The sequence below is a fragment of the Staurois parvus genome, unplaced genomic scaffold, assembly GCF_062004578.1.
Source record: "Staurois parvus isolate SC_StPar_1 unplaced genomic scaffold, SC_StPar_1.0 ptg000017l, whole genome shotgun sequence".
NCBI classification, from domain to species: Eukaryota; Metazoa; Chordata; class Amphibia; order Anura; family Ranidae; genus Staurois; species Staurois parvus.
This window is the reverse complement of record NW_028317813.1, coordinates 11,303,889-11,566,420: the sequence shown is the minus strand read 5'-3', so window position 1 is coordinate 11,566,420 and position 262,532 is coordinate 11,303,889. Positions and strand designations below refer to the sequence as shown.

The following is a 262,532-nucleotide window of genomic DNA, read 5'->3' as shown; positions in this document are numbered from 1 at the left end:
GTTTCCCATGAGCCCCTGTACCTGGTATCCTGTGTTCCTGCCTCGTTGCTGACCCTGCTTGATCCTGACCTCTGCTGACCGTCTCCTGTTGAACCCCTGACTTGCCTGACCATCCTTCTGCCTGATCCTCGGTACCGCGCTGCCCGCTACCTGCTGAACCTGGCTTGTGACCCCGACCATTCTCTGCTTGCCCCTCCTGTACCACGCTGCCCGCACGATACCGACCCGGCCTGTCTGACTACGCTTACTTCACCCGACGATCCATCCAACCCGCACGGATCACCTCTAGTAAGTCTGCCTGCCTCTTCCCATCAGACTCCGTTCCTGCACTCCCCTGTCAGTACTCGCTACCACAGCCGGATGCACTCAGGGGTCGTGACCTGGTTCCAGTCTGCACCAAGTCCATCCCCACCATCAGGGGCCCTGGTGAATAGCAGGCTGGGACTTAGACCCTGCGCCCTGAGGAAATCCGTGCTGTGGGCTCGGCCTGCCTGACCGCTCCACCTCTCCAGCCCTGACTGCACTGGTACCTATTCGTTTAAGGTTTATTGCACCTGGTTGTACATATTTTTGTAAGTGTTGAGTTTAATTGTTTGCACTGTGTTTATGTTTGTGTTGTCTTTAATAAATTATATTGTGTTACACGCTATACCTGAAGTCTGTGTTTCCCTGTGTCGGTCCACACACCTCTGGTCATACCTGGAGCCCTGACAAATGGTCAAACATTCCCATAGACACACTCCTAAACCTTGTGGATGGCCTTCCCAGAAGACCTGAAGTTGTTATAGCTGCAAAGGTTGGGCCAAATCAATATTGAACTGTATTGACTAAGACTGGGATGCCATTAAAGTTCATGTGCATGTAAAGGCAGGAGTCCAAATACTTTTGGCAATATAATGTATTTACAGTAGCATGCTATAATGCAGCAATCCTCACACTTCTGCCCCATCTCTGAGGTGTTACTTTTTTTTAGGACTCTGTTTCTGATGCTAGTAGAAAGAAATCTCAAGACCAGCAGTATAATCCACTGGACAGTATACAATGACAGCTGGCTTACTAGTCAGCGACTTTTACTGTCAATCTTTTGTTATTGAATATATAGGTTTCCTAAAGGTAATTTTTTTTTAGTGCAGAGTGTCTCTGAACAATAAGAGGCTTTTATAACTCATGTAATATAATGTTACAACACATGTCAACTCTCAAAAAAAGAATTAAACATTGTATACATTTAAAACATGAAAGAAATTAATTCCTTCCACTCACTAGCAAAACCCCACTAGCAAGATTTTCAACTGGAAAATTAATTCATCAATAAGTTATTTGTCTGAATTGGCAAGACGAACCTCTGCAATAATTTACAGCAATTTTCTGGAACGGCACGAAATGGCCTAAATATATTTTTTTATAAAATACAAGATTTGACCAACAATAGGAATGTAAAGTAAAATACGTGGTCACACTGTCACATGGAAAGGTCAGCAATTTTATTTGCAAACCACTTAATGCTGTTATATAGTACTTAGAATATATACTTGATGTTGCTATATAGTTCTTGGAATATACACTTGATGTTGCTATATAGTTCTTGGAATATACACTTGCTGTTGCTATATAGTTCTTGGAATATACACTTGATGCTGTTATATAGTCCTAAGATTATACAGTACAGGTGATACAGGCTGTTATTTCTAAATCCTGTGAATTTCGTTGGTGCATTTAAAAAAAATCTTTTAGCTTTAGTGATAAACACTCTTTACAAGCAAATTAGAGGAAAATGGTGTCGATGTCATATACGTATTTACTGGAACAGTCTTGTTGGACAGGAATTCACCCTGTATCCATTCCTTCTGACAGCTTGTCCCTGACAGATCATCACTGGACAGGATTCCTTACACTTTCCCTTGTTACCGTAATGCCCACCATGCCTCCCAGAGCCTCTCCTTGCCAGGGTAACAGCAGATTCCAGCACAAGCAGTTAAACTCTTTCCGACCCTGCCACTTAAACTGGAAGTCCAGGCTTTTCCTAACTATGATTAAACCTGCTCCCATTGCTATTCTAACTGCTACTCTAACTACCCTGTGAAAGGAAAATGTGTATACTTACCTATTCTGAGGGCACTCTGGTCCAGTAACATGATCAACTCCCAGTGGTGGCTTCAGGGGAGAGGAAGGACAGCTGACAATGGATGCCCCATATCAAGCCTATGGGTGATGTCAGTGCCTAGGCATTCCATCTGTTGTCACCGATCTCTCCTCTCCCTAGAAGCCAGCCACTGGGGAGATCATGTGACCAGACCGGAGTGCCCTGAGAAAGGGCAAGTGTATGCATTTTCCTTTCACAGGGTTTTTAGAATAGGAGTAAGAATGGGGGTGGGAACAGGTTTAAGCTTAGTTAGTAAAAGCCTTGACTTCCACTTTAACATCTATGCACAAAAAAGGACTTTATGTATTTAAAATTTAACAAACAATTAAAGCATGAAGAATCTGTGTGAAATTTTCCATAACCATGACAGAAAAAAACATCATGAAACATACTAAAGACAGAATGAAAAAAGTTACATCCAACATTAAGTAAGATAAAATCTAAGTTTACATTGGTCACACACGGGAGTCTTGGTAATATTATGGAAAGCCAGGGGCACCTTGAGGCACTGCTAGGAGAAGAATGATGCTGTAAATGGTGTGTGTGGCCATATTGCACTGCATGGGAGGGGCTTAAAGGGGCATAGCTAAACAGCTTCTGAGCCTACCTTCTATATACCTCTTTACCCCTGATGTATCTGATGATGAATGGGTCCAGTTATTTTGGGTATCATCAACCTTTTTGGTAATGTCACATTGTTTTACACCAAGATTAAAAAAGAGTTTTTTTGGGGGGAAATATTCTCCCACAATGAAACATCTGGAACGGCAATGGCAATAAGCAGTGAGAGATGACAATTTTGTACAATATCACAAACAGCGAAATGACCTCCTACAGTGCCTTTGTACCTGAACCCTGAATCTAGGGAGATCCTAACTAAAGGGGTGGTATTGGAAGCTAAAATGTCCTTCAGCCTCTCAAATTCCTCCCACTGACCAGTGTACTATTAATTATTAGGGCCCATAGGTGGAGCACTCAGGTTTAAGGAGATTCTACAGTACATTGTGTAAATACCCAACTTGTATCCTAGGGCAAGATGTCATTGTCCCTTTAAGAATTGGGTAAGGAAGTTTCATCACTGTGCAGTCTGTGAACTGGATAATGAAGTTGTGGCCTGTGGCCTCTCACCACTTTGCAGTCCGTTACTAGGCCTCCTCTAGTTCTCCGGAGTCAGGAACCCGGGGTGTTGGCATTGACTCAGGACTCTGTAGTGACTGCCTCTCATGGAACCAGTGACACCCCTTTCCTCCAGCTCGTTGGATCCCTCTGACAGTTGTGCTTTCTACACAGATGTGGCAGACCAGTTTTTCTCCGACACTGTGGTAAACACCCATGACAGGCAGCATCTCCAACTCAGCTGCACTCTCCAGTAGACACCTCCAGCTCCCCATGTGAGACTGCCCCGAGCCCAGATTTCTCTTTCCTTTTTCTGTTGTAACTTGTAGTCCCACCTAGTCAATGGCTGCTAGAGAATTGTCTCCTGGGGACTACATCCCCCATAGTTCTAAGCAGCACCCAGCAGTATGAGGTATCTCCCAGGCTGCACAGCAGCAAGTCACAGTGCCTTCTGCAGTACCGGGAATAGAGCAGGGTTTCCTACCTGTTCACTGTAGCTGCATTACAGTTCTAACAAAGCATCCTGCAGCCAGCTCTCTCTCTCTCTCTCCTTCTTTAGCTCATTGTGACTGGGAAAAAGGAGAGAGACCTGTGTGTGGGTGGCTGCAACATAGGAATGACAGCAAGTCCATGTGGCAGCAGGCAAGAGCCTTGTGGATCCGTGGCTACACATATGACACACATATGCCACGGCTGTCATATCAACAATATATTTTGTGTATTGTGACAGTGTGGTGATCTGTCACGATGTGGAAAGGTTATTACACCCAGGATTCTCAACAAGGCAGGTTGAGGGGCTCCGGGGTATGTGTTTGATACAGAGGAAAGTGGACTTTCACTTTCCTCATTTGTTTGTAAGGTCCATTTTGGGACCTGGAGCCTGGAGATTTCAAAGCGATTTGGGAGGGATGAAATCTCCAATCCTGGGACCAGGTTTTGGGAATGGCCAGGATACTGATTGCTCAGGTGTGCAGGGCAATCTTCTAGAGTCAGGACCAGGGTTCTGGGCTCCACCCCGGCAGACAGGAGTCAGGAGGGCTCCACCCTGGCAGACAGGATGTCTCTGCCTTGGAGTCAGGAGTGCTTCACCTAGGACAGGGGTAGGCAACCTGCGGCTCTCCAGCTGTTGTGGAACTATATTTCCCATGAGACATTGCAAAATTGACAGTTACAGCTATGACTTGCAGAGGCATGATGGAACTTGTAGTCCTGCAACAGCTGGACAGCCGCAGGTTGCCTACCCCTGCCCTAGGAGAGGTGGAAGCCAAAAGCAGCAAGGGGCTGCTCGGGAGTAGCTGTGTGCTAGTGGCTAGCTGTGTGCAAGAGCCATTTTTGAAGGAGTCTGCAGGAGACAGACATAAGCCTGAAGAGAAAGGCCAGAAGAAGATTGTTTATATCTGAGAGAGCCAGGAGGCTGAATCTTTTCATTTATATTGATGATAGATACCCCAGCGTGGGAAACCTCTTATGTTATTGAACTGTCATTTAAGTAAAAGTGGGCTGAAACGGCCCTTAAAAAAAGCAAGCGAATTGCCGTGTGCGTTACAAAAGCTCTACCATTTGAAGCGAGGTCCCACAGTATGGATATGGAAGTGTATAGATAGCCAAAATGTTTTTTTCAAAAATATTACCACAGCAGAGAATTCCAGCCCAAAACAAACCCCCCACCTTCAAGCAACCCGCCCCAGAAGCAAATTTCCCTTCCACCCCATAAGAAAAATATTTCCCTCTTACCTTGAAGCAAAAATCTTGCCCCCCAACAAAATCCACCCTAAGCAACCCCCAGCAAAAAACCCATAAAAAGCAAATGTCTCCTATCCTTCAAGAACCTCCCACAGCAAACACCCCCCCCCAAGCAAACAACCCCCCTCATTCAAGTTAACCAAGCTAGCATGGATGCCTGGCTGGGGAACATTTGCCTACCAGGACAACACAAATAAGATAAGTTGGACTGGAGGTTCATTGAAACGTCTGTCAGAATAAAACCTGTAGTCAGTGATAGCTGTTGGCTATTATATTGTGAACCTACACCCTGGTCAGACCTGCAGAGGGATATCTTCCAGTTTCAATTTCCTTTGCGACTATGTTATGTCATGTGACTGAATGCACAGAGCTGCAAAGTCATTTTTGGAAGACTTCCTTGTGTCAGGCCTTGTGATCACTGACTGTGGGTTCCACTCTGATGGAGATGAGTAGAATTTATCTATCAAACCACTCTATATATCTCTTATGGGACTATAATTTACAAAAGACAAAAGGGTTTATACAGTATAGTATAAACATAACTGATGCTATATAACATTTTTGTTGCCTCCTGCAACATTTACTGCAGGCGGGCAGCACGGTTAGGCTGGAGCTAGTTGCTCCTGCGGCTGCTGTGTCAACCGGACACAGTGGATTGCGGCTCCTGGTATCTGGCTGCTTTGTTAACAAAGGTGTTCTGAATGAATGTCATTCATAACAGCTGTGCTTCCTATACAGTGATGCTGTACTTTGCCCACAGCTATCACATGGTACCTGGGCCAATCACAGCACCCTGTACTATGTGATTAGCTGTAGCCAATCACAGATCACTAGTAAACACAGCTGTTGTGAATGTAGCCGTTCAAAACATTGCTATTACAGTGATCATCATTACAGCAAAGTGTAAAACTACTTTTTATGGTGACACTAAACTACTCTGGTGGAAGATGTAAAAAATAGTAAAAAAGAAAAATAAATGTTAAACAATTGAATAAAAAATTATTTACTTTTTTTTTTTCAACATACTTTCACCAGTCAGTGTCCCTGATCACCACCACACCAGTCATATGATGCTTCTGTACTGCACTGGTGACAGTATGTGAAAAGAAACTGTGAAAATGTTTTATTTAATTTCTTCATTTCCAAAAAATTGTGACAAAAATTTTCAGCTTCACAAAACTTGCCATGCCTCTTACTAAATGCCCTTACTTTCCAAAAAGGGGTCATTTGGAGGGTATTTGTACTGTCTTGGCATTTTATGGGCTTCAAGAAATGAGACAGGCTATCAGTACATCAGAACTGATAATTTTTCAAATATATACTGTATACTGTAGTTTTTGTACGCTATACCTTTCATACAAAGCAATTAATATGCACTTATTAGGATTTTTTTTCTACCAAAGACATGTAGCAGAATACATTTTTGCCTGAATTTATGAAGAAATTTGATTTTTAAAATTTTGATTGGATGTTTTATAACAGAAAGTAGAAAATATAGAATTTTTTCTTTTTCTTTTATATAATAAAAAATCCAATGGTGAATAAATACCACCAAAAGAAAGCTCTATTTGTGTAAAAAGAAAAACTAAAAATAATAAATTTCCTTTCCGTACACTGTTGCATGACTGCACAATTACCAGTTAAAGTAGCGTATTGCTGATTAGCAAAAAATGACCTGGCCATGAAGGGGGTAAAACCTTCCGTAGCTCAAGTGGTTATTATTTGCTATACAGTGCTTTGAAAAAGTATTCATACCGCTTGACATTTTACACGGTTTCTCATGTTGCAACCAGGAATGTAATTGTATTTTATTGGGAATTTATATGATAGACCAATACAAAGTGGCCCATAATTGTGAAGTAGAAGGAAAATTATAAATTGTCTTCAAATTTTTTTACAAATAAATATCTGAAAAGTGTGGCGTTGCATATAAATTCCTCCCCCTTTACTCTGATACACCTAGCTAAAATCTAGTAGAACCAATTGCCTTCAGAAGTCAACTAATTAGTAAATAGAGTCCACCTGTGTGTAATTAATCTCAGTATTAATACAGCTGTTCTGTGAAGCCCTCAGAGGTTTGTTAGAGAACATTCGTGAACAAGCAGCAACACGAAGGTCAAGGAACACACCAGACAGGTCAGGGATAAAATTGTGAAGCAGTTTAAACCAGGGTTAGGTTATGAAAAAATATACCAATCTTTGAACATCTCACGGAGCACTGTTCAATCCATCATCCAAAAATGGAAAGAGTATGGCACAACTGTAAACCTACCAAGACATGGCCGTCCACCTAAACAGCCAAGAGGCCCATGGTAACTCTGGAGGAGCTGCAGAGATCCACAGCTCAGGTGGGAGAATCTGTCCACAGGACAACTATTAGTTGCGTACTCCACAAATCTGGTCTTTATGGAAGAGTGGCAAGAAGAAAGCAATTGCTGAAAGAAAGCCATAAGAAATCCCGTTTGCAGTTTGCGAGAAGCCATGTGGGGGACACAGCAAACATGTGGAAGAAGGTGCTCTGGTCAGATGAGACCACAATTGAATTTTTTGGCCTAAAAGCAAAATGCTATATGTGGCGGAAAACTAACACTGCACATCAACCTGAACACACCATCCCCACCGTGAAACATGATGGTGGCAGCATCATGTTGTGGGGATGCTTTTCTTCAGCAGGAACAAGGAAGCTGGTCAGAGTTGATGGGAAGATGGATGGAGCCAAATACAGGGCAATCTTAGAAGAAAAACTGTTATAGTCTGCAAAAGACTTGAGAATGGGGCGGAGGTTCACCTTCCAGCAGGACAACGACCCTAAACATACACCCAGAGCTACAAAGGAATGGTTTAGATCAAAGCATATTCATGTATTAGAATGGCCTAGTCAAAGTCCAGACCCAAATCTAATTGAGAATCTATGGCAAGACATGAAAATTGCTGTTCAGACACTCTCCATGCAATCTGACAGAGCTTGAGCTATTTTGCAAACAAAAATGGGCAAAAATGTCACTCTGTAGATCTGCAAAGCTAGTAGAGACATACCCAAAAAGACTAGCAGCTGTAATTGCAGTGAAAGGTGGTTCTACAAAGTATTGTCTCAGGGGGGCTGAATACAAATGCATGCCACACTTTTCAGATATTTATTTGTAAAACATTTTGGAAACCATTCATCATTTTCCTTCCACTTCACAATTATATACCACTTTGTGTTGGTCTATCACATAAAATCCCAATAAAATACATTTCCATTTTTGGTTGTAACATGACAAAATGTGAAAAATTTCAAGGAGAATTAATACTTTTTCAAGGCACTGTATGTGAAGTCTAGGACACAGCAGTTCTCTGCATTTTTCTTACTGTAAGATAGTAAATCACAATCAGCTAAGTGTTCAAAATCCACAGACTGTATCACTGATAGCTACTTGAAAGATGCTTTACTGTATTGCTCTACTTGTTATTCTTGCCTGTATTTGAAGCGATAATGCATACAATAGGCTACAATGGTATTGTTGTTTAATTCTGAAATGTACATGAAGTGATATATGCTTTTCACTGTTGGATATATCTTTATGATTACACCAATATTTTCAATGTGGAAAATGTCAAGGGGTATGAATACTTTTTCAAGGCACTGTATTTCTACTTTAAATGCATTTCGCCTTATAGTACACATGCATTTATATATATTTTCTTTACCAGTAAAACTCTTTAGTTGGGTTTGTTTAAATGTGCTGTGCAAGGGAAACCTTTGCTCCTGTAGTTTTTGGGACTTTGTCCTCTTACTGTTGTGAAAACCCTCATGACGTTTGCCAATAATGTCACAGTGTTGTCTGGAGGAGCTCCAGCAGCAGCACTGTGGTGCCTTGCCAAAAATATCATGTCCACAATTATTCAGGGAGCCAGAACAGATAAAAATAGACAGGAAAAAGTTGCTGTGCTTTGAATCCTGTGAAAATGTGAAAAAGCTTATCTAGAACAAGAGTGCCTGGATCACTTATTCATTGCCTGTTCAGTGCATTTTGCTGGAGATTAAATGATGACAGCTTTTATAGTCCAACTTTTTAAAATGCTACAAATGACTACATACTGGATACAGGGATCAGGACTGAGTATTATACCACTGGAAAACGTTCTAGGGGACTACAAATATGTTATATCCCATGGGAAAAGCTGCATGGATATATTTGGGTGTACTTTAAAGGTGGGTGTTGCTAAAAACATACTATAAAATTATGACCAATGTCTCTAAACCCCTATCCTTTAATATTACTGTAGGAGCACAGGGGGAGAAGTCATCTATTCTAGTCCATGTGTTGTTGCTGCAATAGTAAGCAGAACATAAAGTTGAAACCTGGAACAAGAGGAAAATGGGCCAGGTTGGGCATTGTCTTATCTTCTTCAGCTGGCTGTAGTCTGTAAAATGGGTGAAAGCTTGAGAAAAGAGTGCATCATAAGAATTTTTTGTGAAGGTCTCACTACACATCAAATTCTGCAGTATGTCTACTTAGTACCCCAGGTCCACCCTGAACTGAGCATTTATTCATTGCCTCTTTACGTACTTTCTCTGAAGATAAAACCTCATGAATTCCGTGACAACTGACTTTCCCAGACTAAGGGATTTTCCCTTGGCACATCAGCTTGGTTGCAGAACCACACATGACTTCTACTCCAGCTCTCAAGCACAGGACTATTATAGGTTAAAAGAAGCAATTGGAAACGAACACAGAATTTGAACACACTCAAAATTAAGAGTGGTGCCCAAGCTTGGTTTTCTAAAAAGACAAAAGCTACAAACCATAGAAAAAGAAGTTATAAATAACAAATAATATAACTATTTAGTATATAAAAAAAGCAAATACATTTTCTTCATATCATAAATCCAAAGAGTAGATTCTTTTTTCTTTAATAGATAATGAATGAAATAGGATTGAAACATTCAATAACCACATGAACAATAACACTTAACCTTACCACCTCAGTCAGGGAAGAAAGTTACACACCCTTGAAGTAACAGTTAGAAATTCGTAAACTCATAATAAACGCAAGTGAAGATGTTAGTTACACTTTAAATACACTGGGACCGATCTTATTCCACATAATGAAGATTTTTGCCATTTAAATTACCGGTACATACCCCTGCCTAACAAAGTTAGAGTGGAATTAACAAATTGACCATAGCCTCCATGGGGTGTACTTTTTTGAAACTGTGTTTATAATATATGCTCAGCATTTTCATGTTTTTTGCATACCATCATTGCCCATATTTGGACTAAGACCAAATATGGGCAATAATATCATGAGAACTGCTTCCTCAGAATTCCCTGGGCACATGAAAACATTGGGCAGTATATCTCTACAGTACAACATCAAGCTCTCTCTCACACTGATCGTGGCCCCGGGTGTCAATCACTGGGTCCCAGCCGGTGATTACCTGTCAGCACCCAGTGATTAACAGCGATCACTGACAGGGAAGAGGGTTGCATTGTTTACCAGCAGCCCTCCTCCCTGTCAGTTTGGGCACACTGCTCTGGGTGGCTGAGCAGAGCGTTGTCCCTGTGCCAGTATGTAAACAGTGGTTGCACCATGCATGTGACATATCGCCGCAAACATCAGATCAAGGGCAGTAATTCTAGCACTAGACCTCCTCTGTAAATCTAAAATGGTAGCTTGTAAAGGCTTTTAAAGTGTTGCCTATGGATATTAAAAATGTATGCAGTTTGTTGCCTTTGCAAGGGGCATGTGCAGTTTTAAAGCATGTCATGTTTGGTATCTATATACTCGACATACCATCATCTTTTATATTTTACCAAATAATTGACCAATATATTGTGTTTTTGTGCATTAAAAGTAAAAAGTGTATTTTTTTTTAAACCATTTGTGTTTGAAAAATCACTACGCAAGTACTATGTGACATAAAAAATTGTAGCACCCACCATTTTATTCACAAGGGTGTCTGCGTTAAAAAATATGTAATGTTTAGGGGTTCAAAGTAATTTCCTAGCAAAAAATACTGATGTTTTTTCATGTGAACAAAAAGTGTCACAAAAGGCTTGGTCTTCAGGTGGTTAGAAGAGTGAATGATGTGTGGCATAAACTTCTAATGCTGGGCATAAAATGCCCCCACCCCCCAAAATGACCCCTTTGTGGAAAGTAGACACCCCAAACTATTTGCTGAGAGGCATGTTGAGTCAATAGAAGAATTTATTTTTTTACCACAAGTTTTTGGAAAATGATAAAAAAAAGTTTGTTTTTTTTTACACAAAATTGTCACTTGATTTATTGCTCACACATGCCATGGGTATATGTGGAATTACTCCCCAAAATATATTCTGCTACTTCTCCCGAGTATGGGGGTACCACATGTGAGAAACTTTTTGGCAGTCTAGCCAAGTACAGGACCCAAAATCCAATAAGCACCTACAGGCTTTTAAAGGGCTTTATTTCCTCATTACACTTCCTGACTCCCTATCACAGTTTCGGAGGCCCTGAAATGCAAGGATAGTACCAAACCCCCCCAAATGTCCCCTTTTTTGGAAAGTACACACCCCGTGTATTTTTATAAGAAGCATGGTGAGTTTTTTGCAGATCTCGTTTGTTGCCACAAGTTTTGGAAAATGAAGAAAGAAAACAAAAACATATTTTTTCTTTTCTTTTTTTATAGTTCAAAACCTTGTGAGAAAAAAATGAGATCTACAAAATACTCACCATGCCTCTTTTTAAATTCCTTGTGGTGTCTACTTTCCAAAAAGGGGTCATTTGGGGGGTTTGGTGCTATCCTAACATTTCAGGGCCTCCGAAACTGTGATAGGTAATGAGGAAGTGAAATGAGGAAGTTACGCACCTTCAGACTTTCAAAGTGGTCATTGATTTTTAGGCTCCTGTATGTGGCTAGGCTCCCAAAAAGTCTCACACATGTGGTGTCCCCATACTCGGTAGAAGTAGCAGAATGTATTTTGGTGTGTATTTCCACATATACCCATGGCTTGTGTGAGAAATATATAATTTAAATGACAACTTTGTGTAAAAAAAAATGTTTTTTGTCATTTTCCAAAAACTTTTGAAAAAAAAAAATATTCCATGGACTCAATATGCCTCTCAGCAGATAACTTAGGGTGTCTACTTTCCGAAAAGGGGTCATTTGAGGGTGTTTGTACTGTCCTGGTATTTTAGCAGCTCAAAAAATGTGATGGGCAGTCAGAAAGTAAAAGCGGTGTAAATTGACCGCGCAATTATAAGTTGAAATAGTGCAGCGCCAAATAGCAAAAAGAGGCCTGGTCATCAAGGGGGGTAAATCCTCAGGATGGCAAGTGGTTAAACAAACTACACTTCCACCCAGGGGAGGTCTGACAACTAATGGGGCCTCCGGGCAATAGGGGATTATGGGGCCCCTGTGTCCTTGCCTAAGCTCAAAAAAGCCTATGAAATCGGTACCAGGGGCATCTCATGGGGCCCCCTACTGACCCCGGGCCCTAGGGCAGGGCCCGAGTTTCCAAATGGTCAGTCCACCCCTGCTTCCATCTCTTTATAAATGCAGTTAAAACATTTTAAAAAGGCTCTTGACAAATGGTGAACTGAAAGAACAGTGAAAAAAGAAACATCAAACATGCTTTTAGAAATAGAATGAAAAAAAGGCAATAAAAAAAATGACCAAATACCTGGCATTCACAACTATGTAACCATTCATGAAGAGCCTCTTCTGTGTCAGAGCCATGCACACTTCCTAGAGTTCAAACTGCTCTTAAACTTAATAAAATCTAATATGGTGGTGATTGCCAGCGTGTAAACATGAGTAAAAATGCTTGTCTGTCTCTGAAACGGTGGAATACAGAGATGTGATTTTTAACGCTTTTCTACCAAGTATAAAACAGAGTATGAACTTTACATCACTGTACAGACCCTAATGTAAGAGGCAGTCTTTGAGGGCATTTAATAAGCTGTATGATTTCATGATCTTCACAAGCATAAATTGTGCATAGGTGTAGAATCTGTATAAAAGTGTATAATTTAATTATTTAACTACTAGCCTCTATATCTCAAGAATTATTTATTTATTATAGGTACTTATGTATCACTGTCAATTTACGCAGCGCTTTACATATACAGTATATTGCACAGTCACATCAGTTCTTAAGCCTCAAGGGGCGTACAATCTAAGATCCCTAACTCACATTCATACATACACATACTGGGGACAATTTAGACAGGATCCAGTTAACCTACTGGCATGTCTTTGGAGTGTGGGAGGAAACCCACACAGGCACAGGGAGAACATGCAAACTCCAGGCAGGTGGTGCCATGGTTGGGATTCAAACCAACGACCCTAGTACTGCCAGGCGAAGGTGCTACCCATTGATATATTATCTTAACATCTCAAAAGGCTTCTTTTTTTCCTCTCCTTAAAATACACATCAGAGAACCGTAAAATAATTGAAGGTTTAGATATTAGTGATATTTATTTTATTTAGAGATAATATGTGCAAAAGTCTGTGTAAATTGACTTTTTTCTGCTGAAACATTGTAGCCGTTTGTCATTTATTCCTATGCTACCTAGGAATAGTAAACGCCCAGCAGTAGAGGGCAGCGGTGGAAAGCGTATGAATATTTTTCATGCCTTCTCCACTTTTTAAATGCCATGTATGAATGGTATTTGAAGAGCAGTTGTTTGTTCTTTTGGAGCTACGCCTGCAGTGTGACCTCTTAGTCACTTATTTCAACCCAAGCATATTACATAGCAGGCAACAGCCCTAACCTATACCTCCCACCTTGCTACCATACCAGATAACTAGAGGGATGTCTATTTGAAAGTCACAAAGTGATGTTGCATTCAGCTCCCCACACAGCAGCAGTGATCTGCTGCAGTGCTATGGCCTGTGATGTGGCCAGTTGCAGTGTAGAAATGTTCCCCAGAACATAGTTAAGGAGGTGAACCTTTGCTGTCTTCCATCATCAATTTCATGTGCTAGCAAAAACTCTGTTTTTCTTTGCACATGATTGGGTATTTTCTGCAAAGTAAAATTTCACCACATTCACTAGGCACTGGGCAAACTTCCTTTACAATGTGCACCGTCCCCCTACATAGTGAAAGGCCTAACTGCCCTTAGTAAATCAAGCTTCATGCCTTATGTAACCATGCAGAAGAAAAGCTAAGTATAATCTATCTAGACTAGGCAAATATTGATATGCGGTATCCTTGACCAAGTGTGCTTGATGAATCCCGCTCAAACAACTTATGAACTTATGCAACTTCTGATCTCCGCTCAGGCTTTCCTGGGTTTATTTGGTGGATTCTGCTGGAGGGTTTAGGCTGGAAACAAGTCCGTCCTGTGAGGGAATAGAAAATATTCCAGTAACTGCACACAATACCAACCTCTGTATCAAAAGGATAGTAGCAGCCTCAGCTCGCTCAGTCTATGCAACACTCCAACGCGTTTCGCCCAGGGCTTAGTCATGGAGGTGAAACTCTTCAGCGGTGTGAGCTGATGATGCTACTATTCTTATGATATACTTCACGGTATAGTGTGCAGTTACTGAAATGTTTTCTATGCACTCAAGAAGAACATTTCACCACCGTTGGAAGCCTTACCGTTAAAAATGTAAAAGGAATGGTGATAATACCTGACATAGCTTGGCACAGACTTCTGGGAAAAGCATTGTACCAATTACAAAAGCTACAAATACTTTTTCCTGGGGTGTTCTATAGATCAACCCTGTACAGATTGCTTCTATGTTAATATGGTTGACATTTTTGAAATGTATTGCTTAGTTTAGAAATTCATGGCTAGCAGGAGCCTAAGATGGAGAGTTTTTTTTTTCGGGGGGGTTATTCGTAACATATTTTCATGATTTTCCTTTAAACTGATTTAAATTGCAAACTGCAGGACAACACATCAAACACATCAAAATGCAATCCCTGTTTGAAGAAACGATTTCCCTGAAGTCCATGCATTCTGATTGCGAAATAGAAATATAATCAGTGTAAATTAGCCCTAAAAACATTAAATTAGAAAATGGTTTGCATAGCAATTATGTGAGTTATACCAATTTTGTTTTTGCAGAAGTAGACTGTTCTTTAAACTGTCTGACATGGTTTTAAAAGCAGTCATCTGACATCCACTAAGGAGGGGGAATGTGATGTAAGTGCGTTTGCTACAGGATGCTATAAAATACACTCTCCCAAGACTACAGTAACTGGAGCTTATTTAGTGACGACACCTGAGCCCTCTCAAATTAGCCTGTCTGGGACAAAAGGAAGGGCATATCAGTGACCATATTTCTGCCTATTTTAGTTCTTGGTAAATGCTTCTTCTTCAGAAACATTACACCACCCAGAACCGTTAAATATAACACTTAACAAATAATCCAATAACATATATAGTGGTTGAGAATTTTATGCACTTTTAATCCCTATTAACCTCAGCCTCTAATGGTCAAAACACAACTGTTTACAAATTGTTTATTTTCCATTCCTATTTTAGGAAATCTTAGTACATATTATTCCAGCTACTCTGGTATATGATACAGCATTATCATACATTAGTAATGGATCTGAGTCAGAATGTTTTATGGGCTTTTAAATGCAGCCTTAAAAAGGTGTAGTTATTGTACAGTAGATGTCCTCTATGTTTTCTCTTGTAACCCTAGCCTTACAATGAATATTTGATAATGTATGTTTTTTTTCCCTGCAATTTAGGTTATGACCACTAGGGGTGACAGTAGAAACCAGTGAGATCAGCTGATTGCCTTTGTCAACAAATAGGGAACCCAAAATCCTGCATCATATGAACAAGAGGGTGCAATACCTACTGATGTAATAGAAATATTTTGAACCCTGTCACACAATGGGAGGGGAGGGTATGTATAAAAGAAGAATGATTACTTTGAGCACCAAAATGAATGTGCCCACAGGCTCCAGTGATGGGAATCCGACTCTGGTACTAGCATGTATGAAGTGCTAAGAACTGTATTGGCACATTGTTTTGTGGCACTGGGTACTACGCCATGGAAATGGCCTCAGGCACTTTTTAAAGTGGAAGGTTCACCTAACATTTCATTTAAATGTTAAAGCGATTCTAAAGGTTAATCTTTCTTTTTGTAGAATAACAAACATGTTATACTTACCTGCTGTGTGTAGTGGCTTTGCAGTGTAGCCTGGATCCTCCTCTTCTCGGGTCCTCCTGGCCCCTCCCTCCTGTTGGGTGCCTCCACAGCAAGCAGCTTGCTATGGGGGCACCCGCTGCTGTGTGTGTCCATTCACACACGGAGCCGTGGCTCAACTCTGGCCTTTCTCTCTTCTCATTGGCTGATTGGCTGTGATTGACAGAAACGGGGTCCAATGGCTCCCATTTGCTATCTCAGCCAATGAGGACCAGAGACCCGAGACAGCTGAGGCTGTCATTCACATCGCTGGATCGTAATGAGGCTGAGGTATGTATTGAGGGGTCTGGATGGGGATGCTGCACACAGAAGGTTTTTTACCTTCATGCATAAAATGCATGAAGGTAAAAAACCTTCAGCCTTTACAACCACTTTAATCTTGCAGATTTTAATTGAGTACAAATAATCAGGGAATGGGTATAAGCACTTTACATTTTTGGCTCTATCACAGACTTAGAGCTCTTTGTGTGGGTATTTGATAAGCCTCCTTTTTTTCTTTGCATAGAGTATCAGGAGGTGAAGAGGGGAAGTTAAGTGGAGCTAAAGTCTGCACTTCTTACCTATGTTCTAGTAATGTGACATTTGCAAGCTCCCTTGCTGCTACGGACATCTTCACTGGTTGTCTTCCATTATCTTCTTTGGCTGATCCAAGATGACACAACTCCTGCGCATGCTCAAGTAAAGGTCCACAAGGCAGGTATCCATCAGTAGGGGTGTAGCACAGTGCCCATTTACTCATCATGCAGGTGGAGTCTGCCTTAACTCAACCCCTGGGTTCCTGGACAAGCCAGGGAAGATTTGTTTCTCATGCCCTTCCTGATCTGGAGGCAAGTGAGAGGTCCTCTACTGTCAGGACCGGCTTGCTTCAGCAGGGCTGAAACCTAATAACACACAGCTTCTTTGGAAGTCCCAGCTACTTTGGAGAGCACTTCCCAAATTGCTACCAGAGTACTGCAGTTCCAGTGGGCCCCCCCTTGTATCAATCTAGCTGTTTGCCTGTGTTACCAGAGCTATCCCGGACTTCACTGAGATGGATGCTGTGTATGCCCCTTGAGGGATAGGGATTGATGTGATTGTACAATATATGTATGTAAAGCGCTGCATAAACTGACAGCGCTATAGCAGTACCTGAAATAGATAAATAAATTAGGATAGGCAAAAGTGCATGGGTTTTGTGCTGTTTTACTGAAGCATTCATTAACAGCTCCACTAGTTGGTATAGAGTCTTATAGAGAATATGCTATACAGCCACATGTTACCCTGACTGAGCCACAAAGACATTGCTGTGAAGATTCCATGTCTGTGCAGCTTTCATAATCTTTTTTGTATTATACTGCAGTGTATGCAAGGCTGTGACAAGGTAGTACAGCCTGCCCTCCTGTACCGGGCCCAGGGCCCGTCAGTTCAAAAGGGGAGCCCGGGCACCTGCCAACCAGGAGGGCCATTTGTAGTGCACTTGGGACTCTTGTGGACCTCCTCCTCTTTCTCCCTCCAGCTGTTCTATAGGTAAATTGGTTCTTGGATCTGCTCCCCCTTCCACCGGCTGTTGCCGCCCTCCATGTTCCCCCAAACAGGTGGATAGTTTCAAGATGTGGAGCAGGAGGGAAGGCAGTAATTGTAGTTCATGAGTGTTATCCATTTGAATGGGTCTTGTTCAATGGGGGCATAACTTCTGCCATGACTGCAGAGAATAGCATTGTGGCTGTGGCATTTTAGGGAAAATATTATTTTATATTTTCAGAGGGTCCTGGCAGTTAGGCTATATGGGGTCCCATAATTTCTAACAGAAGCCCTGAGTGTATGCATGCTCTGTGCCATTCTGACCCTGTTTTGCATTATTGATTCTGCTGATCTATTTAGTAAACTGCAAGTTACAGTCCGATCACTCAGCTGATCTACTGTTACAGTTTTAGAGGGTTGATCCCTGTAGTCTGGAGGTAATGGCAATAGACAAGAGTGGGCATATACACTCAACGGCCACTTTATTAGGTACACCTGTTCAATTGCTTGGTAACACAAATTGCTAATCAGCCAATCAGATGGCAGCAACGCAATGCATTTAGGCATCTCAATGTGGCGAACTTGCTGAAGTTCAAATTGAGCATCAGAATGGGCAAGAAAGGGGATTTAAGTGACTTTGAACATGGCATGGTTGTTGGTGCCAGACGGGTTGGTTTGAGTATTTCAAAAAGTGCTGATTCACTGGGATTTTCATGCACAACCATCGGCAGTTGTGTGGACGAAAATGCCTTGTTGATATCAGAGGTCAGAAGAGAATGGACAGACTGGTTTGAGATGATAGAAAGGCAGCAGAAACTCAAATGACCACTCCTTACAACCAAGGTATGCAGAATACCATCTCTGAGTGCACAACACGTTGAACCTTGAAGCAGCAGAAGACCACACTGGGTGCCTAGTCCTGTCAGCTACGAACAAGAAACAGAGGCTACAATTTGAACAGGCTCACCAAAACTGGACAATAGAAGATTGGAAAAATGTTGCCTGGTCTGATGAGTCGCTATTTCAGCTGCGACACTCAGATGGTAGGGTCAGAATTTGGCATAAACATCATGAAAGCATGGATCCATCCTGCCTTGTATCAACACTGCATGGATGTGCAACTGACAAATCTGCAGCAACTGCGTGATACTATCATGTCGATATGGACCAAAATCTCTGAGGAATGTTTCCAATACCTTGTTGAATCGATGCCACAAAGAATTAAGGCAGTTCTGAAGGGAAAATGGGGTCCAACCTGGTACTAGCAAGGTGTACCTAATAAAATGGCCGATGAGCGTACATGAAAGAATCCACTCCATGCTGGTGGTGTGAGGGATAGGTAGTTTATCCTCAATGAACAGACCTCTTACAGCTTAGAAATTTTTATAAATGATCTGTACCCTGGAGGCTGTTTATGCTCATTGACAAGACTGCCTGCTTCATGGTACATTCCATACTAATGTTCTCCCGCTATTTGTGTTGCTCATATCACTGTGCATTCTCCTCTCTTCAGGGCACATAACTCTGTTCTGTAGGGGCCTTATCTCAGATATTTCTGGCAGAGCTTGGCTAAGCTGCTAAAATCAGGGCCAGTCTCATGCACCCTTGCCAGCAGCTGCTCCTGCCACTCAAGCGTGAGTTTTTTCTCAGGCTCACAACATCCTCATTTGGTGGAAAATGACACTATTGTGCCAATAGGATCAAAGAAAACACATTATAATGTGATCATTCTTATATCATTCATTATTTAGACTGACATTTTGTCAAATGTGTCATTAAAATACAGTGATTTGAAAAAGTGAAATTTTTAAATTTTAAATTTTCCACATTTTTTCATGTTACAACCAAAAACGTAAATGTATTTTATTGGGATTTTATGTGATAGACCAAGTGGCACATAATTGTGAAGTGGATGGAAAATGATAAATGGTTTTCCAATTTTTGTTACAAATAAATATCTGAAAAGTGTGGCGTGCATTTGTATTCTTCCCCCTTTACTCTGATACCCCTAACTAAAATCTAGTGGAACCTATTGCCTTCAGAAGTCACCTAATTAGTAAATAGAATCCACCTGTGTGTAATTTAATCTCAGTATAAATACAGCTGTTCTGTGAAGTCCTCAGAGGTTTGTTATAGAATATTAGTGAATAAACAGCATCATGAAGGCCAAGGAACACACCAGACAGGTCAGGGATAAAGTGATGGAGAAGTTTAAAGCAGGGTTAGGTTATAAAAAAAATATCCCAAGCTTTGAACATCTCACAGAGCTCTGTTCAATTCATCATCTGAAAATGGAAAGAGTATGGCACAACTGCAAACCTACCAAGACATGGCCGTCCACCTAAACTGACAGACCGAGCAAGGAGACCATTAATCAGAGAAGCAGCCAAGAGGCCCATGGTAACTATGGAGGAGCTGCAGAGATCCACAGCTCAGGTGGGAGAATCTGTCCACAGGACAACTATTAGTCGTGCACTCCACAAATCTGGCCTTTATGGAAGAGTGGCAAGAAGAAAGCCATTGTTGAAAGAAAGCCATAAGATGTCCCATTTGCAGTTTGCGAGAAGCCATGTGGAGGACACAGCAAACGTGGAAGAAGATGCTCTGGTTAGATGAGAAAAAAATTGAATGTTTTGGCCTAAAAGCATAATACTATGTGTGGCAAAAAACTAACACTGCACATCACCCTAAACACATCATCCCCACCGTGAAACATGGTGGTGGCAGCATCATGTTTTGGGAGTGCTTTTCTTCAGCAGAGACAGGGAAGCTGGTCATAGTTGATGGGAAGAAAGATGAAGCCAAACACACAACAATCTTAGAAGAAAACCTGTTAAGAGTCTGCAAAAGACTTGAGACTGGGGTGGAGGTTCACCTTCCAGTAGAACAACGACCCTTTACATACAGCCAGAGCTACAATAGAATGGTTTACAGTTGCAAGAAAAAGTATGTGAACCCCTTGGGATTATGTGGAGTTTTGCATGAATTGGGCATAAAATGTGCTCTGAACGTCAACTAAGTCACAACAATAGAAGAACACAGTCTGCTGAACATAATACTACACAAACATTAGATGTTGCCATGGTTTAATTGCACATGTAAACATTCACAGTGCAGGGAGGAAAAAGTATGTGAACCTTTGGACTCAATAACTGGTTGACCCTCCTTTGGCAGCAATAACCTCAACCAAACGTTTCCTGTAGTTGCAGATCAGACCTGCACAACGATCTGGAGTAATTTTGGACCACTCCTTTTCACAAAACTGTTTCAGTGTAGCAATATTCTTGGGATGTCTGGTGTGAATCGCTCTCTTAAGGTCATGCCACAGCATTTCAATCGGGTTGAGGTCAGGACTCTGACTGGGCCACTCCAGAAGGCGTATTCTGTGTTGTTGCAGCCATTGTTTTGTTGAATTACTTGTATGCTTTGGGTCATTGTCCTGTTGCATCACCCATCCTCTGCGGAGCTTCAGTTCGCGGACAGATGGTCGTACGTTTTCCTGCAAAATGTCTTGATAAACTCTGGAATTCATTTTCCCATCAATGACAACAATCCGTCCAGGCCCTGAGGCAGCAAAGCAGCCCCAAACCATGATTCTCCCTCCGCCATGTTTTACAGTGGGGATGAGGTTTTGATGTTGGTGTGCTGTGCCTTTTTTTCTCCACACACAGTGTTGTGTGTTCTTCCCAAACAACTCAATCTTGGTTTCATCTGTCCACAGTATAATTTGCCAGTAGTGCTGTGGAACATCCAGGTGCTCTTTTGCAAACTTCAAACGTGCTGCAATATTCTTTTTGGACAGCAATGGCTTCCTCCGTGGTGTCCTCCCATGTACTCCAATCTTGTTTAATGTTTTCCTTAATGTAGATGTGTCAACAAAAATGTTAGCATGTGCCAGAGATTTCTGTAGGTCTTTAGCTGACACTCTGGGATTCTTCTTTACCTCATGCAGCATTCTGCGCTGTGCTCTTGCAGTCATTTTTACAGGACGACCACGCCTAGGGAGAGTAGCAACAGTGCTAAACTTTCTCCATTTGTAGACAGTCTGCCTTACCATGGACAGATGAACATCAAGGCTTTTGGAGATACTTTTGTAACCCTTTCCAGCTTCATGCAAGTCAACAATTCTTGATCGTAGGTCTTCTGGGAGCTCTTTTCTGTGAGGCATGGTTCACATCAGACAGTGCTTCTTGAAACAAGTAAACCCAAAACAGGTGTGTGTTTTTTAAGGGCAGGATAGCTGTCAGCAACACATCCAATATCATCACACTGATTGGAGTCAAGGTTGGCTCACTCCTGGCTCCAATTAGCTCTGGGAGAAGTCATTAAGCTAGGGCCTCACATACTTTTTCCTCCCTACACTGTGAATGTTTACATGTTATGTGCAATTAAACCATGGCAACATCTAATGTTTGTGTAGTATTATGTTCAGCAGACTGTGTTCTTCTATTGTTGTGACCTAGATGACATTCAGAGCACATTTTATGCCCAATTCATGCAAAACTCCACGTAATCCCAAGGGGTTCACATAGTTTTTCTTGCAACTGTAGATCAAAGCATATTCATGTGTTAGAATGGCCCAGTAAAAGTCCAGACCTAAATCCAATTGAGAATCTGTGGGAAGACTTGAATATTGCTGTTCACTCTCCATTCAATCTGACAGAGCTTGAGCTATTTTGCAAAGAAGAATGGGTAAACATTTCACTCTCTAGATGTGCAAAGCTTGTAGAGACATCCCCAAAAAGACTTGAAGCTGTAAGTGCAGTGAAAGGTGGTTCTACAAAGTATTGACTCAGGGGGGCTGAATGCCACACTTTTCACATATTTATTTGTAAAAAATTTTGAAAACCATTTATCATTTTCCTTCCACTTCACAATTATGTGCAACTTTGTGTTGGTCTATCACATAAAATCCCAATAAAATACATTTACGGTTTTGGTTGTAACATGACAAAATATGAAAAATTTCAAGGGGTATTAACACTTTTTCAAGGCACTGTATGTGTAGCCTAGGACACAGCAGTTCTCTGCATTTTGTATATGACACACCTTATTATAAGATTGTATATCATAATCAGCTATTCATGCAAAATCCACAGAATGTATCACTGATAGCTACTTGAAAGATGCTTTATTATATTGCCTGTATTTTAAGTGACAATGCATATAATAGGCTACAATGTATTATTGTATAATTCTGAAATGTACATGAAGTGATATATGTTTTTCACTCTTGGATATATCTTTATGATTACACCAATATTTTCTGTAACCAAATCAACATGTAAACTTTTGAAAAAAAATACAAAAGTCAGTTGAAAAAAATATTGCTGCAAATAATGTCAAAAGTAAAAAATTAAGGAAAAATGATTTCCTAGCAATTTTAGTGACCACTACCTATGTGAACAGTCTTTTCATCTGTGTATTTGGATTTGCTCCTTCAGCTCCCCATAAGCTCTAAAAGCTCTTCACAAAGATAATGAGCCCATTTTCTGAACCTGCAATTATTTCTCTCCGTGGGCACTGTTCCACATTCTGACGTATAGCCGCACTTGTGTGTGCTGCCTAAGCACTGCCTCCACCTTCTTCTATGTTTGCAAAGTGTCATAACTAATAAAGCTGAACTCTAGGTATGATCTTTATTGCATACTTACATTAGTCCAGCTTGGATCAGTGCACATCTAATACCCAGGGCTCAGCTGAGGAAGTCAGGGCTACTACGGTGATAGCTATGTTCTTCTGGGTCCTGTGCCAAAAGGCTTCTCCTCTGCAGACTGACCACAGGTGTTCGCTTGCTTGGCGCTGCTGACATTTACAGAACACCTTTTATTTTTTCTATTAACCACCTCCCGTCCGGCCCATGTAAATAAACGGCTGGACGGTGGCAGTGCAGGGTCGATTGGCTGTTTATAAACGGCCTCCCTGCACCCTGCTTGTGCACTCTCCCACCACGATCCGGTGCCCGCTGTGTCCTCCGGACACAATGGAATACCGATTGTAGGACGGGACCTCTGTGCGAGGTCCCGATCATGTGATCACTGATTGGCCAATCAGTGATCACATGCAGAGTAGTAAGCAAGATGTCACTTCTGACATCATTGGTTACTACGTGTGAAATGATCGCAGAGGTCACATGGTACAAGGCTATTCACAACAGCCTTGTACCATGTGACAAGCTGTGACCAATGACAGCTCACACAGTAGTTCTCAATGGCTGCAAGAATGCAGCTAGAGAGAAGGAGAAATGATTGCTTTTACAGCCTTTATGGGTGTAAAAACAATCAGTGTAAAAAAAATCTTCATCACCCCCCACAAGTAATACAGTGCCACCATGGTGACACTGTACTGCTAGTGTGACAGTATGTAAAAAAACACATAAATAATAATATAAAAACATTTTCAAAAAATGTAAAAAAAAAAGTTTAAAAATTATAATTTTTAGTTATAAATTAATTTGGGTTATTTTTTTTTTGACTAAAAAGATAACGGAATACATTTTGGCCAAGATTTATGATGAAATACTATTTATTTGCAAAATTTTATAAGAAAAACACTTTTTAATTTACATAGCAAAAAAAAATAAAAATCTCAGTGGCGAATAAATACCACCAAAATAAAGCTTTATCTGTCTCAAAAAAATACTAAAAAATTCATATGGGTACAGTGTTGCATGACCGCGCAATTGTCATTCAAAGTGTGATAGCACTGAAAGCTGAAAACTGGCCTGGGCAGGAAGGGGGTAAAAGTATCCGGACTGGAAGTGGTTAATACAAGGCAATCTCTGATTGTTTGTGGTGGAGATCAACATCTTGTATTCATTGAAAAAAATTGAAGGCATTCTGTTAATGGTGGTGATGCCAAGTGAGCGATCCTCTGTGGTCAGTGTGTAGTGGGGAAGCCTCTCAGCAGAGGACACTGAAGATAGCAGCTATCAATTTAGTAGCACCAACTACTACAGTGATTGTCAGCTTCGCCAGAGGACCCTCAGGTATATTATATACTGTATATAATTACGTTGTGCCAAGCTGGACCAATGTAAGAATGCAATAAATAACTGGAGTTCAGGTGTAACCTTTGTTAAAGTGTTACTAAATCCACAACAGTAAAATCAGTCTGTATATGCAATAATGCATGCTTGTTATACTCACCTAAGGGGTTAATCCTCTGCATTATGTTAAAACCCTGGTTGATCCTGTCTTCTCTGATCCTCCTCTTCTTCTACTGCCCCCAATCCATCTGCTGATAGTACAGAGCTCTAGGAGTCCCTCTGCACATGCTCAGTTTGGTGTGTATTGCTAGAGAGTTTTTCTTTTCTTTGGAAGGGTGCATGTGATCAGCACAGGGCCAATCAGCACTGTCCAGACAGAGGGTGAGGGGTTACATAGTTACATAGTCAGTCTGACGGAAAAAAGACAAAAGTCCATCCAATTCAACCATAGAAAAAAAAAAGAGAAAAAAAAAGTCATAATCCTATACCCACAGTTGATGCTGAGGAAGGCAGAAAAAAACCCCCAGCAAAGCACGATCCAATTTGCTCCTGCTGGGGAAAAAAATCCTTCCTGATCCCCTGAGAGGCAATCAGATTATTCCCTAGGTTATGCAGCCTCATAGGACAGTCAGAGGAGAATGAAAACTCCTCCTACAAGCTTTAGTCTAGGTTCACACCTAAGCATTTTCCGCAACTTTTTGCATTTTGCAGAAACGCACTACAGTCCATTTAACATGATTTCCTATGGGACATGTTCACATCTCCGTGTTTTTACCCGTTGCGTTTTTTGAAAAGGGTCAGGGACTTTTTTTATTGCAAAATGTTGCATTTTTGGTTCTATTGACTTCAATGGAGATGCTGCAAAAAAGCATGTACTACATTTTTGCTGCCTTTATTTACTTGTTTTTGATGCGTTTTGCGGATTAATTTGCCTAGCAACAATTAAAAAAACCCACAAAAATGCAAAATATGTCAAAAACACATGTGCAAAAAGGCACCGCAAAAAGCACTGCAGAAACTGATCAAAGGCAAACTGCATAGGTGTGAACCTAGCCGAAACCAGTTTTCAGCTGGGCACTGATAGACGTCACAAGCTACATACTGCTGATAAGAAAAGGTATTTAGTCGTTTATATTTACTAAAATAATTGCATTTCCATGTTGTGTTTACTGTGGGAGAGCAGATATAGTGAATGCAGGGGCCTGGGTTCAGGAACACTGTTGCTAGTAATAGATACAAGATGACTGACACATGCTTCCTCTCCAATTTCAGCAGCCTGTACAACCCAATTATAAATTGTATTTGGTGTGCAGGGAATGATACAAATATAAATAAAGTTTCATTACATTGCATGCTACAAATGTTTTGCAATATTTTAGGCAGTGGAAAACACATTCACATGCAGGAAGGGAAAGAGATTAACTCAGTAGCAGTTTTTATAATTGCCTTGGTTCTTCCCTAAGGCAAACAAAAAACACTTAAATGTGTAATATGAAACATTATGAGGCTCCATTCACACCTATGCAGTTTGCTTTTTTGTCCCTTTTACAGTTCTTTTTGCAGTTCGTTTTGCATTTTTCTACATGTGTTTTTGACACGTTTTACCGTGTTTTGTTCAGCTCTTTTTTTTTTTAAAGTGGAATTTTTTTTTGTTGGGCAGAATAAAAATGGAAAATGTGGCAAAAATGCAGCAAACGCACTACCATGCATTTCAGCAGATTCTCCATTGAATTCTATTGTAGAAAAAATGCTGCTTTTTGCTTTTAAAAAAGTCCCTGACCCTTTCCAAAAACGCAGCAGCTCAAAAAAGCATAGATGTGAACATGTCCCATAGGAAACCATGTTAAATGGACTGCAGTGTGTTTCTACAAAAAAAGCAAAAAACACTAAAAAAATGCATTGGTGTGAATGGAGCCTAAATTCTGATTAACATTCATGCAAGAAAGAAGCGCTCACAAATTCACTCAAGAGTTAATATATTTGATGACCCACCAAATCAAATTGATTTTGATCTCAGCTGCAGTCACCATCTTTTGATAATCCATTCTTATGGTTTTACTGGAATGGTGGCTCTTACAGAGTAAAATGTTGGTTTGTAAACTCTCCTATCTTGTTATTACTGCATATGCTTCATCTATACAGCTGTATGCACTTTTCAGAGAAACATTTTAAGCATTTGTGGTTACTGCATTATTGAACTTTGCATTTTTTATTTTGTATTACATCACAGGAGTTGGCATTAAAGGATAAGTTCACCTTTACAAAAATAATAAACGCACATTTTTTAAAGGTATAAAAATGTGCATTTACTATTTTTTCTTAGGAGTCTGGAAAGCATTGCTGGTGCCATGCAGGGCTCCTGCAGACTGTCAGCATAAACTGTCTGCTTGTACAGGCAGTTTCACACTGACAGGAAGAATCAGTGAACTACCGCAGTGCTCAACAGCGCTGTGGTAGTTCATTGAGAACTACAAGCCGACAGCCACAAAGGATGTTGTAGTTTCACATTCACAAAACAGAGCTCTTTTCAAAAAGTGACATCTGGTACATGTAACTTCTCCATGTACTGCTGGCACAGGGAGAGAGGGGATCAGCGAGCAGCTGCAGTAGGGGAAACGTTACATGTTCCACCCTAAAAACGGTGAATCTTCCCACAAAGTATAAAGAGATAAAGGTGATATTGTTTCTTGTAAAGGGTACTGGAAGGGTTTATTTCAATATATATATATACTGTATTTTGAAATGCATTTTTATTAAAAAATATATGAAAAATGTTTTTAAAAATACATTTGAAATATACTGTATGTCTATATATATATATATAATTTGTTGAAATATATTTTGAAATATATTGAATATGGCCAAAATTGTAGCATTTCAAATATATTGCAATATATTTGGGAACAATATTTTTAAAATATATTTCAAATATATTTTTCTTCCATATGGGTTGGTCTGTTGCGTTCATGTGTTCCTGATACCAGTAACTGCCTGCTCTTCTGTGATTGACCCAGTCTGCCCCTGATTCTGCTCTGATTGCCGCCTGTATCGACCCTTGGCCTGTCCTTGGATTACGGCTCTACCTGCTCCTCCTGTCATAAACCTTCTGCTGTTGCCGACCCTGGCTGGACTCCTGACTACATTCCTGTCATTCCACTCACCTGCTCGCTAGTTGCCGACCCGGACCGTCTGACCCTGCTTAGTGTCTGTTCTTCAGCTGCCTCTGCCATCCTGTGTCAGTATCAGTTCCAGCTCATCTGCCAGCCTCTTCGGTCCTGGGGTTCTGCTCTTCTGATTACTCCTCAGCACCAACCAGCGAGAGACTATTAGGCACTTGTGCCACCCCATGCTCTGGCGTTCCCTGTCACCTAACCGAGGGCTCCTGAACCGGGCTGTAAGAGAGGCCTTCCCCCACACTTCAGGCTCTTCCATCACATACGTTACAGGGGATCTGCACCATCTCCCTCTCTGCCCTCCTTTCCGTTTAGCCCCTTCTCTGCCCTTTCTTTTCGTCAGTATTGCACTCCCCCTCCACGGTGGTCCATTCACCCCAATTCCTCTTTTCCGGCCCGTCTTCTTTTGTTTTTCACTAGATTCACAGGACTGAGATTGAGCTCTGCAATCACTTTTGCAGCAGTTGTTTTCCAATTTCGGGTTCCAACATTTTCCCGGAAACTGTATATGTTTTCATAACCTTTGATACTGTACCTTGAGAAATGACAAATAAATCGGTAACTTCAGTCACAGAGGCACCAGCTAAGCATGCACCAACAATCTGCCCTCTTTGAAGCTCAGTGAGCTCTGAAATGACTCTGTATTATTAGCAGCGTATGAATGACAAAAGTGAGGCTTCCCATCTGTTAGCTAGGTGTCTCATCACACAGCGGCAGCAAAAGGATGTTATACCACTTCCGCTTTCAACGCGAAAGATGTTGACACTTTCACACCTGCAAATCGTGTTGTGTTTCAATTCGACAGGCATTAGACAGGCGTTTGGGAACCGTTTTTAACGCTCCTCAAACGCTCCCCAAATGCCCTATGCACAGTTTTGAGCCAGTTGATAGGCGTTTGCCAAGTGTTAAAACCGCACCACAAATGCCTATAATGAAGTTAAATGGTATTAACACTCCGCAAACGCCTCGCAACTGCACCGCAAACACCTGCCAGGCGTTTGCGGAGCAGCACCATAGACTTGAATGGGAGGCTTCAACTCTTCCTGACTCGACATGAGGCGTCAGTTTTGACGCGGGAACGCTAACGCTTCAGTGTGAATAACACTGTACTGCCATGTGTAGAATTTCCATAGGAGTTTTAGAAGCATTAAAAATGCTTCCCCAATGCCTGTCTGACGCCTGCTGACAAAGCTAGTGTGAATTGAGCCTTAGACTCACTGAAGGGCACATAGTCCTTCCCTCTGCTCCCTCACTCCCTCGTTACTGGCTCTGATCAACAGCAGCAGGAAGCAATGGCTCTTGCTGTTTTATCTGAGCCAATGAGGAGCGAGAGAGCCAAGACAACCTTGGCTCTCGGGCACAGCACTGGATCGAGATCTGGCTCAGGAATTTAAATAGAATGCAGTAAGGAAAAAAAAAACCCTTCTGCCTTTACAAACACTTTAATGCACAATGTTATCTTCTGTCAATATCTACTCCTCCATCCCCTATGTAATGTTTGTGATCAGCCTGGGTGACATCCATGGTTCCCTCCATACATACAGTAGATGTGTCAATGTTGCCATCCAGATTACTAGGTGAAAGTAAAGGTAAAAAAAGAAAAGTAATGCAGCTACCACATCTATGGACCAGTAAGCTACAACTTATGTTTTTTTTATTTGGGTGGAGGTTAAATATGCGTTGAATGTTTTTGCATATTTACTGGTGCTTGTCATGAGGTATGGCTACCATAGATGCATAGTCGTGGTTTTAAAAACAGACGGTTCTTAGATCTTTTGTTGCTTTTAATGAGGAAGCCAGATGGTAACTGAAAAAAATCCTCTGGTCTGCCATTGTCCACTACTGAACACGTTTTACTATGTGTGAAGCTTAATGGCTCCACTCCAAAGCCAGATAAGCAAAAGGATCACCCCACTGGCATTGGAATGAAGGGACCAAACCTCCTGATGGGCGGGGCAAAATGCATAAGTGGGCGTGGCTAGTGCTGAGACCACTCCACACATACAACACGCTGGACTCCTGGGGATGGTCTTGAGCGGTGCCCACTCCCCTTTATCCCATCCCAGACACTGGAAGGTTTTTACATACTGTTCTGAAGTAATTGTTTGCAGCTATGAACAGGAATAGCTTGTGCAATGAATTGAACCATAAAAATGAGATTGATTACCTAAAAGTGGAACTCCAGACAAAACGTTTTATAGATAGAATGAGGAATGGTTACTGCTGCCTGTGTCCCTGTTGGGGAGATTTCCTCTCACTGCTTGTCCTGATGACCAGAACAGGAAATGAGATGAAGTCTTTCAAGTGGGGGCACAGGCAGTGATAAGTTTTAGTAGGATGGAAAGAATTAGAACCCTTCTCAGTTTTTCTTACTGTCTGTATCGTGTCTGAGCGTTTTCCCCAGACTTCTTGTTTTAGTGACATTCAGTATAGACACTGAACCAAAACCCCTAACAAGGTCACACCCAATATTCCCTTGACAGTGGAAAAGCAGGGACGTCTCTTTCCCGGAGTCGGTCATATAACAGAGCCGAAGGGAGGGATTCCCCTCACTCTGAACTGCCAATGATTTGGGCTGATAAGTTTAGGGAGGGGGCAGTCCTTTCCTGGAGGCCTGTACTGGGAAGGGGGCAGTGGTAATTCTCCACAGAGTGGTCTGTACTGGGGAGGAGGGTCATTACTAGGAGGTGACTGTCCTGAGGGGGTCTGTACTGGGGCTGACTGTCATGCAGGGTCTGTACTGGGGATTTGTGACTGTCCAGAGGGGTCTTTACTGGGGAATGGTGACTGTCTTGAGGGGTCTGTACTGGGTAGCGGTGACTGTCCTGAGGGGTCTGTACTGGGGAGCAGTGACTGTCCTATGGGGTCTGTACTGGGGGATGACTGTCCTGAGGGGTCTGTACTGGGGTGCGGTGACTGTCCTGAGGGGTCTGTACTGGGGAGCAGTGACTGTCCAATGGGGTCTGTACTGGGGGATGATTGTCCCGAGGGTCTTTACTGGGAGCTGTGACTCTCCTGAGGGGTCTGTACCGGGGAGTGGTCACAGTTGTGAAGGGTCTATACTGGGGAGCAGTGACTGTCCTATGGGGTCTGTACTGAGGGATGACTGTCCTGAGGGGGTCTTTACTGGGGAGCGGTGACTGTCCTGAGGGGTCTGTACCGGGGAGTGGTCACTGTTGTGAAGGGTCTATACTGGGGAGCAGTGACTGTTCTATGGGGTCTGTACTGAGGGATGACTGTCCTGAGGGGGTCTTTATTGGGGAGTGGTGACTGTCCTGAGGGGTCTGTGTTGGAGAGTGGTGACTGTCCTGAGGGGTCTGAACGGGGGGGATGACTGTCCTGAGGGGTCTGTACTGAGGATCAGTGACTGTCCTGAGGGGTCTTTACTAGGGAATGGTGACTGTCCTGACGGGTCTGTACTGGGGAGTGGTGACTGTCCTGAGGGGTCTGTACTGGGGAGCAGTGACTGTCCAATGGGGGATGATTGTCCTGAGGGGTCTTTACTGGGAGCGGTGAATCTCCTGAGGGGTCTGCACTGGGGAGTGGTCACTGTTGTGAAGGGTCTGTGCTGGGGAGCAGTGACTGTCCTATGGGGTCTGTACTGAGGGATGACTGTCCTGAGGGGGTCTTTACTGGGGAGTGGTGACTGTCCTGAGGGGTCTGTGTTGGAGAGTGGTGACTGTCCTGAGGGGTCTGAACGGGGAGATGACTGTCCTGAGGGGTCTGTACTGAGGAGCAGTCACTGTCCTGAAGGGTCTGTACTGGGGAGTTGTGACTGTCCTGAAGGGTCTGTACTGGGGAGCGGTGGCTGTCCTGAGGGGTCTGTACTAGGGAGTGGTGACTGTCCTGAGGGGTCTGTACTGGGCAGTGGTGACTGCCCTGAGGGGTCTGTACTGTGGAGCGGTAACTGTCCTGAGGGAGATTGTCCTGAGGGGTCTATACTAGGGAGTGGTGATTATGCTGAGGGGTCTGTACTAGGGAATAGTGACTGTCCTGAGGGGTCTGTACTAGGGAGTAGTGACTGTCCTGAGGGGTCTGTACTGGGGAGCAGTGACTGTCCAATGGGGTCTGTAATGGGGGATGATTGTCCTGAGGGGTCTTTACTGGGAGCTGTGAATCTCCTGAGGGGTCTGTACTGGGGAGTGGTCACTGTTGTGAAGGGTCTGTAATGGGGAGCAGTGACTGTCCTATGGGGTCTGTACTGAGGGATGACTGTCCTGAGGGGGTCTTTACTGGGGAGTGGTGACTGTCCTGAGGGGTCTGTGTTGGAGAGCGGTGACTGTCCTGAAGGGTCTGAACGGGGGGATGACTGTCCTGAGGGGTCTGTACTGAGGAGCGGTCACTGTCCTGAAGGGTCTGTACTGGGGAGTGGTGACTGTCCTGAAGGGTCTGTACTGGGGAGCGGTGACTATCCTGAGGGGTCTGTACTAGGGAGTGGTGACTGTCCTGAGGGGTCTGTACTGGGGAGTTGTGACTGTCTTGAGGGGTCTGTACTGGGGAGCAGTGACTGTCCTGACGGGTCTGCACTGGGGAGCACTGACTGTCCTGGGGGGGTCTGCACTGGGCAGTGGTTACTGCCCTGAGGGGTCTGTACTGTCGAGCGGTAACTGTCCTGAGGGAGATTGTCCTGAGTGGTCTATACTAGGGAGTGGTGATTGTGCTGAGGGGTCTGCACTAGGGAATAGTGACTGTCCTGAGGGAGATTGTCCTGAGGGGTCTATACTAGGTAGTGGTGATTGTCCTGAGGGGTCTGTACCAGGGAGTAGTGACTGTCCTGAGGGGTCTGTACTGGGGAGCAGTGACTGTCCTGACGGGTCTGCACTGGGGAGTGGTGACTGTCCTGATGAATCTTTACTGAGGAATGATTGCCCTGAGGGGTCTGTACTGGGGAGCGGTGACTGTCCTGGGGGGGGGGGTCTGCACTGGGGAGTGGTGACTGTCCTGAGGAATCTGTACTGAGGAATTATTGCCCTGAGGGGTCTGCACTGGGGACAGGTGACTGTCCTGGGGGGGGTCTGCACTGGGGAGTGGTGACTGTCCTGAGGGGTGTGTACTGGGGAGCAGTGACTGTCCTGAGGGGTCTGTACTGGGGAGCAGTGACTGTCCTGAGGGGTCTGTACTGGGGAGCAGTGACTGTCCTGAGCGGTGTGTACTGGGGAGCAGTGACAGTCCTGAGGGGTCTGTACTGGGGAGCAGTGACTGTCCTGAGGGGTCTGTACTGGGGAGCAGTGACTGTCCTGAGGGGTGTGTACTGGGGAGCAGTGACTGTCCTGAGGGGTCTGTACTGGGGAGCAGTGACAGTCCTGAGGCATGTGAACTATAGAGAGAGGTCTGTACTGTCAAGTGACTGTACTTGGGGCAGGGAGTCTTTACTGAGGGGTCTGTACTGAGGGGATGTCTGTACTGAGTGGTCTGTGCTGATATACTGTATGTGGGATTCAGTGAGGGGTCTGTGCTGAGGGAGGGGGTCTGTAATGGGTTTTGAGCTGGGAGGCAGCATTTAGGGATGTTGGAGGAAATCTGTACAGTGCGGGTTTTGGGACTAGTTGGGGCAGGGGTAAAAAGACTGTGGCATACGTGTGCTGTGTATAGGGGAGTAGGCTACTGCTTCCCCACTGCCATGTAGCAGAAATACTGCTACAGAGCGGCAGGGGTGCGCAAAATCACTTATATATAAGTGATTTTGCATTTCCTGATAGGGGTCATGCATGAGTCATACACGCGCCTGCCCTACCCATGCCATCATTTGTGACTGTCAATCACTGGGTCCTGGCTGGTGATTACCTGCCGGCAAACAGTGATTACAGAGGATCTCTGATGGGGAGGAGGGCTGCTTTCTTTATTAACAGTCCTTATTCACGTCGGCTTGGGGACACTGCTCTGGATGGCTGTGCACAGCACAGCCATCTAGAGCAGTGTACTTACAGTGAAGCACCCCAGTAAAACACTCCCAGCACACAGTTAACCCTTTGATCGCCCCTCATGTTAACCCCTTCCTGCCCAGTGTCATTAGAACAGTGTCAGTGCTTTTTTTTTTTTTTTTTAGCACCGATCACTGCATTAGTGTCACTAGGGATGTCAGTGACACCAAGTCAGTGCCCGCAGTGTCAGAATGCCCGCCGCAGTCCCGCTATAAGTCACTGATTGCGGCACTTACTAGTAAAAAAAGAAAAGTTCCAGTATATATACCACTATTTATAAATGCTACAACTTTCACAGAAACCAATTAATTTACACATAGTGGGATTTTTTTAAGCAAAGACGTAGCTGAATACATTTTGGTGTAAATTTATGACGAAATTTGATTTTTAAAATGTTTTTACTGGACATGTTTAATAGCAAAAAGTCAAAAATATTGTTTTTCTCAAAATTGTTGGGCTTTTTTTTTATAGCGCAAAAACGAAAAAACCGCACAGGCGATCAAATATCACCGAAAGAAAGTAAACTTAATTTGGGTGCAGCATTGCATGACCGCACAATTGTTAGTTAAAGTAACGCAGCGCCGTAAAGCAAACAATGGTCTGGTCAGGAAGGGGGTAAATCCTTAGGAGGGCTAGTGACCTTTTAAGCTCCCACACTGTTAATGCATTTTGGCCACACCCACAATCTGGTTTTATTACTTTGGAATATTTTAGTGGGTGTGGGGTGTGTGTGTCTGTGGGGGGGGGGGGGTTAAAAAATTACCCACACAGTGGCTGCTGATTGAATGCAACAGATTTTCAGATCAAAGGATGTCAGGTGGGAGTGCCTCAATGGCTCAAATTTCTTTTCTTCAGTAACCAACTGAAACTTGCTTTGTATATGGCTGGTACAGGACCTCTTTCACATGGGTGACTGCAGGAGTGATAAAAGCAGACAGCTGAGCCACATTTTTATTGCCCCCTGACAGTCCACCTAAAATCCACACTAAAGCTGAAGGGGACTGTTTACATGCCATGGCTGTGATGCATTGTGCCATGGCTGCAGCAAATTTGAGCTGACAGGTGTTGGCGATTGTCAAACACAGCCATTCAAGTCAACAGGGCCGTGCAGAAATCCTGAATGCAAATCAAAGTTCATATTTGCCAGCACACCAGGGATCATCAATGTCACCCGAATGATCGCACCACAAAAAAGAAAGGGGCAACAATTCAGAGCCGTGCCATGTGATGACATCACATGCCTGATGAAGGGATCCTGCACGGCTCTGAAACATTGCACCTTTCTTTCTGTGATGTGATCATTCTTCATTAAAAAAAGCTTTTCGGGTGACATCGATGATCCCTGGTGTGCTGGCAAATTTTAACATTGACCTGTGATTGTTGTTGCAGCACCCGCTACTCCCGTCCTCGCTCCAGAAACGTGTCCAATGGGAATATTGACAAAATCCTAAAAGTGCGACAGCAGCTGCTTAGCTGCACTATGAAAAGCAATCTACTGTGGATGGCTTTTCAGAGAATAAGGAAATAATAACTTACTAATGCAACCATCATATCTAAGCATTGGTAAGCTGCAAACATACTACATTTTATGAGTTTAGATATCTTTTAAAGTGATACTAAACCCAGGACCCTGCATTCACTATATCTGCTCTCCCACAGTACACACAATATGGAAGTGCAATTATTAAAGTAAGGGTCCTTTCATACGGATGTTCCGTTTTTTTATCAGTTCAGTCACGTTTTTCCAAGAAATAACGGATCAGTTCACATCAGTTTTTCATCAGTTTACATCTGTTTTTTTTTACATCCTTTACCAACGCGTTTTCATCCGTTTTTTGATCATTCTGTTTTTTGGGGGGGGGGTTTTAAGGAAGCAAAATAGGGTTTTCTTCTGTTCAAAATAACAGATGTCAACAGATGCGGACATTAATGGATGTAAACAGATGATCATCCATTTACATCATCCATCTAGTCCATAGAAATACATGGGTGTCCATTTTTCATCTGTAAACGGACATATGAAAAACGAACGAAGATCCCTAAATATAAACTGCTAAATACCTTTTCTCATCAGCAGTTAGAGCAGTATTGTGACTTATATCAGTGTCCAGCAGAGCACTGGTTAAAGCTTTTAGGAGGAGTTTTCTTTCTGCTCTAGGAGGATGTGGAACCCTTGACCTTTGTCTGGACAGTGCTGAATGGCCCTGTTCCAATCACATGCACTCTCCCAAGAAAAAAAACCTCTCTAGCAATACACACCAAACTGAACATGTGCAGTTATCTTAGGGGATAAGATGGGGGCACTGGAAGAAGAAGAGGATCAGAGAAGTCAGGATCAAACAGCCTTTTTACACAATGCAGAGGATTAACCCCTTAGGTTCCACAGTGAGTATAACAAACATACTTTTTTATTATTATTAATATTATTATATATTATATAGCGCCAATAGTTTGCTCAGTACTGTACATTATAGTGGGTGACAGTACAGTAACAATACAATGTGATACATGAGGGGATCGAGGGCCCTGCTCCTTGGAGCTTACAATCTAGGAGGGAGGGGAGAGTGATACAAGAGGAAATAGCTGTGGGGGATGGAGTTGTGGGAAGAGCGGAGGAGATCAGCAATTAGGTGAGGGCAGGGTAGGTGTGTTTTCAGGGTGCGCCTAAAGGTGAGGAGGTTAGGTGACAGTCTGATGGATTGGGGTAGTGAGTTTCAGAGGATGGGCGAAGCCCTGGAGAAGTCCTGGAGTCGGGCATGGGAGGGGGAGACCAGGGAACTGGAGAGTAGGAGGTCTTGTGAGTAGCGGAGAGTGCGTGTTGGGTGGTAGATGGATATCAGATGTAGTTTGGGGCAGTGTTATGAACAGCTTTTATCCAGATTTATATTTGTATCATTCCCTGCACACCAGATAAAATTTAGAATTGGGTTGTACAGGCTGCTGAAACTGAAGAGGAAGCATGTGTCAGTCATCTTGTATCTATTACTAGCATTAAAGTGTTACTAAACCCAGGACCCTGCATTCACTATATCTGGTGTCCCACAGTACACACAACATGGAAGTGCAATTATTTTAGTAAATATAAACTACTAAATCCCTTTTCTCATCAACAGTTGGAGCAGTCTTGTGACTTCTATCAGTGTCCACAGAGCACTGGTTAAAGCTTGTCCTATGAGGGTGCATAACCCTGACCCTCTGTCTGGACACTGCTGGTTGACCCTGTGCTGATCACATGCACTCTCCCAAAGAAAAGAAAAACTTTCTAGCAATACACACCAAACTGAGCATGTGCAGACGGACTCCTAGAGCTCTGTACTATCAGCAGATGGATTGGGGACAGTAGAAGGAGAGGACCAGAGAAGACAGGATCAAACAGCCTTGTTACACAATGCAGAGTATTAACCCCTTAGGTTCCGCAGTGAGTATAACCAGCATGCTTTACTACACATACAGACTGATTTTACTGTTGTGGGTTCAGTAAGACGTTAGGTATCCAGATTCTGTAGTGACATATGTAAAGCTGTCTTTCTGTCTCCGATGCCCCCACTCGTGTATAGGCCTGTCTGATGGTGTGCACACAGGCTGTCAGGCAGCAGATATCTGCAGAGATGAGGAGGATCGGAGGAGTTGGCATGCTCTCCCTGGTATGAGCAGTCTCTGCATCCTGCCTGCACATTCCTCCCTGGCTGCAGAGACGTGTGAGGAGCTCACAGCCTGGCAGCCTGATGATGATGATGATGAGAGTGATGTGGAGGAGTGGGAAGTGACAGCAGCGAGGTGTCCTTCATCCACCTGCTCCTCTCCACCCCTCCCCCTCCTCCGATGACAGCTCCGTCCTCCTGATCGGAACTCCGTGCTCTCAGTGTGCGGGTGACAGGCGGCTCGGGAGGTGCAGCTGTCCTGGAAGGAGGAGGGGATCCCCGGCCGCACTGCTCCGTCCACCTCCAGCATGCCTGAACTCCGGGCTGCCGGGCTGTGTGCCGCCTGCCTCCTGTGGACAGTCACAGCGTTCAATGTGGATGTCACACACACCCTCATCAAGGATGGGGACAAAGGCAGCCTCTTCGGATTCTCTGTAGCGCTTCACAAGCAGATCAGCCCCGAGCCCAAGAGCTGGTGAGTACATGGATCATACTCTGCAGGCTCCCTGTCTCTGCAGACTATCCCTCCTGCAGGCTGTGGGCATACAGTGGCAGCCCTGGACTCTGCTCTGTGTACTGAACTCCTGCCTTCCCATCATCTACCTACAGTATGCATGACAAAAACTTGCTCAGGACCCCCCCCCCCTTTGTTTTTCATTTGTTCAGTTTAGATTTGTAATGTGTATAGGATGACTTTATATACTAAAAGTGAAAAGCAAACATTTATCATATTGCAGTTTAACAATTCTTGGATGTGATGGCTGCATTAGTTTTCTTTTTAGGCTTTTATTTTCATCTGGTGATCTTGCCACCCTGTCTCTTGTTTTTCAAAAGAACAAAACCATCCTGCAGATGTAGCAGTTAGAGCAGTGGTTGTCAACTTTTGAACTAAAGGCGCCCTCAAATGCGGCCCCTGACATCGCCAAAGGACCGCACAAAATGTTCAGTATATGTAATGCTTGGGAGGACTGTCAGGAACTGCAGACCTAAGGCCCCCTTCCATACAGGCAGACCCATCAGTGGATCCACCTGCTCAGCCTGAGATCTCTCTGATCCCCACTGAGTAAGTGGATGACAGGTCTGTGTCCACTCCACGGCTGCAGAGTGGACAGACACAGCCTGCTATTTTCTATGGGGCAGTCAGATGGAAATGGGCCGACTGTCATCCGATCTAATCCTCCAAACCATCCCCATCCATCTGTTTTTAGCATACAGGATTGGATCGGATGCCAGCGGGTGTCAGTAGACACATGTCCTCTGACACCCGCTGCTCCATAGAGGTCTATGGATGGTCCGATCAGGTCTGCCTGAAAAACTGACAGGTGGACCCGATCTTACCGTTAGTGTGAAAGGGGCCTAATAGAGGAAAAGAGGGTCAGAGAGTGTGGACATGCCATATTTTTGGCTGGGGATACGAAACTGGGAACATGTTACATGAGGCTAGTAGAGACCAATGCTCTTACCCTAATCTGTGTTCTCACTAAAGACTGTTGAGGTTCAAGGGCCACACATCATATCCCAAAGGGCCACATGCAGCCCTCAGACCACAAGTTGGGCACCAGGAAGTTAGTGGGTTGAGACAAACCATTTACCACTGACGGGTGCTTACAATGATCAGCTTTTATTTATGTAAAATCTTTATCCCAAAAGGAAAAAAAATTGCTGTAGCTGCTTAGAGAGTGCTAGCTTCAATTTGTTTCGTGCAGGGGTCTCCAAACTTTCTAAACAAAGGGCCAGATTACTATCCCTCAGACTTTAGGGGGGCCAGACTGTGGCCATCGGGAGTAGAAAATGTTCCGGAATCAGTTGGAGTAAACAATGCCCCATCGTTAGTGTCATTGGTAGGCATTGTGCCTAACATTGGTAGGAATTGTGCCCCAACATTGGTGTAATTGGGCACCATTGTTGGTGTCAGTGGGAGGAATTGTGCCCTATCACTGGTGTCAATGTGAGGAACTGTGCCCCATCACTGGTGTCATTGGAAAGAAGTGTCCCATCTCTGGTGTTATTGGGCTCCATTGTTGGTGTGATTGGGAGGAATTGTGCCCTATCACTGGTGTCAATGTGAGGAACTGTGCCCCATCACTGGTGTCATTGGAAATAATGTGTCCCGCCTCTGGTGTTATTGGGCTCCATTGTTGGTGTCATTGGGAGGAATTGTGCCCTATCACTGGTGTCAATGTGAGGAACTGTGCCCCATCACTAGAGTCATTGGAAGGAAGTGTCCCGTCTCTGGTGTTATTGGGCTCCATTGTTGGTGTCATTTGGAGGAATTGTGCCCTATCACTTGTGTCAATGTGAAGAATTGTGCCCCATCACTGGTGTCATTGGAAATAATGTGTCCCGTCTCTGGTGTTATTGGGCTCCATTGTTGGTGTCATTGGGAGGAATTGTGCCCTATCATTGGTGTCAATGTGAGGAATTGTGCCCCATCACTGGTGTCATTGGAAAGAAGTGTCCCATCTCTGGTGTTATTGGGCTCCATTGTTTGTGTCATTGGGAAGTACTGTGTTCCATCATTAGTGTCATTGGAAGAAATTGTGTCCCATCGTTGGTGTCAGTGAATGAAGTAGTGCTCCAAGAGCCAGATAAAAGCAAGCAAAGGGCTGCAGTTTGGAGACCACTGGTTTAGTGTATCTAAATCTGCTAATACATCAAACACCTCCCCCCCTCCTTCACAGACTGCTGTCCAAAGATGTCTCTGTAGCTCCTTCATTCAGAGTGGGGGCACTCTAATACAGGAGGTGTTACTGGCCAGATCACCTGGTGAAGACAGACAGAAAAAAGTCTAAAAAAAAAGAAAACTAATGCAGGCACCACATGTAAGGAATGATAAGCTGCAATATATAAAATTTTTGGTTTTGGGTTTAATACACTTTAATTTGATCCATCACATTGTTAATATTTGCTCTGGAAATTGTAGAACAAGAGATTATTGGCTCCTGTCAGCACTCCAGTAACTTTTCCATTCTGTATATAAGGTGTTGTGATGATGTTGGTAGGTAGAGGGATAGGTGACAGTTGTTGCTGTATGTTGCACAGAAAGTGACGAGGGGTGATCAGCCAGGTATAGGATTCATGGCTTCTTCAAGGGGATAAAAATGCAACTGTCATTGTTTATGATACAAAGTATACAGAAATACAAACACTTGGAATAATAATGATTGTTCAGAAGAGAAGTTGTATAACAATAATCAGACATTTTATTTACCTAACTGTGGTCATACACGTTTCATGAAATGACTGATTTCTTTTCCAATCAATCTCTACCATTTGGAATAATCAGTCTACAGTCAACAACCCATTCAATCGACATGGAAGTAGATTTTGATGGATAGCTAAGATACAATTGTACCTTACCTTTGTAAGTTATCTTTCTCATCTGTTTCCTCCATGTAATCAGTGCTGCTGATTGATGGAAAGTGTTTGATCATTTTCTGCCCTGGCTGATTGACTCAGTTGAGTAAATCAGATTATAATCGAGTTTAAATCCATCAGAAGGAAAGGCATGGCTACTTGATCGAAACGCACAGCAATTGGATAAAAAAAATCGAACCGTGTATGGCAACTAAAAGCCTAAATGGGGAAACGTGCATGGGAAGAGGGTCCAATGTGATCGCCAGACCTTCAGTTTAACTTCAGAGGAGTACTTTTTATTCCTAGCAATTTCAGGATCAACTTGATGAAAGAAAGAAATTATCAGTTTTTACTGTGAATTTGAAGCGCTGTATATACAGCATATATCTATCTATCTATCTATCTATCTATCTATCTATCTATCTATCTATCTATCTATCTATCCAGCCAGAAGGAGGTCTTTCACATGCTGCTAACACAATGCTTTGCTTCATGGCAAATTTAACTTAGCTTGTTGTGTTTGACAGATGGCACCGCCTGTCAAACTTGCCCATTGAAATGGAACCTGGCTGCCTCTGTGAGCCAAATGCTCGACTCACGGTTGTGGCTCAGTGTTTCAGTACAGAAAATCAACAGAATTGTCTCCTTGAATGCCTGGAAGCCCCTGTTCTACCACCCTCTGAAAATATTTCCACCACAGATTGCTTTTCAGAGGGGTAGTTGACACTAATGTGTATCTAAACAAGGCCTAAAGTAAGCAGCGTAGGAGTTTAATAGAAACTCTCGACTACAGAAGAAAATCCGCAGACAAATAACAGCAGTACTGGTCAATAACTGATACTATAGTTATTCATCAGTATTCATCAGATTTTTATAGCAGTGTCTACCATCTGTATGGAATCTAGAGTAGGATCTTCTTTTACCATAAGCTCTCAATGGTATGGGCTCACATTTGTTTCCTTGAACCGAGAAAGCAGGTTGTATTTGTGAATTAATTTCATTACAACCCCCCCCCCCCCCAAATTTATTTCAACTAAAAAGGCCACCTATGTTTTTACCATTGTACAGTATTTTTAAAACACGTCAAGGAAATGATTGGATCTGTATATGTAATAATCTGTAAATGATTTTCTGTTTGTCTAAAGTCATTCTGTAAAACCAAATCTAATATATAGGTGAGCGCTGACGATGTCTGGTATATGTAAAACAAATGCAGCGCTGCACTCTTCCCTTTGGTGAAGTATGTATGCAGCATTGGATTACTACCATGGGCGGACTGACAACTCATGGGGCCCCCAGGCAATAGGGGATCATGGGGCCCCTGTGTCCTTGCCCAAACTCAAAAAAGTCTATGAAAAAGGTACCAGGGGCATCTCATGGGGCCCCCTACTGACCCCGGGCCCTTGGGAAATGCCCGAGTTTCCAAATAGTCAGTCCGCCCCTGGTTACTACTGGTGTTACAGGAAACCCACAGTCAGAAGATAGGGAAGCTGCTGACCTCCTGCTGAAAATACTACTCTCCTGCCTCTTATGCAAGGCTTTAAAGTTTGTGAACCCCTACCTTGTAAAACAACCCATTCAGTTTAAAGTAGCCATCAAAGACAAAACATTTGTTGTATATATACAGTATATGCAGGGGTTGGAAACACCAGGTAAAAGAACAAAATCATTACCTAATATGGTGTTGGACTGCCTTTGGCTTCCAAGATGGCCCAAATGCTCCTGGCAATTGACAAATATAAGACTTGGATGGTGGATAATGGAATCTGATACCACTCTTCATACAAAAATCATTCCAGTTCGCGCAGAGATTCTGGAGACAGAAAATGAGCCCAAATCTTGTTCTCCAAAATTGACCATGGTTCTATGACATTGAGGTCCAGTGACTACGGTGCCCAGGGAAAGTGCAAGACTTCATCTGCATGCTTGTCAAACCACTTTTGACAACACCAGCTGTGTGAATCAGATCATTATCTCTTGGTAAATGGTGCTGTCTTTGGGAAACAATGTCTGCACCATGGGGTACCGAGTCGCTGGCAATGACTCTACCTTTTCAAGGTGATGATAGGGCCTGCAGAATACTGAGATGTGGACACAGGCTTTGGAAGACTGAGATTGAGCACAGCAGTCATTTTTTGCAGCATATGTTTTCTAATTCTGGGTCACAATCGTTTTGTTTCTTTTGGTCAGTTGACCATGTTGACCGTGGCTATGTTTATCAGACGATGTTTTCCCGGAAACTGTATATGCCATCATAACATTTTGATACTGTACCTCGTGGAACTGCAAATAAAGTCACAGAGGCACCAACTAAACGAGCAAGAACAATTGGCCCTCTATGAAGCTCAACAAGCTCTGACATGACTCCGTAAAACTAGCAGTGCACACAGTAATTGACAAAAGTGAGGCTTCCCAACTGTTAGCTAGGTGTCTCGTCACAAAAGAATGTCGCTTTCAATGCAAAAAATGACATAATTTCCACACCTGCAAATCATGTATTGTTTCAATGTTTTTGTTCAACCCCTGTATATAAACATTATAAATACCTTTTTTTTTTCTATATGTGATCACATAATCTCTGTTCTCAGCAGCATAAGTGGCTTGGAGAGCTAGTGGTGGAGAAACAGCAGGACACTGATCTTCTCAGTGAATGGCTATGAGGGTGGAGGGAGATGGGGAAGGTGTCAGCACAAGTCTGACAATTGGAGGACAGGCAGGCTGTGCTCCCAACATAGCCAGAAAGATAACATCACTGAGGCACAAATACATGGTACAGCAGACATACAGTATATCAGAAATATGAAATATTTGTAATACTTTCTGAGTTACATACCTGGAACAAGTGTTCTGGTAAGTTCTGAATTCACTCTGAGTTACTATCCTCTTACTTGTTTTGGGTTTCTTGTTCCTGGCAGGTGTACTTTACGGAACAGGTGGGTGCTTTATTATCCTCCTTTTAAAACTGCAGCCCATTACTGACAAGGAACAAGTGATCCACTCCAACAATGCCTCCAGAGAAGGTTGTGCAGAAATTGAGAGAGAGGGAGGTTGCAATTTATGGGTTAAAAATAGTTGACCATGATAGAACGTTGAGGTAAACACACTTCCTTCCCACTGTCACTGTCAATTTTGAATATCTTGAATATTAGTAATTAAAGTATACACTCATCGGCCACTTTATTAGGTATACCTTGCTAGTGCCAAGAAAGCATCCCCCATGCAATTACACCACCACCAGCCTGGACCGTTGATATGAGGCAGGATGGATCCATGCTTTCATGTTGTTTACGCCAAATTTGACCCTACCATCTGAATGTTGCAGCGATTCTCCTCTGATCTCTGACATCAACAAGGCATTTTCATCCACGCAACTGTTACTCGCTGGATATTTTCTCTTTTTTTGGACCATTCTCTGTAAACCCTAGAGATGGTTGTGTGTGAAAATCCCAGTAGATCAGCAGTTTTTATGCAGCCAAGATCAGCAGATCCTTATGCAGCTGAGAGCAGAGAGCTGGGGATGGAGAAGCCGCAGTACAAACACTGATCTTCCCAGTGAATGCTTGTGGGGGGGTGAACAGAAGTCTGATGATCATTGGAGGAGAACAGGCTGAGTTCCCAGCACAGCTTAGTGTGGTCAGTTTTTAATAGGGCAGGATGGCAGCAACACCAGGGATTTCACATAAAGGAAGCAATACAAAGAGAACAGGACACTTTCATACAAGTACATGGTACAGCAGGAATGGTCAGGAATATGAAGTCATGGTCTACACAATCTTTAAGCAGAGCATATGACCTGGTCCCTGGTCATTTCCCATATCTCAACAGAGTGATAGTAGAGTACTATGATAGCAATTCTGATAAGATATTCATTCAGTGGCAGCTTAGGCTCTTCTCTGTAAATGGTTAATTGTTGATTCTCTCAGTATTGTGTCAATTTGACTATATGTCCTGCCAAAGTGAGGATAAGATGGTTGATTGGTAACCATTAATGGAGAAGCCAGCAGTTCAGCAGCTCAGTTCACTCATCTGTCACCCCTGCACAATCCAGAGGAAGAAAGGGAAATCACATAAAGAACATTGGGGAACTGGAGAAAGTACAGAGAAGGGCAACCAACCTGATAAGAGGCATGGAGGAGCTCAGCTATGAGGAAAAATTAGAGGAACTGAATTTATTCTCTCTTGAGAAGAGGAGATTAAGGGGGGATATGATCAATATGTATAAATACATCAGTGGCTCATATAGTGAACTCGGTGTAGAGCTATTCACCTTGAGGTCTTTACAGAGGACAATGGGACACCCTTTACATCTGGAGGAAAAGAGATTTAATCTCCAAATACGGAAAGGTTTCTTCACAGTAAGAGCTGTGAAAATGTGGAATTGACTCCCTCAAGAGTTGGTTCTGGCCATATCAGTGGAATGCTTTAAAAAAGGCCTGGATTCTTTCGTAGATACACAGAATATAACTGGATACTAACATTTATGGGTAAAGTTGATCCAGGGAATATTGCCTCTTGGGGGATCAGGAGGGAATTTTTTCCCTTGCAGGAGCAAATTGGACCATGCCTTGCTGGGTTTTTTGCCTTCCTCTGGATCAACTGTGGGTATAGGATTATAACTTTTTTTTTCTTTTTGGTTGAACTGGATGGATGTTTGTCTTATTTCAGCCAGACTAACTATGTAACTATCACACAACTGCCCAATGGTCTTGGTGAAGGATTTGCCTATCTTTGGACCTCTTATCTATAGTAACCCACTTTTTTTTTGTTTGTGCATCATATAAGCAAAAGATTATATTGCGGTGTGGTTTACACATTTTTTTTCCATTATTGATTGAGCCTGTATATTTTAAAATTGGACTGCCAATGCTGTGGACCTTTGCTATGACGTCAACATATACATTTCTTGCTTGCCATTACTAGATAATTCAGTTTTAGGTTTGCGTCGCCAGGATCATAGAGTGGGATTGTTTGCACATTCAGCATTCAATAGCACAGACCACCCCTCTCTCTATTTCCTTAGATATGCACTTTGCAATGCACACAGTAACCATGTTAAGCTATGGAATGTTCCATGTGCAGATAGAGCAAGCATGGCTATCACATATCTATCCTGGTTTCCATAATATGGCATCAGATACCAGACTGTTTACAGGAACATGGCAGTAACAAGACTTATCTTATCTACATGCACACTGCTGAATTCTCAGTTATGTTATCTTCAAATAATTTCTGGAATGCCACTCAATGTGCTTATGTCCAAAAAAAGTCTAAGTTTACTTAAAAAAATATTTAAAAAATCAGCCCTATATGTCAGAACTAGCAAGCTAATATTGTGCGGTTTCTTGCAAAGGAAAATCGATCTGTGGTCACACAGTATACTCCAATAACGTACTGTAAGTGTTTCTGTGTAACGTCCCCACACTTACCAATCCCGTTACACTCACATATATTTAACACAACATTTTACTATAGAATATACTACAGTATGTTCAGCAAACCAACTTTTATCATTTGTCTAAACATTCCATTCCCAGTCCTTCAGTGTATTACAACATTGAAAAATATCTTATAATGGGTCGAAGTGTCTGTGAAAGGCGGTATACTCCTGTGATAGGGCATGGTGGGTACATTCGGTGAAGTAGACCGGCAGAGCTGCTGTTGATTTTGCTGCAGTCTTGCTGTCTACATGTTTTGTTCTTGTATACATAATGAATTACATTTATAAATCTGTTATCTAAATTGAAGTCTGAGCATAGGAAGGTTAAATCTGAACACTGGGAATTATATTTTGTTAGAACCTACATTGGTCCAGGTTTGTTACATGTAATTATTCATATCTCACATCTGGAGGGCCACTGGGGATGTAGAAATCCACTGTAGTAGCCTATGCTCCATACAGCCAGTGCTGGTCTCTGCCGGGTGCTGCTCAAGCTACTTGCCATCTGTATTTTCAACACAGGGGGCTGCTCAGCACCTCCACCATTCAGAGAACATCTTGTATTTGTTTAACAAATACAAGATGTTCTCTGATTGGATGAAACAGAGATTGTAAACATCACCCACCCCTCCTAGCATCACTGGTGATCTATGGCACTTTGAGACCCCCACATTAACCTTCGCTCTGCTGATCCTCCAACCTGCTGTGCCTACAAATATTCAGCCTATCCGCAAGAGAGGATGGTGAGCTCCGTTCATTGTGAATGGCCTGATTTTCTGTAAACACTACTAGTGTTGTGTTGGCCATGATTGGTTCTAATTGAGAACCCATGTGTGCACACAGAGCGGGTGGACACTTCGGTGTACTCATTGACAGGGGAGCATGCACTCAGGTTTAGAGCAAGTAACAGGAGCCACTGCAGATATGGTGGTATTCATAGCAATGTCATAGCAACAAGGCAGGTTGGGATGATGCCATCTCTGGGAGTTTTTCAGTCAGGGTTCAGGAGGTACATAAATGGCCTACACCTATAACTTTGGTCAAAGCTGCGCAGTTTGTTTTTATCTACATGCGTTCCTTATCTGCATAGGCAGATTTTGGTAAAAGTGATCTATGCCTTTAAGGCTAAGTTTACACTGCTGTAATTGGACTTTGATACGACTTCCATTGTGATTATGTAGTGCAACTTGGATGACACTTTTATGGCACTTTGATAAAATTTCTATATTCTTTAGGGCCAAAATCGCACTAGAATCGCACCAAAGTGACATAGGAACCTTTTCCAAAATCTCACCATGCTGAGTTGCCTTGATTGTGGTTTCCATTGAATTGCAATTTTGTGTGGCTTAAGTCACATCTGAAATTGCACTAGTGTGGATGAAGCCTAAAAGCTCTTTCACACAAACATTCTGATCGGGTCTGCTTGCCCGTTTTTCAGGCGGACCGGATCGGTACCTCCATTCTCCTCTATGGAACGGCAGGTATGAACGGACATATGTCTGTTTACACCTGCTGACATCCGATCTGATCTGATCTGCCAAAAAGGGATGGATGGGGATCCAATTCCCGTTCTGTCCATCGGATTGGGTTGGATAAAAATGGGCAGGCTGTCCGTTTTCATCTGACCGCCCATTGAGGAGAGTGAGCTGCTCTATATCCGCTCTGCAGCAGCAGAATGAACACAGAGCTGTCATTCACTTATTCAGCGGGAATCAGCAGAGCGATCCCCCGCTGAGCAAGCGGATCTGCTAAATGAGACCGCTCCGTGTGAAAGGACCGCAAACCTGAATTCAGGAATGGATTTTATTGCATAGTTACTTTTGTTGAGCTTAAATCAAAGTATGTATATGCTGTACCTGTTGGAAGCTGGAAATTGCTGTAGTCGTCGCTACAACACTGATTATCGCTGTCTTCCAGATCCCATGCTGAATGACTGTCCTGCTGCATAAAACCGCAGGAGGTTGCCTACTCAGTACAGGTGCCATTCACAGAACACTTTGCCTTTTCTCTCAGTGAATTCAAGCAATTCTCTGGTTTGACAAGATGGAGATTGTGATGACACCACCCCACCTTTCCACCTTGTCCAATGAAAGAACATCTTGTATTCATTGAGAATGGCAGCATGGGACCTGGAAGACAGCAGCGATTAATGTAGTAGTGGCAACTACTACAGTGATTTCCACCTTTCACAGAGATCCCACAGCCATGGAATACACATACTTGATCCAAACTCAACCAATGTAACTATACAAGAAAATCCATAGCTGAAGTTCCACTTCAAGCCATATATTACAGGAAGGAATATGTCAGAACAGATAAAGGAATACTTTAGCAAAGCATCCTCAGCATTGAGTTGTACCTTAGTAAATTGGCAATTGGTCATTTTATAAAGAAGATTGATTTTTTTTTTCTCATCTGTGAATCTTTTAAGTCATAATGGTTCCTGGCCCATTTCAAGCTTCTGATCTCCAGAAAAGCTCTTTGTTGTGATGAATTGATTTATCACCATCCCGGAACCAATTAGTTACTAAGCCATGACTCATGTGTATGCTACTATATAGGCAATTCGGTATATGCTTTCCAAAAGCCTAACGTCATGAGGCACAGAAAGGTTTTCATATCTAATTTTATACAAATATTCTTGATGATGAACATGTCCTTCAGTATGAGAACTAAGAGCCAAAATTAGTCAATGGCGCAGACAGTGTTTCCCATTAATATTACTCAGGGTGACGTGAGGGAAACTGCATGTGCCACTTGCTGACTTTACCTTTTAGCCTAACAATATAAATAACATTAATGGAAACATAGCCCAGAATAGGTCGGCACTCTGACCATGTTACTATGTCTGTGGTGGCAGCTCTGTGTATTGCTCTTCAGTTCTCTTGGAGGGAGGCCTACAGATTTATGCCATACAATGGGGCTATTCTGTTGAAAAACAAGAAAAGGTTAAAGGTCATTTGGGATAAAGAGACAATTTATGGAGATTTTGTTTTAAATAATTCACAATGTGTTCTTGAACAGCAATGTTTGCTGCTGAATAAATTATGACACCCTCATCAGTTTACATTATGATTTCTCTAGTAAAAGTTCTCTCGCAGTGAATAGGTGATTTCAGGCAATGTCTATAGAATGTTTGTTTTATTTATTATGGTCAGGAGTAAAAAAAAATCTTTCCATCTCACATAGCTGGTAAAATGCCTTTTGTTTACAGACCTCAGTAACTGAAGAGCGCATAAACACACACACACACACACACACCTGAACGGGTCAGAGGAGGGCTCCACCCCCCCTTCTATACTTTCTCTCTTTAGCCTTCAGTTCAAATTTCAAACACAAAGAGAGTATAAAACCAAGCAGATTCTGCTGTACTTTTCCTTTAGAACTAAATATACATAAATGCAAAATGAAAGACTTGTACACACGATGAGAATATCAGACGCATGATTGTTCATTTGTTTTTGCATGCTAGTCTCATATCAAAAATGAAGAGATTATTAAAGTTATGAAAATTCTCATACGATAGGTTTACGAACGCCTTGGTTAATGTAATTTTCGGTTACGAATGAAAATCCATTGAAAACAATGGCTCAGTTTACTAATTTTTTGTCATAATACGAACAGATTAATTGGTTTTCAGTGCATTTATGAATTTTTTGTTAATGATGACTCTTTATGCCTTTAAAGTGCACTTTATAAAAAGTTTTGAACAGATAAAACTTTTTTTGACTTTTTTCTGACCTCCGGAACGGATTCATTGGTTTTCAATGCATTTACAAAGTAATTTTTAACCTCCCTCTGATTATGTCCATATTTCTGTGCTGAAAGCGGTAAATTTTTTTACATGGAAATATGTATTTTTTTTATTGTAGGCCTGTTTTAGGAATAACTCACTGAAATCTGTCCGAACAAGAGTCTAGTAAACATCCCGGGTATGAAAAAAATTTGAAACACGAAATCATAAATTATAATTTAATAAATAATCATAAAAAATAATAATATAATAATAATAAATTTAATTCAATAATATAATCAAACCAAAAACACTGAAATTTTAAATAGAGCGCCAAGTTCGAACATCACTGAGCAAAGTCGCAGAATCGTTTTCAGTGTCTGATGATGAATTTCCCCACTAATCATTATCACTCAATTCTGCAAGTGGTTCTAATTTACTATCGCTGTTCTCTAGCTGGTCTAAAACCGATTTTGACCTAATGGGACACTTTTTGGATGCCATGGACATTTCTCAGTTTCCAGGCAGCAACAACAGTAAAAATGCAGGCAGGGCACAGGACAAAGCACTAGGGACAAAATGTATGTGAATTCTTTGATACAGTAATGTTTTACTATGTTATTTTAGTGAATTTAAATTTTCAAATTTCCCGCCGTTCCATCCCCGTATGCCCCGACGCTCGCAGGGGACGGAACCCAGATGACAGATGCCGGCATCGGCCGGAGGACATTACAGGGGATACTGCAGGAGGGACATCGCGGGAGCACAGGACAAGGTAAGTGATCGAGGGATCCTGAAGCAGCGCCGCATGGTAAGCCCGAGTGTAGCTTGGGGTTACCGCTTGTGGTACTGAAACTTTACCCCGAGCTACACTCAGGAATACTGCCAGGGAGGCTACTCATGTCCCTGTACAGTACTTATGCCTTTAAAGTGCACTTTATAAAGAGTTTTGAACGGATAAAATACTTTTTTTTAACTTTTTTCTGGCCTCCGGAACAGATTAATTGGTTTTCAATGCATTCCTATGCAAAACTATGTTTCAGTTTACGAATTTTTTGCAATACGAAAAGTCCCGCAGAGCGAATTAAATTCATAAACCGAGGTACGCCTGTATAGTTTATTGTATTGTATTGTAATGTATTGTTTCATTTCTGAGCATGCATTGTCTTGGTCTTCCGATTTTTTTCAAATTACTATTGTACTGATTAAACAAAAATTGTTTATTCTGGTATCACAGGAGAAAGATGTTTACTTTTGTCCCTTCGGATATTGTCGTATGAACTGTCATGAACAGCTCTTGAAAGCTGTGTACTAACAATCAGATTATCACACGATTGCTCTGAAAGCAGTATTTTTCGTCTGATTTTCTTATCGTGTGTACTGACCTTAGAGTGTTACTAAACCCACAACAGTAAAATCAGCCTGTATATGCAGTAAAGCATGCTTGTTATACTCACTGTGGAACCTAAGGGGTAAATCCTCTGCATTGTGTAAAAAGGCTGTTTAATCCTTTCTTCTCTGCCCCTCCTCTTGTTGAAATGACCACCTGATACAAACTGAATCTGTTGTCACATACACATGCTCAGTTTGGTGTGAATTGCTGGAGAGGGTTTTTTTTATTCTTGGGAGAGTACATGTGATCGGCACAGGGCCAATCAGCACTGTCCAGACAGAGGGCCAGGACTTTCACATCCTTCTAGAGCAGAAAGAAAACTCCTCCTACAAGCTTTAACCAGTGCACTGCTGAAGTCACAAGACTGCTCTAACTGCTGATGAGAAAAGGTATTTAGCAGTTTAGATTTACTAAAATAATTGCATTTCCATGTTGTGTTTACTGTGGGAGACCAGATATAGTGAATGCAGGGTCCTGGGTTTAGTAACGCTTTAAATATACATAAATGTTTATTTGTAAAATAAGGATTTTATATAAATAGTAAAAAAACATAACCCTTCAGTTTAAAAATATAATACTGTTGTAATACAATTTGTCCAAAACCCTGATAGGTTCTTTTTAAAGTTTATTGTTTAAAAAGGCTCCCATTTATGTACATATGTAGATTTTGCAGAATATAAAGGTTTCTTCTGAAGAGTAGGTATGGCTTATCATGTGATAACAAAAAAAATGTACTTTAACCAGTTCTGCAACGTCCTATAGTGGAAATACTGCTACAGGGCGGCACAGGTGCACAAAATCATATGATTTTGCAGTTCCGGGTAGGGGGCGCGCCTGAGCCTGCATCGCCATTCGCAGCCTCTGCTGTCAATCACTGGGTCCCAGCCGGTGATTACTCGCCAGCACCGAGTATCTCCGACGGGGGAGAGACCTGTATGTAAACAATACAGATCTCTCCCCTGTCAGCTGCTGCACATTGCTTTGTATGGCTCTGCATAGCAGAGCTATACAAAGCAGTGTGCTTACAGTGAAGCACACACACAGCCCTCATAGTGAAACAGCACACAGTTAACCCTTTGATTGCCCCAGATGTTAACCTCTTTCTGCCCAGTGCCATTAGTACAGTGTCAGTGGGGATGTCAGTGACACCAAGTCAGTTCCCCCCAGTGTCAGAAGGCCCGCCGCAGTGCCGCTATAAGTCACTGATCACCGCCATTACTAGTTAAAAAAAAAATTATTACAGTGTATATATACTGCCATTTTTAAACGCTATAACTTTCATGTAAACCAATTAATTTACCTGTATTGAGATTTTTTTTAGCAAAGACATGTAGCAGAATACATTTTAGCCTAAATTTACAACGAAATTTGATTTTTAATTTTTTTTTTACTGGGCATGTTTAATAGCAAAAAGTCAAAAATATTGATTGTTCTCAAAATTGTCAGTCTTTTTTTGTTTATAGCGCAAAAAATAAAAACCACACAGTCGATCAAATACCACCAAAAGAAAGCTCTATTTGTGGGAAAGAAAGAACGTAAATTTAATTTCACCCAGGAGGCACTATCCTGTATTCTACAATTTCCAGTATAGAGCCTGTTTTGAGTCTTATCAGCTGCCTCCTGGTTATAATGTAGAAGTGATCAGGGTACCGTAGAGCCACACAATTGCTTCCACAAGCAGTGGTAGAAGTGTGCATCACCCCCTGTCATGGTTCCAAGACTCTCCGTTCCTCTAGGGAGCCCAGGACATTGTTAGGATGGCAAACGGGGCTACTAGAGGAGATATCCAACACCCAAGATGTCTGCTCTGAGTTCTTCAGAGTTCACGGTTGTCAGATACTGGCAGGCCATGGCCAGGTGAACAGCAGATCAAGTACAGTCTGTACATGATCTACTCTGAGCAGGGGAGATATAAGAAGTCCAGTGGACCCCTGTTGTCATCTATAAAGAGGACCTATCATCTGCACAATACTATCACATATCAGTTTACAACCCCCCTTGTGATAGCCATTTAGAGACAGAAACAATCTCTTGGTTGTGTGTGTGTCCATGTTAAAAGACAAGTTTGGGTTTGCAAAAAAATACACATTTATACTCACCTAGTTGGATGCAGCATCGGTCAAATGCTGCATCTGTCCTCTGCTGACTTTAAGACTGAGAACTGAGCGATCAAAGACCACTAATCGCTCAGATCTCGGTCTTCGGTGAGCAGAGCGGTGAAATTAGTCACTGGCTTTCCGCTCTGCCCCTCCAGTGCTCACTAGAGCACCAGGCTGAGGAGGCAGCTGGAGCAGCTGGGTCAGGTTCTCAGTGGCTCGCTGACAGACTGAGCCAGGTTTTCAGTGGCTCGCTGACAGACTGAGCCAGCTGCTGGTCCAGGCATCTGGGTGGATCCCGACTATATGGTCAGGATCTTTTCAGACCCTGAACTGGCTGAGTGACATCAGCCGACAGTGGGCTTTAGCACACTGCTGGTTGAAAATGGGTCACAGGAGTGCAGAACAAACTGCACTCCTGTGATGCCCAGGAGAAGTAGAGCCAAAATAGCTTTGGCTATATTTCTCCTTGAATAGATTTATTCAGAATAGATTTATTTGTTGAAATATTTCTATGTACAAGCAGACTCATTTTAAAAATGTTCGAAACATTTTACCCAAACAGTTCTTCGTTAATGGTGTCTCTTTTGTGTTACTGATAAATGTAAGGATCACTTTGCCATTAAATGTTTTTCAAGGGAACTAATTGACTGTACTGTTTTCCGTCTCATACACATACACATACTATTCAAGTGTCTAAAAACACGTTGAGCTGCTTTGGGTGTTCCTGCTGGAACCAAGAACATTATGGAAGCAGCCTGACTGGCAAGATTCTCGTATGGGAAAATGTGACATACTGTATTGCTGTCTCTGTAATATGTGGTTGTTACAGTACTCATAGAATTCCTGCCAGGACTTCCAGAACTCCCTAAAGTGACAGCATCCCTGCCAGGTTTTCTAGAATTCCCTAAAATGACCTCAAATCAAAAATGTATTTAGACACCAGCCTTTGCAGTGTCAGGTGCTGTGTCCTATCTCCAGGTTTTCTATTATACTTCCCTACTGCTTTACTTGTTGCTGACCCTCATTATCCTGATTACTCTCTTGCCTGTTACTTGCCCATGACATGACTGGACTTAAACTCTGGCTGCTCACAACCTCTGCCTGGACCTGACTATTCTTTTGCCTGCTACCTGCCCATGACCTCTGCCTAGGAACCAATGACTACTCTGTTGCTTACTACCTTCCTACGACCTCTGCTTGGACCTGATTACTGTTCTGCCTAGCATTTATTGTACAATCTCCAATCCTTTGCCGTTCTCTTCCAGGTGCTCCCTAGGTTGGGCAATACTTAGGGCCAAAACCTGGTGACAGCTTGCAATGAAGACAACTGGGAACACTATGGTTTCCAGCCCATCTCTATCATCAGGGACTCTGGTGAAGACCAGCTGTCACTTAGATTCCACTCCTAGGGTGAGCCCATATCACCTGCTGGGGGGTTTCCATAACAGTAGTCTTTCCAGCTATAGCATCTTCTTTTTTAAAAAAAGGAAAACTTTCATCCAAAAATGAACATACATAATTGAAAACCATAAAGTGACATACAAAAGACCATCACTTCTGCTACACATGTAACCGTTACTGTTCCAGGGTATTTGTGCAGATGTTATGGGGTGGACTCTTTTTTTGTTTGGTCTGTTGGCATATTTTTTATATATACACACTGTAATAATAGGGGTTCCGGAAATGTTTTCATGTTGCCTACTTGCTTGATCCTGTCTTACTGCGGGGAATGTTGCAATAAAACATAAACAGGGCAATGTCTGTATCATTCCTTAATGCTACAGTAGCTAAGTAAACAGAGCTACTTAAAGTGGTGTTCTGGTGATCCCCATCCTCTTCCCAGGTTGATAAGATGAATATAGTTTCTACATTTTCCTGCAATAAATGATTGCACAATGCAATTTTTAAACTAAAGCATTACAGTTAAAATATTATCGTTGATTACCAGTATACTGTAGCTTTGTTGATTCAAAGCATTTGCCATGAAGTATACAATGGTGGTAGGTTGGTTTCCATTGCAGAGAAACCAGGGCATGGTAGCTATTTTTGCCCAAAAAAGCCCTTCCTGCTTCCAATGCCTAACTTGAACTTAACCCTTAGGCGTCTCACTACCCCACATCCTAAAATTTCAACCATACCTTAAACATGCAACACTTACACCTCCACTTACACGCTTAACCTACACCTTAACACTCAGGCAAAAATTCATACACCAGTAAAAGTGACTTTTAACCAAACATTTACTGGTGGCTAATCAATCACTGTCATTTCGAATACATGCACCAGTGAAATCAACCTATAACCAAACACTCACTGGTGGTGAAACATTCATCACTTTCACCATTTGATTCATTGATTTATAAATATGCCTTTTAATCTTCTCACTAGCAATCAACACTTAAAGAAGAACTCCAGGAAAAATGTTTTTTTCCCCCATGCGGTGGGGTTGTGCCTAATCTGCCGATCCTCCGAGCACAAGACCAGTCCCTCCCACCCCGCATGCTAGCAGTCTTGTGCATAGACTGTTCCTGACGTCATCACACCCATAGACCGACTCTGAACGTGAGGACGGCAGGAACAGTCCACCGCTGGACATGGGGAAAAGCTGTTTTCCGAAGGATCAACAGATCAGGTAAGTATAGCCTTTCTGTACGCCCCTAGACAAAACAAGCAGTTAACCCAATGCGATGCAGGCACAGCCCCACTGCACAGGAATTTTATTTTACGTGGAATTTTGCTTTAATCCTTGTCCTAACTCTGAAACTCAACCCTTAACCTGATCCTAAAATACAACACTTAGGGATCTACGTAGAAAACATTCACAGTGTGGATGTCAACCATTCTCATGGGCACCACAAATGTTTGCCCTGTTGTTCTTAACTCCTATGATTGTCAGTTGTATCTAGTGACAATAATGCATTCATTTTTCTTTGATTGAGGTATTGCAGGGAAATACTGCATTATGGCCACTAGTTGGAGCTGATGATCATAGGAGATAATTATATTAATGTAACCTATCCCTGACAGTTAACCCTTAATCTTCTTGTTCATTTTTAGCCTAGCTCTAAAAATGACCTCCCAACACTTAATGCCAAACTCCATACTAAATATGAATTAGATATATAAATGAGAACTGAGTCATGTGTGAAGGCATTACACCATGACCCTGAACCTCCAAGGTCTCATTCACTGAGCACTGAGACCTGTAGTCCATGAATGGGCCATGAGTTTTACTGTGGTTTGAGATGCCAAATACTGCATGCAGGCAGCCCAATCAAGTCTATAGAGACCACAGTGGCTGCTTGGACACAACCGCTCTTCCGAATGTGACAGACGTGCTGGTACAGGTGAGCGGTCCCTGAATGTACACTGTCTCGTATGGGGCCACCCACCCCCCTCCTGCATGCCTGTCACTTTAGGGTGAGCAGATCTTAGCTCTTGTGTGAATGAGGCCTAACAATTGATACTAACCTGAACTTGTAGGCTTACCTTCTAACTTGAAGTTAACCCTTTCAGATCCATACTTGTCATCAGAAAATCGGGTCATCCTGTGCTTCCTGTCGTAAGCTAAATGTAGTGGCTCATGTCCGTATGTGGTCTAAATCCATACAGTTTGTAGATCTGGATACGTGCCCAAAGTATATTAAAGTACATTAAGGTAAAGGGGGAAAGAACATTCACAAAGTCCAAAAGCAGTAGCAAGTATTCTAGTAATGAGCTGCGAGCTCATTCCATGGTATGCTTTAGAATGAATGAGAGGTGTGGTACGGTTTAGGCATTTTTATATCGACTCTCCAAATATCTGTTAAACTCCATCTTTCCTTCCAAGTTACACTTAAGAGAACAGAGGTACCGCTTTGGATACACAGTAGTCAACAGTCAACTTATTTAGGTAGTCTAATTGTATTATCTCCTTTAGATCTACCAAAATGGAATGTATGGCTTTGCCCTCATATTACAGTTTTGGTAAATTTAGAAAAGGGGATTGTACAATCATATTGTAGTGCACATGGCCACCCTATTTGTACATGTCTTTTGCATGCATCTGGCATTTACAATAACAAAAATGCAGCATACATACTGTAAGTCATTGAATCCTGCAGATTTGCATGTCCCATCTATAACGTTTCTAGAATAAAAATATATCCTCCCTCCCAGTTTGTGTGTGATGCCAGAAAATCATTCATACAGACTCTCCCAGACTGTGAAGAACTTTATATGGGATATTACCCCTGAGGCATGATACTGGTTCCCACTAAACATTTACTATTCCCAGCAGGATGAAAATATGACATGCAGTATGCTCTGCTCCAAATATCCTGAGCAGAGGACAACCAGAGTGTGTGAGAAATGCCTGCATGCCAGAGAAACTAGCACTGTGTAATAGGATGCACCGTATGGAAAATGAAATCCATAACATAATACTCATCAACACATTTATTTTCGGTGTGCACCTTCCTGAAGCTGGTTACACACTAGTAGATCTTCCAACGTGTGCTGTCATTCGTACAGAAATTCTCAGTGCATGACTTGACAAATGCTGTTCGAAAGTACTTCGAACGGCGAAAAACATATGCTTTTAACATTTGATTTTGGAGTAAATGAACTTTCTAAAATGAAAGTACATTCACTGTTAGAAATTCAATCATTTGAGAAGAATTTTTCATCCTGTTCGTTTGAATTTTCTCTTCATTGCAGTTGAAAACAAACACCGATTTGACCCCACTAATGTTTAGAAAATCAAATGAACGTATTTAAAATGAAAATTTTTGTTTGAAATTCTACTAATGTATGGCCAACTTAAGAGTAAGCACACAAAGGGGACATTCACTCTAAATTACAACATGGGCAACCCAGCAGGGTGAACAAAATAAATGATCCGATTCCCCCATCCACATATTTGATGTAGATGAAGGGAATCCTCCCACTGTGCTACTGTGTTCTGATGGCAGGGAGCCTTCCCTTCCATCAGAATACAATGAACAGTGCTGCTGACGACACTGAATGATTGGGGAAAACCTGACAGGGTGGTTGTACAAAAGTCGACTGGTAGATTGACTTCTGTAAAACAAGGGTGCCCATACTTGGATCGAAATTTGGCCATTTCCTGCTGAGCCATCAGGATTTCAATCCATGTATGGCCATCTTTATTTTCTGCTGCCTTCTTCCCCTTCCCTCTCTCACAATACAAAATTAATACAATACACTATAATTGCAGTGTTTCTAATTTTTTTTGTGCATGCAGCACGTTCATATTTCTTGACTATAGTATAGTAAAACTTGCACGCTGCCAGGAGTAAAATAACTACCTTGTAAAAAAAAATATAAAAACAAATGTTCATGTATTAGGCTTCACGTACACGAGCAGCCCCTAAACTCGAGTTTAGGAGCTTTTGGCATTTCTTTGCCAAAGCTCCTAAACGGAACTCCATAAAAGCCTATGTGTCTGTGTACACATAGGCTTTTAGCAGACTTTAGGAGCTGCCACTTTTAGGTGAGGTTAAACCTCCCTCTCCTGAATGTGGAAGAATCTTGTTCAGGATAGGAACGTTTCGACTGCCGACTGCGGGAAAATGCAAAACGTGGCAAAACTGCGGTTGCCGCATTTATCTGCAATTTTGCCACGATTTGCTTTTTCCCACGGCCGGCAGTCAGGGTAGGCTCATGTAGATGAATCCTTAAAGTAACCCAAAAAGGCTGCTGCCTACACAAACTGTTTCCAAATCAGTGAGTAAACAATATGCAAAAAAAAAAAAGTGTGACGCTGCCTAACTAGAAGACATGATCCAAATACAGATAAACATAACCAAAAAAAGGTAAATATAGAAAACATCAAATGAATGAAGTCCGTAATAAAGAAGAAAGTCTGTGATAAAGAGAAAATAGGTGATAAAGTTTCTTAAAAGTGTTGAGATCCATGAACTTTTCCCGGAGCAGATGTAGAAGTACCTTACACTACAGTATCTATACATGCGCAGAAACTACCACGGATGCAGATGTGCTGCAGGGCTCTGATGGGACCGAAAGGGTGGCCAGAGTGCTGCAACATATCTGCGCATGTACCAGAATAGTAAAGATGGTGGTGCTGGAGGGGGATAGGCAACAAAACAAAAAGGGAACTGAAGCTCCATTTTGAGCTGGCCATACACAACTCGAATTCACAGGAATTGGATGAGACCTGAGCTGTCAGTGGCCCTGCCAACACCTCCACAAACTTTGAATGAGAAATATAATGAGCCAGAAGGTTGAAAAGTTGGCCGAACATTGACTGCAGCCAATCAGCTACAGTTGGGTATTCTAATAGTCATTGGTGATCGGTCCATGAGCACCCTCTTTTTCATGCATGTGAGAATCTAGGAAATTTTTTACATGTGGAGCCAGCTTTAGAGGTCCCTCCTGACCTTGTGAGAGAAACAGAAGCACCTCCTATTTATGTGGACCATGAAGAATCAACCTCTTGCCGACACACACCATACATATGCGGTCATGGACGGCTTAGATCTCTGTGCTGAGAGCATGCTCACTGTGCGCTCCCGGAACAGTGACTGAGCTGTCATCTCTAGTTTTGGCCAGGAGCTGGCGGGATGGGCTCTCTATCATGTGACCCCTGTGAGTGACAATCAGAGTGGTCATGTGATTGAGCAGTCTGCCCTGCCCCACTGGGCACAAAGACCCATTTAAACCCATTTAAAAAGATTCTGAGGTTGGATGGGAAGGGCATAATATGCAAAAATTGATTGCTTACAGCCAGATAACATCAGGTCATAAAGAAGGATATCTGAAAAGGAATAAAGGACAGAAGGGTTTAGCTCTAAGTCTCCATGCACACTGGAAGTTTTTACAGCGTCTGTTTTTGGCTTTTGGCATTTTTTTCTACAGCCAGTAAACTCTCCAACATGTTATCGTATGTGTCCATGCACACAGGATTTAATGAGCGTTTTTTTTGGCAGGACTAGTGGGTTTCTAGAGGAGTTTTTTAGTTGTAAAAACGCTCTAACGCTGGTAAACGTGGTAAAATGTGGTAAAACGTGGCAAACCAGTGTTTTAGGGGTTTTTTGCGCAACAATTTTATTTTTTTGTGTAAAAAAAACACTAAAAACCACAAACATGTACAAATGCAGTAAACGCTAATGCAAAAATGGTAAAAACTGCTGGAAAACTTTTTTTATAACGCAACTTTAAACAGCTAACACTATCAGCATTATTAAAACACCCAGTGTGCATGGAGCCTAAAAGAGGAGGGCAAGTTCCTCCAAATGAGGGCTAGTTGGGACACTGTACCTGAAATCTACACCTTTTCCAAAGACCTCCCTGATCAGCTTTATTCATTGCATGATAATAGTAAATACATATTGTTTTGGGCACAATTTTCATCAGTGTATGGTGTATGGCTAGATGTTTAGCACTTCTGCCTGGTAATATTAGGGTTGTTGGTTTGAATGCCAACCATGGCACCACCTGCCTGGAGTTTGCATGTTCTCCCTGTACCTGTGTGGGTTTCCTCCCACCCTCCAAAGACATGGTGGTAGGTTAATTGGATCCTGTCCAAATTGGCCCTAGTATAGGAATGTAAGTTAGGGACCTTAGATTGTATGCCCTTTGAGGGTTAGAGACTGATGTGAATGTACAATATGTAAAGCGCTGCGTAAATTTACAGTGCTATATAAGTACCTGAAATTAAAAAAAATAAATCTTGCAAATGCTGCTTGCATCTCGGGTACAGTTTCTAAGAATTGCCTTTTTTATAGGGATGAATTATACAATGCATGCAAAACACCTGAAGTCCATTATTTACATAAAAAATACAGAGATGTAACTAGGTCTAAGAATAGCAAATCTTCAGTTAATTAGGCAGAGTATGCCAACGCACATGTCTGTGTCATGGCTAATGGAGCCATATTTATTGTGCACCATAAGCTGCAGCTCATTAAACGCCGTGCTCGATAAGGCCGCTGACTGCCAAACACCAGCTGTTTTTCAGATTAGATGCATCGCCCTTTCTATTCGACGCCCAACATGTGAATGAAATATGTGGTTTCATTCTGTATTTTCCTTTCCTTGTTTTCAGCTTTGCTAGTTTCACTTTCAAGTTTCAATTGTTAGCAATATGCAGATCTGACATCTAAGTCTAGTGTATAGCACCTCACATAGTGTTCTGTTCAGGTCAAAAATAAAGGAGATTTTAAACAGAACTTGACCCGGGGATATTGTTGTCCCTCTGTTCCTCCTTGGCAAAGCTATCTTTAATTATCTTGCTCATGTACAGTTGAGTGTCAAGTCTCTGCCAGGCCTTTAGAACTTGGCAGAGGCCTGCAGCACATCTGCGCATGCGTGGTGCTTTCCCATGCATGCAAGCACACATGCACTGGTTTCTGCCAGCAAGCCTTGTGGGGCTTTTGTAGCTTGTGTGCGCATGAGCAGAAATGTGTGCGCACAGATGTGCCACAGGCCCCTCCCAGATCCTTAAGACCCGTGGTACATCCATCCACGTGCAAGATTTTGCCGCATTGTTGCCCTCTGCAAGGAATAATGGTGGATCCCAGCAGGAAGAGGGGCCTAGGCCAGAATGTAGTAAGTTTTTTTTTTATGAGTGCCTTTATTTAAAAGGAAGTGCTTTTCTTCTTTCCTCCAGAATCAGATTGTCCTCCCAGCACTGGTCCTGGGTTAGTGTGGCTCCCTTCCCTTATAGGGTCCTATGGAGCCTTGTTGGAGCCAGCCTTGCATGCACAAACCTGGCATACAGGGTGTCAGCCCAGGAACTATCCTCACATCTCAAAATGTTATCAATGATGGGGCACACATGGGCAATCATGCTTGCATGATGAATTTAATAAGGTGACCAATACTGACTTTAGGTGCAGGTGCTCCCCAACAGGCAGTTCAGGGAAGCAGCGCACAGGAGAGCAGAGGATGCAAGGGTACAATCAGATCAGTTAAGTAACTGTTAAAAAAAAGAAAAGAAAGTAGTGTTTAAAAAAATATGTAGTAAGGAATTGTTTACTTTGCTGGACAAAGTGAATCATTAACAAGATAATACTACTTTAACTCCCGTAAACTGCAGGCATCCATGCATAGCGGGCACCTTGCAAGCAAAGAGATGCACTGTAGATATTCCTTATGCCTAGGGAGATCTAATAGGCAAATAATAACCTTACTTCAGTGAAATAGGTCGAAAAATATATCATATTTGACATCCATTTTTTGGGATCCATTTTTTTCAGATTAATTCCTTCTAACCGTCACTGTACAACTCTGCATCCGGCACAATAATAATGCAGAACAGTTCAACCTAAGTGAACTGACTGTACCAAACCCAGCGACTGAGACAGTTTTTCAATACTACCTCTTTTGTCTGACTCTAAGCCGTGGCTTGTGTTTAATATGCCTTCAGGAGCTGAAAAAAGGCATCGTCTGTATTTCACATGTGAGTGATCTTCTGTAAGAGGTGTGATGTCAATGTACAAGGCCAATAACAGACGCTGTTTACTCGGATAGAAGAAAAATAGCACTTACACGCTGTATGTGTACCAACTTGTCTGTGCCTACATCCAGCACAGAGGGCACACAATAGAGGCAGTGTGCAATGCACTGATACTTCTGAATATTCTGGAAATAAATCAAAGATGCTGGAAACAACAGACTGCTTGATGGCGTTAAAAAATGTGTCAATTATTTTTCTACTTGTCAATGGGGATTTCCTCCATAGAATCCTTGTTTTGTGATTGTATACACATATCATCAGGTGCTGGCTGTCTGTAGGTAGTTTATAGATGTGCAGGAATATACATTTTGTAATATACTTTTTTGTTGAAGAACGATGTAAGCCAAATGTTTATTTTGTCCTTTACTAGCAGCAGCGTCATAAGATGTGTCTGTACTGGGCTTCAGTTAAAGCAGAAGTCCAGCCAAAAGTTTTTCTTTATTTAGGTAGTGTGGAAAAAGTTAAAATCACACTAAACTCTGGTAAAAACAAATTCTGTTTACGTATGTATGCTAAGTCAGAAAAGTAACTTCAGTTGCTCGCCACCTCCTCCAGATCTCCAAATTGCACTTTTTTGGCTGCCGTGATCTGATTTCCTGTTAGAGGGTGGTTACATTTGTTCTCCATGGTTCTACTGTGTGTAGGAAAGTAGCCACCCTCTTGTGCTCATATACTCCGCAGTATACAGAGGAGTCTTGACGTGGTAACGGCAATGTATGCATATAAGTGTGCAAACAAAACCCTCTTTTTTACATGAATTGTTAGACAGGGTCAGTTTGGTTGTTTTGTAGGCTGGCTGGTAAGTGTGCTGGGAAATGTTTTGTTGCCCTTTCATGTGCACTTACTGCAAAGGCTAGTTATAGGTTGGGGTGGTTGCCATTTTTTTGTACAGTTGGTTAAATTTGATGCAGGGACGCACTGGATGCCTTCAGCTGCTGTTGTGCGCTTGCGGGGTGTCATGTGTGCTCCTGTGCATTTAAGGAGGGGTGGGCTCCTTCCAGGCACATCTGCCTGTAATTTATCCACTGCTATATGTGCTCCAACTTGGAAGACTCTGAAAATTATAGGATTGGGACTGCAGTATATACAGAGGTCCCTTGATGTGGACACTGCTGGTTATGTGTATATCTGCAAATGTGTGTAAACAAAACCCTCTTTTTTATGTGAATTGTTAGACAGGGTCAATTTGGTTGTTTTGTAGGCTGGCTGGTAAGTGTGCTGGGAAATATTTTGTTGCCTTTTCATGTGCACCTTCCTGCAAAGACTAGTTATAGGTTGGGGTGGTTGCTACTTTTTTGTACAGTTGGTTATATTTGATGCAGGGGCACACTGGATGCCTTCAGCTGCCGTTGTGCTCTTGCGGGGTGTCATGTGCACTCCTGTGCCTTTAAGGAGGGGTGGGCTCCCTCCAGGCACACCTGCCCTTAATTTATCCACTGCTATATGTGCTCCAACTTGGAAGACTCTGAAAATGATAGGATTAGGACTGCAGTATATACAGAGGTCCCTTGATGTGGGCACTGCAGCTTAAGTGTGTATTTGCAAACACAACCCTCTTTTTTTAACGTGAATTGTGAGACAGGGTCAGTTTGATTGTTTTGCAGGCTGGCTGGTAAGTGTGCTGGGAAATGTTTTGTTGCCTTTTCATGTGCACCTTACTCTAAAGGCTAGTTATAGGTTGGGGTGGTTGCCACTTTTTTGCATAGTTGGTTAAATTTGATGCAGGGACACACTGGATGCCTTCAGCTGCCGTTGTTCTCTTGCGAAGTGTCAACGTGAATTGTGAGACAGGGTCAGTTTGGTTGTTTTGCAGGCTGGCTGGTAAACGTGCTGGGAAATCTGTTGTTTGTTTGAGATATGTATATAACATACCTGTGGGTTTCCTCTAGAAGCTGGAAATCACTGAAGTAGTCACTGCTACCCCAGTGAAGTCCACTAGCTTCCGGGTCCTGTGTTGAGCAGCCAGCCCAGTGCACTGAATACAGGAGGTCAGCTGCTTAGCACGGGCACCATTCAGAGAATGCTTTGCATTTGCTCAGTGAATGCAAAGCGTTCTCTCATTGGATGAGGTGGAGAGCTTCTAGAGGGATCCCACGGGTATAGTTTATGCATAGTTTAATTGGTCCAAGCTGGATTAATGCAACTATGTAAAAAATGCCATACCTGGAATTCTTCTTTAAGGCAAACAGCTAAGTGCACAAAAAAAATAAATGAATGAGGGCTGTTTTACCTGCCAAATGATTTATAGTTGTCTATGCAGTTCTGAGCCACACGGCAAAGCCTTGTCAAGAAACCTGATTTTCCTCTACTGCAAGTAAGTAACACTTACAGGTCTCCTTTCCACCATACCCTTTGACAGCACAGTAAAGGAGAAACCGCACACTCACGAGCTTATCTTTTTGTCACTTTAGTCTCTCCTCCTATTAGCATGTGTTTTGCACCGCAGCACAACTCATTGGCTCTTTGTGCTCCTACTCCCTTCCCTAGTCTGAGCTCTGCTGTACATAGACTGTAAGAGGCTGGTACCAAATCATATTCAGATACTTAAACTGTCTACTTAAAAAAATAATGTAAGGGTGTGGGTGTACTGTATAAATGAATACAGGAATGAATAAACTTCTTTTATATCTGCCTGGAGTTCTTTTTGAACAAGTTCTAAAATAATTCTAATGCAAATAATTTGGCTTCTATGTTTGTAATATTAATAGAAAGTCATTAAGAAGTTGGGTTCGTGCAGAAAGTTCAGCCCTGAGGTCAATTTTTTCCCTGTTGTGTGTATTGCCTGCTATGGTGAGGGCTTTATTTGCTGTCTGTCTTGTACATTCTTGTACTTCTTATACTTCTTGTTTCATTTAAATATTTTTAATTCTCTTCCCTTAGAGCACCAGCAAGAAATAGTCCAGTGAATTACAAAAGACTAACTTTTACAAGTTCAGTGAACCTTTATAAGGCTTCAGTCACACTGATGCACTGCGTGTGCGCACCATGCGTGCAGCGCAGTGTGGGTTAGCTGCACTTTGCCATAGACTTCTATTATTTCTTGCAGGTGTTGTGCACTTTCTGAAAGCTTCTGCATTCATGAGCTATGGTGCGCTTTTAGAAGGCACACCAAACCCACAGGATATAATTGAAGTCTATGGCTCAGTACAGCTAACCCTCAGGAAAGCCGCAGATGCACTGTGCTGTACCTGCAGATCTGTGTGAAAGCAGCCTAATAACCCCTTTTTAGCCACTTGCCCTCCTGAGGATTTACCCCCCTTCCTGACCAGTCCATTTTTGCGTTACGTCTCTGAATTATTTTAACTGACAATTGCACGGTCATGCAACGCTGTACCCAAATGAAATTTATGTCCTTTTCTTCCCACGAATGTGCAGTTTTTATTTTTTGCGCTATAAACAAAAAAATACCAACAATTGTGAGATCAAAAACTGTATTTTTGACTTTTTGGTATTAAACATGTCCAGTAAAAAAATTAAAAAAATCAAATTTCATCATAAATTTAGGCCAAAATGTATTCTGCTACATGTCTTTCCCAATACCTGTAAAGTAATTGGTTTACAAATGGCAGTATAGCGTTTACAAAGGGCAATATATATACTGGGATTTTTTTTTTTAATTTTTACTAGTAATGGCGGCGATCAGTGACTTATAGCAGGAATACGGGACTGTGGTGGGCATTCTGACACTGAAGGGAACTGACTAGGTGTCACTGACATCCCCAGTGACACCAAAACAGTGATCAGTGCTAAAAAAATGGCACTGGAGAGGAATGGGTTAACATGAGGAGTGATCAAAGGGTTATCTGTGTGCTGTTTTACTTGTGTCTCTTTCCGTGTGCTTTACTGGAAGCACACTGCTTTGGATGGCTGTGCTGTGCATGATCTGACAGGCAGGAGAACTGCTTTGTTTACAAACAATTCTCCCCATTGGAGATGCTTGGCAATCACTGGGATTCTGCAAGTAATCACTGGCTGGGACCCGGTGATTGACAGCCACAGTCGCAGAAATGCAAAATCATGCATATATACGTGATTATGCACACCCGTGCTGCCCTGTAGCAGTATTTCTGCTATAGGGCGGTCGGGAAGTGGTTAAAAGTGCTAATATGCCCATTGCAAAACTATGTGATTTTTAGTAAACTGACCTTTTTTCTCTTCCAGCTTCTTCTGGCTTTGCTAAGCTGCTGGAAAGGTCCCAGGCGAAGTGCACTTGGTATCACTCCACATGGAACAGGAGCCGGCGCTACAAGGGAAGCATTGGCTTATGTGGCTCCTGCTCCCTCCACAGCCTTCTGCTTCCTTCACTGCCGGTGCCAGCTCCATGTACTCTGATGCTATGGGATGGCGGGTCAGCATAGTGCAATCTGGGCTTTCTAACCCACCATCCCAGAGCATGAGGTCGCGGACCACATCACAGGGCTCCATGGGTGCTGATATAAACAAACCAACTTGGTTGTGTAGAGAACCATCTAAGTTTTTACACAGAATGGTCAGGTTCTTATAAGTATTGATGGCCAAGTCTACGAAAACTGGCTTATCCATGCTTAAAGCAGAGTTTTACCCAAAAGTGGAAGCTCCGCTTGTTTGCCTCCTCCCCCCCGCCATATTTGGCACCTTTTGGGGTGGAGGGGGGAGCAGGTACCTGGTTTGGACAGGTACCCACTCCCACTTCTGACTCAGTTCATCATGGTGAAGTGAGCCGGAAGTTCAACTCCCTCCTTCCTTCTTCCTGCAGTCTCCTGGGAACTTTCACAGATCCCAGAGGACTGCTGGACCAATCAGGATGCGCAGCATGACTCGCACATGCACAGTGGGCACTAGGCTGTGAAGCTGCAAGCTGTCACAGCCTGGTGCCCACATTTGAGATGCCAGCGCCGTGGAGAGAAGAAGGAGAGAAGGGACGGCGCAGGTGAGCACATCACTGGACCCCGGGACAGGTGAGTATATGTTTATTAAAAGTCAGCAGCTACAGTTTTTGTAGCTGCTGACTTAATAAACACAAAAATGGAACTCCGCTTTAAGGTCACAATGAGATTAAGTGGTTTGATCTTTGACTTTAGATATCTTTAGGATACATTTTTAAATTACATACCATCTGATCTACATCTTTTGTATAATTGCAGATTCACTAAGGTGATGTCAAACCCTCCACCTTTTAGAGGGCTATTTGTAGCAGAGGGTGAATTCTGCTATCTGCAGTACACTGCAGTGTTTGGTCTACATTAAAGCAGGCCATACACGGGTAAGGTGAATTAGGATTTTTGGAGTAGATTGTTATTGGTATTAGCATATGTTCAGCATATCAAAAGAACAGAGTGTAACATTTTGAAATCTCAGAGGGTCCCCTCATCAGTCATGCCATTTTTGTCTGATGAAGACTTCTGAACACTGCACTCAATTCTTTTGACACACTGAACGTTCAATATTAAAGGCAGTATCAATGATAGAAGACTGAGGTGTGTGGGCAACTTGCACTCGTTTTATTAGGTATACTTTGCTAGTGCCAAGAAAATCTCCCCCACACCATTACATCACCACCACCAGCCTGAACCGTTGATACAAGGCAGGATGGATCCATGCTTTCATGTTTACTCCAAATTCTGACCCTACCATCTGAATGTTGCAGCAACCAATCTGCCCATTTTCCTCTGACATCAACAAGGCATTTTCATCCACACAACTGCCCTCACTGGATATTTTCTCTTTTTCGGACCATTCTCTGTAAACCCTAGATATGGTTTTGTGTGAAAATCCCAGTAGGTCAGCAGTTTCTGAAATACTCAGACTAGCCCATCTGGCACCAACAACCATGCCACATTCAAAGTCACTTAAATCCCCTTTCCTCCCCATTCTGATGCTCGGTTTGAACTTCAGCAAGTCGTCTTCACCACATCTAGATTCCTAAATGCATTGAGTTGCTGCCATATGATTGGCTGATTAGTAATTTGTGTTACCAAGCAATTGAACAGGTATACCTAATTAAGTGGCTGGTGAGTGTATTTTCTAGTGTACTGTTGTGGCACCATACACGAGTTGCCCCACACCTGCATTTGGGCAGATTCTGTTCCGGTGTATGATAGGGATACCTTAAGGGCTGGTTCACACTACAGAAAAGCAGTCCAAATGCGTTCTGGATGTGTTTGTGCATGCACATTTTCAATGCATTTTTTGCTTGTTCCTATGCGTTTTTGACGGGTTCCGGTGCGTTTTTGATGCTTTCCGATTCATTTTTTCCCCTCTCTCTTTCTTCAATTTAAATAGGGACATGTGCATTTCAGTGCTTTTTTGGTGCATTCCGGTGCGTTTTTGATGGGCTTTACCGTGTTTCAGTACAGCTCTATGCAGAAAAAAGGCAGCCTTTTTTTATTTTTTCCTGCAACTGGAACACACTGGAACTGCAAGCAATGATGTGAACTATGACATTGACAACCATATAACCTACTTTCTGTGCGTTTTGGATGAAAAAAAAAGCACGCTGAAATGCACATAGTGTGAACTGGCCCTTAGGGCTTATAAAATGCAAGCTGCAACGTGGAACTTATGGTGTCCTTGAGAGTGTTCTCTGTATAACACAAAGGATCACATAGGTTGCCAGTTTACCAACAACAGTGTCATTGATCTATGCAGCTCTTTAGCATTTGTGACATTTGTAAAGGTTGTAGTTTTCAGTTGAGTAGGATGCCATGTACAATTGATACTATAAACACTTGCAAAAGGAGACCTGCATACAGGACCCCCTGACCCCATGTATGAACATCAATAGAGACTGGAGTGGAATAAAGACCGGAGTTAATCGTCCAAAAATATATTCAGCCAAGAAGCTCTAATAAACTAGGACACTAGGATCCACCCTCAGGTTGATGCCCTGAATCCTTTGGATGTGAACAATATTTGCCAATCAATGGTTTCAAAAGAAGAGCATCTATCTTGGTTGGCTCATGCTTGCCAAGCCGGCCATAAACAAATAGATTTGTTTAGCTCAGTCTGTGGACATACAGAGCGCACTGGCTGTGAGCTACACTGCTGTCTCTGAGCCAATGAGGAGGGAGAGAGTCTAGAGAGCCTCTGCTCTCATGCACAGTGCTTGATAAAGATTGGTCTCAGGTAAGTATAATAGGAGTGTGGGCAGAAAAAAAGAGCAAAACATTTGAAAAAAAAAAGGTTTTCTTTGTTTCTATTATAAAATTTTGCAAACAGGTAATTTTTCTCCATCACTGATTTGCGTTGATGAGGCTGCACTGATAGGCAGCACTGGTGGGCACTGATAGGCAGTACTGATGGGCACGGATAGGCAGCACTGATGGACACTGATAAGGTGGCACAGAAAGACAGCACTTATGGGCACTGATAGGAGGCACTGATAGGCGGCACTGATGAGCTGGCACAGATGATGCTGCACTGATAGGCGGCACTGATGGGCAGCACTGATGGGTGGCACTGCTGGACACTGATGGACACAGGTGGGTGGCACTGCGGGGCACAGGTGGGTGACACTGATGGTCACAGGTGGGTGGCACAGGTGGTGGGCACTGATCAATAGTGCCGATCCCTTTGCTGACAATTGCCGGTTCTCGGCAGTACTTTCCTCACACTGTGACAGCGTGAGGAAAGTGCAGCCGATAACTGGCAACTGTATTTACCTGGTGATCTGCTGTGTCATTGGACACAGCTGAACACGTGGTAAAAGGCTGCTGTGATTGGCTGTTTACTGTAGGACACAGCGATCACTGGTGGCGCCGGGTGTACGCCGCTGGGGGCGTGCAGGGGGCGTGTTCTGGAATGACGTCCATGGACGTCATCCTAGAACTAGAAAACTTCACTGTAGCCGTCCTTCGGCTATAGCACGGTTGGGAACTGGTTAAAGGTGAACTTAAAAAAAATGAACACTTTCTAAAAAAAATAATAAATGCACATTTTTTTTGCAGTTAAAAAATGTGCATTTACTATTTTTTTTTGGGGGGGGGGAGCCCGGAAAGCATTGCACCCGCAATCAACAGATCCCTGGTGCCATGCAGGACTTCTGCAGACTGTCAGTGTGAGCTGTCAGCCTGTACTGATCGCTGGTGCAATGTTTTACTGCCTCCCAAAACAAAAAATAATAAACACACATTTTCTTACCTGCAAAAAAATGTGTATTTATTATTTTTTGTATAAAGGTGAACTTATCATTTAATACATAATGTCATAATCACTGACAATAAAATACTGTACATTTGTATTATGTTTTATCAAGCTTGACTATAGTAGCATTTACAGTTTGTAGCTTTTTCACCACTTGGCTCATTAGAAAGATAAACAGCAGCTGATATAATTGCCAGTAGCTTTTCAACATTTGCCATCAAATAAATGAATGTCCATCTGGTTTTCAGTGGCAGCCACAGCATTCTTCTGAAAAGGATACATATGGCACTCCAAAATGTAATTTAATTTGTGAAGGATGCAGTTTTAATTTGCACGCCACACTTCCTGCATCTAAATTCTGAACTATGTATGTCATGGGAAGACGCAGATCCGTGTACCAACATTTCATCATGCAGATGCAACCATATGAACTTGGGTTTATTTAATTACGCTGCATGTTTCTAGTAAGTTCTGGGTTAGGAGATCACAGCACACTTTGTTTTTATATGGTATTATACTATTATTTGCACCCACATTCAGTCCTGTAGTTCCTGTAACATAAATGTATACAGCGTATGCTTTTAATTTTTTTTTCTTGTTCCAGTGTTTTATTTTGTTTGATTGTATAGTGGTAGAAAAAATCTAAACAGGTGTTTTAAGGGAGTGCTGGGTAAGGAAATGAATTTGTTTGATATTTTTAATTAAAATGACGGAAATAAAAATTCCATAAACATTCTTTTAGAGGAGCGGTCTTGACACTCCCGTATTTGGGTCAGCTGAGACCCTGTTGTGGTTTCACTTCTCTTGGAATGGGAGTATCATAACAGACAATGAATGGGAAAACTGTGTTACCTCAACCAAAAGAGATTGGTTACTGTTAAAATGGGATCTAGAAAATAAATAAATAAATAGAAAAGATCATTTTCACGATATAGTTTTTAACAGATGTGTATGATCTTTTCCTTGTGTTTCAGTAAAGGCAGGGCTGCAGGAAAAACAGAAAGATGTCTTAAAGAATATGTAAACCTAACATTTCAATTTCCTGATATGTGCCTGCTGTCCCATGTACTTGTTTGAAAAAGTATCCTGTTCTCTTTGTATTGCTTCCTTTGTGTGAAATCCCTGGTGTTCCTGCCAGTCCCTGTGCTTTCCTCTTAAACACTGACCACACTAAGCACAACACACTGTAGTCAGTTCTCTAGCTATGCTGGAACTCAGTCTGCTTTCATCCAATGATCAGACTTGTCCTTATACCCCCCCCCCCGCACAGCCATTCACTGGGAAGATCAGTGTACTGCTGCTTCTCTTTTCTACTGCCTGGCGCTCTGTTCTCAGTTGCATAAGAAGCTTAAAGGGTATGTGATCACCTAAAAAACGGGAAAATGTATTTATAATTTTTTTTATATATATATACACATATTTTTTGCCTTTCATTTCTATTTTAAACGGAATGGGTTGTTTTATAAGGTGAGGGTTTACATATGCACTATTGCCAAAAGTATTGGGATGCCTGCCTTTGCACCCAGTTTTAGTCTGCAGGGTTGCAATATTGAGTTGGCCCAACCTTTGCAGCTATAACAGCTTCAACTCTTCTGGGAAGGCTGTCCACAAGGTTTAGGAGTGTGTCTATGGGAATGTTTGACCATTCTTCCAGAAGAGCATTTGTGAGGTCAGGCACTGATGTGGGATGAGAAGGCCTGGCTTGCAGTCTCTGCTCTAATTCATCCCAAAGGTGTTCTATCGGGTTGAGGTCAGGACTCTGTGCAGGCCAGTCAAGTTCCTCCACCCCAAACTCGCTCATCCATGTCTCTATGGACCTTGCTTTGTGCACTGGTGCGCAGTCATGTTGGAACAGGAAGGGGCCATCCCCAAACCGTTCCCACAAAGTTGGGAGCATGAAATTGTCCAAAATGTCTTGGTATGCTGACACGTTAATAGTTTCCTTCACTGGAACTAAGGGGCCAAGCCCAACCCTTGAAAAGCAACCCCACACCATAATCCTCCCTCCACCAAACTTTACACTTGGCACAATGCAGTCAAGCAAGTATCATTCTCCTGGCAACCGCCAAACACAAACACATCCATTGGATTGCCAGACAGAGAAGCGTGATTCATCACTCCAGAGAACACGTCTCCACTGCTCTAGAGTCCAGTGGTGGCGTGCTTTACACCGCTGCATCTGGTGCTTTGCATTGCACTTGGTGATGTAAGGCTTGGATGCAGCTGCTCGGCCATGGAAACCCATTCCATGAAGCTCTCTACCCACTGTTGTTGTGCTAATCTGAAGGACACACGAAGTTTGGAGGACTTTAGCTACTGACTCTGCAGACAGTTGGCGACTTCTGCGCACTGTGCGCTTCAGCATGCGCTGACCCCGCTCTGTCATTTTACATGGCCTGTCACTTCATGGCTGAGTTGCTGTTGTTCCCAGGTGCTTCCACTTTGTTATAATACCACTAACAGTTGACTGTGGATTATTTAGCAACAAGGAAATTTCACAGATGGACTTATTGCACAGGTGGCAACCTATCACGGTACCGCGCTTGAATTCACTGAGCTCCTGAGAGCGACCCATTCTTTCACAAATGTTTGTAGAAGCAGTCTGCATGCCTAGGTGCTTGATTTTATACACCTGTGGCCATGAAGGTGATTGGAACACCTGAATCCAATGATTTGGAGGGCTAACCCAATACGTTTGGCAATATAGTGTATTTTAAGCTGGCCATACATGGATCGAAATTTGTTCGGTTCAGCAGGGACCGGACAAATTTCAATCCATGTATGGGCAGGCTTGTTATACAGAAGTCAATCTACCAATTGACTTCTGTACAACCAGCCTGCCAGATTTTCCCTGCTTGATCAGTACCACAGTCTATAGCCTGCAATGCTGATAGATGTATTCTGATGGAAGGGAAGTCCCCTTGCTTTCACAATACAATACCTCAGCAGGGAGGATTTCCTCATCCACATCGAGTGTGTGGGTGGGGGAATCAATTTAATTTCTATTGTTCAACCCGTTTAACTAATCTCTGGGCTGCTTTATAAAGTTTTTACTTCCTGCTATGTCTCTGGGATTAAAAATGAAAGTTAATCTTAACAACGACTATTCTATCCAATAAAAAGTGTACCCCTAAAGCATTTGTAAAGGCATTTTAAAGAAAAAATGTTTTGTTAAAATAATATACATATTATACTCATCTGCTCTGTGCAGTGGTATTTCACAGAACAGCCCCAAACAGCCCCGCCAGAGCTGTCTGCTCCTTCTCTTCTGTGTCTGTTCCAGGATCGATCCCAAGCCTACCCATGGACACCCACAGCATGGCTCAGCCCTGCCTCCCTGCTCTCTGCTCACAGTATTTGACTGACTGCAGCTGGAGCCATTGGCTCCCTCTGCTCTCAGCCAAGCTTGTGAAAACCACCAGGAGAGTGGGGAGAAGACCGGCAGACGGGCACAATACTGGATCGATACAGGACTCTGGTAAGTATTTGACGGGGGGGGGGGGGGGGGAAACATTTTACCTTAATGCAGGGAATGCATTAAGGCAAAAAATGTTTTACCTTTAGGACAACTTTAAAACTGAACTTCAGGGCCAAGAAAAATACTTCTGTGCAGTTGGGCTGCAACTGTACTTCACTGGTTAAATGCTTGTTTAGGTCTTTTGGAGTTTGCATGTTCTCCCTGTGCCTGCTTGAGTTTCCTCCAGGTACTCCGGTTTCCTCCCACACTCCAAAGACATACTGCTAGGTTAATTGGCTCCTGTCTAAATTGGCCCTAGTATGTGTATGTAAGAATGTGAGCTAGGGACCTTGTATTGAACATTTTTGTTTATTAAAAATCTTACAAACAAACCTTGTATTGCAAGCTCCTTGAGGGTAGGGACTGTAGTGAATATACAATATATATGTAAAGTGCTGTGTAAATTGACAGCACTATATAAGTACCTGTAAAAAATTAAAAAAAAAAAAAAAGGCAGTGGTACCCAGCCTCAGTTCTCAAGTATTCCCAAAAGGACATGTATTTGGAATAGCTGTCATGAATACCAAACCTTTAATATTCATTTAACCCCCCTGGCGGGATTCCCGAGTGTAGTTCGGGGTTAACTTTCAGTACCAGAAGCAGTAACCCTGAGCTACACTCGGGATTACCCTGCAGCATTGCTCAGGGATCCCTCCAGCACTTACCTTGTCCTGCGCTCCCACGATGTCCCCCCGGCAGCGTCATGTCCTCTGGCTGATGCCTGTATCCGTCTTCTGGGTTCCGTTCCTTGCGAGCACCGGGATGTATGGGACAAATGGGGGACGGAACTGGCGGGAAATTCAAAATTGTACAAATGTGACATTCACTCAATACACTAAAATCTGATAGTATAACATTACTGTACGAAACCATTGCACATATATGTTGTCCCGAGTGCTTTGTCCTGTGCCCTGCCTGCATTTTTACGTCCATAGAGTCCAAAAAGTGTCCCTTTAGGTCAAAAGTGGTTTTAGACCGGCTAGAGAACAGCGATAGTAAATCAGAACCACTTGAGTGATAATGATTCATGGGGAAATTCCTCATCAGACACTGCAAATGATTTTGCGACTAAGCTCAGTGATGTGCAAACTTGGCGCTCTATTTCAAATTTCAGTGTTTTTGTTTGATTACATTATTGAATTAAATTTATTATTAATATATTATAATTTTTTATGATTATTCATTATATTATATTTTATGATTTCGTGTTTCAAATTTTATCATACCCGGGATGTTTACTAGACTCTTGTTTGGACAGATTTCAGTGAGTTATTCCTAAAAATTACAGGCCTACAATAAAAAACCAACATATTTCCATTGAAAACAATGTACTGCTTTGAGCACAGAAATACTGACATAATCAGACCGCTAGGGAGGTTAAAGCACCTGTGTAAGGTGAAAGAAATACTGAAATCATGACCTGTTAGGGGTACTTGAGGATTGAAGTTGGAAGCTACAGGTTTAGGGGACCACAAAAATCATTATTACTTACTCGATTCTCTGTTCCCGCAGGCTCCCTCTATGCTGCTAGTCTTGTCCTCGCAGTCTCTTGTTCTCTGTTCTCCAGCGGTCAAAGGCTCTCTGATGTGATCAAGTCCAGTGCAGAGCCCCTAGCCATGCATTGGACGTGAGGACACCCAGGACAAGTCCACTGCCAGGGTGTAGTGGAGTAGAGGAGAGTGCTGACTGCTGGGGGAGGATTGGGTAAGTAAAAGTGCTGTTTCCAGTCTCCTAAACCTAAATGAGCAACTAACACTTGCAGTGCAGGGGCAGCCGCACTGCAAGAGAGGATTTTTCCTTTACCTGGAGATAGGCTGTAACCCATTGTATGGATGTACACTCAGGGGTGTACATGAAGATCCATGCAGCCATGTCCCGATCATTGATTCCAACAGGCTGGCTACATGGACCACCTGTGCCTCCCATGCAGGTAAACATGTCCCTCCGTACAGAAGTACTGCTCACTGCACCCATGTGAATGAGCCCTTACGTGAATAGCATATGCATTATTTATTGATTAAATATTTGTATTATTTTGTTACACAATTATGATAAGTGCAGCAGTCTACAACTGTAGTATATGGAATAACACTCGGTAATCAGATGACCCTCTTCTTGTGTCACTCCCTTGAGAGCAGCAGAAGATCTGTGTGTTCTGATCCTTCCTCCTGTGACTATTGTAAGAGGTAATAAAATCTATGGCTTAAAGAGCTTATGAATATTTATATATAAAACGCTCCCATTTCCTTTTACTCTACTGAGGGAAACGCAGCGGCCCTTTAAAGAGTGTGAGATATAGCCGGAGGCACAAGATTATCCTTGAGACGGCCAAGTGAATATGTGTGATTGACTGAGGCAGCCAGCATTACTGACTTATTTTTCTTTTCCAATATAATTTTTTATTGAGGTCAAAATCTGATTATAGTGGAATCAATCATACTTTTTAGTTTGGTTTTTATTGAATTTTTCAAAGATACAAATTTACAACCATACAACCGCTCCTCGGCAGAGAGGGGCTTAGAGAAGCAGGGAAATAGTGAAGCTCATTTGCATATGAACTAAATTGGGGCATACAGTGGGGAAAATAATTATTTGATCCCCTGCAGGTTTTGTAAGTTTGCCCACTTACAAAGAAATTAAGGGTCTAGAATTTTTATTATAGGTGTATTTTAAATGATTGAGACAGAATATAAACCAAAATCTAAAAAAAACAGATAATTTAAAAACATGGACTTAGTACTTGGTAGAGAAACCCTTGTTGGCAAGCACAGAGGTAAGACATTTCTTGTAGTTGGTTACCAGGTTTGTACATCTCAGGAGGGATTTTGGTCCCTCCATGAAGTGGCATGGAGAGAGAAAAGAACCAAAAAAAAGGGGGAGGAGTGAAGGAGGGGCTAGGGGAAACGCAACATGCACAGACATAGTTGAATATGGTTAGGCACCAGCAAGTAGTGCTGCACACTTGAGTGATGGGCCATCCAAAGTCAACCATTGTATCCCTGGTCTGCAAACTGAGGTCCTTCTAGAGTTTGGTCAATTGAGACTCTATGCTGGGACTAGTAGGGAAGACATTCACTTTGTATTCTGTAGGGAAGACATTCACTTTGTATTCTGCAGTGGTCCTCTGGTCTAATCATCAAGACCATATTTCGTAAAACCGCATTACTCTATCATTTGAGATACTGTATTTACCAAATTTTACAATATTTTCTCTCTGTTTATACTATGTTGTACATTTTTGGGTGATATTAATCATATAAACAAATCCTAGTTCATTTACTGATGGCATTTGGAAATCTGATTGCATGGCCATAATTTCCTGTGTAGTCCACCATAGTTCATTAAAGGATCTCCAGTGGTTGGGGCTTCAGGTTTGGGTCCCTTCTGCACAGATATTGCAAATGTATATACGTATACATAAACCTATATCTAACAGTCTTGTACCCTTTATAACTACCAGGAATCAAATTGAGATAAAAAAGGTTTATATTTGAATGAGGCCCCTTATGAGGAATGCTCAGTTCTGTAACCATGCACAGAATGATGTTATGACTATAGGAGGTTTGCTGTATACACACATTCATTCAAAGGATTATTACTTTGATGAGTGGAGAGCCATGCTCAGCACTACTTTCCAGCTGGTCTTACATAAAATAAATGATTCATGATTTGATGAAACTGGAAACCAATCAATAGAATTGAACAGTCTAATACGAAATAAAAGACTTAATCTATACTCTTTTCTCATTCCTTGGGGTGCCACATAGTGAGCACCATGTAAGATTTCCAGGTTCAAATGCAAGAATACATTTTGCTGCATAGCATTTCATTTATTGCAGAGAATCATCATTTTAAAACAAATTGTTAACAGCAGACATATTGATTGATAAAGCAATATGAGGATGGCTGCCACTAAGCCCTGTATTACTGAATCTGGTCATCTCGCCATTGGCTAACATAATCAAAATCTGACCTAAAAGCATGGCAGAACCACATGCAATGTTACTTTTTGAAAACGTATCTTTATTCTGTATACCAATTAATGGTCAGGAGGTGTCAAGTATCTGTTTCTCCTTGCACTTCAATTCATAATTAAAGCGTGAATCCAAGCAAACAGCTAAATACACAGATGAAATACCTTTTAAGGTGGATGTTTTATGTATCAAAGGATTTGGTTTTTATCTATTCAGTCTGATGATTCACACAGCTCTGCCACACAGTACAGCTCTGTTTTGCAGAGCAGACCTGATTTTTCTCTGCATTTAAAATTCTTGTTTCTTCCTCAGCCTGTAGCTGGAGAGTGATGGGAGAAGCAGCATACTTGTCACCTCACCTCTCTGTCACTCTGCTGCTCTCTTCTCCTATAAGCAGGTCTCTCGATGGCCCATAAGCGTTGCAGCTTAAAGTAATTCTCAAGGTTGTAATTAAAAAACAAAAAACAAATATGTTCTACCTACCTGCTCTGTCCAATGATTTTGCACAAAGCAGGCTTCGATCCTCTTCTTTTTGGGTCCCCTTGCTGAGTGCCCCCATCTTGCTATGGGGGCACTCAATTAGACTCGCTTCTGAGCCACGCTCCTGTGAATGGACATTGTCCATTCACACACAGAGCATTGCTTGGCCTGTCTCCACATTGGCTCACTGGCTCCTACTGCTGTGTGAGCCAATGAAGAGAGAGAGACTGGGGGGGGGGGGGGGGGCTCTGTGACTTTCATGCGCATCGCTGGATCGAGATGGGGCTCAGGTAAGACTAAGGGGGGCTGAGGATGGAGCTGCACTCAGAGAATGCATTAAAGTGGTAGTAAAATCTTTTTTTTTCCCTCTTGTATCTACAGGTAAGCCTATTATAAGGCTTACCTGTAGGTACAGTGAATATCTCCTAAATGTGATATCATCGGCATATGCACACTGCGCTCTCAATGGACAGTGTGCCATCCATGGAGAGAGCCATGCCGCGGCCGAGGCTCTCACTTGTATGTGTGGGAGTGACGTCATTGTGGCTCAACCAGTGAAACGGCTGCAGCCCACAAACCCAGAAGGAAGACCGGGTGAAGATGGAAGCCCCAGGGAGCCGAGAGAACGTTCCACTGGAGAGCTTCATTTTCAGGTAAGTCTTTCATAGTGTGCTAGTATGCGATACACACTAACACAGTATGTTCCTAACTTGCAGGGAGAAGATGGTTTTGCGGTTTATTTCCGCTTTAAGATAAAAAAAATCTTCTGTCTATAGAATCACTTTGACTGGCTGCTTGGCTTACCTTTCCCTCTCCCAGTTCAAGTTCTGCTGTACAGGGACTGCAAAAGCTTGATACCAAATGAACTGCAGGTGCTTCCATCTAAAATACTTTTTAATGAAGTGTTAATGACTACAGAGCTGCATTAATTTGTGTATTTTATGTGTGAAGGGAGTTCAGCTTTCTAGTAAATTTGTCTTTAAGACTCCATGCACACGGGGCGTTTTAATAACACTGGTAACATTAGCTGTGTAAAGTCACGTTAAAAACATGAGTTTTTCAGCGTTTGTGTTTTTTAGGGGGTTTTTTAACAAAAAAAAAAGTCCAAAATGCTGGTTTGCTGTGATTTACCACATTTTACCAAGTTTTTCAGCGTTAGAGCATTTTTACAGCTACAAACTCCTCTAGAAACCCACTAGTCCTGGGTTTTCTTTTCCAGCTAAAAAATCCCCCTACCAAAAAAATGGTGATTACAGTCTATGTGTGCATGGACACACAGGATAACATGCTGGGGGGTTTACTGGCTGTAGAAAAAAACATCAAAAGCCAAAAACAGCAGCTGTAAAAACGTCCAGTGTGTATGAGGACTTTGGCATACTTAGTCAGGATTAGTCCTTAAAAGTAGGGACTCTTGCGCTTGTAGCACAGTAGTTGTGTAGGTACAAGAACCTAGGCATAAGTGTGCCATGAATACAGTGAGTAGACTCTACTCCTGATTATTGCTAAAATAATGTTGGGGTATGGTGGGTAAATGGTGTTAAAAGAATAATCTGCTCTGGGTACCAGATATGCTGGGTTTGCCACTGGGTGCAGGTACCTTCAGTGATTGCTTTTTAGGTCTGGACTACATTATACATAACTATTGAAGTGATTGACACACTGTAAGTCCCACAGAGGCAGCTAAGATCACATCTGTTCTTTAAAGAAGAACTTTAAGATTGGCAAAAAAAATCACCTGTCAATACAACCCCCCCCCCCCCACCCGCACAACAAAACACTAAACAGTTATTAAAATGTTAAAAATCCTTACCATTTAGGAGAAAAGTCTAATTAAATTTTCATGACCTCATCTCTGTAATTCAAAAGATAACAGCATCTGCTCTGACAAGGAGTAGGTGCAACAGTAGGGATTATATCATATCCTCTTCTCTATCTTTGCAGTAAAAGGAAACTACAGTTCCCATCAACCATAGGAAATTGTAGTGAATGTGGGTGGGTACACTAGGCATGTACATGTTGAATGGTCCGCCCACCACTGCAAGTGGGGCTGAATTACATCTCTTCTTCCTGTAGAACGAACTATAGAAGGGATGTGCCAAGACCAGTGGCTGAGGGAATAGGAGGCATAGCAGCCACTGGTCTTACAAACAGAAAACCAAAGAGAATTAACGGTTTGATCTAAAAATGAATAGGCTATTTCAGAGCAACTACTGAGTGATTCAAAAGATGGACGACTTAAGTGAAGGTAGGAAATCAGCAACAAGGACAAATAAAGAAGTTTTTCCCTGGAGTTCTGCTTTAAAATTATATATTATATTCAGTATAACCATCTTTGTTTGGCATGTGTATGCAATACTCTTAGGGCAGGTTCAGACTACAACGTGGTGCAGGAAAGAGGCATTTCTATGTGTTTCACTGGAATGTGCTACCATTGCTAGGTGCGCAGTGGTGTCATTAAATGTTAAATGCTCCCTAAACCCATCTAGCAAACACTTTTTGGTGAGGTGTATTTTGTAAAATTAGCGCTTGCCATACTTTTTGCATTTTTCTGTGCATTTGGTAGCCCATTAAAATGAATAGGCTTTCATAACTGGAATGAGCGGGAATGCACAAAAATGCGCATTCTAGTGTGAACCAGCCCTAAAACTCCCAGGATATTTATTTATTTATTTAATGTACTTTATATAGCGCCGTCGATATAACATTCTTCCTCGCACAGTTCCCTTTATCCTCACTAATAAGTCATACACTGGTGCCCCTTACTTGTGTATACAGTACACAGCTCTTTTTGGATGTATGTCATACAGCATTAAATGCAATATATTGAATAAAGGTACTCCGGTTTCCTCCCACACTCCAAAGACATGCTGGTAGGTTAATTGGCTCCGGTCTAAATTGTCCCTAGTATGTGTATGTATGAATGTGAGTTCGGGACCTTAGATTGTACGCCTCTTGAGGGTTAGGGACCAGGGGCGGACTGACAACTCATGGGGCCCCCGGGCAATACGGGATCATGGGACCCCTGTGTCCTTGCCCAAACTCAAAAAAGCCTATGAAAAAGGTACCAGGGGCATCTCATGGGGCCCCCTACTGACCCCGGGCCCACGGCAGTGCCCGAGTTTCCAAATGGTCAGTCCGCCCCTGTTAGGGACTAATGTGAATGTACAATATATATATGTGTAAAAGTGCTGCGTAAATGGTATACTGGTAAGTTCCTGAAATAAATAAATATATAAAGATAGTGTTTTCTTGAAAGTATAAAAAAAGAAGCTGTCTTTGATATGTAATATAGGATTTGAAAGATTCTTTTTAAAAAGCTTTTATCGGTTACAGTATTTCTTTCCTTGACGTGTTCTTCTCAATATATATTTTTCATCATTTTGTGCTGCAGTTAGGTAATACTGTTTGGCACATAGTGGCAGGTGGATTGTCTTTGAATTTCCATCTAAATGCTGAGATAAATTGTTATATATTATCATCATTACTTCTATAATGCATTCCAGATGTTAACCATTCACTCCTCTAAGACCTGTCAATGGCATACAGATAGCAGAAGCAGAGGAGATGAGAAGTGATCAGTCTTTGTCAGAAGTCAAGTCCTGCCAGCTGTGTCTGTGCGGTGTAGCGTATAGAAAGAAGTACCCTGGCAGACAAACTTTGCCAAGGCTCGGGGAAAGAAAAAAAGCCTTAGTTAATTATGATGCCCTCCCCTCCCCATGCACCCCCCCCCCTTGCACATTGTGTTCCACTCTCCCCTTCCGAAAGGCCCTCGAGGGTGTGCAAATATGAAGCTGGCAGAACAAAGAATTTAGGGAATCTGTGGCACTGCCGGGGCATCCAGCCATTCTGTGTGTTAGGTGGAAAGCGCTGAAGTTTTCAGAATGCATCTTTTGTTATGTCAGATTCCCACTCTAGGAGTGTTTCCAGTGAGATGTGCCAGCAGCATGTGTAAACGTGTGTGAAGGCTGTGAGATCTGTACTGTGGATGTACTGTCTGGGTTATAGTGACTGACATGCAATATTTAGGCTAAGGGTACTGGTGGTGTGCAAAATGCAGTAATGGTAGCCAGGAACATCTCCCAGTTTTAGCAAGCTGTTTCAGAACTGAGCATTGCTTGTATCATTCAGACCCTTCACTAGAGCAATAATAGGTCCCTCCTGTCATCAGAATCTCTTCTCATTACCTCCTTGGCGGTATGATTCTTTCCGATTTTTTGTGCTGAAAGCGGTACCATTTTTTTGCATGGAAATATGTAGTTTTTTATTGTAGGCCTGTAATTTTTAGGAATAACTCACTGAAATCTGTCCAAACAAGAGTCTAGTAAACATCCCGGGTATGATAAAACTTGAAACACGAAATCATAAATTATAATTTAATAAATAATCATAAAAAATAATAATATAATAATAATAAATTTAATTCAATAATATAATCAAACCAAAAACACTGAAATTTGAAATACAGAGGCAAATTCGCACATCGCTGAGCAAAGTCGCAAAATCGTTTTCAGTGTCTGATGACGAATTTCCCCCACGAATCATTATCACTCAATTCTGCAAGTGGTTCTGATTTACTATCGCTGTTCTCTAGCTGTTCTAAAACCGCTTTTGACATAAAGGGACGCTTTTTGGACGCCATGGACTTTTCTAAGTTTCCAGGCAGAAAGAACAGTCAAAATGCAGGCAGGGCACAGGACAAAGCAGTAGGGACAAAATATATGTGAAATGCATTGAAACAGCAATGACAGCAAAAATGACATTTTTTAAAAATTTAAAATTTCCTGCTGGTTCTGGTGCCCGTACATCCCAACGTCACAGGGACCGGAACACGGAAGCCGGATGCCGGCATCGGCCGGAGGAGATGGCCGGGGACGCTGCATGCAGGGGACACATCGCATATCTACCACAAGACAAGCAAGGCATTTGCCTAGGGCGGCAATTTGTAGGGGGGTAAACTAAATACTGCAGTACAAGTTTTTTTCTGTTGCTGGTGGTCTTTTTGCTGGTGGAAAGAGATCAGACTGAATTGAACATCAAGTTCCTGAAGTGAAGCCTCAACTGGTGATCAAGCGTGTTTTGCTGTTCTATTTGCATAGAAAGCAACGAAGTTTGGTGAGTGTGCATTTTTACCTAAGGTGGAGGTTCAACACAGTTCAAGTCACCAGAGGATTGAATGTTTGAGATATGTCACTGAAGAAGAGTTTATATTGGAACTTTCTTATTTTATATCACTTTGAAGCACATTATTTTCACAGGTGTATTTTTGTTTATGTGGATTTTTTGTTGTTTTTTTAGCACTGCAAAATGTATTTATATATTATGGTTGTGTTTTTGGTAGCTGCTATTCAAATGTAATGATTTATTATTCTTGGATATTGAGTGCGGACACATGTCTACATAATTTTGCAATACACATCAATGCATGTGCAGTTTTGATGCAAGTTCTTAGGTGCCGTGTGATGTGAAAGAACCCTGACAAGAGTATGAACTGCTAGCTCCCAATAAAAAGAACAGCCACAACCAAAACACCTTTACCATAATCAGGCCACTGGTCTTCCCTGGGTTTTCAGCACACATATGAAGCTAATCTGGGAAGAATGTAAACCCCTTTAACTTGGTTTCCCTTTCACTTACCAGTACTTCTCTCATACTCAGTATAAGAATATTATTTTTTTCTAATGACAGATGTCATTTTTGCAGTAGAAGGCTGATATGTGTTTTCATATAACAGTTTTTTCAGCCTATTCATACCTGATAATTTACCTGACCTTTACTAATGTCGCTTTTGCACTGTTTTCACACTGAACATTGAGTGCATTGAGCCAGTTGATGAGCCAGTCTGATGTACTGGAAAGAGCTTACAGTGTTAGCTCTGATTTTCCCTTAAATAGTCATTAGAATGTGCTAGGAATTCTTTTTGCAAGTGGCATCAGTATTCACAGTGTCTGCTTTACACCTGGTATGGTATAGAAACCCACATATTTGTAATTGTTTTTATGTATAGTAACATATCCTGCACATTTGAAATAAAGTAAATCTAAATATACTCCCCCCAATTATATGAATGGAAACACCTGATCAGCTCGATTTGCCTACTGTAATAGGGGCTCCCAGCAGAAGTTTGATAAACTTTGGGGGTCTATGGGTCTATGGTCTCACTTTCCTCTTACGACTACATTCTCAAATGGCATAGATAAATGAGTGCTGTCATACCAAATTTGTATGAGAACTTAAACATGCTTTATCATGGGACTTTAAAGCCCTCTGTAACAAATTAATACATCCAAAATTACAAAAAATACTACATTTATTGATACAAAAAAACAACATACTGTACATGTATCTCCAAATAAAACATAGATAAAAACTGCTTGGTCCTATTTAGTTGGACACATCTACATCACATTAGGTCATCAAGTGAAATAATATGTTAAGAACTGTGAATATATCAATAGTCATTGGCTTTTGATAACACATATTGAGAAGAACTCTTAAAGGGTGTCCTAGTTACCTATTAGAATTCCATTGGTCCACTGCATTGAAATCGATAGTGTTTGTGCCCGATTTATGTACCTCTACCTCTTATAGACAGGTACATGACTCTGTTGGAGTCCGACACTGAGTTCAAATTGTCCATACTAAACATGCCATCCTGAGTGCGCTCCCTTTCCAGCCACTGTGCACGTTTCAAACATAGGCGCCTGGAAGAGGAGTTTTGTATTGGAGAGAGCAAGCCTGATAGGGAACTGACAGACATTTGGTTTGCCTTGCTTTTGATTGACAGTGCATGGCAGTAGACGGATCCTTAGCCCAGGGATTAAAATTTCAAGTCCTGAGCTACTAGCCAGGCCTTAAGAGTTACTCGCCACCATTTGCCCCACCCAACCCCTACCCTGCTACACCCCTAATTCCCCCCTAAACACAGCCTTGTAAATTATGTCATGAAATGACACTGTTAAATGTTACCCACATTACATCAGGGTCCCCAGAGTCCCCCCACATTACATCAAGGCCTCAAATGTCCCCCTACACACTCCATCATACTTAGACCAAACACCGCATACAACCATAACCCCCCATAATCTTTCACTCACAAAACCATAACTCTACCAAGCATATCCTACCTACTATCCAACCCAGCAATACCTGAAATGCCCCATACTTTACCACCCATAATAACCACATAATCCTGAACCTGACCAAACCACCCATACATGTAGGTTTACATATAGACACATGTACATACACACACACAAACAGAGACACCTGTACACACACACAGGCATGTACATACACACACACACACACACACACAGAAACATGTACACACACGCACAGAGACACATATACACACACATACAGACACATATATATACACACAGACACGTACAGACACGCATACATGTACATACACACAGACACATGTACATACACAGAAATACACACGCACAGACACATGTACACATAGACACATGTATGTACATACACACAAACACACATACACATGTACACGCACACAGACACATGTACACACACACAGACATATGTACACACATGTACAGACACGCAGACACATGTACAGATACACACATATACATACACACAGACACATGTACATGCATACACACACACACATAAAAATACACACATGTACACACGCGCACACACATATACAAATACACACACACACCTATAAAAAAGTTGCAGTACTTCGTTGTTCACTCACAGATCCCGAACTGCACTCTAGGGGGAGGCAGAGAGCACAGCACACACTCCTTCTTTTGCTTTCACTACGCTCAGCTATTGAGCAGTCTGACGGCTCCCACTGCGAGTGACAGAGCCGGCCCTGAGTTCCGAGCCTGATCAGCAAGACGGCCCTGGGGACACACTCGCCCCCACCATAATTTCCACTCGCCATTGGCAAGCAGGCAAGTGGAAATTTCAAGGCCTGCCTTAGGCAATATTCAGTCCAATAGCAGCTTTTAAATCTGACGACTGCTATCCCGTCTATCAAATGATAGCTAGTTTCTTAGTTTCCCAGAAGGATCTGCTCACCCAACAGGCTCTGGTGTAATGGGGACTAATTCCCCATTAGGTCTGCCTCCCCAATGACTCAAGACAAACCAGCTGGGATCTCTGAGCTGGCAAATGAATGAGGCTGGAGATAGAGACCTGTAAAGGAAGTGGCCCCATTCATGATAGCACAGACATACCCCACTCTAAGCACTGTCATTCTTTCTGTATGCCAACTCAGAGCTGGTCATAATTACAGCCAGTTTTCTAATCTGTAAACTGGTGGCAAGTCTTAAAGTGGCATGAGTTAGAACTTGCCTGAATTAAGCTCAGTTAGTTCTAAAGGAAACTACCACCAGAAGAGTGTTGTTAATGCTTATTGAGTTCCCCCCTATCTCTATAACCTAATTGCACTGAGTTTGTACCTATGTTTATGTGAAGATACTTGTATGTTAAATTTTTGTATCCGTAAAATTGGGTTTTTTTTTGTCATTTTGAAAGTATTCTTTTGGTCTGTAGTGCTGGATGTTAAAGTCCCTTGATAAAGCACATTTTAACTTCTTGCATATCAATGGCCAGTAAGTTAGGAGACTATACTACTACTCACCTTTGTTCTAGGATCTTTGTAGCTTGCAATGAAAGATACAGGGATGTATTTATTTTATTATGGTTTTTATTGTTTGATTTGTTTATGTCACTAATTTGGATGTCATCTGTGAAAAGAAAATTCAATAAAAAGCATATTTTAAAAAAGCAGATTTATATAATATAGAAAAAAACTAAACCTAAATATGAATTTGAGCAATGGAAACTGCGTTGCTTCATTCTTCACAGTAGCTGATCCCCAAATAACTCCATCCCTCCAACACCCCATTTTGTCTGACAAAAGGCCAGTGTTATTTTAGCCATTCATGTTTTTCTAAATTAGTCCCAACAGAAAGTTTAAAATGACACTACAAATTTTGCATGTTCTCCTTGTGCCTGTGTGGGTTTCCTTCAGTGCTCAAAAGACTTGTTTGTAGGGTAATTGGCTCATGTCTAAATTGGCCCTAGTATATGTATGTATGAATGTGATATAGGAACCTTAGATTGTAAGCTCCTTGAGGGCAGGGACTGATATGAATGTATGATACATATGTAAAGAGCATATGTTAATGAAGCTATATAAGTACCTGAAATTAATAAATAAAATAAACTCTGGTTAAAAAAAAATAATAATAACATCCGTATTTAACACAACAAAGTACCTTCTATCTCAGCTCCCGACAAATGTCCACATTTCTGAAAAACAGATTATAGGGCAATTAAATAGTGCATGTCAATGGGTAACTTTTTGGAAAATATGGATATCGCTTATGTCACTTTAATAGGCCTCCTTCAGTGCTCCAGCTGGATTTGCTGTTTATATATTATTGTCATCATAATTGTAATTAAATACTGATTTAGTTATAAAACTAATGTATGATAAATGACAGGAACTCATGATCACTGCACTTGACTTGTCTCACTCGTAAATGCCATACATTTACAGCAGTGATATCTCACAGACCATCGTACAACGTCTGCGTCCCTGTTATATTAGGTGATATTACATCTATGGCGTCCTTACTTTCCCCTCCTTTCTGCTCTTGTTTTGTCTCCTCTTGGGTATAGTAGTAGGTATGATAAACTCTCAATGTCCTCCTTTTTTGGTAACGCTTCCTACCAAGTTATTTTGAGAGAATTCCAGTTTATTTTTACCTTCCCTCTATCTCTGTACATCTCCCTGCCCCCATCCATCTCTGGAATGGTCTGTTAACCAGGAGACAGTCTGACTACACAGACAGGTACTCTCAGGGCACTGGAATAGAACAAGCAATACACTGCATGGAGGAGACATCAATATGGCCAATATATCATGTAAGGGAATCTCTTCAACATGGACAACAGGCTGTCTATTGAAAACCACTAGGTTTTGAATCAAGAAATTAAATTCCTTAACTTCAGGTTTTTAGTTACCTTCACATTCACTTTATGCAAAACATAATAGTTTCAGCAGTAATGTATTACACATTCACCTTTCTTTTGACATTATAATATTGTTGCCATTGGCTCCACTTAAATAATAAGATTATTGTGATAATTAAATTCCCAATTTTGGACTGTAACATGATAATATATTAAACAGCATTGTACTGCAACTGAGATTTACTAGCAGTCAGTCATTTATGCAGATGAAGGGCTATACAAATATATAGTATATAGTATAATGCTGCTAAACCTATCAATTTACTGTTTTTAAAAACCATTACATTCAAGGCATGCCGTAAATGTCTCAGTTGCCTGTTCACGCAACTGAATAGGTGGGGAAAGCTGGCCATAAATGGATTGAAATTTGGCCGGTTCTGTAGGGACTGGCCGAATTTTGATCCATCTATGGGTAGGCTGGTTGTACAGAGGTTGATCTCTCAATTAACTTCTGTACAGCCAGCCTGTTGGACAATTCTTGCTTGATCAGTGCCTCTGGCTAAAACTGGCAATCCTGATGAGTGTATTCCTACAGCGGGGGAAGCCCCCTTGCTGTCAGAATACAATAGTTCAGAGGAAGGGATTCCTCCATCCACATCAAGTGTATGGATGGGGGAATCAATTCATTTTCTTTCATTCAACCCCCTAGTTGAATGAAAGAAAATAACTCATGTATAGCCTGCCTAAGCCATAAAATGGTTGGTGTCATAACTAATCACGTGCAGCACAAGGGCAACTGCAGATCAAACAGAGGCTAAGATGGCAACTTCCTTAGCTGTAATGGATAGGAGGGTTTAGTTAGGCTTTAGAGAAATTCTAATCTTTCCCCATGCTACAGCATAAAAAGTGTTTTTGTTGTTGCCTGTATTCCTCCTGACAGAAAGTGATAGGGATCTCCCTCATGAGGAAACAGGCAGAAATAAATGTCCAACTGATATCCCCAGCTCTCCCCCACTCTATCCAAACGTTATAGAATACTATTATTTAGCAAGCCATAGATGATGCAATTTTCTTTCCTACAACCATTAGTTGCAGGAACGAAAATCACTCTATTCCCACATCAACACAGTCTGTGTTGATGAGGGAATCCCTCCCACAGCGCTATCATGTACTGCCAGCAAGAAGCCCTCCCGGCCGGCAGAATGCAATGATCGGTGCTGGCGACTATAGGATGCCAAAAATCCAACAGGCTGGTTGTACTAAAGTCTTTCGATGTATTGACTTCAGTACAACCAGTTTGCCCATAGATAGGTTGAACCTCGGCCGGTCCCTGCTGAACTGCCCAAGATTCGATCCATCTATACCTGCCTTTTCTTTTCTAATCTAATACTCAAACACTTGTTATATCTGAAAGTGATAAGCTGACAGTGGTCAAGGACCACTGCTATGTGCTATTGACTTTGAGTAGGTACATTGGATTATCAAAGTGTGCAGGTTATAGCAGGTATTATTAATTATATTAATTCTTTTAACATTATTTTAATTGCGATTTCACAGACATTTACAAGAAATATAGTAAACATCACAGTAGGGTCCAATGAAACAAGTACTGGGTACAGAATTTGTCAAAATAAAGAAATATATGGGTAAAAGGAAAAAAATGGGGAAATGTTATAGAAGGCACCCATAAGCAGTCTAATGGATATAAAGTGCAGTTAATAAACTTAACAAACAACATGGTTGTGAGTACGGCATCCCACTAAACTTGTAGAGCTCTGCATATCATTGCTCACAAGTTAGTAGGCAGGTCTGTGGTTGTGAAGGCCATGGGACAACTTTAGGGGCCTATATTTCCTGCTGGAGAAGGGTGAAAGGTTGAAAAAAGGGAGTCAACACGAGTGTAATTGCCAGCAAGAAGGGTAAAGGGAAAGGTAGGAAAATACATATGAAGTAGAGAGAAAGGAGTCATAAGATGGGGCAGTGGAAAAAAGGAGAGAGAGGAAACATAGGGGAGGTTTTGTGTGATCTGGCCCAAAGCACATATCATTATAGTTAGACTAGGTAGTGTGTACACAGTGGAAGCAAGGCGCAATCAAGATTCATTTGCCAATTATACTCTATCCATAGGGAACATATTCTAAGAAATTTGGGGTTGGTATCTTTGAGAAACAGCAGTAAGTATTTCATGCACTATAGTGACCATCACCCTCTCTCTTACCTCTATAGAATTTAGTGTTGTCTGTTTCCAAGCTTTAGCAAGTGTTTTGGTGGCAAGAAAAATTAAGTTTACTTATTTCTTGTCTAGAAAAATTTCCTTCCAAAGGGTCCCAGATTATGTTTTGATTAAAGATTGATCTGATAAGAATATATACTTGTATCCTGAGCCAATTGGCCTTGGGGCATTGCCACCAGAGCATATACAGTTGTGACCAAAATTATTCAACCCCCAATGCTGTAAAGGGGTTTAGGGACTATAGTGTACATTTGGAATTGTATTCAGAATCAAATCCTACAAGGACGTTGTAACTACCCAAATGCAACTAAAATGACATCAATTGTTTATGTAATACAGTAGTAAATGGTTCTTATGTGGTTTCTTCATTGCCACAATTATTCAACCCCTTAAAGACTACCACTCTGAAGAACAGAGGTTCATACAGGTGCTTTCCATCAGGTATTGAAAACACCTGTGGATGTCACCGAGCAGCAATCAAGCATAATAAGCACCAATTAGGCAGCTTTAAAATGACTGTGATACTCAGCTCCTTCTAGACATTTACTGGTGTGGTTACAAACATGGTGAAGGCAAGAGAATGGTCCAGGAAGACAAGAGAAGAGGTGATTTCTCTTCACAGGAAGGGCAATGGCTATAAGAAGATTGCAAAGATGTTAAACATACCAAGAGACACCTTAGGAAGCATCATTCGCAAATTCAAGGCAAAGGGCACTGTTGAAACGCTACCTGGTCGTGGCAGAAAGAAGATGCTGACTTCGACTGCTGTGCGCTACCTGAAGCGTAGAGTGGAGAGAAGTCCCCGTGTGACTGCTGAGGAACTGAGAAAAGATTTGTCAGATGTGGGTACAGAAGTTTCAGCCCAGACAATAAGACGCACACTGCGTAATGAAGGCCTCCGTGCCAGAACTCCCAGGCGTACCCCCTTGCTGTCTCCAAAGAATAAGAAGAGTCGACTGCAGTATGCCAAAAGCCATGTGGACAAACCACAAAAGTTGTGGGATAGTGTTCTGTGGACTGATGAAACAAAATTAGAACTGTTTGGGCCCATGGATCAACGCTATGTTTGGAGGAGGAAGAACAAGGCCTATGATGAAAAGAACACCTTGCCTACTGTGAAGCATGGTGGAGGGTCAATCATGCTTTGGGGCTGTTTTGCTTCTGCAGGTACAGGGAAGCTTCAGCGTGTGCAAGGTACCATGAATTCTCTTCAGTACCAGGAGATATTGGATGGAAACGTGATGCAGTCCGTCACACACCTGAGGCTTGGGAGACGTTGGACCTTTCAACAGGACAATGATCCCAAGCATACCTCCAAGTCCACTAGAGCATGGTTGCAGAGGAAAGGCTGGAACATTTTGGAGTGGCCATCGCAGTCACCAGACTTAAATCCGATTGAGAACCTCTGGTGGGACTTAAAGAAAGCAGTTGCAGTGCGCAAGCCTAAGAATGTGACTGAACTGGAGGCCTTTGCCCATGAAGAATGGGCGAAGATACCCGTAGATCGCTGCAAGACACTTGTGTCAAGCTATGCTTCACGTTTAAAAGCTGTTATAACTGTAAAAGGATGCTGTACTAAGTACTAAGATTGAATGTCACTTGGGGGTTGAATAAAACTGATAATGCTGTGAGCACAGAAAAGACATTTGTGGTTATTTCATTATAACTGTTATGTTATATTTGTCTGACCTACAAGTGCCTCTTTAATGTAAATGTAAGCAAGATGACTGAATGATCAAAAGCAATGTCAAACTGGCCAAAACACTCAATTTCAGTGGGGGTTGAATAATTTTGGTCACAACTGTATTTTTACTTGTGGGAACGTAACATGCACATAAAAACACATTGCCAAACCTTGCTTTGGGGGGTATTGTTGTATTGTTGTGCTGAAGAGCCTGCTGCTAATGTTAAGGACAGGCTGGTTGTACAAAAGTCGATCTACCAATCATCCTCAGTACAAGCACCTTGTTGAGTTTATTCTGAACAATAAGGGCCACTGACTGAATGAAATAAAATTACTAATAGTGATGGGCCGAACACCCCCATGTTCGGTTCACGGTCGAACATAACGAAAGTTTGACCGCAAACTTTGAACAGAGGGGACAATTCACTAATTGATATATTACCATATCTGAGTATGCGGTAAGATACTGCACAGCTACAAAAAACATTCTTTAATGTTTCAGCTGTCAGTGAATTGCCTGCCAATTAAAAAAAAAAACATGCATGGCCCTTCGGGTCTGTTATGGATTTTGAGGAGAACACCAACATTTTTTAAAAAATGGCGGAGGGTCCCCCAATATCCATACCAGACCCTTATCCGAGCATGCAGCCCAGCAGGTCAGGAAAGGGGGGGGACAAGTAAGCACCCCCCTCCTGAACAATACCAGGCCACATGCCCTCAACATGGGGTGGTGCTGTTGGGCAGGGCCTAACAGCACCACCCAAAGGGCCTTGTCCCCATGTTGATGGGGACAAGGGCCTATTCACCACAACCATGGCTGGTGGTTGTGGGGATCTGTGGGTGGGGGGCTTATCGGAATCTGAAAGCTCTCTTTAACAAGGGGGCCCCCAGATCCTGCCCCCCCATGTGAATGAGAATGGGGTACATGGTACCGTTACCCATTCACAAAAAAAAAGTGTAGTGCAAAAAATGACAGTAGACAGTCTTTGAAAAGTCCTTTATTAAAAACAAAAAAATAAAAAATGTCCCCTGGGGTAGATCCAACGCCAATCATGATGCCTGCCTCCACCGCTTCGCTCTCGTTGCTGGCTCCTGACAGCTGTGTCGGGATGACAGTTCTCAAATAATGTGATGATGTCACAAGAGGACAGGTTCACCCCACCCCCTTGTGACATCATCATGTGCTGTGATTGGCGAACTAGTGTTCGATTCAAACATATAGCCCAACACTAATGTATTCTCTGCCTTAGAGGAGGCATATACTGGTTTTTAGACTCCTTCTCTATTAACACCAGCACATTGATGAAGGACAATCTGGTATTAATATAACAGTGGACCTCTTAGTTCCCAGGGTTCTAGCTATAGGGATATCTGTCTGCATACATACTTTCTATTTTATATTAATTAATGTGTACACATGGTAGCAGTACCTTCTGAGTACATGTGTATTTCATATGCAGGATGTGTCTTTCAAACCTGTAGACAGTATTTAGAACATGAAATATGTTTATACTCATATTGCATTCTATCTCTTCCACAAACTGGGTCTATTAGCATTCTGAAACTTTGTGTGCATGACCTTTCATCTTTCTCAGGACCTGATAGAAAATGGGATGCAGATGTCCAGAGTGTATTTTTAATAGTGAAATCTTTTAAAATATCTTAGCGTATTACTAAATTCAGAGTTAACCACCTTAGGTTTGTTGTTTATACGTACCAATATGGTTTCATGGTAAAAAAAAAACATTGTAAAATTTAGGCTTTACAACATATAATTATTTATGTATTTCAGATTTCATAAATGTTTTAGGGTGTTTATTGACTTGCAGAACAGATCTTTATTTTTATTTTTTACTCATTCTATCTGTTGCCTTGAATATTGTCCAGAATAAGCAGCCATGTGTCTGTGATGGTTACGCTTGTGACTTTCACTGTGTAAATAATGTTCCTTGTGGCTTTGTGGCGACACTGATAACATGAAATTATTGGCTGTAATTGTCACTTGTCCAATGTACTTTGAGGAAACTGTTCTTATTAGTAGGAAACCATGGGTTAGCAACATTTATTTCTCAGAGACTTTTACACCAAAAGTCCGGCCAAAGGTTTTCTTTTAGCTTCGTGTAGTAGAGTGTGGAAAGGTTAGAGCATCTTTGGGTTTTTATTGCTGGTTTGCTTTACTGGTGATGCCTAGTAATACCCTGACACAAACGGGCCTCTCGAGGATGAGAAGTGAGAAGAAATCTCAAACAGCAATAAAACCCTGTAACTGTATCCTCTGGAAAGGCTCCTATGCCTCTCTACAGCCCATTGTCTCCAGCCATGGGTGGTGGTCTCTCAAGGGCCTTGTCTATTCTCACACATTAAAACTTTAAACAATAATTTACCAAAGCGGTGTGATCTGGGGACACTACGCTAATGAATCCATTCAATTTGCTTCAAATGTGACTGGCCCTTGCGCCACATAGCTGATAGTAAGCCCTCATGCACACTTGACATTTTGATAATGCTGGTAACGTTAGCTGTGTAAAGTCACGTTAAAAACGTCGGTTTTTCAGCTTTTGTTAGTGTTTTTGCATTAGTGTTTAGCGGCATTTTCTCATGTTTGCATTTTTTTAGCGTTTCATTGACCAAAACAAACTCCAAAAACACCGGTTTGTGGCGGTTTACCATGTTTTGTGGCGTTTTTCAGTGTTAGAGTGTTTTTACAGCTGAAAAACTCCTCTAGAAACCCACTAGTGTTGGGGTTTTTTTCAAACCAAAAACCGTCCCAGCCTAATTGTGCATGGACACATATGATAACATGCTGGGGAGTTTGACTGTAGAAAAAACATCAAATGCCAAAAACAGCAGCTGTAAAAACGTCAAGTGTGCATGAGGGCTTAATCTAAAGGAGATTGTTCAATTAGATTGTAATATGTTTGGTTGGGTTAATGTGGGGTACGATATTTTTCGTATAGCTCGCTGGGCATTGACAGATTGCTGTATTAACACAAGCAATATTAGTACAGCGATCTCCCCTGCTGTGCTATTGTGTTCCTAGAAGAGGACTGAACCCCCCCCCCCCGCCTGGACACACACTAATCAGTGATTGCAGTCATTGGATGTGAGCTCTGATCGGATGCTGGTCGGTTTTCCACACTGGCCAAATGTTGTCCGGTTTCTATTGAACTGGCCAAAACCGGATGATATTCGGCTTGTATGCACCAACCTTTAGACTGCACGCCAAATTATTTGTTGTCAGTAATTCTTCAAAGAACTCTATTGTCCAAGCAGAGAGGGCACTCCACCTCTTGGATTTTCTATTGAATTTTGCCTCTTCTATCAGGACTTATGCAGGCCATAGACGGGGCGAAAACCGGCCTTTTTTTTTTAAAATGAAAAATCGGTCGTTCAATCAGCCGACATCACCACCATTGGTAAAAAAAAAATCGGCTGATTTTCGTCTCATCTACGGCCGGCAAATATAGCGGTGTCCCTGCAGAGAGCTCCGCCATTATATTTCACATTCAAAAGTATAGCAAAGTTGCAACATTGTATGTATTTGTATCCATTTCGGATTCGCAATACTTTTAAATGTCAAATATAATAGCGGAGCTCTCTGCAGGGACACTCCACTATTATTTTTGACATTTAAAAGTATTGCGGTTGCAACATTGTATCTATTTGTATTCGAATAGAAACATCTGTATCCAAAATGGATACAAATAGATACAGATGTTCTTCTTCTTTTTCTTTGTCTTCATCTTTTTCTTCTTTTTCTTCTTCTTGCGGGTCACGGCTCATGCGCATTTTTTTAATCGGTAAAAAGATCGGCCGATTTGCCCATCATTGCCATGAAAATCAGCCGATCGACAAAATTGGACATTTTTTTTCCAACATAACCGATTAAAAAAAATGTGTCAAAATCACGAAAAACAGCTGACAAATTCACCCACTAACGATCCGAAAATCGGCCGATTATTCTTTTGGACTAATTTTCGGCCGATTTTCAACCCATCTATGGCCTGCATTAGTCATTGAACCCCATTGGAAGTGTAGGTGAGCGAAGTTTAAATAATTTACTAAGCCACTCACATAAAGTGCCATTACACATCATATTCATAAAACCATAAATTAAGGTAAACAAACTAATCAATACAAATATAGGGAGAGAAAAAGGAAGAGGGAAATAGAAAGAAGGGTGGAAAGGAATTTAAACCAGGTTTTGGATATTCCAACAAAAGGGGACCATTTTTTTATTCCTCCACCTATGTCACCCCCCCCCCATAGATCTGTATGATGGACCATGCTGTTAGCATGGATGAATACTTGGCTGAGTGATACATACTGTACATATGAGTATGAACTTGTTTTAGTTGTGCATGACACATGTGACACATGATATGTGACAGACATGGAATTTTTCTTTAATTTTCTAGTTTGGTTTGGATGGTTTTGTCAACATTGCATTTTGCCACAATCTTTTCTTTTCATTGTGGAGAGAAATCATGGCTTACACCTCTAGAAGTCATTTATCTTTGTAATCGTTTATCTCTTCCAGCGTTGCAAGCCAGAGTTTGCAGTTCATGATATTAGCAAATCCCAGGTTCTCCATGCTGATGTTTCCTGTTCCTATACAGCATTGCTCCCTACTCTGACACCCTCTCATACCATAGGACTTTATTCGTAGCAGTTATTTTATTGCTGTTTGTTAGCAAAAAGCTATCAGTATAGAAATCTGTAGTTGGTAGAAGCAATTTTTAAAGGATTGTTAGGGCTTCTTCTCACTATTATGCCATTTTCTTCTTTTTTAATAGTCTGCTGTATATGTTTCTCTTATATGCACACATTTACAATGGAAGATAGATATCTTTAATTTTGCAAGTAGTGAACCATATTGCACATTTTGCACTGACAAAGGGAATTAATGTTCTTCTTGATTTTTTTTTATACATGTACTGTGTGCTAAACACTGTATAAATACATTTCTATTCATAAGTTATGGATATATGTACATGGGGTCAGCCATGGTTGCTTATTACATAGAAATGTATATGTACAATGTTTGGTAGCACTGTATCTTCATTGTACTTTACTTCTCTCTTGAGAAGCATTATCTAGGTGGATTATCAAATAAATGGTTTTATCTCTGCAGTAATTCAGGAAGGCTGAAGACTGTACAATCTGACATACAGATTGCCACTAGAGAGTAGATTTACAAATCTTTTTATAATTATAACAACCTTAACGTGGACCTGAACTCAAATAATGGAGATTTGCTGTGTAATAGGAACATGTAAAATGTTTATTGTGCGTAAGCAGTACCATGAAAAACGTACCTTATCTCTAGAATTTTCTCCTAAAAAATAGCACTTCATGGTATGAGCATGCCTACGCACTTCTGTGCTTCTAGCCTCATGGCTGTATATCTGTAATGTAAGATATAAGGCATTGCTGCCTGTGGCAGCTAGTCTCAAGAGATATGGAGTGGAATTTGGTGGTGTCACTAGTGAGGTGCTCATTATTCTCCTTGCTGAAAGCTTCGACATGAGAAAGCAATGCCTTGTCTCTACTACGATGGCTGGCTCCACACAAAGAGGTCCAGAACAAGGGAGAGCATGGGCAATATTGATGACTGGTCAGTTGCACTGTGCCTGACGTTTTGGCCAAAACTTCCAGAGTTCAGGTCCTCTTTAAAGCCACAAAATCACATTACCAGCTCTCCTCCAGTCATGAAGCTCTTTTTTCTCCATTGAGCACAGTGGACTCTCCATTGGCATAGTGGGGGCTATTTACTAAAACTGCATGGTGCAAAACCTAGTGCAGCTGTGCATAGAAACCAATCAGCTTCCAGGTTTTATTGCCAAAACTTAATTGAGCAAGCTGAAGTTAGAAGCTGATTGGCTACCATATACAACTGCATCAGATTCTGAGTGCACCAGTTTAAGTAAATCTCCCCCACTGGGTCTTCACAGGCTACATACCACAGTCCGAATGTTTTTCAAATGGGATAGGCCATGGTGTACTAGTGCATGTTGAAGAGCATATAGTGATCAATAATATTATACAGGATTTATATAGCGTCAACAGTTTGCGCAGAGCTTTACAAAATGAAGGTAGACATTACAGTTACAATACAATTTGGTACAAGAGGAAACAGAGGGCCCGGCTTGTTAGCTATATCCATTCTTTGTTATAAATGACCTTGGGTCTTATCAGTGATAACATAGCCCTGCCACCTGCAAACTGGAACCTTCCTACTCTGGTTTGTAGTAGGGATGCACCGAAATTTCGGTGCCCAAAAACAAGCATCGGTACAGGTGCCGAAAAAACCCCACCCTTTGCCGACGCTGCCCGTCTGCTGCTGCCACCACCACTCGGTAGTTCTCAGCATTACCTGAGAAACCATTGATCCAGGCGCTGGGCATAGAGATAAGTGAAGGAAAGATGGCCGCCACTCATATATATGCCCTTGGAGGACCGGAGCGATGTCACTTCCCGTTCTGGCCATTTTTTTTTTTTTAAAGCATTGGATCAATGCTTTTTTATTTATCTAATGCTTTACATTGCAGAGCAGATATGTGGGGAGCCAATATCTCTCCATAAAGAGGACCTGTCACTAATTATTTCTATCACAAGAGATGCATGCATTTCTTGTGATAAGAATAAAAGTGATTACAATTTTTTTTAAAGGGACAATGCAAAAAAAAACAAAAACAAAAATTAAAAAAAAAAGTTTAAAGTGCCCCCGTCCCCTCGTGCTCGCACGTAGTGGTGAACGCATATGTATGCCATGCCCACATATGTAAATGGTGTTCAAACCACACACGTGAGGTATCGCCACGAACGACAGAGCAAGAGCAGTACTTCTCTCACTAGAATTCCTCTGTAACTTTACACTGCTAACCTGTAGACATTTTAAAGCATCACCTATGGAGATTTTTAAGTACTGCAGTTTCACGCCATTCCATGAGAGTGTGCAATTTTAAAATTTGATATGTTGGTTATCTACTCGCCGTAACATCCTCTTTCATATTTTACAAAAAAATTGGGGCATATATTGTTTTTTTTTTTTAATCAAAGTATATTTTTTTCCAACAAATATATATTAATTTTTAAAAACTGTGCATTTCGGTTTCGGTTTTTGGCCAAGTGCATTTTGAATTTTCGGTTTCGGCACCAGAATTTTCATTTTGATGCACCACTAGTTTGTAGGTTTTAGGGCCTATTTACAATGTTGTGTTTTAATGTACATCTCTAAATACCCCATAATAGATTAATGTCTGTTGCCATCTCAACACAGTCTTTTTAAAACCATCCGTTTTCTTCCGCATTTTAGTGGGATGGGAGGCCCATAGAATTCAATGGCAATGCATCAAAAAACATGTGACACGTGTTTTGATGCATTTTGATGCATTGGCAACAGATATTAATAAGTGTTAGTTAATGGCTGTTCCCTTCAAATCTTAAAGTGAAAAATGTGTCAATGCGCATCAATAACGGTTGTCGACACACAAAGAAAACATTGAAGCACCTCTAAGCACACATATACAGGTGTACCTCTGTTTACAAATTTAATTCGTTCTGTGGGACTTTTCGTATTGCAAAAAATTTGTAAACCGATGCATTGAAAACCAATTAATCCGTTCCAGAGGTCATAAAAAAGTTAAAAAAAGGTCTTTTATCTGTCCAAAACTCTTTATAAAGTGCACTTTAAAGGCATAAATACTGTACAGGGACATGATTAAAATTAATTTGTTAATGTATTGAAAACCAATGAATCCATTCCGGAGGTCAGAAAAAGTCAAAGTTTTATCTGTTCAAAACTCTTTATAAAGTGCACTTTAAAAGCATAAAGGAAATGATTAAAAAAAAAAATTTGTAAATGCATTGAAAACCAATGAATCCCTTCCGGAGGTCAGAAAAAAGTAAAAAAAAGTCTTATCTGTTCAAAACTCTTTATGAAGTGCACTTTAAATGCATAGTACTGTACACGGATATGATTGAAAAAAAATTCATAAATGCTTTGAAAACCAATTAATCTGTTCGTATTGTGAAAACAAATTTGTAAACCGAGACATTATTTTCAATGGATTTTCATTCGTAAACTGAAAATTACATTATCCGAGGCGTTCGTAAACCGAGGTACGCCTGTAGATCTAATGAATGTGGCAGAAAATGTGCTCACAAAGCATGCATTATAGTTTTTGTCCTTTTAAGGGTTTCAAGTACATAGGTGCATTCCTGGGCACCAGTATCACTGTACATTCAGCTTTATTTAACACAGGATTAACAGAGCAGAGTGGCTTCCACATAAAAGGTTTGGTGAAAGCTGCGTAATACTCTGCTGTGACATACCGTATGTGGGAACTTGGTGCCAGCACCAGAGAACAGTCAGTAGCATTTCTTCCCTTTCATATGTGAACACAACCAAAGGCAGCACTTAAACCAGTATTAAATGCAAAACAAAAGATGTAATATATTGCAGCTTACCAATCCTTAGATGTGTGGCTGCATTAGTTTTCTTTTTTTAGTTTTGTTAGTTTACATGGCATTTTTAGGCACCCATGTGTGAGGTCTTAAATGGTTTGTCTCAACACTGCTACATCCACAGGACAGTTTGTTCTGTTAAAAAAAAGACAGATTTAAAGTGTTACTAAACCCACAACAGCTAAATCAGTCTGTATATGCAGTAAAGCATGCTTGTTATGCTCACTGTGGAACCTAAGGGGTTAATCCTCTGCACTGTGTAAAAAGGCTGTTTGATCCTGACTTTTATAATAATAAGAACCTCAGTTCTCAGATCCTCCCCTTCTTCCAGTGTCTCCCTCTTATCTCCTGATAAAATATATTGGAGTCACTCTGCACATGCTCAGTTTGGCGTATATTGCTAAAGAGGTTTTCTTTTTTTTCTTGGGAGGGTACATGTGATCTGCACAGGGCCAATCAACACTGTCCAGACAGGGGCCAGGGGTTCTGCATCCTCCTAGAGCAAAATGAAAACTCCTCCTGCAAGCTTTAACCAGTGCTCTGCTGAACACTGATAGAAGTCACAAGACTGATCTAACTGCTGAAGAGAAAAGGTACTTAGCAGTTTATATTTACTAAAATAATTGCACTTCCATGTTGTGTGTACTGTGGGAGACCAGATATAGTGAATGCAGGGTCCTGGGTTTAGTAACACTTTAATGGCAGGATTGCTGGGTGAAAATAAAAGAAAGATGGCCTAAAAAAGAAAACTAATGGAGCCATCACATCTAAGAATTGGTAAGCTGTAATACAATAAATATTTTCTTTTGGGGTTAATACCACTTTATATACAATACATACCATATATATATATATATATGCAATGGGGTTCATTTACTGATACTGGAGAGTACAAAATCTGGTGCAACTGTGCATAGCAGCCAATCAGCTTCTAACTTTATCGTGTCCAAGTAAGCGTTGACAAACAGACCTGGAAGCTGATTGGTTTCTATGCACAGCTGCACCAGATTCTGAATTCTTCAGTTCTAGTAAATCAACCCCCATATTGCCAATAAAGTCCATTAGTGTCTACAAACTACAACCTTAATAAGTAAGAACAGTCCCACAATTATTTTGAAATCCACTTTAAGTGAATAAAACTCCTTAAATATCCACACACCACCAGTGCGACCCTCCACTTGTAGGGGCCAAACTCACCTGAAATATCTACTTCCAAGGTGTAGGTAGGTCCTATGCCACTTTTTCAAATATGTTTTTCAGTGTACAATCTAGAGCCAGCAGATGGATGGCACTTCTCTCACAAACTTGCATCCCGTCTCGCCTCAGACATTAAAAGAAGCAAAGTATTTATTTATTCATATGAAAGCCAAAACAATAAAATGAACTCACATTTAAAAAGTGCATCTGCTGCACTAAACATTACCAGCTTGAAATATAAAATGATTCTCTTGTGCTTGTCTCAACCTAATACTAAGAGATATGTATAACAATCGCTTCACGTTGAATTCCAGCCTAAACTATGCTTCAAAAATCTGTGCTAACCTGCGTATAAAAGATCTGTATACTTACCTTTCTTTAGCTCACTCTGGTCCAGTCAGGGGATCTCCTGTGTCAGTGAGGAGCAGCTGCAGGGGAGAGGAGAGACCATTTGACGATGGCTGTGAATTCCGGGAGCTGTGACTTCATTCACAGACTCCCATATCCCAGCCATTGTCAGCTCTCCTTCCTCTCCCCTGCAGCTGCTCACTGACACAGGGGAGCTGGAGCTGTGGGATCACATAACCACACAGTAGCAGAGTAACAATAGGTAAGTATGCACATCTTTTTTTCTACACAGGGTGTGCAGGATAGGTAGCAAGAGGAGGGAGGAAACATTGTAAGCATAGGCATTGTTAGGCTGCAGTTCCACTTTAACCACTTGCCCTCCAGAGGATTTACCCCCTTCCGACCAGACCATTTTTTTTTTCGTTACGGCGCTGCGTTACTTTAACTGACAATTGCGCAGTCATGCAACGCTGCACCCAAATGAAATGTATGTGCTCTGTTTCCAATGAATGGAGCTTTCTTTCGGTGGTCTATTATTACCTCTGCGTTTTTTATTTTTGTGCTATAAACAAAAAAAGACCGACAATATTGAAAAAAAAAAATATTTTTAACATTTTGCTATAAAACATATCCAGTAAAAAAATTTATTTTCATCATAAATTTAGCCCAAAATGTATTCTGCTACAGGTCTTTGCTAAAAAAAATTCCAATACGTGTAAATTAATTGGTTTACTTGAAAGTTATAGCATTTACAAATGGCAGTATAGATACTGGAATTTTTTTAATTTTTTATTTATACTAGTAATGACGGCAATCAGCGACTTATAGTGGGACTGCAGCGGACATTCTGAAACTGGATGGGACTGAGGAACTGTCACTGACATCCCCGGTCACACTAATACAGTGATCAGTGCTAATAAAAAGCACTGACACTGGACTAATGACATTGGGCAGGAAGGGGTTAACATCTGGGACGATCAAAGGGTTACTTGTGTGCTGTTTTACCCCTGGTTCACATATATGCAGCCATGCGGGCCACATTTTGTGCAGACACGAGAGCCCATTCATTTGAATGGACTCCCATGCCCCATGATACGCAGAGAAGAAGTCCTTGCACTTCTTCTGAAAACACAGCCGGCACGGGAACCTCAGTTCCCAGTAGGGTTGCGTTTTCCAGTGCGGGTGGCATGCTATTAGAATTAATGGCACTCGTCCGCGGGTCCACATTCCTCTGTGCGGGTGCACCACCCGCACATATGTGAACCTAGCCTTACTTTGTGTGCTGTGTGTGTGCTTTAGCCCTGGTTCACATATGTGTGGGTGGTGTCGCTGCAGATCCACATGAAAATCCGTGCAGCCGCACCACCTGCACAGAGGAATGTGGACCTGCGGGCTGGACCCATTAGTTCTAATGGCATGCCACCCACACTGGAAAACGCAATCATACTGGGAACCGAGGTTCCAGTGCGGGCTGCATTTTCAGAAGAAGTGCAGGGACATCTTCCCTGCGTATCACGGGGCACGGGAGTCCATTCAAATGAATGGGCTCTCATGCCCATGCAAAACGCGGCCTGCACAGCCGCATATATGTGAACCAGAGATTTCCGTGTAAGCACGCTACTTTGTATTGCTTTGCTACGCAGAGCAATACAAAGCAGCATGCTGGAGCTGACAAGGGAGGGATCTCTATTGTTTACATACAGACCTATCCCCCCGTCAGTGATACTCTGCGATCCCTGGGTGCCTGCGGGGAATCACTGGCCAAGACCCAATGATAGACATCTAAAACTGCCAATACCCGGAAACACAAATTTTAAAAATTTTTAAATACAATTTTAAAATTTTTTTACTATTTGTGCAACCCTGCTGCCCTGTAGCATTAGTTTTGCTATAGGTCAGTCGGGAAGCAGTTCAATTTGCCATACACTGCTTGAATATCCAGCTTGTCAAACATGGATTGAAAAATCAAAGGAGCCTGGCAGAAAAAAGTCTACTGAGCAGTAACTGCAGCCACTTAGCTGCAGTCACTGTTCAGGAATTCTGACAGCCGCGGGTGACAGCTGTCAGAATGCAATTACCAGCAGTTGGAGATTTGTCCATCCATGCTACTTAATGTGATGGGAGGAACCTATAGATTCCTTTCTTGGAAATCTTGCCATGCATGACCATCTTTATAAAAGAATTTCATCTGTCATTCTGCAATCTATAGTTCCATCATTAAAAATAAATAGATTAAATAAAATTACAATTTGTATGTTTTCTAAAATGAAGCAGAACCATAAAGTATAATGGATATCAAAAGAAAGGGAAGTGCTGCAAATGGGGCGCAGTGTGTACTTCTGAAAACATCTGTGCAGGGATAGAGTCTAGGAACAGTGTGTAGTGGAGGAAGTGAGGCCTGGCTGTCCCTGGTGATGCTTTATTGAGCGATTCTCATACAAAGCTCATTTGCACAGCAATATGTGATGTGAAGCTGTTTATATTGTCATTTCCAGGCAGTAGGCAGGGGTCCATTACATGTGTAACTGTGCCGGTATTACAGACAAGCTATAACGAAGCCCATTAAGAAGCACGGGGTCCTTCATTTCAACATCTCTCCACTCTAATGCAAAAGAACATTTCCAATGCCCTAGTTTAGTTATAGGATTGCTGCCACCAGAGCTGATTTATAGACATGTGCAGGATGAAAAAACTTGTTTGGATTCTTTATTTAAATATTTATCGTTTAGTTAAATTTGTTATATTCATGTAAATTGTTTGTGGAATTCGTTTAGTTTCATTTACTTGATTTTGAATTAGCCCCAATCGAAAAGTTTCAAATCAGCAGTCGAATTTGAGTTTAGACTATTCGGAATTCAAATTTCAGAAGATGGTTATATTATTTGTGTTGTATTCTATTCCATTGGTTTTTTTTCTATTGCATTCTATTCTATTCTTTTCTTTTCCACTTTATTCCTTTATTTTCTGTTTTATTTTATTCTATTCTTTTATTTTCTATTCTGTTTTACTCTATTGTGTTTTATTCTATGTTATTCTTTTTAACATTTGAATTTTGGAACGCAGCTATATTTTATTCTATTCTGTTTCATTCTAAAACAGAATTCTATTCAGAAGACAGCTATACTCTATTCTCTTCTTTTCTATTCCTTTCTATTCTATTTTTTTCTATTCTGTTCTTTTTTTTCTATTCTATCCTATTCTACCCTTCTATTATTTCTATTCTATTTGATTATATTCTGTTCTTTTCTATTCCCTTATTTTGTATCCTTTTATTATTTTGTATCTATTTTTATTTTCTATTCTGTTATGTTTACTCTATTCTTTTTATTTCTATTCTATTATTTTCTATTCTATTCCTTTCTATTCTATAATTTTCTATTCCTTTCTATTCCTTTATTTTCTATTCTATTCTGTTTTACTCTATTCTTTTCTATTATGTTCTATTTTACTCTATGCTTTCCTATTCTGTTCTAATATTCTATTTTGTTCTATTCTATCCTATTCTATCCTTCTATTTTTTCTATGCTATTCGATTCTATTCGGTTCTTTTCTATTCTCTTATTTTCTATTCTAATATATTCTATTTTCTATTCTGTTATGTTTACTCTATTCTTTTTATTTCTAGTCTATTATTTTCTATTCCTTTATTTCTATTCTATTTTATTATTTTACTTTCTAGTCTATTCTGTTCTGTTTTACTCTGTTCTTTTCTATTCTGTTCTATTTTACTTTATGCTTTTCTATTGTATTCTAATATTTTATTTTATGTTTTATTCATTTTTTTCCTTTATTTTCTACTCTATTTTATTCTATTCTTTTATTTTCTATTCTGTTCTGTTTTATGCTATTCTTTTTTATTTTACTCTTTTCTATTCTATTTTATTCTATTCTATTCTTTTTTCTATTCTTTTCTGCTTTACTGTATTCTTTTTGATTCAATTCTATTCTGTTTTATCCTATTTTATGCTTTTCAAAATTAAAATTTCAGAAGATGGCTATATTCTGTTTTATTGTTTTCATTTCTATTCTATTCTGTTCTTTTATTTTCTATTCTCCTTATCCTCTTATCCTTTTTAGTCTACTCTTTTCAAAATTCGAACTATTCTAATATTCTAATACTAATACACACAGTCTTTAACCACTTGCCTACTGGGCACTTATACCCCCTTCCTTACCATGCCAATTTTCAGCTGTCGCATTTTGAATGACAATTGTGCGGTCATGCAACTTTGTACCCATATGAAATTTTTTTTCACACAAATAGAGCTTTCTTTTGGTGGTATTTACTTGCCACGGGGTGTTTTATTTTTTGCACTATAAACAAAAAAAGAGCAAAAAAAAATTTTTTTCAATGTTTCTATTATAAAATTTTGCAAACTGGTAATTTTTCTCCTTCACTGATGTGCGTTGATGAGGCTGCACTGATAGGCAGCACTGATGGGCACTGATAGGCAGCACTGATGGGCACTGGTAGGCGGCACTGATAGGCGACACAGCCGACACTGATGGGTGGCACTAATGATGGGCACTGATAGGCAGCACTGCTGGGCACTGACTGACGGCACTGCTGGGCGGCACTGCTGGGCAGCACTAATGGTTGGCACTGCTGTGCTGTACTTGTGGGTGGCACTGCTGGGCTGCACTGATGAGCACTGGTGGGCACTGATGGGCACATGTGGGTGGCACTGCAGGGCACTGATGGGCACAGGTGGGTGCCACTGCTGAGCAATTGTGGGCAGCACTGGTTTGTAGCACTGCTGGGCACCGATCATCAATGCCCTGATGATTGGTGCCGATCCCTCCTCTGACAACTGCCGGTTCTCAGCAGTACTTTCCTCTCGCTGTGACAGTGTGAGGAAAGTGCAGCCGATAACCGGCAATTGCATTTCCCGGTGATCAGTGTGTCATTGGACACGGCTGATCACGTGGTAAAAGGCTACTGTGATTGATTTTTTACCAGATCGGACACAGCGATTACGGAGATTACGCGCAGGAGAGCGTGTTCTGGGAGGACATCATATGACGCCCTCCCAGAACTGGCCGGCCGCAGTGAAGCCGTCATTTGGCTATCTGCGATTGGCAAGTGGTTAAAGGAAATCAGCAATATCCAGTAATATGTTTATATTTCAAACTTGTTTTCAAATTCAATTTTGTTTTCCAATTCAATTCTAATTTCTTTATTTCCGATTCTTTTAAATTTGTTACTATTGTAATTCGGAAATTCGGATACATCCAAATAACAAAAAATTCATCTGAATTGCGATTCAGAACTAAACGAACCGCAAATATCTATGATTTATGAAAAACTGCCATTAGCTACCATCCATGTTCTGTCTTCTGTTTTTTTCCAGTGCTTGAGAAAGTGTAAGCATGTGTCTGCTTGTTCTGGGCAATATTCCATCCTTGCTTTCCTCCATTGCCACTGTTATGAAAATTTTCTTGGTCTGCCAATAGATGTATACATGGTTCACATCATTAAGGCCATCCTGTACTTAGAGAAATCTTGGAACTGTCATGTTTCTATCAGATATAACACTTTCTAATGCATTCAGCACGATTGTTTATATGTATAGTTCTATATGAGTAAAGTGATGAGGCAAGCACTGAAAGTACATCATCATGCCAGGAAGTCTCAGCATTTGCCAGTTTCCTTCCTGAACAAGCCTAACTTAGGACATGAAAGAACAAAGATTTCTGGTGAGAAAATGATATAACCTCACAGGTTTTTGTAATGACGCCCTTTATTTCCAAAACGTCTTGGTAATAGATTGGCCTTGGCACTACCGGCCACAATTCTATTATGTAAGATAATTTAAAACATAAAAAAATTGGCTTTTAGTCCTCTATGCACAAAGGACATATTCATATGCAGGTACCTAGAGCTACTGTATCAACAACACTAAGGCACTTTACCTGAGCGGTAAAAGTAGGTGGTTGACTCGCGTTACACCGTCCCACCAACTGCCCAATTAAAAGTGGACATGGTGCCACTAGGATGAGTACACAGTGCTGCAGTTGTGATGCTTTGTATTGCTGGGTGAAAATTTTAAAGTTCATAGTTGGTAAGGTTGAATAAAGACACCAGTCTATCTAGTTCAACCTGTGTATGGGTGTTTGTCTATGTCTCTATTACTTCCTATATCTCTGTGTAATGTTTTCAATAAGATGCCCATCTAAAAGTGTTACTAAACCCAGGTCCCTGCATCCACTATATCTGGTCTCCCACAGTACGCAGAACATGGAAATGCAGTTGTTTTAGTAAATATAAACAGCTAAATACCTTTTCACATCAGAAGTTAGAGTAGTATTGTGGCTTCTATCAATGTCCAGCCCAGCACTAGTTAAAGCTTGTAGGAGGAGTTTTATGTTCTAGGAGGATGCAGGACCCCTGACCTCTGTCTGGACAATGCTGATTAGCCCTGTGCTGATCACATGCACTCTCCCAAGAAAAAAAACCTCTCTAGCAATACACACCAAACTGAGCATGTGCAAAATGCCTACGGTTCAGTCCATTTTATCGGGAGATAAGAGGTGGTCACTTGAAAAAAGGGGGTCAACCCCTTAGGTTCCACAATGAGTATACCATGCAGGCTTTACTGCATATACAGGCTGATTTTACTGTTGTGGGTTTAGTAACACTTTAACTCTACCGAATTTGACAGGCTGTACCAGTTCACAGTTGTGGTGCAGTCCTGCAGTGCAAAATTGCTGTTCAGCAATAAAAAAAAAGGAAAAAAAGCATCAGGAGGTGGCAGCATTGCTCCTGAAAGCCTGCAAACCTCCATTCCTTGTCCTATGAAAAGTAATCCACCACGGCACAAATACAGCAGAGTCAAGGATGGGAGAAATAAAAGATATGGTTATTAGCTGAAGGCAGGAAAAGCTTCCCTGAAGAGATGAGTTTCAGGGATCACCTAAAAGTGGACAGAGTAGGAGATAGCAGGACAGATAGGGGTAGGGAGTTTCAGAGGATGGGAGAGACTCTGGAGAAGTCCTGGAGATGAGCCTGGGAGGAGGAGACAAGGGAGAGCAGGAGGTCTTGAGAGGAAGGGAAAGGACGGTTAGTTAGTATGTTAGTGTCACTTTTCTGGCAATTAAAGAACCATAAATACAGTGCATCCAGAAAATATTCACAGCGCTTAACTTTTGCCACATTTTGTTATGTTACAGCCTTATTCCAAAATGGATTAAATTAATTTTTTTCCTCAACATTCTACAAACAATAACCCATAATGACAATGTGAAAGAAGTTGTCCTGAACGTGAAAGAAGCTGTGTGCTTAGGGTCGTTGTCCTGTTGAAAGATTAACTGTCGCCCCAGTCTAAGGTCTGGAGCGCTCTGGAACAGGTTTTCATCAAGGATGTCTCTGTACATTGTTGCATTCATCTTTTCTTAGATCCTGACTAGTCTCCCAGTTCCTGCCGCTGAAAAACATCCCCACAGCATGATGCTGCCACCACCATGCTTTACTGTAGGGATGGTATTGGCCAGGTGGTGATAGGTGCCTGGTTTCCTCCAGACATGACGCTTGGCATTCAGGCCAGAGAGTTTGTTTAATCAGACTAGAGAGTTTTGTTTCTCATGGTCTTAGAGTCCCTCAGGTGCCTTTTGTCAAACTCCAGGCAGACTGGCATTTGCCTTTTACTGAGGAGTGGCTTCCATCTGGCCACTCTACCATACAGACCTGATTGGTGAAGTGCTGCAGAGATGGTTGTTCTTCTGGAAGGTTCTCCTCTCTCCACAGAGAAATGCTGGGGCTCTTTCAGAGTGACCAACGGGTGCTTGGTTACCTCCCTGGCTAAGGCCCTTCCCACTCGATCGCTCATTTTGGCCGGGCGGCCCGCTCTAGGAAGCTTCCTGGTGGTTCCAAACTTCTTCCATTTACGGATGATGAAGGCCACTGTGCTAATTGGGTCCTTCAATGCCGCAGACTTTTTTCTGTACCGTTCCCCAGATCTGTGCCTTGATACAATCCTGTCTCATAGGTCTACGGACAATTCTTTGGACTTCATGGCTTGGTTTGTGCTCTGACATGCACTGTTAACTGTGGGACCTTATATAGACAGGTTTATGCCTTTCCTAATCATGTCCAATCAACTGAATTTCCCACAGACGGACTCCAATCAAGTTGTGGAAACATCTCAAGGATGATCAGTGGGGACAGGATGCACCAGAGCTCAATTTTGAGTGTCATGGCAAAAGGCTGTGAATACTTATGTACATGTGGTTTTTTGTTTCATTTATTTTTAATAAATTGCAAAGATTTCAATACAAACTTCTTTCACGTTGTCATTATAGGGTATTGTTTGTAGAATGTTGAGGGGAAAAATGAATTTTATCCATTTTGGAATAAGGCTGTAACAAAACAAAATGTGGCAAAAGTTAAGCGCTGTGAATACTTTCTGGATGCACTGTATGACGTTTACGGATGGTACTGATTGAAGCAGTAGTAATTCCACACACCTTATGAGCAATGTGAATTTATATTCATATTTTATTATTTGGAAAGTCCATACCATATGGACACATTCCAATCACTAGGGATCACACATTTGTACCTGAATTGCAAGATATTGAAATAAAGCGGGATCACAGAATACACAAAAGATTAGCAATGTAATAAATCAAATGATTATGACAAACAGGCTGGAATGGATTTATGACCCCAGAAACGGGGGGGGGGGGACTTTTAGTCAGACCACTCCCTCTAGGACCTGACGCCACAAGCAAGATGAAGTAAACAATAATAGCGAGACTAATGTAAGAGTTCCTCCTTAGTAAACAATAGAACAACAATAAGAAAATTATATTCTGCCGCTGGCTCTCTGAGCAGAATTTCCTTTGTGGAAGAAGTGGTCCTTGAAATGTGGATATCCTTTATTCTTCAGCTAGATTTGATGGGGCCCAGAGATATGCGGTACAGCGATAAACCAATGAGGCTGAGTGTAAAAGGTGTTATGTTATCTCCAATAAAGTCCCTCCAAAAGGTTAGGTGTAACGGTGTCTGCATTCAGTGTCCTTAGGTGCAATGTTAAAAATAGGATGGACCTTTTGCCTGCTCACCACTCTGGTAGATTTACTTGGGGAATAGGATGCCCCTGCACAGGCTCTTGAATGTCCACAGTTTTGAGCCACCCGACTGGCATCCTATAGGCTCGGGAACTCCGTGATGTCCCCATAGTCGTGCAGTGAATGTGGGCCCAAACAGTGATACGGTGACAGCAAGAGCCACCAGGCTCTCAACAATGCAGTGCTCTGGAAGGGAGACCCCAACTTCTGTCTAGGCCGCAGCACCCAACTGCGGCGCATGGCGTGATGACCTCCAGTTCTGGTTGCTCTGAATCCTGGGTCCCAAGAGAGCGAGCCTGCCCCACACAGTCCAATTTATTTATTTCCTCCCCCAAATGCCTTTCAGCCTTTCAGTCCTCTGAAATTTGTAGTTTCAAACAATATTAGGTCTATGGTAACTCCAGGCAACTGTACTATATGTCCCACAATCCTCTGCTTTCAGTCAGAGGCTTTTTTCCTCTGCATTCAGGAAGTCTTGTAATTTTCTGCGTATTGAGCACTAGAGGGAAAGTGCTCCATGCATGGCACTCAGAGGAGCGTCCCTGGTTGAAGGTAATAACACAGCCAGCACTTGGCTACACATCTGGAAACTAAAAAACTGTTTGTATGTGATTGGGTATTCATTGCAAAAAGAATTTTTCACCACTTTCAGTAAGCATTGGGGGGAAAACTCCCTTGCAAAGGGCTGCTTCACTTGCAAAGCGAACAGCCAATTCATCTTTAGTAAATCAACCCCAAAATCTTTTGAAATGGGGGACAGGGGAATATAAGACTGGCAAGGGGTCTGAAGGCAGGTGGGTTAAAAATTAAGTGTAACTGCAGAGTGTAACAATTTCAACTATTAATTCAAAAGTGCTATAAGTATTCCAGGCCTTGATGTTGCCAGGGGTTGGCAGTGCCTCTCCCCTCCCCCCCGCCCCACTGCAATCTGGTCTTTTCCTCTTGCATATTTTTCTTCCTTACCCCTCTATTGATATCTACCCCTTCTCACTTTTCACCTCCTAGAGTTCAATTTCTGAAAATAATGAACACTTCATAAACATAGATCATGGCTTGGGGTCCTTAACAGAAGGAAGCATGACAAGTGAACTGACAGTCACAAACATGAATGATACCCAGCTATGGGTAAAGGTTATGTACTAGATGTGATCATAAGTGCCTGTAATGGATGTACCACCTTTTTATTTGTATTACTCACTTCTCAATTAGAGATGATGATTGGGTGTCTTCTGTCTCATCTCTTAACTCAAATTCTGGAGTATTTGTACGCAAATGTTCAGTTCCAGACCGGGCAATTTCCTGCCCAGAAACTCTTGTAAGAGTGGAGAATGATCCAGCCCAAGCTAATGTCTAGTCTCAATATAATGTGCATTGTGGCTTAACTGTTTTTTGATGTGCCTGAACTGAAGAATTAAAGCGGTAGTAAACTGCAAAAAAAAAAAAAGAAAAAAAATTGGGCCCCAGCAGATTAATGTGATAATGTGCTAGCACATTATGATACTTATCTTAAAAAGGAGTACTCCAGCATCGCGCTGTCAATGCTGACAGGGCTTTCCATCTTCCCCAAGTCTTCCTTCCGGTTTGCAGGCTTTGGCCATTTGAATGGTCGAGCCATGATGACATCACTCCTGCTGGAGTCCCGGCCACGGCACAACTCTCTCAGCGGACAGCATGCAATGGACAACAACCATTGAGAGTGCAGTGTGCATGCACTGATGACATCATTGGCTGTTACTAAAGTAAATATCTCCTAAACAGTGCATGTTTAGGAGATTTTTACTGTACCTACAGGTAAGCCTTATTATAGGCTTACCTGAAGGTATAATGAAAGAAGCGAACTTACTACTAAAAAAACATAAACATCACTGTCACTTTGGTTCTGATTGCTGAAACCCTTAGGGCCTCTTGTAAACACATCTCTGGATTTGCTGGTCATTTTGACATGTAGGTTTTACTGCAGGTAACCTATGGTTATATGTATGTTTCATCATATGCTGAGTTTAAACTATTGTAGCACCCACCGAGGCTGCTAGGGGGAGCTAGATTATAAATTGTTGGATGGGGCTGAGTAGCAGCCCAGGTGCAACAATCAGTTGAGGTCAGAGCTGAGAGGCTCTGAAGATCAGCTCTCTGAGACTTCCCTCTGCACTAGAATTTACAGAAGATGCAATCAGTGGGCATAGATCCTTAGAATAACATTTCAGACTTAAAATGTCATTAAACCAACATCATAAAAAAAACTATCAGTAAATGCTTATTACATGTTGTTCATACTCATTCAGTCACTATGGGATTTGTTTTGTGTGTTTTTCAAAAAACCTGGTTGATCCTGCTGTTCTCTATCTCCCCCTTCTGTTCATGTCCCCAATGCAGCTTGGGATTTTGCAGAGCAGTGTTGGCAGCTAGTACACATGCTCAGTTTTCAGTGACCTTCTACACTGAGCATTTCCTCCCTATCACATTTGAGCAGCCCATGAGACTATAGAGTCAGACATGTGGGCGTATACACAGTGGTAAATGACAGCCCACTCCCTCCTCCTTCTCTATGTCCACTAACTAACTAAACACAATTGGGATTGAATATTGCATTTTCTTTGATGGAAGATCCACCTCCCTGTTATTCTAAGACACAGGCAGGAGGGGTGTGGCACAGCCTGTGACTGGCAGAAATCCGCCCACACCATGTTATTGCAAAAAAATAATAAAGATTTGATTTTAAATATATATTTGAATGATGGTTTAAAACTGTTTATTGTTATTAATAATTTGTTTTGCTCTGTATCCCAAAGGCTGTTTTTTTATTTTGAATAGGTGACCAGCAGCAGAGTACTAGAAGCTCCCCCTGCTTATTTTTTTTTTTAAATTAAATTAATTACAGTGCCATCACCCACATACAGAAAGAGAAGGGATGATATAATTTAAAAAGTGTGTTTATTATCACTTTAAATGGATCTAATGTTTATTCATGGCCTTCAAACTTTCCAGACACACAAATGTGCTGCAGTCGTCTGTCCATATCAGGGCACTGGGAGAATCTATGGGCCCTAAGAACAAGAATGATGCACAACAAAAATAATATACAAGGGTAGCACTTGATCCACTCTAGCAGCTAGCAAAGAGGCTCACAGCTGTGATAACACTATCACTAGAGCAGAATTAATTACTGGGGAATCCCTTCCTAATGACTCTAATCAGCCTTCCTGTTCACCTGCTTCTCGTTAATTACAGTTTTCCTATTTATTTGTAATGATTATTTCCTAGACTGCATCCACAAATCACTCTCAGCTTTGGACAATCTATTTTGTACCCTGTTGCATTAAAATTATTAACTATTTTACTCCCTTTTTATTGTTCTTATTAATTATTTTATTGCCTTTTTGTTGTGCTATAAAATGAAAACATTAATGCTAATTTTAGTTCAACAGAATACATTTCCTCATCTAACATAAAGGGCATTGCAGGATTTGAGCTGAATGAATGCAAACCAGAGAATTGAAGAGAACGTGTCCATACCGGACAGTCCCTCCTTAGTACTTTCCCTCTCTCCACGGACACTTCACCTATCACACATGGCCAAGGAGTTTTGTAGTAAGGATGGGTGGAACCTGATGGGGAACTGAGAGATTAGTTCCTCATCAGGTTTGCCTGGCTGTTGATTGATAGCACATGGCAGTAGGTGGGTCCTAAACCACTATTCTGTCCAATTATAGACTAGAACCTCCAGGGCCCCAGTACGAGAAACCATAAAGGGTCCCCCTGACTCCCAGCCGAGCCCCCTCCCATGGTGACGAAACGCCAGGGCCCATTCGCAAGTGCCACCTTTGCAACCCTGGTAGTTCTGCCACTGGTGTCAGTTTTTCTTTACTTTCTTTACTTGTTATTTTATTTTTTTCTATTATTTTTACCAATTTATTTTATTTGTTTATTTTTTTTTAAATTTTTATCATTTTTTATTATTTTTTTAAATTTTTTAGGAGTCCCGTTGGGGGGCTTTGGTGAAATATCAGGGGTCTAAACAGACCTCTGATGTTTCAACTTTGAGACAGAGAATAAGGATACAGCCCTCAAACGCCTTCTTTGCAGCCTCAGAATTACAGAGCTTCCTGTTCATTTATAAACTGAAGCATAGTAAACACATGCAATCCCTGTACATACGCCCCAATATTACGCAGTCGAATATTAGCTTTTGGATCACTTCCCAGCATATACATGCCCCGTGAACCACTTGAATTTGTTTCCCATGTCAGTAATGTTACTAAAACTGGTGCAAATGCTTGCCTGAATTAGGTGCAGATAGTTTATAAAGGAAACTACCACCAGAGAAGTGATGTACAGGCTTTATTGGATTCTCCTAAATGTGTTACCGAAAGCAGCCAGTGACATTCTAAATGACATTTATGGTTCATTTCATTCAAATTTTATATAATATCTCAAAATTCTCTCCAAACTGAGAGATTGTATCTTATCCATTTTCTGTTTGCATTAAAGCAAATCGGTCGCTTTATGCCCATGTAATGCACCTTTTCTTGTTATTTGTAAGAATGAAGAGAGCATATTTAGCTCCTGTGTGGTCCCAAATTCTTTGACAGGCTTGTTGTTGCAAGGAGCTGTTTATGGTGACTTACAATTTAGCTGCCTGACTCAATGGGAGTATTCACAAAGGCATCAACCAGTACCTAATGGCAGCCAGTTGAATGCAAATTAAACATCAGAGGATTTCCATTTGTAGTATTTTCCTTTTTTTTTTTAAGTGTCTATAGCTAGTATTGTAACTTCAATACCTAATTATTTCTGCAAACACCGGTACCCAATGGCAGCCAGTTGAATGCCAATTAAACATCAGAGGACTTTCATTTGTAGTATTTTTCTTTTTTTTTTTAAGTGTATAGCTAGTATTGTATATTCAGTACCTAAATATTTCTGGAAGTCCATTGAAAATAAACACAGTAAGCTTACAGTGGACTTTTTGAGACTCGTTATGCTTCATCATTGTGGTATCTGCCTCCATCACTTTTAATTCTGAAAAAGGAAGACAGTTGTCTGATCTCCATTCAGGGCAGCGAAAGCATCATTTATTGAAAACATGCTTTAATTCACTTACCAACAACTGTTCAAATGACTCAGAGTCTCCCATCATTCTCCATGAGGATCAGATCACACAAAAGATTTTCTCAGCTTTCCCGTACACCCTTCTCATGTCATCAGTGTGAACACCTTATTAAAGCTGTGCAGATCAAGCTCTGTTCTACCCCTTAAGGATTACCCCCACCTCTAAGACACCATATCAATCTTATATCAACACAGAAGGTCCTACCAAGACTCTGACACAGAAATACTAAGCAAAGTGTAAACCAGCTATCTTCATTTATTTTCTTTCTCATTACTCTCTAATGAAAGATGAATTCAGACTGGTCTCTGTGGGTTGCTGCACAACATTGGTGATAGTCCTGCCTTCATAAATAAACCCAACTCTTCCTACATTGTTGTATTATCTGCTATTCTGCTGTATATACAGTTAATATATTGTTTCAGATCATCGAAAAGCCTATTTAGCAAAGTTTACTATTTCGTCATGAAATTGGCGCTGCCTTTGCTGATCCTTTTTCTGAAAACACTAGTTGCTTGACCAAACCTTTTCATTTAAAATTTTGAGCCACTGACCAAAAATAGGTAAGAGATTCTGACTTTTCTGATATTCATACCTTATTTCTATTTTGTTTTGATGGTTTTATTAGAGATTTACAAGAATAGCGGGAGCATCAATGTTACATAGTCTGGCTGAAAGACAAAAGTCCATACAGTCAACCATAAAAAAAAAAAAGTTATAATCCTACACCCACAGTTGATCCAGAGGAAGGCAAAAAACCAGCAAAGAATGGTCCAATTTGCTCCTGCTAGGAAAAAAAATTCCTTCCTGATCCCCCCAGAGGCAATCGGATATTCCCTGGATCAACTTTACCTATAAATGTTAGTATCCAGTTATATTCTGTGTATCTAAGAAATAATCCAGGCCCTTTTTAAAGCAATCCACTGAGCTGGCCAGAACCAACTCTTGAGGGAGTTTATTCCACATTTTCACAGCTCTCACTGTGAAGAAACCTTTCTGTGTTTGGAGATTAAATTTATTTTCCTCCAGACGTAAAGAGTGCCCCCTTGTCCTCTGTGATGACCTCAGGGTGAATAGCTCTACACCGAGTTCACTATATGAACCATGTATTTATACATGTTGATCATATCTCCCCTTAATCTCCTCTTCTCACGTTTTTGGTGAGAAGAGGACGTTTTTGGTGCGGGTATGATGTGAATAGAGCCATACAAAATGTATGGCTCCAATGGCACCGCACACAAATCGCATGTGATTTGCACAGGAATGCTGTGTGGTTCCTGTGCGAATCACATGTGATATACCCAGGGGCGAACTGACAACTCATGGGGCCCCCGGGCAATAGGGGATCATGGGGCCCCTGTGTCCTTGCCCAAACTCAAAAAAGCCTATGAAAAAGGTACCAGGGGCATCTCATGGGGCCAATATACTAAGATAGTTATTAAAGAGGTTATTAAATACATTAACGTGTCACCCAATGTATGGTCTCCATTCAGTAGCCAAAAGAGGCATACAAAAAGGAGGGTTGTGAAAAAGAGATTCACAGAAAAGCGGCTACATAATGAACAGAACGTGACACTAAGGGAATAATTTCCAAAAATTATGCTTTATTACACACAAATGAATATGACATATGGGCATTCGCCCTGGTTTACCATCACCTCAATATGAGACAATACACACAGACCTAAAACCATTTAAAATGACACAAAAACCGGTCTAAATGTATGTGTAGCAGGGAAAATGGCTACATGAGTCTAATGTCCCTGCAACACAAACACACAGGTGAACACTTCCCTAGGGAGGTGTATCCAAAAATTATGCCATGGGCATACCATAATAGAGGATATGAGGGATTAAACAGTAACCATAATGGCAAATCCCTATCAAGAAATCCAAAAAATTATGCTGTAGATATATATATCACATGTATGCAATGGAGCAGGCACAATATGCGTCAAAAAGGAGAGTAGCAGGCCTCAGGCCTGTATGAAGGAAGACATAAATGTCAAATATATTGTACAATACATTCCTGTGACGGCACAAGTGGTTGGGGCCCATTCATCTGTAATATAGATAGCTGTTTCCTAGAGCTTTTGGATGGGAATATGCCCCATTTATTTCCAGGATGGAAGAAAAGATGCACACAGCAGCACTCTGCTTGAAATGGTTTCTTCACCACTACATGTGGACTATACACCACTTTTTGTAGGAAAAAACAAGACACATCCCAAAGACTCTTCTGCCTGTTGAAATATATATGGTATATCTTGTTTCCTATACAAAGCACCATGATGTCCCCATCCTGTAGTGAAACAAACAATATGTGGGAAGTCACTGACAGAGCTTACACTCTATAGAAGATATATAGGTCATATAGATCACAGAGGACCATATATCTAATGTCCTGCAACAATCCACTCACCACCTGTGCTATGGATAACGGGAATGAAAGAGAAATCCTTCATAGGTACTGCCATACAGGGCCAAGGCGGCCAAGGAACCACCGCTGACATCCGCCGATATACCGCGGGTTCCAGCCCCTTCTCGGCGCTTGTGCTGCTTAGGCTTGCCTCATGGCTTGTAAAGATGGCTTCCTCCTTTATGGGTCAGCGTGCGTTCCACCTAGTGCGCATGACCGGAAGTGACGTATCTGACGTATGACGTCAACGCGTTTCGCCGATGGGCGTATCTCACTCAGCTTCGTCAGGACCAATGAAACAACCGCATTTCAATTTCCTATTTATAGTGGGTAAAGACCCACCCATTTATGCAAAAAGCCAACCTGCAGTTATTCCTAATGGAAGAAAGAAAGGGCTAAATACTTAGCACAGCTGCTGGTCATTATTGAATATAATTAATACGTCATACGTCAGATACGTCACTTCCGGTCATGCGCACTAGGTGGAACGCACGCTGACCCATAAGGAGGAAGCCATCTTTACAAGCCATGAGGCAAGCCTAAGCAGCACAAGCGCCGAGAAGGGGCTGGAACCCGCGGTATATCGGCGGATGTCAGCGGTGGTTCCTTGGCCGCCTTGGCCCTGTATGGCAGTACCTATGAAGGATTTCTCTTTCATTCCCGTTATCCATAGCACAGGTGGTGAGTGGATTGTTGCAGGACATTAGATATATGGTCCTCTGTGATCTATATGACCTATATATCTTCTATAGAGTGTAAGCTCTGTCAGTGACTTCCCACATATTGTTTGTTTCACTACAGGATGGGGACATCATGGTGCTTTGTATAGGAAACAAGATATACCATATATATTTCAACAGGCAGAAGAGTCTTTGGGATGTGTCTTGTTTTTTCCTACAAAAAGTGGTGTATAGTCCACATGTAGTGGTGAAGAAACCATTTCAAGCAGAGTGCTGCTGTGTGCATCTTTTCTTCCATCCTGGAAATAAATGGGGCATATTCCCATCCAAAAGCTCTAGGAAACAGCTATCTATATTACAGATGAATGGGCCCCAACCACTTGTGCCGTCACAGGAATGTATTGTACAATATATTTGACATTTATGTCTTCCTTCATACAGGCCTGAGGCCTGCTACTCTCCTTTTTGACGCATATTGTGCCTGCTCCATTGCATACATGTGATATATATATCTACAGCATAATTTTTTGGATTTCTTGATAGGGATTTGCCATTATGGTTACTGTTTAATCCCTCATATCCTCTATTATGGTATGCCCATGGCATAATTTTTGGATACACCTCCCTAGGGAAGTGTTCACCTGTGTGTTTGTGTTGCAGGGACATTAGACTCATGTAGCCATTTTCCCTGCTACACATACATTTAGACCGGTTTTTGTGTCATTTTAAATGGTTTTAGGTCTGTGTGTATTGTCTCATACTGAGGTGATGGTAAACCAGGGCGAATGCCCATATGTCATATTCATTTGTGTGTAATAAAGCATAATTTTTGGAAATTATTCCCTTAGTGTCACGTTCTGTTCATTATGTAGCCGCTTTTCTGTGAATCTCTTTTTCACAACCCTCCTTTTTTGTATGCATCTCATGGGGCCCCCTACTGACCCCGGGCCCTCGGGCAGTGCCCGAGTTTCCAAATGGTCAGTCCACCCCTGGATATACCGCACCACACTTATGTGAACCCAGGCTCAATGCTAGTATTCTGTAACAGTGGGATACTTTAAAATAGTTTAGAGATACAGTTTTGGTAAGCAAAGTGCCATAGAATTCTTTCATGGTTGCTGTAAAATTACTGCATAATACTTTTTTTTTTAATAGGGAAGTAATGCTTTTGGTTGATATGTGATGGTAAGGTCTGAAACAGAAGACATTTGTGTCTTGGCATAACTTTAGCATTATGTCGAGGAAGAGTCACTGTGATGCCAGCCTAGAGGGAGTTAAAGGTTAAAACTGCGGCACATCTTGTTGCACAGCTGTTGATATCTGTCTTCATGTCAGCATTCCAGCACTGTGTGTCAGGAATGGCTCAGTGCCGTGGCATCCATGCCTAATATGCCCCATTATAGTGCACAAAGGTACTGCTGTATATTGGAGGTTTAGTAAGTGGGTGTCAGGCCCGAATGAGTTCAGCAATGAGTAATAACCACTGTTTAACATTCACATGCCCATGCCCACAGTTTTTACAACACCGAGTCCTACCAAAAGCTTTAACTATTAATAATGTGTTATGCTGACACTTCTTGGACATGTGTTGCTCTCAAGGGATTCCTCTCCACTGAACCAGCAAAGAACCAGCTTAATAAAATGTTATGTGAGTGTGTTAGCATTTGTTCACTTCTATTTCCTTTTCTTTGAGAACATTTGTATTTAACCACTTGCCCTCCTGAAGATTTACTCCCCTTCCTGACCAGGCCATTTGTTTGTGCTGTGGCGCTGCGTTACTTTAACTGATAATTGCGCAGTCATGCAACACTGCACCCAAATTAAAGTTACGTCCTTTTTTCCCACAAATGAAGCTTTCTTTTGGTGGTATTTGATTGCCTATACATTTTTAAATGTTTGCACTATAAACAAAAAAAGACTGACAATTTTAAGAAAAAAACAATATTTTTGACTTTTTGCTATAAAACATGTCCAGTAAAAAATGTAAAAAATCAAATTTCATCATACATTTAGGCAAAATATATTCTGCTACAGGTCTTTGCTAAAAAAAAATCCCAATAAGTGTAAATGAATTGGTTTACATGAAAGTTATAGCTTTTACAAATGGCTGTATATATACTGGAACTTTTTTTTATTTTACTAGTAATGGCGGTGATCAGTGACTTATAGTGGAACTGCGGCGGGCATTCTGACACTGTGGGGAACTGACTTGGTGTCACTAACATCCCCAGTGACACCAATACGTTGATCAGTGCTAATAAAAAGCTAATACTAGTACTAATGGCACTGGACAGGAAGAGGTTAACATGTGGGGTGATCAAAGGGTTGGCTGTGTGCTGTTTTACTATGAGGCTGTGTGTTGTGTTTCACTGTAAGCACACTGCTTTGTATGGCTCTGCTGACAGGGGAGAGATCAGTGTTGTTTGTACACAGGTTTTTCCCCTGTCAGAGATACTCGGTGATCACAAGGTGCCAGCGAGAAATCACCGTCCAGAACCCGGTGATTGACAGCTGAGGCCGTGAATGGCGGTGCGGGTAGGGTGCGCATGCGCCCCCTACCTGACACTGCAAAATCACACATATATATATATATATTTCAGGTTCACATTTTTAGACTGCACTACTTACCTTGTGCAGTATCTGTCTTGGAAATGTAGCTCATGGGGTTCTTTTCCCCCTTCTCTCAGGGCTATGGCCATGAGAACTGCTGCCTGTTACCAGGTCAGCTTCCCTTCTTCAGGGCCACATGACCCCCTAAATCATCTGCACAGGCTGTCTGTCATAGACATCCCCCTGTAGTCCTCAGCATTACAAGGGGGGTTTTATCATCATGTCACCAGTGTGTGCTAATGCATCCTAATGTTTAAAGCTGTCCATAGATAGTATGTCTCTTCTGCATTAAAATCCTGCCTGTTTGCCAAATTGTGTTTTCTTACATAAAATTTCACTTTAAGATGAAACGGGTCATCAAAACATAGTCTGGTTTGTAGGGTAGCTTAAGCATTGGCAATGGAGCAATCTAGGGAGGTAAGAGAAAGCTTTTAAAGCTTGCTATAGTTAGGGGGAGGTGGGGATAGCCTGCCTCATGTTGGTATTTACGGTGGAAGGGAGGTGAAAGTAGATATACAGAAGGTGAAAAAGTGTGTGCCATAATTATGGCCTTCACGTGAAAAAGAATAATGGTGCTAAAAAAACAAGTCTTTTTTAATACCTCAGATCTTTTTCTGTGAGTTACATCCTTCATTCTCTCAATGTCCTTTACTTTCTTAAAGTGGTTGCAAACCTCAGACATGAAACATGGACAAAGCATATCCCTCTATAGCAGCGGTTCTCAACCTGTGGGTTGCGACCCCTTTGGGGGTCATACGACCCTTTCACAGGGGTCGCCTAAGATCATCGGTAAACACATATTTCCGATGGTCTTAGGAACCGAGACACCGCTCATCTATCCGTCTCAAGGTGGGTCCACCCACGTGCAGATATGCCCACATACGAGTACCCGGCGTGATGACATCATTGCGCCAACCCCATCACATACACCCCGTACAAATACAGGTGTATTGACAGGGTTGGCGCCATAATGTACTTATGTGGACCAGTCACACATGTGTAAAGAGCAGATACTGTGTAGAAAGCAGCTACTGTGTTGAAAGCAGCTACTCTGTTAAAAGCAGCTACTGTGTTGAAAGCAGCAGTATTGGAGGTAAGATATTTACATTACGATTCATAATAGTAGCAAAATTACAGTTATGAAGTAGTAACGAAAATAATTTTATGGTTGGGGGTCACCACAACATGAGGAACTGTATTAAAGGGTCACGGCATTATTATTATTATTATTATTATTATTATTAATATACAGCATTTATAAAGCGCCAATAGTTCGCTCAGCGCTGTACATTACAAAGGGGGACAGAACATGTGACAGAACAATAACAATACAATGCAAAACATGAGGGGATTGAGGACCCTGCTCTTTCGAGATTACAATCTAGGAGGGAGGGGATAGTGGTACAGGAGGAGATAGCTGTGGGGAACGGAGTGGTAGGAAGAGTGGAGGAGGTCGGCAAGTTAGCAGGGGGTGGGGTAGGCTTCCCTGAAGAGATGGGTTTTCAGGGTGCGCCTAAAGGAGAGGAGAGTAGGTGATAATCTGATGGGTTGGGGCAGGGAGTTCCAGAGGATGGGTGACACCCTGGAGAAGTCCTGGAGGCGGGCATGGGAGGAGGAGACCAGGGAACTAGAGAGAAGGAGGTCTTGTGAGGAGCGGAGTGTGCGTGCTGGGCGGTACTTGGATATTAGGTCAGTGATGTAGTACGGGGCAGTATGGTGGACAGCTTTGTACGTCAGTGTTAGGATTTTGAATTTGATCCGTTGCGCAATCGGAAGCCAGTGGAGGGATTGGCATTAGGAAGGTTGAGAACCACTGCTCTATACCTTGTACTTGTTGCAATTAAGAACACAAAGTGTCATTTCTGTCTGCTGGTTTGTTCCTCTGCTACCAGCATGAATCACTTCTGCCAATTTTTCCTGACACCAAGAGAAAAATGGTGACAGGCCAGGGAGCTCCAGCAGATTGACATCCTCAGCACTGTACCTGTGAGATGTGTGGAGGGGGTTGGGTCCCTTCCCTCCAAGCAGCATTCAGAGCCCTGCTCACTGAGCTCTGCAGAGTGTAACTTCATCTCTCCACCCCACCTCATTTTGAACAGCTCAGACAAGCTTTATAAATCCAGCACTTTCAACTGATGTAGAGAAGAGTGGACTGCAGAAAGACAGGCACAACTGATACAGGAGGGTATGTTTCATCTCTGTGTATCACCTGAGGCCAGTCACTTCACTGTCCATATGTAAGGGTTTACAATCACTTTAAGCCAAAGTTGAATAGAGAGAGGGAATTTTTCTCCAACATGTCCGGATGTACACTTTAGCTACATTCACTAAAAAGATCTTTTGTCTCCCATCAGTAAGAGGAAATGTCTCCAACAGGAACACAGACAACAATAAAACCTTATAGATGTTCTAACATGTTTCACTCTGTCCAAAAATAAGAGAACCGCTTTGGTGGGAGAGTACTTGATTATATGTGCTACATTATATATCAGGATTAAAAGGAATGTTGATCAAGTCAAAGTGTAGCTTTAGCCAAAATGCATTTTGGATAGAGTGGGGACGAATTTGAACAAGGTTGTTATTAGGTTGCAAATCACTGAAACATAATTTCTCAGTCCAAAGATTAAAGAGTGCAAATGTGCACATAAAAGGTCCAGATTTGATGTACATTTTCACTCTGTTATCTGCAATTATCATCTCTTTTCAGGAGGTAAACTTGAATCATATATTGCACTCAAAAGAAGGTTGCTCAAATTGTTTACTCTGAATGGAATTATAACCCAAGGGAGTTTATAGGGCTTGTTTTGACTGGCTTTTGTTCATGTCAGACAGGTTTTTCATTCCCATACAGGTTCACAGAAATGCAAAACCTTCTTGAAGCAGGTCAACAGCAGGTTAAATGCACCTGTCAAAGAATTTGGAAGCCTCTCAAACTGCCAACAATTTGATGCCATTGTTAGAGGCCCACAGAATTCTGGTTTGGTTCACTGAAAGTTGTTAGAACTCGCTGCATGTGTGACTGCTGTTACAGGCATAAAGAAATAACATGATTTTCTTCTATATACTGCATACTCTAAACCAAGGGTCTCCAAACTTTCTAAATAAATTGGCAGTTTAGTGTCACTTTAGGGGAGCTGGACTGTGGCCAGTGGTAGTAGTAAATGCCCCCGCATCAGTAAACACATCAAACAATGCCTCGGGCTTGGTGGTCAGTTGGAGTAAAAATGTTACACAACGCCTGTGGTAGGATGAGCAATAGTGTCCTGTCAGTGGTGTCAGCGGGAGGAATAATGTCCTGTTGTTGGTGTCAGTGGGAGGAATAGTGTCCTGTTGTTGGTGTCAGTGGGAGGAATAGTGCTCCATCACTTATGTCAGTGGGAGGAATAGTGTCCTGTTGTTGGGTCAGTGGGAGGAATAGTGCTCCATCTCTTTTGTCAGTGAGAGGAATAGTGCCCCATCAGCGGTTATAGTGGGAAGAATATTGTCCTGACATTGGTGTCAGTGGAAAAAAGTGCACCTCATCACTGGTGTCAGGGAAATAGTACCTCATATCATTGGGGGAATAGAGTCCCAAGAGCTGGATTAAGGCAAATAAAGGGCCAAAGTTTGGAGGCCATTGCCATGGAATACACACACGTGCTCTAGTCTCCCTTACTCCCCTGTGAATCAGAGTCTGGATTCTTTACATTTGTTCAGTAAACTAATTCCAGCTTTGAAATTCAGTAGCATACAACACACAGTCATAGGATAGAGATTTAAAATGCTGATTTCTTTGAATGTAAGCCTTATTAACATGGTGGCATTTTGTAGTAAATACGATTTAAATAATCACTTATTTATTGTATGCATTCATTGCTGAAATTATTCCAAATTAATTAAATCATAATTATGCTTTGTTTTTGTTTTTTTTCCATGATATATAAGCAATTATAATATGTCATCATGTAGGTATATATTAAAAGCATTTATAAAAAATACAGTACAGATTTTATATACTGAAGTTGCAGGATATTATATACAATAAAGAGCACCGGCCATTTTCTGATGACCTGTTAAAAAAAGTCAAACTACAAAGTATTAAAAGAATTGTCCAAGCAGGTATTTGCTCCTAAAGCTGATCTGAATTAGGAATAAAAGATACATAAGGATGCACAGGTAAATTTAGGCATGAGTACAACGTGCTCCCAAAGATTATCACCAATCCTAAAGTAGAGTATATGATTCTGGCTATGTGGTTGAGGGTTTAGATCAGATATTTTGCGTAGCAGCAGTTTTCCTAGTTTCAGAAAGATATACAACATAAATGGTCATATTTAGACTTCTGAGTGGTTCTTCTGTTAGACACTGCAGAGAGGTTTTGTTTAAAAATATCTTGTTAAATATATGATATAAAAAAAATTAATAATTAAATATATGATATGTTTATGTTTTTCAGGCTTTTGGTGGGGGCACCCCAGGCACCAGCATTACCAAATCAGTTCTCAGATCGTACAGGGGGTCTGTATGGCTGTGAGTTGACTGCAGAGGCCCAAGAATGTCAAAGGCTTGAAATTGATGATGGAGGTAAAGTACATCATAGTTGTTTTATTTACTGATTTACTTGCATTTCATTCTTTAAAGAATTTCTTAACTATACATATTTTAAGCATGTTGTAATCAGACCAAGCTTTTAAGGAAAAAAGCAAATGACTTATGACTATGATTGTGCTGTCTTTTACTCCTTTCAGATTGCTTCGATCCAAATCAGTCTTTGGTATTTAGCAGTTTCTTTATATAGATCTGCCCTATAGTTTTATTTTTATATATATATATATATATATATATATATGCTTTTTTAAGCTCATCTCCAGACTCATTCACTTCCACCATGACCTTCTTCTGTCTCTTCATACCATCCATCTACAGTCTTGATCCCTCCCCCCTCTGGCCTCCATTTGTCCCTCCACATAAGTATTTGGTATCTACTTTGCTTGCCCCTTGTGTAAATTGTAAATTAATTTTCAGTCATGTCATCAGTAATGCTCGTCCTATGCGGCCACCAGGAGGAGGGTTTGTTATAGAGCCATTTGGGGAATGAATTTTCCCCCTGAACCCAGCAGGTCTGACTTGGGGACATAACCACTGCTTGAACTGAGACTAGTGGCCATTGAGGAGACTGTGGCCATTGAGGAGATTGGACATCAGGCACACAGATTGCAGACATGGGTGGTTTCCCTCACTGAAAGTCTTGGCATTTTGCTAGCCAACAGAAAATTCAAAGAATTGGAGCACATTGAGAGATTCAATCTACAAAATCAGGTTATCATGCACATAACTGAACAATTTGCTGTATTACTATTAATGCTTCAGTGTGCCCATAGATGAGCTTAAATTGCTATGGTGTTGATACTTAGTAATGATCTTTATGTAATATGTATTTATGTACGATCAAGAAGTGAAGCTTTGGGCACCTTAATGTATAATATTAACATCCTCATTAACGTGTGATGTGTTAGAGCAGTTCTCTATTTCTCTCTGAATTGGATTATTTTATGGAACCCAGTCTGAGGTCCAGACACATACATTGTCCACACCTGCATTCAGCAGTATCTGCAGTATTTTTCAAATGAAAATGTCAACTTTCAAATTATGAACATAAAATGTAATACACATGCAAGAAAAAACTCAGGACAAACAAGGCTGAAAAACCAAGAAGAAAAACGAGATGCTTGCACTTACATGTACTTTTTTATTTTTCGTTGTAAAGACATGGGGGTTAATTTACCAAAGGCAAATAGGTTGTTCACTCTGCAAGGAAATTTGCACATTGCAAGGGAAGTTTCCCTTAGTTTAGTGAATTTGGTGAAAATGCTCTATGCAAAGAATAACCAATCATGTCCTTGGAAATAAAAACAACATTATTCTTGCTTGCACATAATTGGATAATGGAAGTCAGAAGAACATCACTTCTTTCAAAAAAAATCATTTACAAAGTGAGAAGCCTATTTGCCTTTCATAAATCAGCCCAATAATCTCTTTAAAGTGTAACTACACTCCCATTGCTGAAAACATTTCGAGACATATTCCATCCATATTTGCTGTGCCTTTTTTTCTGTACAGGGCTTTCTTTTTGTACCAGATTTTCCAATGCAATGTGCATTGACTATGCATTTCCACCTTTAAGAGTGGCTATGTGGCTCTGCAGAATTAAAGCCACCCTAATGTGCATCCTCTTGGCTTCGAGTACAGCTGAGAGTGTTGATACTTCATGCTCCAAGTCCTATGATTCACAGTGTCTCCAAGCATTCTCCCAAACCAGTGCTGTGCTATTGTGTCAGTAAGGCCAATGATGTGAACAGTGTGCAATCTGTGACCGGAAGTTCAGAAAAGTGCCACAAGTAGGACACTGGTAATACAGGATATTTAAGGGCAAAAGTATTTGGGGGGGGGGGGGATAATGCTTCTAAAAAAGCATGAAATCATGTATAATGATGTGGCTCTAAAGGAGAGAATGTTTTTTGTTTTTTTTTTAAGTGTTACTAAACCCACAACAGTAAAATCAGCCTGTATATGCAGTAAAGCATGCTTGTCACACTTACTGTAGAACCTAAGGGGTTAATCCTCTGCATTGTGTAAAAAGGCTGTTTGATCCTTTATTCTATTCCTCCCCTTTTTTAAGCGACCGCCTCTTATCTCCTGATAAGACAGACTGAACCGTAGGCATTTTGCACATGCTCAGTTTGGTGTGTATTGCTAGAGAAGTTTTTTTTTCTTCTTGGGAGAGTGCATGTGATCAGCACAGGGCCAATCAGCACTGGTCAGACAGAGGTCAGGGGTTTTGCATCCTAGAGCAGAAAGAAAACTCCTACAAGCTTTAACCAGTGCTCAGCTGGACAGTGATAGAAGTCACATGACTGCTCTAACTTCTGATGAAAAAAGGTATTTAGCAGTTTATATTTACTAAAATAATTTCATTTCCATGTTCTATATACTGCAGGAGACCAGATATAGTGGATGCAGGGTCCTGAGTTTAGTAACACTTTAGGTGAGCATTTACTACTACTGTAACTCTGCATTAGGAAAAAACAGTTTTTAGTACTTCAAATATACTAGTCTGCATTGTTGACGTCTGAATTCTCAGGGGTTCCCTGTTGTAGAGTTCCAGCAGAATTATCTTTCATAATTTAAGAGTAGCTCCTGCTTTACTGAGCAATTATTTTGTTTACTTAGAAACACAGAGGTAACAGGCTGTGATGGTGGGGCTATGCGAGTTCCTTCGGGACAGCTCCTGTTGGGCTAGGTGGTGTTGGCATTTCTGATAGCTGGTGGCTCCGGGATCTTTTGTGGTTGGTGTGCCTTGGACAGATGGATTTATGACTGACCCCACTTGACTATTCCAGCGCAAATACTGCGCCACCACATCGAAGAACTTTTCCTGTGGTTTGGTTTTATTATACGTAGAATTGGTGACGTGATTGCACCCCCACACCATACTAGTCTTTTGCTAGTTTCTTTCACCTGTGTTCCATTTAGAGCAGAATTGGTGATGTTAACGCATCCCTATCAGTGGGGAGGAAACCTTGGGGACCTTGCCGCTTGCCTCCCTGGTCTGTTGGGATCTCCTCACTGACTGGCCCCTCATGGGAAGGCTGGAGGCCCTCCTTCACAGCCTTTGCACAGATGCCTGTAGATTAAGAAATCTGTTCATAACTCCTGAAGAAGCAATCTTATCGCAGTTTCTACAACTATTAGTACCAGAGTATTTGTTTTCAAACTCTTACCGGGGTATGGTACAATTTTATTGTGGAATATACCAATACTATCTGTATCTGTACTGAATATACATTTCTATATGCTGCGGGAGTATATCCTCTGCAGCAGATTTTATTAATTATATGTATTGTTGTACATCTATGTATGTTCAATAAAGCAATACTTTTATTTACCACTGTTGTAGTGCCTATAAGTCCACCAAAAGGCCCTTCTTTTCTCTAAGTAACTGTGACTTCGTCTACCAATATTATATTGACACACAAACTTTTCTTCTTGAATTTTCAGCTTTGTTCATTTTATTTAACTTATAGTATGTGTATCCATTTTATGGTCATATTTTTAATGTTGACATTTTACTGTAATTCTAATCCTAAAGGTATTTTACACAGGATGAGCAGTGGTGTAGATGTTTGGGGGTTAGTTGGTTTTGAGTAGATCCTGTTTCTTTTTCTTTTTTTTTGGGGGGGGGGGGGTCATTCTGGGTTCTCATAGTTCCTTCATTGTGAACTTTCCAATAATGGGAAGGAGAAGTTGATTAATAGCCCTGGCTAACAACAGAGGAGCAGTACTATTTGTCATGGATCTGTTATTGTTGCCTAGCAGGGGATCCTGATTACATTTTCCCACTACATACAAGTTGTCAAGGTAATGACACTCTTTTGCCTTTGATAATGATTGGCCGCTCTGCACTATTGTAATGATGGGGGAGAAATTGAGCTGGCCAGCACTTCTGGTATGATATTTCTGAACACAGACTCTGTTTAACCCTAGGTTCACACCTAAACATTTTCCGTAGTGTTTTGCATTTTGCAGAAATGCAGTAAAGTCCATTTAACATGATTTCCTATGGAACATGTTCATATCTGCACACTTTCACCTGGTGCGATTTTTGGTAAGCGTCAGGGACTTTTATATAAAAAGTTGTGTTTCTGGTTCTATAGACTTAAATGGAAATGCTGCAGAAAAGCATGTAGTGCATTTTTGCTGAATTTTTTATGCGCTTTAAATCTGCCTAGCAACAAGAAAAAAAAAAGCAAAACGCAGGTGCAAAAATGCAAAATGCAACGCAAAACACAATGTAGAAATGTTTCAAATGCAACCTGCATAGGTGTGAACCTAGCCTAAAGCTCCATTGAAGTTACAGAAATAGATATACAGCCAGAAAGACTACACTACACGGTAAAACACAGCAAACCAGCGTTTTTGAGCATTTTTTGATTCAAAACGTGGCTAAACACTAATGCAAAAACTCTAAAAACAGCGGAAAAATTTGCACTTTTAACACGACTTTATAGAGCTGACACTACTGGCTTTTTAAAATCCCCAGTAAGCATATGAGGCCTAAACATGACTGTGCTGCTCAATAGGCACCTCAATGAGACCCAGTAAACGTTGTACCAGAGCTGATTGGACGGGTCCCCCCCGTCTGACAGGGGACACTTGTGCTGAGGAATATGACTGTCACTCATCTCTGTTGACACAGTGCTCTGCAAGGTGAGGGCTTAAAGCAGCATTTTTCTTGAGAGAGAAAGTATTTTAAGGCATTTCCCAGCAAAACTCAGTAAAAAACCATAACATTCGGCAGAATTACACTGGGGTAAGTGTCTCAATGACATTGGTGGTAAATGGAGGTTGAGATCTTACAGGCCAATTGTCTACATGTCCTGTCTTTAGCACAGGACACCTGACTAGATGCTGTCGAGAAGTTTTTGCGAAGGCAACAACTAGTGGCTGCAGTGGACCTGGTAACACTTATGAGTTCCTTTCACCTTTTTGGAAAAGAGGAACATTAATAGTGCTTTGGGACATAGAGAAGCTGCTGTGGAAAAAAATAACATTGAGCTAAGCCTTTACAGTATTTCTAAAGTGAAAACCTTTTTTCATTGTGATAGAGTAAGGGAGGTTTATAATCCTTGTCAGTGTTTTAGCCATCTGTGTCCAATTGGACCTCGGCGACATTTGCCTTCACTTTCTTTTCATAGCTAACACAGGAAGGGAGAGGAAATCTCTCCAATGTGAGGGAATACCTGGTTGTTATCAGCTTCACTAGTGTCCCTATTGGAAGATTTCCCCACTATTCCTGTTCTGGTCACAACCCCAAAATTTGGGATTTTCTTTCACATTCTCAGTAAAAAGGACAAATAGAGAGGATGAATCTCGCTAACGCAGTTAGCAATAAAAACTTGACAGGTGTTCCAATTTTACTTCACGCTATCCAAAGCTAAATTGCGAAAAATGCCTTTATTTATACTTTAAAGCTGGCCATAGGTGACCAGTTTTTTCTTTTTTTGATGAGCCAGCAGGTTAATTGAAAAAAAACCCAAATAGATCCCTCCATCCACACAATAAAGGTGGTTGGAGGAATCCTCCCCGCTGAGATGTTGTATTCTGACAGTAGGACTCTCTGCTGTCAGAAGACACTGATCAGTGGCTGCAGCTGCTGATCAAGACAAATTTTGCAACATTCTAACGATTGACTTCTATCAAACTGAACAGCCACACATGGATAAAACTTCAGCCAGTCCCTGCCAAACAAGATGAAGTTCAATTCATCTATGGCCAGCTTAAGTCTTCTGACATGCTATTAGTGATAACACAAAATGAGAGTATTTGAAATTGACTTATCGTTAGGTAGCTGGTTATTGGTAGATGATTACAGCCAAATTGATTTGTTTCTTTTTTTTTAAGTAGTAATTCAGTATTGGCACAGTTCAATTAGGTTCATCAGTTAGTTTAACAGAACAGTAGGGACTCAAAGAGCCATAAATCGGTCATAATTGTTTAAAGAATTTGTAAACCCAACATTTCATATTCCTTATATGTCCCTAATGTACCATGCACTGAATGAAAAAGCCCCACTGCAAGGGAGAATTTTCAGGCTTCCCAGAGTTGGACTTTAAAGCTGGGCTTCCAGCCATATCGTCAGTCTTCCACAGTTGTAGAGACTTCTCTCTTTTATGGAAATTACGTACCCTGATTTTACTGCACATTCTAAGGAGTCGCTAATGTTTTGGGTCCCCCTATAGTCCTGCAACACACATTTCTTTCCAGCCTTGTATTCCAGAGACAATAAACAGTCCTTGAACTTGTTTTGCTTTTTTTTTTGGAGGGATACATGGGATGCTCAAAAAACTGTAAAACTGAGGACAACTTCCTGCAATTATGTAGAAATGCTCAGAAGGCTTTCTCTTCTTAGGAGAGCTATCCAGCCTCTGCTGACGTGCCACGACAGACCTCAGATTAAATCTCTTCACCCATCTGCCTGAGAAAGTCCTTGGGCAAGGGGACCCAGAATCTGACACTTTAAGATCAGCAGTTCCAGATGTCCAGTTCCAAATTTTACCCCTTTGACTATCTTTCCTGGCTGCTACTTAGCCTACAAACAAAAAAAAATTAATAATAATAATAATAATAATATTAATTAGCTAGCTCCTCGTGGCTAACTAGGAGGGTACTATATAAGCTTCTCACAGTAAGCATTAGAAGCTGCTGCAAATTAGATTGAACCCGTATTGCTTTGTGGCTAACTATCTTACCATTTTCTCCCTAGCCTTATTGTCCCTGGTCCATCCCTTTCATTCACTGAATTTCAGTTTTTTTAATCATGTAAACTCAGCATCACATGTGGACCTTACCTAGGGCAGTCTGCATGCACACATGGTGCTTCGATTTTCAGATTCAAGTATTGCTTTCACATTCCGAGGTTTCTGTGGCAGTTTCTCGGTTTACAGAAGCAGCCCCCAAATCATCCAGATGCCCCATTGGGATACCATCAGTATAGTGTTAATAAATGAATCAAAAGTACAATTGCATTATCTACCTAAGGTTCTAGCACCATCAATATACTATTTCATGTATACAAATGCAGTCTGCGCAGGAATGCACAAACCTATAGACCAGCTGTCCTCAATCTTTTACTCATGATGGAACCCTTGAAATAACCTTCTAGGCTCAGGGAACCCCTGCTTAGGCTCCATGCACACAGGGCATTTTAATAAAGCTGGTAACATTAGCTGTGTAAAGTCACGTTAAAAATGTGAGTTTTTCAGTGGTTTTCAGGCAGTGTTTTGCCGTGTTTTTTCACGTTTGCATTTTTTAACATTTTTTTTTTTTTAAATAAACATCCAAAAAACGCTGGTTTGCTGTGATTTACCGCATTTTACCGTGTTTTTCAGCATTAGAGTGTTTCTACAGGTAAAAAACTCATCTAGAAACCCACTAGTTCTGGGTTTTTTTTCCAGTCAAAAAATGCCCCTACCAAAAAATGTTGATTACAGTCTATGTGTGCATGGACACACAGGATAACATGCTGGGGGGGGTTACTGGCTGTAGAAAAAAACGGCAAAAGCCAAAAACAGCAGCTGTAAAAACATCCAGTGTGCATGAGGACTAATAATCACTATATCTACAGGTCACAGTAAATTAGTGTGACCCTCACTGGGAAGAATGCTCCTCACATTTGTGGTCATTGGGAAGAATGCCTCTTACAGATAGCAAAAATGATCCTTGTAGTCAGTGGTAACTAATCTGAGAGGTGGAAGTTGCTAATTTCTCAAAGAACCCCTGGCAACCTCTGGAGGAACCAGGGGCGGACTGACAACTCATGGGGCCCCTGGGCAGTAGGGGATCATGGGGCCCCTGTGTTCTTGCCCAAACTCAAAAAAGCCTATGAAAAAGGTACCAGGGGCATCTCATGGGGCCCCCTACTGACCCCAGGCCCTCGGGCAGTGCCCGAGTTTCCAAATGGTCAGTCCGCCCCTGGGAGGAACCCTAGACCTCCACGGAACCCTGGTTGAGAAAGACTGCTCTAGACTGACATCCACTCATAAAGGGAATTTTTAATACTTGCATAACTCCACCTAAGAACTGTACTTGAGTCACCTCCATCAGATCATCCAGTTATTGCCTATTGTACTACCTCCCCCCCCCCCTTTAGATTGTAAGCTCCATGAGCAGGGCCCTCCAATTCCTTCTGTATTGAACTGTATTGTAATTGTACTGTCCCTCTTATATTGTAAAGAGCTGTGTAAACTGCTATGTAAATCCAGCTCATTGTTTGAATCAGAACTCAGGGCTGTTGAGGGGGATAATGAGGCAGAGCACTGTAATGTTTACAAGAAGCTATGTACATCACTCTGCCAGCTCCGCCGGCCAGCCATGATCTGCCAGCATTGCATAGAGAAGCAAGGGGATTGCATCGCTGGGTCTATAATAAGGTATATAATAAAACCAGAAAGGTTCTATTTAAAAATGTCTTTAGTATGTTGATGGGGAGGAGGAGAAGGAAGGAATCAGGCAAGCAAAAATATAAGCAGACTAAACTGTTACTTTAACATTTTTATAGTCTTGTTTTTTCACTGATGCAGAGCTATACCCGACAGCCAGCGATATGTCTTGCAGTTCACTAGCCTGGCCACGCTCCTTACTCAGCCAGTCTTGTGGTTTGCAGCCTATGGCTCTGGTGAGAGGAAAGCAGGGAACAGAGAGGATCATAAGGGAGGGTGGGGGTTTGCTTGCAGAGAAAGTGGGGTACAGAGGTAAGCAGTGAGGGTGTATGGGGCACAGATGTTAGCAAAGAGGGGTTTCAGAGTACAGAGGTGAACATAGAGGGGAGTTTAGAGCACAGAGGTGAGCAGACAGGAGGTTTCAGTTACAGAGATGAACAGACTGGGGGTTTGGGGTATAGAGAAGAGCAGAGAGGTTTTTTGGGGTACAGAGATGAGTGGGGGGAGTTTAGGGGTACAGAGGTAAGCAGGGAGTTTGGGGTGCAGAGGTGAACAGAGAGGGTTTTGGAGTACAGTACAGAGGTGATCAGGGGGTTAAGGGTACAGAAGTAAACATAAAGGGGGATTTAGGGTACAGAGGTGAGCAGACAGGGGATTTGGGGCATAGAGGTGAACAGTGAAGGGGTTTTGGGGTATAAAGGTGAGCAGAGAAAGGGTTTTGGGGTACAGAGGTGAGCAGGAGGTTGAGGGTACAGAAGGGAGCAGAAAGGGGGTTTGGGTTTTTTTTGGTACAGATGTGAGTGGGGGGTTAAGAGTACAGAGGTGAGCAGAGAGGAGGTTTGGGTTACAGAGGTGAGCAGAGAGCAGGGAGTTTGGGGTACAGAGGTGAGTAAACAGGGTGTTCTAGTAAAGAGTTGTGTAGAGAGGGATTTTTGGGGTACAGAGGTGAGCAGAGAGGGGGTTTGGGATGTGGAGGTGAGCACCTCAGAGTGGATGTTCACATCTGTGCTGCTGCGTGAAGGCCAGTCCATTCATTTCAATTGGCTTCCCTACTCACAGAAACACATGGAAAGAAGTCCCCCATAACCTTTTTTAAAATTGCGCTGCACCAAAAACACAGAGCATTTAACAATGTGTGGAGGTACCATTAAGAATTAATGACACCCCTATTCATCTGCTAATGGGTAGTGTGTTTGTCTGTATGTTGGGAATGTGCAATTTTGATACGCAGTAATGTGAACCAAGTTCTAAACTGAGGTGCCTCAAGACTGAAAATACTTTTCAAGGGCCTCCTGATGGGAAAAGGGTTGAGAATCATTGGGCTAAACAACAACAACAACAACAACAACAAATAGCAGTGTATGGCCAGCTTTAGACTTCAGAACAGAGATGCAGAGTTTTGGCTTCCAAGTCCAGGAAAAAGCAGAAATAAGAGGACACAACATTATCCGTGCAAAGCAGATTTACTGTATTGAAAAAATGAAAGGCGCCTATCCCTTTGAACTCTCCCATGTGTTGTGGTCTGCTGTACACACAAGCAAGCCTTAGAAATACAGCAGCTTAATAACATGTTCTTACCAATATGTGAACAATAGCTCTTTTTTCTCTTATCCAAAAACTGCCATATCATGTTGCTACCTGAGTAAATCAATTTGCAGCCAGACTGGAGAAGCCCATGGGGTTAGCTGCTCTTTGTCTAGAGCCTTACAGGCATTTAATAGATGTCTTCTTGCACATGGTTATGGGTTCTGATCTACAGTGAAAAGACAGGCCTCAAAGGTCCCATCTGTCTGGCTGCATAATTATCTGTTCAGGAATCAATAGTCTATGGCAAATAATTTGAATATAATTAATGTACTGTATGTAAAGTTCAGGTACACAGACTTTATAAAAGCTAAATTAAAAAAAACCTGACAGATTTTTATGATAGAAGAGACCCTATTGGTTTATTCTGTCATAAACCCCTAGAGCCCCACCACCTCACCCCCCCCCCAGAGCCCCCCCTGCTCACGCCAGCCGACGCGACCCCCTCAACCTTATACATATACCCCTCCTCCCCATACCTATCCCCCCTCTCTCGGTTGCACTCCTGAATGCCCGTTCGGTTTGCAACAAGCTTACCGCCATCCATGACCTCTTCATCTCCCGCTCCCTAAACCTCCTAGCAGTCACCGAAACCTGGGTACAGGCCACCGACTCCACTTCCCCTGCGGCACTCACCCATGAAGGCCTCATCTGGACCCATTCGCCAAGACTGAACGATCGCAGAGGTGGTGGTGTCGGCTTGCTCCTTTCACCACTGAGCACCTTCCAGGTCCTCCCTAACCCACCCTCTCTATCCTTCCCCTCCTTTGAGGCGCACTGCATCTGACTCTTCTCACCCACCCCCCTAAGGATCGCAGTGATCTACAGACCTCCTGGGTCCATACCCCACTTCCTGGACAACTTCGCCGCCTGGCTCCCCTTCTTCCTCTCCTCTGAGCTACCGACCATCATCCTCGGGGACTTCAACATCCCCATCAACGACAACAACCCGGCCACTTCCCAATTCCTCCACCTAACCTCCTCCTTCGCGCTCACACAGCACATGCAATCCTCCACCCACATCGGAGGGAACACCCTGGATCTCGTCTTCTCCCACCTCTGTACTCTCAACCACTTCTCTAACAACGCCTTCCCTCTCTCTGACCACCACCTCATCACGTTCTCCATCTCCCCTTCCCCCAACTCCCCCCCCCAAAAACGCCAAACCATTACCAGCCGCAATCTCCGCAACCTGAACCCGGCCCCCCTCCACTCAGCCGCCGACCGCCTACACGACAGCATCCTCCCACTGTCATGTCCTGACATAGCCACCACCTTGTACAACGACTCACTGTCAGCTGCCCTAGACTCTCTGGCACCCCTAACCACACGCATCATCAAACCCAGGCCGCTTCAACCATGGCAGAATGACAGCACTAAACGCCTCAAAAGTCGCAGTCGCGCACTGGAGAGACTGTGGCGCAAAACCAGGTCCCCTCACGCATTCTCCCTCTACAAATCTGCCTTCCCCACTTACACCTCCTCCCTCCACGCCGCCAAGCAGGCCTACTTTGTTAACCTAATCAACACCCTCTCCTCCTGCCCTCGCCGACTCTTCTCCACCTTCAACTCCCTGCTCTCTCCCCCCCCTCCTCCACTCAGTACCTCACTCACCGCCCACGAGATTGCCACCCATTTCCGTAACAAGATTGACGCTATCCGCAAGGACATTGTCGACTCGCAATCTACCTCCCCACCTAGCCTCCCCACCCCCGTCACCCCTTCTTCTCCCCCCTCCTCTGCCCTCACAACCGCACTGCCCTCCACCTCTCCCGAGGCCCCGCCCACCGTAACCCCCCCTGCACTGCACTCCCTCAGCCCTGTCACTACTGAGGAAGTCGTCAAGGTCCTCTCAGAAGCCCGCCTCACTACCTGCCCCCTGGACCCTATCCCCTCTCAACTCCTCCGGTCACCCCCCTCTTCCCTCATCCGCTCCCTCACCCACATCTTCAATCTCTCCCTCTCTACTGGCACATTCCCCTCCCCCCTAAAGCACGCACATATCACCCCCATCCTCAAAAAGCCCTCCTTGGATCCCGCGGACCCCAACAAACTCAGACCCATCTCCCTGCTGCCACTCACCTCCAAGCTCCTTGAGCGCATAGTCTATGATCACCTAAGCGCCCACCTTATTGACAATAACCTCCTTGACCCATTACAGTCCGGCTTCCGTCCCCTACACTCCACCGAAACTGCCCTCCTCAAAATCACTAACGACCTACTAAACGCCAAAGCCAAGGGCGACTACTCTGTCCTCCTTCTCCTGGACCTCTCTGCGGCCTTCGACACAGTCGACCACCCCCTCCTCCTTAATAAACTACTCTCCCTTGGCATCAGAGATACCGCTCTCTCCTGGTTCTCATCCTACCTATCCCGACGCTCCTTCATCGTCACCTAGAATGGCGCCACCTCCCCCTCCCTCCCCCTCTCTGTTGGGGTCCCTCAAGGCTCTGTCCTTGGACCTCTTCTCTTCTCCATCTACACCTCCTCCCTGGGCACACTCATACACTCCCATGGCTTCAATTATCACCTCTATGCTGACGACACCCAAATTTACCTCTCCACCCCTCTCCTCACCCCCACTATCTCCGCCCGCATCACTCACCTTCTAAACGACATCTCAGACTGGATGTCGCTCCATTTCCTCAAGCTTAACCTCTCCAAAACCGAACTCCTCGTCTTTCCCCCTGCCCCCCCCCCCCCCAGCCTATCCATCACCACCACCAACACCACTATCACTCCCGCCCCGCAAGCGAAAGTCCTTGGCGTCATTCTTGACTCGAACCTCTCCTTCCTCCCTCATGTCAAATCACTTGCAAACACCTGCAGGCTCCATCTCCGCAATATTGCCAAGATACGTGCCTTCCTCACCCCAGACACCACCAAACTTCTTGTACACTCCCTCATCATCTCACGCCTTGACTACTGCAACTCTCTTCTCACTGGCCTACCCAAGTGCAGGCTCTCCCCGCTCCAGACCATCCTGAACTCAGCGGCCAGACTCATCCACCTCACCACCCGCTCCACCTCTGCCATCCCCCTCTGCCTCTCCCTCCACTGGCTCCCGATTGTCCAACGCATCAAATTTAAACTTCTAATCCTGACCTACAAAGCCGTTCATAACACTGCCCCTGACTACCTCACCAACCTGATCCCCAAGTACCACCCTACCCGTACCCTTCGCTCCTCACAGGACCTCCTTCTATCCTGCTCCCTGGTCTCCTCCTCCCATGCACGACTGCAGGACTTCTCCAGGTCCTCCCCTATCCTCTGGAACTCACTGCCCCAATCCATCCGCCTGTCGCCTTCCCTCCCCACATTCAGGCGCTCCCTCAAAACCCATCTTTTCAGGGAAGCCTACCCCACCCTCACCTAACGGTCTTTCTCCCTCATTCCTCCCACCACTTCATCCCCCTCAGCCACTTCATTCCCCTCATCCACTTTCTATTGTTCCACTACCCCCTCCCTCCTAGATTGTAAGCTTGAAAGAGTAGGGCCCTCTTACCCCTCGTACGCTGTCTGTCTTTGTTGTACTGTGCCATGTATTGTCCCCCCTATTGTACAGCGCTGAGCAAACCCTTTGGCGCTATATAAACTCGATGTAATAATAATAATAATAAACCCTTTTCCCTGCCTGTCAGAGTTAGTGTCCACTGAGCCATGCATGCGCAGCTCATTTATGGCACGTCTCTGTGCCGTGATGATGTGACTCTGATTGCACATGTGCGAGTGATGTCATTGTGGCCCAGCTGACCAAAGAGCTGAAGAGTTAGAACCTGGAAGGAAGACCACAAGAAAATGGCAGTGCCTGTGACCAATGAGTACAGAGCTGGAGAGGATCACTAGCCAGGCAATACTGTTATAATGTACTAATATACAGTTTGATTGCCTCTAGATGTTAACCCATTCCCAACCAGTGTCATTAGTACTGAGACAGTGTGCAGTATTAGCACTGATCACTGTACTGTATTAGAGTCACTATTGATGTCAGTGTCAGTTAGTTGGTTAGTGTACCTCCCAGCCAGCGTCAGGTAATGCCACATTGTCCACCACACTATCACAGTCCCATTCTAAGTTGCTGATCACCAATATTACCAGTATAGTGTTATAGCTGCTTAAATTCCAGTATATTTACCATAGTTTGTAGGTGCTATACCTTTCGCACAAACCAATTAATTTACACTTATTGGGATTTTGTTTTTACCAAATGCATGTAGCACAATACATTTTGGCCTAAATTTAAGAAGAAATTTATTTTTTGATTAATTTATTGGATATGTTTTATAAAAGAAAGTAAAAATATTGTTTTTTCCCCCAAATTTTGTCTTTTTCCGTTTACATAATAAGTAAAAAACACAGTGGTAATCAAATACTACCAAAATAAATCTGTATGTGTGGAAATAAATAATAACAAATTCAATTGTGTAGAGTGTTGCATGACTGCACAATTCCCAGTTAAAGTAGCACAGCACTGAATAGCAAAAAATGGCCTGGTCATGAAGGGGGTAAAACTCTCCAGAGCTCAAGTGGTTAAGGTACTTGCATATGATGACCTTCTACAGCTCTAGTGTCCATCCTCTGGTACATTTTATGCAGCCCTCTGGGTCCCTGTAGACATTAGTTTGCATTTTGGTGCTTATTCAAGTCAGTGGAAAAAAAACATTCTTTAGAATGGTTTATTATAGTTAAAAAGTTTGGTGTATTTCTTTCACACTATTCCTTTTTTAATGCTACCCATGGATATTTCTCTTTATGTTTTGTTTTGTTTTTTCCTCTGATCTTTTATAATGGATATTGCAGGGAGAAATATAAAATATAGACCATAGAAGCTTTCAGTGTACTACATCCAAAAATATATATACAAAATAGAAAAACCTCTAGAAAAACTAGACAGTACAAAAGGTGGACTTTATAGGCGCCACATTAAACCACACATCATTGTAATAAAAAATATATATACTTTATTTTTACATATGTAAAACTGGACACATGTGAATGTATGTCCTATTAAAAAGACCATGGGGAGTACCCCCAGATGTATAAACTTCTCATAGCATATAAGTTACATGAGCACATAAAACATGTTCATATCTCATCCATCTTCAATGGTCAACTCGTTTCGCATTTAGCTTTTTCCGGACCGTGAGTTTGAGGAGATAAAGCACTAATACTGTAGAAAACATAGCAGGTATTAATCTTCAATACATAATAGATAATATAAACGCGCTTCGCATTTAGCTACTTCCGGACCATGTGTTTAAGGAGTCAAAGCACTACTACTGTAGAAAACATGGCAGGTATTAATCTCCAATACATAATTGATAATATAAACACGTTTCGCATTTAGTTTCTTCCGGTCGGTGTGGTTAAGGAGATAAAGCACTAATACTGTAGAAAACATAGCAGGTATTAATCTTCAATACATGATAGATAATATAAACATATTTGGTAGGCAAAAAAGAAGATAAGAGAATAGGCTCACATGGGTGGGGCACATCGCTGAAGGATCCAAAGGTAAGGTCTTAGAAGAAGATGCTAAATGCAAAACATATTGACCGTAGAAGATGGATGAGATATGAACATGTTTTATGTACTCATGTAAATTGTATGCTATGAGGAGTTTATACATCTGGGGGTACTCCCCATGGTCTTTTTAATAGAGCATATATTCATATGTGGGCAGCACAGTGGCTAAATGGTTAGCACTTCCACCTGGCAGTACTAGGGTCGTTGGTTCAAATCCCAGCCACAGCACCACCTGCCTGGAGTTTGCATGTCTCTGTGCCTGCGTGGGTTTCCTCCGGGTACCCTGGTTTCCTCCCACACTCCAAAGACATGCTGGTAGGTTAATTGGATCCTGTCTAAATTGTCCCTAGTATGTGTATGCATGAATGTGAGTTAGAGACCTTAGATTGTACGCCCCTTGAGGGTTAGGGACTGATGTGAATGTACAATATATATGTAAAGCGCTGCGTAAATTGACAGTGCTGTATAAGTACCTATAATAAATAAATAAATGTGTCCATTTTTACATTTGTCAAAATAATATATATATATTTTTCATTACAATGATATGTAGTCTCATGTGGTGCCTATATAGTCTGCTTTTTTACCATCTAGTTTTTCTGTTTTCTATATATGAGAAATATCAAATGTTGGGACAAGTAATTTTAAAAATTATATTGTAAAGTGCTGAGCAAACTGTTGGCGCTATATAAATCCTGAATAATAATAATAATAATAATAAAAGAGCGTTTAAGAGCACACACAAGGACCCATTGCTTTGTAAAGGGGCTGTAATAGCAGTGATCTCTAGACATTTCATATAACACACCTCCTGCAGCATGTTTCTATTCTCAAACAACTACCAGTAGTCTACAGGCTATCCCCTGCTATAAAATAGACCTGTGCTCATACTTCTAGGTCAGCAGATTCTGGAGGTAATTCCTGGGATGATTGATGTTATCTCCTTGAGATAAGGCTATATATTTATTACAAATACGTATATAGCACTGTTGATTTACACAGTGCTTTACATATTTATTACACACGCACATCGGTTCCAGCTCTCGAGGATCATACAGTCTAAGGTCCCCAACTCACATTCATACATACACATATTAGGACCAATTTAGACAGGAGCCAATTCACCTATCAGCATGTCTTTGGAGTGTGGGAGGAAACCAGAATTCCCAGAGGAAACCCACGCAGGCACAGGGAGAACATGCAAACTCCAGGCAGGTAGTGCCATGGTTGGGATTTAAACCAACAACCCTAGTGCTGCTAGGTGGAGGCGCTAACCACTTAGCCACTGTGCTGCCCCATTTATGAGTGTCTGGAGAATATATAAATCTACATGATCAGCAAGTGTAAAATAACGTGTCTTTTGTTTGCATTCTCTATGACCTGGTCTGTTTTCATATAATAAGGTATAATGCCTGTGCCATTCTACTGTTTTTAGAGAAAGTACACATACACTGCCTGTCTACTCCCATGATCTCAAGAGACCTACCCAACCCCTACCTACCTAAATCTTACAGAGTAGACCTGCTGCAGGCTTTCATCCTGTGGAGTGAATCATTTTCTCGCTGCTCATGCCAAGGGTCCTCATAGACTATTGGACAGACTTCCAAGTGTCTTTGGCCTACTTAATTCTATTGGACCATAGCCAACAAATCAGAATTCACCTGTCGCTGCCAATACACAGAAATCTGATTGGTTAAAAAAAGTGAATTTTGTGGTGAAATTATTTTTGTAAAACAGTTTACAGTGTCACAATGTACTGTCATTTATGAGATGCAGGTAAGGGACAATAAGGTCTTCAACTATTTTAGCAAGATAACCCTGCCTGTCTCTAGGAAATGCTTAGATATCGTGTCAGTTCCACTTTTGATCAAATCTTTGTTTCTCTGTCAGTTGATAGGAATCGGGAGAGTAAAGAAAATCAATGGCTTGGAGGCATAGTGAAAAGTCAGGGTCCAGGAGGAAAGATTGTGGTAAGTTGAATTGTTTTCCTATATTTTGTAGGTAACTCTTAAATAGAACTAAAGCATAACCAAACACAAGAAAAAAAATGCAATATATTGCAACTTACAGTCCTTTGCCTACACTATACATGCAGTTTTTAGCTTTTGACTAAACATTTTAACCATTTCTCACCCATAGGAAGTCATTTTGAGTGGAGATATCAGTATGATGCTTGCAGCTACAGGCATCATCTTGGTTTCTCTTTTTTAAAATGGCAATGCGAGAGGTGTGCCCCCTATCACTTTCCAATGCCTTCCGAGGCTCTTCCTTGTTATTGGGGAGCCCGAGACTGAAGCCTGCACTATCGCCTGCTTGACATAGAGCCGAACAAGGACCAGAACGTCCCTAGTCATCTCTATGGTATTAGAAACCAGAAGCGACCAGTGAACAATATATATATATATATATACTGTGTATGTATATATATATATATATATTTATATATATATATATATATATATATATATATATATATATATATATATATAAACAGAGCCATATTTGGTTTGGGAAAGGACCTGATCACATCAATCTTGGTGTGTGATCACTAGCTTTTAAAGAGAACCTGTCACTGCTTATTGTTATCACAAGGGATGTTTAGGTTGTTTACAATCCTTGTGATAGCAATAATAAGTGAAATAAATAAAAGAAAATGATAAAATAAATAATAATAATAATAATAAAACAACAAATTTTACAGCGCCCCCCCCATGCTCGTGCACAAAGGTGAATGCATACGTAGGTCATGTACACATATGTAGAGCATTCACACCACATATGTGAGGTCTCGCCACAAACATTATAGTGAGAGCAATGATTCTAGCACCAGGTCTCCTGTGTAACTGTAAACTGGTAATCTGTAAAGGCTTTTAAAGTGTCACTTATGGAGATTTTTAAGCACTGTAGTTTACTGTATGCACTTTTAGAGTGTGATAAGTTAGGTATCTGTTTATTCAGCATAACATCATCTTTTATATTTTACCAAACAATTAGGTATTATATTGTGTTTGTGTGCACTAAAATTCATTAAAGTATATTTTTTACAAAAAATGTATGTTTGAAAAACTGTTGCACAAATACCATGTGACATAAAAATAATTTAAAAAACCACCATTTTATTACCTAGGGCCTCTGCTAAAATTATATATAATGTTTGGGGGTTCTAAGTAATTAATGATGATTTTTACATGCAGGAGAGAAATGTCAGAATCAGCCCGGTAGGGAAGTAGTTAAATACTTTGCAGGAACACATTCTCCAGGTTTTACAGGCTTCATTTCTGATGCATCCAGATTTATTCTGCATCTTAATAAATCATTATATATCATCATCTTGCATGGTCCCCTAAATGTGTAACAGCATCCATCATCCATATTATGTATAGGTCTTAGTGCTTTTTAAAGTTTGTAATGGTGCATAGTAAGATTTGCTTGTGGTAATTTATTCTTGAGTGTCAGCCAAACTGTTGGCTTTAACAATTTGTAATGTTCAGCATGAGAGAGTGATCAATGTAAGAAACTCGGTGAAAGAAATCCCTGATGCTGCACTTTTATGCTATAGTGGGAATTTACACAACAAAGCTAGGTGGAACAGATGGATTCAGAAATATTTTTGTTGTCGTTTGCTAAGAACTTCTGAATGGTTGGTGCAAAAAGCTACAGATTGTTTTCTGATGCACTGAGCTTTCTGCATCTTGACATCCCACAAAACAGTGCCCATGCACTGTGCCTGACTATAAAGAAAAATGGCTTTTACCATCTTTGTCTCTAAAGCTGGACCTGCATGTATGTGTACATATATGATATTTCATAGGGCTCTGGGTTCCACAGACAGACAAATATTGCTCAGCCCTGGACATAGGACAGCAATGGGATCTTGGCTTACCTGCACCTAAAATCTGTACTACCATTAGGAAATTTGATAAGGATATTTGGAAGGGGTGTGGAATACAGACCTTACAGTGCACCTGTTCCCAGAATTTACATATTCCTAACAAGTAAAAAAGCTTTGAAACAAGCCCCAAGTGACCTTTGTAGCTGCAGGTACTGTGGAGTAATTCATCCTCAAGGATCACAACAGAGCTGAGGTCTCAGTGGCTTTCTAACAACTTATAGCACCTGTTGTATCTTTACATTAGAAGACTGTCAGGCTACCAAGTCCCTGCTGCCAGAAAAAATAAGGGGAGAGCTGCAATTTCAGGCCTCTGCTGTAAACATTGACGATCAATTTCTCTACAGTACCTGCAGCTACAGAGGTATTATAATGTCCTTAATATGGGCAGAGAGGCACTTTAAAGCTGAACGTCTGGATGAAAAGTAACCCTTGTAGTGGGATGTCCCTGCACTGCAAGGGTTAAATGCTTGTAAAGTCTAAGTGGTATATGGAAAAGTCTATACTGCTCATCTTAGTGTAAAAAAAACGCTGCGCAATGGAGAAGGCTGCAAACTATAATGTGTGTGAATACACAGGCACTACAGACCACTTCCAAATGTTAAATAGAAGCGCTAATTCCTTAATTGAACAATTATTCAAAATAGATCACAATTCATACAGAGCAGATCAATAAATGTTTTATATATATATATATATATATATATATATATATATATATATATATACACACATAGCATAAACAAAATTCATAAACTCTGTGCAGAAAAGTATAAAAGCGCTCTGTGCAAAGACTAAGTAATATGTGCAATATAAATAAATAAACTGAAATCATAGATAAGAACAAAAGCAAATCTCCCTCCAACTCTGTTGACTGCCACTTCAGTGTTCATCCACCAAAGAATACAAATAATAGAGTGACTTGTGCAATAAATGAATTAAATAAATATTCTCAAATGTTCATCTGGATATTCAAGACCAGTGCAAATCTCCCACTGCCTCTTTACAGCCACATCAGTGCACCTCCACCAAACCAGTGAGCACATAGGTTGCTTACCAGAGAATGCAGCCATACAACATAGGCCCAAACATGTTTAATAATACTCCTCTGGCAGCACCATAGTGCTCTGACTGGCTTCAAAAGGTTAAAATCCTGCCACAAGTTCCAGGTTCTTGAGCTTTAATCCACTTGCTACCCGGTGTCATCAAATAGTGACCACATTCACAAACAGTACATGCAAAACAAAAGCTACCATAGTGCATGGACCTTTAACATTTTATTAGTAACCAGATTGCGCTCTTACAGATTCCAGCCAGTGACAAGCATGTGATCAATCTACAGATTGCACTCCGCTTCAGAGCATGGCCACGCACCACCTTGGCTCCACCATGATGCGTTTCGCCCAACAGCATCCTCAGGGGAATGTGGAAATCTGTTACTCCACCTTAGGCTTTGCGTCTTCAGCCTCCAGCACTCTTGACTTCCCTCTGACATTCTGTGTTTTGGCCTGGCCCTGGCCATCCTCACATACAATGCATGGCTATGCAGTCCTGAACAAATAAGTCTTCTTCAACCAATGAACCAACAGTGGAAAATGGTTTGGATTGCACAGGCCCACGGCATAAGGTACCTTCCAGCTACCCAGGCCCAACAACTACACTGGGTTGAGTTGTGAAAAACCAGATCTCCTGGGGTACCTAATGGGTACTCATTGAGTTCACTCATCAATTCATTGATGTCCACGCCTAACTCAGTTATCGGTTTTGCATTCAAAAGCTGTCCTTTCTTAACATTATGCAAAAAGTGGGACGTACACATTATCCCTAGAATCAAAACTGATCTCAGCTTTCATCCTGCGATCTTTCCTGCGATTGAATGATTTTTCCTTTCTTCAATCAATTGATCCTTACTTCGATTGATCGATCCTTCCTTCCTTTGATCGATCTTTACTTTGATAGGATTGAAGGAAGGATCGAACGATCAAAGGAATGATTGACTGATCTACCCTGCCATCTTTTGATCAATTGACCCTTCCTTCCTTTGATCGATTGACCCTTCCTTTGATTGGTCGACCCTTCCTTCCTTAGATGGATCAAATCCTTCCCTCTGATTGATCAGTCCTTACTTCGATCAATCATTCTATCCTTCCTTAAATTGATTGATCAATTGAAGGAAGGATTGAATGATCGAAGGAGGGATTAAACAATCGAGGGAAGGACCGAATGATCGAAGGAAGGATATAAACCACTTCAGTGTGAACTTAGCCTTTAGGCAGCAAGGATGACCAGGGAGGAGAGGTGAGGATTAAAAAAACACTGATCCATCAAAGTGGTATAGGCATGGCTTTTTTTAGCAGAAATGTAAGGGAATGCACTTCTGGCACCTCCAGCACTGTATATAATGGTAAGGGGTACTGGGGTGTGCTGAAGGGTCTATTGGTGCTTGTTCCTGAGGGATCTATTGTTTCTGTAGGATTTATTTGTGTATGGGGGTCTATTGTTGCTGGGGGGCTCTATTGTTACTGGTAGGGGATCTATGGTTTCTGGGAGAGCTACTGTTGAAGGAGGAGACTATTATTGCTGGCTGCTGGAGGGTTTCTTGAAGATGGCTGCTTGGAGATCTGTTGTTGCTGCTGGGGTATTGTTGGGGTGAATCTATTGTTGTCTGGGGGGTCTATTGTTGGCTGCAGGGGATCTATTTCACTGCTTTTCTTTTTATCAACAAATTCCATACAAATTACTTAGCACAATAAAATTATACTTGGTTCTGTATTCTCTAAAAGGAGTGTTACTGGAAGGGGGGTAGGGGGTGGAACCAAGGGACAGTACTCAGAGGTTGGTAGGGCTTGAGACTATGGTGACTCAGAAGGAGGGAGATCCTGCACCTATTCTGTGAGAAAAAAAGCCCTGGGTATCGGAACACTTAGATAACACTTAGATAACATAGAAGTCTATGGGGCTGAAATCGCATTGAAGTTGGAATACAATATGATTTTCGCTGTCATGCAGTTCTGTGAACCTGGGCCTGAGAACTTCTAAAGTCAAAGCACTAGCCACTTTGGATATCTCATGAAAATCACATTAGATTAGGGCAGCACAGTGGCTTTATGGTTAGCACTTCCGCCTGGCAGTACTAGGGTCATTGGTTCAAATCCCAACCATGGCTCTACCTGCCTGGAGTTTGCATGTTCTCCCTTGGTTTGTGTGAGTTTCCTCTGGGTACTCTGGTTTCCTCTCACACTCCAAAGACATGCTGGTAGGTTAATTGGCTCCTGTCTAAATTGGCCCTAGTATATAAATGTTAGTTAGGGACCCTAGATTGTATGCCCCTTGAGGATTAGGGACTGATGTGAATGTACAATATATGTATGTATAGCACTGTGTAAATTGATGATGCTATATAAGTACCTGAAATAAATAAATAGAATAGTGGGAATTGATATGAGGAAAACACAAAGCAAACATGGTAATAATGCATTGTGTTAAATTTAACACAATGTGGCAAAAACGCAAATGCGTTTTTGATCTGTTTTTCATACAGGGCAGTGTGAAAGTAGCCTTACTGGCCAGATCACAGGTAAAAAGAGAAAAAAAATAAAACTAATGCAGCCACCACATCTACTGTAAGCCAACGTTTGGGTTTATATGCCCTTTAACCACTCCGGCACCACCCAATAGCAGAAATACTGCTACAGGGCAGCACAGGTGTGCCAAATTACGTATATATACGTGATTTTGCAGTTCCCAGTAGGCGGTGCGTGCGTTCTGTGTGCACACCCTACCCGTGCTGCCATTCGCAGCCTCGGCTGTCAATCACCAGGTCCTGGTGATTTCCCGCTGGCACCCGGCGATCGCTGAGTATTACCGACGGCGGAGAGATCTGTGTATAAATAACACAGATCTCTCCCTTGTCAGCTACTGCACACAAAGCAGTGTTCTTACAGTGTAAAGCACACAGCAAAACAGCACACAGTTAACCCTTTGATTGCCCCACGTGTTAACCCCTTCCTGCCCAGTGTCATTAGTAAGTGTCAGTGCTTTTTATTAGCACTGATCATTGTATTGGTGTCACTTGGGATGTCACCAAGTCAGTTCCCCCCCAGTGTCAGAGTGCCCGCCTCAGTCCAGCTATAAGTCACTGATCGCCGCCATTACTAGTTAAAAAAAATATTCCAGTATACAGTATATACCGCCATTTGTAAACGCTATAACTTTCACGTAAACCGATTAATTTACACATATTGGGATTTTTTTTTTAGCAAAGACAAGTAGCAGAATGCATGTTGGCCTAAATTTATGAGGAAATTAGATTTTTTAAATTTTTTTACTGAACATGTTTATTAGCAAAAATTCAAAAATATATATTTTTCCAAAACTGTTGGGTTTTTTTTTTTCGTTTCTAGCGCAAAAAATAAAAACCGCACATGCGATCAAATACCACTGAAAGAAAGCTCAATTTGTGGGAAAAAAGGATGTAAATTTCATTTGGGTGCAGTGTTGCATGACCGCGCAATTGTCAGTTAAAGTATTGCAACGCTGTATCGCAAACAATGGCCTGGTCAGGAAGGGGGGTAAATCTTCTGGATGGCAAGTGGTTAATCTGGGTAAATATGGGTTAGACTGTTTGTATCTTATTACCCCTCTCTTATAAGACATGTTTTCTTCTTCCTGTGGTGAGGATTACAATGTAAGTAAAAATTATACTCTTCTCTCATAACATTTTATTTACTTATTTAAGTGTACTTATATAGCGTCATCAATTTACACAGTGCTTTACATATATATATTGTACATTCACATCAGTCCCTAACCCTCAAGGGGTGTACAATCTAAGGTCCCTAACATTTGCCTTGGTCATTTGCACACCTTTCATCTATTGAAGCCTGGACACATCTGTGTGCTTCTCTCACATTTATTATATCAGGCAGGCTTCAATAAATGTCTCTGAACTGCTACTCCACCTGTATAGAAGTCATTTGTGTAAGCGTGAGTCAGTGCAGGCGCCCAGAAGTGCGTGAGTCAGAGTCCCCATTAACATGAAATTCCAGGCCAGTTGCACATTCCAGGAGGGAGACTCCAGCTGCCAGTTACAAGCACAGTTTTATGGGAGTGGATGGTACTGCTGGTCTAATCAGTACTAACCCACAAAGTGAAATGATCTGCACAGGATCCACATTTCAGATGAGTCTGGTGCGTGGCAGTCTGGACATGATTTATCTGCCTGTTGCACAAGCAGCGGATCATAGCTACTGGTACTGTTCTCTGCCAAATGCAGGTGCCTAACAGCACCGAGGCATCTGAAAGCGGTCATAGAGATGATGAATAATGTATTAGAATGATGTTGTCAAATACCTGGAATAGATTCTTGTGCTTTGTTAGGATAACATCCGTTGTTGGAAAGGGAAAGAATTGCGCGGGGCGTGATTTAGTGTATTAAATGTATGCATATCACTTACATCCTCGCCATCTCTATGGGAACCACGTATAAATAAAGCGTACAGTGTATAGAGCGAGGGGTGAGATGGAAAGTGTTGGGGCCCTGGTTGCTGTGGAGATGTTGTGACCTTTTCATTGTCAGCTCAGCACGATACTGTTGAATGCCGTTTGAATTTCTATATTCTTTTCATGTGGTGGTGCATGGTGATATCAGGCTGTCTGCTTGGTGACCCGGAAACCTGGACTCATCTACATAACAGTGTGCGCTTATTTATTTATTTGGAGGTGGCCAACATGTTTGAAAGCAGAATGAAGAAATGTTATATAATCTCATGGAAATTTATTTGCTGGGTGTATTGTTTTGATTTTTTTTTTGCTACTTTTCTTTTTTGATTTTAAATCTGTAGCACCCTCCTAGATAGGTGTGTAGCACCACCCTCGTGAGAGCCGCTTGTATTTTTGCCCAGGTTTCCCCCTTCTTCGCCTCGTAGCCAGGCACACACATTTTTGCTGGTTGTCTTCAATGACAAGTCTAGGGGATGTTTGTTTTTGGAGATTTATTGTAGAACTAGGGATGGGGAATTCAGTAGTACTGCAAAGGACTTTGCTCTGCCATGTTACCTTTGTGCTGTCGCAGTCTGTTGTAACTGGCTTATACCTGAGGAGCTCAGCCCTGTAAGTTCTCCTAGATTGTAAACTCGAAAGAGAAGGGCCCTCGAACCCCTCGTGTATTGTTTTGTAATGTACAGCGCTGAGCAAACCTTTTGGCGCTATATAAATACTGTATGGTTTTTTTAACTGTCAAAATGCTCTGAAAAATGCAGCAAATCACAGTAAATCGAGGCAAACCAGCATTTTTGGACTTTTTTTCCCCCAAAAAAAAATTTGGGGAGGGGAAAAAGAAATGCTAAAAAATGCAATCGTGAAAAACCATGGCAAAATGCCACTAAATGCTAATGCAAAAACACTAAAAAACTTTGAAAAACTCACATTTTTAATGTGACCTTACACAGCGAATTTCAGCAGCGTTATGAAAACGCCCAGTGTGCATGGAGCCTAACTTCCATAGGGGCAGACAGTTACTTGACAGCAGGAAGTTCAATGAACTAGATTGTAAGCTCGAAAAAGCAGGGCCCTCAATCCCCTCATGTATCACATTGTATTGGTATTGTTCTGTCACATGTTCTGTCCCCCTTTGTAATGTACAGCTCTGAGCGAACTATTGACGCTTTATAAATACTGTATAATAATAATAATAACTACGAGAGCGCTCACTAGCGCCCTCATACTTCATTGAGAACTACAAGTCGGTAACTGCAATGGCTGATGGCACTTGTAATTAATCCATTTACAGGAAAATGTGAACTAATGATGTGCTTTTGGGGGGGTTTTCAGGGAGGGGTAAAACCACAGCTCAACCTCCTGCTTTTATCGCCCCCCCCCCCTTCCCCAGCATTCTGTGCGATTGAGCCCTAACTCTCTTTTTGCCCAAGGCAAGGTGTCACTGGTAACTGAGAAAGGAGTAAGACGGGAGAAGATGGTGGCTGACAGAGTGATCAGTGACAGTCCTGATCTGCCTGCCCAGGAGGAAGGCAAACAGGCAGGTGACTCTGCCATAATGTGCAAGTATGCTGGAACAACAGCTCAACTTCAATAACATGTTCTTATTGCATTCTGCATTAATTTACCCGCACTTACCTGACCCTGGAGACATCAGTCATCAGAACAGGAAAAAGGGTCAATTTCCCCAATGGGGGCACAGATTGCAATAAGTACCTACCAGGGTGTTGGGTGGGCTGACACTGGCAAATATCTACCATGGACCATCATATATGAGCCATTCCCTTGACGATGTCCATCCATCACTTGAGACTATGCAGTAATCAAACACTGAAGTCCTTATTCTTTAGCTAAGCCAGAGACATGTTATTACTAAGAATTCCAGAACTAAAGTAAAAATTAATGAATGTAAACATTTGTCTCCGCTGCACGCCTGAAATACGAGGAAAGTAGCGAGCATTTGTGACTGTATACACATTTGGCATTTTATTATGATATTATATTATTTATAGAAGGGAAGGGAAGCCAAACTAGTCTGAGATTTAAAGCACATATTTCCATTCTCGTCAGTCAAGCAGTTTTTCTCCATCTGAAGTCATATTCAGGGCTGAGCAGGGTTATTTTTAGATGGACCTAGTGTAATGCATAGTTTACAAGTACTGTCAGCTTTCAGCCCCCTTTTAACTAAATTTATAAGACCTGGATGAACAACCTCCTGAGTTAAGGGTTGATAATCTCGTTACTGGTGCTCCTGCCCAATATTTTGTAATTACACTTGATTTAATAGATTATGTTTTGTGTGTCTGTTACGACAGTTCTTAGTATGGTTTGGAAAAATAAATCATCATGGTAACTAGAAAGTCATAAAGCAGATTAAATCTAGCAGCGTTTATTGGAAGCTGAATATAGCCCCAGCCATCTAATGAATAAGTCCCAGCCATCTAATCCACCAGCTTCTTATGTCTGGCTGGGAACCGTTGTGTCTACTGTGGAGCATTCCATCTAACTGGGAATCGTTGTTATTCTAATTGTGTCCATAGACAACTGGAAATTATCATGATACTATACTATGTTTGCAGCGTTGGTAATTGAATAGTATTTAATGGAAGGTTTCCATAAATTTTGCCTGATAAAAATTGTTGTTTGGGTCGCATAAAGGAAAAGCAATCTTCTACCATTGAAGCCCAACTTCGGGAAATCTGAAAACTCACTGCTCCCACACTGCAAAGGTTAGAGCGGAGTTCCACCCAAAAGGGGAAGTTCCGCTTTAAAGATTGGTCCCCCGCTTCCCATTAAGGATTTTGGGAGCAGGGGGGGGGGACGGGTACCCGAATTTGACAGGTACGTGCTCCCACTTCCGCTGAGATCACCTAGGCCAGTGGTGGGCAACCTTTTTTTTCAACTGAGCCAAATCTCGCCAAAACCACAACTGAAATTTATTTTGAGAGCCACATTTTTAAAACTGAAAATACATCTCCCATATAGTAATGCATCCCCCATAGTAATTCATCCCCCATAGTAATTCATCCCCCATATAGTAATTCATCCCCCATAGTAATTCATCCCCCATATAGTAATTCATCCCCCATAGTAATTCATCCCCCATATAGTAATTCATCCCCCATAGTAATTCATCCCCCATAGTAATTCATCCCCCATATAGTAATTCATCCCCCATAGTAATTCATCCCCCATAGTAATTCATCCCCCATAGTAATTAATCCCCCATATAGTAATTCATCCCCCATATAGTAATTCATCCCCCATAGTAATTCATCCCCCATAGTAATTCATCCCCCATATAGTAATTCATCCCCCATATAGTAATTCATCCCCCATAGTAATTCATCCCCCATAGTAATTCATCCCCCATATAGTAATTCATCTCCCATATAGTAATTCATCTCCCATATAGTAATTCATCCCCCATAGTAATTCATCCCCCATATAGTAATTCATCCCCCATATAGTAATTCATCCCCCATAGTAATTAATCCCCCATATAGTAATTCATCCCCCATATAGTAATTCATCCCCCATATAGTAATTCATCCCCCATAGTAATTCATCCCCCATATAGTAATTCATCCCCCCTATAGTAATTCATCCCCCATAGTAATTCATCCCCCATATAGTAATTCATCCCCCATATAGTAATTCATCCCCCAGATAGTAATTCATCCCCCCGTAGTAATTCATCCCCCATATAGTAATTCATCCCCCCTATAGTAATTCATCCCCCCTATAGTAATTAATTCCCCATAGTAATTCATCCCCCATATATTAATTCATCCCCCATAGTAATTCATCCCCCCTATAGTAATTCATCCCCCCTATAGTAATTCATCCCCCCTATAGTAATTAATTCCCCATATTAATTCATCCCCCATATAGTAATTCATCCCCCCTATAGTAATTCATCCCCCCTATAGTAATTAATTCCCCATATTAATTCATCCCCCATATAGTAATTCACCCCCCATATAGTAATTCATTCCCCATATAGTAATTCATCCCCCATATAGTAAGTCCCCCCTGTGTCAATTCACTTACCTTTGCTCCGCGCGTTCCTCTCGCCGTGTTTCCGCGCCGTTCTGGTCTTCAGGGCGGATTGTGAGAGGAGAGGAGTTCATCACGCTGCCCCGCCTACATCCTGGCAGCTGCAGAGTCCTGACTTTTGGGGCGGCCGCCCGAGAGGAGGGAGGGGGGCGGCTGCCCGAGAGGAGGAGGGGGGGGGGCGCGGCACACAGAAGAGCCGCATTTAAGTTTGTAAAGAGCCGCATGTGGCTCGCGAGCCGCGGCTTGCCGACCACTGACCTAGGCGATTGGAAATGGAAGTTGTCCTCCTACCCTCCCTCCCCAAAGTCTTGTGGAACACGTGACAGGTCCCAGAAGATGACAGGGCCATTCAGAAAGCGCAGCGCTACTCGCACATGCGCAGTGGGCACCCGGCTGTGAAGCCGCAAGCTGTCACAGCCGGGTGCCGAAACTGAAGATGCCGGAGCCCGGAATACAGGATGGCCAGTGAAACGGGCTGCGGCAGGGGCAACGCGGGATGGTGGGACAGGTGAGTGGCTGTTTTTTAAAAGTCAGCAACTACAGTTTTTGTAGCTGCTGACTTTTATTTTTTAACAGAATGAGTGGAACTCCGCTTTAGCTGCTTGTTTAGGTGTAGGGGTGAGTAAAAGTATTTCACTTACCCAATCCTCCACTCCCCCGGCAGACGGAACCCAGATGGTGGACTGTCCCTTGGTGTCAACACAAACATTGCAGAGCTATGGATCCTGCATTGGTCTTGGTGACATTAGGACCTTAGACAGCTGGAGCATGGGGGAGAAAATACAGTGGAGACTGGTCTAGCAGCTCAGAGGAGTGGAGGATCAGGTAAATACATTTTTAATTCTATGCTCTCTGGACCTAAACAAGCAGTTAACCCTTACAATGCAGGCACAGCCCCACTCAAAGGAGGCATTTTAAAGTTTCTTGAAGGTGGGCTTTAACAGAGCTGGAGCACACATTTCTCATAGTGACATGAAACTTACATTTTTTTAAATAAAATTAAATAAATGCAATGTGTTTAAATATAAGTAGAGTGTACCTTTTATCTCTCACTTCCCTTGTTATATCTCTCAAATGCAAGTTATTTTCTGCTATTTTCAGAATTTCTGTTCTAGTGCGGCTATGTTTGTTCTCCTTGCCCCTCCCCCTCCCTCCGGGCGTCAGTGTGCACAAGATAACAAAGAAGCTTGAAAATAGTAGTACGAAATATTTTTGAAAAAAAAACAAAAAACAAAACAGAGGCAAGGTATACTTGATATTTTAGAACAGGAGTATTGAATTAATATTTAAGGAGGTCCGATCAGTAAAATTTTCTTCCAGCAGAGGTCTGAATCGCATGTTTGTGCAAAGACTCTGATCCTTTTCATCACAGTCCCCCTTATATCACAATCCTGTTCAGAGCAGTGTTTGAAGTCCCCCTTCGCATCACCCACACCCATTTCACAGTAGTGTACTGAATCACCCTTACATAATACACCCCCTTTCTTCACAGCAGTGTCTTCAACACCATTACAAATCCACCCACCCACATCAACCTCACCCCCACACACAGCATTGCTGTCCTTTACATCACCCCCCCACAGCACTGCCCCCCTTCACATCACCTGATCCCCCTCACATCACCCCTCCACAGCACTGTCCCCTACACAAACACACATACAGTAGTGTGCTGAGCCTTCTTCATATCACCCCTCCACAGCACTGCCCCCCTTCACATCACCTGCCCCCCCCTCATATCACCCCTCCACAGCACTGCCCCCCTTCACATCACCTGCCCCCCCTCATATCACCCCTCCACAGCACTGCCCCCCTTCACATCACCTGCCCCCCCTCATATCACCCCTCCACAGCACTGCCCCTCTTCACATCACCTGCCCCCCTCTCATATCACCCCCCACAGCACTGTCCCCAACACCAACACACAGTAGTGTGCTGACCCTTCTTCATATCACCCCTTTACAGCACTGCCCCCCTTCACATCACCTGCTCCCCCCCTCACATCACCCCTTCACAGCTCTACCCCCCTCACTTCACCCAGCCCCCTTTATATCACCATCCGCCCACAGAACTAAACATCACCTACCTCCCTTTACATAAACTCCCACTGCACTACCTCCCTTCACCATCACCACCCCTACAGCACTGCCCCCCTTTACATCATCCTCCTACAGCACTGGCCCCCCTCACATAACAAACCCCCTCCCCCCACAATAGTGCACTCTGCCCTCTTCACATCATCCCCCACAGCACTGCCTCCCTAGATAGCCCCCCCACAGTGCTACCTCCCCTTTACACCACCCCCCACAGCAGTGCCCCCCCCCCTTTACATCACCCTTCTCCCACAGCACTGCCCCCTACATATCACACAGTACCCCCACATTAGTGTCCTTTGTCCCCTTCACTCACCTACCTTAGACAGCGCGGAGAGTGGGAGCCAGGATAGTAATGAACTGAGTGCGGGAGGTACAGCCCAGCTTTGGATAGAGGGCGGGAGCAGGAGCTGCAAGAGTTAATTTTCCAAATTAACCAGCAGGTGATTGGTTGCTAGGACACAGGGTGGACCTAGCAACCAAGCACTTGCTGGTTAATATGAAAAATTATCCACCGGCAGCTCCCTATCCTGCCCTTCATCCAATGCTGAGCTGTGCCTCCTGCACTCATTACTATCCTGGCTCCCGCTCTCCGCGCTTTCTTGAGAATGACAGCGGCAGAGACTGGGGGATAGAAGCGGCTCCAAAATGGCGCGACTGCAAGTCAGGATGGGACAGTGGCTCAGTCCGGATCCAGACTGCAATCTGCCATTTAGTGATGCCTGTTTTAGAACAAGTGATGTAAAAACAAATTTAAAAATTGAATTTGTGTCACTCTAAGGTCAGAAATCCAGTTGCAATACTTACATGATTACTTGCCTTCCAATTAATTTGTATTTTGTACATCCAGTCCTGGGATGTACACTAGCAGCCCTTCCACACAGACCAGCCATCCTGATGACCTGACTTTTCTGCGGCTGCAATAAGGCAACACAGCCTGGTCACCTCCCTGCCCCCAGGGTGTGATCGCACACGTGAAAGCAAGATATCTGACTGGCCCTGAGCATTGTATTTTCCATTGCAAGCATTCCTTTACATTCAAAGTCAAATTCAGGTATTTCAATTAATTATTTGCATTAAAATGTATTTATTGATTTTTAATGGTAAGTTGCAGTTATTGGCCTGGAGTGTATTTTTAGGGATTCTTGCACAGTTTGCATTTTCAGAGATACTGATACATGTCTTTTCTCATGGTCTGACAGGTAAGAGGAATGCGCCCTCCATTCACATTCAGGATAAATAAAGATTGTCACGCATACACATTGTAGCACAGGACATCAGACAGGTGCATCCTTGCATCTATCAAAGAACAATCTATGCATGCCTGAGTGTTTATGTGTATGACAACCTCTATTCATGTGCTAAATTGCAAGTATGTACCTGCATACCTGCATCTCAGGTAATTCATCCTAATTGGTAAACTTCCCAGATATGGAAATAATTCAGATAAGGTTGTAACCATGAAAAAAATTATCTTCCTTAATATATCACTGGCTAGCTTCCAAGGAAACTAGCTGTTGGCTGGTACAAGGAAAATCCTAACCTTCTATTACAAGGATCAGTGGTTAATAAATGCCTCCAAGATTATAAAGCCTTGGGATTCAGCATTCTCCATCCGAAGATTCCAGATTTTTGTAGTTTTGGATAGAGTTGAGATCTGTCAAGATGTATTTGCTATCTCTATTCCTGGGAAGATTCACCAAATTTAGCCATTTGTCCTGGTGACCATTGTCTCCAGAATTGAAAGTGAGGGAAAATCCAAAATTTTGAGATGTCACTAAAAGAGGAGGGAAAATAATCCATTGATGACACCTGTCTACAAGAGGGTTTCTTTTTCTTTGGAAAATCTCCCCAATGGGATGAAGTCAGCAAAAATAATACAACAGAGGTTGTCCCTGATGAAGTTATCTATGGTGCATTGCATAGAACAGAGCCAAGAGACACAGGAAGAATCTTTTCCTTCAGCATAGTAAGTGGATGTAAGTGCGCACCAGGAGCCAAACAGCAGCGGCACTCACTGATTGTATTATTATTGGACTCGTATCGCTGAATGCGTCTCAGATCTAGTGCACAATCTGGGTGTACTATTTATGTCAGTGGCTGAATTAAAAAAGATGTTTTTAAATGTATGGAGAACACTATATAGTATTTTTTTCTCCTATATACTAAGTATCATATAAAGAAAGGCATACATTGAAAAAGAAAGTCTTTAAGGAGATTATTGTTATAAGGAAGCTAATGCCAGCTGAAGGGGTGAAGCCATTTATAATTTGGAGGTTTGTTTTATAAGTGAGAGTGTGCCCACTAGACAGGGGTGTTGATCCCACTGAACACTTTGCTCACATGATAGAAGTAATTTTTGTGAACTGCTCTTTGATTTCACACTTGACATTGATGGATTGTGGGACTTTTTTTAAATGATTTCTGATAAACACTCTTTTAAGGATATATCACATTGCTGATTGCATGTAACAGATTTCCTTTTGTTCTTATTCTATTGTCACATGAATTTGGAGCACTGCATTTATAGAAATTTATTTTGTGTAGATTTATTTATTTAATTCAGCAAAAATATTGTTGTGTATATATTTAAATGGGTCTTTGATTTATTGTGGTGCTAGCAGCTAAGTTAGGTATCCTGTTCTAGCATTGCTTTTTTTGTTTGAAATATCTGGTGATTCCTGCAAGTGCCCCTGCTTTCCTATTTTAAACTGACCATGCCAGGGCATGAAAGCATATCCATCCCAGTTTGCATTCTACATGGGAGCACAGTTTGCCTGTAATCCAGTGGTCAGACATCTACTGACACGCCCCCCTGCACAGATCTTTACTGGGAAGATCAATGTACTGATGTTTCTCTGCCTCTTGCTGACACACCCTCTGCAGTCTCCACCTCCACCTCTAAGCCCCTAATGCAGCTAAAAACAGAGGTCATGTGATCACTTAAAAAATATAAAAATGTATATTTTAGTGATTATTTTAAACCAAATGGGTTGTTTTACAAGGTGAGGGTTCACATATACTTTAACGAAAATATATTTAGCACCCTCCAAGGTAGCTAGGGGGAGCTAGAGTCTAATTTTCAGTTTGAAGGGCTGAGTAGCAGCCCAGGTGTAATAGTCAGAGGGGTCAAATTTTGGTCAAGAGCTGAGGGGCTCTGCAGATGAGCTTTCTTGGATTTCCCCCTGCCCTAGAACTTTGAAGAAAGTTTTAGAAGCAGTGGGAGGGAGTGAGGAGTGGCTGGTTTGCTCTCTCAAGGGATTCTGGCCAATCCCCAACAGGAGGCTTGGCTTGGAGCCAGGAAAGCCTTTAAGAGTGACTAAACCTGCTCAGTAGGGATCAGTGTCGGGTGGAAGATGGAGACGTGAGGTTGGAGAGCAGGAGCCTGGGAGGGAGCCCAGATGGATAGGGGGTCAGTTCTAGGCAGGGACACTGGAAAGGAGGAAAGATCAGCACTGGAGAGAAGACCGCTTGTGAAGCAGGGAAGGAGCGGCCCAGCTAGAAGGCCTGATAGCAGCCACCAACCCATCCGCTCACAGACAGAGGACTGAGTAAGTAGACCTGCACCCCCTGGGCCAGTAAGGGAAAGGAGTACTCTAGTGGGAAACTGGATTAGCTAACTACCTGACTGTCTTACATTTAAAGTGACAGGCACTGGATCCCCTGTCCAAGGATTCCTTCAGGCAACCAGATTAGGAGAATCTTGGGTTTGGGGTGGTACTACAGGAGATGCTGGCTAGCTATCCAGAAGAGAAATTTAGCTGTAAAAACATGTACAGCTCCAAGAAGTTGTCCTCAGTTACTATACCCTTGGGCATCCCATACACCCCTTACCCTATCCAAGTTTATTCTCCTAATAAAACTTCAAAACAAAGCTCAAGGACTGGTTACTGTCTCCTGGATGCAACTCTGTATGGAAATTGCATTTTGCCTGGCTGTGCAGGACTATGGGGGACCCAAACCTTCACTGACTCCTAAGGGGGTAGTGCTACATATATAAGAAAATGCTTTATTTGGTTTATTTAATAAATGAAATGGGAGCAAATAAGAGAAGTTCATTGTTAGGGTTTACATATACCTTAAAATAGTATATGACAAACATATTGTGACATTACCACACCCATTAAAGCTAACAGCACTTGTTTGTTTTATTTCAGGGTAGAAAAATAATACATGTAAGCACAAAAGCTATATAGCTAAAATATTGAGTTCCTCATAATAAAGATGAATTGTGAAATCCTATACAGGGGTACACTGACTCACGCAGTGGTTGGGGTGTGTACATTTTATTTTCTTTGGTAGCTTTGGGTTCCAATTTAATTAAGGAACAGTAATGAAGGACAGTCAACACTTTTATTTTGGTTTTCAAATAGCTCGGCATTTTTTCGAATTGTTTCAACACTGTACAGCACGTGCGGTTACGAAATCACAAAGGACAATCCTCTTAATGATCTTTCACCCACTAATGATATAAGTGTATACAACTACAGCAAACTCTGCAAAATGTTGTAGATTCTTTTATCAAGAGCTATATTACATGGAAAGATTATACAGATATGAAAATTTTATACAGACAAATACATTTTATCAGGGTTGTCCACGAAAATATAATAAATTGTATGTTGTAGGTATTTTATTTTTTTTATATCAACAATTTTAAAATTATTGTTAAAAGCTATAGTTATTTTGTGGTATTTGGTATTATTATCAATTTATATTTTTTTATAGGCCTGTCCTTTCACACATTACTATATAAAGAGCAGTGGACCATTCTTTTGTCTCTGTCCCATTGAGGCTGTCAATTGAATGTCCCTAAATCTGTTGTATGCAGTTTAGGGCTTATGGTACTAGAAGCCAATTTACCTAAAAGGTTAGGGCTGTATGTGTATTTCTTTTCTATTGCTTTTGAGAGATTTTAAAGGTTGATGAGTGGTTAATGTCACATTCCAGTCCAAACAGACAGTTAAATCAAATTCAATTTAAAAGGCAAGGAGAACATAACAAGCCACCAAATCAGGACCCTACTTCTGAAATATACTCTTTCTAACCACTGATCTATTGTATTTTTTCATACATATTTTTGATACTTTTGATAAATTTTTTTAAATTTATGACACATTATCTATGGTTTTTTGGCAAGCCTATTCAAAGAACAATCAGAACTCATATAATCCCTTTTACTTCTTTTTAGACATGTGCTCACCTTTATGAGTCTCGGCAAAGAGTAAAACAGCCATCAGAAACAAGAGATGTCATTGGTCGCTGCTTTGTTCTGAGTCAAGATCTGACCACCAGTGAAGACCTTGATGGAGGAGACTGGAAATTTTGTGAAGGTCGGCCTCAGGGACACGAGATGTTTGGGTTCTGCCAACAAGGATTGTCAGCTGGATTCACCTCAGATAATCATTATATCATGTTTGGAGCCCCTGGGACCTACAACTGGAAAGGTAACTATTATAATTTCTGTTCTTGATCATTTTTCTGGAAGTCACATCTTATTTGGATAGTCAGCTTTCTATAAGGCTTCTTTCACACAGGCAATCTGATCAGGGCCGCCTGTCAGTTTTTCAGGCAGAACTGATCAGATGGTTTAGCTATTCCTATGGACCAGCTTGGATGGACCTATGGAAAGGATTGGATTGGAAATACGCAGGTGTAAACAGACACAAGTCCATTTACACTTGCTTACCTCCAATCCAATCCAGTCCGCTAAAAAAAGGAAGGTGATCCATTTCCCTCCGTCTAGAATCGAATCGAGGGGCAGTCGAATGTATTCAGACAGCAAAGTCCATTTTTCCTGATCGTCCCTAGTGAAGAGTGGGCTCTGCCCATGTCCACTTTGCATAAACGGAGTGGACAAGGACCTGTTATCCACCTGCTCTGTTCATCAGGGGATCAGCTGAACAGAGTGGATCTGCCTCATGTGAAAGGGGCCTAAGGGATTAAATGCTAAAGATGGTTACAACAGCCAATGTCTTTGGGTTTTCCTTTTTAAAGAGATAAAAAAGTGCTAAAAATTACATTTCATTTAAGCAGGACTTTTTTCTCAAAAATAGGTGCAGGAACTCCCCCTTCTGAATCAGTTATTATCTCCACCCGCATACTCACCTCCCAGTCCACTCCTTTTGGAGAATACAGAGCCAAATATCATTTTGTGGTGCTAAATAGTTTGTATGAAATTTGTTAATGATAACAAGAAAAGCAGAAAAATAGATCCCCAGCAGCCAGCATCAATAGACTCTCCAGCAGCCAGCAACAATTGATAATAGACCACTCCTTCAACAGTAGATAGCTTCCAGCAACAACTGACCCCCATCAACAATAGATACCCCACCAGCAACAATAGACCACCACACAAAAATAGATCCCTTCAGTGACAATACAGCCCCCAGCAGCCAGCAACAATAGATCCTCTGGTACACCCCAGCACCCCTTGCCATTACATACATTCAGTGCTGGAGGTGCCGAAACTGCATTCTCCTTCATTCCTGCTGAAAAAAAGCCCTGCATTTAGGCCTTGTTTACACAGGTGTACTTAAAGTAGAGTGTTGGGATATACTGTACCTAACTAATCTTCTCCCTCCTAACACCTATTCTAACCAACCTGGCAGGTAAGAAAGATCCATATACTTACCTATTTTCAAGTTGCTCCGGGTCCAGCGCCAGTTGCAGGGGAGAGAGCGCTCACCAACAGCTAGAAATGCCTTGGAGTGGTGACGTAACCAATAGGCTTGCTATGGCTCATCTGTTGTTGGCACTCCCTCTTCTCCCCTGCAGCTGCCTCTGACTGACACAGGGGAGCCGGATCACATTACTGGACAAGAACAGCCTGAAAATAGGTAAGTATATAGATCTTTCTGAAGCTAGGTATACACCTGTTGAAATTCATCAGGTTCAGCAGGAACTGGACACATTTTGATCCGTGTGTACCCATCTCTCTGTTCAACATGTGCCTTGTGCATATGCATGCAGTCAGTCCCATTTATGTCAATTGGGAGGCGGCAGTTTCAGGAACACAGCTGCTTCTCCCAATTTGACATCTGCGTGTATGTGTGCAGGTACATGTACCCAAATTCACACGCACCCGCGCCCACACTGTATACCAGTTGATATGAATGCCACTGCCTACATGTGGATGCGCGGAACACCTGTGCTTCCCGTGCAGGCAAAACATGCCCCACATGGGTGTACTTTTAGGTATATCCATGTGAACAATGCTTTAAACAAATATTAAAGTTGATGCAAACTACTAAAGCACCCTGACGTGTTCACCTAAAAATACTGTTTTTACCTTATTTTACACGCATTTTCCATCATAGAGCTGCATATCTCCTCCAGCCTTTTTCAGCCACTTTCTGTCTACATGCATCTATTTCAGCTTGGGGGACAGGCAGGGCCGCTGTTAGAAATAATTGGGCCCCTTACAGGCTATCTCACGGGGCCCCCTTTAACCTCACCCTTGACTATACCCCTGGCCCCACCCTCGACCATACCCTTGGCCCCTCCCCTGAACCCACCTCAAAATAAAATGCAGCTTTGTCCTCCTGTAGAAGGGGGAGCAGTTACAAATACATTTATAAATGAGGCTTAATCCTACAGGGCTTTTCTTTCTAAATAGGTGCAGAAACTCTATCGTGCCCCCATTACACCACTCGCCATCAACATAATAAAAAAAAAAACACCTATGCCCCTCCTCCCCCCGTCACCTTCCCCCGTGCTACATACGGAATGCAGAGTTCAGCAGTGCACTACATACAGAGTGCAGGGTTAAGCAGTGTATTATGCAAAAAGTGCAGAACTCAGGGGTACATTATGTACAGAGTGCAGAGTTCAGGAGTGTGCTGCGTACAGAGTGCATGGTTCAGGAGTGCGCTGTGTACAGAGTGCAGGATTCAGGAGTGCGCTGTGTACAGAGTGCAGGGTTCAGGAGTGTGCTGCGTACAGAGTGCAGGGTTCAGGAGTGCACTGCATACAGAGTGCAGGGTTCAGGAGTGTGCTGCGTACAGAGTGCAGGGTTCAGGAGTGCACTGCATACAGAGTGCAGGGTTCAGGAGTGTGCTGTGTACAGAGTGCAGGGTTCAGGAGTGCACTGCATACAGAGTGCAGGGTTCAGGAGTGTGCTGTGTACAGAGTGCAGGGTTCAGGAGTGCACTGCTTACAGAGTGCAGGGTTCAGGAGTGTCTGTGTACAGAGTGCAGGGTTCAGGAGTGCGTTGCTTACAGAGTGCAGGTTTCAGGAGTGCACTGCGTACAGAGTGCAGGGTTTAGGAGTGCGCTGCGTACAGAGTGCAGGGCTGAGGAGTGCGCTACGTACAGAATGCAAGGTTGAGGATTGCGTCACGTACAGTGTGCAGGGTTGAGGAGTGCATTACATTCAGAGTGCAGGATTCAGGAGTGCATTACATTTCAACTGTGTGTGCTTTGGAATGGCATAACAAGGCAATCAGGTGTTAAGGAGGGCTTAGGCTTGGTTCACACTATGTTGCACAGAAACAATTGCTTACACCTTCTTCCATGTCACACAAAAGTGAGTTGCACAGCTGTTAGTGGACCCTGTATAGGATGATGAGATTCCGCATGTTCTCAAATTTCTGCTCACTCCCCCCCAATACAAAGCTTTTCTCTCCTCCCTGCCCAGTACAGATCTTTTTCCCTCCTCCCTGTCAGTACACAGCGCTCCTTTCCCCCCAGAAAAGTCTTACAGTAGGAGATCAGGCTGCCAGCACTGGCTTCTAGAGATACTGCGGGCGCGAGGCTAGAGGTGTGTGCATACTCTGCCCCTTCCGCTGTTGTCTATGCAGGGATTTGAGTGTGCTGCTGGGAGAGTATCATCACTGTCACTTATAAAACACAGAAGTCGGGCTTCTGTGTTTATAAGTGACAGAAGTGAGTGACAATGCAAAGGGCCAGCGCCGGAGAGGCCTGTTACAACTGCATTATGTATTTGAGGCTGGCGGCTGTCCGGGTCCCCCTGTCAAAGGGAAGGGCCCGAGCCCCCTACAGGAGGCCCGGAGGTACCCCCTTGCTGGCGGCCCTAGGGACATGTCATTGCTATGCATCAGTTTCCTAATAGTAACAATTGTGGACTATGCCTATGCAATGTGTGTCTGCAGAGCCTCATTTAGTCTACACCAAGGGTGCATGTGAGAGGGTGTCAACACAGGTACACATTTTGGGTCGGTTGTCACCCCATAACAGGTGTCAAGTGCCTGACCAAAGGATGGTAGGATTTCACAGTATTCTTTCGATAAAACCCGCATATTTAAAAAGATTGAAAACAACTTTTGAAATTATGGCAACATGTTTAAATGAGAGTTTAGTGACTGGATTTAGATCCTCCTTAAGGCAAAAGATCATATAAAGGTGGAACTATAGGCAAACAGCTAAAATATACCTACACAACTATTTTACCTGCCTATTACTTGTAGTCCAGTAGATGGCTAGAGACCATCTAAAGCTCCACATTTTCCAGTGATGTTGTACCTGATGATGCCTGGTGAGTTACCTTTTCTGCTCACAGTGTCTAAATAAACATCAGCTTGGGAAGTAAGAAATGTGGGTGCAACCTTCTCCTTGCAGTATACTTGGGGATGTAGCCCTTTCTACCAATCCACAATACTGTATGTAGGGAATTATGTGAATGAAATGTAAGTCTGAAAATAGTAGTAGTTTTTAAATATGCATGTTTCTTTGTAATTACATAACTAAATTAAATAGTTTTTTTTTAGATACCAGTGGTTCCATTTGTAAGAAAAGAGATTTGATTTTATTTCAGATTGGACTTCTGAAGCCCATGATATTCTGTCCTTCCCATCTGTCCATAAACATGTACTACTGTAAGAACTATACTGGTAGGAATGTATGGCTTTCATTGGTGTAGTCAGTTTAAAAAATTTGCAAACTGGTACATGAAATTTTACATAAAACTAAAAGTACATTTTCCTATTTTTGAGGGTGTCCTGCAATGTCACCTTAGCATTTCTGCTACTTCTTTTATATAATTTTTTTCAGATACTTATTGGGGAGATTTACTAAAACTGGAGCACACAGAATCTGGTCCAGCTGTGCATTGTAACCAATTAACTTCTAACTTCAGCTACTTCATTTAGACTTTGACAATAAAATCTTGAAGCTGATTGGTTACTATGCATAGATGCACCACACTGTGTGTGCTCCAGTTTTAGTAACCCCCCACCAATGTATTTCTTTGGTATTTGTGTGCTTTCCATCCAGACAGGAATACTGTATGTGTTTAAGGCCTGAGCTTCCATCTCATGCTTACTTTGCCTCCCAGGTGAGCTGCGTGTAGAGCTCTTTAATCAGAGTGCTCTGGATCTTGGTACTTACGATGACGGTCCATATGAAGTTGCTGGAGAAAACAGCCAGAAACCCGAACTGATCCCACTGCCATACAACAGCTATCTTGGTATGAGGTTGTGGCTGGTTGCTAAAGAGAGCCTGAAATGGAAAGAGAACTGCTTTAGAATAACACTGACTACTACCCTATTTAGGCTAGCAATAGTCACAAAAAACTGTAAATAAATATATAAACTTACTGCAGCAATATATAATTACATAGTTAGTCTGGATGAAAAAAATACAAAAGTCCAACCAATTCAACCATTAAAAAAAAAGTTATAATCCTACACCCACAGTTGATCCAGAGGAAGGCAAGAAAAAAACAGCAAAGCAAGATCCAATTTGCTCTTGCAGGGGAAAAAATTCCTTCCTGATCCCCTGAGAGGTAATCGGATATTCCCTGGATCAACTTTACCTATAAATGTTAGTATCCAGTTATATTCTATGTATCCTAGAAAGAAACCAGGCCTTTTTTAAAGCAATCCACTGAGCTGACCAGAACCAACTCTTGAGGGAGTCTTTTCCACATTTTCACAGCTCTTACTGTGAAGAAACCTTTCCATATTTGGAGATTACATTTCTTTTCCTCCAGATGTAAAGAGTGCCCCCTTGTCCTCTGTGATGACCTCAGGGTGAATAACTCTACACCGAGTTCACTATATGAACCATTGATGTATTTATACATGTTGATCATATCCCCCTTAATCTCCTCTTCTCAAGAGAGAATGAATTCAGTTCCTCTAATATATAGAACATTACAGATCAGTACATATCTCAAAACATTTTAAAATCATAAATACTTATTAAATTGTAGCCATGGGCATAGTTATAGATCATCTTACCTTTGCATTATTTTGATGGCCTCTCAAGCAACCCCTCTTTGTGGACCTGGCGTTTTTCCCCAGACCAGTATTATTGCAATATTTTGTGCTGGGGGTCCTGAGTGGAGACACTTCTCTATTAAGGAATCAGTTAAGTAGAACCTGAATAGCTACCCAATCCCCTTATAGACTTATTTTAGCATCTTGCAAAGGGAATTCTTCCAGCTCCACAGGGCTTTGAGATGTCATTTGACAGAAAGTGAATGACAAAGGAAGATGTGAAAAGGGGTTGGCTCATTAAAAGTATGTACTTTAAGAATATCCATTTTACCATGTCCACCAATCATTGTGACACAATGACTCTGTGCTTGGTAAACTATGTAAACTATGGCAAACATTAATAGTTGTCTCCTGGTGCAGTGGGAGGGCATGTTTTTAAAAATCTTCATTAAAAACTTCATAAGGAGGAGCAAATAGAGGTCCCTACATGGGATGCTGTTTTAGTGCTGGGCCCATTCTTATGATCCACCAAGCCCTCTTTAGCTGCTCCTAAATGGACTTTATGAGCAGAACCTTTTAGTAGGTCAGTGTCATTGTCTCCTGTAGAGGATTCTTCATAGGAGAATAGGAATTATGTACTTTGTGAAGGGAAACTAGCAGTGCAGCTCTGGCTGTTTAATCGGGATTAGGTTTTGGGCAGATCTTCTCCTGGCCTGGATTAATAGCCAAAGCAAGAGCAAATGGCCTTACTCTAGCAAAAACTAAAACATTTTCTTAGCCTAAATCAGAAATGATTTTGAAGTGCTTATTAAAATAGTGGAGGGAATTGCTGCTGTAATGTATAATTTGCCACAGAGATCAGTAAGTGAACCAAGTGACTATGACAATCAGAAGATTGCTTATGAGACAATATCTGCCAAAGTCTCTTTCTCGTTCACGCTCTCTTTCAGCTTCCCAAGCCACGACACACACTTCTTTTCTACCTTCTAACTCATGTTCCCTTCTTTTTCTCTCTCCCCCTCTACCTCTCTTCCTGGGGGATTCATGATCATGGCACAGGAATCTTGTTTGTCACAAACATTGATAGTTCAGACCCGGATCAGCTGATTTATAAATCTTCGGAGCCCAAGGAAGAGGGATCCAGACTGAGCCCTGATGTGGCTCGCAATAGCTATTTAGGTTTGTAATTTGCATACGTGTGTGCGTGGGCCGGGTTCAGCTCCTTCCTTCTGCATGTTTCTGTCTTCCCCTGAGTGCCTGTCTATGGCTCTTGTGACCTGCATTTTATTCGCTTTGCATTTGCTTGCCCTTTATGAGCAGACATGGGCTGACAGTGATGTAGAGCTTTTTTTTTTCATTTTGCATGATGTTTCACTGCATTTACATTTTCACATATCTGCTATAAGCTATACAGCACTGCTCTCTTTATTTAATTATATTGTACCAGGATAACAGTGCAAGGAAACCAAAGCAACCATTCAGAGATCAGCTTATGGCAGGTTACAGTAGAATGAAAGTTGGAATGTATTGGTTGGAAAGGTTTATAGCATGTTGTGGCCCTGTCACTATTTCATTAAATACACTTTAAAAGGAAACAGTTATTGCATTTTTAGGGTGGAATTAGAAAAAAGTGGAAAGACCTTAATGTTTTTGCTGCTCATCATGGTACCTTGCTCCTATGCTTCATAAATGAAAAAAAACTAAATGCATCACTCCAATGACTACCAAAAGGAAAACTATTTGCAGTGAATACTGTATAATTGTTACTTGTGATAGTGATATAGATCTCTACGTTTATTACTATGACACGTACGAAAAAGAATAATGCAAATGTGCTAATAAATTAGTGGATAATTGGAATAAAATGTATTTAGCTAATCCTGGTGCTTTACATTTTGCTATTTGCATATGCCTTTTTGTTTGCCATGCGGTGCATATGACACTTGGGCGGCTTGCCATGTGTCTTGCAGCTATGCAGCTTTGCTCTTGCCAGACATTGACCATGAGTATCTCTTGTATGTTTGTAGTGATTCAATATTGTGATTTTAACATTACTTCCTCCTGCTAGCTGGTGATAGTCAGTTGTTATATAATTGTATAAACATATTGAAATTAAAAGTTTTTAAAAACCCAAAATGAAGTTATAGAGTTTATGTGGAGTTGGGGAAGGTTGAGTACCCTTTCAGGTCCCTATAGGTATTCAGGATCACTTCCCACACCTGCCATGGCTTTAACAGGCCGAGCTTTGTTCTTCAGGTAAGCCTGCACCACTTGATCATAATTCTGCATACAGAATATTTGCAAGAGAGTAGAGTATGTATGAATGCTGTATCACAATCTCTAGAGGATTCTCCACAGTAGAGAGATGTAAAGGCTCAGAAAGGGATTTATCCCTATCCCATTTCACTGAAAATATAAACATTTGTTATGGCTACAGCTCTACAATAAATCATTATTAATAATACATATTAAATAACCTTGGGGTTGTGCTCCTTTATGTACTAATACAGTGCCCCCCCCCCCCCCCCATTTCCTAACCTGCCCTGTTCCCATTGATTTGGGAAGTGCCATTATATCTAAACATCATACTCTAGTCTGCTAAGGACATATAGACAACATTGGGATATATGCCCTGCCATTTTATGCAGGAAGGTTGCAGGAAGCATCAATTGCTTATTTTCCTGCACAAAGGAGTCAGAACCAGTGGCCAGATTGTAAAGGACAACTCCATTCAAAACAGCCAAATATACTCAGTAGCCACTTTATTAGGTTTGTAAACATATTCAGCCAATAGTGTGTATCCCCGAGTGCTGAATTTTCCATCTGCATGTCATAGCAGAAATGGAGATTTGTTAAAGTAGATAACATTTTTCTAATTTTCACCTATGAGGTCTTGCTGATATTGTACCCACCCTAGCCTTTCTTACAGCAGAGGAAGTCCTTCTGCACCCAGCCCTTGTATAGAGCAGTTACCCATGCCGTGGTAGACTTCCTGTAATCTTGAATAATTCTGGCTATTCTCCAGTGACCACTCTCATTAGCAGGGTGTTTAATCCTACAGACCAAGGAGTATGAAATGCCAAAGACGCAAGCAGTTTCTGAGGTTCTATAGCCTTCACCATCTGGCACCAGGAATCATTTCACAGTCAAAGCCAATTAAGTTGTGTATCTTCCCCATTTTAATGTTTGGCCCAGCCTCTTGACAATAGCTTTATACATATTGGCTTGCACCACGTGATTCACCATTTGACTGTTTTAACAAACAGGCATACATAATAAAGCGTCCACTGAGTGTAGATAGGAGCTGTAATGCACATACTCTTGAGAGACACCTGTTCATGCTGTGATATATGGTTACACAGAATACACAGAATGGATGGTAACACTTTTCAGGGACTGCAATTCTGCAGGGACACTCCCTGATTTCAGATGGGTGTATGCCATCTTACTAGACACACACTGTAAGGCATTTTATGCATTTCACTGGAGTCGTTCTTGATTTCCATGTGAACTGAATTTGGTGTTTTAACTTTCAAAGCATCAGGTTTCTGAAGACGTGATTGGACCACAGACTAAGAATTTTGTCCAGGAGTGTAATTACACTACAACAAAAGTTACAAATCACCCACCTGAATATCTGCCATATATATAGTAAGAGGGACAGACTTCACTGGTGGTGGTAGCTGTACACCATACATGATATAGAGAAACCGAGGAACACTTTAAGCAGGCATATTCTGCACTTTGATTCAGCAAGGTAGCCCACAGTTTCAATGCAGAAGGGCCACAGCAAATAGGTTTATCATAAGCAAACCAAGCATCTGCTTGACTGAGCATCTAACTAACTCAAGTTAGTTTTTGACTAACAGGGTGCCTGCTCATAGGTTCTCCAAAACAAACAGGCAGAACTTGTACCTTTTTAGTGTTCTGTCAGAATTCAGCTTTTCACCCAACAGCAGGCTGAGATAGCTCACATATACAGTATAAAGGCCTGTAGACATCTGAGACTAATAATGGGGTCTGGCTGCCAGGTTAGATGTGAACTTAGGAATGGAGGCTTTATCCCTCCCAAAGTTCTACAACTGCAGGTTCCAGAACAGGACTTCTGAGAAAATAATAAGTTAATTTTCTCCATATCAGTCATCAACCCTGGAGCTCCTCATCAAGTGTAGTTGAGAAGTCCAGGTGACACATACTGTATACTCTGATAACATAAGAAAATATTTATTTCATATTTCTTGAATATCACAGGCTGGCATTAGGGCTGCAAGCTACAATATAAATATAACTTTGAACATTGCTTCTGCTACATCTTGCTTTCCTATGCACTGAGTTGTTAATGCTGTATGCATTGCACTGTTTTGCTGCTTCATTGGTCATGATGGCTGGCTGTGGTTATGTGAAATAACATCCTACATATGATTTAATAAGCATCATCCACCTTTATAATATATCTCTTGGATTTACATCGTGTGATAGAATTAATCATATAAAAATATAAACATCTGTTTTTTGGGGGTAGGAGGTAGAAAGCAAACCTATATAGTATTATCTCAGAGTAGCTGTTCTGATTAGTCAATGACTTTTTATGAAATCTAGCATGTTGTAATATAGGCTGGTACAAGGGTATATTTAATAAAATGGGCCACAGCTTATTTAGTGCATGATTTATACACTTTACCAAACAATTATTGGATCAATTCATATTGCTACTTTACCATACCTTCCAGACCACAATTACACCGAAATAACTCCAAATTATATATTTTTGTTGCCAAATTTCCAGATTGTCATAAAAAAGAAACTTTTATTTCAAGAGTTTAAAAAAAAGGTATCCTTAGCCTCTTTAGTTGTTTGAACTGTAACCAATTCTCAAAAATCCTTACAAAATACAACAAAGACTATAAAGTTGAGTTTTAATGGGGTTATGATTGCTTAGAAACCTGCTGTTTGTTTGCATTAGAGGGCTGACAGGCTACCAATATTCTGGCTCAATAGATAATAACAGAAAAAAACTTAGATTTGTCTGTTGTGAACATTGAGGACTCATTAATCCACAATTCCTATAGCATGCATGGGGTCTTGTTTTAAAGTGTATTTCTAGGCAAACTCTTGTTTAGTTTGAGAAAAGTTTGTATTGCTGTCTGTGTTCCCATTGAGAAGATTGGCTGTTGTCACTGAGACAGGAAGTTTGGAAAAATGCTAAATGTTAGTGTTATACCCAAAAGGAATCTAAGAAGAAATGTTTCAATGAGGACATCTGTTCCAGGGACAGCTGTCTAAGTGAACAAATGTACCTCCATTTAGAAAATTTCAAGTGAAGTCAAACTTTCCCAATGGTACATAAACTGCAAAAATAAACGGGCAGGGGTTTTAAGCTGAATTCTAGGTGTGCATTGTATAGCATAGTTACATTGGTCATACTTAGACCAATGTAAGCATGCATATGTCATATGCATGGGTAGTCTGCTGCTACAGTGATCATTGCTATCTTCCGAGTCCCATGGTGAGCAGTCATGGTGAACACAGGGGATCGCTGTCTTGACTAGGCCCCATTCTTTTACCTAATTGTTTGACACGTCAAAATTAACACGAGGTAGGAGTACACCCAGGAGGATTTAGGAGATTCCCACAGGTTCTGTTAATTGCTCTCCAGATAATACAAATGAGGATAATCTCAAATATGCAACACTCCAGTTCATCATTCACCATGTACTTCCAGATATACAGCGCTCAGTATAAATGAGTCCACCCTTTTGAAAAGTAAGATTTTATTCAATATCTCAATGAACACAAATTTTGACAAAACTGAGTTTTATAGAAATTTTTTTTTTTCGCTCATTACTTGAAAGTAAGGTTAATAATATAACTTAGATTACAAAATCTTCAGTTTAACTCAAATTAGTTGATGCAAAAATGAATACACCCACAACAAAAACTACTCCATCTAGAATTTTGTATGACCTCCTTGATTTGTAAAAACCGCACCCAGTCTTCTAGGCATGGAATGAACAAGTTGGCGACATATTGCAACATCTATCTTTTTCCATTCTTCAAAGAATGTCCTCTTTTAGAGCCTGGATGGTGGATGGAGAGTGATGCTCAACTTGTCTCTTCAGAATTCCCCATAGGTGTTCGATAATTGGGTTCAGATAAGGAGACATACAGTACTTGGCCACTGAATCACTTTCACCCTGTTCTTCTTCAGAAATACAACAGTGGACTTAAATGTGTGTTTTGGATCATTGTCATGTTGGAAAAGTGCATTACAACCAAGGACACGGAGTGATGGTAGCATCGTTTCTTTCAATATAGAGCAGTACATCTGTGAACTCATGATACCATCAATTAAATACAGCTCCCTGGCACCAGCAGCACTCATGCAGCCCCACAGAAGGCCACCATCATGCTTCACTGTAGGCACCATACATTTTTTCTTTGTACTCCTCACCTTTGCAATGCCATACAGTTTTGAAGCCATCAGTTCCAAAAACATTTATCTTGGTCTCATCACTCTAGAGTGCAGAGTCCCAGTAGTCTTCTTCTTTTTCAGCATGGGCCCTGACAAATTCTAGGTGGGCTTTTTTGTGCATGGGCTTTAGGAGAGGCTTCCTTTGTGGACAACATCCATGCATGCCATTCCTCTGCAGTGTACGCTGTATTGTGTCACAGAAACAATCATCCCAGTTTGGCATTCTGCTTCTTAAGCTAACTGCAGTGAACTTGCATGGTGATTTTCGAGGTGTTAACTTCCTAGGACAGCCTGGACATCTCTATGAGATGGGTGCATTTCCATCTTTGTTAAATTTTTGTATCACATTTGCTACAGTATTCTAACTGATAAGTAAAGCTTTGATGATCTTGTAGCCTTCATCTTTCTTGTGTAAAGAAATTATTTTCTTTCTCTTCCATGTGGTGCCATTGCTGACAGCATGAAATGGGAAGGGGTTTTCTTTGTTTAGTAACAGCCTTTTATAATCAACTGTCTGTTGGACACCTGTTTAATGAATAATTATACTCACCTGCCGTTGAATTCTTGTTAATAAGGATTTTGTTGTCTAAAATTTAGATTTGCTCCTAAGACTTTCACTGGGGTGTATTCATTTTTCAACATGGTCTTGAATGGATTTATTAGGAGAAATACTTTTTTTTTTGTGTGCAAATTACCAAATCTTGTTTGCAATCAATGGCCTGTATTTGTGGGAGTATTTTGTAGTATAGTATCACATAGAAAATGTTGATTCTGAATGGAAAGTAAAGGTTTTCTGACAAATCTGTTGGGGTGCACCCATTTATACTGAGCACTGTATGTATGTGGACAGAAGAAAAAACTCAGCAGTGCAAATAACGTTTGGGCTATAATAAACCAAAAGTTATTTACATGAGGTTTGACTGTTGTTGCCTAGTTCCCTCTGCATGGTTTATGCAAGGTCTGTTTTTTTTTTTTCGGCCCTATGATCATTGCGTTATTTTACATTTAGAATGACTGATGGATATCCCTTATCTGTGGCTACCTCTACTTGTCAAAATCATGCTAAGTCAAAGGAGTTTACTAGGTCATAGCTAAACAATGAACACCAGCAACAGGAAATCCTTCTGTTGGATCACTTATTCACCATAAATAACAGGATGCATGGGAATAAGTTCTTATAACCTCAACTGTATTTAATACAAAGAAACACAAACTAATCTTTAAAGTCTGAGAAAGTTGCTTGCACACTTCTTCTCAGGTTTTGTTCACAATTATGTGATCTCAGTGCTTGATCACTGTTTTCAAATGGTTTAAGAGCCCTTCATAATTTGATGTTCATATACTATATTTTACTGGTGTTGGGAGCTTCAGGTCATTGTATTAGAGGTATGGCTAACCAGTGACTGGCATATTCCAAGAAAAGAGAGAGATTATAAAAAGTATGTTTAATTTAGTAAAAGTTTACAACACTGTTTACATGCTGTCTTTAGCTGTCAAGCATGGGGTAGACAATCAAAAGGCAGAGGAAGGAGGCTGCAGGAAGACAGTGTGGGGCTGGTTCATTAAGGGCACTTTGCAAGGGAAGTTGCATTTTGCAAGAGGGTTTTCCCCAGAGCTTAGTGAATACGGGGAAATTTCATTTTGCAAACAATACCTAATCATGGGCAAGGAAATTTAAAAAAATGTTTGCTTACACATGATTCGATAACAGAAGCCATTCGAGCTTCACCTCATTCACTGAGCTCTGGGAAATATTTCTTTGCAAAGTACAACTGTCCTTGCAAAGGGTACAGTCTATTTGCATTTAGTAAATCAACCCCTCTATGTAGATAAATGAGCCATACAGAGGGCAGCAGTGATCTTCTATAGGATTAGGTTACATGCAGACTGTTCATTCTGACTGTTATCTCTCCATCAGAGTTGTTTAATGGATTGGACTATGTTACTTACAAAACTCAGTTCTTTTGGGGTTAGGATGCTTGCACTCATTGATAGACAGAGAAGAACTTGAGTTAAAAAATGTATAACTGGACTTTGTTAACTTTTAATAGGATATGTCGATACCTCTGTGGGTATAGTGGTGATAAATATTATACCATTATAATACAAAAGATATCAAAACGCTAAGAAAGGTGGATGAAGTAATTAATATTCTCATCTCTATCATCTCATTTTAACTATTTTGACTGGCTCAGCCTGTACTGATTACACATAACCCATCATGTCATGGGTAAATAGAACCAGGACAAGTGGAGCCTGTGGTTTGTGGACCAATATCAGGGGCCAGTCTAACATTTAATTCACTTATCTGTCTCCATCATTGTGATTGCTGCTTCACCTGCATCCTAGTCATTTTGTCATATAGTGACGGGGAGCTGATTCACGCCTCACACAAGTCAAAGGGTCCTTTTTTGACCCATTACAAAATTAAAGGGCCATTAAATCTAAACTTCAGTCTTTTAATAGAAAAAATAAAAAAGGTGAAATATGTCCATATAGGAAACCTGTGATGCTTGAAGTTGGGTAGCTGCTACTACTGACTTATTTTTAAAAGTGTATACTCCAGGTCTGTTTCCCTTATTACTTTACTTAGTAAGTCATTGACCCAGAAACACATCTGCAGATCAGGTTCAGTAACTTGGTAATTAGTGAAGCAAATATGAAGATGACCCTCCATCCCTTCCTGGAGTTTTCACCTTTATACACAGCAATGCCAGCACCCATGTTTATGGACTTTAAAATATTTGACTTTATTTCTGAAAGGAGATATTTTCCTACACACGTGCCTAACAACAAGTATGAAGCATCAGATTGATACTCGGATTTCTAGGCTGCATACCAGTTCTGGAACAGTAATTGCAATTGAAATGAAGCTCATTAGTGTCACCACTGCTGAACTACTATATGGGCCAGAAGATAGAGACCAGCAGCATACATGCAGAAAATCTCACTCCAATTTTTGGCTTTGGGAGTACGTTTGTTGTATTCAAGTTTTCAGGTGAAAACCCTCATCTGCATTTATGTGGATAGATCATCTAAACAAATATAAAATATAAATTTTTCCGTGTGCCCATTGGAATGTTTACGATAATTGTTACTGTTTGAAAATAACATGGTATATATGGCAGCCAAAAGCTAGAATTTAAGATTTCTGGTCCTTTAATTCAGGACTTCTCTGGATTTATTTCATTAGGACACAAAGTGCTACACATTTATACTGAAAGCAGAATTTTTAATAATTCCTGCTGAACTGTAATCACTGTACACAAGAGTTTCTCAGCCCTTCAGAGATTTACTCAGCCTATATTTACTAGCCCAAAAACCTATACTTTCTAATTCTGTCCACCTACTGCAGTCAGTATTGTTGCATTTCAGAGTATAGAGTATAGAGCAGCCTTTCTCAAATGTTTCAACACAGAAGAACCCTTGAAATAACTTTCTAGTCTCAGGGAACCCCTGCTAAAAATGAATATGTCTATAATTCATGATACATTAGTGGGATGGTCACTTGGAAGAATGCTCCATACACTTGTAGACATTGGGAAGAATTACCCCCTTATAGATAGCTAAAAAGACCAATGGTGTGAGCGGGAACGTATCTGAGAGGCAAAAATTGCTGATTGCTCAAGGAACCCCTAGCAACCTCTGGAGGAGCCCTAGTGTTCCATGGAACCTTGGTTGAGAAACCTTGATATAGAGATTTCATAGAGTGGAGCTTGAAGCCGAATACATAGGTAACGCTTGCAATAGCCAGAATTCATGCTAAAATAAAACACTAGTCTATTTTTTATTTTATTTTTTATTTTTTAATTTGGATAGAACAGGAAGTGGTTTTCTCTTTATTTTTTTTATTCCAGCCTGTGTCTCTGCTGGGAATATTTCCTCTTACATCCTGGGCATGTTGCTACCAACAACCTGATATAGGTGCCAAACTTTCCCATTCTATTTAAAGTTAAAAAAATTAATTTGACTGGAGTTCCACTTTAGCATTCCAGACTGTATATAGACATACAAATACGTTCAGTTGCTTTTAAATGATCTTTTGGCCATTTGACTATTGGAATAAATTTGTGCTCACACATGCATGTTTACATTTGTACACTTGTAAACATTGCTGATACTGATCCAAACGCCTGATGTGCATGGCCATATAGGTTAACACAGAATTTCCTTTATAAGCATAAAAAATATGCCATAGGCCTGTAAAAGCAGCATTTTTTATTCATGTATGATGCCTTAAGGTGAAAGGAGTTATAAACACTGAGATTGCATTTATAATTTCTAGAGAAAGCTTAGATTGAAAGGAGGCAATAGGCTGTCATTGCAAATGGTAGTAGCCTGCCTTAACTAACAGCAGCTCATCAAAATGTAAAATGTAACTATAGGCTAAGTAAAACAAAAATGATGCAGACTATCACTGCCTCCAGTAACATAGTTTTGTTACCTGCTGAAAGTAGATTTGTATTTTTTCCACTAACTGTAACAGATAAAGCTATCCAATAAGGGGCAGTTACATTTACAAGATTTCCCCTTCTAACCTTGCTAAATGGTTAGAGCAGCTGTCAGTCTAACAGCATTGGGCATTGACTGCAGTGGACTAGATGATAGAACAGGGAGACCACCATCCTGCAGAACGTGGAGCTGATGGTTACCCTGTTAAAAAGACTTGTGAGCTTTTATTCCGCTATGCACTGATTTTGGACAATATTTTTTTTTTTTGAGACAATCACCGCGGAAGGCTCCCTGCCAGTAGAATATAATAGCACAGTGGAGAGGATTCTCCCATCAACACAGTCAGTGGAAGGAAAGACAATTCTATCTATGGCCTGCTTAACTTTCATTAGTCTACTATTTCAGTGTTGTTAGGTCAACCAATATAATGAGTCCTTATAATGTATAGTGCAGTGTTAAAGTAAGAAATACTATACACATATAAGAATGCATAAACAGTATAAACATAAACAATGTCAATCCCTCAAAACTAATAATATATACAACTAAAGTGCAATCTCTCAACATAATGAATAAAAAAAATACCACCAAGATGTTAAATAAATTCTAAATCCATTGGTGTTACTGAAAAAAAAACAAAAACACTGCAGATGCCCATGTTTTTCACTAAATGCACTAAATCTTCTCATTCAGGTTGTTAATGCGTAGAATTCATCTTATTGTGAGAACCCCTCTAGTCTTGTCCCATTCCACTGGACTAATACTCACATTCTTAAAATGACCCAAACCAACCATTAGATAGGTCAAGCAGGATTTTTCCCTTCAAGGGTGATTTTTTTTTTCTTTCTTTAGTACAGACTGCCCAGGATGCACCCCACCATCATTCAGAAAGGTGGAACAAAGCAGCACACAGTTTAAAACTATAACATTTATTGAAGTATCAAAACACACTTACAAGTAGGGTGCACTCATGGGATGCATACATAAACCGCTTAATATGAATGCCTTTCAGTTCCCCACCGCTATCCTTACCAATTCACTGGAATACAGACAAACCTTTCAGGTCTGGATACATGCATCACTTCTGGCTTGTGCATTGTCAGTCTTCGCCTTTGCATTACATCACTCAGACTTCATTAGGGGCTCAGAAACTGATGGTGCACACCTTATTATGTTGAACGGTCATTACCTAGAACTGAAAATGCAGTGGTTTTGTAAATGTTGTAAATCAGCCACCAGGTTTTTTGTATCTGTGAGGGACTCCAGTGGTGGGATCTCCACTGTGGAGTCCTCAGGTCTGCACAGTAATGGCAGTGATTACATGGTCTCCATTGGATGGTGAAAAGATCTTGCAGTGGAGCCCGAAGAGGTATAACAAGCCACTGGATAACTCAACCCACCAGACTGTGTATAACTGAAAAAAACATTTTGGGGTTCTACTGACATGAGTTTTATAAAAATATATTAGAATGGGCTGAAAAACTTTAGTGTACGTGGACAATTACAGCATATTCACATATACAGAAGTAAGATTTCTTAATCAAAGAACCAATAGATGTGCCATTGATAAAACCACAATGCTTTTAACTAAAGCCTTTAATGCTCTCCATCTGTACCATGGCTTCTTACTTTAAATGGGTCTCCCAGTAATCTGTAGCCTTCAGTGCTTTCTCCTACCTCTAACATCTCCTGTGTGACATGTCCCCCTACTTTATAAGTGTTGATTATCAAATGTTGCTGACTCTTGCCCTGATTTCTCCAGGTTTCTCATTGGACTCAGGGTGGGGGGTGACGGGGAAGAACAAGCTGAGCTTTGTAAGCGGTGCCCCCCGGGCAAATCACACGGGGGCTGTTGTTATCCTGCGCCGAGAGGGTGGAAGCCAACTTGTCCCAGAGCTAACGCTTTGGGGAGAGACTCTGGCCTCATCATTTGGTTACTCTGTAGCAGTTGAAGACCTCAATGGTGATGGGTAAGTAAAACTAAACCAACTGTTCACCACATTCTATTACACTGTGATTAGGTATAGAAAAGCTTAGATGCTCCCTAAGTGCCTGTGATGGCTGCATTGATTTTATTTTTTAGGCTTTTTCCATTTATTTTTACATAGTGAGCCACCCAGTAGTAACACACTTCCTGTTTTAGGGTGTTTCCACTCTGGATGGAGGAGCAGTGGAGACACTCTTGGATAGCAGCATCATCAACCTGGGGGGAGGGTAGTGTTAGATGCAATAGCAGATTTAGATGGCATGACAGGAATTAAAGACAAACTCCAGCTAATATTTTAAGCAATTTGTTTTTTCCTTTTTGGGATAAAGGTTTTACATAACTGATTAAAAGCTGACCATTGTAAGCACCCCTATCTGTGTTAAATGGCTTGTCTCAAACCTCTAACTGACAATTTTGTTGGACAGCTTGATCTGTTAAAGGAAGCTGAAAAATAACAGACTTACTGGCCAGATCAACGTGTAAACATAATGGAAAAAAGCTTTAAAAAATAAAACAAATGCAGCCACCACATCTAAGAATTGGTAAACTGCAATATATTACATTTTTGTTTTGGGTTTAATACCGCTTTAATCCACGGAAATTATAAGCAAAAAAAAAGTCAGCAGACCTAATATTCAAGTTTCTTTATATAAACACAGACACTTTTTCTAGAAACATAGGTGGAAATGTATGACAAATATGATATTGCCAAACTTTGACTTTGTTATTAGCTATCATAGGTTAAAAAAGGCTAAAATTGACTCTTGACAATTGTCATCCAAGTGTAGGAAAACATTTCCCACAATAAATTGCTTCAGTACTGGCATACTCTTAAAGAATTTATAGATTTTCTTACTGAATGCTTTCTATAGCTATTTAATTAAAGCCACATGTGTGTAGTTATGTTTACTATTTTTAACGTTGTGTTGTGTCTTTTATCTCATCCATTTTTTCTTTTTATATTTTCTGAAATATTCATCCTTTTTTGCAATCATCTCTTTTATTTAGCTGGACTGACCTAGTGGTAGGTGCTCCCAATTTCTTCTCCCGGAAGGAGGAAATTGGTGGTGCTGTCTATGTCTACATAAATAAAGAAGGAAAATTAAACAGTGCTCCTCCAATACGACTGAACGGAACAGATGGTTCCATGTTTGGGTTAACAGTGGGCAGCTTGGGAGATATCAACCAGGATGGATTCAAAGGTAAACATAATGGCTTGTGATGAGACTCCATATACGATATTTATATATGTATAGCAGGTATCTTTGAAAATGCAATTTTACAATAATTTACATTAATTCTATAATATTAGTCTTGTGTTTAGAGAGCATGGCCGCTGTCTAGAATATCTGTGCTCTATTTCCTATGTCCATCTGCCAGCTGTAGCCATTAGAAAGAGTTTTAACTCACCACGTTAGAGGTTTCAGTTATCTAACAATATGGATTATTCATGTTATGGAGAATGGGCCCATGTTAAGGCATACGTTCAAGAGATGGTACTTACATTCAAAGTGAAGTGTCCCTTCTGCTGCTGGCTGGTTTGTTCATTTATATCTGAATCTGAAGTCCTCTGCTGCCCCCCACACCCCACATACCTTGGTAGCCATATTCTTCAATTTGCAAGTGCTGTAGGGCAGTGGTTCTCAACCTTTCTAGCGCCGCGACCCCTTAATACAGTTCCTCATGTTGTGGTGACCCCCAACCATAAAATTATTTTCGTTGCTACTTCATAACTGTAATTTTGCAGTAGGAGGAATAGTGCCACGTCATTGGTGTCATTGGGAGGAATAGTGCCTCATCATTGGTATCAGTGGGAGGAATAGTGCCCCGTCATTGGTGTCAGTGGGAGGAATCGTGCCCCCTTCATTGGTGTCAGTGGGAGGAATCGTGCCCCGTCATTGGTGTCAGTGGGAGGAATAGTGCCCCGTCATTGGTGTCAGTGGGAGGAATAGTGCTCCATCATCGGTGTCAGTGGGAGGAATAGTGCCCCATCATCGGTGTCAGTGGGAGGAATAGTGCCCCATCATCGGTGTCAGTGGGAGGAATAGTGCCTCATCATCGGTATCAGTGGGAGGAATAGTGTCCCATCATCGGTATCAGTGGGAGGAATAGTGCCCCATCATAGGTGTCAGTGGGAGGAGGAATAGTGCCCCATCATAGGTGTCAGTGGGAGGAGGAATAGTGCCCCATCATTGGTGTCAGTGGGGGGAGGAATAGTGCCCCATCATTGGTGTCAGTGGGGGGAATAGTGCCCCATCATAGGTGTCAGTGGGAGGAATAGTGCCTCATCATTGGTATCAGTGGGAGGAATAGTGCCCCATCATTGGTATCAGTGGGAGGAATAGTGCCCCATCATTGGTGTCAGTGGGAGGAATAGTGCCCCGTCATTGGTATCAGTGGGAGGAGGAATAGTGCCCCGTCATTGGTATCAGTGGGAGGAATAGTGCCCCGTCATTGGTATCAGTGGGAGGAATAGTGCCCCGTCATTGGTGTCAGTGGGAGTAATAGTGCCTCGTCATCGGTGTCAGTGGGAGGAATAGTGCCTCGTCATCGGTATCAGTGTGAGGAATAGTGCCCCGTCATCGGTATCAGTGGGAGGAATAGTGCCCCATCATCGGTGTCAGTGGGAGGAATAGTGCCCCATCATCGGTATCAGTGGGAGAAATAGTGCCCCTTCATCGGTATCAGTGGGAGGAATAGTGCCCCATCATCGGTGTCAGTGGGAGGAATAGTGCCCCATCATCGGTGTCAGTGGGAGGAATAGTGCCCCATCATCGGTGTCAGTGGGAGGAATAGTGCCTCATCATTGGTATCAGTGGGAGGAATAGTGCCCCATCATTGGTGTCAGTGGGAGGAATAGTGCCCCATCATTGCTGTCAGTGGGAGGAATAGTGCCCCATCATTGGTGTCAGTGGGAGGAATAGTGCCTCATCATTGCTGTCAGTGGGAGGAATAGTGCCCCATCATTGGTGTCAGTGGGAGGAGGAATAGTGCCCCATCATTGGTGTCAGTGGGGGGAGGAATAGTGCCCCATCATAGGTGTCAGTGGGGGGAATAGTGCCCCATCATTGGTGTCAGTGGGGGGAATAGTGCCCCATCATAGGTGTCAGTGGGGGGAATAGTGCCCCATCATAGGTGTCAGTGGGGGGAGGAATAGTGCCCCATCCTTGGTGTCAGTGGGGGGAGGAATAGTGCCCCATCCTTGGTGTCAGTGGGGGGAGGAATAGTGCCCCATCCTTGGTGTCAGTGTGGGGAGGAATAGTGCCCCATCCTTGGTGTCAGTGGGGGGAGGAATAGTGCCCCATCCTTGGTGTCAGTGGGGGGAGGAATTGTGCCTCATCGTTGGTGTCAGTGGGGGGAGGAATCGTGCCCCATCCTTGGTGTCAGTGGGGGAGGAATAGTGCCCCATCATTGGTGTCATTTGGGGGAGGAATAGTGCCCCATCGTTGGTGTCAGTGGGAGGAATAGTGCCCCATCATTGGTGTCAGTGGGAGGAATAGTGTCCCATCGTTGGTGTCAGTGGGAGGAATAGTGCCCCATCATTGGTATTAGTGACACCAATGATGGGGCACTATTCCCACTGACACCAATGATACTTACCTTGCAGACCCCTGCTCCAGCCTGGGCTCGCTCGCTCCCTCCCTCTCCCATGGTACCGACACTTACCTGTCAGATGTCTTCCTTCTCCGGCCGCTCTCCTCCTCTTCACTCGCTCGATCTTCGCGGTGCCGCTCAGCTCCTCCTCTCCAAGCTCCACCTCCTTGCCGGTGATTGGCCGCCTGTGTGCCTCTCCTGAGCTACAGTGCCGGCGGCCAATCACAGGTGAGGATTGATCTCGAGGTGTGTCCAGATGACAGGGGCGGCATGTCATCCCGCCCACACCTGGAGACGGCGGTGGCGGCGGTGGCGGCGGCGAGGAGCGGTGTCTCGGTTCCTAAGACCATCGGAAATATGTGTTTTCCGATGGTCTTAGGCGACCCCTGTGGAAGCGTCGTTCGACCCCCAAAGGGGTCGCGACCCCCAGGTTGAGAACCGCTGCTGTAGGGGTTAATATGAGTGGCTGGACCTGTGACAGGCACTCATCATGAGTGCCGACTATGCCCACCCTTTTCATTCATGGAAGCTATAGTACAGTTTCTGTGAATGGAGGAGATGGGGCAAACAGGGTGGGCATAGTCGGCACTCATGATGAGTGCCTGTCACAGGTCCAGCACTGCTTTTAACCCCTGAAGCACTGAAAGAGTGTGGCTGTAGGGGTATGAGGGATAGAGGAGGACTTTGGATTTCAACCAACAAACCAGCCAACAGCACAAGGGACACTTTGCTTTGAATGTAAGTATTGTCCCTGATGCTGATTTAAAAAGAAAAATGCTCAGTTTAAGCACTTTACTACCGTGCTATAGCCAAATGATGGCTACAGTGCGGTAGTCCAGTTCTGGGAGGGCATCATATGATGTTGTCTCAGGACACGCCGTTAGTGGCGCACACCCGGCGCTGCCTGTGATCCACATGACATGATAGAAGGCCAATCACAGTGGCTTTTTGCCACGTGATCAGCTGTCCACTATGTAAATACACTTGACGGTTATCGGCAGTACTTTCCTCATGCTGTCAGTGTGAGGAAAGTACTACCGTTAATTGGCAACTGTCAAAGCAGACATCTGCACTGATAATCAGGACACTGATTATTAGGGTCCTGATTATCAATGAAGCCCCAAAAGTGACTAACCATGCTGCCCATCAATGCCCATCAGTGCTGCCAATCTGTGCCTGTCAGTGCCGCCTATCAATGCTGCCAGTCAGTGCTACCCGTTAGTGCCCTTCATTGCAGTCTATCAGTGCTGCCTATCAGTGCCGCCTCATCAGTGCCCATCATTGCTGCCTATAAGAACCCATCAGTGCTGCATATCAGTGCAGCATCAGCAGTGCCTCCTCATCAATGCCCACCAGTGCCGCCTCATCACTGGAGCCTATCAGTGTCCATCAGTGCCGCCTCATCAGTGCCCAGCATTGCTGCCTATCAGCACCCATAAGTGATGCCTATCAGTGCTGCCTCATCAACGCACATCAGTGAAGGAGAAAAATATCCTGTTTGCAAAACGTTATAATAGAAACAAAGAAAAACTTTTTTTTCAGAATTTTTGCTATTTTTTGTTTATAGTGCAAAAAATAAAATGACCAGTGGTGATTAAATACCACTAAAAGAAAGCTCTGTTTGTGTGACTCTCTTGATTTCAGCCTTATGTAATTTTCAGCAGTGGAGCCGTGGAGAAATGAGCAACACTTGGAGACAGGCTCTGCTGCATAGTGAATGTGCTGACACGCTGATGCTGATAGAGAAAGCAACGTTAGGAATTTTCAGTGTGTGACTGTTCCTTCATTGTTTATTTACCGGGTGGCATTGGTTCTAAATAAGGCAGGGTTGTGTTGATCATAGAACATACAGGTGAAACTCGAAAAATTAGAATATCGTGCAAAAGTTCATTTATTTCAGTAATGCAACTTAAAAGGTGAAACTAATATATGAGATAGACTCATTACATGCAAAGCAAGATAGTTCAAGACGTGATTTGTCATAATTGTGATGAATATGGCTTACAACTCATGAAAACCCCAAATCCACAATCTCAGAAAATTAGAATATTGTGAAAAGGTGCAATATTCTCGGCTCAAAGTGTCCCACTCTAATCAGCTAATTAAGCCATAACATCTGCAAAGGGTTCCTGAACCTTTAAATGGTCTCTCAGTCTGGTTCAGTAGGAATCACAATCATGGGAAAGACAGCTGACCTGACAGATATGCCGAAAACCATCATTGTCACCCTCCATAAAGAGGGAAAGCCTCAAAAGGTAATTGCAAAAGAAGTTGGATGTTCCCAAAGTGCTGTATCAAAGCACATTAATAGACAGTTATGTGGAAGGGAAAAGTGTGGAAGCAAAAGGTGCACAAGCAGCAGGGATGACCACAGCCTGGAGAGGATTGTCAGGAAAAGGCCATTCAAAAGTGTTGGGGACTTTCACAAGGAGTGGACTGAGGCAGGAGTCAGTGCATCAAGAGCCACCACACACAGACGGCACATGGGCTTCAAATGTCGTATTCCTCTTGTCAAGCCGTTCCTGAACAACAAACAACGTCAGAAGCGTCTTACCTGGGCTAAAGAAAAACAGACCTGGTCAGTTGCTCAGTGGTCCAAAGTCCTCTTTTCTGATGAGAGCAACTTTTGCATCTCATTTGGAAACCAAGGACCGAGAGTATGGAGGAAAAATGGAAGCACACACTGCAAGATGCTTGAAGTCCAGTGTGAAGTTTCCACAGTCCGTGTTGATTTGGAGAGCCATGTCATCTACTGGTGTTGGTCCACTGTGCTTCATTAAGTCCAGGGTCAACTCAGCCGTCTACCAGGAGATTTTGGAGCATTCTTGCTTCCTTCCGCAGACGAGCTTCATGGGGATGCTGACTTCATTTTACAGCAGGATTTGGCACCTGCCCACACTGCCAAAAGCACCAAAACATGGTTCAATGACCGTGGGATTACTGTGCTTGATTGGCCAGCAAACTCGCCTGACCTGAACCCCATAGAGAATCTATTGGGCATTGCCAAGAGAAAGATGAGAGACATGAGACCGAACAATGCAGAAGAGCTGAAGGCCACTATAGAAGCATCCTGGTCTTCCATAACACCTCAGCAGTGCCACAGGCTGATAGCTTCCATGCCACGCCGCATTGAGGCAGTAATTGCTGCAAAAGGGGCCCAAACCAAGTACTGAGTACATCTGCATGCTTATACTTTTCAGAGGTCCGATATTGTTCTATGTACAATCCTTGTTTTATTGATTGCATGTAATATTCTCATTTTCTGAGATTGTGGATTTGGGGTTTTCATAAGCAGTAAGCCATAATCATCACAATTATGACCAATCACGGCTTGAACTATCTTGCTTTGCATGTAATGAGTCTATCTCATATATTAGTTTCACCTTTTAAGTTGCATTACTGAAAAAAATGAACTTTTGTGCTGTATTCTAATTATTCGAGTTTCACCTGTAGTATATCAACTCCATAATATAAAACAGTTTGCATATATCTAGTTATGCTAGGTATGTAGTTGCTTGCCCAAGTTAAGCTTTAAAATTCTTCAGGAGCAGGAGAACTCAAATTCAGTGATGGAGGTGTTGGAGGGGCTTATCACTGGAGGCATATAGGACATCCACTTAAAATCTAGATTTCAGTGGATTCACTAATAATGACAAAATCTAGATTTGAATAGAGTTACTACAAATAAAATCAGCTGTTTTTCAAAAATGGAGAATTTTTTTCCATAATACATTTTTATTTGGTTTTACAAATATAGTTACAACAACAAAAAAACAAAAATAGGACAGTGAAAAGCTACACAATATCACAGTATAGGTGCTGCGTTAAAGTTTAACAAAGAGAAAAAAGGAAATATTGAATAATTCCTAACAATCCTACTAGTTCCTAACTAATAATCATTTTAGAGTATCCAAAAAAAGGTTAAACATCACAATATCTTAGGTTACAATTCTGAACCAATTCGGACCAGGGTTTCCAATCTTTGTCAAATTTGGTAATTCTATCGTTTAGGTAAGCTAAAGATTTTTCACAGATGAAGTGGGTCTGGACTAGCTCAATGACTTCTTTTAGAGAAGGGGCTAAGTCTTTTTTCCAGTGTCTAGTAATGGTAAGTCTTTATGCTAGAACAATATGTGTCACTAAGGGGTTTATTTACTAAAGCTGGAGAGTCCAAAATCAGACTCCCTTCTGCATAGAAACCAATCAGCTTCCAGGTTTCATTGCCAAAGCTTCATTGAACAAGCTGAGGTTAGAAGCTGATTGGTTTCTATGCAGAAGGGAGTCTGATTTTGGACTCTCCAGCTTTAGTAAATAAACCCCTAAGAGTCAATAATGGATTGGATATGTATCTATATTTATATTCAAAATAGCTAGAGTTGGATCTGGTTGTTTTAATATCCCAGTAATAAAAATGGAAAAATTTTGAATATAGTTAGAGCAATGAGGATTCTATATGCTGAACTACACACAGCAGATTTCCTGTCAACTAAGCCCATTTAACCTCCACCCGGCCGGCCCATGTCGATAAATGTCTGGACGAGAGTTCTGTGCACGCTCCCTGGGAGCGCACATCACCACAATCAGTGCCCGCTGTGTCCGGAGGACACAGGGGAACACAGATTGCTGTACGGGACCTCTGTGTGAGGTCCCAATTCATGTGATCACTGATTGGCCAATCAGTGATCACATGAATAGTAGTAAACAAGATGTCACTTCCACTTCCTGACATCATTGCTTACTACTTGTGAAATCTGTGAATGATCACAGAGGTCACATAGTAGAAGGCTATTCACATTAGCCTAGTACCATGTGACAAGCTCTGACCTATCACAGCTCGCACAGTATTTCTCAATGGCTGCAGGAACAGTATTTCTCACTGATTGCTTTTACACCCAGCCTTTATGGGTGTAAAAACAATCAGTGTAAAAAAAGAAAAAATCTTCATCATTCCCCACAGGTAGTACAGTGTCACTATGGTGACACTGTAATGCTAGGGTAACAGTATGTTAAAAAAACAAAACATAAATAATAATTTAAAAAAATTAAATAAAAATGTAAAAACATTTTTAGAAAAATTATAATTTTTGGTTATAAACTAATTTAGGTTATTTTTGTTTTTACTAAAAAGATAGATGAATACATTTTGGCCAAGAATTATGAAGAAAGATTATTTATTTACAAAATTTTATAAGAAAAACACCTTTTTTAAAAACATTTTTGAACTTTTTCATTTATATAGAAAAAAAATAAAAATCCCATTGGTGAATAAATACCACCAAAATAAAGTTTTATCTGTCTTAAAAAAAATGTGTTGCATGACCGCGTAATTGTCATTAAAAGTGTGATAGCACTGAAAGCAGAAAATTGGCCTGGACTGGAAGGGGGTGAAAGTGTCCGGACTTGAAGTGGTTAAATGACATTTTAGCCAGACCGTCTTTAGCCGTCCATAACCTGAAACTGTTAGTAACCTAAAACTTGTTTACTTCTGTCTACAGATATTGCTGTTGGGGCACCATTTGATGGCAGTGGAAAACTGTTCATATATCACGGAAGCCGAACAGGATTGGTGACCAAACCAGCACAGGTAATACAAAAGATAAATAACGGTACTATTAAATTTTTTAAATAGATGCACAATATATGAATATCAAAGGTACAATTCCCAAAATAACATTCATTTTTATTGCAATATGTGCAAACCATATGGGTCTAGAAATAGCATGGGAAATAGAAAATCTCCAGATCAATTTTCAGTGTGTGCTATGTTTGGTTCTATGTTCATGTGTGTATACAGTGCTTTGCGTATGTATTCACGTCCCTAGAATGTTTACATATTCTGTAAACACGTATGAAATACGTCTATATAATGTAGTTTATTTACAGATAAAAAGGTGAAAAGTATTCATTATTTAAGTATTCACCCTCCTTGCTGTGAAATACCTAATTAAGCTGTGGATCCTTTATAATTCTCATAATGAAGGCCCCTTGCCCCCCTCAGCTCCTACGATTAAGGAGCCTTGACTGATGGAAGCTTGACAGTTATGTGACGCAAACCTAAAACAGGGACTTTAAGTGACTCCGTTAGGATAGGCGCCATCAAGACATGAGGTGACTGGGTGGAGCCTGAACTATAGAAAAAAGCTACGCAGGGGACTGAGGAGATTCAGATGTCACCAGAGTTGCCCACTCTTCCACCCGTTGTGAGTTTCGTCACAGTCCTTCTCCCTGTTCAAGATCTTTGGAAATCACTGGACTCCGACGAGTAATTACTGGCTGGAACCCGGTGATTGACAGCCGCAGCCGCGAATGAAAATGCAAAATCACGTATATATACACGTGATTTTGCGCACCAGTGCCGCTCGGTAGCATTATTTCTGCTATAGGGTGGATGGGAAGTGGTTAATACATGAAAATGACTAGTTAAGGTGATACTAAACACACACTGTTTAATTTACATTTTCCCTTTTCTTTCACTGTAATTATTAAGGTACTGTAATTATTTTAATAAGAAAAACATCCAAGTACCTTTTTCCTAATCGATATACAACTGTCACATGACCCAGCTCTTTCCTAACCTGTCTGCAGGGAAACATAAGCAGGAGAAGCTTCTAGTCCTTTGCTGCTAGTCACATGTTTAAAATAAAAATTAAAAAAACAGTCTTTGGAATACAGAGTAAAAATAAATAATATTAGTAAACTGTTTTAAATTGTCATACAAATATATACTGTATATATATTTGAAATAAAACTTTTTTTATTTGTTGGCAATATCATTGTGTTGCTAGATTTCTGCCAGTCACAGACTGTCTCATGCCCCAGCCTGTGTATTAGAATAAGAGGGAGGTGAAGCCTCCATCAATCTACATGTAATAGCATGCCCCCCCCTCCCATGTTTAGCTGGGTAGGGGGCATTGAGGAGGAGGGAGGGAGTGGGCTGTCATTTCACACTATGTATATGCCCTCATGTGTGACTCTATAGTGGGCTACTCAGATGTGATAGGAAGGAAACGCTCAGCATAGAAACTCACTGAAAACTGAGCATGTGCAGAGCTGCCGACAATGCTCCATGAAATGCTTAGCTGTATTGGGGACATGGACAGAATGTGGTGACAGAGAACAGCAGTATAACTAGGTTTTTTGCAGAATACAGAAATTGCATCCCATAGTGCCTGAGCGGGTATGAACAGCATGTAATACAGCATTTATTGATAGTTTTTTTTTATGATGTGGGTTTAGTGACACTTTAACAAAACCATTAGTCATTGAAACTAGCAAAAGGTAATTGTTTTGCCAAGAAGAATGGGCACAAAATTGCAAGATTCTGATCTATAAAGCTGATGGACAGCAAAAGGCTTGCACCTGTAATTGCAGTCAAAAAAGGTCCTACCAACTATGTCCGTTATGGAAATCAAATTAATTTAATTGGGATCTATTTTTGGTTGTAACTGTACAAAGTGTGGAAAAGTGAGTTCAAATGATTGTATATATGCATTTTTAAAACTAAAATAGCTCTCTTTACAATTACATTCTTGGATGTTTTTTCTTTGTTTCCCAGATCTTGGATGGACTGAGTGTTGGAATAACTACCTTTGGGTATTCATTTTCTGGTGGCCTTGATATTGATGGAAACTCATATCCAGACCTGGTAGTGGGATCTTTATCTGACACAGTGGTCCTCTACAGGTGAGCTCCTTCATGAATTTCCAGCAAAGTTTTAGAAATACAAGAACCCCCACTGTAGAAAAACATTTTTTACAATGCCTCATGCCTCTAATGCTCAGACCAAAATGAATTTCAGAAATTAATTACTTGTGTGTCCATTGCTCATTTTAGAATATTGTAACTGAATCAATAACTGATTTTACCCGTTCCTAATAAATAAATAATAATTTAACACAACACTAAAGTTTCTCTTTAAATAAATAAATGAATAAATTACACAATTTTTAAATCAGGTTACCACCTATAACTTTGTTCTGCATCTTAGATCTCGCACTGTTATCCGTGTTAATAAAGATGTCACTGTAACTCCCCAAAACATTGACCTGGAGCAGCAAAGCTGTAAGAATGGCCCTGGGATCTGGTAAGAATGGATTTATATTGCTGATTGTTTTAACATCCTGCAACACCAACATTATATTAATGGTTATGTACTACACAATATACATTTTACATTTGTTCGCAAGTGGGCGTTTTGCTAATCTGTACAGTACACCTGCATCAGATTTCATCCTTATGATCATCAATAAAGTTTACAAGTGCACAAAAATAGCATCAGTTCATGCTAATAGCTTTTTGTATGTCCTAAATATGAAATTGTGCTATTTGCCATGTTTTGTTCTGATGCCTTTGATTACAACTGTACAGTAATTTATATATTTATGGCTTTTTTTCTTAGAGAATAGATGCAGGAACTCCCCCCTTTTGAGTTACCCCTTGCCTCTTCCCTATGTCCACTTCTGAACCTGTGCCTTGGTTCCACCTCCTAGAACCACCCCTTTTAGAGGATACAGAACCAAGTATCCATTAGTAGTGCCATATAATTTCTATGGAACTAGTTATTGATAACAAGAATAACAGTGATATTGATCCCCTGCAGCCAGAATCAATAGATCCACCCCAGCAACAAAAGTCTCTTGCCAGCAATAATAGACTTTCCAGTAGCCAGCATCAACAGACCCCCCAGCAGCTAGCAATGATATAACCCCCAGCATTAACAGATCCACCCCAGCAATAATAGACCCTTGCACGCAACAATAGATCTTACACTAGCCAGCATTATTAGACCCTCCAGCAGCCAGAAATGATAGACCCCTCCCTCAACCGTAGATCCCTTCTAACAACAATTGACCCCCGAGGAACACAAGACCCCTCCCACAACAACCTCCCCGCAGTAACAATGGGTTCCCTGCAACACCAAATCCACCACAGCAGTAATAGACCCTTGCAAGCAACAATAGATCCCCAGTATCCCCCATCAATATACCCTCCAGCACACTCCAGCACCCTTTGTCATTATATATATTCAGTGCTGGAGGTGCCGGAACTGTGTTCCCCCTGAAAAAAGTATACTGTATAAATCCACCATAGCAAAATTCATGTTCAACTGTAGCCCTTTACTTTTTACAGGAAAGATTTGTACAAACAAGATCAAGAACGCTGTCTGGCTTTGAGATGTTCAGTGTTGAGCATCATGTGTTTAAATATTATCAAGGCTCTTCTTTCTCATTTCAGTGTGGAATTTAGAGTATGCTTCAGCTATAGCGCCTTCCCTGCAACCTACAATCCAAAGATCAGTGAGTAGTTTCTACCTTCACCTTGTGAAAAAGATTTATTATTTTCTGAAAGCTTTTTAGAAGTTTACTTCACAAATGACTTTATGATATTCTGTATTGATTTAATTTATTAGAAATAGATTTTTGGAAATATGTAACTAAGAAGCAGCCAGTTAGTTATACAATGGACATGGAGCTAATCAGCTTGCATGGCAAGCATCTGGATCTGGTAGGGTCTAACTAGTATCAGTTAATTATTAGCCACATTTCTTGGCACTGGAAGGAGTGGAGCTTACTGGTGCCTGAGCATCTGCACGTTTCAGCAAAGCACTCTGTGTAACAATTTCATTTGAAATGGTTTGCATTTTATCGTACTGGGTATAATGCATAACTGATTGACCTTAACTTGTAGATGGAACAGGATTAGTTGAACATGGCTGGCATCATTTTCTTCTTTGTCACTGCAAAGCCCTGTCCAATAAGTCTTGAAATGAGCCACTGAACTATCCATCTAAACCTTGTGCCACCTTGGCAAGTCACCATGGAAGGAACAATGAGCAGAACCATTCCCTTCTCTGTGTTTAGGGATTGAAGGGCTGAGTCTACCAACCACCTGTACCGCCATCCCTAAGCAGGACAGAGAGCTGCAAGCTTTAGAGGCAGCAAGCGAGAGTCTGGGTTCTTGTCCACATTGCAAATGGGATAGTGGGCAGGAGACCAGGAGAGGCTGCACTGTCTGAGCTGTGTGGGTGTCATTGTATTTTTTCATGCATGAATTTCTTTTAAACTGGACAGGCAGCTTTGACACATTGACGTTGGTAAGGTTTTACAAACTCTAATTGTCAGCAGATCACTCTGCAGTCCAGAAACAATGACTTCCTGGTGATTATTTAAAAAGTTGACAGCCATAAAGTAAATGTCATGTTCTCTGGGAGCCTTGTTCTTTTTCTTGTGAGTAAAGGCAGACCTAGTTGCACCTTCACATACATATAGTATAAGAACTGGCATTGTAGACATCTAAAGATAGAAACCCAAGTTAATATATGGCTCCTCCTGTAGCTTTCAGATCAGATGTTCACCCTTTTGAACACCTTCATACAATTTGGTCCAAGTTATAAAATAATATTTGCCATTATCCTAGTATATGATGTTAAAAGGAAAAGCATTGTAATAAATATGTTTGTGTATCCTTTTGTGTCCATTTCTTCTTTTTTTTTTTAGTTCTGAGATGTGTATTTGAGGCTGAGGCAACTAGGAGGCAACAAGGGAAACCTAGTCGTGTTTTTTTCATAACCCGACAAACAAATGATCCTGAACATCAGAGTAGTAGCACAGTAGAACTCCACCGACAGTCCTCCAGCCGCTGTACTACCACCATATTCCAACTGCAGGTGACCTATACTATTTGTACTGTATTCACTCCATGAGGTTGATTTTATTCATAGAGTTTTCTTGTGCATGATTGGGTATTCATAAAGTGAAACTGAAGTTCTACTGTAAGAAACAGCCAGCAGGCAGGCTTTTATTGCAGAAGAGACTTGTAATGTCTCTTCTGCAATCAAATGCTCATACCTGCCTACTTACTGTCTTCTCCGGCACTGCAAACTGAGCTGCATATGCGCAGCTCACCTTAGAGTGATGGGCTGGTCTCTGAGTGCTGGTACTAGTTTCCGTGCATGCACAGGAGTGATGTCACCCCCCCCCCCCCACTGGCCAATGAAGAGGCCTGAAAATTGGCTTTCAGAAGAAGAGGCTGGTGGCGGTGAGGGGCCGTGGGACAGGTAAGTATTCACCCTTTAGTTTTGCTTTAACACAGGTTCACCTATTTACATTCATTTTTATACACTCTGCAAAGTTTATATTTTTTTAGAAAAGTGAACATTCCCTTTGCTACATAAACAGCCTGTACTCCTTTATTAAATAAACCCTAGTGTCTGTGTATATTTTAAGTTCTAGGTAATATAAAAATGGTGTGGATTTTACAGGGCTTACTATTTATACCAATAAGTCCACTACAATTATTCCCAGTAGCCAAGTCTCCTATTTTTCTTTTCCAATTATTTTTTTTTCCACAATACATTTTTATTTGGTTTTACAAATATAGTTACAACAACAAAAATAGGGCAGTGAAAAACTATACAATATCACAATTTTCTAGTATTTTTTATTGGTTAGATTTCAAGACAACAAGAAAAAAAAACACAAAATTTCACATATTGCTCTAGGTTGTTCATTGTCAGAGCTTTGTCAGTACTGTGAAGGCCAATCATAAAAATAGAGGCAATACAACACACTCATAAAGTTTCCAAAGCTTAACAGTGAGATATTAGATGCATCCACAGGACTCCAGGGTTATTCCCAAATTGCAGCATCCTGTTGTGCTATCAACTGTAGTGTTACCTAGATGTAGAGGGGGCCAAAATACCACCATATGGCTGGTGAATGAGTCCCCTTGTGCAAAGCAGATAACTCGGCACATTCCATTAATAATGAGATATGGCCTTCCAAGGGGTTCACCTTAGGTGAAATGGGAACTTCAGGGTCCTCAGTTAGCATTTCTGAATTTTGCTACCAGGCACTATTTCAACCTAGGACCAGAGTAACCAAAGAACAGGATAGAATAGAAAAAGTGGGAAAGTTTTATATTCCATCCTGTCCAAAAAAAACATTATTGTGTCATATTATGTATCCCCTGTTAAGTAGCTGATCCAGGGGTCTGATAGTCTTTCAAACAATTTAAGTTTGTCATTTAGGATAGCAGAAAGACATTCTTTAACCATAATCCACGTTAATTCACCAATTCAAAGGGGGTCCCCTTTCATTTTTATTGGATTCCTTGTATCTCTACCCAAAACTTTTTATTTTAGTTTTGGATAGAATGGGGAAAGGTTGGAACCCCAATATCAAGTTTTACTGCTGTCTAGGGCTCTTTCTGTTTTGTGGGCAATGTTTTACCAAACAGGAAGTGAGTGGAAATCTACAAAATGGAAACAGAAAACAATGAAAAACTGACATAAGCTTCAGCATTCCCCTACTTAGGGCACGCTGGTGCGTTCTAAAACACAAAAATAATTTTTGGAAAATGCATATTGTATTAATAGCATGTTTTTATTGCATTGCATTAAAGGGTTAATACAACACATAATGCTTTTTGTATGTGTTTTCATCTGTAGTCACTAGGCAAATATCGACATGCAACTTAAAAAGCTGTAAACAGGACTTTTTAAGAATATGGCACACTTTACAAAAAATGCAGCACAGAAATGTGGGCAGGCACATACACTGGGTAAAATAAGTATTGAACATGTCAACATTTTTCTCGGTAAATATATTTCAAAAGGTACTATTGACATGAAATTTCACCACATGTTGGTAACAACCCATGCAATCCAGTTCAATTTTTTCAAACTATATTCTCCCAGTATTTCACAGGCTTGTCTAAATGTTGTTCAGCAAACTTTAAACAAGATTCAACATGCTTTTTCTTCAGCAATGGAGTGTTGCGTGGTGAGCGTGCATACAGGCCATGATGGTTGAGTGCAGTACTTATTGTTTTCTTTGAAACACCTACTCTGCCCACTTTTAGGTGATCTCTGAAAACCTATCTCTTCAGGGAAGCCTATCCTGCCTTCAGCTAATAACATAATCTTCTATTTCTCCTACCAGTCCATCCCCCACAGTTATTACCTTTTGTACCACCAGCCCCTCCATCTTAGATTGTAAGCTCCCAGAATCAGGCCCTCCTAATCCTCTTGTATTGAACTGTATTGTTGCTGTATTGTCTCCCTTTATATTGTAAAGCGCTGAGCAAACCTTTGACGCTATAGAAATTATGTATAATAATTATAATAACCACTTTCCCACCACTCTATAGCAGAAATACTGCTACAGAGCGGCAGGAGTGCAGAAAATCACACATACACACACACACACATATATATATATATATATATATATATATATATATATATATATACGTGATTTCGCATTTCCGGGTAGGGGGCATGCATGAGTCCTACCCATTCTGCCATTGGTGGCCTCAGCTGTCAATCACCGAGTCTCGGCCAGTGATTCCTTGCCGGCACCCAGCGATCGGCAAGTGTCACTGAGGGGGGAGAGACTTGTATGTAAACAATACAGATCTCTCCCCTGTCAGCTCCTGCACAATGCTTTGTATGACTCTGCATAGCAGAGCCATCCAAAGCAGTGTGCTTGCAGTGTAAAGCACACACACAGCACACATAGTAAAACAGCCCACAGTTCACCATATGATCGCCCCAGATGTTAACCCCTTCCTGCCCAGTGTCATTAGTACAGTGTCAGTTCTTTTTATTAGCACTGATTACTGTATTAGTGTGACTGGGGATGTCAGTGGCAGTTAGTCAGGTACCCCGCCAGTGTTAGAATGCCCACTGCAGTCCCACAGTCCTACTATAAGTCACTGATCGCCGCCATTACTAGTATAAAATAAAATTCTAGTATATATACTGCCATTTGTAAACACTATAACTTTCACGTAAACCAATTAATTTACACGTATTGGGATTTTTTTTTAGCACAGACATGTAGCAGAATACATTTTGGCCTAAATTTATGATGAAATTTGATTTTTTAAATTTTTTTAGTGGATATGTTTTATAGCAAAAAGTCAAAAATACTGTTTTTTTCTCAAAATAGTCTGTCTTTTTTTTTTATAGCGCAAGAAATAAAAAACACAGACGCGATAAAATACCACCAAAAGAAAGCTCTATTTGTGGGAAAAATAGTACATAAAGTTCATTTGAGTGCAGCGTTGCATGATTGCGCAATGGTCAGTTAAAGTAATGAAACGCCATATCGCAACAAATGGCCTGGTCTGGAAGGGGGGGTAAATCCTCTGGAGGGCAAGTGGTTAAAGTGGTTTTAAACCTCAGGCATGAAGTATGAAAAAGCATATTCCTCAATAGTGTTTACTTGTCTCAATCCAGAGCACTAAGTGTCATTTCTGTCTGCTGCCTCCTTCCTCTGCTAACTGCATGTCACGCCCTGACACCAAGAGGTAAAAAGGTGACAGGGGAGGGATCTCCAGCACACAGCCTGTGATTGACAGCCTCAACTCTGTTCCTGTGTGCTGTGTAAAGGGGGGGTGTCTCTTCCATCCAATCAGCTTTCACTGAGCTCTCAAGGTTGTAACCTCAGATCCCACCCTCTTCTTTCTGAAGCTAAATTATAAACTTTAAATGGCTGTACAGGAGAAATGGCTACAAATAAACAGGTACAATCTATGTAGGATGATTTGTTGCATCTCTGTGTATTATCTGAGGTCAGTCATGTCACTGAGAATATGTAAGGGTTTACAACCACTTTAGGTTTCCTGCTGATTCCTATTCTACGAAAGCTCTGAATCCTACAATTATTTGGTAAATGAATATTGTAATGAATATTACAATAATAAGTCAAAGTGCTGTTTGCCTTCAGATGCTAACCATTATGTGCACGTTTCACTGTAGCATGTACTGTATTGGGGAATTACAAACACTAGACTTAGACTAGACTAGTATACGTTATCCTTATAAAAGTAATCTCGTAAACTTTTACAGATGGTAAAGTAGAAAATTATTGTGAGGGTACTGTGAACATCCTGATTATTTGACTGTGTAACTATTTTGATTATTCTCTTTAAAAGTCAATGATTCATTAAATTAGATTAGTCCCAGCTACTATTGAAATTTGATTATTTTTTATTAGGACCAAAACATACAGTATAGATGTTATTAGTGTTGCAGTAAATAGGCAAGATATTTTTTTCAGTTTTTGAAAGCAAAAATGTCCCTTATTCTACTTAGAATTATTAATTTACTGCTATATATATCATATCCCTATATACTGTATATCTGACATGTGTAGCTTGTGTTGATGCTTGATACCTGTCCTGTTTACTGATCTGCTCACTCACTAACAGGAGGAAATTAGAGACAAACTTCGATCGATCCCAGTGACTCTGACATACAATATCCTAGAAGCAAGACACAAGCGTCAGTCTGCAGAAGAGTCGCTACCCCCTCTTATGCCTATCCTCAGTGAAGAGGAGCCCAATGTCTACAACACTGAGGTGAGTACATTGAGATACAAATGGTTGCCTTATGAGGGCTAAGCTGTAAGGATGACGTCTGTTCACCCTCACAGATACAACTATGTTCTATTAGATTATTATACTGTATGTATTATATTATTATATTATTATTATACTGTATGTATTGTTCTACATACTGTGTTAAACTGGTTACACAGTTTTTCTTTTGGTCAACCAGGGATCTCTCCCGCCGAGACATTGTATGCTAAAGGGAGGACTCCCCCAGAACATACTGATGAACACTTGCAGCAATTGTCTACAAGCACTGATCGATTGCAGGTTTTCTAGCATGACCATTCGACAGAAGGCAATCTCACTACTGGCTTTTTGTTGATCAGAGTGCAGCACACGTGGATCAAAAGTCAACCAGCTCCTGCTGAACCAGACAATTTTCAGCTCATGTGTACCAGGCTTAAACTTGTGATGTCATCTATTGACTCGCAACAAAGGAGAGCAGCACTAAAAGTATACATATGGGAAGTATGGCACACTCATTCATTTTGTCTGTACTCAGTTTGAGCTTGTGTCACAACAGGTGCCAGATAACATTCCACCATGACCAGGGGCGGACTGACAACTCATGGGGCCCCCGGGCAATAGTGGATTCATGGGGCCCCTGTGTCCTTGCCCAAACTCTAAAAAGCCTATGAAAAAGGTACCAGGGGCATCTCATGGGGCCCCCTTCTGACCCCGGGCCCTCGGGCAGTGCCCGACTTTCCAAATGGTCAGTCCGCCCCTGACCATGACAACCATAAGGCTACTTTCACACCGAGGAGTTTTTGAAGCATTTTTGCGTTAAAAAAAGCACCTGAAAAGCTCAAGAAAAATGCTTCCCTATGCATGTGAATGTATATCTATGTATGTTTTCACACTGAGACGTTGCAGTTGCGGTGTGGTGTAAAAACTCCCGCTTGCAGCATCTTTGGGGGGTTAAAAAAACGCCCACAAAAATGCCTCTTCCCATTGAAATCAATGGAGACCGCCTGAAAAACACCTGAAAAGCACCTCAAAAACACCTCTGAGAAGCGTTTTTGGTGCAGTTTTTAAGTCATGTGAACTTTAAAAATGGTCAGAAAGCGTGGCAAAAGCACGGTGAAAACGCCTATGCATTCTTGTTGTGTTTTTGCGGCGGATCAATGGAAAAGTAGCCTTAGGAACCTAAACTTAATAATATGGTCTATACAGAACATTGATCTTACCAGATATTTATACTTATGCATAGGAGATACATCCTAAAAAAAATTCAACAGTTTCTAGGAAGTATCTCCTATGCTCAGCTACTCTTCCCATGCCACTGCCACCCCAACTCCACCGCTATTACTAACATGTACAGCTGGGATTTGTTATTAACTACATAGCAGGAGCAGCTACTGTATAAAGGGAGAGATATTAAAAAGAGATGGGAGTGAGGTGCTGAACCTAGATCGTTAACCTTTAAGAAAACATTAGTTGTGCTTATTGACTTGGCTTCAGCAGCTTTCCGCAAAGCAGAAAGTCTGCCGAGGAATAGGGGTCACTTAAATTGAGAAGTGCACTTGAAAAGCAAAAAGAGAGCGACAAATGATCATCTCAAGAGCCCAAGATCCTTTATTGTTTTCACAAATACCAACAGGAAGGCAAAAAACAGCCAGCACATTCAGGAGACCAAAAATCCCTTGTCATAAGGGCTATAAAAGGATACATAAAATAAAACAATTGCAGAGAATGTTAAAACAACTAAAACCACTTTTTCATGGTTTTGCTAAATGTCCACTAGAGAGCAAAAACCAAAAAATTCAATCCAATTGAAAAATGAAAGGATTCATATAAAGTTTGTAATAAAGTAATTCCATTCCTGTGTAAAATAACAGGATAGTTTGCAAGTGTCATTGAGTAATATAGTGTAACAATGGATTAGATTTACTGAAACTGGTGCACTCAGAATCTGGCGCAGCTGTATATGGTAACCAATCAGCTTCTAACTTCAGCTTGTTCAATTAAGCTTTGACAATAAAACCTGGAAGCTGACTGGCTTCTATGCAGAGTTGCACCAGATATTGCACTGTCTAGTTTTAGTAAATAACCCCTATTGTTTTGTTACATTGAATTTACTATTTAACTCATATGCAGACAGGTGACGTATATTCCATCTGCATAGGACATCAGTTAAAGAAACCTTACAAGTTAGAAAGTTTTTGTTTTTTTTAAATAAAATGTATTGCTCTTTAACCCTATAACTTCTTCCTCCCCTTCACCTCTTAAATATAAATTTTCTGCTGATTTGTATTTATTTATTTTGTTATCATCACTCATCATTAATATTTATTATTATTATACAGTATTTATATAGCGCCAAAGGGTTTGCTCAGCGCTGTACATTAGCGAGGGGTACAGAACATGAGACAATACAGTACAATACAATACACGAGGATTTCGAGTTTACAATCTAGGAGGGAGGGGATAGTGGTACAGGAGGAAGTGGCTGTAGGGGATGGAGTGGTAGGGGGAGTGGAGGAGATCGGTTGTTAGGTGAGGGTGGGGTAGACTTCCCTGAAGAGATGGGTTTTCAGGGTGCGCATGAAGGTGAGGAGGGTAGGTGACAGTCTGATGGATTAGGGTAGGGAGTTCCAGAGGATGGGGGAAGTCCTGGAGAAGTCCTGCAGTCGGGCGTGGGAGGAGGAGACCAGGGAGCTGGAGAGTAGGAGATCCTGTGAGGAGCAAAGATTACGGGTAGGGTGGTATTTGGGTATCAGGTCAGTTAGGTAGTTTGGGGCAGCGTTGTGAATGGCTTTGTATGTCAGAGTTAGTAATTTGAATTTAATGCGTTGGGCAATCGGGAGCCAGTGAAGGGATTGGCAGAGGGGGGTGGCAGATGTGGAGCGGTTGGTGAGGTGGATGAGTCTAGCCGCTGAGTTCAGGATAGACTGGAGTGGGGATAGCGTTTGTTTGGGTAGGCCAGTGAGAAGGGAGTTGCAGTAGTCCAGGCGTGAGATAATGAGGAAGTGTACGAGTTGTTTAGTAGTGTCTGGGGTGAGGAACGTGCGTATCTTGGAGATGTTGCGGAGGTGGAGCCTGCATGACTTTGATAGTGATTGGACATGAGGTTGGAAGGAAAGGTTTGAACCCAGGACTTTGGCGTGTGGGGTGGGATTGATGGTGGCGTTGCTGGTCGTGATGGAGATATTTACATATTAAAATGTTATTGTTTCATCAAGTGTTTTTTTTCTTCAGTGTTCCAAAGCTGGGAAAAAATTGTCTTTTACCCATTTGCCAAACCTTTGCCATGCTTTGTATCCGACATTTTTTTTTCATAGACTATATAGGAAAAAAGGATTTTGCAATTTTTTTTCAAAAGAAACCCTAGTTCACCCCCTAAAAATATTATAATCATTGAATAAACTGGCCCATAGTGGAAAAATTACTTCTATAACCGGGCATAAAGGTACAAGAGCTGAAGTAGAAAAGAACAAACAGAGGGTGCACAGGCCTAGTGCATTACCATAAAAAATGTTTAATAAGTAATAAAGTAGGTGTTGTACTCACAAACAACAATAAAGTCAAGGCATGTCATAAAAGAACAGCTTAGTCAACACCGCGCTGAGTAATAGTCTGCAATAGGGAGTGTAGACATCCAATAGGTTGACGCATTTCAAAGACTTTTCAAGAGCTCAAGTGGTTCAACACAGTGCATTAAATATACTCACATTCATAAGTTGCTGTAAATCTAGAATAATATGGTTCTTTGCATTATTTATATAGAATGCAGAAACAGAAGTAGCGTTATGCATTAATAAAGCATTAGTTTTCTGTACCTGATTGACTACACTTATCTGAATTCAGATGACTTTGCTTATTAAAGATGACTGTTTATTAAAACGGAGTCATAAAGTCTATAATTGTCCTGAAAGGTAAAAACGTTCTTTACATTCTCAGTATAACAGACTATAAGTCCTCATGCACACTGAACATTTTTACAGCTGCTGTTTTTGGCTTTTGACGTTTTTTTCTACAGTCAGTAAACCCCCCAGCATGTTATGCTATAGGCTGTAGTCAACGATTTTTGGCAGGAGCGTTTTTTGGCTGGAAAAAAAAAACAAGGACTAGTGGGTTTCTAGAGGAGTTTTGTTAGCTGTAAAAACGCTCTAACACTGAAAAATGCGGTATATCGCAGCAAACCGGCATTTTTGGATAATTTTTTGACACCCCCCCAAATTTTTTTTAGTAAAGAAAAATGCTAAAAAATGCAAACATGAAAAAACGCGTCAAAATGCCACTAAATACTTATGCAAACCGCTAAAAAGCGCTGAAAAACTCACGTTTTTAACATGACTTTACACAGCTAACGTTACCAGCATTATTAAAACGCCCCGTGTGCATGGAGCCAAAAATTTTATATGTTCTTTAAGCTGTCTTTATTTCTATTTATATGTCTTAATGTGCCCCTATGTAACATTCTTAAGAGACTGATAATAATTCAGTAAAAATATAATACGTTAAATTGATTCCTTATAAGTCTGCTTCTTGGTCTATTGATGTTTCTTCATCTTTTTATTTAGTCCCTTTAACTCGAGTTTGACTCTTGGACCTTTGGAATTTTGGCACACCACTGTTCTCTAACATTTCTCTCGTTAATATTTATTGCTTCACTTTTGTTTTCTAGCCACCTTAACCTGTATGTCCTTGATTACCTTTAGACCTTTCTATCATTAGTGGTTTCTTTTGTGAATCCTGCCTTCATATAATTGAACCGCAATACCTTGATTTAGTATGAATTCTAGTTCATCATTTACTGTTTACAGCATATGCTTTAGATATTTGTATATCTGTATTAAGTGTTAGACTGTATACACAGTGATTTCTGAGTTTTCTTGCATATTTTGAGCCAACCTTATTATACCATTATTATTTTATACTATACAACTTTGTGGTTGATCTTTGTGATTAATTGTGCTGTAGTTGTACAATTGCGCATATATCAGTATATTGGACAAGGTTAGAGTTCACCAGTTGAGTATGCATTTCTGTACCAAGCTGATATACAGTATAACAAATTACTAACAAAAAACATGTTGCTTTTATTTTGATCAGGTAAACTTTTTGAAAGAAGGCTGCGGAGAGGACAAAATATGTCAAAGTAACCTGCAGTTGAACTATAGTTTTTACTCTCGTGTTGGCAACACGGACCAATTTGTTGCTTTACCCATGTAAGTGCAGAAAAAAGGAATTTGAAGGCTGAATGATAATTTTAGCAGCTGACTTGTTAAAACCAAAATGCAGTCGTTGTCCATAGAGACACATAAAATTCATTATTCCACAAAATGAAATATGACACCTGATTGTTATTGCCATCAGTTCCACTTCTGTTCTAATTTTCTTTTCTCCATTACTCCTTAGTGAATGCTAATGTAATTAATAAATATAACTTGGACCTTTGGTATCTGTGAAAAGGATAATGCCTGGTCCTAGTTCCAGTGTATAATATTGATATTATGATGTTATTTTGTTTGTGGAAAATCTGCTAACATGCTCTTGCTTTCAGTCTCTGCTTGATCTATGTATGTCATCCATATGACTACCAGGATAAAATAGGAAATGATATCAGACTTTTTAGGTGCCAAAAAAAGAAAAAAACTCCCAGGAAATGGAAACACCTTTTATATCATAAAATGATTACTTTTATTAACATATATGTCAACATACAATATTAAAAGCATAAAATCAACACCAAATTTGAATATCCCACTCTTAAAAAATTAGGAGTATAAAACAGAATACTTTGAATCTCCCTCTCCTCGAGTAAATTGTCAGCATATGATGCAACCCCCAGAAGTACATAGCATGACCTGGCAAAGCCTTTATTAAATGTAATATGATATTGATTGGGTTATGCTAAAGGAGTATGGGGATTACGTCTCAACGTGTTTCACAAATTAGATTTTTCAGGAGGCACCAAGACGATACACGTTCAGACTGCTGTTACCGCGAATGCGAATGGCATAGCCAAGTTACTGGCACATGAGAGCAGACAGAAGACTCAAGGTAGCACCACCAAGCAAGAGGGAAGAGCATCCTGGAGGTCATAGCAAACCATACACAAACATCACTATTCAGGAAACGCCTAGCTTTTCAAATGTTTTGGAGTATCTGTCACCCATAGTCCTTATCTTGGATGGACAAATAGCATAAACTCCCCCTGGAACCAAACCCTATGTGACAAAAGTACATTTTTCAGTTGACTTTTGTCAAAGCCTCTGGGTGCACAATTGCTGGCTAAGCCAGAATGCATCCTATCATGGCATAAATGTTGAATGTTAGAATACAGTGGCCTTTAGCTATGTTGTGGATGCTGTATGTTGTAGATGAAGGTACCGTATCTATTAGATTTCTCTTGTTCAGCCCACGTGCTGAGCAAGAGAAATCTATATATATATACAGGCTAGCTTGAGTCAGGTCTATCTCAGAGTAACAACGTGATTCAAGCCTATCTCCGGGCTTTGTAATTCTCCAATAAGTATAATCATCCAAGATTTAAATACATTACTGAAGTCTTCAGAAAGGTTGCAATTAATCACACTAAGACAGAAAGGTATATAGGGTAATGCATTTTTTGAAAATGATCAATACCATATGCTTTTCACATAGCAAAACGATTGATATGCAGCAAAACAACTGCACAGCAAAAGGATCTTATTCATTCCTTGGCTTTACTTTTAGTTTTTAAGAAATAGGCACCATTTATTTTAAACCATGATGTATGTTTTATGCTAGACTCTCACACAAAGTCTTGCTATCAAAAATAATCCTCAAATGTTTTTACATTGAGCAAATGACTATTGACCAGAGAAGCACTGCTGTTTTTTTGGTATAGTCCTCCAATTGATTTTTATGTATTCTACAAAAAAAATGTTGTCATAAAAATAGCTCTCCTTCGGTTATTACCCACAGAAAAAACAAATTGTATCATTAGTGCATGAGAAAGTAGTGACTGAAGGATTAGAGGCTGTTACACGGATGATTAAAACCATATGGTTTCCCTTTCCCATGCATTGCTACTGTACTCTTCAATTACTGTACATTGATATTACAAAATCAATTTGGCAACTGGAGGGAAGCAAGGTGAATCTGACTTTTTAATCATGTTCATTCCCAGTTCCGCTTTCTATCAACTGTTCTGCATGAGGTCAAAGATGTTATAGACCTTATTGGGTTTGACACTGCATTGCAGGCATAGAGGCCGAATCAGACAGACCCTAATTCAAAATGTCCTGTAAGGTGCATTTAAACTGATTGAGATTATTTTGAGGAAAGTTTCCAAAGTTGTGCTAGAGCCTCGGTAACCAGTAAAGGCTTTAGCTTTCAACTGGTAAATGACAGAATGGGTCTTATTTCCAAAGCAGGCATATGTCAAGGCTTTTGTAGTTAATGACAAAAAAAAATCAATTTTAGAATTAAAGTGACACTAAATTCTGGTTTGAAATTAAATCCAAAAGCTACCTTCTGTTGCTCTAAGCCTTCTCCAAATCTCTAAATTCTTGTTTCTCGCTTCTGTAATCTGTTAGAGCCCTGGTGCCCAACCTGCAGCCTGAGGGTCGCATGCAGCCCTTTTGTATATGATGTGTGGCCCTTGTACCTCAGCAGTCTGTAGCACTACATATATTGAACATTATGTGCACCCCTTTAATTATGTCAATGGCAGCATTTGAGGCCCCATTAGGTTATAAATTGACAACCACAGTGTTAGAGGGTGGCTATATTTGTTCTCCATGCTCCTATTTAATGACAGAACATAGCCACCCTCTCTTGCTCACTCCTGAGATGGGCTAATGACTATGGACTATGGGATTTGTAGTGTGCATATGAGAGGAAAAAGGAGAGGTTTGGGAGCTCGCAGGGGACATTATAAGGAGGCAAAAAAAAAGGAAATCGTTTCATTAAAAATTGATTACAGGGCCATTAAGTAATAGATGTGTATGGATTGTATTTAGAGAATAAGGATATTGTTTAATGTCACTTTAAAAAAAGGTTTTGTGGTCAGCACTTTTTCGTGGTATTTGTACACACTAATATACCTGACATGGTCACTTTACAATAAATATATACAATGTAATACAAATGTGTACAGAAGATAAAAATAAAATATCTACAACATAGCTAGTCTAGTTTAAGGGCTAAGTTCGCCTTTTCCAGAAAATAGCCTTAGCAGTTAAAGTGCCCCAGTAGGTATGAAAATACTATGCAGCTTTGTAAAATGTTCACTAAGTTTACTTTTATACCTGTAGTTAGCAATCCACATACACTCACTGGCCACTTTATTAGGTACACCTGTTCAATTACTTGGTAACACAAATTGCTAATTAGCCAATCACAGCAACTCAATGCATTTACGCACGTAGATGTGGTGAAGACGACTTACTGAAGTTCAAACCCAGCATCAAAATGGGAAGAAAGGGGATTTAGGTGACTCTAAATGTGGTATGGTTGTTGGTGCCGGACGGGCTGGTCTGAGTATTTTAAAAACTGCTGATCTACTGAGATTTTAAAGCATAACCACAACTTCTATGGTTTACAAAAAATAGTCTGAAAAAAGGAAAATATCCAGTGAGCGGCAGTTGTGTGGACAAAAATGCTGTTGAAGTCAGAGGTCAGAGGAGAATGGGCAGACCGGTTTCTGCGACATTCAGATGGTAGGGTCAGAATTTGGTGTAAACAACATGAAAGCATGAATCCATCAATCCTCAACGGTTTCAGGCTGGTGGTGGTGATGTAATGGTGTGGAGGGATATTTTCTTGGCACTAGCAAAGTGTACCTAATAAAGAGGCCAGTGAGTGTATTTTCTAGAGAGTGAAAACTGTTGGTTTACACCTGCGATACTGGAAGTGAGCGTCTAATGGTTTCCACATCTTAACAACCATGCTGAACTTGGGGATTGCTAACTGGGAGTTGTTCAGCCAGGCTTCTAGGGGGGCTAAATGGTCTCCAGGTATGATGCTAAATTTAGCACGAACATTTTACAAAGCTGGAAAAGGTGAATCTTTAAGTGAGGACCAGCAAACCAATGAAATAATTGTAAAAGATGTGAGCAGAGCAGAGAGATGGACATAGTACCAAAGGCTTTGTACCTCCAGGCTGCAGAAACTGAATTTAGCTCTGCTTATATAATTACAGGAGGTCTTGATGCTCATTCTGTTCTCATAACGAATGGGCCTGTGCCAATTAAGTACATTTACTCCATACCACTGGCTCATGCCATGCAGCACTTTCCCAAGGTTGGTGAAAGTCAATACTTTGGATGCTGCCCAGCCACTGCATTAGATGTATGTCAAAGAAAAGTGCAGTAATATCATTTATAGCTGTGGAAATGTCTTCTATTTAATAGTTGTTCAACGTGTGCCCTCTAATGCTAACAACACAAACTGCAGTGGATTCATCTTCTCATATTCTCTTCCTAGTGAGAACAAGATTCCTGTGTTCGCACTCACTGACCAGAAAGACATTGTCCTCAAGATTACAGTGAATAATTTTCCTTCTGACCTACAAAATCCCCACCTTGATGGAGATGATGCCCATGAGGCCCAACTGATAGCAAGCTTTCCGGACACCATGTCCTACTCAGGTGTTCGTTCAGTTGACGCATCCAGGGTATGATGAATGTTTTATCTAACTTTGATGATCTTTGAAAATCAAATGATGTGTAAATGTTTGCAGGAATTTGGAAACATTTATAAACCAAGCAGCAGGCATCTCCTGCCTACTTTTCAATTTGCATAATATTCATAGCAGAACATTTACAACAGTGATTACAAGAACAACACTGCAATATTTACTGTGGCCTTTACTTATTTATTTATTTATGTTGTGGAATTTCAATATATATTTTGATCTACATTGTATGCACATAATGGAAGTAGCAAGTCACTTATATTTGATTTTTTTTTTAGTGTATAATTTACTTTTATTATTTTTGGATTGTGTTGCGCTGCCCTAAGTTTGTTATTATTGACAGCATATACAATGAGAGTATAACAATACAGCACATTCAACTGCTGCTGCAGGGAGTGGGGCATTTACAGAATCATTACTGTAGAATAAGATTCACACCAGATATCCCATGTTCTTTGAGACTCGAGAGGATATTTTCTCTTTTTATATAACCCAAATTTCAAAAAAAGTTGGGACGCTGTGTAAAATCTGCATGAAAACAGAATGCAATGATTTGCAAATCTCATAAACCCATATTTTATTCACAGAAAAAAATAGAAAACATATCAAAAGTTTAAACTGAGAACCATTACAGTTTACCTGTCATTGGATATGGTGGCTGCATTACTTTTCTTATTTTTCAGGCTAAATACACTTATTGCAAGTGTAGAAAAATATCAGTTTATCCTGATAGAAATCCTGTATCCTTGCAACTTCCCATGCACTAAACTGATATCTCACACAAAGTTATCTGCAGTTTTTTGGGGGGACTACACAGCTTCTCCTCTCTATATAATGGAGTTGGGGGAGGGGGTGTTTGTAGTCCAAAATCAGCAGTGCAGCCTGGTAACACTGCTCCTCTGAAGGTACAGTAAAGTGAGTGAGCATCGTCACTCTAGCACAGTTACTGGCAGGATCACCTATTAAAAAAAGGAAAAAGAAACTTCCAAAAAGAAAACTAAAGAAACTACCATATCTAAAGATTGGTAAGGTGAAATATATAAAAGTTTTGTTTTTAGGTTTAGATACATTTTAATTACATTTATTCCCAGTGCATGAGATATATTCTGTTTCTTCTGAGACGGTCTGTTTTTGTTCACCCCAGGACAAGATGGTGGTTTGTCATTCCAATGAAAATGCATCCCAAGCTGTATGTGAACTTGGCAACCCAATGAAAAGGAATGCTGAGGTAAGAATGTAATTTTCATCATCATTTATATCTGAGAGGATGTGTAATAAATATTAATTCTTTTAAATAAAAAGGTATTTAAAATTTACAGAATCCACAATATCCATCATGAAAGTGTGTAAATTGTCTGGTATCAATATAGTAGTGACTAAGGCCCCTTTCAGACGGGCATTCCATATGTCTGTTTTTCATCTGTCCATTTACAGATGAAAAACAGACACCCATGTATTTCTATGGACTAGCAGATGTAAACAGATGATCATCTGTTTACATCCGGTAATGTCCGCATCCATTAACATCCGTTCTTTTGAAAGGATGAAAACCCTATTTTTCTTCCGAAAAAAAATGGAACGGACGAAAAACGTATGTAAACAGATGTAAATGGACGTAAACAGATGAAAAACTGATGTAAATGGACATACAGTTAGTTTTTGCATTGGTAAAGGATGTAAAAAAATGGATGTAAACTGATGAAAACTGACATAAATTGATGAGAAACTGATGTGAACTGATCAGTTTTTTCTTGGAAAAAACATGACTGAATGGATGAAAAAAAACCAGAACAAAATCTCTTGGATTGTGCACCATTAAAAGTTAGCAAGCAATCTTTGGGACAAACAACCCAGATATGAAAATATCTGGATTCCTGTGTGCAATTGGGTCCAGATATATATAGTCACCTGCATAGGACTAGGGTTGAGGTGGGATGTGGGGGGTTGGGACTCAGGCTGAAGGGAACAACCTTTTTTACGCCCCTCTCTTCTTTTCTCCTTTTGGGCTCTTTCACATGGACGTTCTGATCGGGTCCGCCTGCCCATTTTTCAGGCGCACCCAATTGGAACCTCCATTCTCCTCTATGGAGTGGTGGGTGTAAATGGACATGTGTCCATTTACACTGGCCAACAACTGATCTGATCCTCCAAAAAAAGAACAGATGGGGATCCAATTCCCCTTCCGTCTGTTGCATCAGGTTGGATGAAAACGGACAGGTGGTCCGTTTTCATCTGACTGCCCATTAATGAGAGCGAGCAGCTCTGTGTCTGCTCTGCAGCAAAGGAGCGGACACAGAACTGTCATCCGCTTGGTCAGCAGGGATCAGCGGAGAGATCCCCCGCTGAGCAAGCAGATCCGTAAATGGGTCTGCTCCATGTGAAAGGACCATTACTCTGTCTTTTTCTTTCCTTTCCTTCTCTTTCCCACCTTATAGTGGGGATTATGGGTCATCCCTTTATTGTTATGGTTCATCTGAGAATGCTGTATAATGCTTACTGGTTAGTGAACATACCAGCCCAGAACCTTGGACCTCAGAGGATTAAACAGTAGCTTACCATTTCCAATACCCTTAGTATCTGGGACAACACCAGACAACACCTGCAACAACTCTGGTCTTTCATTGTATTCTTGTTCATTGTAAAAACAGTAAAAAATATGGAAAAGAAAAACGTGTGCCTGATATCTGTACAGAGAAATGCTACCCCTTCGCCTCTGTTGCCTTCTCTGCCTAATGATAAATCTTATCCTGGTTTTAGAAATTGCATATGGTTATGATTCAGACATTCGTTTTTTGGAAAAACATCCAACTCAAGTTAAAACTTTTATCTCGCAGAGGACAGAAAAGTGAAGAGTCCTTCTGTCTCTAATATCTTAGATGGCATTCTCATATATGTATACAGAACTCTCAACCAACACCTGTCACCACCCCTTGTATTCTGGCCTGTTGGCAAATGTAGCAGGAAAGGAAAGTGGGTTTGATGTGCACAGTGATATAAAGACTGGAGGAGATATTCTTCCCACTTCTATTTAAAGTAGAACTATAGGCAAAACTTTTGTTTCATTTTGGATAGAGTAAGAGAGGGTTATAACCCCTGTCAGATTTTGTTTTTGCCATCTGTGTCCCATTGCATCGATTTTCCTTTTTGTCCCATAGACAAAAAGGAAGTGAGAAGAAATCCCTGAAGATTAAAGGAATTTCTTAAAGGTCCCCCAGGTCACCAGATCTAGTGTCCCCATTGGAAGATTTTCCCTCTATTACTCTTCTGGGGACCACCCAAAATTTGGGATTTTCTTTTACTTTCATTTTCTATTATATTGGTAAACTGGACAAAAAGAGAGAGTAAATCTTCCTAATGGGGGTTCAGACAGCAGTAAAAACTGACAGGTGTTCTAATCCATCTCCACCCTGTCCAAAACTAAAAAAAAAATGCCTTTAGTTATACTTTACTCATGGCCTTGTCTGTTGGGGAAGTGAATCTGAATGATCTCATTAGATACTGGAAGAATGTTATCAGTTTTATATTTTAATTTCCATCTGCATACTTCCCTCTCATTAGTCTTCTATTTGTATCTGTGCAGCTGTTCAAAGTCATTTATTTCTATATTTCAGATAACATTCTATATGGTTATCAGCACTCCAGGGATCACTATAGAAACTACAGAATTGGAGGTGAAACTTGAACTGGCCACGTAAGAGTTTAGATGAGCCATTATGTCGTTTTGTGTATATAAATCTGTGATGCCAGTTAAATGGTTGTAACTTGACATTCACAGTAGGATTTACAGCAGGACTCTTTAGACTTTTACACAGCTTTTAAAGTGCTGTTTCAGTGCACCATACACATAGATGTGGTGTCCTTAACTGACTTGTTACAGATATTGACATTGGTTCATTTTATAATCTACTGATGCTCTGTAAAATGTACATCACAAAGCTGACAATCAGATTCCGGTGTACCGTAGTGTACTGTAGTAATATAAGTGGAAGTTGATTTTAGAATAGTTTAAACTGAATATTACATATAATATTTATTAAACTTTACACTGCTGTGCTAAATATGATAGTGTTTTCGCACAAAAAAAACCCAAGACATTCAAAATTTGAAAAAGTAAAAAAAAAGGGGTTAATACGGTACCTAAATAAGGGAAACAAAGAAACACAGCGCCTCTAAGTGTGTACTGTGAAGGTATTTAATAAAAAGATAAGCAGTAACTCACATCTTAGAATTTAAAAACAGGCTCATGGGTAAGAGGGTGAGACGTCTGTAGCCAGATGTTGTTGTGTGTCTGATCCAGAGAGGAGATCGATTGAGTCCATCAGGAGGTGGTGCTGTGCATGTGCAACATGGATGGTAAGCCTGGTGGAATTTCCAGGGTGTCTGCCACCAGATGGTACCGTGCATATGCAGCATGGATGGTGGAGCCTGGCAGGGTCCGGAGCAGTCTGGCAGAGTCCAGAGCTCCGTTTCTGAGCATGTGCAGGACGAGATGAGTCCAGTTCATCAGGCATCGATGATGAAAGAGCGAGCCTGGACTCATCTCGTCATGCCCAGAAACGCGCTGCATTTTGATGACGTCAGACGCCACATGTGCTGATCCCCCACATCTTGGAGACTCTGCCAGGCTCCACCATCTATGCTGCATATGCACAACACCATCTGCTGGCAGACATCTTGGAGATTCCACCAGGCTTACCATCCATGTTGCACATGCACAGCACCACCTCCTGACGGACTCAATCGTTCTCCTCTCTGGATCAGACATACAACAACATCTGGCTACAGACGTCTCACCCTCTTACTCATGAGCCTGTTTTTAAATTCTAAGATGTAAGTTACTACTTATCTTTCTAGTAAATACCTTCACAGTACACACTTAGAGGTGCTGTGTTTCTTTGTTTCCCTTCTGCAGAGTTGTGCTTCGCTCCTATGCAGCTTGCCCTTAGTGCCTACTGGGCTACCTTCACCCCTGCCCATTTGGAACTCATCAAACATACATGGACTGCCACACCATGCGCCTGTTATCCCTTTTGTGTTAATACGGTACCTGACTTGCAATGAACTGTAATATGCTCTAATATTCACTAAATGTATGGTATCGCTGAGGATTTCTGGACACTAAGCCCTGGTTCACACCAGTGCGACTTGTCATGCAATTTGACCATTCCAAATCACATGACAAGTCGCACCCTATTGTCGGCAATGGAACCATTCAAATCAGTGCAACTCTTCTGCAACTGAAAGTATTTCCTGCTCTATTTTTGGCAATTTCAGGTGCGACTTGCGTAGACATCTATGCATGAAGTCATACAGATGTCTGGTAAGTTGCTCCTGAAATCGTACTGACCTGCGGCTTTGATAGTGCGCCGCTTCAAGTGAAGTAATGTGATTTCAAAGTCACATTCAGCCTGGGTTCACACTGATGCGGTGCGGAATTTGCAGCGTTTTCTGTGCAAATTCCGCACTGCATCAGAATCGCACCCCGTTCATGTGAACCATTGTGGGTGTGTATGTTAAGTTAACAACACCACAAAATCGGTCCGCAAAACGTGGTGCAATGTGCAGAATCGGATCTCATGGGTGTGAATATCCATGCGATCCAATTCTAGTGCGGACCAAAAAAAGGGTCCTGCACCTTTTTGGTGCGGATGCAGTGCGATTTGAACCATACAAAATGTATAGCTCAAATCGCACCGCACAGAATTTGCATGTGGTTTGCACAGGAATGCAGTGCGGTTCCTGTGCGAATCACATGCGATATGCCGCACCGCGCAAGTGTGAACCCAGGCTTAGTGTGAACCAGGGCTAAGGAGGAGATTTACTAAAACAGATGCACTCAGAATCTGGTGCAGCTGTGCATGGTAGCCAATCAGCTTCTTCGATTTAAGCTTTGAGGAAAAATAATCTGGAAGCTGATTGGTTTCTGTGCAGAGCTGCACCAGATTTTGCGCTCTCCAGTTTTAGAAAATCAACCCCTAAATGTCTAAGGTCATTCACTTGTATACAGTATACACAAATGGATCTGCTGGAAACCAATTCATTTGCAGTGTGCACAGAACCGTTAGGCTACATTCATATGGACATTTGTATTTGACAGCAGCTAAACACCAGTAATCTTCACTTACCGCAAATAGTTGCGGTTTGTAAATGCGATGCGCCAGCGTTTTCAGACAGTTTTTTCCCAATACCCCATTCTTGGAGGATGTTAAACCCCAGGCACCTCCTCTTCCTCTTTGTGGGTAGTTTCCTGAGCAAGGAGATAGAGCTGTGTAATTGAAATGGAGTACAAAGCAAAGCTGGTGCCTGCTTGAGAGGAGAAGACTGAGCCTGGGTGCACACCAATGCGGTGAGGGAAACACTGCAAATCCTGTGCGTTTTCCGCACCACATTGCAGTCGCATCACGTTCATGCGATCTGGTGTGGGTGTCAATGATAAATTAATGACACCCTGAGACAAATCGTAAAATGCGATGTGATTGCCAGAAATCGCATCACATGGGTGAAATCATTCAGGTGCGGATTTAAAAAAGCATCCTGCACCTTTTTTGGGCGGATGTGATATGATTTGAGCCATACAAAGTGCATGGCTCAAATAACACTGCACAGACATTTGCATGTAATTTGCACAGGAATTTGGTGCGATTCCTGTGCAAATTACATGCGTTGTCCCTCACCACATAGTGTGAAGCTGGGCTGAGCCTGATAGAGAGGCAGAGAGAGAGGCAAATGAAATGAAGATGGGTACATCCCCTCACATCTAACTTGGGGATGTTTTGTCCTGATGTATGAGGAAATCAAAACCTATCCTGATAAATTTTGCAACTTTACCAGAATGTTAGTGTCCACCTTTGACAGCTTACTAATCATTGTTAGACCACTTCTGCAAAGAATGAATACTAACATGAGGCTCCATGCAAACTGGGTGTTTTATTAACACTGGTAGCGTTAACCAAAAAACCAAGTTTTTCAGCGGTTTTTAGTGTTTTTACATTTGCGTTTAGCCGCGTTTTTCCACATTTGCGGTTTTTGTAATTTTTTACACAAAAAAGTAAATTAATAAAAATTAAACAAAATTAATAAAAACCGCCTAAAAACACTGGTTTGCCACGTTTTACTGCATTTTACCGCTTTTTCAGTGTTAGAGCATTTTTACAGCTAAAATACTCCTCTAGAAACCCACTAGTTCTGGGGTTTTTTCCAGTCAAAAAACGCCCCAGACAAAAAACGCTGATTAAAGCCTATGTGTGCATGGACACATAGCATAATATGCTGGGGAGTTTACTGGCTGCTCTCCCCTGAAGCCAGTCGTTGGGAGCTGATCACATAACTGGACCGGAGCATTGCGAGAAATATAAGCATCTTCCTTCTACAGGATAGTTTGTATGAGTGTTAGAATTGGGGTTGGGAGCAGGGGCGGACTGACAACTCATGGGGCCCCCGGGCAATAGGGGATCATGGGGCCCCTGTGTCCTTGCCCACACTCAAACAACACCCAAAAAAGCCTATGAAAGGTACCAGGGACATCTCATGGGGTCCCCTACTGACCCTGGGCCCTCGAGCAGTGCCTGAGTTCCGCAATGGTCTGTCCGCCCCTGGTTGGGAGTCATTTTAAACTTAGTTCTAGCCTTGAATTACATTTGAACTCTTAGTTTTGTAAGCCCTCTTTTTGCACTGACCATTTAATTGCTAAACATGTGACAGAATTCATTATATTTGTGTTTGTAGGATAAGTGAGCAAGTGAATCTGTCTGTTGTACTGGCCAATGTCAATGTGATCATTGAACTGCCGCTGTCTGTCTCCGGGTAAGTCAATATGTAATAGGCTGTACTCTGATCTGTTGGAGCAGGCTCATTTACATGCATTGTTACAATTGGGGCTGATTTACTAATACTAGAGAGTCTAAAATCTGGTGAAGCTGTGCATGGTAACCAATCAGCTTCTAACTTCACCTTGTTCAATTAAGCTTTGACAACAAAACCTGGAAGCTGATTGGTTTCTATGCAGAACTGCACCAGATTTTGCAGTCTCCGGTTTTAGTAAATAAATTTCAATGTGTCTGTCGCCTGTTACTCTTTATATCAGACCGCACAAAAAAATTACATTGTGCCTCTAAAAGGTAAAAGACCCAAAAAATGTTCAAATGTGTTACATCCAAGAAGGGAAGAAAGTAGCTCCATTACACAATATTACTTTTCAACATAAAACACCAAAAATGTAAAGTGGAACTTCACTCTCGCATTCAACATTGATTCTGCTAGTATTAGTAAATAGATATAAAGGTATATTATATTTATTTGTTTTAAACTTTTTTTTTTGTCAGTTTCTTAAGTTACCGTATTTTTCGCTCCATAAGACGCACCTGACCATAAGACGCACCTAGGTTTTAGAGGTGAAAAACAAGAAAAAAAAATATTCTGAACCAATGGACTGCAGACACAGTAGAGGGGATGACCAGAGACTGTGGACACAGTACAGGAGATGACCAGAGACTGCGGACAAAGTACAGGGGATGACCAAGAGACTGCGGACATAGTACAGGGGATGACCAGAGACTGCGGACATAGTACAGGAGATGACCAGAGACTGCGGACAAAGTACAGGGGATGACCAAGAGACTGCGGACATAGTACAGGGGATGACCAGAGACTGCGGACACAGTGCAGGAGATGACCAGAGACTGCGGACACAGTACAGGGGATGACCAGAGACTGCGGACACAGTGCAGGAGATGACCAGAGACTGCGGACACAGTGCAGGAGATGACCAAGAGACTGCGGACACAGTGCAGGAGATGACCAGAGACTGCGGACACAGTGCAGGAGATGACCAGAGACTGCGGACACAGTGCAGCAGATGACCAGAGACTGCGGACACAGTGCAGGAGATGACCAGAGACTGCGGACACAGTGCAGGAGATGACCAGAGACTGCGGACACAGTGCAGAGGATGACCAGAGACTGCGGACACAGTGCAGGGGATGACCAGAGACTGCGGACACAGTGCAGGGAATGACCAGAGACTGCGGACAGTGCAGGGAATGACCAGAGACTTCGGACAGTGCAGGGAATGACCAGAGACTGCGGACAGTGCAGGGAATGACCAGAGACTGCGGACAGTGCAGGGAATGACCAGAGACTGCGGACAGTGAAGGGAATGACCAGAGACTGCGGACAGTGCAGGGAATGACCAGAGACTGCGGACAGTGCAGGGAATGACCAGAGACTGCGGACAGTGAAGGGAATGACCAGAGACTGCAGACAGTGCAGGGAATGACCAGAGACTGCAGACAGTGCAGGGAATGACCAGAGACTGCTGACCTTTGGGGAGGGAGGGGGAGCGGGTACCTGAATTTGACAGGTACCCGCTCCCACTTCCGCGGAGTTGCCTTCCCTCTTCTTCCCAGGCTGGCTTCTGTGACAGCCGGGTGCCCACTGTGCATGTGCGAGAAGCGCTGCGCTTTGTGAATGGCCCGGCGCCTTCTGGGACCTGTCATGTGTCCCAGAAGACACTGGATCATTCACAAAGCGCAGCACATGCGCAGTGGGCACCCTGCTGTCACAGAAGCCAGCGCGGGAAGACTGTGCAGTGCTGGAGCGAGGAACAGGTAAGGCCCTGCAGGAGACAACAGCTGAGCGGCCGGCCCGGTATTCTGACATGGTGGCCGCAAAAATACCGGACCGGCCGCTTTATATTCGCTCCATAAGACGCACTGACATTTTCCCCCCTTTTTGGGGGGGAAAAAAGTGCGTCTTATGGAGCGAAAAATACTGTACTTCCTGTCTTTCTCCGCTAAGCGCACCCTCCTGTCTGCATGCCTGAGCTAAGGCCAGATAATTTTCAGGAAGTGAATGCTACATGAATCATTTGCCCTTACTCTAGATGGGCCACAGCCAGACATGCTATAGGGTGTTTTTCAAAATGATTTCTCTGCAAAATCAAGCATGGAGATATGGATGAATGGGGGAATTTAAATACTAAAAAAAAAAGCCAGGTTACAATATGCCCGACAACACTTTGACGTGCCTCACCAGGTTTTTTATTGGCATTGGTGCAGTAAAGGCTTCTTTCTGGCAACTCGGCCATGCAGCTACTTTTTGTTCAAGTATCATCGTATTGTGCTCCTTGAAACAACCACGCTGTCTTTTTCCAGATCAGCCTGCATTTCTGCTGAGGTTACCTGTGTTTTTTTCTTTGTATCCTGAACAATTCTTCTGGCAATTGTGGCTGCAATCTTTCTGGGTCTAACTGACATTGTCTTGGTATCAAGAGATCCTTGAATTTTCCACTGCTTAACCTCGTGAGGATTTACCCCCCCCCCCCCTCCTGACCAGGCCAGTTTCTTTTTGTTACAGCGCTGCATTACTTTAACTGCCAATTGCAACGCTGCACCTAAATTAAATTTACATCCTTTCTTTCCCACGGATTGAGCTTTCTTTTGGTGGTATTTGATTGCCTGTGCCTTTTTTATTTTTTGCGCTATAAAAAAAAGACCGTCTTTTTTGAGAAAAAAACTATATTTTTGACTTTTTGCTTAAACATGTCCAGTAGAAAAATTTAAATAAATCAAATTTTGTCATAAATTTATGCCAAAATGTACTCTGCTACATGTCTTTGCTAAAGAAAATCCCAATGCGTGTAAATTAATTGGTTTACGTGAAAGTTATAGCATTTACAAATGGAAGTTTTTTTTAAAAAAATGTTTATTTTTACAAGTAATGGCGGCAATCAGCGACTGCGGGACTGCGGTGGGCATTCTGACACTGGGGGGAACTGACTTGGTGTCACTGACATCCCCAGTAACACCAATACAGTGATCAGTTCTAAAAAAAAGCACTGACACTGTACTAATGGCATGAGGGGCGTTCAAAGGGTTAACTGTGTGCTGTTTTACTTGTGTCTGTTTCCGTGTGCTTCACTGTAAGCACACTGCTTTGGATGGCTGTGCTGTGCACAGCCATCCAAAGCAGTGTGCATGAGCTGGCAGGGAAGAGAACTATTTTGTTTACAAACAGTTTCCCTCCCCCGTCAGGGATGCTCGGCAATCACCGGGCGCCGGCGAGTAATCACTGGGAGAGACCCGGTGATTGACAACTGCGGCCGCGAATGGCAGTGTGGGTAGGGCACGCGTGCCCCCTACCCGGAAAATTCTAAATCACGTATATACACGTGATTTTGCGCATCCGTGCCGCCATGTAGCAGTATTTTGGAAAGTAGTTAATAAGTGATTGAACAGTACTGGCTGGCATATTCAAAGCTTTGGTTATCTTTGTATATCCTTTTTCTTCTTTATAAAGTTCCATTACCTTGTTAGGCAGGTCTTTTGACAGTTCTTTTCTGCTCCCCATGGCTCACATTCACTAGGTGCACATTCAGTGTATTATAAATACAGTGAATATGACAGCTAATGTCAGCAAATATGCTGCAAAACATGTAACATGAATGTTTTTAAAGTTTGCCCTGCTTAAAGCAGAAATAAAACCATCATTTTAATGGTTTCATAAAACAGTCACATTCAAGGCATGCCATGAATGGTAACTGTCAGGGCCTGTTCCCACCACTAGCACTGCCACGCATTTCCTGCACTGCACTGAAACGCGCTGCCTTCTTTAGATGCCATTAATTGTTAATAGTGCCCCTATGTGGTTTGGTGTGGCACAATTTTAAAAATCATGCCTGCCGTTCTTTTTGTGTGTTCTTGTGCATTTGCCAGCCCATTAAATTGAATGAGCTGTCAAAAACGGGCTGTGCAGGATCGTGCAAAACACATGCCTTATGATGTGAACCCACCCTCCCAGTTACTTGTGCTCTTATCCAAACTGTCAAGTTATCAAGTGGCTGGTGCCATGACTGATCACATGTGCAGCACCATGGAAGATCAAATAGAGCCTAAGATGGCAGCTTCCTGTGCTGTAAAGGAAGGGAGGGTTTTGTTCTGCTTTAGGTTGTTTATATTTGGTTCTCCCCTAAGGTCTGGTGTTCCTAATGAATGATTCAAGCCATGTTTTGGCATTATATGCTTTAGGTTTACATTTCTTTCATTCATTTATGCAGTGTTACTGTTAGGACTGTGTGAACAGTATGGCGGAGCAGTGACATAATACTGACAGGGATGTTCATGGTTCTCTTTCAGAGAGGCTTCACCAAACAGACTGTTCTATAGTGGACAGGTAAAGGGAGAGTCTGCCATGAAGAATGAAGATGATGTGGGCAGTTCTGTGGATGTGGAAGTCACAGTATGTCATTTCCCATTTTAATTGCTGTCCTATAATGCAGTACTGCTTGCTCACATAAATAAGGCAACGATCCATATATTTCAGAATGAGTAATCGCACTAATTAATATTAATATGGGTTACATTTTAATTAATGTTGTCATTGCACTAAAGTATATCTAAATCCAGAACTTTTTGTTACTGGGAGCAATCTATCCAATGTGGACACAGGCAACAATAAAAACCTGGCAGTGGTTCTAACCCCTCGCCCTCTATCCAAATCTTTAAAAAAACGGTTTTGCCTTTAAGTATACTTTAATTCACTCATTCATGATACACCAACCCAAATTACCAGTATATACTGTATGTATTGTATTGTATATGAATCTTTTTTTTTTTAAATCAAGTAAAGAAAATACGGCATTCCAGGACATTACATACTATTGTCATTTAGCATGTGATATCACAGCAGTGAAACATTTATACATTTTTGTCTAATAGTCCTCCAGCAATTGCCAGCACCAATAAAGCATCAAAGATATCGAAAGATATCTTTGCACTTTACAATATACAACATAGCAGGAAGTGAACCCCTATGGTCTCCCAGAAGAATTCTCTGAAAAGGCCATCTTTGTTCTACCAGGGTCACATCCAAAGAATGGATCTCCCTGTGTGCAACATACTGATATGACATTATCTTCCCTGCATGTCTAAGGCAGACCTTGAGATACTGTACCCAGGCATAGCCACTTGAGTGGAGCTGAAAGACTGTTTTTAATGATAAAGGATGTTTTGGAAAGTTGAATATTGCTATATATTGTAACACATCAGGAATGTATTCAATTCATGCAGGCTTGTGAAGCTTGGATCAGTCCACTTTACACTACTAATAATACGTATGATCTGTTAATCAGGTATCAAATCGTGGAAAATCTTTGCGAACACTAGGTTCTGCCTACCTGAACCTAATGTGGCCACATGAACTGGCAAATGGGAAATGGCTCCTGTACCCAATGAAGATCCAGCTGAAGGAGAAAGTGCAATCTGGCCGTAGCATGGAGTGCAGTCCCGTAGATGCAGTCAACCCCCTCAAACTGGTGTGTGAGCTCTCTGCATGTCAATGTTACTACTCTCCTTCTCACCCCTATACATACAACAGGAATATGCTCTAACACTCTGAATTATCACACAGAATACAGTAAGAGAAGACACCAAAACCTCTGGGCAAAGTCAAAGCTCAGCAAGTCGGTGGGCAATCACATATCCAGCAAAGAAGAAAGACATTGTTTTGGTAATTATTACAGCAGTGCTCATTTTACTAATTATAAAGATAAAGTTCAGGAGTGTTGTTCTCACATTATACTAAATAATTATTATTTTTATTATTATTATACATGATTTATTTAGCACCAACAGTTTGCTCAGCGCTTTACAATATAATGGCAGACAATACAGCAACAATACAGTTTAACACATGAGGGTTAGGAGGGCTTTGCTGCTTGGAGCTTACAATCTAAGAGGGAGGGGCTAGTGATACAAAAGGTAGTAACTGTGGGGGATGGATTGGTAGGAGGAGTAGAAGATTCCATTATTAGCTGAGGGCAGGATAGGCTTCTCTGAAGAGAGAGGTTTTCAGAGATGGCCTAAAAGTGAGCAGAGTAGGCGATAGTCTGATAAATTGGGGTAGAGAGTTCCAGAGGATGAGGGAAGCTCTGGAGAAGTCCTGGAGACGAGCATGGGAGGAGGAGACAAGGGAACAAGAGAGTAGGAGGTCGTGCAAGGAGCGGAGAGTACGGTTTGGGTGATAATTGGAGACAAGTTCGGTGATGTAATTTGGGGCAGAGTTATAAATGGCTTTGTATGTTATTGTTAATGTTTTGAATAGTATATCACTACGAATACTAGCCATAGATATGAGATGATCATTACTATGATTGGATGACAGTTTTGTGTCTAAGGTATGATACACCCACAAGGATAATTATAATTTATTTGATAACAAGCACTTAAAGCAGTGGTTGTCAAATTAGGAGCTAAAGGAGGCCTTAAATGTGGCCCCTGACATCACCCAAGGGCCACACATAATGTTCAATACATGTAATGCTTAAGAGGACTGTCAGAAACTGCAGACCTAATAGAGTAAATGAGGATCACAGAGTGTGGACATGCTCCATTTTTGGCTGGGAATATGCTGCAGAAGACAATATGAAACTTGAACATGTTACTTGAGTCTAGCAGAGACAGGGACAGGGGTGGACTGGGCAGTTGGGGCCATTCTTATACCCCAAAAAAGGCCATATCTCTTTTGCTGCAGACATGCCAAAAGGCTTCTTGTTGAAGAGGAGTAAAAAGCCCCCACCTGTGTCCTACCAAGTGTGGGATGAGGACAAGGACAGAGCATAGGCCGCCCCCCCCCCCAACCGGCATGGTTGGTATACACCGTTTCCAAGCAGAGGCTGGCTCTGTGCCCTACCAGAGGCTTTCCTCCCCCTGCCAACCCCCAGCCATCCCCTGATGGCCAGTTTGGGAACCCAGGCAGGGAAGAGTGAGAGCGGGAGGGGGCCAAATCGCTGCACCATGGGCCTCTAGGTTGTACTTGTCCCCTGGACCAAAAGTTGACAGTCAGCCCCTGAGTAGATGTCAATGCAATTACCCTAATGAATGATCCCACTACAAACTGCTGAGGGCCGCACATCATATACCAAAGAACTGTACCCTTGGGCCATAAGTTGGGCGCCAGGGACTTAAAGCATAAGTAAACATAAAAAAAACCCCATAAAATATTGCACTTTGCCAATCCAGTCCTTCAATATTATGAAGCAATGCAAATGCAGCAGAAATAGCTGCGTTAGTTGTCATTTTCAGGACAAGGATATTTTTAGCAAGTATAGAAAATACCTGTTGATCTTGCCAGAAATAGTGTCCTCATAACTACCTGTAATATGAAGTTGTGAAGATCTTTATTGTGCAGACTACAAATGCCATCATCCTTGAATGTAATTGAGAATCAAATGCACACACAGTCAGCCTGGGTGGCTCCTTCCATAGATACAGTCGAGAAGCAAGTGTAGCCAGCTAGGGACAGGCAGTGTGTTATTCACAGGATTATCAGTTGAAAATAAAGGGGGAAAAGCCTAAAAAAAATAAAACTAATGCAACAATCTCATCTAAGGACTAGTAAGGTGAGATGCTGTATGTTAATCTTTTGCTCTTGGGTTTAAATACACTTTAAGTTGTAAAATACTTGTTAATGTTTGTGAATTAACCTAAACATGACTTGATTACTCCAACTAATACTTTAATCTCTGGCATCACTTTTGAATATCGGCCAATGTATTGCAATCATAACAGTGAACAGTCTTGACTAGGTTGTACAATGGTAATGTACACTTCCACAAACAATTGCATGTAATGTACACCCTACTGGCAAACATATAACAGTCATACAATTAAATACATACCACTACAATGCTCACTTTGTTCTGATGTCAAAGTACAGGGGGTCTGTTGATCAAATGTGCCTAAAAAAACAACTTATCTATAGCTCCAACTCTAGGGAAGAATGGGAAAATGAAAAGGAGAAACTGATTGTCTGACCTAAAGTGATATTAAGGTCATTTTTTAAAAGGATAAGTTCACCTTTTGCTAAACCATAATAAATTCACATGTTTTGCAAATAAAAAATGTGCATTTATTATTTTTTGTTGCAAGAGCCTGTAAGCGATCTGGTGATTGCTGGTGCCACGAAGGTCTCCTGCTGACCTGTCATTATATCTACTTTCCCGTACAGGATGTCAGTATGGGTAATCAGATATACTGACAGGAAGAATCAATTAACTACCGTGGTGCTCCACAACGCTGTGGTAGTTCATTGGGCAGCATAGTGGCTAAATGGTTAGCACTTCTGCCTGGCAATACTAGGGTCATTGGTTCAAATCCCAACTACGGCACCTCTTGCCTGGAGTTTGCATGTTCTCCCTGTGCCTGCGTGGGTTTCCTCCCACACTCCAAAGACATGCTGGTAGGTTAATTGAATCCTATCTAAATTGTCCCCAGTATGTATGAATGTGAGTTAGGGACCTTAGATTGTACGCCCCTTGAGGGTTAGGGAATGATGTGAATGTACAATATATGTAAAGCACTGCCTAAATTGATGGCACTATATAAGTACCTGAAATAAATAAATTGAGAACTGCAAGTCTGCTGCTAAGGCTGTGGGGATCTGTAGTTTCTCATTCACAGAGGACTATTTTTTTTTTATTGTGACAGCAAGCAGGAGGAGAAGATCCCCCGCTAGCTGTCAAAACAGGGGAGAGGGGGCCATTCTATTCGTAACATGTTACACCCTGAATATCAGTGTAACATGTTATGAAAGGTGAACTTATCATTGAAATAACAAACATGTCATACCTCCTCTGTGCAGTGGTTTTGCACAGAGAAGCTCCGATCCTCCTCTTCTTTGGTCCCCCACTAGTGCTCTTGGCTTCTCCCTCCTGTCGAGTGCCCCCAGAGCAAGCAGCTCACTCCCGAGCTGCTGCTCTGCATGTCCATTCACACACAGAGCCATGGCCCTCTCTTCTCATTGGCTCACTGCCCGTGATTGACAGCTGGCTGCTCACAGCAAGTTGGGAGGGAGAGTCCCTAGGGAGCCAAGGGTCTCGTGCAGGTTGGTTGATCGCGATGGGGCTCAGGAAAGAATTAGGGAGGGGTGAGGCACACCAAAGGTTTTTTTCCTTCATGCATAGAATGCATAAAGGTAAGTGACCTTCAGCCTTTACAACCACTTTAAGAAACATAAAAATTGCACACAGTTTTGATCATCAGTTCTACTTGTGACTTTTGTTGTAAATATAACAAATCTGTCTATTTTTCAGGATTGTGCTCGTGGCACTGCTCACTGTACCATATTTCAATGTCCTCTGTACAGTTTCGACCAGCAGGTGGTGCTCAATGTCCATGGACGGTTATGGAATAGCACATTTTTAGAGGTAAGATTCCCAACCCAACTACTATTATTCTGTGACAAGTTAAAATATATTTTCCTTTTTTAATGTTGTAGTGTCTTATTCGTTTAGGACTACCCATCTGGAAGTGCCCTAGAGGTGGTCATCAGAGCAAATATCACTGTGAAGTCTAGTATTAAGAACCTGGTACTGAGAGATGCTACAACACAGGTACACTTAACCTCTTTGGGATTGGTTGCATCTATAATTTAACATTTTCCATTGTATGCTAAAGTCATGCCATACCATTCTATAAATATAAATATCTGTGTGATATGTTTAAACTGTATATTATGAAACACCTTACCAAGCTGGAATTTTGCTTAGTGTATGCATAGCAAAAACATTTCTACTTAGTTATTAATAGAGTAGAGAAGGTAGAAACCGCTGTCAGATTGATTTTCTGTCTGTGTCCAGTTGCAGGGATTTCCCTTCACTTCCTGTCCAAGAGATACAGTAGGAAACAAAGGGGAAATTTCTACAAACTACTGTGGAATGCCCCTCTATGACAGTTGTTTCTGGAACAGGTGTTGCCATTAGAAGGTTTCCCATCACCTATTGTTCTGGCGACAACTGTAAAATTTTGGGTCATTTCTCTTTTTCTGTCTCAGTGACGATGGTCACCAGGACAATTGGAGAAAATGAATCTGCCCAGAGAAGACCCATACCAACAGCATATAACAAATATATACTTCAATTTGTGTCCTTGCTTGTCCTTTTGCCATGTGCCTAGAGCGATAATTTGTACATCCCAGATTGTACTTTGAATACTGTTTGGTTCTGGTGTCTTGGACACATGGGAAGTAAGTATAGTTCTGTCTTTGTAAAGTCCTCTTCTTTTTTTAAAAAAAGAGGAGAATAAATTAAGAAATCTGAACAGACAACACTACCCAATACTTATTCTCCACGTTGGCCTTAGTAGGGCAGGAATGGATCCTTCTTTGCATCTTTACTGCAGCCCACTTTCCTCTTGTTCCCCTCGTTCCTCTTGTTCCCCTTGTTTCTCTCTCAGTCCTGGCATGGCTGTACGAAAATAAGTGAATGTTGTTAGTCCTTTGCCAATGTTAATGACTTTAGAGAATTTTCTATGCATTGATATGGAGGATCTGTTAGAGGGAGTAGGACACAGAACTTTTGTATTGGCTGCTCTTGAGAGGCTGCTCCAAAAGAGTACATGGTGAATTAAATAAAGTTGATAACAGCAGAAAGTCATACCTTGTCCCTTTATTCTAAACAGGAAAATGATTTTGAATGCTGTTTAATAATATGGCAGAGGAGTTCCAGGGATCCCTAGAGAAATGGGTGATTTTTTTTATAGGACTAAACATTTTTACCTGTGGCTACAGCCAGCTGTGACAGGGAGATTTCTGTCCAATATTACAATTGTAACCATTTTGCTCACACCTATAGATCTCTGTCATGCTGTACTCTGATCTTGATATTGTGACACATGGAGGGGTTCCTTGGTGGATCATTCTTATTGCAATTCTGGCTGGATTATTACTGCTATTACTACTAGTCTGTATCCTATGGAAGGTAAGAAGCATGAATCACCGGTTTTGGTGTATTAAAATATGAACCAATATTTTTTTAATTACTTTGTTATCAAATATGCATCTTGTGAATAATTTTCCTCTGCGCATAAGCAGAACTATACTTATCATAATGGCAATCAAAGGCCAGTACCTGGGACAGAAGAGAGGGGGGGGGGCAGGATCAAGCTTCAGTATCTCAAAATTTCTGCTTATTTTGTGATCCTCTTCTGGATACCTCTGGATATTTGTGGCTAATTCTAACGAGAACCAAAGAGAAAAGCAGGTGCAGGGGATATTGAGAGGGGGCCAAAGACTCTTTATAGTTCTTGGTTTTGTTTGGTGATCTGTACTGTGAAAATGTAGCTTTGTATAAATCCCAGATATCATGAATTCTCTAACAGCACATTCAAACATTAGTATCTTTAATAAATGAATCACATGGAACAAAGAGTGGGAAAATGATCAGAAACCAAACAATCACATAGGCCTGCTGACTGCTGGTTGACATTGTGCCATTCCTGCTCATGAACTACAGCGCCACCAGCAAATGTTTTGACAGTCAGGTCATGCCTAGGGTAGTATGATGTTATAATAAGGTCCTATATTGTAAGGATCTGTGAATCTCTGAACAACCAGTGATAATTCAAAGTAGTATAATCAGTGTTATCCAGCACCTGACATGATGTCACTGAACACAACATTCTTAAGTGCTTTCATTACAGTGATACCCAACGCTAAGCCAGTACTCCATGTTTTGCTTTGCTTCGCACTTAAAGGATTTTACTCATCTCCTAATTACATCACTTGCATTAGTTTTATTCCAAATCACTTTACAAAATGGAATCAACATGCACTCCTCTGGTGCCCACATATATTGCTAGCATTGTTTCCCAATCTACAGAATTAAAAAAGGTTATCAGAAGAAAGAATAGATTTTATTATGTTATCTGGCACTCACCAAGAGATTTCATAAATGTTTTTTAAATCTAAGTTTGAATAAAAGTAACTTGGTAGGGCACCCCAATTAAGAATCTGCAATCCCTCTAAGCATTAAGTGACAAAGTAAGTTGCTGTTAGTGGCAAAAGGAGGCCTAGGGTGTTTGGTGAAGTTTTGTAAGAGCAAGAAGACAAGATTATGAATAATACCTACTTTAAATGTGGCGCATAAGGCATCATTTAGGTATCCTAGGAGAAATCATTTCAATAAATTTCATATAGGGTAAAAAGTCCAAGTACTGCAAAAGGCCAATCTGTGTGTACTTTGCCTAACAGTTGCACGTATGACAACATTCAACAACTATGGCTGTTCCTAGACCCAGTACTTTGCTATGTTGGGGACCTTTTATGCAGAATTACAGATAACACCTACAAAGCATAAGTGGTCAATTAAAGCATATCCTAATCCCATCGTTTGTTCAATTCCTTGGAGGCTCCTATGGAAAAAAAATACACAGGTATATGCCATTTTTTCTTTCTAAAACAGCCTTGAAGACTGCTTTAGGTTGATTTATGGAACCTAGGTGTTAGGCCAGTCATAGATGATGCAATTTTCTTTCCTGCAAGTAGGAGTCGCTCGAGTCCCCCGTTAACACTGTCAGTGTTGATGGGGGAATCCCTTCCATGGAGCTATTGTGTTCTCAGAACACATTGGGGCTGATTTACTAATACTGGAGAGTGCAAAATCTGGTACAGCTCTGCATGGTAGCCAATCAGCTTCTAACTTCAACTTGTGCAATTAAGTTTTGACATAAAAACCTGGAAGCTGATTTGTTTCTCTGCACAGCTGCACTAGATTTTGCACACTCCAGTTTTAGTAAATCAAACCCATTGTGTTCTCAGAACTAGCAGCTATAGCTGCTGGCAATAATCGCATAAAAAATCGGACAGGCTGGTTGCACCCAAGTCATACTACAATTGAATTGGGTACAACCAACCTGCCCATAAATGGTTTGAACCTCAGCCAGTCCCTGCTGAACTGTCCAAGATTCAAACCGTAAATGGCCGGCTTTAGTCTTATCAACAGCTTCATAGCTCATATGTAGTAAGGTGAAACACATCTCCACATGTGATAAATATCTTATATCCATCCTGCTCTAATTCTCTTTGGTATTCTTTGTTTCTGTTCAGCATATTACACTGTTCTCATGCTAAGGAATACAGATAAACACATAACATAGGATAACGAACTTTAGCTCATTGCTGTCTTCCCCTATTACTTCCAGTGTGGTTTCTTCAAGAGAGAGTCCGCAGAGTCCAAGTATAAAACAAACTACTATCGGGCACAATTGGGGGTACAGCCCTCCGAGGCACAGAGGCAGGCCGAGGAGGATTTCTAGCTGGTAACATCCAGCACGAGTGTGTTATGAAATGCTGCATAATATACTTGATATCCTAATCTCATGCTGGTGTTTAAAACTAACCTAGTTGTAATGCTGCTGTGTGGATTGCTTGCAAACATTATACACGGTGATGAGTCTTTTCAACAGACATGCTTATTTATTAATATTAAATAATAATCTCTTAGTTTTTAAATAAGTATATCATGTTTGCTGAATTAATGCATGCTGTATGCTAGCCAAAAACAAAAGTATGAGCCTACTCACACAGAATCTCGCATAAACAGTTGCTAGAAGCAGATGCAGTATTCAGTGGCAGTTATACTAGTATATTATTTTCTAGTAACCACTGTCATGCATGTTTCTTCTATGTACTAGTATAGGCATCCTAAGGTACTGTCCACTTTTGTCATATGACTCACTTCTTTACCCTAAAAGCATAACTAAAAAAAGTAAGCTTCCAGTTGTAAAGAGTGTACACCTAGAGGAACATTTGTAATGGAGAGTGGATATCAACTGTATAACGCAAGATTACTGCACATCGTGGCATATTCATAAAAGGCAAACCATGAGGGCCAACTGCGTTTTCTCTGCTTAATGCACCAGAGAGAACACTGAGATTGAAGAAGATGCCATTCACATGACTTTGGCAGCCTTGACAAGGCTCATCCCTCAGTTTTTTAATTCTTCTCTTCCATTCAGAAGAATGTACTTAGTGTTTGGGACTTCCAAGTCAGTGGAGTGCTAATCACATATGTAAAGCACATTAATGCACTTTATAAGTAGACCCCTTAGGGTCGCAACATTTAGTGTTCTGTTAAAAAGGCTGCTTTATGCATTGACATAGCTCCTTATTCCCAGTCTAAGTGGATTGTATGGTCACATGTTGACTTGGCACCATCCGCAGGCAGCTTAAAGTGCCACTAAAGCTTTGTTTTTTAAGTAACAGACGTGTATACTTACTTGCACTGTGCAGTGGTTTTGCACAGAGCAGCCCCAATCCTCTTCTTTTCAGGTCCCTGCCAGCGCTCCTGACTCCTCCCCCTTGAGCATTGCCTCCAGGGAAAGCTGCTTGCCCTGGGGGCAATACTGCGCGCTCGTCCCCATGCTGCTGCTCTATGTGTCCATAAGACACATAGAGCTGCGGCTCATCAACCCCCCCCCCCACACACAAACATACTCTCTCTCCTCATTGGCGTACAGGCTGGGATTGACTGCAGCGGGAGCCCATTGGGGCCCATTAGAGTCTCAGCCATTGAGGAGGAAGAATACCCAGACAGCAGGAACTGTCAAGAACGTCACTGGATCAAAGGGGGCTCAGGTAAGGATTGGAGGGATTGGGGGGGGGAGGGGCACTGCACACAGAAGGTTTTTTACCTTCATGCATAGAATACATGAAGATAGAAAACCTTGAGCCTTTAAAACTACTTTAATTCTTCAATGACTAACTAAAAAAAGGAGAAGATAGGGAGAGAAACCAAAGTCACATTGTAAGCAAGTTGTAGTGGCCCAAAACCTCTGCTAGGTGTCAATGACCTGATGCAGTTCAATACAACAGAGAAAAAAAATACATATACGTGGAACAAAAGATATGGCAAGCCACCACGTTTAATAGATCGCAATAAGGTGGCCTTGCAGGGATTATATTTTAAGTGTTTCAATAAAAATGATCATACTTGTTGTCAGTCACTTTCCATCAGTATTTTTTGTTGGAAATGAAGAGAGTTCAGGCTGAAAAAGTATTATTTTTGATGAGGTTGTAGTGTGTGTTTGTGACATAATTCAACATTATCTTTCCTGTTTTGAATTTAAATTTAAGAAAAACTAAAATCTGCAAGGCACCATTAAAGTAACTCCCAAATATAATCCAAAATGTTTGATTGAATTTAAAAAAAAAACTACTCAGTGTGTGTGGCTAATATTCGAGAGACACCACTTCCCAGTTATAGCTGCAGTGCCTTGACTACTTGATCTGGTTAGCACATGTTCTTGAAGATGGAGAAGGCAAGACACTGCTAGATTTTAATTGAGCATCTGCTATAAACTCATTTTAAAGAAGAGGGTTGTCAGTGAGCAATACTATATAACATATCTGCATTCACATTTCTATGATCTTACTACATTAAACCGAAGATTGATTGGTGATTATATTGGAAATACTGTTTGCTCCACATTATTGAAAACATTCACTTCGACTGAGTTTTGATAAACGAATAGCTTTAGTGGGAAAGGTGAAGGCCTTGTTAGTAAACTTTTGTGGTCTCCATCTAAAACTGATAATAGATTTCTGTAAACTGTTGAGACATATATAAAACATTTTTTATTTATGCCATGTTTTGAGCACATTAGTGTAAAGTAAAATTGGTTGTTATGGACAACACAGTCCACTCCTCTGTCAAACACTTCAGTACCTCAAACATATTCAACACATTCAAGACCCTAATAACACAGCTGGACGGTGTGACGGTGTTGTACACATAAACTTGTTCCATATTACTTTGCCATGTTCCCTAATGTTGCCCTATTTTCTTCATAGTGTGGGTTTTTTAAGAGGAAGCATTACCAAGATAAGCTGCCACAGTACCATGCTGTGAAGATCCCACGGGAGGAGAGACCCATGGTTCTGGAGGAGAAGACAGGGACCATTAAAAAGAAAGACTGGGTGACAAACTGGACTGAAGATGGCTCTGTAAACAATTATTCCTAACACCATCGGTATCCTTCCCTGATGGGGTATGACCCCTCCTGTGAGCAGTCCTTGTAATGGGAAGGCTGGACCTTTACTTTTGGGTAGTTTCTTATATTTGGTTTTATGCTCTTTTGTATATAAAGAAATTATGACGTTTGAAGATATTGCAGCCTTGGCTTGATATTGCATCATCAGCTCAACAGAGCTTGCGGAGTAAATAAACCATGGTTGGTTTTAGAACCACTTCCTTCAAGTAATAATAATGTTGACTTCCCAGGAGGACTATATAAACTTTTGTGGGTCCCCCAGAAAGAGATCGCTGGGAATTGGTCTGCTCCTGCAGTCAATGACACTGACACTGTAGCATCACTGGTGGCCTGCAACTCTTTTACCACAGAGACTTTCAGGAATGTACAGATGTCTGGATATTCACATGAATTATTAAGACTCTTTCTACTTTACAATAAGAACTTGATATTTTGCTGTGTATATATTTGCAAGAGTATGAACACTGGCTTAAAAACATACACAACGTCTAGAGTATGAACCTGTGCTAAATCTCAAGTATGAATGGTTTAAGTATAATGAAGCAGAGCCAGTTACACTGAGTGAATACATGATTAATATTTATGCCTTAATCCCAAGATAAGGTTTTATATTACACAATGAGGGCACTCATGGAGTACCTCTGGGAATGGTACTGAGAAGTGTAAATGAATAGTGTAAGTTCTCCATATGACAATCCAGTTAATATGTCTTTTAGCCATAATGTAGGACAATTTTCCTGCAGTCTTTCAATCAAAGGTAACAGTTGATAAATTACACAGGATAATACAAATATAAAGACCTAGAACGCAGTTTTGAGGGTTAATTGCAATCAGTCATTCCACTGCTCTTCTCAACACAGGATAGTCCTTTGGACCCTGCCTCTCACCAGTCCACTATACAATAGTCCTTTGGAACCTGCTTCCTGCCAGTTCAAGGTACCAGTCAATGTTAGCAAATTAAGGAACTGCACTTAAAGAAATGAATAGTATTTCAATATGCTGTATTAATCACAGTGCAGGAACATAGTGGTACAACTTGTTCCATACAACTAGGGTCCTGTTGAAAAACTCAGTTGATCTGAAATGTGTTGCACTACAAATGTGAATTAACAACAGCATACCATTTAGTGCCTTAAGTCCAAATTTCTAAACCAAACAATCTCACAACTGCATTTTTGCCATAGTCATGAGAATGTGATTGCTACTTTATCCCATAGGGAAGCAGCAATAGAGACCAAACCTAGACCCAGGGATTTTCAGGGACCTACTGTACCTTTAAGATACTCAAAACTACTTTGTGCTTCCCTCTGTTCATCAGTGCAGAAGCATTATGTTAGCTTGTACCATACTATACCTATTTGTCATCTTTCTCTTTTAGAATTGTGTATGGAAGTACTTTAAAATGATTAGAATAGCAATACAAAGACTAAGGGAAAAACACAAAATATTTTTTGCATGGGTTTCCTCCGAGTACTCTGGTTTCCTCCAACACTCCAAAGACATGCTGGTAGGTTAATTGGCTCCTGCCTAAATTGGCCCTAGTATGTGTACGTATGAATGTGAGCTAGGGACCTTAGAGTGTAAGCTCCTTGAGGGTTAGGGACTGATGTGAATGTACAATATATTTAAAGCATTGCATAAACTGACCCCGCTATATAAGTACCTGCTATAAAATCATTCACACACAATTTATGATGCTCAGCTGGAGGGTAGAGGCATTATATGATACTAAGTTGCCATATTCAGGACAATTACCCCTGGTGGGCATGATTCCATGGCCACCATTTTTTTTCCATTATAACTTGTCCTCCAATCAGGGAGTTAGCTTTACATTGTACAAAATCTGTTCTACATTTACTCACAATGCCCAAAGTAATGAAATATGGGTAAACCACAACTACACTTGCACAGAAAAGGACAGCTGTTTGCTTTAACTGTAATTCTCCCTTCTGAGCTACCTAGACTATAGAACTAAGATGGAATACAGGGGCAATTCAACAAAATACTGGTTCCGGGGCAAAGGGAATGCACGTTTAGTTTAGTTTTAAATGTGAAACGGGGGGGTTGTACAGGCTTCAAGAGTCCACACGGAAGTTCATATTTCAAATGGGCCTCAACCAATTTTATTGCATTTCCAGAAATCAGATAAACCTATTATTTTACAGAAAAAAAAATAATCCTAGCCTGTTACTCAATTTACTAGGTAATTCCAGCCGCTCTTTACCAGGTAAATGGCGCTACAAAAAATAACTTGTACTTTTTACTATCAATTCAAAAAGACTTTTAGATGGGTATCTTCGTAAATGCAATATATTGGGATATGGCAAATGGTAGTAACATGAACACATACACACAGGCTGAACTGAATGGACTGGTGCCTTTAGTCAACCTCCCCAACTATGCAGCTATGTTAATTACAAGACTTCCGTTTCATATAAAGAAGGTTTAGATATGAATATATTTTAATCCCCTGAACTGCAAGCGGCCACTCATAACCTTGTTTGAGCAAGGGGGAGGATAGACTACACTGCATGAGTGAAGAAGAAAACATAAAGGTCAGAAAGTGGGATAATGAAAGGGGAGGCAGCAGCCAAAACGATTATAGGGTAGAAGAGGGGAAGTGTGGGTCTGCGAGTTTAAAGTTGAACTTTACCCATAACAACTTGTTAAAAAAATAATGTTCTTTAGCAAGAAACATATATTCCACATTAATAATTATGGTACCAAAATTAGCGTGTGCTGTAAATTGCCTCCAGCATTAGTCCCATTTTTTCTTGCTGGAGTCTGCCATTTTGCTGAAGCCCAGAGCCCCTGAGCAGCAGTAAATCTTTAAGCTGTTAACAGATCAGCCTCTAGATTTTTGGCACAATGCCGAAAAATAGAGGGCAACTGAGCATGAGCAGAGCAGGGTGAGGCAGTGTATTGTTAGATTTTAAACAGTATAGGCACTTATTTTTATTGTTTTATATACCTGCAAAAGGGGCCAGCCTGAAGTGATCTAGCAGGATTTAATTTTCAGACTAAAGTTCCACTTTAAGGGATGATACTGTGTATATACAGCATGCTCTGCTTGTCTATGCAGTAAATGATAAGTTTGCTTTAATCCACATTACAGTTGTGTATATGCCACTAAAATAAATGTTAATATGCTTTTTGTAACCGATTCTTTGCACACGGCACCTAGAAGAAATAAATTATTATGGATACAAGTTGAGGCAGTGGGTGAGCAAGCGAGATGAAAAGGGGTTTGCATTAATAAAGCAAGTTGTGTAGTTTTGCATAGTGTGAACATACAGTTGGTGTGCTAATCTCTTTTCTATTGCTTAAAATAAAAGTAGAACCTTGGCTGTGCCTGCATGGTGCTTGACCCAAAGGATATGTACTCGTAAAGCTGAACTCCAGGCAGATATTAACAATACACCAATGAATGTAGTTATATATTTTTGAAAAAAAAAGTATTAAATGTATTTTAAATGCAGCTAGTATACTGTACATACCCAAATTTTACTTGATTTTAGCCTCTTGCAATTCATTAGAGCAGCACTCAGTGAGTGCAAGGGGCAGTACTCGGGGCCAATCAGGTATTCTGAATTCATATGCTATGACAAGAACTATGCTCACAGAAGGAGAGCAGAGAGATTACCTCATCAGTCTCTTGCTGCTCCTTCACTTTTCAGCCAGTGGCTGAGAGCAGGGAGGTGATCAGGCTGTGTTGCTTAACTGCATTGTCTATCTCAGGATTGGATGGAGAGCAATACATTTCCTTTGGCTTGTAAGACAGCTTCCATGCATTTATTTGAACGGTGTAATTAGATTAGCCCAGAGTTCAGCTTTTAGACCAAAACCCCAGTCCCCCTGAGCTCAAATATAATATATTCCAAGGACTTAAGATTTGACAGTCGTCACCTGCCCCAAGCATTGTCTACATCATTTCAGTGCTCCCTTCTTCCTAGCTGGCTGGGCTTGCTTAGTAAGCTGCAATAGAGTTGAATGTGGCCACCTCCCTAGTCTGTAAATACTCTGTAGACAGCCCCATACAACTCTACATCAGCTTACTTCAGTTGCACATGTAGCAGGAGAAAGAGGAGACGAAACACTATTAACACACACTCAGCGGCTATAACATCTTCGTATAGTATGTCTTTAATTTCGGATCTGTAATATATGACATAAATATGGGCAGGTTATATAGTATACTTTGTACAACAGTGACTGTACCTTGTAAATTGTCTGAAATTAGAACAAAACTTTCATCCAAATTTGGTTAGTGTCCTGGGGTCCATTGCCATAACTTGTACCATAAATTCTTTGTTGTTATTGAAACAAATGAATTGTCCTGTAATAATAAGTATATAAAATATTTCCACAGAAAAAAATGCCTTTACCTTGACACTGATGCTCGACTTCTCTGACATATCCCTTGTCCATTAGTGTGTTATGTCCCTTCATTTCATGTTGCAGTATATGTATTAACAGGTGCTGATAACACAACACTGAATGTGACCTATGATAGCTTCATATAATAATTCACGTTGACTCATTGGAGAATAATTTTTTTTTATTGTCATGATAAATGTGAATAATACAAAAGCTTAGAATATGGCAACATAAATAAATCTATTTATACAATAGTTTTGTGAAGTTCTGTTTTTTTGTGTCGATCTGGAAAATATAATTATTGGTATAAGTTAGATCTGTAGTCCACAGTCCATGAAGCAGGGATATTGAGTCATCATACATGTCTAATTCAGCTTTGCAGTACCTTATTTTCTCTTCAGCTGTCATCTAGTGCTGACTGTAAAACTGTGAGGAAGTCTTTATAAACTGCTGTGGCACTTGTCGGGAACTTGGTAAGAACAGCATCATGGTTACATAAGGGCTTGTATAGATGGCCTTCTAAGAGACCATTTGAGCAATGCATTTATTAGGCTAACAGAATGCTTCCACTCCACTGCTGGAAGAGGAGCCTAACCCAAAAAGTGAAGATTTGCTATATTATAGGGAACATGAAGAAATGTTAACTGTGCCTAAGACCGAGAACCGAGCGATCAAACACCACTGATTGCTGAGCTCTTAGTCTTTAGTGAGCAGAGAGCCAGTCTTTCTTAACTCTGCCCCTCCTGTGCTCACTCGAGTGCTGGGCTGTGGAGGGTGTGGAAGGGGCTGGCTCAGGCTCTCGGCAGCTCGCTGAGAGGGTGAGCCAACTGCCACTCCAGGTATCTGAGTGCGCATTGACTATAAAGTCAGGACCTTTCCTGAGCCCGGACTGGCCAAGTCACATCACATCTCAGTCTCCGGCTCTCTGCTCTGCCTCTCCAGTGCTCACTTGAGTGCTGGGCTGTGGAGGGTTGTGGAAGGGGCTGGCTCAGGCTCTCAGCGGCTCGCTGAGAGGCTGAGCCAACTTCCGCTCCAGGTATCTGGGTGCGCATTGACTATAAAGTCAGTACCTTTCCTGAGCCTGGACTGGCCAGGTCACATCATGTCTCAGTCTCCAGCTCTCTGCTCTGCCCCTCCAGTGCTCACTCGAGTGCTGGGTTGTGGAGGGTGGGGAAAGGGCTGGCTCAGTCCCCCGGTGGCTTGCTGAGAGGCTGAGCCAACTGCTGCTCCAGGTATCTGGGTGCGCATTGACTATAAAGTCAGGACCTTTTCTGAGCCCACACTGGCCAAGTCACATCACGTAAGCCCGGTGTTGGCTGAAAACAGGTCACAGGAGTGCAGAACGAAGTGCACTCCTGTGACCCATAGAAGTATAGTCAAAAGAGGTTTGGCCATACTTCTCCTTTACCTCCATAGATAAAAAGAACCAGTGTACTTACACTGTCTATTGTTCACATTAGAAATAATAAAAATTAAGCAAATTATATTTTCTAACAAGAGATCAGCATTTTCTGTGTGTCATTACAGCTGTGATATATAGGCAATTCAGATGATCATGAATGGACATTAGGAGCCATTTGCCCTTACTTTCTGAGGGGGACACGCAGAATTACAAAATGCCACATCGCTTAATGTAAAATAATGTGGGAGAAAATAAAAGGAAAATATGAGAGTTGTGAGGCTCAAACAAGAAGATGGGTATGGGATCAAGGGGTGACCAGGTTGAGGGTTAGGGAAATACTTTCCATCTGCAGGGTCTGTAGAAGGGGCGGACTGACAAGTCATGGGGCCCACGGGCAATAGGGGATCATGGGGCCCCTGTGTCTTTGCCCAAACTCAAAAAAGCCTATGAAAAAGGTACCAGGGGCATCTCATGGGGCCCCCTACTGACCCCGGGCAGTGCCCGAGTTTCCAAATGGTCAGTCCGCCCCTGGTCTGTAGTGTGACAAAAGGACCATGCAGTTTCCCTGTGGCCATATAATGCCATGCATTCACATTACTTGTATGTGAAAAAAAGAAAAGCCCAAACTGATCTCCAAAGCTGTGCACAAGTCCTAAGGTGCTTTCTATAAGGAATTTAAAGATGAGCTTACATTATGATACAGGAAAAAGATACTTTCTGTGTTTACTCCATTTCAGCCCAGTACAATGACATACCAAAGTTACTGGTCCTGACATTTTGACAACTGGGATTTGCCGGCAAATGGGAGAGAGGGAACAGCAACGGGGCAGAAAAACGGCATACTACACAAGTCCTGTGTACTTCAATGACGTTTTCTTGTTCAAATATTTTATTGGAAGGCTTCATGCCAAAGTTACAATTCCAATGCAGTAATAAAAAAAAAATGCAACAAGGGTAACATAAGATTGGGACAGAGTATGAGATCAACAGGCAGAGATCGGCTATGGTTGTTTGTATCACATACAGGTATAATCAAGAAGGATGCAGAAATTCTTGCATCCAGCAGAAAATAATACATGGGTACGGGTATAACGCTCAACAGGAAAATGAGAAAACTGAAAAACAGGTATTGAAAAAACATAGAGGATAATGAGATAATGGCAACAGGAGAGACAAACAAAAAACATCAGAATACAAAGAACTGCGTGTTGATCTATATTAGGCTGGAGGTCATAGTATGGGTTAGGTAACTCATGATCAGCTATGGGTAGTAGGTAGCTACCGCCTGAGGCAGCATGGAGAAAGGCAAGTAGGTGTGCTAAGTATGACCAGGTTATCCATAGGCTTGAAATAAAGTAAGAAAGAGGAGAGAAAACAAAAACAAGGAATGGAAGCGAGGATCAGGTACAAGGGGGTATGGTACAGAAAAGATGGAGGGGGAAGGGGAAACAAGGAGTGGTAGCATGTGGAGACATGGACAGGGAAGAAAGGGAGTAGTCAGAGAAAAAAAGGGGGGTCAGAGGAAGAGAGGGAACAGGGGGGTAGCCCCAAGGGAAAGCTAGGTCCTGTGGTAGAAAGGGAACCTAAGAGCATAGGTGGACTCAACATGGATAAAGCAAGGAATCATCAAAGTCGGGAGGTTAACAGTGTTCCACTCAGGGTTTCCAAAGCCATTCAATGACATTTTCATGGGTGTGTGTAGCACATCCAAGGTCTACATCTGGTTGTTTAATGAGGCTGATATATGCCAATATACACACAAAATCCCATTCACTTTTAATGTGAACACCAGTTGCCATTATTCGTTCAAAATTGAGAATTAAAACTAAGATAGAACTTGACGTTCTGTTGCATGCTGTTCGTGTCATCTTTTGGATTGCATGTAGTCACTGTGTTTCGTGGAAGGAGACATGGCAGGCTGAGGTAACCATAGCAACCAGTGCTGCAAATTCACTGAAATCTATCTCCCGGTCATGGTTTGCATCCAGATCTGAGAAAATGACATCCAGTGTCTTTGTATCTTGAACTTGCTGCGGTGGGAAACAGTATAAACAAACAATCCTTTTATTCAGATATCATTACAGCATACAAAGATATGCAAAATAAAATTAATCTATTTACTAATTAGAACAGCACAGTAGCTTAGTGGTTAGCATCTATGCGTTGCAGCACTAGGGTTGTCCATTTGAATCCCAACTGAGACTGTGCCTGCATGGAGTTTGCATGTTCTCATGCTTCATGGGTTTTCTCCATATTCAAAAGACATTCTGGCAAGTTAGTTGGTTCCTGTCTAAACTCTAGTACAGGGCTTAAAATTTCAAGTCTAGACCTACTAGCCAGGCAAAAACCTTACTGTCCACCAGTTGCCCCACCAAACCTTGCCCAGGTCTGCCTCCAGCCCCACCTCACCCCAGGCCTGGCCCCCAACCCCACCCCCAGCCCTGCCCCCAACCACGCCCCCTAAAGCTTATGAAATTACATTTTTCTTTAGAATAAAGAGTCCAAAATATAAAAAACAGTAATTATAACATTATTTTTATGTCAATTTAAACATAACAGCAATAGCTTAATAGCAATAGGGTGCAATCAAAATATCAAGTTTTACAGCTTTAAACCTGTAGTAAACATTTTGTAGTTTTTTTTTATCTCCTGCATCTTTTAAAAGAGACTTTAGTTTACAGAAGTTTAGCCTAAGAAAAAGTGCTTATTTTGATGCCAAAAAACATGGAGACCTTAGAGAAGTGTAGAGAAGAAGTCGGAAACCGGAACTCGGCTTCAAAACGAGGCTTGGAGAGCACGTGTAATGCAAATCGATCCCCGGGCCTGGGGCTTGCATTGCAAGCCACCCGCTCCATCAATACTTTGAAGGGCATTACTGTGCTCGCCAGACAGGAGTTTCCCCTCGCATTTGGCGAGCGGCAAGCGGAATTTTCAAGCCCTGCTCTAGTACATGCAAGATCGGGACCTTAGATAGTAAGCTTCTTGAGGGCAAGGGCTGATATGAATGTACGTTATGTAGCACTGTGTAAATTATTGGAAATATCAATACCTGTATTCGGGGTGGACTGACAACACATGGGGCCCCCGGGCAATAGGGGATCATGGGGCCCCTGTGTCCTTGCCCAAACTCAAAAAAGCCTATGAAAAAGGTACCAGTGCATTCTCATGGGGCCCCCTACTGACCCCGGGCGCTCGGGCAGTGCCCGAGTTTCCAAATGGTCAGTCCGCCCCTGCCTGTATTAAATAAATACGTTTTGGTTAGAAAATTGTAAACTTCCATTCTAACACAGTGATGAAAAAATATTGATAATAAAAGTCCAATTTCAACCTAAATGATACTGCCATTGGTGGTTAAGCAGTTGCAACAATAATGTGAAAAAAGTTTTAAAGTTTTAAACCATATGACTAGGTGACCAGGTTAACCACTTGTCCTCTGAAAGATTTACCCCCCTTCATGACCAGGCCATTTATTTCCTATATGGCGCTGCGCTACTTTAACTGACAATTAGAACACTGTACGCTGAAATATATATTTTTTTTTTCACAGATTTCTTTTAGTGGTATTTGATTGCCACTGGATTTTTTTTTTTTTTTGCGCTATAAACAAAAAAAGACCGAAAACCATCCGAAAGACCAAAACAATATTTTTAACTTTTTGCTATAAAACATTTTCAATAAAATCATTTTAAAAAAAGATTTCTTCATAATTTAGGCTAAAATGTATTATGCTACATGTATTTAGTAAAAAAAATTCCAATAAGTGTGCATTAATTGGTTGATGCAAAAATTATAGCACCTACAAATGACAGTATATACACTGGAACTTTTTTTTTAATAGTAATACTAGTAATGGCAGCGACTTATAATGGGACAGTGATAGTACAGAGGGCAAAATGACACTGGCTAACTGACACTGACATCATCAGTGGCACTAATACAGTGATGAGTGCTAATAAAATGCATTGATATTGTACTAATGACACTGGGTAGGAAGGGGTTAACATCTGGGGTAATCAAAGGGTTAGCTGTGTGCCCAACATGTCTTATTGTTGTGTACTGTGTGCTGTTTTACTAAGGGATGTGCCGTTTTCTAACCATTTGCCCTCCAGAAGATTTACCCCCCTTCCTGACCAGGCCATTTTTTGCGATACAGCGCTGCGTTACTTTAACTGACAATTGCGGGCTCATGCAACGCTGCACCCAAATTAAATTTATGTCCTTTTTTCCCACAAATAGTGCTTTTGTTTCGGTGGTATTTGATCGCCTGTGCATTTTTAATTTTTTGCGCTATAAACAAAAAAAAGACTGACAATTTTGAAAAAAAACTATATTTTTGACTTTTTGCTATAAGACATATCCAGTAAAAAAATTTAAAAAATCTAATTTCGTCATAGATTTTGGTCAAAATGTATTCTGCTACATCTTTGCTAAAAAAAAATCCTAATACATGTAAATTAATTGGTTTAGGTGAAAGTTAAAGCTTCTACAAATGGCGATATATATACTGGAATTTTTTTTTTCTTTATACTAATAATGGCGGTGATCAGCGACTTATAGCGGGACTGCGGCGGGCATTCAGACACTGGGGGGGAACTGACTAACTGCTACTGACATCCCAAGGATCGGTGCTAATAAAAAGCACTGACACTCTACTAATCGCACTGGGCAGGAAGGGGTTAACATCTGAGGCGATCAAAGGGTTAACTATGTGCTGTTTTACTGTGTGTGTTTTACTAGGGAAACATGCTGCTTTGTATTACTCTGCTATGCAGAACAATACAAAGCAGAATGTCGGTGCTGACAGGGGACAGATCTGTGTTGTTTACACACAGGTCTCTCCCCTGTCACTGTTCCTTGGCAATCACTGGGTGCCAACGGGGAATCTTCGGTCAGGACCCGGTGATCGGCAGCTGTAGCCACCAGTGGTGGTGCGGCTAGAGCAGTGCACGCCCCCTACTCGGAAAAGCAAAATCACATACTGTATATATATATATATATATATATATATATATATATATATGTGTGATTTTGTGCAGCCCTGCCACCCTTTAGCAATAGTTCTGCTATAGGGCAGCGGGGAGACAGATCTCTCTCCTGTCACTCGCTCCGTGGCATGTAAGGGAACTAGTGACAGCGCAGCTGGGTGGGTGGGCGTGCACGCATGCCCCCTACCCAGTAGAGCAGACCCACATTTATATACGTGATTCTGCATAGCCAGCCTGCACTGTAGCAGTAAAACTACAGTGTATGGTCAGCGAGTGGTTAAAGCAGAAGTTTCAGTATGTCTTTTTCTGCACAGTCACATTGGTCCAGCTTGGACCAAAGTAAGTATGTGCTATACCTGACCAATCCCTGTGGAAGCATAACCCCTTGACGCCGAGCGCACACAAATATGCGGCCTCGCGGCGTCTGGGACTTGACGCCAAGCGGCCGCATATTTGCGTGCAGTTAGAAAATACATATGTGCTGAGAGCGCGTGCCCTGTGCGCTCCCAGCACATATGTCCATGACTTACAGAAAGGTCCCAATCTCCCCTTTCGATCGGGGCCTTTTCCGATCATGTGACCATCGTGACAGCGGATCACGGCAGTCACATGACCCTAAAACCCCACCCGCCTCCCAGCTTCTGAAACTGTTAAAGAACCAGGAGGCGCCGGCGCAAAGTGGTTACAATCACTGTAGTAGGCACTACTACCCCAGTGATTGCTTCTGACTTCTGGGTCCTGTGCTGCATAGTGAACACAGGGGGCTGCCTTGTTGCATAGTGAATAGAGAGGGTCACAGAGATGCCATTTAGGGAGCGCTCTATATTTTCTCACACATCGCTTTCCTGCCTCCCCACCTTATCCAGTCAGAGAACACTTTGCATTCATTGTGAGAATACAAAGTCCTCTCTGAATGGCACAGAAACCAAACCTAGCAGTGATCACTGGAGTAGAGGTGTATACTACACTGATTTCCAGCTTGCACAGGAATCCACAGCTATGACACATGCATACTTACATTGGACCAAACTGGACCAATATAACAATGCAAAAAAGCCATGCCTGAGCTTCAGCCTTGGTCTATACAGTTGTGCTCAAAAGTTTACATACCCTGGCAGAAATTGTGAAATTTTGGCATTGATATTGAAAGTATGACTGATCATGCCACAAAATTCTCTTTTATTGAAGAATGATGATCATATGAAGCCATTTATTATCAAATAGTTGTTTGGCTCCTTTTTAAATCATAATGATAACAGAAATCACCCAAATGGCCATGATCAAAAGTTTACATACCCTGGAATGTTTTGGAATGTTTGGCCTTGGTACAGACACACAAGGTGACACACATGGGCTAAAATCCCAATTAGAGGTTAATGTCCCACATCTGTGGCTTTTTAAATTGCAATTAGTGTCAGTGTATAAATAGTCAATGAGTTTGTTAGCTCTTACGTGGAAGCACTGACTAGGCTAGATACTGAGCCATGGGGATCAGAAAAGAGCTGTCAAAAGTCCTGCGTAACAAGGTAATGGAACTTTATAAAGATGTAAAAGGACATAAAAATATGTCCAAGGCCTTGAATATGCCTATCAGTACTGTTAAATCACCTATTAAGAAGTGGGAAGTTCGGGGATCTCTTGATAGTAAGCCAAGTACAGGTAGACCAAGAAAGATTGCAGGCACAACTGCCAGAAGAATTGTTCGAGATACAAAGGGAAACCCATAGGTAACCACAAGAAAAATACAGGCTGCTCTGGAAAAAGACAGTGAGGTTGTTTTGAAGGAGCTCAATATGATGACACTTGAACAAAAATGAGCTGCATGGTCAAGGTGCCAGAAAGAAGCCTTTACTGCATCAATGACACAAAGAGGCCTGGTTAGGCATGTCAAGGTGTTATCAGGCATATTGTAACCAGGCTTTTTTGTGGCATTGGTGCAGTAAAAGCTTCTTTCTGGCACCTCGACTAAACAGCTCATTTTTGTTCAAGTATCACCGTATTGTACTCCTTCAAAACAACCACACTATCTTTTTCCAGAGCAGCCTGTATTTCTTTTGAGGTTGCCTGTGGGTTTTTCTTTGAATCCCAGACAATTATTCTGTCAGTTATGGCTGCAATCGTTCTTGGTCTACCTGACCTTGGCTTGGTATCAAGAGATCCCTGAACTTTACACTTCATAATAAGTGATTTAACAGCACTGATTGGCATATTTAAGGCTTTGGACATCTTTTTATGTCCTTTTCCATCTTCATAAAGTTCCATTACCTTGTTACGCAGGACTTTTGAAAGTTCTTTTCTGAGCCCCGTGGCTCAGTATCTAGCCTATTCAGTGGTTCCACGTAAGAGCAAACAAACTCATTGACTATTTATACATTGACACTAATTGCAATTTAAAAAGCCACAGATGTGGGACATTAACCTCTAATTGGCATTTTAACACGTGTGTGCTGGAGAGTGCAAAATCTGGTGCAGGTCTGCATGGAAACCAATCAGCTTCCAGGTTTTATTCTCAAAGCTTAATTGAACAAGCTGAAGTTAGACGCTGATTGGTTACCATGCACCAGATTTTGCACTCTAAAGTTTTAGTAAATCAACCCCAATGAGTGCATTTCTTATCAGATACTCTGAGTGTTCTACACAAAGGGTCCTTTCACATGATCAAGTCTGCTTTTCAGTTTTTCAGGCAGACATGCGTAACGACCCCCTGCTGAGCACTCCACATGAAAGGAGCCTTGTAACATTCTGAAAATACAGAATTATTCTACTCACCTTGACAAATGAGGACATCTGTGAGTTAATTAACTCCTTCAGATCTTTTTTCTTCAGTTTACAATCTTTTCCAGAATAAGAATGGAAGACCTGAATTATATTCACCATTGATCTTTCTAGTTCTGTTAGCTCTTGTCTGCTGTGGCCAAAATAAAAGGTGACATATATAATACAGTCTGTCAGTTGCGTTAACACAGAAGTCTTGATTTTACAGAGTCGTCCTGTAACATAGTTTATTACCTGCTGATCTGGCCAGTAGGTCTGTTATTGTTCAACTTCCTCTAACAAACCAAGCTGTCCAGCCAAAGGTGTACAGTTAGAAGGCTGAGACAAACCAATTAACACTGACGGGTGCATACAATGGTCAGCTTTTATGTAAAATTTGCATTTATCCCAAAAGGACAAAAATATATTTATGCAATAGCTTAGAAACTGTTAGATAGATTTCAGAAAAGTCATCTAAATCTACAATACTGCTGTCCAAGAGTGGCTACATTGCTCCTCCATACATATAGTGGAGGAGTGAAAGTAAGACACCCCAAGGCAACTGTCTTACTGCCCAATCACTAGATGAAAATAAAGGAATAAAAGCTTGAACAAAAGAAAACTATTGCAGATTGCAGCCACCCAGGGGCGGACTGACAACTCATGGGGCCCCCGGGCAATAGGGGATCATGGGGCCCCTGTGTCCTTGCCCAAACTCAAAAAAGCCTATGAAAAAGGTACCAGGGGCATCTCATGGGGCCCCCTACTGACCCCGGGCCCTCGAGCGGTGCCCGAGTTTCCAAATGGTCAGTCCACCCCTGCAGCCACCACATCCAATGATTGGTAAGCTACAGTATATTAAGATTTTGTTTTTGGGTTTATTTACGTTTTAAGGGCTGGTTCACCCTTATGCTTTAGAAAAAGAATGGTTTTGGCAAAGGCACACAGTTCACACTAGAATGTAGGTGGCAGATCAGAAGCAGTACAAAGTGAAAAATGCATGCAGCATATCTGCATTTTTCTAAACCGCACCAGAGCTCTCTGCTTTTCCCTGGTACACAGAAATGAAAGATATCCCCCCCCCCCCCAAAGCCCATAAGGCTTGGATACCAGCCTGCACAGAAAATGGCTTATTTAAAATAAACAGTGCAGCGCTAATAAATAATATATAAATATAGATATCCAATGAATACATGATTCAATATACCCCTAAAAATAAATCCAAAGTAATCAGTAAATATATAATAGTGTCATGCGTGTATTCCCTCATAGGGAATATCTAGTGCAAAAAGTGACAAATATAATCATAAACAATATGGTGGCAAGACACATACAGTGCTCAAAAAAAGATGAACCAATATTCAGTTGCAAGAAAAGTCCAAACAATTGATAATAATAATGATGATGCAATGCTTAGTGATGGTCTTCACACTCCACTCTTCATGCAAAAGTAATGTGCAGTGTGCGTGATTCACACGTGACAATCCTTTAACGGCCAAAATGCCCTGATGAAGTCACGTGCTGAGCGTGACGCAAAGCGCTGGTACGTGGGGAGAAGCTTCCGTTAACGCGGTGACGTCATTTCCGGCGTGGGGGCCGCTGCAGGCATTATCCTGGTATAATTGTTTTCAGCCAGCGATCGGATTTCATGTAAAAGCAATCCTAGTGGCTAATTAGCCACAGGATTGCTTTTACAAGTGGCGTGAGGAGATGCCCCCCCTTTTGCTGCTTTCCATGACTTTCTCGGGCAGTCCAGTGCCTTCGGGCAACGTGAGAATGCAGCCGGCATTTCCTCCAGCTGACCACAGAGCTGATTGGAGACCGGAATGGGGCCAATCATCTCTATAGAAAACCGCAAGCTACGAGCATTTCATCACTTTGGTTTTGCCAGATCTAAACAGCGCCATTTTTAAATTGGGAAAGCATCTGATCACACCGATTTTGGTGAAAGCAGATGATTTAATGGCAGAGGAGATATCTAGAGTCTAAGAGACCTCAGATTTCTCAGAAAAGAGTACCTGTTACTGCCTAGTTCCAATCACAGTGGATATTTACATTCTCTGTGATAACAATAAAAGTGATAAAAAAAAAGAAAGGGACAGTGTAAAAGTAATTTTAAAAAATAAAAAAACAAACAAACAAAGCACCCTTGTCTCCCCGTGCGAGCGTGCAACGGTGTACGCAAGCGTCGGCCCCATGTCGATATGTAAACAGCAGTTGCACCATGCATGTGAGGTATCACTATGAACGTCATTGATGGCAGTAATTCTAGCACTAGACCTCCTGTGTAAATCTAAAATGGTAGCCTGTAAAGGCTTTTAAAGCATCGTCTATGGATAATAAAAATGTATGTAGTTTGTTGCCATTGCACAGGGTGTGAGCAGTTTTAAAACTTGTCATGTTTGTATCTATTTACTCGACATACCATCATCTTTTATAATATACCAAACAATTGGCCAATATATTGTGTTTTGTGCATTCAAATTTTAAAAAGTGCATTGTTTTAAAAAAATTTTTGTTTGAAAAATCACTGCGCAAGTACTATGTGCATTAAAAAATTGCAACACCCACCATTATACTCTCTAGGGCATCTGCTTTAAAAAACGTATAATGTTTGGGGTTCAAAGTAATTTTCTAGCAAAAAATACTGATTTTCACATGTGAACAAAAAGTGTCAGAAAAGGCTTGGTCTTCAAGTGGTTAGAAGAGTGAGTGATGAGTGGCATAAGCTTCTAATGCTGTGCATAAAATGCCAAGATAACAACCCCCCCTCCCCCAAATGACCCTTTTTGGAGTGTAGACACGCCAAACTATTTGCTGAGAGGCATGTTGAGCCAATAGAAGAATTTATTTTTTACCACAATTTTTGGAAAGTGACCAAATTTTCTTTTTTTTTGCACAAAGTTGTGAATTAAATGATATATTGCTCAAACATGCCATGGGTATATATAGAATTACTCCCCAAAATAAATTCTGCAATTCTCCCGAGCATGAAGATATCACATGCAAGAGATTTTTTGGCAGTCTAGCTGCGTATGGACCACAAAATCCAATAAGCATCTTCAGGCTTTTAAAGGGTTTTTATTACACTTCCTTACTACCTATCACGGTTTTGGAGGCCCTGAAATGCCAGAATAGTACAACCGCACCCCCCCCCCCCCAAAATGACCCCTTTTTGTAAAGTAGACACCCCAAGGAATTTGAAAAGAGGCGTGGTAAGTATTTTGAAGATCTCGTCTGTTGCCACAAATTTCTGAAAAATTAAGAAAGAAAACGAAAACATATTTTTTCTTTTGTTTTTTCTTTTTCAAAACCTTGTGAGAAAAAATGAGATCTGCAAATGCTCACAGTGCCTCTTGTTAAATTCCAATGTGTGCATACTTTCCAAAAAGGGGGGGGGGGTTGTGTTATCCTGGTCAGGAAGCGGGGTAAACCTTCCGGAGGGCAGTGGTCAATAAGGCTTACCTGTAGGTACTGTAAATATCTAGTAAACGTGCACCATTTAGAAGATATGTACTGTAGCAGTGACCGTGACATGCATGCGCACTAGCATACTAGCACATTATATTATTAACTTGCAGAGAGAAGTCTTTGTAGATTTATTTTTTTGTGATTTACTACCGTGTTAAAGGAAACCGAAAGGCAAAACTTTATTTTTTAGTTTTGGTACAGAGAATGGTTAAATCCCTTCTTTTGCCTTCTGTGTTCCATAGGTGAAATTTTCTATCACTTTTTGTTCTGCAGACTCAACAATAAAGCGATAAAAATTTCTCCAGAGTGAGAATTCCAAACTGTATTAGGCAGTTGTCACTGCAACAAGTGTCCCCATTAGAAGACTTCCTGCTTCAGATTTTGCCTCACAGTTCCGGTGACAATGGTTACTAGAAAAAAAAAAAGAGGGGGTGAATGTCCTAAATGGGGACACAGACAATTATATTCTCTTGATTGGGTTGCTAACCCTATATGTGGTGTCTTAGACTATATAGAATGTGTTGGTTCCCAGTAAAGAGATTACTTATTAACAATTTATCCTGTCCCCCACTATCCTTTTTACAGTTTCTGAGGCAGCAGGAGTCATCAGAACGTTTATAATTTCAGTAATGCCCATAAACATGCATTACTCCAAGGACCAAAATAGTACCACAGAACCATTGAATCCTTTCCATTTTTTCATGAATTGTGCATCCTCACTGGAATATCTGAATAGTCCATCTAAGTCAGTGTCAATAAATCTGAAGTTTAAAGTGGTCCTAAAGGCAAGCAAGACATTCTCTGCATGAAGGTAAAACCTTCTGGATGCAGCTGCCCTCCAGCCCCTTCTTATAGTTACCTAAGCCCAATTTCAATCCAACGCTGTGCCCAAAAGCAGGTCAGAGACTCTAAGACATTGAAGCCAGACACAGAAAGGAAACTAGCATTTACAAAAAAAGACCAGTCATGGCAGTTCCCATACTTTTATCATGACAGTGCCACATTATTATTATACAGTATTTATATAGCGCCAAAGGGTATGCTCAGCACTGTACAGTAGCAGGGGGGACAGAACATGAGACAAGACAGTAACAATACAATACACGAGGGGTTCGAGGGCCCTGCTCTTTCGAGCTTACAATCTAGGAGGGAGGGGAAGGTGGTACAGGAGGAAAAGGCTGTGGGGGATGGAGTGGTGGGAGGAGTGGAGGAGGTTAGTTGTTAGGTGAGGTCAGGTGTTAGGTGAGGTTGGGGTAGGCTTCTCTGAAGAGGAGGGTTTTCAGGGTGCGCCTGAAGGTGAGGAGGGTAGGTGACAGTCTGATGGATTGGGGTAGGGAGTTCCAGAGGATGGGGGAAGTCCTAGAGAAGTCCTGCAATCGGGCGTGGGAGGAGGAGACCAGGGAGCTAGAGAGTAGGAGGTCCTGTGAGGAGCGGAGGGCACGGGTAGGGAAGTATTTGGGTATCAGGTCAGTTATGTAGTTTGGGGCGGCGTTGTGAATGGCTTTGTAGGTCAGAGTTAAAGCTGAACTGTGAGGAAACAGAAATCCACCCTTGAAGTGGGGCTCCCACTGCTCTGCAAGGGTTAGGGTAACACTAATGTATTGTTTAAAAAGAATAAATCAATTCAAATTTGTATTCTTATCTCAAAAAGTACCTTTTATTGCTCTCACCCTCTTCCAACTCTCCAAATTATTTTTTTACTGCTGCTGTGATTTGATTTCCTGTTAGAGGGGGGCTACCTTCATTCTCCATGGTCCCACTGTATGTAGGAACATTGCCATCCTCTGTTGCTTGCTCTTGTGCTATGGACTATGGCAGTGGTCTTCACACTGTGGCCCGCAGGCCAGATGCGGCCCTTTCCTTGACATTATCCAGCCCTTGGGGCATTAATTCTCCCACTTAGATGAGACTCTATTCCTCCCACTGACACCAATGATGGGACATAATTCCTCCCACTGCCGCAAACGACGGGGCATTATAACTTCCACTGAAGCCAAAGATAGGGCACTATTCTTTCTGCCGACACCAATCATGGGGCATAATTCCTCCCAATGACACCAAAGATCAAGCATAATTCTTCCCACTAATATAAATAAGGAAACATTAATTCTTCCACTGACACCAATGATGGGTCACTATTCCTTCAACTGACACCACCAATGAGGCACAATGACTCCTACTGAAACCAACAATGGGGCACTATTCCTTCCACTTATACCAATGATGGGGCACTATTCCTTCTCCTACTGATCACAAGTGTTATCTGATTTTTTTTTTTACTCACATTGACCACCAAGCTTGAGGCATGTTCTACTCCCACTGGCCACAGTCCAGCCCTTGAAAAGTTTGAAGGACAATAAACTTTGTTTAGAAGGCTTGGAGATCCCTGCACTATGGGATTAGTAGTGTGCATAGAGTAGTGCATATCACTGCAACTAATATACACTGTTCGTTCCAAACAGAAGCAAAGGGGGAAAAGTGAGGTTTGAGGGCTCAAGGAGAACATTACAGAAAAACACAGAAACAAACAATTTCATGAAAAACATATTACAGGCCCAATATATAGTAGGTGTGTATGGGTTCCTTTTGGAGAATAAGAATATTGTTTAGTGTCACTTTAAAGGATCATTTATTCCTAGGGTACCAGTAAAAAGCACTTTTACATACTTTACCCGTCGCTTCCCTGGCACTCACCATTCTCATCATATTCCCTATGTTCAGGCTTTGGGTGGGCCTTTGGCATGCTCAGGCACAATGTAAGGCCATTGTCCCTGTATTGTACTTAATGATGTCAGAATTCCTGCGACCAACACAGCACCTTATAGAAGAGGATTTCATGACCTGGTCGCATAGCATGGAGGGAACCTGTGGGAGGGGGGGGGATTAGGTAAGTTAAAGTCCTTTTTTACTGGTACCCTAGGCATAAATTAGCATTTAACCCTTGCAATGCGCCAATATAACAGGATTATTCTTTTCTCTGGAATTCAGCTTTAAGACAGCCTATTAATTTTAACCACTTGACATCCAGAAGGTTTTACCCCCTTTCATTACCAGGACATTTTTTGCTATTCAGCACTGTGCTACTTCAACTGGCAATTGCTCAGTCATGCAACACTGTACCCAAATGAAATTAATATATTTAATTCCACACTAATAGAGCTTTCTTTTGGTGGTGTTGGATCACCACTGGGTTTTGTAATTTTTTTTAAATAAATGAAAAATACTGAACATTTTGAAAAAAAACAATGTTTTACTTTGTTAAAAAACATATCCAATAAAATAAAATCCCTTCATAAATTTAGGTCAGAATGTATTCTGCTACATGTCTTCGGTATAAAAAAAAATCCCACAAACACTGTGTTTTTGGAAACATTATACTATTGGGGACACTAGTATAGTTCTGATCGTGATTTAGATACTAGTAATGGCGATAATAGTGTGACTGTGATCTGTGGCAAGCAATCTGGCACTAACTGATACTGGCTGGGAGGAAACTAACTGACTAATTTACACCGACGTCGTTAGTGACACAGTGAACAGTAACAATACTATACACTGTACTAATGACACTGACTGGGTAACAGGAGTGATCAGGAGGGCAATCGAGGGGTTAAATGTGTGCTTAACAAGTGTATGTGTGCTGCTTGTACTCACAGATCTGTCTGGGTCTCTCCTTGCTTTCAGTTCTGAACGGTAACTAAATGCAGGGAGCAATCCATCCAGAACAGTCAAAATCATTGGTTGTAATCTGCTGACAAACTACTGCTGTGTCCAACCACAGCACGAGAGGCAGGGGGCGCGTACACCAGTAAACCCGGAAGATCGCGCAACGTAGGCATACATCGCTGAGCCTAGGGGAGCCACCCACCAACAGTTCATTTACTCCTGGTGGGCGGCTACCCTAAATGAACTGGTGGCGGCATCAAGTAGATAATGGGCCAGTAATGCACCGTAAAGTGGAACTTAACCCTAAACAGGAAGTTCCATTTTTAAGAATCCTCCTCCCCTCTTCTAACATTATTGGAGGTTTATTTTTTTGGTGGGGAGCGGGTACCTGGTTTTGACAGGTATCTGCTCCCACTTATGCTGGAATTGCCTAGGCAAGTCCACCGGAAGTTCTCCTTTACTTCACAGGTCCCAAGAGGCTATGGAGCCTTTCACAAAGCACAGCATGACTTACACATGAGCAGTGGGAAGCTGGTTGGGAAGCCGCAAGGAGTCACAGCCGGCTTCCCACATTAAACATATCGGCGCTGGGGACCCGAAGACTGGCCCAGGTGAGGATGGCGTTGGATTGCTGGACAGGTAAGTGACCTTTTATTTAAAGTCAGAAGCTACAGTATTTTTTCTAAAGACTGAAGATCCTCTTTAATGTACTAAAAATCAGTACACTGCATCACATGGCATGTGCTTTGTTGTGTGCTGCATTGGGAGTATTTCCTGCTACTAAAACAGTTCAGTAGGGTGCCAAGCAAAAGTCACAGTTTTGCAGTAACATTCTGTAAAATATGCATTTTAACTTGTGTTACTGTAACATAGCAATTTGAATGAGTATGAATAATACCTGTAATAGAAAAAGTCTTGACCTCACCCTTGATTCATTTAAAACACAAATGAGTCGATAATAAATTAAATTGTTTTCCCAACATTATCCTAGGGAAACTTGCAAAATGCTAATACTGGATAAACATACACTCTGACAATTAAAGGGAAAATATTAAATTAACTGGGTAATATCCCAAAACATTAAGGTGTGAAGATTTAGATGTGAAAATAAAAATGTAAAAATAATACCCTAAAACTCAACAACATTGATTCTAGACACAGTACTAATACAGCCTTGTTATATATTCAGTTGTATAATTTATGAGGAGCATTTAGTGTTATTTTTTATTAATTAATGGTTATCTTTGTAATAACAATAGGATATTGTTTGTCATTGGGACTCTAAATACAGTATGTTGGGCATATATTACATTCTGATTTAAGCAGTAACTATTTCTCCTAAGCATGTGTAATATGTCAAGAAATTCCATATTTCCTTTGCTTGGTAATGTACCCATTCCCCAGTGTCTGTATTCTCATTTACTATACAGAAGTCCCATTGCCTTTCCTGTCTATGAACTAACCGATAAAGAACAGCTAATAACCAATTACATTCTAATATACAGAAATACAGATAAAATGCAGAACAACAAATTAATAATTAAAGCGCTTCACATTATTAACTACATAATCACTGCTGTCACCTAACAGGAGAGTCAATCAATATATAAACATAGTTACCCATTAGGCAAATTGGCAGGACTGGCATCTTCTGGCTTCACTGTGTCCATGTTCCTGGCTGTTGTGGCAAATGAACAGTTCACCATTTATGTCACTTACCATGAGCACTGTGGTATCCACCTCCTTTCAGCCTCTTCCCATAAATCAAAAACCACTTAGGTAAAATTTCTTTCTGACAATAAATCGGATATTAGGACAGCATAATGGAAAGTTAATGTGAAAACCATTTGGTGCACAGCCTAATGTATTTTCAGCTATAGATGTTAATAGATCTGTTGCTGTAGACAGCATCTATCAAATGCTGAGCAGTATTACTGTCTATGGCGATTGCTCTCATTGATGTGTACAAAGGAGCCTAATTCACAAAAGCTGTTTTTCATTTCCATTTTCAATTGAATTGTAATTTCAATATTTTAATTTTTTTATTGATGTGTTGCTTTTTGTAAATATGGTATTTTTGAGGATTTTAAATGCAACGCTAGCACATACTGCTGTAACTGGTTACCTACCTGGCCATTGGAAATTCAGCCTGATGACTACGCCACCAGAACTATGCAGATACCGTTGGCCAGCACAGCGAGGTAGAATGATCCCTGGGCAAACTATGACTGTATAGTTCTGGCAAAAGCACTGCCCAATTCTAATTTATCAAAGATATACCTAATATTAAGTTCTCCACAGGATGAATTTTTAATGCATTGTACCTGTGTGCAAGATCATAAAGGGCCCCCTTCTCTGAAAAAAAAAAATGCAGCGTATGCAGTGTACTGTGTTATAAAATAGGCATGCTTTGCATTATGCTTAATATTGGTTAATAGCTTAATAGCTCCCAACATTGGTGTCAGTGGCCACAATAATAACTTCTAACATGTATCACTCATAGCAATAATAACCCCCAGCACTGGTTCCAGTTACCACAATAATAACCCCAGGCATTGGTGTCAGTGACCCAAATAATAACAGTCACCTTGTTTGTCAGTGTTATGTGTGAGCTATTTAAAACCCCTCTTCACTGGCTGTCAGTGGCAATATTGTTACCCCTGCCCACCCCCTGTCCGCCCAACACCTTTCCTGCATGGGAAAGTGGCACTGTTATTTAACCCTTGTGCCTTGAATTTGTGGTCAGTGTTATTCAGCCATCCCCCCACATTGAAGCTCAGAGGCAGCGTTAATTAACGCCTTTCTTCTTGCGTTGGTGGTCAGTGCTTTTAGTTGGTTGTCAATGAAGAATGTGAAAAAATATTTACTCACTTTAATGTTTTCACTCAGGCTGGCTTAGGTTAGGCAATTACACTCATTACAGAGAAGCTGACTTGCAGGAGCCGACTGAGCTAAGTCTCCAAGCCACCATCTTCCCATCTGTATACATGCCCCACCCCACCACTGGCTCAGCATGGAATACATGGACAATGCTAGATGGGGGTAGGAAGAGAAGTTGGCAAAGGGTGAGACAAGCAGGCATAGCTGCCACTGCCATTGCTGGGAATGTAAATGGGCAGGAGGCAGAACTAGTAGTCAGTGCTGCTATTGCTTGATGGGCAAGCATTAGCTCTGGCAGCTGCAGTTAGGCCCAATGTGTGCAGTAAGTGAGTGCACAGTGGGCTTCATCTCCATTGGAGCCCATGTACATTTTACACATTACAGTTACTCCACGGTATGGTGGTGAACAGCACATTTGATGAAAGGCTGCCCACAATACATAGACTTGTGGCTTTCAGCTGCTACGTTGCTGAAACCTCCACCCTCACTACCTCTGTGCATAAGATTGAGGGGTGAAACATAGATTCTAACTCCCTGGCTTTTACAATTAATTTAATTGTGGGATGTAAGGTGGAATTTACATTAATTACCAATATAATAGGTAGGGGCAGGATCTCTGATGAACTGAACAGCCAACTAACTGGTAAAGGAGAGGCTTCTCTAAACTGCAAGGAAGCAATTCCTGACTAAGCCCAGGATCAAGTGAACTATGGAGCATGAGATTGTGTAGAACTGGTGATGAGATGTGGAGTCTCAGACTCATCATCTTCAATATTTCAATGTAGGCTCCAATGTGGGAGTTGACTTAACAACCCGTCACCAGAGGGCTGCATTACACCCAGCTGTCTCAGTACAGTTGCCCTGCCAAACAGTAACTGCATCTGACAGAATGCAATCACTGTTTGACCAATAATTTCCACCCAGCAGCACCATCTTAATAGCATCATGGGCCCCTGGTCAGAGTGATGCATTGGGGCCCCTACTAAGGAGATGGTGATCTGTGGCACATGTAGCATACTGTGGCAAACTGTAGATTTGGCTAAATTATGCTATACCGTATATTAGGTGTGGCTTTTTAGTCTGATTAGAAATTTTAATGTTTTTTTTTACATTTTTTTTTTATTTTTATTCATAACACTAGTGTGGGGGGGTGTCTTTGGTGAAATATCAGCAACTCTGTTCATTCATAAACTGAAGCGTAGTAAACATAGTTTACCATGCTTCAATTATGAATGAGCATAGTGAGTGATCGGTACTGATTACTCACTGTGTTCATTTAGAAAAGGAACGGGTCGATAAATGACATAATTTGGCCAATCCCCAGGCCTGGCATGGTAGCTAGGTCAGCCCTTAAATATGAGAGAGTCTGGTCAGCAAGGGGAGTCGGGTGGAAGATGGAGTGAGGAAATGCTGCTGGTGTGGAACCTGGTGGGGTCCCAGAGAAGGGGGGTCTACCTACAGGTTGGAAGTTGGAAAGAAGGACCCCCACAGTTCCACAGTCTACCTGGGAAAAACAGCCTGTCAGCAGGGAAGAAGCCAGCCCAGCGTAAGGCCTGAAAGCAGCTTCAACCTTTAAAGCTACAGGAACAGGACAGTGTGAGTACCTCTGCACCCCCTGGGCCAAAGAAGGGAGAGTGCGGTCAGGTGCAATACCCAATTAATTCTCCCTTTGACTACATTCTTTGTGTGTCTCAGAATCCCTTGCCTGGAATACTCTCACGACAGCCAAGTGGATGAAGAGATTGTCATCTGGGGTCTGAGGATATTTATTTAAGGGACCAAGTGCTCCTTGCAAAGAATGTATGCTTCTTCAGAAGATGAGAGCCACTCTTGAAGGAGTAGATAATCTATTCTTTCGTGATTTTGCTAGCTTTTTTGTTCTTTTTGTGCCTAAGAATGTGTCCTCCAAGTTGTTTTAGTTCCATTGAGCATCCCATTTACCCCTAGGCCCTATCCAAGTTGTTAACCCCTAATAAAACAACAAAAACTAAGTTCATGGACTGTTTACTGACTGTGGATGAAAGTGTGAAAAATTAGTGTTGCCTGGCTGTACAGGGCTTAGGGGGAGCCCAAAAAAAAAACCTCATCGGCCTTCAAGAGGGTAGCACTACAGTTGCCTGGAGGTAGATTTGACCAAGGTTCAAGTTCATTGTCTTAACAGTTGCTGGTTTTAATGAAGAACCTTAGGGTATATATATATTTTTAAAATAAACAAACAAAAATATGTAATGGGAATGTTTATTTAGAAAAAAAAAAGATCCTGAGGTTTATTTGTGTCTGTGAGACTCACCCTCACCCCCTGATCACCGCCTCACTCGTAGTCCATTGACACTTCCTCCAGGTATCTAGCTGAAAAAGGTGGAGGAAGTGACTTCAGGAACCTTTGCACCTCTGATCCACTAACTGCGGGTGCAATGCTTTGCAGACTTCTATAGGAAAAAATAATAAAAGCACTTTTTTTTTCATGCATAAATATGTGCCTTTATTATTTTTTCCTTAACAGTGAATTTTCTGTTTAGGGGCCAGTTCATACCACACGTAGTCCAGTGCGTTTCTGTTCTGCACCATAAAAATGCATGGAAAGTAGGTAATATCATTTCCGATAGCATAGTCCACACTAGTGCAGTCAGTTCCAGGATGTTCCAGTTCCAGAATAAAAGTAGAACATGCTGCATTTTTCCTGCACTGGACTGTACTGGAAGGCGGTAAAATGCATAAAAAAATGCACCGGTACCCATCAAAAATACATCTAAAAAACAATAGATCCCAGTACAGTAAAAAAAAAAGAAGAAAAAAGCATCTGTAATGCATCTGGAAGCATATTGAAAACGCACTGGAACACATCAAAAACACATATGCAGAAATGCATCCGGAATGGATCTGGAATGCGATTTTGTGGTTTGAACAGGCCCTGAATTTCAATTGTCTTAGTTTATAAAAGGTGTATAGCACTAACCCCTTAGGGATTGCTAATGAATTGGGTCCCCTATAGTCCTGCACAGCCAGTCATTCTGAATTTTCCACACAAGCTTTTCATCCAGAGACAGACATCAGTCCTTAAGCGCTGGTTTTGTTATTTTATTGAGGGGATTAGAACTTGGATAGGGTAAGGGGTATAGGATGCCCAAGGGAACAGATAACCGAGTACAACTTCCTGAACTATTCACAGCTTCTCCTTTCTTCAACACAGTCTCTCTTGGAGTGCAAGCCAGCATCTCCTATTTGTACCACCCCAGACCCTAGATGAAGTCCTCTTCACCCAGCAATCGTGAGACTTTCTTCCTGAGCAGGGGATCTGGCTCCTGTTCCTTTAATTGAGATGAAAAGTCACTAGTAGGGGGCTAATCTGGTTTCCCACCAGAGTGCTCCTTCCCCTATCTGCCCAGGGAGTGCAGGTGTTTTTACTCAGATCCTCTCCTGTACCATTTGTGGAATGGCTGCTGCTACCAGTCCTATCAGCTGGGCTGCTCCTTCCCTACCATACAGATGGTCCTCGCTCAGGGGGCCAGTGAGTCCCAGGTTTTCCTCCTTTCCAGCTCCAGGCTCGCAGGCCGGACCCATCTCACAAAGCCTCCTGGCAGCCTTCCTCCTCCAGCCTCACATCTTCCTTCAGCTCCCTGTCTCTTCCACCACCACACTGCTCCTACTGAGTAGACTCTAACACTTTTAAGGGAGTCCCAGCCCCTTGCCAAGCCTTTTGTTGGGGATTGGCTGAAGTCCCTCAAGCATGCAACCAGCTGCTCCTCAGATCCACCTACTAAATCCAAGGCCCTCCTCTGAAAACCTTAGAGCAGGGGGAAACTCCAGGGGATCAGGCCTGCAGAGTCTCTCAGCCTGTCCACAATTTGACCCCACTGGCTATACAACTTGAGCTGCTAACAGCTCCTGTGTAGCCATTAGGATCTAGCTCCCCCTAGCAGAACTACCCACATTCACCCCCTTGCTAAAAACAGCCTGGCTGGGGGGCAAAAGAGAACAAAAATAGCTCCTGAGCCCAGGAGCAGGGCATCCTATATAAAATTAAATGGGACGGGAAAAAGGTACATTAACTGGGAAAGGAGATTGAAATATGCATACATAATGTAAAGAAATTGTTAGTATA

At 41.5% G+C, this 262,532-nt stretch overlaps 2 protein-coding genes and 1 long non-coding RNA gene across 5 annotated transcripts; 1 reads left to right on the top strand and 2 right to left on the bottom strand.

The window, feature by feature from the left end:
• The first annotated feature begins 37,421 nt into the window (after positions 1-37,421).
• Positions 37,422-239,526, top strand: ITGA7 (integrin subunit alpha 7). 3 transcript variants are annotated; one of them, XM_089679702.1, is made up of 26 exons: positions 37,422-37,848; positions 127,177-127,304; positions 144,719-144,798; positions 163,554-163,809; positions 168,656-168,787; positions 182,228-182,435; positions 183,461-183,654; positions 191,542-191,630; positions 193,602-193,729; positions 194,034-194,129; positions 195,281-195,342; positions 196,543-196,712; positions 201,263-201,412; positions 206,501-206,616; positions 210,863-211,052; positions 212,218-212,301; positions 214,685-214,764; positions 218,799-218,876; positions 223,205-223,307; positions 224,200-224,382; positions 224,478-224,576; positions 228,160-228,273; positions 228,361-228,459; positions 229,699-229,824; positions 232,046-232,162; positions 234,696-234,834. In XM_089679702.1, the coding sequence occupies exons 1-25, from the start codon at positions 37,682-37,684 to the stop codon at positions 232,157-232,159; spliced, it is 3,246 nt and encodes a 1,081-aa protein (XP_089535828.1). In that variant the 5' UTR covers positions 37,422-37,681; the 3' UTR covers positions 232,160-232,162; positions 234,696-234,834. The 3 variants fall into 3 exon arrangements, with proteins under 3 accessions (XP_089535828.1, XP_089535822.1, XP_089535813.1); XM_089679696.1 differs by lacking the exons at positions 168,656-168,787; positions 232,046-232,162 and adding an exon at positions 170,601-170,720 and having other exon boundaries at positions 234,696-239,526; XM_089679687.1 differs by lacking the exon at positions 232,046-232,162 and having other exon boundaries at positions 234,696-239,526.
• On the bottom strand, positions 40,223-43,858 carry LOC149473306 (uncharacterized). Its single transcript, XR_016313347.1, has 2 exons — positions 43,564-43,858; positions 40,223-40,458 (listed from the first exon to the last, which is right to left on the bottom strand). It is a non-coding gene; the product is annotated as an uncharacterized LOC149473306 (long non-coding RNA).
• Positions 239,436-257,349, bottom strand: LOC149473304 (protein S100-B-like). The gene is made up of 3 exons (XM_089679715.1): positions 257,171-257,349; positions 248,429-248,567; positions 239,436-242,704 (listed from the first exon to the last, which is right to left on the bottom strand). Exons 1-3 carry the CDS (start codon positions 257,254-257,256, stop codon positions 242,561-242,563), a joined length of 369 nt encoding a protein of 122 aa, XP_089535841.1. The 5' UTR covers positions 257,257-257,349; the 3' UTR covers positions 239,436-242,560.
• Between the last annotated feature and the right edge of the window lie 5,183 nt (positions 257,350-262,532).

Coding starts and splice junctions, on each gene's coding strand:
- LOC149473304 (XM_089679715.1), bottom strand. CDS start 257,256: ATGGTGAACTGTTCATTTGCCACAACAGCCAGGAACATGGACACAGTG. Junction 248,568..257,170: donor CCTGCCAATTTGCCTAATGG/GTAACTATGTTT, acceptor TTTTGGCCACAG/CAGACAAGAGCTAACAGAAC. Junction 242,705..248,428: donor AGATGTCCTCATTTGTCAAG/GTGAGTAGAATA, acceptor TTCCCACCGCAG/CAAGTTCAAGATACAAAGAC.
- ITGA7 (XM_089679687.1), top strand. CDS start 37,682: ATGCCTGAACTCCGGGCTGCCGGGCTGTGTGCCGCCTGCCTCCTGTGG. Junction 168,788..182,227: donor GCCATACAACAGCTATCTTG/GTATGAGGTTGT, acceptor TGATTTCTCCAG/GTTTCTCATTGGACTCAGGG. Junction 223,308..224,199: donor CTGTGGATGTGGAAGTCACA/GTATGTCATTTC, acceptor TCTGTTAATCAG/GTATCAAATCGTGGAAAATC.